This window comes from Microcaecilia unicolor, chromosome 1 (assembly GCF_901765095.1).
Source record: "Microcaecilia unicolor chromosome 1, aMicUni1.1, whole genome shotgun sequence".
NCBI classification, from domain to species: Eukaryota; Metazoa; Chordata; class Amphibia; order Gymnophiona; family Siphonopidae; genus Microcaecilia; species Microcaecilia unicolor.
In genome coordinates this window covers 644,944,816-645,200,072 of record NC_044031.1, presented here as the reverse complement: position 1 = coordinate 645,200,072, position 255,257 = coordinate 644,944,816, and the positions used below count along the sequence as shown (strand labels likewise).

The window sequence follows — 255,257 nt, the reverse complement described above, 5'->3', positions numbered from 1 at the left end:
ACGAACACTTGGACCTGTTTTTATTACGACTAAGGCTCAAAAAGACCAGATGACCACCGGAGAGAATCGGGGATGACCTCCCGTTACTCCCCCAGTGGTCACTAACCCCCTCCCACCCTCAAAAAACATCTTTCAAAACATGTCGTGTCATACTCAGATGTCATACTCAGGTCCATGACAGCACATTGTGAAGGACCTGCGCTCTGGTTTGTTCAGGAATGCCTCCCTCCCCCACAGACATCCAAGGATTTTTCCAGGAAATCCTGCAGAAGTTCATGCACTGCTCCACTCTCCTAGGCCCCTCTCAACCCCGACTCAAAATAATGACTCAGCCATTCAGTCAGGGCCATATATATTTATATCAGTTTATGCAAAGCAATTTCCCAAAGGTTCAACACAGGTTCAAAATCACAGCAGTTCATGTAAAGCATTTTAAAGGGTTAAAAATCCCCAATAGTTAATGTAAAGCAAATTTCCACAGGTTCAAAAACCCAGCAGTTCATGTAAAGCAGTTTCCACAGGGTTCAAAATCCCAGCAGTTCATGTAAAGCAGTTTCCAAAGGTTCAAAATCCCAGCAGTTCATGTAAAGCAGTTTCCACAGGGTTCAAAATCACCACCCACTGGGCCAGCACTATCTCCCATCCACCTCTCCCCATTGGACCCTCCAGGAAAAACAGCTTCTCAGTTTCCCTTTGGAGAAAACCATCTTCTTCCTTTTTACACCCAGTTCCCATATCAAGCTCCCAACTGCTGCTTTATCTCACCTCTTAGTTTAGCTAGAGCTGAAGTATCCAGCCTCCTGTTCTCTTTCCACTCCCTTTTCTGCCCCTTGCCAGTCCATGGGTTCCTCCCCACACCCCTCTCCCAGCTGCCCCTCCTTTCCTTGATTAGGCAGATTCAGGACCTCCTCCCCTAGCCTAGTTCTCTGTGTCAGGATTTTCCAATTCCCTGCCCTTGTCCTTCTCTCAACCTCCTCCAGGGGCTGATGGGAATGGAAGTCCCTGCTGCGATGGTATGCCTCCCTATGGGACTGCTGGGAAACGTAGTCCTGCATTCTAGGTTGCGCTCCTCTTGGGGACTGGTGGGAGTTGTAGTCTTTCTCCTTTCTCCACTTCTCTGAGGAATAGGATCTCCTTTCTCTAGCCCTGTCTTCCCTCCTACCCCCATCATATTCCTTACAGCATGCAGGTCCCTGGAGCAGTTTTAGTGGGTACTGCAGTGCACTTCAGATAGGCGGACCCAGGCCCATACCCCCATACCTGTTACATTTGTGGAGGGAACAGCGAGCTCTCCAAAACTCACCACAAACCCACTGTACCCATATATAGGAGCCCCCCCCCCCTTCACCCATAAGGGCTATGGTAGTGGTGTACAGTTGTGGGGAGTGGGGTTGGGGGGCTCAGCACACAAGGTAAGGGAGCTATGTTCCTGGGAGCAATTTATGAAGTCAATTGCAGTGCCCCCTAGGGTTTTCCCGGTTGATGTCCTGGCATGTCAAGGGGACCACTGCACTACAAATGATGGCTCCTCCCAAGACCAAATGGCTTGCATTAGGATGTTTTTGACATGGACGTCTTTGGTTTCGAAAATCGCCGAAAGTCAGAAACGTCCAAATCCAAGGACGTCCAAATCTAGGGACATCCAAATTTAAGGATTTGGACATCTCTGATGGTATTTTCGAAACGAAAGATGTTTCGAAAATACGGGTTTCCCTGCCCCTGGATTTCGCCATTTTGCAAGGACGTCCCTTTCGAAAATGCCCCTCTCTGTCACTTATGGAGGTTCTCAGGTTACTCTGGGGCTCATTTTCAAAAGACAAAAATGTCCAAAAAGTGTCATAAAGCAGCATTTGGATGTATTTCTTCTCAAAATGTCCAAATCGAGGTTGTGGTCTAAGGAAGAGAGAATATTTAATTGCTATATTAATTCCTGTAATAATGTGGCTCTGTGTTTCTGTACAAGAAAAAATTTTTGTTTTTGCTTGTTATAAAAATTCAATAAACAATTTAAATATAAAAAAAAACGTCCAAATCGGTATTTTCAAAACCTGTTTTTTCAGGCATTTACCTATGCAATTCATGTGCAGTGCATCCAAATAACAAGAGGGCATGTCAGGGGTGTTTTGGCAGTGGGATTAGGGTGGGTTTAGGGTGTTCCTAATATTTGGAATTTTTATAACCATAATGGAACAAAACGAAAATGTCTAGAGCTAAAACTTCAACGTTTTGATCTAGACCTATTTTTAGAATGAATAAAGCATAAAAAGATGCCCTAAATGACCAGATGACCACTGAAGGGTATCAGGGACAACTCTGCCCATTACTCCCCCAGTGGTCACTGACCCCTTCCACCCCCCAAAGTGTAAATAATACTGAGCAATGTGTAAGATCTAAGCAGAACAGCTTAGAGCTATAGGAAATTACAGATTGGCAATAACACAGAGTTATGAGGCAAATGACCTATGGGTCAGTAACATGTGCAAACAATATGTACCCCATGGGATTATAAGGGTGGTGAGAAAAGGAGACAGAAGGTCTGAGAAAAAGTGGAAAGAATGTAGCTGACACCTGCAGATAAGAAAAAGCCTTAAGGGATAAGCTGTGTGGAGGTACAATAACTGGGTGCAGCAGATGTAAAAAAGTATATAAGAAGCTTGACTGAGAACAGACCTAAGCAAAGACTTAGCATTGTATCTGTATATTGTATCTGCTGCTGTTTTGATATTGTAAGTATACTTTGCTTCCTGTATAATGTTCTTATACAGCCTCTGTCCAAGGGAGGACAGTTGAAAGAATAAAAATTTTGGAAAATTATTCATAGTTTGTCTTGCCAATTTCTTTGTTGACATTAACCAGGTGTAAATAAACAAAAGATGTGAATAAAAACAGTACTTACCAATCTCTCTGACAGGTCCATGCTTTGTGGAGATGTACTAATGTGCAACACTACTGAAGAACCATAATCCAGTAAGCCAGTAGGATATCAGGCCAAAATGTAAGGCTGAATCCAGTGGGTTTGATATTAGGACAATCTGATCAATTTGGGGTTTCCAGTACAGGGGAATGCTTCTTCTTCCACAAGATGGGAGTCACAGAATTAAAGGCCCTCCTTCAATATTGGGTGCAAATGGAGATACCCTTTTTGCATTGGCACAAAAGAGTTTACAAGATGTTAAGCTAACTCTTAAAAGGAAAAAAACATTCTTGTCAGTTTGGGACTGGTACTTACAGTTCCTTCTGGTCGAGCTCGCAGCCTATTATTAAACCAATTGGATTTGTAACGGAGAGACTAGTTGTGGATCTTTGGTTGCCCACTATCTGTAACTCAGTTCAGCATAAGGGTGGTGGAAGGGGGCAGGATAGCTGTTGGGGTTAAAAGGAAAGAGGGTAGGATATGGACTCCCGAGGGTTATAAGAAGCCAGGCCCTCAGTTACTTTAAGACATGTTAAACGTGTTTAAACAGGGGAGTGGGATAATTGTATGAGAAAATATATAAAAAAAGGAAAAGCAAGGAGGGACAGGGGGAAAAATCTGTACATGATCAGGAATGTCTGCTGTTATTGCTATGCAATGGTTACGCTGATTTGTGATTTGACTTGTTGTATATTTAACAGTTGTGCTAATAAATTGATTTCAAACATAAATCGATGGCCCCAAAAGAAGATAGCCATTCTGCGCAACCAATCTAAACACAGACCCTAAGAAAAGAACCACTTAATATCCATCCTATCATACCAAAACAATCACATGCCACTGATTCCATAGAGAAATAAAGGAATCTGGGAAAGAAAATAAGAATAAAGATAAATTAAAAATAATAATTATAACTGGGAGAAAAAATAAATGAATAGAAGAATTTAAAAAATATAGAAACAACTGTATCAGATGAAATAAAATAAATGAAGCCCCTACAAGAGCTATCATTAGGAGTTGATGCCTTATGAATCATAACACAAGGAAGCAATGACAGGCTCATATCTTCATCAGAATCTCCCCTTTGGATTTTTAACAGTCAGAAGATTTGTGGAGATATCTTCACTCAAGTGATATGCCTGGAGCAAAAGTAGTACTATTTTAGTAGAAATGGCAAAACAAATCAACCCTCTGAGTTACCTTCCATTGCCAGACTTTCTTCAGGGAGGCTAGCACATGAATGTTCATTTTGGGCTAAATCAACAGAAGCTGCTGAGGAGACAGTAAACCTGAGTTGCTGCTGAGGAGACAGTAAACTGTGGGCTCTCTGAGATCTTTCTTTTCTTGGCCCTCATTTCTTTCCAAGGAATCACAAGTTCTTTGTCAGGGGAGGGGGTTTCCTTTTGACATGATAATTGTTAAAACACCTCAAAACACCGTTGAACAGAAGATATAATGAATATAGGGGCTGACCAAATTTTGGTTCCAGTGCTGAAACAAGCCTGATATTTGAAGTAGGTCTTGTTTCTATTTTGGTTGCAAATGCCAGTACATTTTTGACTCAAATTGAAACCCCCCCCCCCCCACCCCACCCCAACCAAAGCAGGCCCCATTTTGCCCCCGAAGGAAAACTGGGCCCACTATGCCCCATCTGAACAAAAGCGAGCTCCCACCCGTAACCCCCCCCCCCCCCAAGCTCACCTTACAAACCTGGGAAGTTGTGGCAGCAATTTTGACGCGGGGCTGGCATAGGAATGGGCAAGAGTGACAGGGAATTGCTCCTGCTCCGACTAGGCCACTAGATCACCAGAGTTTGTAAGGTAGGTCGATGGGGGAACCCGCTTTTATTTGGGAGCCAGAGGGCCTGTTTTTGTTTGGGGGGTGGGGCAGTGATGCTGGACTGCAGCCTGCTTTAGCTTGGATGCGGGGGGGGGGGGGGGGGACCGAGTGAGGCTTGTTTTTATTTGCAAGGGGCATGGTGGTACATTTTCAGTTTTGACCAAAACCAAAAATAACAGTTTTGTGCATCCTCTAAATAAATATATACAAACTGAAGACCAAAAGGGAAATGCCTTTTGACCTTCATAGTTGGGCTGAAGCCAAGTAGTAAACGATTTAAAACTTCTCCATTTCTCCAATGCAAGCACAGAGATATCTGGAAATATTTTGATAGGCTGCCCTTTACATTTCAGAATAGGCTTATTATGAATTTTGTTTTTAAATTTTCTCTCTTGAAAGACGTGGAAACATACTACTGTTGAAAGTGGATCTTTTACTGAAAGTGACTTTTTATGCCTCACCCTATGAGCTGTGTCTAGTTTCACATGGGAACTTGTATTTTTACCAATATTGTAAATTTTAGACCATTTTGTACGTCTTCTACATTATGTTTCAGGTACTCCAATAATACGTACATTAGATCTACACTGATTTTCTAGGTCTTCTTGCTTACTTTCTAAAAAATCCATTCCTTTGTTCTAAATGCTTCATGTTCAAGTGTACAGCGCTGCGTACGTCTAGTAGCGCTATAGAAATGATAAGTAGTAGTAGTAATTTTAGAGTAAAGGAAGCCCTTATGTGGAAACATGATCCCCTAGAGGTAGTAACATGAGACAACCACTGGGGGGTTGCCAGTGCCATTTTGGGTCCCGGGGCCAGCAGTGCAGGAGTGATTGGGGATTGCTCTTGCCCCAGACCACTAGACCATCAGATACAAGGCCCACAGGCCCTTGCTGATGGAAGGAGAGACCTTAGGAGGGGCTGGGGAAGTGTGATCGGGCCTGGGGGTGGGAGGCTTAGATCAGTTCTGCAGCTCCTTTAAAGTGAGGCCCGCTTAGCTGGGGTTATTTTACTACCAATAACACCACTTGCACCCAAGTTGCGTTATGGTTTTTACGTAGTAATGAGCTGCTTTACACGTAACCCGCAGCGATGTGGTGCTAAGTCCTTTAGGTCAGTGTTTCCCAAGTCGGTCCTGGAGTACCCCCTTGCCGGTCAGGTTTTCAGGATATCCATAATGAATATGTATGAAATTGATTTGCACACACTGCCTCCATTATATGCAAATCTGTTTAACGCATATTCATTGTGGATAACCTGAATGGCAAAGGGGTACTCCAGGACTTATTTGGGAAATACTGCTTTATGTAACACATAACACAACTATCTTAAGGTCTAATACAGCTTGGTAATTTCCCCCTCCCCCTTAAAAAGTTCAATTTCTTTTTTATGAGAATAGCAATTCCAGTAGTGCAGAATACTTTATTCACTGTAACCCGCTCAGAAATTTGGGATGGAGCAGGCTATAAATATTTTAAATTAAAAAAAAACAAAGGTTCAAAAGTTGCTCCTTTGCCTTCGCTACATTCGTCATAAACACACCCACACACAGGTTGGAAAAAGAACAGCATAAGTCATCTTCTGTATATATTCGCCACTTACTATATTTATTAATTTTGGCATCACACATACAAATTGTCCTGCAAAAAAAGCCTCCCACTTATACTTCTAATTCTAAATCTTATAATAACCTGTACTGGACTGGACGGAGGAGAACCGACCCCTTAACCTACGTCACTTCCAGTTGTAACACTATCACTGGAAAGCACTTACCCTAAACATCAGAGAAATGGCGGGAACTGAGGGAAGAACATTTTTACCTAAGTGCTTTCCCCGACATCCCACGCGCTGTAGCTACTCATTCCACTCACTGAACAAATTCAATAAAAAAATTATTGCAAATAATAATAATAAAAAATATTCTTCTTGTCGCTTCTACGTCATAGGTCACGGGCGAACTAACAGGAAGTACGAACCCGGAAATACGTCACAGAATCTGCGCGATTCAGAGCTTAGCGGGACACCGGGAAAAAAAAAATCGCTGCGCTTGCGCAGTTCAGATTTCAACGCGCGGGCCCAGCGGAGGAACGCTTCAAGCTGCCTGTGGCGCGTGGCAGCGACACGCTAAAGAAAGGACCTATTCGTGTCCGGTAGAACCGAAACGGAAGGAGGCTTGGGTAGCAAAACCGGACTCGGATCGGCCTGAAATATGTCCCTTATCTGCTCTAGTGAGTGTCGCTCAGGGACTCTCAGTTGTGGATTCCCTTCTTTCCGGATAGCCTTTTCCCCCCACATAATAACCCCGTGAAATTTTTCCCTCCTTCCAAACTCCCCCCCCCCCGTCTTTTATTCTGCCTCCATCCGTTGTTTAGCTTCCACTCGTCATAGCTGCTACACATCAAATTCCTCCCTCCTCTGTGTGTGTCTTCCCTGCCATATAATAACCCTTCCACTGTGTATCATCCTCCCTTTATGGCGACTCCCTGAATATCTTCTTCCAGCATAATAAACCCCTGATATGCATTCCTTTATAATCGCTGTATGTTGCCTTCATTACATACCTTCCCATAATATACCCCCTTCAGCTGTATATTCACTTTTTCCGTCCCCATGTGATCTCTAAAACATAACCTCACGTTTCCTGATGTTTGATGTATCCCCTTCTTCCATAGCGAGGCCACTTCTCGCTGCGTATCCCTAGAGCTGATACAATACTATGATAGTTTTTTTTATTTCTTTTCATTCTCAGAATTGCCCCCTCCCTCCAAGGGAATATCCCCTCTCCAGGAATAGATTTCCAAAAACTTTATTGGCATAATATTTTTTAAATGTGTTCCCAAAGAATTAACACTTGCTATATATGTTGTGTTTTTTCCCCATTAATTGCATTGGTTCTCTGTCATTCAGTGCTTCGTTTTTGCTTTTGGATCTGTTTTTTAACATAGAAAACGAAAGCCATTGTGCACTTAACCCTCCATTGCCCCTGGTACAAAATAAGTACCTGAATATATGTAAACCGCTTTGAATGTAGTTGCAAAAAACCTCAGGCGGTATATCAAGTCCCATTTTCCCTTCCCTTTTTCAGTTGTAGCTCAAAGTGAGTTATACTAGCTAGATTCCTGTTCTGGAGAGTTTACGATCTAAGTGTACACCTGAGGCAATGGGGAGTTAAATGACTTGCCTAAAATCACAAAGAACCACTGCTTGGTTCTCAGCCCGATGCTCCAACCATTAAGCTACACCTCTGAATTTTGAATTAGTTAGAACCTATCCATGGCCTACTCTTATTGTTTCTAAAGAGTTGTCTAGAAGCTGAGGTACCATGGACTTCCATTATTTAACTGCCGTCATTTGCTATGTTACTATGTTGCACACATAATCTGTAGATGCAAATTACACAGTCATGTGTGGAGGACAATTTTATAATAGGGCATCTGGTTTAAGAGGTCAAGTGGATGTCTGCTTAGGTGCTGTTGAGCATATATATATAAATGTTCACACCTAGATTATTCAAGTGCATGAGTAATTAGTGTGTTCTATAATCTGTGCATGTACTTATGAACTCTGCCCAAACTCCACCCCTGTACATGCCTACTGGCAAAGAATGTGCCATTGTGTCATTGTGCATGCTTTTATTATGTTGGTCACTATTTTATAACAGGCCATTTATATGCATATATGACCACATTTGCATGAAAATTACTATAAAATTAGTTTGCATGCTTTCCAGCTAGGCAAATGAACCCAAGTTTCCTATACAACTGCAAGCCCCCCAACACCATCTTTTTAATAGTACTTGCCAGTATTTATTCTTCCTGTCTATGTTTGAGCACTGTGAGGGAAGCTTGCCCTGGCCTCTAGTTTTATGGTGGAACAGTGAGTGTGTATTTGAAGCTTGCATTCTTCTTTCCCATGCTTTATCTATTCCATGGTGGGGCCATATATATGTGTGTTTGGAAGCTTGTACTGCTGCTGCCTTCTCTGTAATGGGACAGTGTAGGTAAAGGAAGCTTGTACTGCTCATGCTGTGCCTGTTTCATGTATTCAGTTATGTTTTTGTAAATATAAAGGTCAACAAACAAGATGTACATGGTTCATTTTCATTGGACTAATAATATGTTCGTAGCTAGCTTTCAAGAGTTAACATCTCTTTTGATTAGAGCATCACTGTAGCTCGGGGCAAGTCTCTTAACCCTCTATTGCCCAAGGTACAAAATAAGTGCCTGTATATAATCTGTAAACCACTCTGGGCCCTGTTTACTAAGCTGTGCCATAGGAATATATGGGTATGTCTAATGTTAGCGTGAGTTAAAAACGCTAGCACACCATAGTAAACAGGGCCCTTAAGATTGTAACCACAGAAAGACATCCCATCTCCTTTCCCGTTCCCTTTGAAAGCTAGACCAAGATATATGCATGTTAGCTAGAATGCATCATCTCATCAGGTCACAGCTTTGAAATGTAGTCCAAGATATGTCAGCTAGAATGCATATTATTATTATTATTGTTTGCATTTGTATCCCACATTTTCCCACCTCTTTGCGGGCTCAGTGTGGCTTACAATAAGATAAGAATAATGAGAATATAGTTGTTACAACTTGGTTATGGGTTACATTGTACAAGTTATGCGAGATAATCAAATTATCATTAGGAATATCACAATGGGACATCAACATTGAGACATTGGGAGGAGACAATGGGAAGCTTAAGGGCAGTGTTAAGACACAGAGGCACATGGTGTACATATTTCTGTGAGTAAATGTATGAGTAATGTGGAATTATGGGGGATGAGAGATCATAAGTGGATGTGTGATGCATTGTTGAACAGTGAGTGTGGACTCTATGTGTTTTGGTTGTTTCCGTAAATTGTCTCAAATAGATGGGTCTTCAGTAATCTGCGGAAGGATGCTTGTTCGTGGATCGCTCTTAAGTTGCGTGGCAGTGTGTTCCAAAGCTGCGTGCTCGTGTGAGAAAAGGTTGACGCGTGTAGCGTCTTGTATTTCACGCCCTTGAAAGTAGGGAAATGGAGGTTGAGGTATGTTCGGGAATATCTCCTAGCATAGACATAACTATCAATAAACATGGTAGCTGCAGTACTTGTTTACATTAACTGAGCTGGAAAGTAATATGCTTAATCGGGTGTCTTTTGATGGCATGGATAAAATTAAGAATGATTTCTCTTGAGGATTGGTCAAGTGTTTGGCAGTTAATATGGCATGCAAAAGAATACAAAAATCCTGTTGAGAGTTTGATGGAATCCCATGAGATCAGCCTCTATCTCCATGGTAACACTCTTCCAGGGGTGGAGACAGTGCTCACATTCTCCTGGTTTGTTTATTCTGTCTATATATATTTATATGATCTATTTTATTTGTTTACTAGTAAAACAGGCCTGTTTCTGACACAAATGAAACAGGCGCTAGCAAGGTTTTCCTCAGAGTGTGCATGTTTGAGAGAATATGTGTGAGATTGACTGTGTGTAAGAGAGAGAGAGTGCATATGCGAGTGTGTGTGTGAGAGAGAGAGAGACTGCTGGGTGCGATTGTGTCTCCTCTGTCCCCCCCCCCCTCCAGCCACCCACCGATGCTCTTCTCTCCCCTGCCCCCCCTCCAGCCACCCAGCGAGTCTCCTCTGTCCCCTGTTCCCCCTCCAGCCACCCAGCGATTGTCCTATCTCCCCTGCCCCCCTCCAGCCACCCAGCGATTCTCCTCTGTCCCCTGCCCCCCCCCTCCAGCCACTCAGCAATTCTCCTTTTTCCCTTGCGCCCCTCCAACCACCCAGCGAGTCTCCTTTTTCCCTTGCCCCCCTCCAGCCAACCAGTGAATCTCCTCCTGCCCCCCCTCCAGCCACCCAGCGATTCTCCTGTGCCCCTGCCCCCCTCCAGCCACCCAGCAATTGTCCTATCTCCCCTGCTCCCCTTCAGCCACTCCTCCACTTTAATCAGCATATATTAAATTCCCCCCATGTGCTACAGAAAAGCACCGAGCACATCCTATATAATAAAACGCACCGCCAATGTTCTGAAGCTGTAGTTCCGGAACGTTGCAGGAATGCTTCAAGGCTTGAAGGCTTCACTTTCTCGGCTTCAGAACGTTGGAGGTGTGTTTTATTATATAGGATTAGGATTTATTTACCACCTTTTTGAAGGAATTCACTCAAGGCAGTGTACAATAAGAATAAATCAAACATGAGCAATAGACAACTACAGCAGTAAAAATATTCAGATAATACGGCATAGTATATACTACTTACAATGTCAACAAAATATGTAATAGAACATTTTAATTGACAGTGTAGGGTATAAGCAAAGATGGAGCATATAGATAGCTAAGAGAGGAAGAGAAGTTAGAAAATAAGGTGACATTTAAAGAAAGTTGCACATGAGGTCAGAGAGATGGTTAAATATTATATCAGCTAGGGTAGGAGTGGATAAACATGTCCTGCTGCAGTATGTGCAGCCAGTGTCACTCCTTGTGTGTGTGAGTGAGACTAACAAGTTAGTTACTTCTTCCATTAAAGGCCTGGTTTTATCTCTCTTTTTAGCTGATGAAATGTGTTAGCATGTTTGCGTGTAAACTGTTGGAATTCCCTTACATTATGGTTTTTATGTGTGTGTGTTTTTCACCTTAGCTGCATCTCTGTTTTTAATTTTTATTTATAATTTATTTTGTTGTGCTTTACTAAGGGATGCTGCATTCTTTTTTTTTTTTTATTTCTTGTGCTTTTGGTTTTATGGTTTATTTGGGTTAGTTTTATTGTGTGTACTTCTGTCTATAGATTGTCTACAAATTGTGTTTTAATTACTGTTTCTTGCTTTGACTATAGCACTAAATTTATGTAACAGTTTCCATGGAGCTCAGCTCTATTACTGGGGAGAGAGGTTTCATCACTTTGCTATTGAATAGAGTTGTGTGAGGAGACAGGCTGTGCAGAAGAAACTTGTCTGGGAGCTGAGGATGAATTCATTAGTTTTGTATATCTGCTTGGTTTCAGAAGGTGGGGTTGTGAAAACTTCAACAAAGTGGAAAACTACATCCAAGAAGCAGTGATGATTAAAGGTGTATGTTTGAGATTGGGGATGGTTGAGAGGAGATGATCTCTGTCTTACCATATTATCTTTGTGCATTTATTCCCTAGTTTCCAATGAGGTCCCAGAGCACCCCTGTGTGTCTCCAGTGTCCAATCATGTTTTTGAGCGGCGACTGATTGAGAAGTACATTGCAGAGAATGGCACAGACCCAGTGAACAACCATCCCTTGTCAGAGGAGCAGCTAATAGATCTCAAAGGTAAGAACTGGAAGAGAAATTACTGAAAAGGAGAAGCATCCATCCATGGAGGTCAAGTCTTGTGATGTCACTGAGAGGAAAGAATACCAGCCATTGATCTTGAAGATGCTGGAGATTTTTGAGAAACTCCTTAGTTACATGCCGTTAGACCTTGAGGAGATGTGGGGCGGGGGGGGGGGGGGGGGGGGGGCTGGTAGTCAGTTCCTTCTTGAGAAACAGCTCCGTGATCTCAAAGGGGGAAGTAGGAGCTTATATGAGTGGTTGATATGTACCTGGCCCTTTTTCTGGAATTCAGCTCTTCATCACTGTGCATTTAGTCAAAATCTGCTTCTGCCCCACATGGCATCCAAGATCATTACTTTCATATGTGCACAACAAACCCTTTTGAAGTCGCCCCCCTTCCCCCAAGAGACACCACAGCCTTATGAAGCGGCATTTCCTTTGAGTATTACAGCAGCCTTTCTCTGACTGAGGGCACAGGGCAGGCTTGGGTGGCTCTGTGGAATGGCATGGCACTGCAGTGGGGCTCATCCATCAATAGTGCTATATTCACAAGTGAAATTTCTTTTTACTTTGTTTGTTCAAATACATTTTTAAAGAACTACAAGTATAAACATTTGTACAAGAAAACCAGTAAAAGGTCATAAAAAGGGAAATACAAATATTCCATATATTCAAAGAATAAAGCATAACCCACAATCTATAATATCCTGGGAGATTTTACAGCAGGAAAAACATCTTGGCTCACACAAAAAAGGAAAACAAAACATCATGAAACAATGCTCCTCTTAATGCAAATATATAAGCCTTTCAACAGGCTTCCCACCCCCACCCTGAACTAAACCTGAGCATTTAGCTTTTTAGCATCAAATGAAAGACTTTTAACAGTAAAGGCTTGTAGGGTATTAAACATTTACAAGGAAAACACATGAGCAAAGTAGGGCCAGTGAGAAAAACAGTTGAGAAAAGTAAGGCCATGATACAACTTTTTCTGGCTTGTATCTTACACAAGTCAAGAAAAATGCATATTCAGCTGCTCAGGAACATAGTACAGTGAAGTCTCAATTATCCAACATAAACGGATGGGACTGACTTGTTGTCGGATAAGTGAAAAGTTGGATAATATGGAAAACAATGCATAAACAAAGGCTGGAAAAGCAGGGTCCTGGGTCTGAAACAAATAGTCTCAGGTGCGAAATTTCCCTCTGCTACACCAGAAAATGGAAGAAGATACAATTATGTCACTGGGGGGGGGGGGGGGTCTGTCTGATGTGCTAGATGGTGGATAATCGAGACTGTACTGTACATCTATTCTGAAAATGCAGACAGGGTACACAAAGGCACCAAAAGGCGCCATTATAGTCTCCCCCATTTCTTCTTCTGAGATCCCAGATATGTCTGAACCACCTTTAGTAAGGTTAGGAACTTCTGCTCCTTCCTCATAGCTTTCCACTCTTTTTCCTACTTGAGGTACTGAATGTAACTTAGGAACATTCAAAATATGTAATTTCTTGGCCCTAGTAATAGTTTCCAAGTTTTCTAATCATTTGTTAACTTGGATAAAGTTAGGTTGAGTATGTGAGGTCCAAGGAGTTTATTTTCTGGGTATGAGATGAATCCACAGCCTTCTGCACCTGCATTTTATGGAGAATCCCGGAAAAAAGCAGTCAAATTAGAAATAGTTTTCTCTAAAGATAGAGTCCAGCTACTGTGCAGAAAGAGTTTTCATACTGGCAGATATTTGTGGGAGATCTGAAATTGGAGCCTGTGACAAAGACACCCTAATGGACAGTGCCCAATAGCTCTCAGGAACTGCTTCCCAATCACGGGGTAAAGATCTCAAATCATGTAGCACTTGGTCATTTACTCTTCTCCAGGCTGGCTTTCATGCCTATAGAGTGGTAAGCCATCACCAAGGAACTGCCAGACCTCCCCTCCTTAAGTACTGGTGAGACTTCTAAGTGTTGGAGTTCAATGAGATCTCCTGCACTCCGGGGAAATTGAGTCAACCTAGCTAGGATCTCTCTGGGCACCAAAACTGGGGGAGAGGCAAGGTACTTAACAGTGGAGATCAGGTGAAGTACCACAGGGCTGCTTGAGCCCTGGGCACCTCTCTATTTTTACCCTTTTGTGAGGCGTTATTCCATACTTCTCTTTTCTATTCGGAAAGAAGACAGAGTATCAGAAGAGCACCCAACACAGCCTCTGCTTTCAAGATACTGCGTTGGATTTACACAAGCGTACTCTTTGGAGAGGAGTCACTTCTGTGATGAAAGGCACTGAATTGAAGAACTAAGTGAGAAAGTTCCATAGTTCCCACAGGGAGATGTTCCTTCCTCTCTGAAGTCTAGTTTGCAAGGATAATTATAAAAGTAGATTTAGAGTCCCTGCTGGGAAAAAGAGTGTTAAGCAGCAGACCTAACTAGAATTCGTGCCAGTTTTTTTTCTTTTGAGCTTATTCTCTGACCCTATACCCTATATAATAATTTGCACCTCCAACGTTCTGCGTCTGGATGCCTGGGTTCGTAACATACTTTCCATTGGTCCGCCCTTGCGATGATGTCAGAGGGCGGATCAGTGAAAGGGAAGGGAAGCCAGCCCCAGCCAGCCACAGAACGTTGGAGGTGAGTAGAGAATCACGGGAGAATCGCCCCTCTCCCTCCCCCCCCCCCCCCCCCCCGGTCCTCTCTCCGAGTTCCAGCCCCCCCTCCCCTGCGAGTTCATGCCCCCTCCCTCTCCGTGTTCCAGGCCCCCCTCCCCTTCAATTTCCAGGACCGCCCGCCCCCTCCCTCCCTTCCAAGTTCCGTGCCCCTCCTCTCTTCCAATCTCCAGACCCCCGCGCCTCCCTTCTTCTCTCTCTCCCCTCCGAGTGCAAGCATGACCTGTCCTCCGCCTGCCCCTTGCCTTCCTGCATGCCAGCCAGAATTTAAAAATTCTTACCTCGGGGTCCGGCATCAGCAGTGAAGGCGAGCGGCGCTTCTGCGTGCGTTCCCTTCTGTCTCAGCTCTGCCTCTGGTCCCGCCCTTCCGGAAACAGGAAATGAGGGCGGGACCAGAGGAAGAGCTGAGACAGAAGGGAAGTCAGTTTGAAGCGCTATGCCTGCTCCGCTTCACTGTTGCCGCCGGACCACGAGGTAACAAGTTTTAAATTACAGCCGGCACTTAGGAAGGCAAGGGGCAGGTGGACAGGTCATGCTTGCACTCGGAGGGGAACTCGGATGAGAGGGGGGGCATGGAACAGGGAGGGGGGTCCTGGAAATCGAAGGGGAGGGGAGGGGTCCTGGAACGCGAGGGGGAGGGGTCCTGGAATGCAAAGGGGGGGTCCTGGAACTTGGAGGTAGGGGGGCATGGAACTCGGAGGGGAGGGGGGTTGGAACTCGGAGGAGAGGGAGGGAGGTAGGGATTGCCAGTTAGTTCCAATGATTGGTTTGATGTCCCATTATTGGTGCTAATTGCCTCATTACTCAAATTGGGCACATGGCCAAATTTGAGCATGCAATTTTGAGCACCATTTATAGATTTTGGGGGAATGTGTTTTGATCATGCATGTTAATGGAATTCTTAACCATCATCCAAAACAGAGGTTTAGTAAACCCTAGTCCTTCCCAGTTCTCTTTTCCCCAAGTACCATCCTTGGCTCTCCATGCTGCATTCACACATGAGATCTGCATGCACTGGCTCCATTGTATGCAAATCTGTCTCATGCATATTTATTATGGATATTCTGAAAACTTGACTGGCTGAGTGTGTCCCAAGGACTTTCTTAAGAACCCCTGGTATAATGCCTGTATGGGATTATGCTGAGTAGCCACGCTTCATCTGTCCATGCTGTATTCTTGTACATATGTCTGCATGATATCTTCACAGGGCTTTGGTGAACATCTGCTCTTCAGCTATCCACGCTGTATTGTTGCTTTATCTGTATCACTGTAGGACCTGCATAGTTTAAGGATCTGCTCTTCAGATGTCCTTCCTTATTCTTTACATTAAACCATGTGATATTTGTTTGTGGCTCTAATAGAGGTCATATCAAAATGGTACCTGGTTTACTTAGATTCACCACAGTTGGAGCAGGTAAGTAGCACTTTGAAAAAATTTTATGCTAGTATTTTTCTCAAGTTTGAAATAAAAATCAGGAGGATAATATTGTATTAAAAACCACAAAGTTAATCAAACGTTTTGCTGGATTTGAATTGCATCCTGTCTCTGTAGTTAGATTATCAGCCTATCTCATTGTGTTTTGCCTCATTTTGTCCATAGTTGCCCACCCAATCCGACCAAAGCCGCCCTCTGCCACCAGTATCCCAGCTATCCTGAAGGCACTGCAAGATGAGTGGGTAAGTGCATAGTGCAGGAAGGGGAATCATGTTTAAAGAAAAATTCACAAAAATGATGAATTTCAGTGGGGAACATTTAAGCTGGTAAGTGAATGGCTGGTTTGATTTGTTCTTTTTTTTTTTTTTTGGTATATCTTTTTTGAACAACACAGTTGTATACAAGTAAGCATAAAATATCAGAAAAAAATTGGCCCTGAAGAACATGAACAAGAATTGGAAATGCAGCATAATTTAAAAGTTGACTATAGCATTCACTACTTGCCCCAAGATGTTCAAAGTTTAAGTACAAGTTCAATATCATAATACATATAAGAAAAATACATTAAGAAGCCATTGTGGATATAGTTACCCAGCACACTTGAATTGAAGCAATATCCCATAAATCAATCATATGCTCAACTGCTGTTCTGATTTTTCACATTTTCTCTCTTGTTCCCATCCCAACCCGCCTCTCCCTTTACTACTACTGCATTTGCAGAAGGACTGGGAAATTATCGTAAAAGCTTCTTCAGAAGTGGCAATAATCCAGAATTCCAGCTTTTATTCTAGATTGATAACATTTGAACTCCCACTCAGCCATCTCAAGCATGAATGTTTGCCATTACGCTAACGGGACCGTGAGGACCCACCCAGTGTTTCAACATAGCACTTTTTGCTATTAGAATTGCTGTCAACACCCCCCTCCAGGAAGCTTCTGTTAAAGCCTGATTAATTAAATCATCTTCCAAATTTAACCTCAAAACTTCATATGACCACTCAAATTTGCTTCATAGGGTCTGCTCTAAAGATTTCAGCACTCCTAAACACAGAAGTTGTAGTTTTTCACATTGAAAAAAGGGGTATACAGAATACATACCGGGGACTCTTTCACACTAATCGCATGTATCATCCTCCCATAGACAGTAATATATGCCTTATGCATTAGCTTGCTACTTTGCAAGAGAGACATCTCCATGCTGAAGCAAGAGGACTAAGCAAAGGTTGAAACTCCTCTTGATTCTTCACCCTGTTTAGCTTCTAGCGAAATAATGTAAAGGTGATATATGGGAAAGTTGAGTCAGCCCAGGTATATGGGTGGCAGGGGTGGTATCTATACTGGCCTGTGTGAGGTTCATGTATCCAGTGGACCAGAGCAGCCACATTGTGCATCCGGGTGGAAAATTTGGAGGGGGAAACAAGATCCTGGAAGAGCGACTAGAGGATGTGGAAAATAGATTGTGTCGCACTAATTTGTAATTCAGAGGGAACCCTGAGGAGGAGGCGTTATTGCATGGAAGTGGTACTATAGAGGTATGTCAATCCCTCTGGCTTTCAGTGAGGGTACTGGGGATGCTCCACCTTCTATTAAATTAGAACATGCTCATCGCATCTTAGGTACTAGGAAAGATGAATGTCCCAGAGATGACGTAGCTTGTTTTCACAGCTATGTCTAGAAAGAAGTTCTGTGTAGAGCGAGGTAGCGACAAGAAATTATGTGGCAGTGGAATAAAGTTGAATAAAGTTTTTCAGGACATTGCTGACTTTGCAGAAGTGGTGCAAGGTGAGAGCTGTTACACAATACTTAAAGGCGGAGAACAGGTTGTAACATTTATTAACTAGTGGAACCCTGCCCATTTCCTCAACAATGAAACGGGCTCTAGAAAGGCTTTCTTGTAAGTGATTTTGACTCTCCCCTGCCCTCCTCTCCATGTCCAGCGATTCTCCTCTTCCCTCCCCTCTTTTCCATGTACTACTACTACTACTTAACATTTCTAGAGCGCTACTAGGGTTACGCAGCGCTGTACAATTTAGCAAAGAAGGACAGTCCCTGCTCAAAGGAGCTTACAATCTAAAGGACGAAATGTCAAGTTGGGGCAGTCTAGATTTCTTGAATAGAGGTAGGTGGTTAGGTGCTGAAGGCGACATTGAAGAGGTGGGCTTTGAGCAATGATTTGAAGATGGGCAGGGAGGGGGCCTGGCGAATGTGCTGAGGGAGTTTATTCCAAGCATGGGGTGAGGCGAGGCAGAAAGGGCGGAGCCTGGAGTTGGCAGTGGTGGAGAAGGGTACTGAAAGGAGGGATTTGTCTTGAGAGTGGAGGTTACGGGTAGGAACGTAGGGGGAGATGAGGGTAGAGAGGTAGGGAGGTGCTGCAGATCGAGTGCATTTGTAGGTTAGTAGGAGAAGCTTGAACTGTATGCGGTACCTAATCGGAAGCCAGTGAAGTGACTTGAGGAGAGGGGTGATATGAGTATATCGGTCCAGGCGGAAGATAAGACGTGCAGCAGAGTTCTGAATGGACTGAAGGAGGGATAGATGGCTAAGTGGGAGGCCAGTGAGGAGTAGGTTGCAGTAGTCAAGGCGAGAGTGGATGAGAGAGTGGATGAGAGTTCGGGTGGTGTGCTCAGAGAGGAAAGGGCGGATTTTGCTAATGTTATAGAGGAAGAAGCGACAGGTCTTGGCTATCTGCTGCATATGCGCAGAGAAGGAGAGGGAGGAGTCGAGGATGACTCCAAGGTTGCGGGCAGATGAGACGGGGAGGATGAGGGTGTTATCAACTGAGATAGAGAGCGGAGGGAGAGCGATTCTTCCCTCCCCTCCTCTCCATGTCCAGAGATTCTCCTCTTCCCTGCCCTCCCATCTATGTCCCGCAATTTTCTTCTCTACTGTCCTTCCATCCATGTCCATCAATTCTCCCCTCCCCTTCCCTCCTGACATCAGTTCGCCTCCAGCGTTCCCTTCCCTCTTACTGTTCCGCCCTCTGACATCATTACGTTTTGACACGAGGGCAGGGCAGTGAGAGGGAATGGAACGCTGGAGGCTGGCTAACGTCATCAGATGTTACGAACCCAGGCAGCCAGACAGCAATGGAACGTTGGAGGTGCAAATTATTACATAGGATATGTATGCACTGAATCAGGGACAGAGTAAATTCTATAAATTACTGGGAAAGATGTTATTATTTGTAGAAGGAGTGGTAATAATGGGGTGTGATTTCAGTTTGGTAGTGGGTGCATGGATGGATCATTCAGGGTAGGGGGGGGATAAGTCATTTTCATAGGATCCACCTATGCCAACTAATTAAGGCATTGAATTTGGTGGATATCTAGAGACTAGATCATGCAGGCAGATAAACTACACCCACTACTCCCATGCCCAATGTTCCTATACCGGGATAGGCATATTTTGGGGCAATAGGAGTCTTTTTGGGTGTGTGGAAGAGTTGGAGTTGAGCCAAATTTATCTATCTGATCATGCATGTCTGGATCACTTCTAGTAAGCTGAGGGGAAACAAATAGGTTGTCTTTTGGAAATTACAGGAGAATTTGTTGCAATATGCGGAGGTGGACCAGGAAGTGAGGGACACAGTCAAAAATTATATGAAGTAAAATGATACCGGAGAAGTAGAGGAGTGAATTGTATGGGATGCTTTAAAGGCAGTGTTATTGGGGGTTTATAAAGTGTGGGGGGGGGGGGGGGCGCCTGCAAAAAAAGAAGAGTAGGATGGGAATTACACTTGAGGGATAGGCTAGATTACTTAAAGAAGCAACATAAAATCTGCCCCAAAGGGAAGGTAAATGCTGAATTTACAAAATCCCATAGGGAACTTAGCAATCTACAAGTGCAGAGAGTAAGATTTTCAAAGCTAACATTAAAACAAAAGCTTTTTGAGTTTGGAAGTAAGACAGGGAGACTTGTAGCATGGAAACTGAAGGAACATAAAGGTGTACAAGTGATCCAAAAAGTGAAAGGTGACAAAATGGTATAAAGTGATAGGAAATAAGAACCCAATTTGTGGAAAATTTTCAAGATTTCTATAGGGTTGAGAAGGGAAGGGGGAACAATTCAGGCTTACTTAGAGACTGTACAGTTTTCCACAGTGTCTGAGGCTGATGTTGCATTATTGAATACCCCATGACGGGAATGGAAATGGCAAAGCTTTAAATGGGTTGAAATCACAGAAGGCCCCTGGTTTAGATGAGTTTACGACCCAATTTTATTAAAGAAAATTTGTGAGCTAAGAGACCTCATGGTGAGAGTGGGTAATAGTTTGCTACAAGGAGAATCCCTCCCTCCATCAATGAGGGAAGCAGGTATAATCCTCCCTAAGAAAGGTAAAGATTTGACAGTATGTGGGTCCTACAGACCCATTTTGTCTTTTAAACTTAGATGTAAAACTCATAGTAAAGATCCTAGCAACTAGATTGGCAAAAGTTCTCCCTCAGCTTGTTCATAGTGATCAAACAGAATTTGTTCCTGGCCGCCAGGTAGTTGATAACATAAAATGTACTCTGCATGTAATGTGGACAGCACAGTAGAGGACAAATAAAACAATGCTTTTTTGGCAGTAGATGCAGAAAAAGCATTCGACTGGGTGAGTTGGAAATTCTTATTTAGCATATTGCAAAAAGTAGACCTTGGGGCTAATTTTAGTTATTGGATGGGGAATTATATGACCGGCCAGCAGTGCTAGTGAAGGTGAACAGGGGGTACTCGGCACCATTTGTTATTGAGCACGGCACTAGACTGGACAGGGGTGCCTATTGTCCCTGTTGTTATTTGTGCTGATAGTGGAGCCCTTAGCATAGAGAATTCATGCCAATAAGGATATTCGGGGTGAAGGTGGGAGGTACCAATTATAAAATAGCATTGTTCACAGATGACATTTTGTTCTATTTAGGAGACCCTATACCAATTACTTTGGAGGAATTTAAACAATTTGTCAGGATTAAAAATTAATATGGATAAAACAGAAGCGTTGAGGGTTACTTTGGAGAAGGATGACGATTATGGTACCTCAAGGGGATTTTCACTTTTCTCTGGACCAAGGCTGCTATTAGACTTGCAGTTGCAAATCAGTAAGAATCTCCCAACTTTATGAGCGCAATTGTGGAAAAATACTTGAAGCTGTTAGGAGGGATTTAAATAGATAGGGGGATATATTTCTTGGTGGGGACGAATAGTGGTTTTAAAAATGAATATTTTAGATTGAGATGGGTTATTAGTTTTTCCATAGCGTCCCACAGATCATTCCAGAGACTTGTGGGTTATGTCCGTCTGCCAGCAGGTGGAGATAGAAAACTAGAGCTCTGCCGTATAGTACCCTGTGCAGTAGCCACATCTTCAGTATTCTCTCTATCTAGCAGGTTGACAGACATACCCTGTGATCTCTGGATTTGGTGCTGGTTCCTGGCCAGTGGAACCCTGGGGGTTGAGTTGAAGCTGGCTCGGGATATACCTGGTGATGCCGGGTCCCTTCCCATCTCCTCCCTTTGTTTGTGTTGTTAAGACAGCAGATTGAGAAAGAAGAATCTATAACATAAATGACTTTGGAAGTTTAGCTTGGATAACTAAGAGCGACAAGAGAGCATTAACAACAGAAAGATTTACCTGACAAAGCCCGATGAAATTGAAGGGCGAAACGGGACCCGTTTCTGAAATAAGTGTATTGTTTATGCTTTATTTAGAAGCCCATAGAATTTATTGTTTTAGCTGTACTCACTGCTAAATGACATGTAAAGAAAAAGAAATACAAAGTGAAAGAGATATAAGAAAACAGAGTATTTTTTGTCAGTGAAGAGTGGTTGTTCAGCGAATCTGTCAATACAAAAAGTTTCAGACTGCTGATTTACAGAGGCATTTTCCCTCCTAATCTCATCTCTTAACAACATGAACAAAATCCACTGTTGAATGACATTGATGATAATATTTTAAAAATATATAAAAAATTAAACAATCCAATTAAGTAAAAAAAACAAGAATTCAATTGTTGGAGTTACACAGTATCATTAGGTAACCATTGCAGAGTGGGATTAAGGTACTTCGATGATGTCAGAAGGATGGTGCACTTTTCCTGATGGGCTCATTCACTCACCTGACATTTCTGTCAACTTTCAGAGCACATCCTAACTGGCTGCCCACATTTGATCCTGGTGTTCAGGCTCCAGAAGCAGATTAGGCACTTCTGTCTGTCACTATGGGGAGACTAGCTGATTTTTATTCTAGACATTCATGCTTCTTCTGTGATATCAAAGGGGGTGATGTACTCCCTCCAGTAGGCCTGATCAGACTCCTGACACCTACATCGCCTTCATAGTACACTCCCAACTGGCTTTCCACACTAGATTCAGCATTCATACTCCAGAATCAGGTCAGGCACTTTCTCTGTACAAGACCCAAGGAGAAATTAGATCCTACCTGCTAATTTTCTTTCATTTAGTCCAACCACATCAGTCCAGAAACTGCGGGTGTTGTGTCTATCATCCAGCAGGTGGAGATATAAAAGCACAAGTGTGCTCTGCCCTATAAGGACATTATGAAGCGTCAGCACTTCAGTATTATGATATCAAAGCAGTAGAAATTCTGTTAAATCAAAGAAACCAACTTCATTTCTACTAATATACATTCAGAAATACAATCATAACTTGAGAAAATCTGCAAAGATTAATTAAGAAAAGGAACTCAAATTATGGAGAACAAGATTAATTACGCCAATAACCTTGCTTTGCATAAGTGTGGGAACCTAGACTGATCTGGTGGGACTAAAGGAAAGAAAATTAGCAGGTAAGATCTGATTTCTCCTTTTTTAGTGTCTGCACCAGACTAGTCCAGAAACTGCAGAATGTAGCAAATGTAACAGAATGGAGACCACAGCTGTCTCTACAGAAGCTCCAAAGATAACTTCTTTCTTGCCATCACATCTAGATGTTAGTGTTTGTAAAAGGTAAGGAGAGAAGACCACATTGCTGGTCTACAGATGTCTGAAGGAGAAACTGCTCTAAGTTACATCCAAGAAGTAGATATCTCTCGCTTAGACCTGTCTTCTCACAGGTTTCTCACTAAGTCATCTCTCTCCCCTTCCATCTGTTCAAAATTCTGCTGCACAACTTATATTCCACCAGTGTCACTATGCTCATATTAGCCCTCTCCTCAAATCACTCTATTGGCTCCCTATCCGTTTCCGCATAGAGTTCAAACTCCTCTTATTGACTTACAAGTGCATTCACTCTGCAGCTCCTCAGTACCTTTCCACTCTTCTCTCTCCCTACACTCCTCCCCGGGAACTCCGTTCACTGGGTAAATCTCTTATCTGCACTACTAACTCTAGGCTCCATTCCTTTTATCTTGCTGCACCATATGCCTGGAATAAACTTCCTAAGCCAGTATGTCAAGCTCTGTCTCTGACTGTCTTCTAGACTAAAAGCCCACCTTTTTGATGCTGCTTTTAACTCCTAACCCTAACTCACTTGTTCAGTACCCATGTTTTATCATTCCCACCTTAGTAATTCCTTTATCCCTTATTTGTTGTCCTGTTTGTCATCTTTAGATGGTCCCTGCTTGACAGAGCTTACAGTCTCTTCATGTCCAGTGTACAGCTCTGCGTATGTCTAGTAGCGCTATAGAAATAAATAGAAGTAGTAGTAGTAGTAAATATCCCCCTCATGGAGTGTGCCTTCAGAACCAAAGGGGGCCGTTACCTGCAACAATATAAGCTGAAGAAATGATCTATGAGCAATGGTTACCTCAGAGGTTGCTTCACCTTTTCTGGAAGCCACAAAATGAAAAAATAATTTGTCAGTTCTTCGGAGCTCAATTGTCACCTCCAGATACATCATTGGAGCTCTGTGAACATCCAGCAATTGCAGCAAAGAAAAGTCAGTTCCATTATCCTTCCTTCTAAATGAAGGGTGGATTAAGATCTGATTCACATAAACTGCGGTCACAACCTTTGGGGAAAAAGGATTGAACCATGTGGATAGATACTCCTGACTGTGAAACATTAGAATGGGTCTCGGCAGGAAAGAGTTTGTAACTGTGAAATATGGTGGGTAGAAGTAATGGCTACAAGGAAGGCTGTTTTCAATGTTAAGTCTTTGAGAGTGGTCTTTTTAAGGGGTTCAAATGGAGGTTTTTATAAGGCCTTAAGGACTAGATTCAAACTGAAGCCCAGACATAAAAGTCCAGATTGACGGCCAAAGGTGAGTAACCCCTCTCAGAAGATGCACCACATCCAAATGGGAAAAGAGAGTTTTGTAGATGCCCTTGAAAACAGGCTAGAGCTGTCACCTGAACTTTTAAAGGGTTTAAGGCTAGTCCTTTTGGAAGGCCTATTTGCAGAAGAGCGAGATGCCTGCTCGGGAGGAATAGCTCTTTCTGAACATCAACCCTTGAAGGTTTTCCAGACCCTGCCTTATGTTGCAGAAGTAGAATGTTTCATCACCTGTAGGAAGGGTAGCAGTGACAACAGTAAAACCTCTGAGTAACTTTTACACCTTTCAAGAGCCAAGTCATAAGACCAAAGGGGGATAGATCCTCCATGAGCACCAGACGCTAATGCAGAAGTCCCTTGTCAGGAGGGAGATGGGAGTGTCTGTGTACTGTAGGATTTTTTGGCTAGTGTTGTGCCACCCATATCACTAGACCCTGGTAGGTGGTTAATTTTTTGACGTACTTGACCTATCATCAGTCACAGAGGATAGACATAGAATAGACCACTTTTTGGCCAAACTCACAGTGCCTGCTGAAGAACCAGGTAAGAACCAGGTTGCTTTGGTGTTCACTGTACTGGGGTGCCTGTTGTCAATCTCCTAGCCAATGGTCCACTATCAACTTGAAAGCATAGTGAAATAATTTCCATTCTCTCAGATCCAGGGAATGGCTGCTCAGAAAATTTTCCTATAGATTGTTTTCTTGCTTTGCGTAACACTGAGAGGAATGTGAGGTGGTTCTCTACCCAGTTAAAGAAGGAGGCACACTCCTTGCCCCCCCCCCCCTTGCTTGTTTACATGCGCAACTGCTGTTGCATTATCAGAGAAAACTTGGACCATCTTCCCTCAAAGAGTGTCAGAAAATGCTAACAATTCTATGGTGATTGCTCCTTGGCAGTTGATGGACAATGCCACCTCGATGAGCACCCACTTCCTCTAGGCCACTAGACCCAGGCAATGAGCTCCCCATCCCAACAGGCTCACATCTGTGGTGATCACTATCCAATCAGAGATTGCTAAAGAATCCCCCTGTGGAGATTGCAGGGCTGCAGCGTGCCTGTGGAGTCCACAAAAAGTTAACAGTAAGTCTTGAGTTACTGGCAACCAACGGCTGAGAAGAGAAGATTGGAAGTCCTGCCTGTGTGCCCTGGCTCAAGGCACAACATCCAAAGTTGCCACCATCAAGCCTGAGAGTTGCACTTAATTTGAGGTCCTCGAGGAGCTTTGCCACAGCAGGAGCCAAACATGAACATGGATCTTCTGTATTGTGTGATCTGAAAGAAAAACTCTCCCAATACAGTATCAAACAGAATTCTCAAATACTTCAGGTTCTGAGTCTGTTCCAGCTTGCTTTTGATTAAATTGATGACTCATTCCTGCGATTGTAGGAGCTGTAGTATTCTGGAGGTCACTTTTGTATGCTGCCATGCAGTGAGGAGGCTTGGATCAATCAGTCATCCAGATAGGGGTGTGCCCTGCTCCCTCCCATGCTGAATGGCATCACTCTGAACTGGAAGTGAAGATCTATTGTGGCAAACTTTAGAAACCTCCAGCGGGAAGGCCAGAATGTGAAAGAAGGCCTCTCTGAGATCCAGAGTTGAAAGAAGCCCTCCGTCACAACTGAAGCAAACCCTCCTGCACAACTGAAGCAGTTACCAACCAAACAGTTTCCATCCTGAAATGGGATGCCCAGAAAAACTGATTGACCTTCTTGAGGTCCAAAAATCAGACAATTGGAGCTTCTTTCTTGTGAACAATGAAATAAATGATATCTTCTTGTGCCTCATTCTTTTTTGGGACCTGGGAGACCGTATCCAGGTTGCACAGGTTAGACGAGAGTGGTCTGTACCACTAGATGTTTTACTGTTCTCCTGCAATGGGGTTCCAAAAAGAAATTCCACTGGTCAGATGTTATTCTGGCCCATTCCTTGGCAAAGTCAAACAGCAAATCCTTGAGGAATGGGTCAAGATCCCATCATTAAGAGGTCCGGGTGAAAAAGGGAATTGTTTGGGATCTGGCTTTCCTGTCTCCATGAAAAGATAGTTTCCTGTCTCCTCTGATAATAGTTTGATCATCCCAGCCTATACTGGCTTCACAAAAGCGAGACGACCAGAGAACAAGGAAGAAAGGGAATGGGATTTGATATACTGCCTTTCTGTCCTCTGGGAGTTTGAGGACCAGCCTCCTCTAAGTCCTTAACCAGCTTCTCCACCACTTTCCCCCAAATAATATCTTTCCCTTAAAGAGGAGCCTAGTAAGGCATGCCTTAGATTGCACTTCTACTGACCAATTTTGCAGCCATAAAGAGCATCTCACTGAGATGGAGTGTGCCATACAGCAAGAAAGAGCTCTGACAAAATCATACAGAGCGTTGGCCAGGTATGCTAGTCCTACCTCTAGTCTGATCCCTGGATCTCCTGACCGCTGTCCAGTTTCATCTTCCTGCTGAAGCAATATAGTAAAGGCAAGCTCTGGCTACATAAAAGCTAAAAATGGATGCTTGCAGCCCTAAAGCTGCCACTTCAAAGTTCTGTTTAAGGACTGATTCCATCTTCCAGTCTTGGAGATCCCTCAGAGCCACACCATATTCCATGCAGTTACCAACGCATTAACCTTAGGTTATATGAATGGTTCGTTTTTCCACCTGTAGGGTAGGATAAAGCTTATTTATAACTTGATGTCCAATGTGTTCAATAGCGGAATAGAAAATGGCTTAGGTAGTTTCCTAGAGCCTTCTATCATGGAATCTCTGAGTTTCGAGAACTCCTTAGAATCTGGAGAGGAAATCTGTATACCTCTAAATACTCTTACCTATGAAACATCTGCAGAATGGAGGGATAGTCTCCTGCAGGCAGCTCACCTTCCTCTAAAGCAAGGTGAGCATGCTCTGAAGGAGTGCAGGGAATCTCTGAGATTCGAGAACTCCTTAGAATCTGGAGAGGAAATTTGTAAACCTCTAAATACTCTTACCTATGAAACATCTGCAGGGACAGCATAGTTCAACAAGGGTTTCTTCTGAGAAGATGTGGATCTGTTTAACATATATGCCTGATGAAAAAGAAGAACAAAGTCTGGAGAAAACATGGGAGCCCCATCCACCTGCTTCTCAAAAGTTGGAGCTAGAGGCCAAGGAGTTGCAGGGTTCCTTCTCTGCAGATTGGGAAGCTAGAGCCAATTGCATCCCAGAAAACGAAGGTACGTAGGAAGGCAAGGTGGCTGCCTTTCCTGCATTTTGTGAAGGAATTGATGTGTGTGCAGCAACCACTCCAAATTCCTCATTCTGACTTGAGAATGCTCTGTCTGAGGAAGGTGCTGTCACTTCTGAAGCATTGTCCTGCTACTTGGTGGAGGGCTGGCAGAAATTGCAGAGTGTCTACATCGTCTAGCATGTTCCACAGCACGAGCAGCGCTTTACAGCCTCCACTTGCATGGCCATGCCTCATCATGCCAACCAAAAAGGAACGGGTGCAAGAAACAGCTGCTGCAGAAAGGAATTCAGGTGCTGGAATTGGTGCTTAAGAAGGAATGACATGGTGTGCCTACCAGGATTCCTTGTGAGCAGAATGAGGCAAATGAAGCAGCCTACCACATAATCCACCTGGTGACAGTTTGTCCTTTAATGTCAATCTTTAGTACCTGGTTCCTTACTGCCAATTTTTTTTTTTCTTTTTTTGCTATAGTAGCATCAAAGTTGAAAACGGCTTAGCAGAGGGAGGAACCCAGCACCATTGGATTTACCTCTTGGAGCCAAATACCCTTCATACAGAAACTCCCTAGCTCAACTAGTCCAGGCGCTCCATTTCAGCCACCTTCCACCTGCTGGAGATAAAAAAACACTTCTTTGTCTTTATGCTTTGTTAGGACAGTATGCAGCTCCAGCACATCAGTATTTTTCTATCTCTACCTGCTGGCTGATGGAAACAAAACCTGCAGTGTCTGGACTGATCTGGTGAGGATGCTAAGGAAGCATTGTTTAAACTTCTAGCCTGAGATCTTAAAATTTTACACATGATACCTGATTATTTGTCTTTTATGCTATGGATGATAACTTCCACTAGACCAGTTAGACCAGCCCAAATGTACAATATTCTATTTCCTGCCCTAAGTACCTTTATTCACAAAACTACTTTTGAAAAGTTTAAAAACTATAGAGCAACGGTGGAATGCAATATATTGCTGCTAACACTTAGGTCTGAGTGGAGGAGTAGCCTGATGGTGAGTGCAGTGACTTGAGATCCCACTGCAGTTCTTTGTGACGCTGGGCAAGTCATATAACCTTCCATTTCCCCAGGTGCAAAATAAGTACCTGTATATAATATGTAAACCGCTTTGATTATAACCACAGAAGATGGTATGTCAGATCCCATCTCCTTTCCCTTTCCTGAGTTAAAATTGTACCATATTTACACAATAGTTCAAGACATATTTATCACAAAAGTATTTTTTATAATGATTAATGTTGGGTTTTACGATTGATTTTTGTATTATTAATTAGCTTATCAGTGCATTTATTGTATGCTATTCTGTATTTTTACTGTAATTTGCTTTCAACTGCATAGGTATGTGTGGAAGAGAAGTGACAGTGTTAAATTATTTTATGGGGGGTGGCTAATAAGGTGGGTTATGACCCTAATGTGCATTATTAACACGTTAATGCATGTTAAAGGACACTGTGTGTTATATTACTACAATGTACACTAATATTAGGCGCTGTGAGTTACACAGTAATGAGATGCAGATGTATGCAAAACAGCTAATTTCTATGTAATCAAAATAACGCCATGTTATCCCTGCAAAAATACCACCAACAAAAAAGCTGGCACTATTTTTCCATCTTGGATGCATTGGTGGGCTGCTTCTTAAAGGGACAGACAGTATGGTAGAATTTCCCTTCCACCTGGCCTACATTAGCACCCTTCCCGTGGGCCTACCTGGCCAATTCCAGGGAGATGGTGACTTCAACATACACACTGATAACCCAGGGAGATGGTGACTTCAACATACACACTGATAACCCATCTGACTCATACGCTTCTCAATTCCTCACCCTAACCTCCTCCTTCAACCTCCAACTGAGCTCCACCACCCCTACTCACAAATCTGGTCCCTGTCTTGATCTCGTCCTCTCTTCTACCTGCTCGCCCTCTAATCTCGGCGTCTCTGCTCTTCCCATTTCTGACCATCACCTGATCACATTCACACTTCATCACCCTCCCCCTCAGTCCCGCCCAACACTAACCACTACCTCCAGGAATCTCCAGGCTGTTGACCCCCCCCCCCCACCTTATCCGCTACTATCTCTGATCTCCTCCCGTCCATCATGTCCTCCGAGTCTGTTGACAAGGCTGTTTCCAATTACAATGCCACTCTCTCCTCCGCCCTAGACACCCTTGCACCATCTGTTTCCCGTTCCACAAGGCGCACTAATCCCCAGCCCTGGCTTAACCCTTGCACCCGTTAACTTCGCTTCTGCTCCCGATCGGCTGAACGCCTATGGAGGAAATCTCGCACCCATACTGACTTCATTCACTACAAATTCATGCTATCCTCCTTCCAGTCCTCCCTATTCCTCGCCAAACAGGACTACTACACTCATTTGACTAATTCCCTCAGCTCTAACCCTCGTCGTCTCTTCGCCACCCTCAACTCCCTCCTCAAAGTGCCCCCCACCCCCTCACTCTCTCCTCAATCACTGGCTGACTACTTCCGCGACAAGGTCCAGAAGATCAACCTCGAATTCACCACTAAACCTTCTCCTCCTCTTCATCCTATCACCCACTCCCTCAACCAATCAACCCAGGCCTCCTTCTCCTCTTTTCCTGATATCACCGAAGAGGAAACCGCCCATCTTGTCTCCTCCTCGAAATGCACCACCTGTTCCTCAGACCCTATCCCCACCAACTTACTTATCACCATCTCTCCTACTATCACCCCCCCATCTGTCATAGCCTCAACCTCTCTCTCTCCACCGCAACTGTCCCTGACACCTTCAAGCATGCTGTTGTCACACCTCTCTTCAAAAAAACCTTCACTTGACCCTACCTGTCCCTCCAACTAACGCCCCATCTCCCTCCCTTCCTCTCCAAAATACTTGAACGCGTCGTTCACAGCCGTTGAATTGATTTTCTCGCCTCTCATACCATCCTCGATCCGCTTCAATCTGGCTTTCGCCCACTTCACTCGACAGAAACGGCACTATCCAAAGTCTGTAATGACTTGTTCCTCGCCAAATCCAAAGGTCATTACTCCATCCTCATTCTCCTCGACCTATCCGCCGCCTTTGACACTGTCAATCACAACTTACTTCTTGACACACTGTCCTCTTTTGGGTTCCAGGGCTCTGTCCTCTCCTGGTTCTCCTCTTATCTCTCCCATCGTACCTTCAGAGTACACTCTCATGGTTCTTCCTCCACCCCTATCCCGCTCTCTGTTGGAGTCCCTCAGGGTTCTGTCCTTGGACCCCTTCTTTTCTCTATCTACACCTCTTCCCTGGGCTCCCTGATCTCGTCTCATGGCTTCCAGTATCATCTTTATGCTGATGACACCCAGCTTTATTTCTCCACACCTGACATCAATGTGGAAACCCAGGCCAAAGTATCGGCCTGCTTATCCGACATTGCTGCCTGGATGTCCAACCGCCACCTGAAACTGAACATGGCCAAGACCGAACTTCTTGTCTTCCCACCCAAACCCACTTCTCCTCTACCTCCACTCTCTATTTCGGTTGATAACACCCTCATCGTCCCCGTCTCATCTGCCCGCAACCTCGGTCTCATCTTCGACTCCTCCCTCTCTTTCTCTGCGCATATCCAGCAGATAGCCAAGACCTGTCGCTTCTTCCTCTATAACATTAGCAAAATCCGCCCTTTCCTCTCTGAGCACACCACCCGAACTCTCATCCACTCTCTCGTTACCTCTCGCCTTGATTACTGCAACCTACTCCTCACTGGTCTCCCACTTAGCCACCTATCCCCCCTTTAGTCCGTTCAGAACTCTGCTGCACGTCTTGTCTTCCGCCTGAACCGATACACTCATATCACCCCTCTCCTCAAGTCACTTCATTGGCTTCCAATCAGGTACCGCATTCAATTCAAGCTTCTGCTACTAACCTACAAATGTATTCGATCTGCAGCCCCTCCTTACCTCTCAACCCTCATCTCCCCTTACGTTCCTACCCGTAAGTTCCGCTCTCAAGACAAATCCCTCCTCTCAGTACCCTTCTCCACCACCGCCAACTCCAGGCTCCGTCCTTTCTGCCTCGCCTCACCCCACGCGTGGAACAAACTCCCCAAGCCCATACGCCAGGCCCCCTCCCTGCCCATCTTCAAATCTCTGCTTAAAGCCCACCTCTTCAATGTTGCCTTCGGCACCTAACCTCTACACCTCTACCCAGGAAATCTACACTGCCCCAACTTGACATTTCGTTCTTTAGATTGTAAGCTCCTTTGAGCAGGGACCGTCCTTCTTTGTTTATTTTGTACAGCGCTGCGTAACTGTCCTTCTATGTTAAATTGTACAGCACTGCGTAACCCTAGTAGCGCTTTAGAAATGTCAAGTAGTAGAGATGTTATGAAGTGGGAGCAGGAATGATCTCCACTTGCTCCTGCCTATTCTGGTACCAGGTTCAGAATGGCACTGGTGACCTCCATAGCGGTAGTCTTGTAAAGAGGGGGATAACAGCGAGGTGGAGGGGACTTAGGGGATGGAGGAAGGCTCATTTGGTGGACATTTGAGAGGAGGGTCTGATTTGGGGATGCCAAAGAGAGGAGAGGGGCATTTGTGGGACATGGGCAAATAGGACCATACCACCAGCTCCTTTAGTAGGGGTAGAAAAATAACATTGGATTGATCACAAACAGCATTATTCAGTGACTAACCTGCAGTATGTTAATACTTGGGCAACTATTTGTTCTTATTTTTTTAAATGTAAGGTTTCAAAAGCATCTGTTTTGGTGGTCAAGTGAAAAATATTAACATATAAAGATTTCAGTGTTTTTCAAGACCAGTATAACAGCTTGGTTTTGGGAGGTGAAGATAGAAAACGCTAAGCTTCTGTGTTTGGTGTCTGATATGAGACTTGGGAAGTGCGAGTGTCTCTTCTTGGTTTCTGGGGAACAATAACCTTGTACCTTTGTGCATAGTTTCTGGAGAGGGAGGGCCCCTTTAGCTCTTTAGTCCAGTCCTTCCCACTCTTTTTGTGCCTGTGACCCCATGATTTCAGCCAAATAAAATTGTGTGACCCTCTGGAGATGCAGAATAATGATGTACCTATGAAGAGTCCATCTAGGTTGTGACACCATTTGGAGAAGCTGTTGCCTTAGTCCCTTAGTTTAGTTTCTGGGGGAGGGGAACTACCTTGAGCTTATTCATTTTGGTTTCCAGAGGATTGTGACCCCTAGCCTCTGTGTTTGATTTCAGGATGCAGTTATGCTTCACAGTTTTACTCTACGGCAGCAGCTGCAAACAACTCGCCAGGAGCTCTCGCATGCCCTCTACCAACATGATGCTGCTTGCCGTGTCATTGCCCGTCTTACCAAGGAGGTCACCGCTGCAAGAGAGGGTATGTTTGTAGCTTGGAGGAGGGAGGGAGTGGACAGAATAGAGAAAACAACACAGCTGTTGTTATATCCCCAAATATTTATAGATTTAAAAGCAAATATACTAAAAATACAGCTTTCCCAGCAGGCATGTAGCCAAGGACAGTAGCACATTTCCTCTAGTAGCAGGCTGCTGGCATACCTCTTCACAGGAATCCTCTGGATCTGCCTGGAAAAGAGCAAACATCTAATTGCAAGAACATGTTGCAAACAAGGAATGGAAAGAAAGGGCATTTCTTATTTAGCTGCCTTTCCCCATAACTTGAGAGAATGATTTTCAAAGCCATTTAGTTGGCTAAATTGTCGTGGCCAACAATATACAGCTCGCACAGCATGCATGATTTTATCTTCAGCTTTAAAAAAAAAAAGTGACTAGATTTGGAGAGGAAACCCATGTACCAGTACATACCTTTTCATTTACTATGTTACTATTCTATGTTACATGCTGTTTTGCCCCAAATTGATCTTTTGTAACAATTACAATTGTAAAACCTACATTAGGGCATAACCCTGAATCATATGTTTATTTTTTTCAAAAATACAAAGACTGCAAAGACTAGGGCACAATTCATAAAGTTAACACATTTAAAATAAACAGGACAAAATATCTTCTCACTCACTCACTCTTACAACTAGATAGGCTAGTCAAAATTGCTTAGTGAAGCAGAGTTCTATAGGAGATAAGGTTTTCTCTGCTCACAGGGGCTGTGAAAGGGGATCAGTTGAGACCCTCATGGATCCAAACAAATTCTGCTCATAGCATCAAACTTAGCATTTCTTGTGGTCTTCTAACATTGGTCTGAGCAAATGTTCATCTAGCCTATCAGTTTTAAGCACCTGCCATTTACCAGCGTCAGAGACAGAGGAACACATAAGAAACAGGTTACTGTAGAGTTGTCTATCTTTTGGGAGACCCTTTATGGTAGAACCTGAGGTGACGTTCCGAATTGTGTTAAATACCCTTTAATTGACATGTCATGATTTTGTCTAATCTATTTTGGAATCCAGTTGTGCTGTTTTGCCCCCACAAAGCCCTATAACTACTACTACTTATAATTTCTATAGCGCTACTAGACGTACGCAGCGCTGTACACTTGAAATTGATTGGAGCTGGACTAGATCAGTGCATTCATTAATCCATTCTCCTGTTCAGTGATCTAAGAATATCAAACTTGGCATCCTGTTTCTTAACAGTGGCTAATCCAGGTCATAAGTACCTGTCAGGATGCCAAAAAGTAGCAAGATTCCATGTTGCCACTTTTACCACATCCTCTGGCAACAAGGTCCAAAGTTTAACTATACATGAATGAGAAGATATTTTCTCTTGTTTATTTTAAATGTGTTAATTTTATGAATTGCGCCCTAGTCTTTGTATTCTTTGCAGTCTTATCTATTCCACTGACCTCAGAATTTTAGACCCCTTTCATACCTCACCTCAGCTGTCTCTTCTCCAAGCAGCCCTACTCTATTGTTTTTCCTCAAAAGAAAATTCATTCAATTTTTTCTCTGTACTTTTTTCTAATCTTTTTTTTAATTGTATTTATTGATATACATATAACAAGTTAAATCACTTGATAGGAAAGTACTGCTAATACAATAATATAAACCTAGGAAAATTAAGAAAATTACGAAAATTTCTTACTAGCATCCTTAAAGTCCACAATTAGGGAGTCCAATATTCCAACTATGGAGAAAAAAAGGAAATTAAATAACTTAATACTTAAATCAAGACGTATTCGTTTACAAGCTCAATTAAATTTTTTCTTGAGAAACCTTTTTTGATGTTATAAAGGAGATCAATTGAGAGGGATCAAAATACACATATTTTACTGATTGATAGGTAACCAAACATTTACAGGGATATTTTAAATAAAAAGTTGCTCCTATCTGTAGCATCTCTTGTTATTTTCTAATCTTTTCTGCAATGTGGCCACCAGTATTGCACATCCCATTCCATGTAAGCCACATTGAATGGAAAAATGTGGGATATAAATGCAATAAATAAATTATATTCTCTGTTCCTTTCCTAATAAACACTGCAGTAACTGGTTGCTGTGCTGTGTATAGACTTGCATGTGCTTCCCTTTCTGGTGTCTCCGGTGAAATTCATAGTTGCTGACTTTGGATATCTCTTTCTTTGACTGAGGAATTATGAAAACACATCTGTTTAATTTTCTCTTGCTCTCTGAAGGCTTTATGTAGATGTTTGTGTCTTCCACTGATAGCTGTGTTCTTCGTGAGCCATTAATTTACCTGACATCTCTCTTTTTCCTTTTCTTCCATTGCAGCTTTGGCAACTTTGAAACCCCAAGCTGGCCTTGTGGTTCCACAGGCTGCACCTGCCGCTCAGCCTGCTGCTGTGGTGAGTGCAGGAGAGAAGAATGGTCTCTGCTTTTCTCTATTCTGAGCCTGGCTTAGTTTATGAATGGTCTCTCTCTCAGCCTGTTTCTCTTTTTCTGCCCTTCCTCTGACTGATGTGTCTCTATTTACCCTGCAGGGAGCAGGAGAACCAATGGACCTGGGAGAACTGGTGGGAATGACACCAGAGATTGTTCAGAAGGTAAAAAAAAAGTCGCACAACATGAAATACCACACCCTTATTACCTCTGCTTATGGTATCAATGACCAGCCCTCAGACATTTCACCAAAACTACTAGCAGCTATTTGTTTTATTCGCACAGGATGCTAACAGTTCTCCAGCCCTCCCCACACTTGCCTTGCCGTGCTACAGAAAGAGCACATACTGCACCAGAACAGAACATGTCTTAGAACGTTCCTCTTTCTCTGCAGTTGCCTTTACCATCTGTTTCTCAAGGTTTCCTGTTTTGCCACAGTGCCCTGATTAAACATCCCCCCCAATCTCTTTTTCTGATCTCTTCCTTTGTTTGTATTACACTGCCTAGCCCCTGTCCCTCCTTCTTAAAGGCTGTTTACATTAGCAAGCTTGTGAGTGGGGATTCTGGAGCATCATTGCTCCCAGTTGAAAAAGAGTAGACTTGTCCCCCTGCTCTTTCCTTCAGAGGGGGAGGGGAACTATAGAGGTAGCATTCACTTCCTTGCAGCTGGTATGGGTACTGATGGATGGATTCTAGCACAGTTCTCGCTGGTAGTGTAGGGGGCACACAGAATCTGGTGCATTTGATGTCAGTACTTCCATAAAGAAGAAATCAGGAGCAGCAAGGTGCTTTGTTCGTTTGTAGTTTCTGTTTCTCAGTGTGGAAGCCTTTATCACACTGGAATCATGATTATGATTGGTCTTATCTTCTCTTTCAGCTACAAGACAAAGCTACGGTGCTGACCACGGAGCGTAAGAAGGTGAGTTAGGGTGTATGTCAATGGATGATTTAATGAGGGATGGACTGGTACAATTGGTTCTCCTGAGCAGGAATCCTAAATATTCAGGGGAGCAGAGATGGAAAAGGGGTCTTAACCTGTTTTAGGAAGGGACCTTGACTCTTCATGAAAGAGCTACAGAGGAAGCTAAGCTGCAGTGTACTGCACTATGGTGGCCAGAGCTGGGAGCTCCCAGAAAAGAATATATGGACAGTTGATCTCTTGTACCTCATGATGGCCGGGACTAGGAGTGCTACACAAGCAGTGCTTAATAGCCTGTCTAGTAGCTTTTATAAGCTGGTGAGGGTGTTTCACTCTATAACTTGCATAAATGGAAGTGCAGGGATTCCTGATGTTATAGCCAGAATTAGTACACACCCATGTCTGAGTCTAGGTGTGGCCACTTGGAAAGGCAAAAGATGGAGGATGGGGAGCAAATGGAAAAGAAAGCAGATCAAACTGAGCATTTGATAGAAGCCGGTACCAATATACCGTTATTGACACATCTTGCATCTATCTTCTACCTCAGAGAGGAAAGACTGTCCCTGAGGACTTGGTGAAGCCTGAGGAGCTGAATAAGTACCGTCAGGTGTCCTCGCACGTGGTGAGTAAGAGATCACAGAGGGCACAGAGAGCAGAGGTCTTGCCTGTTTGAAGCTTTGCAAGCTTTTTGCCTTTCCTGTCAGTTTGGATACCTGATAAGTGTGGGAGATGTACTGATTTAGCATAGAGAGGGTCATATGTTACATATCACCCACCTTTAGTTCCCTCTCTCAGAATATTTTCCTTATCCAAATGTAGATTTCCATTTGCATCTCAGAGCAGGTATAAAGCCCTTTCTCTGACTTGCCTATGTTTGTTTCATCTGGTGCAATATTTTCCTGCACATAGACTTGCTGGCTGCCCCAGATTACTAAAGCAGTGGTTCTCAATTTGGGAATTTATTACATTTACTACCTACATTTTTCTGCAGAAGTTCAAGTTCAGTGTGGCTAACAAGCTACAAGAAGACGATACAAAATATGAAATAAAAAACATAATCCTATACATATCAATAAAGGAATGAATCGTAAATACATATGTAATGGGGGGGGGGGGGGGGGGGAGTGGGAGAAAAAAACTAGGCATCAGCATCAATTAATAGACATTTTTTTTTAAAGGAAAGATTTAAAAAACTTATGTTTTGGGAGTATATGGAGCTAAAATTATTACATAAAAGAACAAAATGGGGACGTGACCTAAAGTCTGAAAAATGCTGTCATATAGTGTGTGTATAGGACTGTGACTCGGTCTGTTCTATGTCCAGGGGCTGCACAGTGCCAGCATTCCAGGAATCCTTGCTTTGGACCTCTGCCCCTCTGATACTAACAAGACGCTGACAGGTAAGCTCTCTGTTCTGCGAGGCTAGTAGACTCAGTGCTTTTTTTGTGCCGGTACGCAGCGGTACGGCGTACCGGCACCTTCCCCCCCCCCCCCCCCCCCCCCGGCGACAATCCCGGCGAGTCCTGCACTTACTCTTTTTTTTTAAGACTCAGAGGCACGAACGATGCAGGCAGCAATTGAAAGAGGCTGTCTGCGTCGGAGCTTCCCTCTGCGAGTCCCGCCTACGTTGTTACAACTTTCTGTTTCCGTATAGGCGGGACTCCAGAGGGAAGCTCCGACGCAGACAGCCTCTTTCAATTGCTGCCTGCATCGTTCGTGCTGCTGAGTCTGAGAAAGCGATTCTCTGCACATCCCCCACACACTTAAAAACGTGTTCTGATGAGATGAGGGTGTATCTGCAAACAACGGATCAAGCAGCACAAAGCCATTGTGCTCCATACTTTCCAGGAATTCTTCAATGCTACAGTAGCAATAGAGAATGAAAATGTAAGATTTATTACATCCCTTCAGCCATCCCATAAGCTAGTACCTCTGAAGGAAGTCAGAATCCTCGGGGTAAGTGTGAAACTGAAACAACCACGAACACAGAAAAAAACACTTGCACTACCTCCCTTAAAAGCTTGTGTTTACAGAGCCAGGAAGAACCTCCTCACATCATCCCAGATAAACATCCCCCAGACTCACCACCTTTTCAAGGATTCGTTTCCCTTGTCCTTTATTCCCAGGGTTGCCCACTCCTTTAGTCTGTCTGCAACTTGTGAGAAAAAGTGCTGACATTCCCATGGTCTTATTCTGTGGCTTTTTGAAGCTGCACTTTACTCACTAAAACTCCTCCTTTTCTGAGGTTATTTTGAAGCAGATGGCACAAACATTTCAGGAAGAGTCTGAGGGAGAAAAATGTGCATTTCAAGGACATTACTCAGCTGCAGTCAGGGAAGATGGATATGTGGAAAGGACTCAGGCCAGCTCACTTAACATCAACGTCTGCCCTGTGTGCAATGGCACGTTTTCCTTTTGCCACTAATGTTACACACTATTTTTAACTTTTGTCCCAGCAAGACGTTACATTTTCCTGCTTTCATGATTTGCTTTGTGAGAAATCAAAACTGCAAGATTCCAGTATTTCCCAATTTTCTTCCAGGTTCCCTAAAGATTTTTTTTCTAGTAAAAAAACCCACAAAGATGTATATTAACAGTGGGTAGCTAGGACTGAATGGGCCCTGGGCAGAAAATTTGAGATCAACTCCCTGTAAGACCATTGCCCCCAAGGTAGTGGGCGGGGGAGGATGCACATTTCCCAAAACTGTCATATTACATTTAACATAGTATCATAGAAGATGACGGCAGAAAAAGACCTGCACGGGGGCAGAGGAGGGTTGCTGGACATGGCTGGATGGAGGGGAGGGTAGGGGAGAGGAGGGCTGCTAGACATGGGTGGATGGAGGAGAGAGAAGAAATGCTGGGCATGGATGGAGGCAAGGGAAGAGTGAGAAAGGAGATGAGATGAGGGGAAAGGAAGAGAGGAGAAAAACTGCACATGGATGTAGAAAATAGGCAGAAGCTGGATCCACTGGACAGTCAAGTCTGCGGAGGACCCAGCTTTTACTTACGGATGTAGGGCAAGAAATGAAGAAGAAAGGAGGAAAGTAAATAAATAAATGGAAAGGAAGCCATGGAAACGGAGTTAAGAGGACAGATAGCAGCAGAATCGGATACTGGGCCAGCATGATCAGAAAAACAGTCACCAGACAACAAAGGTAGAAAAAAAACATTTTATTTTCATTTTAGTGTCTGAAATATGTCCAGTTTGAGAATTTACATCTGCTTTCTTATTTTGCGCTGGGTATACTGGAGCTGTAACAGCTTACAGAAATTATTTATAATGAAAAAAAAACGTTATTTTTTTCTCCTATACTAGTATAATATTTTCAATGATGTCTGTTTATATGCGCTATGGCTGGTATTAGGGGTGTGGCTAATGTGGGTGTGGCTATAATCGGGGTGGAGTCATATGTGGTAACTCCACCCACAATGAGTACCGGCACCTTTTTTTTCTACAAAAAAAGCACTGAGTAGACTACTCCTAGTTGTCCCCATGAAGATGCACAACTGAGGGGGCATGCTAATGACCCAGACTCCACCTTTTTTCATGTAGAGTAAGTGACACAGCTCTTTAAACCTCTGGCAAAGTCTGGGATGGAGAAGCCTCCAGGCTCATAGATTCTGAAGCTTTGGCATTGGATAGAGGAGTGTTGTGGTACCACAGATATCTCTCTCTCTCTCTCTTTTATCTCTCTCTCTCTTTTATCTCTCTCTCTCTCTCTTTTATATATATATATATATAAAAGAGAGAGAGAGAGATAAAAGAGAGAGAGATATCTGTGGTACCACAACACTCCTCTATCCAATGCCAAAGCTTCAGAATCTATGAGCCTGGAGGCTTCTCCATCCCAGACTTTGCCAGAGGTTTAAAGAGCTGTGTCACTTACTCTACATGAAAAAAGGTGGAGTCTGGGTCATTATATATATATATATATTGTGTGTGTGTGTGGCTCCTCTTCCCTAGTTGCCTCCATGACAGCACAAGATGTTCTTCAAACTGAGAACAGAACAGGATCCTCTTAAGTTGTTATTTTGTAATTCCTTACCTTTTCCCTTCCTGCTTTCTCCACATAATGCAGTGTGTGTCTGTTACTCTGTCCCTAGACTACCTTGGGACTCTCTGATTTCTCTCTTCTCTGTTCCTGTAGGTGGAGCAGATAAGAATGTTGTTGTATTTGACAAAAGTTCAGAACAGATTCTGGCTACCCTCAAAGGTCACACTAAGAAGGTCACCAGTGTGGTCTTTCACCCCTCCCAGGTAAGATCGGTCCTTATCCTTCACTCACTTTCCTTTGTGTATTCTGTCTCTAAGAGTTTCTATTCTTAATCCTTTAGGAACTGGTGTTCTCAGCTTCCCCAGATGCTACCATCCGTATCTGGTCTGTGCCGAATGCTTCCTGTATGCAGGTTGTCCGTGCCCATGAGAGTGCTGTAACAGGTCTGAGTTTACATGCCACAGGAGACTACCTGCTGAGTTCTTCTGATGATCAGGTACCACACCTGGCTTTACTCCTCCAGCAAGAGCCCGGTTAGATATGTCAGCCTGGTAATTTTCCATTTTTCTCGTTTCAGTACTGGGCTTTCTCAGATGTCCATATGGGACGTGTTCTGACCAAAGTCACAGATGAAACATCTGGCTGTGGTAAGAATGTTTTACTGTCTGCTTTTGTGATAGGGTGAGGATCCCATGACTGCTGCCATCTGAGAGTGTTAAACCCAAAGTCAGACCTGTACTACTTTCATCATCTACAAGAGATCTGTATTCATTCCAATGCTTCATAAATATTGTGGTCTCACTTGTCTGATTTGACTATTAAGGTGCTCATTTTCAAAGCACATAGACTTACAAAGTTACATAGTAACCTATGAAACTTTGTAAGTCTATGTGCTTTGAAAATATGTCTCTAAACCTTTTACTTTCACCTCTTAGGAAAGCAAGTTAAACACAGAACCTAAGTGACCTAGAGGGAGATTTCTCTTGGAATTAGTTTTTCATTTACCTCCCATATTTCCTTCTACCAGATCTATCTCCTGCCTCCCATATTTCCTTCTACCAGATCTATCTCCTGCTTCAAAGAAACCATTTTTTGAGTATTTAAGGATTCTCCGAGGACAAGCAGGCTGCTTGTTCTCACTGATGGGTGACGTCCACGGCAGCCCCTCCAATCGGAATCTTCACTAGCAAAGGCCTTTGCTAGCCCTCGTGCGCCCATGCGCACCAGGCATGCGCGACCGTCTTCCCGCCCGAACCGGCTCGTGTTCGTCAGTCTTCTTTTGTCCGCGCTCGGGACGGTCGTGTTTTGCCGCCGTTTCGTGCCCCTCAAGTTGACCTCGCGCGTCTTCGCGATTTTCGCTTTAACAAAAAAAAAAAAGAGAGACCGTTCAGGTCTTTACCCCTTTCCCGTGTTTCCAGTTTTTTCCCCGCGTAAGTTTCCTTTCGCTTTCGGGAACGGCCTATTTGGCCTCGGTACGGGTTTTTTTCTCCCTTCCTTTTGGTGCCTTTCGTCATGATCGCGAATTTTGATTTCGCCGGCGTGATTTTTCCGCCCATGTCATCGAAGTCTTCTAGCGGCTTCAAGAAGTGCACCCAGTGCGCCCGGGTAATCTCGCTCACTGATAGGCACGCTTCGTGTCTTCAGTGTCTGGGGGCTGGGCACCGCCCGCAGGCCTGTAGTCTTTGTGCTCTTTTGAAAAAGAGGACTCAGGTAGCGAGATTGGCCCAGTGGAACGTGTTGTTCTCGGGCTCTTCAACGACAACAGCACGGGACTCGTCGAGTGCACCGACGTCGACAGCATCGAAGTCTTCGACCTCTGCATCGGCATCGACTGCATCGAGGCTTCTACCTCCTGCATCGTCGGTACCGAGACATCGGAAGGCTGCGTCGACATTGGTGGTACCGGGACCTCCGCTATTGCTGATGTCGTCGGATGGTGGTGCTTCGTCTGGAGTGCAGGTGAGGGCTGTCCATTCCCCTGCTGGTGGCGGTGAGCCTTCGGGTGGGTCTCCTCCTGCCCTGAGGGCTCCTGCGGTACAGCCCCCCCCCCCCCCCCCCCCCCCCCGAGATCGACCTTCTTCGGCCTCGGCCCCGAGGAAGCGACGGTTGGATTCTACGTCCTCCTCGTCGGTACCGGGAAGCTCCGGTGACATGCTTTGCTCGAAGGAAGTCGAAGAAGCATCGACACCGGTCTCCTTCCCGTCTCAGTACCGAGAGCCCTGGGTCGCCGAGGGAGTCGGCACCCAGTAGGCATCGGCATCGGGAGGACCGCTCACCCTCTATTCAGGAGGTGTCGATGCGCTCCCCCTTGGACAGCCCGGAACCGCCTCCACGCCCGGAACAGACTCTGACCTCGACGCCTGCATCGGCTTCTCAGTCTTTCTCCACAGCCGCTCTGCACGAGAGTCTCCGGGCCGTTCTTCCAGAGATTCTGGGAGAGCTGTTGCGCCCTTCTCCTCCGGTACCGGGGGTGCTTGTGCCACCGGTACCGTCGAGTGAGGCGACGGCTGGCCCCTTGCCCGAGGTGAGGTCTCCGGTATCGGTACCACTACGGCCGCCTCCCAGGCAGACTCCCCGACGACGTCGGCGGAGGGAGCTTTGCCGGTGCTGGCGAGGGAGTCCACCTCTCGACGCTCCTACCGTGGCCGTGTTTCCACGGAGTCGAGTCGGGCACGGCTTCAGACGCAGGTTCGTGAACTTGTGTCTGATACTGATGGTGAGGCCTCGTGGGAGGAGGAGGAGGACATCAGATATTTCTCTGACGAGGAGTCTGATGGCCTTCCTTCTGACCCCACTCCCTCCCCTGAAAGGCAGATTTCTCCTCCCGAGAGTCTGTCTTTCGCGGCCTTTGTCCGGGAGATGTCTACAGCCATCCCCTTCCCGGTGTTCGTGGAGGATGAGCCCAGGGCTGAGATGTTTGAGCTCTTGGACTATCCTTCTCCACCTAAGGAAGCGTCCACAGTACCCATGCATCATGTCCTAAAAAAGACATTGCTGGCGAACTGGACCAAGCTATTAACTAATCCCCACATTCCCAAGAAGATCGAATCCCAGTATCGGATCCATGGGGACCCAGAGCTGATGCGCACTCAGTTGCCTCACGACTCTGGTGTGGTGGACCTGGCCCTAAAGAAGGCTAAGAGTTCTAGAGAGCATGCTTCGGCGCCCCCGGGCAGAGACTCCAGAACTTTAGACTCCTTTGGGAGGAAGACCTATCATTCCTCTATGCTCGTGGCCAAGATTCAGTCCTACCAGCTCTACACGAGCATCCATATGCGGAACAATGTGCGACAGTTGGCGGACTTGGTGGACAAGCTCCCTTCTGAGCAAGCCAAGCCGTTTCAGGAGGTGGTAAGGCAGCTGAAGGCGTGCAGAAAATTCCTGGCCAGAGGGATATATGATACCTTTGATGTTGCGTCCAGGGCCGCTGCTCAAGGTGTGGTGATGCGCAGACTCTCATAGCTGCGTGCCTCCGACCTGGAGAATAGGATCCAGCAGCGGATTGCGGACTCCCCTTGCCGAGCGGACAACATTTTTGGAGAAAAGGTCGAACAGGTGGTAGAACAGCTCCACCAGCGGGATAACGCTTTCGACAAATTCTCCCGCCGGCAGCCTTCAGCATCTACCTCCTCAGGTAGACGTTTTTATGGGGGAAGGAGGGCTGTTCCCTACTCTTCTGGTAAGCGTAGGTACAATCCTCCCTCTCGCCAGCCTGCGGCCCAGGCTAAGCCCCAGCGCGCTCGCTCTCGTCAGCAGCGTGCGCCTCAGCAAGGCCCCACGGCTCCCCAGCAAAAGCAGGGGACGAGCTTTTGACTGGCTCCAGCAGAGCATAGCCGCCATCAACGTGTCCGTGCCGGGTGATCTGCCGGTCGAGGGGAGGTTGAAAGTTTTTCACCAAAGGTGGCCTCTTATAACCTCCGACCGTTGGGTTCTTCAAATAGTCCGGCAAAGGGTACGCCCTCAATTTGGCCTCGAAGCCTCCAAATTGCCCACCGGGAGCCCAGTCCTACAGCTTCCAGCACAAGCAGGTACTTGCAGAGGAACTCTCCGCCCTTCTCAGCGCCAAGAAGGGCTGGGATTCTATTCCAGGTACTTTCTTGTGGAAAAGAAAACAGGGGGGATGCGTCCCATCCTAGACCTAAGGGCCCTGAACAAATATCTGGTCAAGGAAAAGTTCAGGATGCTTTCCCTGGGCACCCTTCTTCCCATGATTCAGGAAAACGATTGGCTATGCTCTCTGGACTTGAAGGACGCCTACACGCACATCCCGATATTGCCAGCTCACAGGCAGTATCTGCGATTTCGGCTGGGCACACGTCACTTCCAGTACTGTGTGCTACCCTTTGGGCTCGCCTCTGCGCCCAGGGTGTTCACGAAGTGCCTGGCTGTAGTAGCAGCAGCACTTCGCAGGCTGGGAGTGCACGTGTTCCCTTATCTCGACGATTGGCTGGTGAAGAACAATTCCAAGGCAGGAGCTCTACAGTCCATGCAGATGACTATTCGACTCCTGGAGCTACTGGGGTTTGTGATAAATTATCCAAAGTCCCATCTTCTCCCAGTACAGAGACTCGAATTCATAGGAGCTCTGCTGGATTCTCGGACGGCTCGTGCCTATCTTCCGGAGACAAGGGCCAACAATCTGCTGTCCCTCGTCTCCCGGGTACGAGCATCCCAGCAGATCACAGCTCGGCAGATGTTGAGATTGCTTGGCCACATGGCCTCCACAGTTCATGTGACTCCCATGGCTCGTCTTCACATGCGATTTGCTCAATGGACCCTAGCTTCCCAGTGGTTTCAGGCTGCTGGGGATCTAGAGGACGTGATCCACCTGTCCACGAGTTTTCTCAAATCCCTGTACTGGTGGACGATTTGGTCCAATTTGACTCTGGGACGCCCTTTCCAAATTCCTCAGCCACAAAAAGTGCTGACTACGGATGCGTCTCTCCTGGGGTGGGGAGCTCATGTCGATGGACTTCACACCCAGGGAAGCTGGTCCCTCCAGGAACGCGATCTGCAGATCAATCTCCTGGAGTTACGAGCGGTCTGGAATGCTCTGAAGGCTTTCAGAGATCGGCTGTCCCACCAAATTATCCAAATTCAGACAGACAACCAGGTTGCCATGTATTACATCAACAAGCAGGGGGGCACCGGATCTCGCCCCCTGTGTCAGGAAGCCGTCAGCATGTGGCTGTGGGCTCGCCGTTACGGCATGTTTTTCCAAGCCACATATCTGGCAGGCGTAAACAACAGTCTGGCCGACAGATTGAGCAGGATTATGCAACCTCACGAGTGGTCGCTCAACTCCAGAGTAGTGCACTGGATCTTCCAAGTGTGGGGCACCCCCTTGGAAGATCTCTTTGCATCTCGAGCCAACCACAAGGTCCCTCAGTTCTGTTCCAGACTTCAGGCCCACGGCCGACTGGCATCGGATGCCTTCCTCCTGGATTGGGGGGAAGGCCTGCTATATGCTTATCCTCCCATACCTCTAGTGGGGAAGACTTTGTTGAAACTCAAGCAAGACCGAGGCACCATGATTCTGATTGCTCCCTTTTGGCCGTGTCAGATCTGGTTCCCTCTCCTTCTGGAGTTGTTATCCGAAGAACCGTGGAGATTGGAGTGTTTTCCGACCCTCATCACACAGGACGAAGGGGCGCTTCTGCATCCCAACCTCCAGTCTCTGGCTCTCACGGCCTGGATGTTGAGAGCGTAGACTTTGCCTCTTTGGGTCTGTCGGAGGGTGTCTCCCGTGTCTTGCTTGCTTCCAGAAAAGATTCCACTAAGAGGAGTTACTTCTTTTTATGGAGGAGGTTTGCCGTCTGGTGTGACAGCAAGGCCTTAGATCCTCGCTCCTGTTCTACACAGACCCTGCTTGAATACCTTCTGCACTTGTCTGAGTCTGGTCTCAAGACCAACTCTGTGAGGGTTCACCTTAGCGCAATCAGTGCATACCATTACCGTGTGGAAGGTAAGCCGATCTCAGGACAGCCTTTAGTTGTTCGCTTCATGAGAGGTTTGCTTTTGTCAAAGCCCCCCGTCAAACCTCCTACAGTGTCATGGGATCTCAAAGTCGTTCTCACCCAGCTGATGAAACCTCCTTTTGAGCCACTGAACTCCTGCCATCTGAAGTACTTGACCTGGAAGGTCATTTTCTTGGTGGCAGTTACTTCAGCTCGTAGAGTCAGTGAGCTTCAGGCCCTGGTAGCCCAGGCCCCTTACACCAGATTTCATCATAATAGAGTAGTCCTCCGCACTCACCCTAAGTTCTTGCCGAAGGTAGTGTCGGAGTTCCATCTGAACCAGTCAATTGTCTTGCCAACATTCTTTCCCCGTCCGCATTCCTGCCCTGCTGAACGTCAGCTGCACACAATGGACTGCAAAAGAGCATTGGTCTTCTATCTGGAGCGGACACAGCCCAACAGACAGTCCGCCCAATTGTTTGTTTCTTTTGATCCCAACAGGAGGGGAGTAGCTGTGGGGAAACACACCATTTCCAATTGGCTAGCAGATTGCATTTCCTTCACTTACGCCCAGGCTGGGCTGGCTCTTGAGGGTCATGTCACGGCTCATAATGTTAGAGCCATGGCAGCGTCTGTGGCCCACTTGAAGTCAGCCACTATTGAAGAGATTTGCAAGGCTGTGACGTGGTCATCTGTCCACACATTCACATCTCATTACTGCCTGCAGCAGGATACCCGACGCGACAGTCGGTTCGGGCAGTCAGTGCTTCATAATCTGTTCGGGGTTTAGAATCCAACTCCACCCCCCTAGGCCCATGTTTATTCTGTTCCAGGCTACACTCTCAGTTAGTTGGATAAGTTGTTAGGTCAATCTCAGTTATGTCCTCGCCGTTGCGAGGCCCAATTGACCATGTTTGTTGTTTTGAGTGAGCCTGGGGGCTAGGGATACCCCATCAGTGAGAACAAGCAGCCTGCTTGTCCTCGGAGAAAGCGAATGCTACATACCTGTAGAAGGTATTCTCCGAGGACAGCAGGCTGATTGTTCTCACATTCCTGCCCTCCTCCCCTTTGGAGTTGTGTCTTCCCTTGTCTTTGTCTTGCTATATACGGGACTGACAAACACGAGCCGGTTCGGGCGGGAAGAGGGGCGCGCAAGGGCTAGCAAAGGCCTTTGCTAGTGAAGATTCCGATTGGAGGGGCTGCCGTGGACGTCACCCATCAGTGAGAACAATCAGCTTGCTGTCCTCGGAGAATACCTTCTACAGGTATGTAGCATTCGCTTTCTGTTCCCGCCAGAGTGTGCAGAAGTCCAATCTCCTTGTTACATTCACAGATACTGGAGCTCATCTTCCTCCATCCCTGTAGTTTGACTATTCGATTCCAAATCTCTAGCCGTTTGGATTGTAAATTCTCTGAGGACAAGCAGGCTGAGTTGTTCTCAAAACTGGGTCGACGTCTGCGTCGGCCCGGGAACCGGCATTTGCCAAAGCAAAAAGAAAAACTTTGAGACTTCTGGCGCGCGTGCTGCTCGCACTGCGCATGCGCCGCTCGCACTGCGCATGCGCCAACTGACTTCTTGCCCGCCGTGTGAGAGGCCCAGAGAGAGAACCTTTTTGGGGCTCGGTCCGGTCTTTTGGCATCGGATCCGAGGTCTGCGGAACTGGCGTCGACATCGAGGGACACATCGACATCAGGAGTAGAGGTACTCATGGCTGCTGAGAGGCCTCGACACGCTGGGAGCAGTGAGGCATCGAGTGGGTCTCCACCTATCTCAAGGCCTCCTGCTGTACAGGCCCCCTGGGACTGTGTATCGTCGGACCCGACCCCGAGGAGACGTGAGGATTTGACGTTGGCTCCGAGGAGCCCCGATGACGTGCATCGAGCTAAGGCTAAGAAGCACCGTCACCATTCTCCCTCGACACACGGTGCCGGGAGCTCCGGGGCATCGAAGGATTCGGCACCTGAGAAGCATTGGTGCCAGAAGGACCGCTTTCCTTCCATACAGGAGGTGCCGATGCGTCGGCCTCTTAGCAGTCCGGTTCCGGTTCCTGAGCCTCAACCAGTTCTGCCACCAACTGCTTTACCGGCCCCCCAGCCTTCTCCGATGGCGGCTCTCAACGAGTGCATCCGGGCCTTCCAGAGCTTCTGGAAGGACTGCTGCGCCAGTCTGCTTCGGCATCAGGAGGTGCTTGCGCCTGGTGTGCCGCCTTCTGCAGCTCCGTCTGTCCCTTCAGTGAGGTCCCCTACCTTGGTGTCGCTTGCTGCTCCGGTGTCGGCTGCCACCCAGGTCAACTCCCCAGAGACCGTCGGTGGAGGAAGCTTCACTGCAGTCCCTGCGGGCATCGGACCCTTGACATCGCCATTGAGGACGTCGGTCCTTGGCATTGAGGCAGGCTCAGTCTCGGAGTTCCCTTAGGGAAGTGCTTTCCGATACTGAGGAGGAGCACTCGTGGAAGTTAGAGGAAGATCCCAGGTACTTTTTCTTCGATGAGTATTTTGGGATTCGCTCTGAACCTTCCCCTCCACCTGAAAGGAGACTGTCTCCTCCTGATAGCTTATCCTTTTCATCGTTTGTACGGGAAATGGCTGAGGCCATTCCATTCCCTATGGAAGTGGAGGATGAGCCCAGGGCTGAGATGCTCGAGGTCCTGGATTACATCTCTCCACCTAAGGAGGCTGTAACGGCTCCTTTGTTTAAGGTACTCCGGGAAGTCCTTATGCGAAACTGGTCTTTTCCTCTGTCTGCTCCCGTGATCCCTAAGAAGACTGATTCCCAGTATCGGATCCACGGTGAACCTGGGTTGATGAGGTCTCAGTTACCCCACAAACTCCATGGTGGTGGACTCCGCCCTCAAGAGAGCCAAGAGTACTAGAGAATATGCCTCTGCGCCCCCAGGCAGAGAAGCTAGGACCTTGGATTCTTTTGGGAGGAAGACGTATGAGGTCGCTATTCTCGCTGCCCGTATCCAATCTTACCAGCTGTTCACGAGCGTTCACTTGCGGAACTTGGTAAGGCTGCTGTCTACCTTGGTTGATGCCCTCCCTTCGGAGTCGCCATGCCTTTTCACCAGGTGGTCAGGCAGCAGAAGGTGTGTTGTAAATTCCTGGCCAGGGGCGCTTACGACACTTCTGATGTGACATCCAGAATCTCTGCTCAAGGTATAGTGATGCACAGACTCTCATGGCTGCGTGTCTCTGACCTAGACCATTCAGTCCAGCAGAGGATGGCGGATGTACCTTACCGGGGGATTAATTTTTTTGGAGAGAAGGTGGAAGACTTGGTCAACCAGATCAAGAAGCACAATGATGCTATGGCTTCTCTCACCCACCGGCCACCATCTGCTAAAGCTTCCTAGGCGTAAGTACACTCCGGTGTCCCAACAGCCTACTCAGCCTCAGCGCGCTCGTTCTCGTCAACAGCGTGTGCCTAAGGCCTCTGCTGCTCCCCAGCAAAAGCAAGGGACGGGCTCTTGACTGGCTCTGTCAAAGCATAGCCACAGTAAACATGTTTCTACCGGACGACTTGCCGGTTGGAGAGAGGTTAATGTTTTTTCACCAAAGGGTGGCCTCTCTAAACCTCCGACCAGTGGGTTCTTCAAATAGTCTGGTTAGGATACACACTCAATCTGTAATCCATACCACCAAATTGCCCACTTGGAGCTCATTCATACAGCTCCTAGCACAGGCAGGTACTTGCAGAGGAACTCTCCGCCCTTCTACAGGCCCATGCGGTCGAACCCGTTCCGCCAGGGGAAGAAGGGCTGAAATTCTATTCTAGGTATTTCCTTGTGCAAAAGAAAACGGGGATGCGTCCCATCCTAGACCTAAGGGCCCTGAACAAATTCCTAGTTCGAGAAAAGTTCAGGATGGTTTCCTTGGGCACCTTTCTTCCCATGATTCAGAATTGCCCACCAGGCGCTCATGTAGATGGGCTTCACACTCAGGGAGCTTGGTCCATCCAGGAAACTGGTCTTCAGATCAACCTCCTGGAGCTTTGAGCAATCTGGAACGCTCTAAAGGCCTTCAGATATCGGCTGTCCAACCAAATTATCTTGATTCAAACAGACGATCAGGTTGCAATGTACTATATCAACAAGAAGGGGGGCACTGGATCTCGCCCACTGTGTCAAGAAGCCGTTCAGATGTGGATTTGGGCATGCCGTCAAGGCATGTTTCTCCAAGCCACTTATCTGGCGGGCATAAACAACAGTCTGGCCAACAGGCTGAGCAAGGTAATGCAACCTCACAAGTGGTCGCTTAACATGGGCGTTGCCGGCAAGATCTTCCAAGCATGGGGCACCCCCTCGGTAGATCTTTTTGCCACTCAAATCAATCACAAAGTCCGTCAGTTCCTTGCTTCAGGTACACGACAGGCTAGCGTCGGACGCCTTTCTCCTACAGTGGGGAACAGGCCTTCTGTATTTGTATCCTCCCATACCTTTAGTAGGGAAGACTTTGCTGAAACTCAAGCAGGACCGCAGAACTATAATCTTGATTGTGCCTTTCTGGTTGCGTTAGATTTGGTTCTCTCTTCTTCTGGAGTTGTCTTCCGAGAAACCGTGGAGATTGGAGTGTTTTCCAACCCTCGTCACTCAGAACAAGGGGTCGCTTCTACATCCCAACCTCTAGTCTCTGGCTCTCACGGCCTGGATGTTGAGAACTTAGAATTCGCCCCCTTGGGTCTTTCAGAAGGTGTCTCCTGTGTCTTGGTTTCTTCCAAGATTCTACGAAGAGGTGTTACTCTTTTAAATGGAGGAGGTTTGCCATCTGGTGTGACAGCAAGGCCTTAGATCCTCTTTCTTTACGGACCCTGCTTGAATACCTTCTGCACTTGTCAGAGTCTGATCTCAAGACCAACTCTGTAACGGTTCATCTCAGTGCAATTAGTGCTTATCATCGACGTGTAGAGGGTAAGCCTTTAGTTGTTCGCTTAATGAGAGGTTTGCTTTTGTCAAAGCCCCCTGTCAAACCTCCTCCTTTGTCATGGGATCTCAACGTCGTTCTCACCCAGTTGATTAAAGCTCCATTTGAGCCACTGAATTCCTGCCATCTGAAGTACTTGACCTGGAAGGTCATTTTCTTGGTGGCTGTTACTTCAGCTCATAGGGTCAGTGAGCTTCAGGCCCTAGTAGTGGATACACCTTATACTAAGTTTCATCACAACAGAGTAGTTCTCCGCAGGCATCCTAAGTTCCTGCTGAAGGTGGTGTCGGAGTTCCATCTGAACCAGTCAATTGTCTTGTCAACATTTCTTCCCCGTCCTCATGCCCACCCTGGCGAAAGCAGCTTGCACACCTTGGACTGCAAGAGAGCATTGGCCTTTTACGTGGAGTGGACGAAGCCCTTCAAACGAAGCCTAGTTGTTTGTGGCTTTTGATCCCAACAGGAGGGGAGTCGCCATCGGAAAACACACAATCTCCAATTGGCTAGCAAATTGCATATCCTTCACTTATGCACAAGCTGGGCTGAATCTGGAGGGCCATGTCACGGGTCATAATGTCAGAGCCATGGCTGCGTTGGTGGTTCACTTAAAGTCAGTCTCCATTGAAGAGATTTGCAAAGCTGCAAAGTGGTCTTCAGTCCACACATTCACTTCACATTAGTGCCTTGAGCAGGATACCCGACGCAACAGTCGGTTTGGGCAGTCGGTGCTGCAGAAACTGGGGTTTAGAATCCAACTCCACCCACCTAGACCCATTTTATTCTGTTCCAGGCTGCACTCTCAGCTAGTTGTATTTAGTTTCAGGTTAATCTACGTTATATTCTCGCCATTGCGAGGCCTAATTAACCAATGTTTATTGTTTTGTGTGAGCCTGGATGCTGGATACCCCAGTTGTGAGAACAACTCAGCCTGCTTGTCCTCAGAGAAAGCGAAGGTACTTACCTGTAGCAGGTATTCTCCGAGGACAGCAGGCTGATTATTCTCACAATCCCACCCACCTCCCCTTGGAGTTGTTTATTTGTTTATGCTTCTAGACTTAACTGAGATACGTGCTTGCGCAGCATGCGAGAAGTCAGTGCGTGCTTCACGCGGGCCAGAAGGCTCTGCAAAGTTTTTCTTTTTGCTATGGCAAATGCCAGTTCCCGGACTGACGCGGACATCGACCCAGTTGTGAGAATAATCAGCCTGCTGACCTCTGAGGATACCTGCTACAGGTAAGTATCTTCGCTGTATTGCAGCTGTGGTTGAGTTTGCTTGCTACAGTGGGAAACAGATGACTATATTCTGCGTTTCTGTGTGCCTTAACCTGACTCTCTGTCTCTACAGCTCTCACCTGTGCCCAGTTTCACCCTGATGGGCTCATTTTTGGAACAGGTACCATGGACTCACAGATTAAGATTTGGGATTTGAAGGTGAGGATGCACCCAAGAGAGAGCAGATAGCCCAGCTTTATTATGGCTCTGATTTCTTGCAGCAGATTTTTTAAGATCCTGTAGCAATAATACGGCATATATTTATACATTTGTATATATTTCCATATTTACTACTGTCCCTTCCACTACTGTTTATCTCTATAGAAGTGCTGAACAGATATGTATAAGAGAGGGTTCCTGCTTTGTGGAGGTTACAGTCAAGACAGACAACCAGGCGAAATTTAAAAAAATGAAGGCGCTTCATTTATTATAGGGAAAATTAAAAACAACATGGATATGAACAGGAGCCACTGCTTGTACCTGGAATCAGTAACATGAATATGAATCCTGCTAGTATTTGGGATTCTGTCAGGTACTTGTGACCTGAATTAGCTACTGTTGGAAGCAGGATACTGAGCTACATGGACTATTGGTCTGACCCAATATGGCAGTTCTTATGTTCAGAAAATGATTGGAGTAATCTTTTCAAAATTGAGAGTAATAGGTTGTTTAAAGGATTACCTAATTGTTAGTAATTTAAGGGCCTCTTTTACAAAGCTGTGCTGCCGATTCTTGGTGCGGCAAATGAGAGGAAGCCCATTTAGTTCCTATGGGCTTCCTTTCATTTGCTGCACGGGAATTGCTAGCACGGCTTTGTAAAAGAAGCCCTTAGGATGGTAATTCAAAGTAATGTCATCCCTTATTTTGGTTATTGTAATAGTTTATTCCTATGTATACTTTTTTTTTTTTTTTACACGTCCTTGCAAATAGCACAGAACTCATCAGCACATGTTTTTCAAGGTTTTATATTACTCCAACATTGATTTCTTTATGTTGATTACTGGTTGAATTTCGAATTCGTTATAAGATTCTGATGCTGATTTTTAAGGTTTTGATTGGTAATATATCGGTAGTGATCTCCTCAAGTTTACATCTCTGCCAACCCTCTTGTCCTCAGCGAGGACTATATGTTCCCTACTACTACTACTATTTAGCATTTCTATAGCGCTACAAGGCATACGCAGCGCTGCACAAACATAAAAGAAAGACAGTCCCTGCTCAAAGAGCTTACAATCTAATAGACAAAAAATAAATAAATAAAGTAAGCAAATCAAATCAATTAATGTGAACGGGAAGGAAGAGAGGAGGGTAGGTGGAGGCGAGTGGTTACAAGTCAAAAGCAATGTTAAAGAGGTGGGCTTTCAGTCTAGATTTAAAGGTGGCCAAGGATGGGGCAAGACGTAGGGGCTCAGGAAGTTTATTCCAGGCGTAGGGTGCAGCGAGACAGAAGGCGCGAAGTCTGGAGTTGGCAGTAGTGGAGAAGGGAACAGATAAGAAGGATTTATCCATGGAGCGGAGTGCACGGGAAGGGGTGTAGGGAAGGACGAGTGTGGAGAGATTCTAGAATGAAGGTATTTGTGGTCTTTGAGAACCAGTAATGAGTTCAAAAAGTCTTAAAAGCAATTTTATTTCAGCAGGCATTTGGGTATAGTTATGTTGGATGTATAACCTTTTCTCCTGTGGATATAGATTTTTCTGGTGCTAGTTTTGAAAGAATTTGTAAAGCAGGACTAAGTTTGTATGTGTAATTGATTTATTATATCGTATTTTATTTTGGTTTTATAGTTGTATTCATGCATGTGGCTTTGTAATCTGCCTAGAATAGTAGATGGTATGGAATATAAATTTTATAAATAAGCAAGCAGACAGGCTGCCTGTAATGTAAGCAGCCGCTTCCTCAGAATCAACTTACTACTACTTATCATTTCTATAGCGCTACTAGACATATGCAGCGCTGTACACTTGAACATGAAGAGACAGTCCCTGCTCAACAGAGCTTACAATCTAATTAGGACAGACAAACATGACAAACAAGAGATAAGGGAATATTAAAGTGAGGGTGATAAAATAAGGGTTCTGAACAAGTGAATAAGGGTTAGGAGTTAAAAGCAACATCAAAAAGGTGGGCTTTTAGCTTAGATTTGAAGACGGCCAGAGATGGAGCTTGACGTACCGGCTCAGGAAGGAACTTCTGAGTGTGGCTTTGGTAAAGTGCAGGAGACGTGTCCATATTCTCACCATATTGCTCAGATGCACAGATCGCCACATTCCCCCCCCCCCCCCCCCCCCCAAACCTGGGCACCTTAACTGGGCACTCAATACCATTGCAGGATTCTTTAGGGAGCACTGCTAAGGGATCACATTCTCTAATGCAGACCAAGGGTTTTTTTTGCTTGAGGTTGTACTGCTTTTCCATAAGGTCTTTTTATTACAGCAGGCGCAAGGCTCCTATTCAGCCTGAGAGATTCAGAGTTGCCCTTGCAGGCCAAAAGAACCCCAATTGAAAGTACAGGAAGACTAGGAGACTCAAATCGATAGCATCAGGGGTAGGGTCTGACTGGTAGAGTTCAGTCAGTTTACTGGGCAAGAGATTTTTGCTAGTGGACCCATTAAGGAAATCAAGCTTCTTGTCATTGAAGGGGATGACCCTATGGTGGCCCATCTTTTATGGAAAAAATAATTTTCAGCTATGATATCACAGGCATGGAGGCCTTGAGTATGCCTGAGCCTCAAGTGCAGAAAGCAGGAGCATCAGGGAATTTGATTTTGGAGGGTATTTATAAGTCCACCAAAGCCATCCCTTGTAAACCAGGCAATGCAAGACCTCATCTTGGTGGAGTAGGAAACTCCAGAAGCAGGACTTGGATTTGGAAGGGCATTGGGTGCTGTGGAGGACTTGCAGCCCATCTGCATATCATCACAGCATACCCCGATCCACCCAGGGCCATATCCAAAGGTTTCTATTCTATCCTCATCCTTCTCTATCTACTGCTTTTGACACAGTTGATCACCACCTACGCCTTGATATGCAGTCCTCACTTGGATTTCAGGGCTCTGGTCTTTCCTGGTTTTCTTCTTATCTTTACATCACACTTTTAGTGTGTATTCTGGTGGATCCTCCTCCACTTCTTTCTCACTATCAGTTGGTGTTCCTCAGTGCTCTGTCTTGGGACTTCTTCTTTTCTCCATTTATACTTCTTCCCTTGTTGCTCTGATCTTATCCCATGGTTTTCAGTATCACCTTTATGCTAATGACTCCCAGATCCATCTCTCTACACCAGAAATTTCAGCACGAATCCAGGCCCAAGTATCAGCCTGCCTGTCTGACATTGCTGCCTGGATGTCTCACCGCCATCTGAAACTAACCATGACCAAGACTGAACTTATCTTTCACCTTAAGCCCACCTCTTCCCCCTTTCTATATCTCTGTGGATATCACTCTCATCCTCCCTGTCTCATCAGCTCATAACCTTGGAGTTATCTTTGACTCTTCGCTCTCTTTCTCTGCACATATCCAACAGACTGGTAAAACCTGTCGTTTCTTTTTCTATAACATCACCAAAATTCATCCCTTCCTTTCTGAGCACACTACCAAAACCCTATCCACACTCTTTATCACCTCTCGCTTAGACTACTGCAACATGCTTCTCACAGGTCTCCCACTAAGCCATCTCTCTCCCCTTCAATCTATTTATTCATTTATTTGTTGCATTTGTATCCCACATTTTCCCACCTATTTGCAGGCTCAATGTGGCTTACATTGTTCTCATTTCCGGAATGAGAAATACAAAGTGGTATTGCATTAAAATTCATAAGTGATAGAGTAGATTAAGCAATCAAGTATAGAGAATTCATTGTTGTAATGAGAAATAAAGTGGTATTGCGTTAAAGTACGTTCGTGACATTTAAAATTCTGCTGCATGACTTATATTCTGCCAGTGTCGCTGTGCTCATATTAGCACTCTTCTCAAGTCACTTCATTGACTCCCTATCCATTTCCACATACAGTTCACTGTGCAGCTCCTCAATACCTCTCCTCTGTTATCTCTCTCTACACTCCTCCCCTGGAACTCCGTTCATTGGGTAAATCTCTCTTGTCCGAGGACAAACAGGCTTCTATCTTCTCAGAAGTGGGTGATGCTGATCTGCGTAACCCTAGTAGCGCTTTAGAAATGTTAAGTAGTAGTAGATTCACATCGCCCAGTCCAGCATTTTGCCAAAGCTAAAAAGAGAGCTTTTTGGAGTGTGAGTGCCTTCTTCCCATCGCGTGAATGTGGTCTCCTCGCTTCTCTTTTTTCCACATGAGGAGATGGTGCATTTTTTTTTTGTCCTCTCCTCATTTGCCCTGTTTTTGAGAGCTGTTTAGTGCCTTCCGGCTATTTTTTCTATCTTCTGTTGTGGTTCCTTTATTTGGGCCTTTTTCAAACCCATCCTTTTATTTTTCTTAGTTTTATTTTGCTCGGGTTTAAGTGTTCTTATTTTTCTGCTGTCATCAGGCCGTTTTTAGGCCCTGACTTCGTCCGGGTCTTTCCTTTTCTTTTTTTTCCGTGCCTTGCCCCTTTTTTCAGGCACCATCAAGTTGTTTGATTTAGCCGACAAAGTTTTTCTGTCCATGAAGATTCCCAGTGAGTTCAAGTGCTGTACCCAGTGCAATTGGACTGTCTCGGGAAAGAACACCCATTTCTGGTGTCTGCCATGTCTTGGGCCCAACCTTTAGCCCTGCTAACTGTGTTCTCTGTCTTCGTATGAAGAAGAGGACCCAGGTTTCCCAAGACCTCAACCAGAAATGATTTTTTTTGACGTTGAGCATCACACCGGTATCAGGAGCATCGGTAAACGTGGCTGCTTCTAGACCCTTTGACGCTGGGAGCAGTGAGGTGTCAAGTGGGTCTTCATCTGTCTCGAGACCACCCCAGGACCGTCCATCGTCGGACCCGACCCCGAGGCAATGTGAGGATCCGACATCGTCCTCGTCCGGCAGCGAGTTCCAGAGCTTAACTATTAGTTGAGTGAAAATATATTTCCTCCTATTTGTTTTAAAAGTATTTCCATGTAACTTCATTGACTGTCCCCTAGTATTTACTTTTTGAAAGAGTGAAGAATCAATTCACTTCTACACCACTCAGGATTTTATAGACCTCAATCATATCCCCCCTCAGCTGTCTCTTTTCCAAGCTGAAGAGTCCTAACCTCTTTAGCCTTTCCTCATACAGGAGGCGTCCCATCCCCTTTATCATTTTGGTCGCTCTTCTTTGAACCGTTTCTAATCTTTTTTTTTTAGATATGGTGACTAGAACTGAATGCAGTACTCAAGGTGAGGTCGCACCATGAAGTGATGCAGAGGCATTATAATATTCTTGATCTTATTTATTCAGGCACTTGCTATGCCGTCTTTCATAACAAATCAAAGCAGTGTACACTACAAAAATTTAAAAAAACAAGGAAAGGAACGCCAATTTCAATAGTACAGAGGAGATGAAGTGAATAAGGCAGAAAGAACAAAGGGAATAGATGAAGAATGGGCAAGGGAGCACAGAGACATCTAACAGCCTGCCACTACCTGCCTTCTGAAAATGATTCTGATATTAGGAGCTTACGGAAATGCCTGGGAAAATAAATGGGCTTTAAGGAGACAGCGGAAGTGAGGGAGCAAGAGCTCAGCTTTTAAAGTGAGAGGTAAAGAATTCCAGAGAAAAGGAGCTAAACAAAAACATGCAGAAGAGCATGTGGAGTTAAGTCAGGCACCGTGAACAGATGGCATGGAGAGTCAAAAGCAGAGCAGAGTTCACTTGTAGGACAGTAGGAAGTTAATGAGACTTGCCAGTTACGGTGGAGTGGCAATACGGAGGGCCTTGAAGGTGATGGTCAAAATCTTATGAATGATCCAAAACTTTATGGGGAGCCAGTGGTGTTCTTTCATAAAATACCATCCCTTTCCTAATAATTTCTAGCATCCTGTTAGCTTTTTTGGGTACCACCGCACACTGGACTTAAGATTTCAGCGTATTGTCTAAATTGATACCTAGATCTTTTTCTTGGGTCCTGACTCCCAAAGAAGCATATTTTCAAAGCACTTAGCCTTCCAAAGTTCCATAGAAACCTATGGAACTTTGGAAGGCTAAGTGCTTTGAAAATATGCCTCTTTAAAGTGGACCATAGCATCGGGTAACTGTGGTTTAGGTTATTCTTTCCAATGTACATCACTTTGCATTTGTCCATATTAAATTTGGATGCCTAGTCTTTCAATTTACTAAGGTCTTCCTGTAATTTTTCACAGTCCGCATGTGTTTTAACAACATTGAATAGTTTTGTGCCAGCTGTAAATGTAATCACCTCGCTCATCGTCCCAATTTCCAAATCATTTATAAATATGTTAAATAGCACCGGTCCCAGTACAAATCCCTGCAGTACTCCACTATTCACCGTGCTCCATTGAGAGAAATGGCCATTTAACCCTACCCTCAGTTTTCTTTCCAATAACCAATTCCTAATCTACAACGGAACATTGCCTCCTAACCTACATCTCTTTAATTTTCTCAGGAGTCTCTCTTGAGGAACTTTGTCAAAAGCGTTGTGAAAATCTAGATGCACTACATCAACCGGCTTACCCGTATCCACATGTTTACTCATGCCTTCAAAAAAATTGAAGCAAATTGGTGAGGCAAGACTTCCCTTGGCTGAAACCATGCTGACTCTGTCCCATTAAACCATGTTTGTTTATGTGTTCCATAATTTTATTCTTTATAATAGTTTCCACTATTTTACCTGACACTGATGTCAAGCTTACTGGTCTGTAATTTCACGGATCACTCCTGGAACCCTTTTTAAAAATCGGTGTCACAGTGGCCACCCTCCAGTCTTCAGATACTATGGACAACTTAAACGACATAGATCACTAACAGCAGATCATCAGTTTTATGTTTGAGTTCTTTAAGTTCCCTTGGATGCATGTCATCCGGTCCAGGTGATTTTACTACTCAAATTTGGCTCAGTAAGTCTTCCAGGTTCACCGAGATTTCTTTCAGTTCCTCCGCAGCATCACCCTTGAAAACCATCCTTGGTACAGGTAGATCTCTTACATCTTATTCTTTAAGGACCAAAGCAAAGAATTCATTCAGTTTCTCCTCTATTGCCTCGTCCTCCCTGAGTGCCCTTTTGCTCCTTCATGATCTGATGGTCCCACACGGATTCACTCGCAGGTTTTCTTCTGATGTACCTGAAAAGGTTGTTATTTGATATTTTTGAAATAGCCATGTTTTTATAGCTTGTTGGAATTGCATATAATCTGTAATTTTTCTAATCCCTGATGGTAGATTATTCTATAAGCAGTTCATTTGAAGCAGCTGAGACCTCTGCTTTTTAACATATTTTTAAATGCCCTAGAGATGGGAATAACTAGTGAGGTAATTTAAATTTGCTGATGGCACAAAGTTATTCAAAGTTGTTAAATTGCAAGAGGATTGTGAAAAATTGCAAGAGACTGGGCATCCAAGTGGCAGATGATGTTTAATGTGAGCAAGTGCAAAGTGGGAAAGAGGAACCCAACAGCAGCAATCCGCCTAGGTGGAGAACTCTAAGATCCCATGAGAAAAACAGGCACAAGAAAAGAGTGGGATAATGACCACAGACTCCAGAAACCAGCACAAAAGTCTTGTTGCTTTGGAAGGTTCATTAATCTAAGACCCGACACAGTACTGTGTTTCAGCCTATTGCCTGCTTCAGGAATCTTTAATAAACAGGTTATAAAATCTCCAATATCAGATGTTTCCAGTCGTTAATAAAAAGGATTGGTCTTGAAAAAGACCTTTTGGAACAATGTTGCCACTAAAAGCAAATGTGTGCGTCTTCTAATCATGCAGCACGATATCCAAGTAGAAGAAGAACCCAAACCATAGCTATGTGATACAAGGTTCCACATTAGGAGTCACCGCCCAGGAAACGTATCTAGGTGTCATCGCTGATGATACGTTGAAACCCTCTGCTGAGTGTGCAGCGGCGGCTAATCAAGTTGAATGTTAGGAATGGTGTGACCTCACCTCGAATACTGTGTGCAGTTTTGGTCACTGCATCTCAGAAAAGATATAGCGAAATTAAAAAGGTACAGAGAAGGGTGATGAAAATAATAAAAGGGGATGGGATGACTTCCCAGTGAGGAAAGGCTAAAGCGGCTAGGGCTCTTCAGCTTGGAGAAGAAATGGCTAAGGGGAGATAGTATAGAGGTGTATAAATTAGTGCTTGGAGTGGAGCAGGTAGACTTGAATTACTTGTTTACCCTTTTGCAAAAATACTAGGACTAGGCGGCACGCAATGAAGCTACTAAGTAGTAAATTTAAAACAAACCAGAGAAAAGGTTTGGGTAATTTCCTAAAAGAAAGGTCTATAAGCCAATATTAATTAATTTATTTATTAGGATTTATTTACCGCCTTTTTGAAGGAATTCTCTCAAGGCGGTGTACAGTAAGAATAGATCAAACATGAGCAGTAGACAATTACAGCAGTAAAAATATTCAAAAATAATACAAAGTATGGCATGATATACTATTTACAATGTCAACACAATACGTAATAGAACATTTTAATTGATAGTGAAGGGTAATGCAAAGATGTAACATATAGATAGGTAAGAAAGTAGGAAGAGTTAGAAAGTAAGGTGATTGATTTAAAGAAAGTTGCACATGAGGTCAGAGAAATGGTTAAATGTTATCTCAGCTAGGGTAGGAGTAGATAAACGTCCTGCTGCAGTATATGCAGCCTGAGTCACTCCTTGTGTGTGTGTGAGTGAGACTAACAAGTTAGTTACTTCTTCCATTAAAGGCCTGGTTAAAGAGCCAAGCTTTCACCTGCTTCCTGAAGTAGAGATAGTCTTGTGTTAAGCGCAGCCTTTCAGGCAGTGCATTCCAGAGTGTGGGGGCTACTCCGGAGAAGGCTCACTTGCGGGTATCACATCGTGTAATGTCTTTTGGAGAGGGTGTGGTTAGTGAAAGTCCTTGGGACTTGGGAAAATCCACTGCTTATTTCTAAGATACTGTCAAATAAATGAGGCACTGCTCAACTAATACTATCTTACATACAAATCACAAAAAGAGTAGAGTACTAACTAGGAGTAACTCTAAAACGCCTTCGTGTTTATCAGGGGAGAGTCTCATACAATTATCACTGCCAATTTCACTTCACCCATAAGGTGAACCTCTGCTCCTGTTTGTTTTAATCACAGACTCAACCCCCACCCTTCCTTAATGTGTAGAACATAATTTTCTCTGTTCTTTACAATAACTATGTGTTGCTTATACATCTGTCTCACACATTTATGCTATTCACACTGGTGGCTAGGTGGCACTTATCTGTGTATACCGGTGTGGGGGATTATGGGCATTATAAAAAAATATATATATATATCATCAGCATATGATAAGACATATGCTAAATCAAATGGCACTTTACCCAACAGACTAAAATAAACATTGAAGAACAGTGCAGAAAGCAGTGAACCCTGGGACACCCCACAGAATGACTTCCAGGGTAAAGATGCCCTCGCCCATTTTCTTTTGAAGACAATCTCTTGAGAGAGTGCACCACTAACCTTAGATCACTTCTTCATTTATCAAAAATAGTAGCCCAGGAGAAAGAAAGAGAGAGAGAAAATAAATCAATATTTTGAGGCCATCAGGCCCACACTCCCATAGTGTTTACAACTGATGTCCTGTAGCACAGTTAGTGACAGCCTTACTGTATTCTGATGCATTAATATAGAAAACATTGGAATCGCGAATCCAGGCGCTTGGCACTGCCAAGACAGGAAAGAGCTTGCAAAACTGAAAATGTCTTGCATTGTGTCATCTACTCCTATGAGATATGGATTTGTTTTGGGGGGGGTTTTGTCTCTGACCCCAGTGCAGTCTGATACACGTTTGCCTTGTAGGAGTCACCAGGGTGGGGTGTGTTAGAAAAACACGACCAAGTGTAAATTGGCATCTCATGATAACATGCCTCGGGCTTTGACCTCCTGGGGGACAGGGGCCAGCCTGATTTTAGGAGATAAGCATTAATCATAATATATATTTTTTAAATTATAGCTGCTACCCAAAGTACATGAAATAGAGCATGTCTTCCCCCCCGCCCCCCAAGATGGAGTACCTGAATCTGACTGAGGTTCAGGACTACAATGATGCAGAATGCCTCCCCCCTCCCCCAGATTTAGGATTCGGTCACTAAGGACTTCTTGTACAAAACTGTGCTACCAATTCACGACAAATGAGAGGAAGCCCACTCAATTTCTATGGGCTTGCTCTAATTTGACGCATGGGAATCGCTAGCGCGGCTTTGTAAAAGAAGCCCTAAATCCTTGGGCTGATCGTTTGTAGGCCATATTTGGAGATGTTTGCATGAGTGTAGTGCTCTGTTATATAGTGCTATACACATCTATAAGACGTTTCTGTATATTAAATTACCTCCATACAGTTGACTATTAGAATTAATTTTATCTTTGGCAGATGTTCAGCATTGCATAATATCTGTTCACATGCAGGTAAATCATTTTAATATGCATAATACCTATAACAGCATATATAGTCAGGACCCTACTACTGACTATGTTATTGTTTTTCTCTGATTCACTGTGCTGAGTCCTCTGACAAAGCCTTGTACGGAAGTTCCTCTTGACTCTTTCCGCTTGGAGTGCAGTCGTCTTCATGGGTTCTCAAGGTTTCTTCTCTCCTTGCACAGGAGCGCACTAATGTGGCGAATTTCCCAGGACATTCTGGGCCCATCACAAGCATCGCCTTCTCAGAAAATGGGTACTACCTTGCTACTGCTGCTGATGACTCCTCTGTTAAACTCTGGGACTTGCGTAAACTGAAGAACTTCAAGACCCTGCAGCTGGATGATAACTTCGAGGTGAATCTGGCTTTCTCCTGTTTCATGTGCTTTCCTGTTTTTCCTCTTCTTCTCACTTTATTCCTTTCACATTTGTATTTTCCTCCTGTGTTTCATGTGACCTCTCATCCTGGTGCGTAGTGTGTTGCCTCCCTTCCTCTCCTTCAATCCCTGGTGTGGGTCATTCCCTTACCACCTGTCCCCACAACTTTGAGTGGTATGCTTAACCACATTACCCTTTCCCCTCCCCCTTTGGTGTGTTGCACACTCTGCCACCTACCCTTATTACCTGAGTTTGTCCAGGTAATTGTCATTTGGGCATCAGCTGGACAAATCTTGCCATTTGAAATTTCACACCCAACTAAATAGCTAAATTTGATCTGGGCAAAAAGAGGTGGCATTGGGGGCATTCCCAGGACATGGTTGAACTTTGGTCAGTCAGCACTGATACTCAGTACAGCCTGTCCAGTGTTATACCCAGATAACTCTGGTTGACCAAAACAGCTGTCCTAAAGTTAGCCGGGCAACTTTGTCCAGACACAGCTGGTTGACTATTAGAAACAGAGAAAAATATAGGCAGATAAAGACCATATAGCCTTTCCAGTCTGCCCATCCATGCCATCTACTCTTCCTATCAGTCCCTTACAAATCCTATGTACTTCTCTTGAATTCAGATACTATTTTCCTCTCCACCACTTCCACCAAATTCACACCTCTGTGAAGAAGTGTTTCCTCAGGTTACTTCTGAGTTTGTCCTCTTTCACCTTCATCCTATGTCCACTCGTTCCAGAGTTTCCTTTCAATTGAAAGAGACTTGCCTCTTGTGCGTTTATGCCACATAGGTATTTAAATGTCTCTGTCACATCTCCTCCCTCCCACCTTTCTTCCAAAGTATACAGTGGGGGAAATAAGTATTTGATCCCTTGCTGATTTTGTAAGTTTGCCCACTGACAAAGACATGAGCAGCCCATAATTGAAGGGTAGGTTATTGGTAACAGTGAGAGATAGCACATCACAAATTAAATCCGGAAAATCACATTGTGGAAAGTATATGAATTTATTTGCATTCTGCAGAGGGAAATAAGTATTTGATCCCCCACCAACCAGTAAGAGATCTGGCCCCTACAGACCAGGTAGATGCTCCAAATCAACTCGTTACCTGCATGACAGACAGCTGTCGGCAATGGTCACCTGTATGAAAGACACCTGTCCACAGACTCAGTGAATCAGTCAGACTCTAACCTCTACAAAATGGCCAAGAGCAAGGAGCTGTCTAAGGATGTCAGGGACAAGATCATACACCTGCACAAGGCTGGAATGGGCTACAAAACCATCAGTAAGACGCTGGGCGAGAAGGAGACAACTGTTGGTGCCATAGTAAGAAAATGGAAGAAGTACAAAATGACTGTCAATCGACAAAGATCTGGGGCTCCATGCAAAATCTCACCTCGTGGGGTATCCTTGATCATGAGGAAGGTTAGAAATCAGCCTACAACTACAAGGGGGGAACTTGTCAATGATCTCAAGGCAGCTGGGACCACTGTCACCACGAAAACCATTGGTAACACATTACGACATAACGGATTGCAATCCTGCAGTGCCCGCAAGGTCCCCCTGCTCCGGAAGGCACATGTGACGGCCCGTCTGAAGTTTGCCAGTGAACACCTGGATGATGCCGAGAGTGATTGGGAGAAGGTGCTGTGGTCAGATGAGACAAAAATTGAGCTCTTTGGCATGAACTCAACTCGCCGTGTTTGGAGGAAGAGAAATGCTGCCTATGACCCAAAGAACACCGTCCCCACTGTCAAGCATGGAGGTGGAAATGTTATGTTTTGGGGGTGTTTCTCTGCTAAGGGCACAGGACTACTTCACCGCATCAATGGGAGAATGGATGGGGCCATGTACCGTACAATTCTGAGTGACAACCTCCTTCCCTCCGCCAGGGCCTTAAAAATGGGTCGTGGCTGGGTCTTCCAGCACGACAATGACCCAAAACATACAGCCAAGGCAACAAAGGAGTGGCTCAGGAAGAAGCACATTAGGGTCATGGAGTGGCCTAGCCAGTCACCAGACCTTAATCCCATTGAAAACTTATGGAGGGAGCTGAAGCTGCGAGTTGCCAAGCGACAGCCCAGAACTCTTAATGATTTAGAGATGATCTGCAAAGAGGAGTGGACCAAAATTCCTCCTGACATGTGTGCAAACCTCATCATCAACTACAGAAGACGTCTGACCGCTGTGCTTGCCAACAAGGGTTTTGCCACCAAGTATTAGGTCTTGTTTGCCAGAGGGATTAAATACTTATTTCCCTCTGCAGAATGCAAATAAATTCATATACTTTCCACAATGTGATTTTCCGGATTTAATTTGTGATGTGCTATCTCTCACTGTTACCAATAACCTACCCTTCAATTATGGGCTGCTCATGTCTTTGTCAGTGGGCAAACTTACAAAATCAGCAAGGGATCAAATACTTATTTCCCCCACTGTACATATTGAGATTTTTTATTCTGGTCCCATATACTTCATAATGAAGACTGCGGATTATTTTAGTAACCTGTTTATATCTTTTTGAAGGTGTGGTCTCCAGAATTGTGCACAATATTCTAAATGAGGTCTCACCCAGAATCTTATACAGGGGTATATTACCTCCTTTTTCCTACTATTGGCCTCACATTCACTCCCACCCTCTTGTCCCCAGTGTGTGGTATGTTCATTTTGAGTTATTCTTGGACTTTTCAGTTTTATTGCTAGAAAGAGCGTGAATATTGCCAGAATGATCTAGAATACTTACGTGCAGTATGGTATGTATCTTGAGAGGTGCAGGCAGTGAATGAGATAGACGTCAAAGCAGCTGTTGCCTCTACTAACAGTTTTGCATTGGTTGTTACAGTGTAATACATTTTTGTTAACCATTTTAGTTAACTAAATGTTGACAGATTTAACTAACATATAATAAGCTTGGTCTCTTATAATTGGTATAGTATTGCCTTTTTTCAGTCTGCTACCTGTGGTGCTGAGTAGAGTCTTATTTCTGCATTCCTTTCCTTATCGTGTCTCCACAGGTGAAATCACTAACGTTTGATCAGAGTGGTACTTACCTGGCCCTGGGTGGTACCGATGTCCAGGTCTTCATCTGCAAACAGTGGACAGAGGTCCTTCATTTCACAGGTAAATCGATCTGTTCCGTAACTACGTGAACACTGAGAACCCAGTGCCATACTTGGCCTCCCCCTGACCTCTTCCTCTTCTCTCCACAGAACACAGTGGCCTGACAACAGGAGTGGCATTTGGACAGCATGCCAAGTTCGTGGCTTCAACAGGCATGGACCGCAGTTTGCGCTTCTACAGCCTGTGAGCTGTCATGCCTGTGAAAGAGCTCCCTTTTATTTGCTCCTATAGTCTGTAGTGTGGAAGGATTTGTTGCCGTGATTCCTGCTGGCATGCTTTCTGAGGGAAGTAAACATATGTCTGGGATGGGCTGTAGTTTGGGAGAAAGGGCAGCAACCAAGCCTAGACTCCTCAGCTCTTCAGCTGCTTTCTTGGCTCCATGTCTTTCCCTCATTTGGTCTTTTATTCCTAGGCCAACCTTCCCTTTTGGTCTTGATATTTTATTTCTTAAGTTTTAATTGTTGTTTTGTTTTTTATTGTTAAAAAATGTGCATCATTTCTTTTGGTTAGACCCCTGTTATGCCTGCATGAGGCACTGACACAGCAATGCTCTGACAGTTCTAATGAACTAAATTGCAGAGATAATGAGGGCTATATTAGACATTGTAAATGCAAATTGAATTCTGTAATATTTTTCTAGTACTAATCCTTTAAAACTATTTTGATAAGTCCATGTTTTGAAAAAAAAATTACTTTTGCTTTCATATTTTCATTCTTGGAAAGAATTAATTAAGGGAAGCTCTTCGAATCTCCTCCAAGGTAGGTAAACCCTTAAGAATTAGAGACCAGCAGGGCACCATTGTGCTGCTTTATTATAGGGCTATACTAATATCTTTTTGATATTTCTGATGCAGGGCTATTTATGCTGGTCCTAGAGGGCCTGGAATAGTTTTCCCGGTCATCAAAAGCTGCAAATGAACTTGGACCTAATGTATTCTAATACATCTGATGAATGTACAAAGTGGACTTTGTGAAGCATGGACAAGTTTGCAGTACTGGTGAAGCACGGCTGAATACACGTGCTTTGCAGTGACGTGGGACTTGAAATGTAAACTCAGGGGATTAGAAAATTGTAAGGGTATGGACACAGAAAGAAGTGCAAAGTTGTGATATGGCAGTATTTGCAAGAACTTTAAGCTAAGTTTTACTATTACTGTTGTGCAGTATACCATTGCACAGTAGTAATTTTTAAAATTTCTTATTTACCAGTACCACATAAAGCACCCCTTTAAATAGACAGGCAATGCTATAATCGAAGGAGGAATTGGAGGCCCTTCACAGAACCTGTAGTACCCTCAACACTGCTTCTCGCTTGTGGGTTTGTACACAGCATCCCCACCCCACACATATTTGTGCCTCAACGGCTCCCCATACAGTAGCTACAGTCCAGCCTTTCCCTTTCTGCCTCTCTGCTGAGCCCAATCAACAGATTTTTGTTTTGTTTTTGGTACTTTTTGTCTTGCTGTAAATGAGATTTGGTGGGAACAAAGGATTTTTTAAGGTGTTAACTAGTTGAATTAAAAAAATATATATGAAAGCTGATTTGTCTCTGTCTGTTCTTTTGATTTTAATTAATATTTTCTGGATGAAAACGCTTGCTGCTGTTTCTCCCTGGTTGTCCATCTGAATGGACAACCCTGTCTCTGTAAAACTTAAGAAGAGTTTAACACAGAATCCTTGCCCAACAACTAGCAACTAGGAATGCTATCTTCAGCGTAACATCTTACCCTGAGTGAAATGTCAGTGATCATTACAGCTGCCCAAGATCCTTCCATGATTTTCTTAAGTCCTCTCGTACTATGTTAATTTGGGGGAAATAGTCAGCACTAGTTATGGGTAGGAGAGATCACAAGAGAAAAAGAGAACAATACAACCATTAAAAAAGGCCTAATAGAAGAAAAACACATCACAGACTGCATTTGACTTAGCCAGCAGTAATGATATGTTCATGTTACCATCCACTGTAACAGCGGGCAGCCCATCAGATAAGCTTTTGGTGGAGCAAAGAGAGTATGTTTGTGGAAATTAAATTTTATCACACATTTATAGGGAAATTTAAGAAAGAACTGGCCTCCCAACTGAGTGCCTTCAGGGTGCAGCAAAAGAAATTCCCTATGCTTCTTTTGTGTGTCCTGAGAAATATCAGAATGTATCCAAATCTGTAAATTAAGGAAAGATTTGAGAAGTCCTGAAATAAAGTTTTAGTAACCAGTCTCTATCAGAGACCAACACAAAGGAAACAAGAATTGTAACAGCAGTTGCCAATTCTGAAACAGATTTCTCCAAAAGGCTAGATATATTAGACAAGCTCCTGAGCAATTTCTCAACAGATGCAACATGAGATTTTCTTTTCTTATTTGGTAAATACTACTCCTTAGTACATGGTGGAAAATTCTCCTGAGGTATACTTAACACCCACGTCATGTAACGTCTAAAAATATTTTGCAGTGAAACTGTAGATGAGGGAAATTTAACAGTCATAAATTCCCACTCTTATTTTCCATATTCTTTACTTTGGCTCTTAACCTATACATGTCATTTATCAAAATTGTAGAAATTTAATGTTTTCCAGGTCTTCCTCCAGTTTCTACTATTACTACTTATCATTTATAAAGTGCTACTAGACGTACGTAGCGCTGTACATTTGAACATGAAGAGACAGTCCCTGTTCGACAGAGCTTACAATCTAATTAGGACAGACAAACAGGACAAACAAGCGATAAGGGAATATTAAAGTGAGGATGATAAAATAAGGGTTCTGAAAAAGTGAATAAGGGTTAGGAGTTAAAAGCAGCATCAAAAAGGTGGGCTTTTAGCTTAGATTTGAAGACGGCCAGAGACGGAGCTTGACGTACCAGCTCAGGATGTCTATTCCAGGCATATGGTGCAGCAAGATAAAAGGAATGGAGTCTGGAGTTAGCGGTGGAGGAGAAGGGTGCAGATAAGAGATATTTACCCAGTGAACGGAGTTCCTGGGGAGGAATGTAGGGAGCGATGAGAGTGGAGAGGTACTGAGGAGCTGTAGAGTGAATGCACTTATAAGTCAATAAGAGGAGTTTGAACTGTATGCGGAAGTGGATAGGAAGCCAGTGAAGTGACTTGAGGAGAGGGCTAATATGAGCATAACGACACTGGCGGAATATTAGTCGTGCACAGAATTTTGAACAGATTGAAGAGTAGAGAGATGGCTAAGTGGGAGACCTGTGAGAAGCAAGTTGCAATAGTCTAAGCGAGAGGTGATAAGAGTATGGACGAGGGTTCTGGTAGTGTGCTCAGAAAGGAAAGGGCGAATTTTGCTGATATTATAGAGAACGAACCGACAGGTTTTAGCAGTCTGCTGAATATATGCAGAGAAGGAGAGGGAGGAGTCAAAGATGACCCCAAGGTTACGAGCTGATGAGACAGGAAGGATGAGAGTGTTATGCACAGAAATAGAGAATGGGGGAGGAGGAGAGGTTGGTTTAGGGGGAAAGCTAAGAAGCTCAGTCTTGGTCATGTTAGTTTCAGATGGCGCTGAGACATCCAGGCAGCAATGTCAGACAGGCAGGCTGATACTTTGGCCTGAATTTCGGCTGAGATTTCTGGTGTGGAGAGGTAGATCTGGAAGTCATCAGCGTAAAGATGATACTGAAAACCATGGGATGAGATCAGAGTACCAAGGGAAGAAGTATACACGGAGAAAAGAAGAGGGTCCAGGACAGATCCCTGAGGTACACCAACTGACAGTGGGATAGAGGTAGAGGAGGATCCACTAGAGTATACACTAAAGGCACGCTGGGAGAGATAAGAAGAAAACCAGGAAAGAACAGAGCCCTGAAATCCAAGTGAGGACAGCATATCAAGGAGCAGGCTGTGATCAACAGTATCAAAAGCAGATAGATTGAGAAGGATGAGGATAGAATAGAGACCTTTGGATCTGGCCAGGAACAGATCATTGGAGACTTTAGCAAGCGCTGTTTCAGTTGAATGAAGGGGGCGAAAGCCAGATTGAAGTGGATCAAGAATAGCTTGAGATGAAAGAAAATCAAGGCAACGGTGGTGAACAGCACATTCAAGTATTTGGATAGGAAAGGGAGGAGGGAGATGGGGCGATAGTTGGAAGGACAGGTAGGGTCCAATGAAGGTTTTTGGTTTTTTTTTTTTTATTAAACTTTTTAAGAAACATAATTTCACATTTATGAATGATAATACACAATTTAGAAATGAAAACTTATATAAACAAGTAAATACTATCTACGTTTTATATAATTATCGATCACAAGAATAAGAAATCAATCCAAGATGTAAGATTGATCATATAATCTAAAGGAAATAATCATACATTGTAAATTATATTAATGAAGTGCCACGTCCCGAGTGATTCACTCCAAGGCTGTTAAACAATGTACATATGGGATTAAACCACTACATTAACCTCTTCCCTACTAAGTAGAAATTCCTCTAGCTGTTTGGGGTCAAAGAATTGAAACTGTTTAGATTGAAACATAATTCTACAAACACAAGGAACTTTCAATAGGAAGGTAGCGCCTATTGCCACAGTTCTTGTGCGCAAAGCCAAGAAGGCTTTACGCCTCTTCTGAGTCTCTCTTGATAAGTCTGGGTATATTCTTATTTTTGACCCCCAAAAAACTGAATCCAAATGTCTTAAAGAAAGTCGCAGTACTGCATCCCGATCCATTTCTAAAGCAAATGAGACTAATAATGTTGCTCTTTCCGTTACAACTTCTAAAGATGATTCCAAAAAGGTAGTCAGAGTCATCACTGCACCACCAATGAAGGTTTTTTAAGGAGTGGTGTGACTACGGCATGTTTGAAGGCATCAGGAACAGTTGCAATGGACAGTGAAAGATTGAGGATATGACTGATACAAGGGATGACAGTAGGAGAGATAGTGTTAAGTAGATTGGTGGGAATAGGATCAGAGGAACAGGTAGTTAGTTTCAAGGAGGAAATAAGATGTGTAGTTTCCTCTTCAGTGATTTCAGAAAAGGAGGCAAGGGTTAGAGGGTTGAGAGAAGGGACTAAGGGAAGGAGAGGTGGAGGTGGAGGTGGCCTGGTTGAGAATTCAAGTTTAATCTTGTGAACCTTATCATGAAAGAACTCAGCCAGAGTCTGGGGGGAAAGTGAAGGGGGGTTGGAGGTGAAGACACTTTGAGGAGAGAGTTCAGTGTGGCAAAGAGATGTCGAGGATTTGAGCCAAGAGAAGTTTCAATGCGTTCTGTCACTTTTCACTTCCAGTTCACATACCTATCCATCCTGCTCTGTACAGACTGGATGCTTTGAGCCAAAACATTGACTTGTGGTATAAGAATTTTAGCTAAATTTATCATCTGCCATATCACATAAAGTGTCACTACAGAAGGACAAGATTGCAAACAAAAAACAAAGGCAACACAGTCATTCCAGAAACAGCTGAGTCTCCCACAGCCATTGACAAATTGCCCCTTTCTGTGATGGTGATACTGCAGTTACTGGAATCCGTGTTCAAGGCCTCCTCAGATGTTGCTCAGCCAGCTGCCAGCATCCATCCTGCTTTACCACAGCTCCCAACCTCACCACTTCAGTAAGGGAACTCAATTGCTGTTTACCAGCAAACTTGGAGCCTCAGGCTAATGGGGGAGGGCTGTCTGGGAATCAAGAGATATGTCGCAGATTAATAGTACAACGTCCCTTATTCACTACATTTTCATGACTGGGCCCCCTGTTCTGCTATAGCAAACTTCTTCAGTGAAATGGGGGCACATGTTGACAAAATGAAGATTTAAAGGGGAAGAAATTTGATATACTGCTATTCAGTGGTGCAATCAGTGATTTGCATTTATTCAGGTACTTTCTCTGTCCCTAGTGGACTCATAGTGTAAGTTTTTGTACTTGAGGCAATGGATGGTTAAGTGACTTGCCCAGAATTACAAGGAACGTAAGTGGGAATCAAACCCCAGTTCCTCGACACATCAGCTGTAACGGCTCGACTGACAGTTCCCATTCACTGGAAGTCCGAGTGTGCCTGCTAAGAAGGTCGGTCCCCATGAGAGGGACCCCTCAAAACAGACAAAAGGCACAACAGGTGTCTCTCTGCCCCAGCCATTAACCAGCTGGGCTCCAGAGCCAGCAGACTGCTAGGTGTCCCCTCCCCCTAACTAGTAGAAGAGGCCAGTGCCCAAAGCAATGTCCGAAAAGGCCCAAACCAAAGCATTCCCAACAGTGGGGCAAAAGCCTCCAGAGCTTAGCGCACCACTCACAGCTCCAGAGGATAGAGGGCCAATGCACCTCTACTGGAGACCAAGAGCCTTGTGCCAGGGGACCCCTACAAAGGGCCCCCCAGCCCAAGAAACTGTCATCTATAGATCCCCCCCTTCATAAGGCAGGAGCGAGGAGGGCCTCCCTAGGGTCAACGACTGGAGCAGCCGCAACCACCTCAGGTCTGTCTGACCGCCAGGGGCAAAGAAGTCGGAGGCTGTAACCCTCTGAATCCAGAGACCAGTAGCTGAACAGGGCCCTATAAATTGGCTGCATCAGAGGGTAAGGTACCACTTCCAGGGCCACTATCACAGAACTGAGGAGCTGCATGAAATCCCAGGCTGGAAGCTGGGAACGAAGCAGAAGCAAAGAATCCGGTATGCTAACTTAAAGCTCCGTCCCTCTGCGAGAAACACTCAAGCTCGCAGGGAATCAAAAAGAACACCTAGATGCTGCAAGTTGGAGTGCTGGCGCCAGCCGCCCCCACTGAAATTGAACACCCAAACCAGAAAAGAAAAAACAAAACAGGAGGCGAACCATTGTTGAAGGAGCCTCTACACAGGCTTGGGAAGAGGAGGCCCGGATTAGCCAGTTGTCCAAGTGCAGGAGGAAACAAAACCTCCGTCTCCGCAGAAAAGCCACTATGCACACAACCTAGGAAAAGGTCCCCGGGCCCATGAGGAGACCAAATGGTTGTGACCGGAATTGGAAAAGAACTGCAGAGGTAGCCCACAGAGGGGAAGGTAATTACGCCTCCCTGGTCTCAAGAGCAGAGACAACTCTCTGAACGGACGGAAGCACAGATCTCAGGGTCACCATCTGAAAATGGACACTGGTGGACCCCTAGAGATCCCGATTGGGTTGCACTGCTCTCATCTTCCTGGGAACCCCAAAATAGGAGGAGAACCGACCAGACCGCGCTCGGCGGGAGGGATGGGAACAATGGCCCGAAGGGCCAGCAACACCTCAACTGAGCTTCTGCTCTGAGCTGCCAAAGGCCCCCCGACAAGGAGACTGTAAGAAGAGAGGAGCTACCGGAGAACTCCATCTGGAAGCCGTCACCCAGAATAACCAGCGCCAGAGCTGAGGAAAAGATAGACCACACGTCCCGAAAGGCCTGAAGTGGCCCCCTGTAAGCCCGGATGGACCAGCCGGCCTGGCTACATTGGGATTGCCGGGAGACAGCAGCCACTCACTCTGAGTGCCCTGCCAGCTCTCCGTCCCCCAGAAGGAAGATTGCCGTGCCCGAAACTGAGCCCTCTGGCCAAAGGTCTGACGACCGGACCTATACGTGGAGCTGTCACGAAACAGAGCACCTGCTGAGCCCGCAAGGCAAGCAGAGGAAGAAGGAACGTCTTCTGGAAGACACTGGGACCCGTTCACCCAGCTCCTGAACCAAATTGCTGACGTCATTCCCAAAGAGAAATGTGCCTCAAAAGGGTAACCTGACCACGCAGGCCTTGGAAGTGGCAATGGCCACCCACACCTGCAGCCAGAACTGACGCCTCGCGGAGAGTGTCAATGACATGCCTGTGGCTGAAACACTAAGAATGACATGCACAGTGGCCATCAGACAGGCTAAGCCCGCCTCCATCCAGGCAGCCCGGGGACTGCCCTGGGAACAAGGACTGCTGATGCCACTGCAAACAGGCCTGTGCAACCAAAGGGCTACAAATAGAAGCCTGCAGCTCCAAAGCAGTCACCTCAAGGTGTACTGCAAAGCCCATTTTGGCTTCCTATCTAGCAGATCCTTCAAGGCAAGGCCGCCAACCACTGGGAGGGTAGTACTCTAGGTGACTGCAGACACCGAGTCCACTTAGGTAAGGGAACATCTCCTCCTCCTGCCACCAGAGCAAAAGGATGGGCCATGGTCCTCCCAACCTGTAGGCCTGTGTCAGATGCACTCTACACTGCGGCAAACAGGACCTGAATGGGGAAACACACTGGACGGGCCCCTGAGTCTCTTCATAAGGCTAGCCGCCTGACAGCCTTCCGGAAACTCCCCAAGGGAGTGCTGCAAGTGCTTCTGAAATCAGGGGGCTGCCTCCTAGCAGCCCAACTGCAGCAAAATCTGAGACTAAATCTTCACAGGATAGCAGTCGCAATCCCCTGAGAACAGGCAGAGAGATCCTCATCTCCTCTCTCTCCCCGGAGCTGCCAGGTCTGCTGGAGAAGAGGATCCTAGCACCAGCCCAAGGCCTGGTGGAGCAGACGAAGGGCTGGCCCTGACCCAGGGACTCCCACCTACACAGCTGCCTGCGCAGAGGCTTCGCTTCTGCTGAATAAAACTCCAAAATGGCTGCCATTCCCGCCTCCTCCTGAGGCAAAATGCTGAGGCCCTGCACTGGGGACCAGAGCCGAAAGAAATACGCTGCTGTGACCGAGCATGCCCTTTATGTGCGAGTCCCAAATCAGCTCCTTTACTTGGGAACCAGATTGCACACCGTACAGCGGCCCGAGGAGGAACACTGCTCACTGCATGATGGGCAGCAGGTCGCACACTAAGTGGGAGCTGCCTGCTCTGGAAAACATGTGACGCACCGTGCTACACATCCACTTTTTTTTTTAAACCGGAGCACAGCACAAACAAGCAAAAAATATGTTTGTTTGTTTTTTAACATCCAGGTACATTAGGCTGTTTTCTGTCTTTGGAGGAATCACAGTTTGTATCTGCCAAAGACCTCAAGGAGGAGTTGTGAGATTTGAACCAGGCTCCCCAGGTTCTCACTCCACTGATCTAATCATTAAACTGCTCCTCCACTTCCTCCATGTTCTTTTCTTTTCTTTTTTTTTTTGTAGCACCGACACGCAGTGCTCCCATCGACGTCCCGAGGCCTGAAACACAGCAGAAAGGACCCACCACCTTGGGTCCACGCTACCTGGGCACACAGTCACACCCTCTTTCAGGGCTGGGCACGGCAGCAACACCGGCCTGCCAGACTCACTGTGTTGCCTGCGACTCCTCATCTTCTGAGTAGACTGGTTGCTGAGCAGACTGTCACACAGAGGACAAACAGGGAAAAGGTGCAGAACACCCCAGGGGAAAGGCACGACAGGGACCCAGCACCACCAGGTATGTCTGCTCAAATGCTCACTCTGTACAACTGGAAACCAACTGGCCCAGGAGCAAGGCCTCAGAACCTGAGACAGAGGAAGTCTGTCCATCCACCTGCTGGAGATAGAAGATACAGAGGAGCTGAGCTATGTAGTGGTAGTATTCTGAATTTTCTATCTCCACCTCCTGGTCGATGGACATACCTACCCACTCGTCCTGGAATAGTGGGAATGAATGTAGGACATGAATTGAAGTTGAAGGGGGAGCAGACTCAGAACTAATGTCAGGAAGTATTTTTTCACGGAGAGGGTGGTGGATATGTGGAATTCAAACATACATGGGATAAACACAAAGGAATCCTGTTTAGAAGGAATGGTTCCATGGAATCCTAGCGGAGGTTGGGTGGCGATGCCGGTAATTGGGAAACAAAATGGGAGCCGGGCAGACTTCTACAGTCTACGCCCTGATCGTGACTGAATAGATAGGGATGGGCTGGAGTGTAAATTTTAAGGGGCTTCGACATTAGCTTCAGAATTTAGTACAAGAACAGTACTGGGCAGACTTCTAAGGTCTGTGCCCAGAGAAAGGCAAGGACAAATCAAACTCGGGTATACATATAAAGTATCACATACCATGTAAATGAGTTTATCTTGGGCAGACTGAATGGACCGTACAGGTCTTTATCTGCCGTCATTTACTATGTTACTATATGCTAACCACTGTTACCATATCCTCCGGCAACAAGTTCCAGAGGTTAACTATTCGTTGAGTGAAAAAATGTTTTTTCCTATTTGTTTTAAAAGTATTTCCATGTAATTTCATTGAGTGGCCCTTGGTCTTTGTACTTTTTGAAAGAGTGACAAATTGATTCACTTTTACCCATTCTACACTACTCAGGATTTTGTAAACCTCAATCATATCCTCAGCCATTTTTTTGTTACATTTGTACCCCGCGCTTTCCCACTCATGGCAGGCTCAATGCAGCCATCTGCTTTCCAAGCTGAAGAGCCCTAACCTCTTTAGCCTTTCCTCATATGAGAGGAGTTCCGTCCCCCACCCCCAAACTTTTGGTCTCTGGAACAGCTATTCTGTTTTTTTTTCCAGTATCCCAAGATTCTTCAATGAGTTCAAACTCTTCAGTGCCCTGATACCTTCGCTGATCTTTCAGTCTTGTGAGAAAAGCGTGGGAATTTGGGAAGTATGTTGTTCCAACTTACAGAGAGTTGCATGAACAACTGAAATGATTGTAGTGTCAGCAGCAAGACTTGTGACACAGTGAGGGGGAGAATGTGTATGGTGAAAGAGTCAAGGGGTCACATGCAGTGTCCAATATGTAGCTTAGAACTCATTATGGTACAAGCGATCTAGAAATTCCAAATAAATTAAATGTAGCTTCAATGGGGACTGCGCAATGAGAACACTGCTCTAAGGTCAACTCTGTAAATGCTAACCTGCAAGTTTACTCTAAATGATCCATAGTCCCTTAACAAATGTAAAAACTGTATTCTTGGAAGTTATGTTTCTACTGGCCTTGATATGAGTAAAATGCTTTGGTAGGAGGTGTATGTGATCATGCCATACTTATCTCATTTTCCCCCTCTGCTCAGCACTGGTACGCATAACATTTCACCTACTCCAGTGTCACCATTTCCTCTCTCGATTTTCTTTTGTAGTAGTTTTTCCTCACTTCAGAACACTGAAACTTTAGCTCTTATCGTTCCAACTCTCTACTTTTCTTCCCTCTTGAGCAGTCCACGATCCTGACCCATCCTGTTCTTATCTTACAAACTTCACCGGTTCATGGTTTATTAGGACTCAAGGTGAAATAATTCAATCAAACATAAGCAATAGACAATTACAGCAGTAAAAATATTCAAATAACAATACAAAGTATGGCGTAGAGGGGCATAATCGAAAGGGGCGCCCAAGTTTTCCTGAGGACGTCCTCGCAGGACGTCCTAGCGAAGGGGCGGGGAAACCCGTATTATCGAAACAAGATGGGTGTCCATGCTTCGTTTCGATAATACGGCCGGGGACACCCAAATTGCGAAATTTAGGTCGTCCTTAGAGATGGTCATCCCCGATTTTTGGCAATAATGGAAACCGAGGATGCCCATCTCAGAAACGACTAAATCCAAGCCATTTGGTCATGGGAGGAGCCAGCATTCGTAGTGCACTGGTCCGCCTGACATGCCAGGACACTAACCGGGCACCCTAGGGGGCACTGCAGTGGACTTCAGAAATTGCTCCCTTACCTTGTGTGCTGAGCCCCCCCAAACCAGTGGCATAGCTAGGTGGGGGCCGCTCCCCTAATCAGATTTCAAATGAAAACGGTGCCTACCTCGCCTGCTGCCACACAGCAGCATGGATTTTATTTTAAACTTTGCTGCACTTCTCCCCTTTCTCTGATCATACCAAAACAACCGTCCCTCTTCTTTCCTCTCCTCAGACACTCTCCCCCCCCCCCCCCTCCTCGACCGAGCCTAACCAGTGCTTTTTTTCTCTTCCCTCTCCCCCTCGGTTCCTCAAACTTGCTTTCTCTAGCAGCCCCTCCCTGCTGCTGTTTCCCTGCAGCGATCACAGGCTGCCTGAGTGAGCCGGAGTCTAATGCTTCCTTCTGCTCTGTGGGACGTGGACAATGGAAGCATTCAGCACCAGCTCAGGCAGCCTGCAGTGGCTACCGGGGGGGGGGGGGGGGGGTGCCGTGCATATGTCGGCAACGCTCGTTCCCTGCTCCCTCTGCCCTGGAACGGGTTACTTCCTGACGGGTTACTTCCTGTTCCGGGGCAGAGGGAGTAGGGAACGAGCGAAGCCGACAGGCGCGCGGCCCCCCCCCCCAGCAGGTAAAGATGCACCCGGGTGGGGTGTCGGTTTGCCAGGGGGGGGGAGGTGTCCGTCATTTCGCCGCTAGGTGGGGGGTGCTGCGCATCTGTTGGCAATGCTCTTTCCCTGCTCCCTCTGCCCCGGAACAGGAAGTAACCCATTCCGGGGCAGAGGAAGCAGGGAACGAGCGTTGCCGACAGAGGCGCGGCACCCCTCAGCAGGTAAAGATGCACCCGGGGGGGAGGGTGTCCGTTGTTTCACCAGGGGGGGGCACGCACCCGGGGGGGGCACATCGGCGATCCGCCCCGGGTGTCAGCCACCCTAGGAACGCCACTGGCAGCCTGTTAACGCTGCAGGGAAACAGCAGCAGGGAGGGGCTGCTAGAGAAAGCAGGTTTGAGGGATGGAAGGGAAGGAGAAGGTTAGATTGAGAACAGAAAACGTTATCAGCCAAGGAAGTTGGATAAAAACAGAAGACAGCCAGGGTCAGTGAGCCTATCTAGAGAGATAAAGAGAAAATGGTGCTGGACTCACGGGTACGGGGGGGGGCTGAGGGATAAAGAGAAAGTTGCTGGACTCATGGGCGGCTGAGGGAACGAGAGGAAGAGTTGCTGGACTCATGGGGGGGGCTGAGGGCAGGAGAGGTTCTGGACTCCAGGGGGACTTAGGGAAGAAGAGGGAAAGGTCCTGGACTCATTGGGGAGAAGGGAGATGTGGTGAACCCTGGGGGGGGGGGGAGAGAGAGAGAAAGAGGGAGGGAAGGGGTCAGGTGCTAGATCTGCAGGGGTAGGGGGATAGGAGAGATGCCAGACTACGGGTGAAGGGACCAGGGAGAGAGGAAGAAGATGGAAGGCCATATGCAGATGGATGGAGAGAGTAAGTAAGAGAAGGGGAGAAATGCTGGACTCACAGTAGATGCAGATACACAAACCTTGATGCAGTGCTCCTTCCTGGGTTGTGTAGGGGCTAAACCATGCTTAGCAGGCTTTTATTTTTACTGTGCAGTTTGCCACTTATACAACCTGGAAAGGTGCATGGCACTGGGATATGAGTAGCCACTTCTTTTGTCACCAGGCTGGATTTCCTGAGTAGGCTCTCCTCTCTGAGCTGCTGCCCTGCTGAACACTAGTGTGGGAAAGGGAGAGAGAGAGGGAACAGAGAGCTGCTGGACCATAAGGGGGGGGGGGGAGAAAGAGAGAGAGGACATGGAGTTGCTGCAGCATAGGGGTGGAGGGAAAGGAAGAGAGGACAGAGAACTGCTGGATCATAAAGGTGGAGGGGCAGAGAGAGGACAGAAAGTTGCTTGACCATAGGTGTAGAGGAGATAGGGAGTTACTGGACCATAGGGGTGGAGGGAAAGGAAGAAGGGATAAGGAGTTGCTGGACCACAAGGAGGAAGGGGGAAGGAGAAAGGGAATTGCTGGACCAAAGGAGTGGAAGAGAAGGGAGAGGGGACAGGGAAATGCTGGACCATATTGGTGGAGAGAGGGGAGGGACAGAGAGATGCTGGGCTACAAGGGTGTAAGAAGGGAGAGGGAGGGGGGATACTTGGCATGGTGGAACCATGTGGGAGAGACCATGGGGGATCTCAAGGAGAGGAGTGAGAGGAGGATAGTAAGTACAGAGGGAAGAATTGTACTAATGAGGAGTAGGTGAAACAGAAGGGAATGAGGCCAGGGATGGAGTGACACAGGAGATGTAGGTGGGAGAGGAGGACATGGAAAGTTGATAGGTACTGGCAAGTGAAATATAGGTGGAGGTCTGAAGAGCGAGAAGGTGAAATTTGAGGGGAGAGACAGAAAACAGAGAGAGGAAATATATCAGAGAGATATAGGGAGGGAATAGGAAATGATATATTTATGCTGATGATGTTGCGATATATATTTCGTTTAAAAATGACATCAGAAATCGCAGATAAAATCAATCTCAGCTTCCAAATAATGAACTCATGGGCGGATGAATTCCAGCTTAAGCTCAATGCAGAAAAGACGCAATGTCTTATCCTTTCATCACAGTATAATAAAACCAACTATACCAATATAAATACACCAAACTTACCTCTTCCTGTTGCGGACACCCTGAAACTCCTGGGTGTTACAATTGACCGAAATCTAACCCTAGATAGCCATGTGAAAAATTTTATAAAGAAGATGTTCCATGCAATGTGGAAGCTTAGAAGAGTGAAACCTTTCTTCCCAAGGGAGGTATTCCGCAAGCTGGTGCAATCATTGGTACTGATCCATCTGGACTATTGTAATTCTATTTACGCAGGATGCAAAGCACAAACGATTAAGAAACTCCAGACTGCCCAGAACACCGCAGCCAGACTCATATTCGGAAAAGCAAAATATGAAAGCGCCAAACCTCTTAGAAAAAAATTACATTGGCTTCCATTAAAAGATTGAATTGTATTCAAAATCTGCACCTTGGCTCATAAAATCATTCATGGAGAGGCCCCATCATACATGTCAGACCTAATAGACTTACCAGCATGAAATTCAAAAAGTTCATCACGTACTTTCCTAAACCTCCACAACCCCAGTTGTAGAGGACTTAAATACAAATCAATACATGCATCTAGCTTCTCCTACCTCTGCACACAATTGTGGAATGAACTACTGAATACCATAAAAACAACGCATGACTTGACAACCTTCCGGAAGTTACTGAAGACGAACTTCTTCAAAGAGACTTACAAAAAGAATCCTCCATAATTAATTTACTCCTAATCTACACCAGAACCAACCAATGTTGATCTCTTATAATTTGATTACTTTAATCACACTATCATTATTGAACATTATATCTTATCCTGCTCTTACTTATATGTAATGTATTATTTATTTATTTATCTTAATTTACCTGATATTCTTCACACCTTAATTGTAACAATATGCCAAACTTCTTATTCTGTTAATGGTGATTGCCATTGCGACATAATGTAAGCCACATTGAGCCTGCAAATAGGTGGGAAAATGTGGGATACAAATGCAGCAAATAAATAGTAACGTGGAGAAAGGACAAATGGACTGCATTTACTGGAAATAGAGCAGAAGACATACAGGAAAACAGAAAAGAAGAAACTGGAAATAATATGCTTGAAAAAATAAAGTACCCAGGTAACAAAGGTAGAAAAAAAGTGTTTTATCTGAATTTATTTGGTGGAATACGTTAGCTTTGGGAAATGTTCATCATGGATGTCTTTGTATTTTTTTCAGTACAAGAGGAAATGCATTTCTGTTTTTATTTTTCCTATGTTGTGGTACATACCTAGTTTGACTTCTTCGGTTTCCCAGTTCAGTTTTTGTCTTTATATTTCTAATTTGTGATCCCTTATTCTGTATTTGGTGTGTGACCGAGGTGTAGTATTCTGTTGGCAAATAGTTTCTGTGTAGAATTCTGTAGCAGTCCCACTTGTTCTGTTGTACCAGTGGTAGATGTATTGGTATTCTAGCGTCCTGTGTAGTGTTTGTTGTGCTGCCTGTTCTTACATTGGGTTCTTGTTGTTTAAATCATAGGAATCAGTGCTACTGTTCTATGGTAGATTTTCTACATGTCTGTTGAGTTAGGATTTTTTTCAAGTTTTGTGTTATTTCACAATGTGCCTGGTAGTGGAAAAATGTATTTTGCTATTACTGAGATAATGTGAGAATCAGAATTTTTTTTTGTATGATAACTTCCATGGAGAAAATGTGCTAATTACAATCTGCACCTGTTGTTGGGGGAGGGGGGGGATAGGGATTTTTCTAGATGCAGAACATGTTTACATTTAATATATAAGAACTGACATACTGTATCAGATCAAAGGGGTCCACGAGGGTCATGTATATAGTGTGTCATGGGTGTGAGCATCGTCCATCAAGTATGTCCTCACTAAAAAAAAGGTTGAGAACCACTGGTGATGCTGGATTTGGGGGGGGGGGGGGGGGGGGTAGGGAGAGAGTGATGCTGGATTCTGAGAAAAAAGAAAGATGGGGTGATGCTGGATGGAGAGGAAGAGTGAGAGATGCTGGATGGGGAAAGAGAGACAGGACGATGGCTGAAAAGAGAGATAGATGGGGTAATGCTGGATGGGAGGAGAAGAGTGAGAGTAATAGCGTGAAGCTGGATGGGGAGATGAGCAAAAAAATGTATTTAGTCCAATAAAAAGATATCACATTATTTTCTGGGGTTTTTTTGTTTTATTTTTATTTGTTAATCTCTAATAAAGTGATTGGAATATGTCAGTTTTTGAAATTTGCAGCTTCTAACTTTGTTTTGCACATTACAGGGGGACACATGGAGGGGCATAATCGAAAGGGGCGCCCAGGTTTTCCTGAGAACGTCCTCGCAGGACATCCCAGCAAAGGGGCGGGGAAACCCGTATTATCGAAACAAGATGGGCATCCATCTTTCGTTTCGATAATACGGTCGGGGATGCCGAAATCGCAAAATTTAGAGATGGTCGTCCCCGATTTTTGGCGATAATGGAAACTGAGGACGCCCATCTCAGAAATGACCAAATCCAAGCCATTTGGTCGTGGGAGGAGCCAGCATTCATAGTGCACTGGTCCCCCTAACATGCCAGGACACCAACTGGGCACCCTAGGGGGCACTGCAGTGGACTTCAGAAATTGCTCCCAGGTGCATAGCTCCCCCCAACCCCCGCTAAAACCCACTCCCCACAACTGTACACCACTACCATAGCCCTAAGGGGTGAAGGGGGCACCTAGATTTGGATACAGTGGGTTTCTGGTGGGTTTTGAAGGGCTCATATTTACCACCACAAGCGCAACAGGTGTGGGGGGGGATGGGACTGGGTCCGCCTGCCTGAAGTGCACTGCACCCACTAAAACTGCTCCAGGGACCTGCATACTGCTGTCATGGAGCTGGGTATGATATTTGAGGCTGGCATAGAGGCTGGAAAAAATATTTTTAATTTTTTTGAGGGTGGGAGGGGGTTAGTGACCACTGGAAGAGTAAGGGGAGGTCATCCCCGATTCCCTCCGGTGGTCATGTGGTCATTTAGGGCACATTTTTGTGGCTTGGTTGTAAAAAAAAAAAAGGACCAGTCGTCCAAGTGTTCATCAGGGATGCTCTTCTTTTTTCCATTATCAGTCGAGGACGCCCATGTGTTAGGTACGCCCCAGTCCAGCCTTCGCTACGCCTCCGACACACCCCCATGAACTTTGGTCGTCCCCGCGACAGAAAGTAGTTGAGGATGCCCAAAATCGGCTTTCGATTATACCGATTTGGGAGACCCTGGGAGAAGGACGCCCATCTTGCAGTTTGTGTCAAAAGATGGGTGTCCTCCTCTTTCGAAAATAAGCCTGATAGTATACTACTTACAATATCAACACAATACGTAATAGAACATTTTAATAGACAACATAGGGTATAAGAAAGATGGAACATATAGATAAGTAAGAGGCGTTAGAAAATAAGGTGACTAATTTAAAGAAAGTTGCATATGAAGTCAGATGATTAAATGTTATATTCCTAGCAATGCAAGAATCAAGTTAATTCACATACCTTGGTTAACCTGAAAACCAGACTTTCTGGGAGAGGAGTCCATGGGGACTTAGTTTACAATCACTGGGTTTTTGATAGCAAGCCCTGTGGCTACAATCACAGCAATGCACCCTACAGTTTGGGAAACTGAAGTTTCAATATAATTACACATCAGCATAGCTGCAGAAAGTTACTAAAGACAAGCAAGTGTTGGATCTAAGAACATAAAATAAAATAGTGTACAAACAAAATACCAGATTTTTTCTTTGGCTGGATAGCAGCACTGTTGTTCATTGTGCACAGATAGCTCACTCCAGAGAGTCAAGAAAGTTAAAACTCCAGAGTAGGAAAGCCAGGCTTTCAATCAAATTTTGCCTAAAAATGTGGACTATTATGCTCTTTAGTCACATTCTTTGCTTTGGAAACACTGTCCTGTTATGACCCTGTCAATTACTCCATTTTTATGAAAATCATGTTTATTCAACTCCAAAGGACATTCTCACAAGTGTATGACATAATGGCAGTTTTACAGACAGTAAAACCCCTGTGCCCTCCCCCCACCTGTGTGAGTATGCCTACAAAGGCCTTATGCCCCTCAGTTAAGAATACGAGTAGACCAGAAGCTTTCCAACACTTTTGAAATCTCTTCTAATCCAGCCAAAATGCTTCCAACCATGAGTCTAGCCTGTTGCTCTTGCCACGTGGCTGGGGCTGGCACTCCCTGGAGTACAGAAATGTGCAGATCAGAGGATGGGGCCATTTTGCAGGAATGATACAATGTGAAAGCAAAGGGTAGGAAGGTTCAAACAGACCTGGATCCCCAAAGAATTTGACAGCTTAAGATCCTTTCTTACTTTAACAGTTCCTGTTTTTATGGTCCTAACCACTACAACACACAAATTTGTTTATTTATTTATTAGGATTTATTTACCGCCTTTTTGAAGGAATTCACTCAAGGCGGTGTACAGTAAGAATAGATCAAACATTGGCAATAGGCAATTACAGCAGTAAAAGTATTCAAATAACAATACAAAGTATGGCATAGTATACTACTTACAGTGTTAACACAATATATAATAGAACATTTTAATTGATAGTGAAGGGTAAAAGATGTTACATATAGATAGGTAAGAAAGTAGGAAGAGTTAGAAAGTAAGGCGACCAATTTAAAGAAAGTTGCACATGAGGTCAGAGAGATGGATAAATATTATCTCAGCTAGGGTAGGAGTGGATAACATGCCCTGCTGCAGTATGTGCACCTTACTTACATTTTAAGTTTGAGAAGTAATCCTTATATACAGCCCAGCAAAATGTCTTAAATTGTAAAACAACCCACCCTATAACAGCCATAAAAAATATCCATAAACCAAATACCATAAATTCAATCCATTTCTTATTGAAATTCTACCATTTGTTTACATATGTTAAATAAAAACGAATCGCTGGGTTTATGGCTTACACAGGGTGTTCCTAGGGGAACTGAAGAAGGAGCCAGGCCACTGGATGGATCACTCTGGGTGCTTTGCTTTGCCGGTCAGTGTTTTTACAGTAAAGGCAAGCCAGCTAGCATATAACCCTACTTCCCTTTTTTGCTTTCATGGGGGATTTTCTGGATCTGGCAAGGATGTGTCTCACTACAACTACAATATGTGAACAAAGGGCATCCCACTACAATAAAGAAGAGATCCTGTGGGAGTGTAATGCCTGTGATATTTCAGATCTGCAAGGCTATTACTTTGCAATACAATGATTAGACACACTATTATTAGTGTTATTAAACAGTCATATAGCAGTAACGTGCACAGAGCACTTTACAGGCAGTCCCTGCTCAGTGCAGCTTATAGTCATCAGAAGGACAATAAGGAAGTGACTTGTGTAGCCAGAATGTTAGGCAGTAATTCTCTCTCCCTTCTTGATCACGCAGTACAAAAGGTGGGAGGGAGAGGCTGGTCTGAGTATGGATAATACTTGTTTGGGCTGTAGTAAAGCACAGGCTATCCTTTCTCTAATGCTGTTTGAATGTAAAATACTTTTTTTTTTCCTTCTGGAAGAACATCTGGACATATATTAAAGCTATCATTCCCAGTTATAAAATTTCAATAAAATGTTTGAACTTAAAAAAAAAAACCCACAACCTTCACTCAACATTATCTTTCTTAGATCTCTGTATTCCACTTTAAATTTAACTTAAAACCAAGATACTTTATTTGATATTTTAATATCAATTAACATTCAAGAAATTATAAGCAATTGGAAGGACATATCTTTTAATCAAGATTTTTTTTTGTAGTAAACTACACAATGCTCAGCTTATAAATGTGAAATGAAAGCATCTGAAAAAAAATAAGAAACATCTGACTGTAATGAAAATATGGAAACCTATAGGGGGTTCTCTTACTAATAACTCTAACTTAAATCCTTGACATTCCATTTGTATACAATCTTTTTTTTATGTTGTTGGACTCCATTCATTTACTGTATTTTCATTAAAAGTATTGTTTTTGTTCTCATAGGGGTAATTTGTGAAAATTCCAACATTAAAGGTATTAAATCCAATTAATTGGAAACAAAAATGTTAGCAGCATACGCAGACGACTTGATTCTTTTTCTATCTGAACCAAATCACTCTATAAGAGAATTAATCAACTTGGTAGATTCTTTTTCCAAATTTTCTGGATATAAGATAAATTGGAACAAATCTGAAGTGATGTCCTTAAATGAGATTGTCACTCTTACTGATATAGGTATGGCAAATTTTCACTGGTCTCCCTTACAACTAAAATATTAAGGAATATGGTTAAACAAAGACTCCATACAAACTACTGAAGTTAACACTGTTGGAATGTATTGTATTTTGCATGCATTGCCTGTCACCTATTATTTCTCTGTGATTACTCTGTGACCTCTGATGTGAATTACTTAGAGAGGTCACACAGCTATGCAACTTCCTGTGGGGGTTAGACACAGCAGATGCAGCACATGCAGCACATGGAGCTCATGATCTCTCCTAACCTGAGAGGATCTATGGTGGTGTGAGCATCCATTACCATCTAAGCACATGGAAGGAGCTGATAAGACAAATGTATAGTAATATGTATATATAAGCCTGTCTGATTATAATCTAACTACAAACTGTGAGTAAACAGATGTTTTGTTACTTCAACTTTAAAGTGACTCAGCAGTGAATTATTCAGGGGTGAATGAGAGAGAGATGAAGAAAGAAATTAACATTTCTAAAGCTGAAGCTGTGTGTACTAAAATCTGCTAATTATTTACTACAAATAATCCAACAAAAGGGTTATGGGCCCAGGAATTGAAAAAGAAGAGAAATATTACCAGGCAGTAAAAAAGCCACATTTTTCTCTTAAGTTTTAAAGGAAAGATTCAGTCTGTCTCTCTCTCCCCCCACACAGCAGACAGAAGGCTAAGAAAATGGCTGAGGGAGGAAATTCACCATTTTTCTATTCTCTCAAGGTGCCTAAATTAACTGAGTTTAATTATCAGCATTGGGAACTAAGATTCATATGTCTCCTTCGAGCAAAAGGATTAAATATATGCTTAGACCAAGACAGAACAGCTGAAAATATGGCTGAATGGGACAATGCAAACTATTATGTGAAGTGCATGCTTTTGGAAGCTCTCTCAGAGAAACAAGCCATATTAGTGGAGGGAAAAGATACACCAAAGGACATTTTATATAAACTGAGAACTATGTATGCAACTACATATGCAAAGCAGCAACCAATTTGGTTGGCAGAGTTGAATGAAACCAAATTAAGGGATAAAAGTAAATGTAATGATCACATTATGCATCTTATGTCTTCATTTCAAAAGCTAGAACTTTCTGGAATTCCCATGTGTGATGCATTGAAAAGAGCATTTCTTTTTACCTCACTATCAAAGAAGTTTGATGTTTTTAGGTCTGTAAATGAGGCCATTGAAGGGCAATCTTTTGAACAGACAACATCAAAACTAAGGCAGGAATGCATAATAAATGATTCTGAGGAGATGTGTTCTCAAAGCAAGTCAGAGAGAAATGAAACAAATTTCTTGGCAAAGAACAGAGGAAGGCGGAGCTATGGGAAAACTCCACCCAAGGGCAAGCTGATTTGCTACTCATGTGGAAAGGAGGGACATGTATCTAAATGGTGTAAGGAAACACAAAACACTCCCTCTAGCTCACCTAAGCCAATGGAACTAAAGAATTTTCAAACCAGGAAATGTATGAAGGACAATAATAAACACAAGGGCCTTCTAATGGCAGAAAAATCTTTGACTATGGTAAATAATAATTCAAATGAAAGTACTTGGATTTTGGATTCAGGGAGCACATGCCATTTAACCAATTGTAAGGATTTCTTTCAGGAAATGTGTCCAGAAGAAGGTATTCTTAATACTGCAAACGCAGGGACTGCTAAGATCCAAGCAAGAGGCATTGGATTCTTAAAATGCAAAGTGTCTAATGAAGTTAAAGAAATTCCTGTAAGTGATGTCTTGTATATTCCCCAAGCAGTTTGTAATATGCTTAGTGTATCTACATTAGATAAGAAGGGATTTGTGATTCATTTTGAAAACAGTAAGTGCACAATCTCTAAAAATGATGAAGTGTATGCTGAAGCTTTTATGCATAATGATGTTTATAAACTGAGCATTTCAGGTGAAGCCTCACATATGGCGCAAGTAAGGAAGAATGATGGTAAATGTAGTCTGGAAATCTGGCACCGCCGCCTGGGACATCGTGATTCTAAGGTGATCCAGGATCTTTACAGTAAGCAACTGGCCACCGGCATTCAGAAAAGTGCAGATGCTGGTAAAATGGAGAAATGCATAGACTGTGTTACTCAAAAAGGTGTGAGACCCTCATTTCCTGCATACACAGGAAATAGGAGTAATAAAGTACTGGACTTAATACACAGTGACTTATGTGGACCGTTTAATATCCCATCATTGGGAAATAACAGATTTGTGCTAATATTCTTGGATGATTTCTCTAGATACTGTGTGGCTTATTTGCTGAAAGAGAAAAGTCAAGTCACAGACATGCTGAAGAAATACGTAGCCATGGTGAGCAATAAATTTGAAAGAAAACCAAAGGTTCTTCAGACTGACAATGGTGGTGAGTTCATTTCACAAAGCATGCGCACATTTCTAGAACAAGAAGGCATTCAGCATATCACAACAGTAGCTTATACACCAGAGCAAAATTCTGTTGCAGAGAGAAAATTTAGGTCACTTGTGGAAATGACCAGATGTATGCTGTCAGATAGCAATCTCCCTAAAAGACTATGGGGGGAAGCCATTCTCACAGCAGTGTACCTACAAAACAGAATGCCAACTAAAGGCGCTGAGCGCACACCACATGAGACATGGCATGGTAGGAAGCCAAACCTGTCACACATAAGAACATTTGGAAGTACAGCATATGCTCATGTACCAAAGCAAAGAAGGCATAAGCTGGATTCCACAACAGAAAGGGGCATTTTAGTTGGCTATGCTCCAGGACACAAAGGATATAGAATTTTGAATCTGAAAACTGGCATTGTTGGCATAAGACATGTTACATATTTTGATGAAAACAAAAGGGTTGATAAAGGCTGGATTATCCCAGATGAGCCTTATCATCCAGAATATGAAACTAGAACCATAATAGACATGCCAGTGTATATAAATGCCATACCAAGGCAGATGTCTGAAAGCAACTCACCTGTATCTAACGAGGAACAGGCAGAGGAAACAGACACAGAAAGGATCATTGAAGAAGACAGTACAGTTGGAGAAGGGGAATCAATTGGAGAAGAACTCTCAGATTTAGAGGATGCAGAAAGGTCGGACCAACCTGTTGTCAGACGCTCATCCAGGGAAAACAAAGGTGTTCCACCCCCAAGACTGTCTTACCTAACAAAGTCAGCAGAAGCTCAAGAGCCCTTAACATGGGATGAGATTGAGAAAATGCCAGCAGAAGAAGCTGCTGAATGGCATAAAGCTGCACAAGAAGAAATTGATGCATTGGATAAAAATAATACTTGGATTCTTACAAAATTACCTCCTGGCAAGAAAGCTATAGGATGCAAATGGGTATTCAAGTTAAAAAGGAATGCACAAGGAAAAGTGGAAAGGTATAAAGCCAGATTAGTGGCAAAGGGATATCTTCAAAAATATGGAGAAGATTTTGATGAAGTGTTTGCACCTGTAGTGAAACACACGACAATCAGAACACTTCTGAGCATTGCAGTCTCAAAAGGCATGCAAGTCAAACACGTTGATGTGAAAACAGCGTTTCTTCATGGAGACATAACTGAAGACTTGTACATGGAACAACCAACAGGTTTCATAAATACAAAACAAAGACAGCTAGTGTGTAAATTAAACAAAGGTCTTTATGGATTAAAGCAAAGTGCAGAATGTTGGAATGATAAATTGCATGAAATATTGACAAATTTAGAATTTAAGCAAGGTGAAGCAGATAAATGCTTGTACACTAGGTGCACAAATGGACAATATGCATACATTTTAGCTTTTGTTGATGATCTGCTCATTGCAAGCAAAAGTGAGCAAGAGTACAAGGACATTGTAAAGTGTTTAAACCACAATGTTGAGATAAAAGAACTGGGTAATGTGTCATACTATCTTGGTATAGAAATTGAGAAACAAAATGATGGTTCTTATCTTCTAAGCCAGAAGCAGAAAATAAATGAGCTTATTGAAAGTTTAGGTATGCAAGATGCCCAAGTTGTAAGCACTCCCATGATCACTGATTTTCTGAAGGATGAAACAGTAAGAGAACCTTTACCAGATAACATCCAATATAGATCAGCCATAGGTAAGCTTTTATATCTAGCTACCACCTACAGGGCTGATATAGCAAATGCAGTAGGAATTTTGAGCAGAAGGGTCAGCTCACCTACCAAATCAGATTGGACTGCAGTTAAAAGGATGGTAAGGTATTTAAAGGGTACCATTGATTGTAAATTAAAGATTTCAGCCAATAGTAATCCAAAACTAATATGTTACTGTGATTCAGATTGGGCAGGGGATCATTCTGATTATAAATCCACAAGTGGATATGTGTTTATGTATGGAAATGTACAAATTTCATGGGCCAGTCATAAACAAAGTATTGTGAGTTTGTCTTCTACAGAAGCTGAATACGTGGCCGTATCGGAAGCGTGCAGAGAACTGATGTGGATTGAAAAACTTATGCTGGATTTTGGAATAGCTGAAAAGAGACCAATCCAGATAATGGAAGATAATCAGAGCTGCATCCGACTGTCACAGAATGACAAGGTTCAGTCACGCACCAAGCACATCGCAACGAAATACCACAACGTGCGAGAGTTGGCGAAAGAAGGGGTCATCAGTCTACACTATTGTCACACCAGTGAGATGACAGCTGACATCATGACCAAACCGTTACCCAGAGAACATTTTGTGAATCTGCGTATAAAGCTTGGACTTTGTATGAATAAATAATTGCATGACAGTTATGCATGAGAAGGGGTTTGTTGGAATGTATTGTATTTTGCATGCATTGCCTGTCACCTATTATTTCTCTGTGATTACTCTGTGACCTCTGATGTGAATTACTTAGAGAGGTCACACAGCTATGCAACTTCCTGTGGGGGTTAGACACAGCAGATGCAGCACATGCAGCACATGGAGCTCATGATCTCTCCTAACCTGAGAGGATCTATGGTGGTGTGAGCATCCATTACCATCTAAGCACATGGAAGGAGCTGATAAGACAAATGTATAGTAATATGTATATATAAGCCTGTCTGATTATAATCTAACTACAAACTGTGAGTAAACAGATGTTTTGTTACTTCAACTTTAAAGTGACTCAGCAGTGAATTATTCAGGGGTGAATGAGAGAGAGATGAAGAAAGAAATTAACATTTCTAAAGCTGAAGCTGTGTGTACTAAAATCTGCTAATTATTTACTACAAATAATCCAACAAACACAACTGAAATCACTAATTTAATTCAAGAGGCAATGCAGAAATGGTCTTCACTACATATTTCATGGTGGGGCAAACTACACACCATAAAGATGATGCTTACTCCTCAAATTAACTACATAATAATGATGTTATCTGGATTATGTTCAAAGTCATTCTATAAAAGCATTGAGTTAAAATTAACAACATTTCGATGGAACAACAGAGCCCCAAGAATCTCTGAAAACTCTCAAAGCCTCTAGAATAAATGGTGGTGCAGGTTTCCCAGATTTTTATAACTATCACATTGTTAAATTTGGTATATATTGTTTATTAACTTCTACAGATCATGACATCCCTCTATGGCTAAGTGTTGAAAGTGATTTAATCTCACCAGTACATCTACCTCTTTGCTTATTTGTCATGGTTGTGGCCGTGCCCTTATGTTCAGACCTACTGTTTCTCTGTATCTAGCTCTGTGACCTCTCCAGTCTGCCTTTTTTTCCTGTTGTTGTTCTTGTTAGCCAAGCCTCGCTTTGGTGTCCCTGCTTCTGCTTCATTTTCTACTTGTGACATCATCAGCCTACTCATTTATAAGGACCCAGGGAGCTTTCCTGCGTTGCCTTTGCAACAGGTATATTTTCCTTTTTCTTGTTGTACTGTTGTGTGATTCTGAAAGAACTGATCTTCTTGTTATGCTGTGCCTTTGGGCACAGCCTTGAGCTGTGTGTGAGTGGTTTTGGTTTGAATCTGTATGGATTACTTCCCTGTGATGTTTGCTCTGAAGCAAAGCCCTGTTCTGTTTTTCTGTGTGTGTGTGTGTGTGTGTGTGGTTCTGGTTTGAGTCTGAATAGATTCCTTTCTTGTTATCTAGGCTCTTCAGCATAAGCCTGTTCTGTTTCCTTGTGTGGTTTCCCTTGTTACCTTTCACTGTTCAGAGAGATGGTTGTTGCCAGCCCAGCTGCTTTCCTTGATTACTTTGCTTCCCCAGCCTAGCTACTTTCCTTGATTACCTTGCTTCTGTGCAGCTGTGTGTGCTCTGTCTCTGCCTGCCTTTCCTTTCCCTACCCAGCTCTGTGCTGGCTGAGTTCTGGTAAGAACATTGTTTGTTTTTCCTTTTGTTTGCTTTAAACCCTGCTTCTTGCTGATTTGTGTTTTAGAAGCAGCCTTTCCCTTTAGCCAGTTTTAACTCTTTGTCTGCTGTGTCTGTCTCCTGATTCTTTTGAGCATTGCTCCTTATCTGATTTGTGTAAGTAAAAGCCTTGTGTATTCCTCAGTGGCGTAGGAAGGGGGGGGGGGCGGTGGGGAGGTCCGCCCCGGGTGCACGCCGCTGGAGGGTGTCGGCGCCTCGCTGGTTCCTTGCTCTCTCTGCCCCAGAACAGGTTACTTCCGGGGCAGAGAGAGCAAGGAACCAGCGAGGCGCCGACACCCCCCAGCGGCGTGCTCTCGGCGGATTGGCCCTCCCACCCCTCACTGCCTTCCTTCCAGGTATGTTCTCGCGGGCGGGGCGGGGGGGTGTTGCGCTACGGAGGGGGGAGGGTGCGTCGCGCTGCACCCGGGGGGGGGGGGTGCGCAGCGGCGACCCGCCCCAGGTGTCAGCTGCCCTCGCGACGCCACTGGTATTCCTATAGGTGGCTTCCCTTTACCCTTGAGTTCTGTATGGTACAGCCTAGAGTGTTCCTATGAGTAGCTTCCCTTTTCCCTTGAGTGCTATGTGGCACAGCCTTGTGTATTCTTATAGGTGGTTTCCCTTTACCCTTGAGTGCTGTATGGTACAGCCTAGAGTGCTCCTTTATGAGTGGCTTCCCTTATCCTTGAGTGCTGTGTGGCAAAGCTTTGTGTATTCCTATGAGTGGCTTCCCTTTTTCCCTTGAGTGCCTGGTGGCACACCCTTGAGTATTCCTTTGAGTGGTTTCCCTCTTCCCTGAGTGCTATATGGTACAGCTTAGAGAGTTCCTTCATAAGTGGCTTCCCTTATCCTTGAGTGTTCCTTTGTGTGGCCTTGTCTTGAGTTTTGCCTGTGTACTTTCTGTTTGAGTTCTCTCTGTGAGGTTTCTGGTTGTGTTTGAGTGGGTTGTTTTTTCATTTAGCTGTGACTACTAGTGCAGCCTTGAGGGGTCTTTCTGTGTGGCATGAGTGGGCCGTTCTTCCATTTAGCTGTGTCTACTAGCACTGTCCAGTGCATCCCCTCTGTTTGATTCTGTTTGAGTGGGTGGTTCTTCTGTTTGCTGTGACTACTAGCTCAGCCTTGAGCTGTCTTTGTGTGGCACGAGTGGACAGTTCTTCCATTTAGCTGGGACTACTAGCTCAGCCTTGAGCTACCTCTCTGTGTAATGTCTGTTTGACTTGGTTAGGACTATTCATTTATAGCTGGGGTTCTAAGCTCAGTCCTGTGCTGCCTTCTTGTGTGGGTTTCTTATATTTTACTTGTGGTTTCTACCATGTGAATCTAGTTGGGTTGTCTCTTCCCCTTCAGTTTCTTTGTGCCTTTGTGTAGGGTCTTTTGACCCCTTGTTTGTGGCTCTGTTTTAGTGCAGTGTGTGTGCACTGCTTGAGTAGTACTTGCTCAAGAGATTCTGTTCTGGTTTTTTTTCCTTCCCTTTGGTATGATTCGGTTCCAGTTCAGTTGTGAGGCCCGTACGCTTGGACTTTGTACGAGTGAGTTCCATATCGGCAGTGAGGACCGCCTGAGTGGTCTATCTTCCTTTTCTAGTGGTGCTTGTTGCTTGTCATGAGTGTGCCCTGTCTATTTGCCATGTCTGGTATCATGTTTGTATTCAGTGCCTGGTTCGCCTCTGCTCTTCACCTCCCCAGAGGACTTGTCTGCTGGAGCCCAAGGGCTCACCATCCCGGGTTCCATGACAATCTTTATTACATTATTTATTCAATAATAAATTAATCAAAGATATACATTTTGCTCTTTTGCAAATTGATAAAGTTATGAAAATGAGTGACTGGAGCTCTTCTCAAATTCCTATTTGGTATAACCCTAAATTCAGAATGGAAAAGAAAACTATATCATGGAAGTTATGGCAACAACTAAATATTTTGTCATTAAGGGGCTCATTGTCAAAGCACTTATGGAACTTTGTAAGTCTAAGTGCTTTGAAAATATGCCTCCATATCAACTCCTATTTAGGCTTTTCTTTCAACTGAAGATTTACACCCCTGTTTACTAAGTGCACTAGTGGCTGGCGGTCGGCATTGCCGTGCGGCTTAGTAAACAAGGGGGGTTAGTTCGTAAATATGACCTACCTCCCAACCAAATGTTTCGTTGGTTACAGTTAACACACACTATCTAAAAAAGTAAGTCTAGTACTTCTATAAAAATGATAAGTAGTAGTAGTAATCAAAATCATAAAGATCTGAACTCAGGAAATCATAAGTCCCTGCATGAAATGGGGTAAACCTTGGACTGGATCAATCCTGTCAGGCAAATCCAGACCTAGTTTGCAACCCTAGTCGGGATGTTGGTCAGAGATCTTAAAGCCTGAGGAGGAGTAGCCTAGTGGTTAGGGCGATGGACTTTGGTCCTGGGGAACTGAGTTTGATTCCCGGCACAGGCAGCTCCTTGTGACTCTGGGCAACTCACTTAACCCTCCATTGCCCGCCGCATTGAGCCTGCCATGAGTGGGAAAGCGCGGGGTACAAATGTAACAAAAATAAAAAGCTGTACTAGTATTTAAAAAAAAAATACGGATCAGCTGAATCAAGCTAATTAAGCTCATCTTTTCAACTTCCTATTTTTTTTAGTTCATTTCTGAGAAATGTGACCAAGTTCTCCAAATTTGGCATTTCTTAATGCTTCTTCTGAAGTTTATTATCAGAAATCTTATGCAAGCCTCACCCTTCTGGTCTAACTTTGGAAAAAGATTGTAGGTTTGAAGGGGTATAAACAGTAAATTTCTATCCTGCCAAGGGAGAATATACAATATAGGGCCTTGGTCTTCACTTCCAATCCTTGAGGGCTGTCAATAGCTCAGGTTCTCAGGATACCCCTAATGCAGAAGTTTTCAACCCAGCCCTCAGGGCACACCCAATCAATCGGAGTTTTCTGGATATCCCCACTGAATTTAAGGGGATATCCTGAAAACCCCACACTGGCTGGATGTGTCCCGAGGACTGGGTTGAAAGCCTCTGCCCTAATAAATATGCATGAGAGATATGCACACCCAATATCTCCATTAAATGCACATCTCTCATGCATATTCATTAGGGGGTATCCTGAAAACCTGACCTGGTGGCAGCCTTCGAGGCCTGGGAGTGAAGACCAAGGGAATGGGGGCAAAGAGAGGTGGGCTAAGAAAAAGACCCCCAAACTCTTGATCCAGAAAGGTAGCTAAAATGCCTTTTCTCCTGCCACAAAGTCTCCAGTAGTTCTTTCCTCTGAAGAATGTCTCTTCTTTCTCCATGCTGGAAGCTTATTCTTAATTTAGTCAGTCAGTCCTGCTAAGTTTTAGGGGTGGCTCTGCCTCATGCAGCTATCCTTTCTCTTTTGCTGTTTAGTCATAATGCAGAGGAGAGACAGGTTTACAAGTCGGGGATACTGGACAGGACACACTGGGTGCCATATTTAAAGGAGATCCACAAAACACATATTTCTATTTTTTTTTTAATTAGAATTTATTAACCACCTTTATGAAGAGATTCACCAAAGTCAGTGTACAGCAGGTACAGTTTAACATAAAAGTTACAATTTTGTTAACAGTATAACAATAGTAAAAATGACCAAATATAAACATAAATACAATAAATGAGGTACACTTGAGAACAGCAAATTAAAACCTAATAATAGGACTACCGTGAAACAGGATCAAAAATATACACAGCGCTGAAATTCAAATAACAGACATATAATATGATGTTCAGCATAATACTAATGAAACATCTAATGAGCACTCATTAGAACATTCAAATAACATAGCTATGATGCTAATGATTTTCCACAATACAGCTTACTATCAGCCTTATTTTCGAAAGTGATGGGCGCCCATATTTCGACCCAAATTGGGAGATGGGCGCCCAAATCGGTATAATCGAAAGCCGATTTTGGGCGTCTTCAACTGCAATCTGTCGCGGAAACGGGCAAAGTTGATGGGGCGTGTCGTAGGTGTGGTAAAGGCGGGACTGGGGCGTGTTTATGGGCCGAGGACAGATGTGCGCCTTCGGCTGATAATCGAAAAAAAAAGGGCGGCAGAAGCGAGAATTTGGGTCGCTTTTGCTGGACCCTTTTTTTTCATGACCCAAGTCCTAAAAAAGTGCCCCAACTGGCCAGATGACCACCGGAGGGCATTGGGGATGACCTCCCCTGACTCCCCCAGTGGTCACTAACCCCCTCCCACCACATAAAAATAACTTTAAAAACTTTTTTTGACAGCCTGTATGCGAGCCTCAAATGTCATACCCAGCTCCCTGACAGCAGTATGCGGGTCTCTTGGAGCAGTTGTTAGTGGGTGTAGTGGATGTCAGGCAGGCGGACCCAGGCCCACCCCCCCTACCTGTTCCACTTGTGCTGGTTAATGTTGAGCCCTCCAACCCCCCCAAAACCCACTGTACCCACATGTAGGTGCCCCCCTGCACCCCTTAGGGCTATGGTAATGGTGTAGACTTGTGGGCAGTGGGTTTTGGGGGGCTCAGCACACAAGGGAAGGGTACTATGCACCTGCTAGCTATTTAAAAAAAAATTTTTTAATTTGTAAAAGTGCCCCCTAGGGTGCCCAGTTGGTGTCCTGGCATGTGAGGGGGAGCAGTGCACTACGAATCCTGGCCCCTCCCAAGACCCAATGCCTTGGATTTGTTCATTTTTGAGCTGGGCGCCTTCAGTTTCCATTATCACTGAAAACCGATAGCGCCCAGCTGAAAAACGAACAAATCCTAGGCATTTGCCCCGCACAACCCGTATTATCGAAAAAAAGATGGGCGCCCATCTTTTTTCGAAAATACGGTTTCTCCTGCCCCTTTGAATGGCCGCCCACGGAGATGGGCACCCACTTTTGATTATGCCCCTCCACGTAGCACTAGCCGAGGGGCCAAGTGGACCCTGGGAGTGAAACTGCCAGATTTATTTATTTATTTATTTGTGACATTTATATCCCACATTATCCCAAACAAGTTTGAGTTCAATGTGGCTTGCAATAAACAGTATAGGATACATAACAAAGAATAATGCACAAGAAAGTAATTTTGTTCTAAGAATCCAATTTTACAATATAATATCATAAACATACTGGGATAGCTATGGATGTTTAACATTTAGAAAATCTATTATGAATGAGAAATTGTACATGAAGCAAAGAGAACATTAGTGGTAAATAGAGTAATAACCACTTCAGGTAATAATTAATTGTTTGAGATTTGCTTCATTCAAACTTGAACCAGAGAGTTAAATGATATTAGGAAGCTGGAGAGCTCTCTTTGTGGTGAATTGGATAAATCCATGAGAATGGGAGGTTTAGCTGTGGACCTGCAGATTTAGCTTAGTCGCAATACTTTATTTATTTAGAGCAATGGGCTGAGAAGCAAAGAAGCTGGAGTTCAGTTCTCACTTCTGAAACTGACACTGGTTGTGATCTCCAGCAGGTCAATTTATTTCCCATTGCCTCATGTACCTGCTTGTGTTTGTTTACTTGCTTATAAGGCACAGACATCTTGTACCTGAATACTTATCACTGCTGTATAGCACTGCATAAGTATAATATCATTTCAGGCTCCAGAATCCAAGCATCTGCTTCCTGCTACAGCCCCTTCCCTCCATAGCAGAGCGCAGCAAATAGGAGAGGAAGAAGGGAGCTTAGACCCTGGAGTAGACAGAGTAGACCATGGGCCCTCATGTAGGCCATAGGTTGGATGTGGCCCATGGGGTTCATTTTTGCAGCCAAATCTACTTTTCCTGCCCACAATTGAGGCCACAGAGGAAGTTTTAACTTAACCCCCCCTCCCCTCCATGCATGATAACCAATAATGCTCAAGGACGAGTGGGGTTTCCAGGCTCCACCAGCTGAAGAAGATACCGACAGTACAGCATGGTGAGAAACTCAGCAAACTCCAACAGGGACCCCTCAAGCCTCACCCCCACAGCAGATCCAAAGGGAACCTTACAGTGGCTCTTTTGGTGATTTCAAATGGCATATGGGAGCCCTGGAGCCAGGGCCATGCCAACACGGTAAGCGGGGTAAGCACCGCAGGGGGCGCCTGCCTTCAAGGGCGCCGCACTGTCGAGTTGTAAAAAAAAATCTTACCGGGCCCAACCGCTGCCCCCACCCCGCGAGCTGCAGACTTCCCCGCTCCCCAGTCGCCAATCATCTCCCGGCTGCCCGATAGCCCTCGTTCCCTTCCTGCCCTACCTTTAAATATTGTAATTTTCCTTGAGCGGGCGGCACCGGCATTGCAAGCAGCAGCAGGCTCCAGCCTTCCCTCACATGGCTCCGCCCTCTTCTGACGTATTTCCTGTTTCCGCGAGGGCAGAACCATGCGAGGGAAGGCTGGAACCTGCTGCTGCTTGCAATGCTGGCGCTGAGGAAAATTACAATATTTTAAGGTAGGGCAAGGGCAGGAAGGGAACGAAGGCTATCGGGCAGCTGAGGGCAGACGTGAGATGATTGACGACAGGGGGAGCGGGAGATCGGGGGCTGGAAGAAGGCAGGAAATGGCTCTTCCACGCGCCTTGGAGCCAGGCAGGTCCGGGGGGGAGAGGCGCCCGCCAACTGGCACGGCCCTGCCCGGAGCAGATCAAGAATGAGTTACTCTCTCCAATAAACCAGTCTTTCTCTTTCATGCAAGAATAGGAAGGGAGAGGGTGGGGTAGGACTGGACAGCAGAGCAAAAAATTCAGCTATCTTCATATATGTATTTTTAACTTGTGATCATTTAGTGAAGAAACTGCAGAACCAAGGAAGCCAGGTTTTCAAATTCTACCGTGGATCTCTGTGATCTTGGGTAACTCACATAACCCTCCATTGCCTCAGATAACATTTCCAAGATTTATTTATTTATTTATTTGTTGCATTTGTATCCCACATTTTCCCACCTATTTGCAGGCTCAATGTGGCTTACATTATTCCGTAACGGCAATCGCCATTGCCAGAATGAAAAATACAAAGTGGTATTGCATTAAAGTTCATAAGTGACAGAGTAAATTAATAAATACAACATAGATTTCTTTTACTCCTTTTGTTTGTTGATTTTTTTTTTGCAGTTAAACCCAAAAATCATAGATGATGCATTCAGACAGTGTGACATGATTTCTGAATCATATCTGTATTCACAAAAAACATATATTATTTAACTTAAACATTTTTATTAAACATATAAAGAGAGACACAGGCCAGCAAATGAACACCTGAGTTGTTCACTGTTTTACAATAACATTCCATGCTCAAATCCCCCCTTTATCTTCATCCATTAAATCCCTTTATTAATACCAATATATAACTCCACCTTAATGTCTATCAAATTGTATATTCCCTATTATACAGAGTGAACTTGTAATCCAACATTTCTTCAGTATATAATCCTACCCCTTTTCCCCCCAACATGTATTACAGTAGATTCCGGAATTTGGGACACCGGTTATTGGGGCGGCCGCTTATTTGGGACAAATCTGGGAGAACAAAAACAAAGCACATTTATAAAGGAGAAAGGTTTCACTTATTTGGGACAGTGCACCATTTAATTGGACCAGTTTGGGTACACATGCTGCTGCATGGTGTTCCACGTTCCATCTGTGGTGCGCAGTATAAATGCCAAGGAAAGATTTAACACTGACAACCGCCAAACACCAACTGGCAGAGATTACTGGAGTGCCAAAATCCACAATATCACATGTTGTACAAGAGGAATTGATAAATGAATGGACATTAATTGAGAGACAACAGGGAGTTTCCCAAATACGGATGCATGAAGGTAAAGAGCCTGGTGTAGAAGAAGCCCTGAATCAATGGTTCTCAATTGTAACAGAATAAATGGAACATTTTAAATAATACTGTACTGTTTTCTTTTCTTCAACTTTTATGTTTAACAGTAAATGAGAAATTTATCTTTTATCTGACACTAGTATCCCGACAACGTTGTTCATTTGGGACAGCCACTTAATCGGGACAAAGTACTGTGGTCCCAGTGTGTCCCAATTAACCGGAGTCCACTGTATTTAAAAGTGATGTTAGTTGTATGCTTTTACATTATTTTCCTGGAAGAGGTAATAAAAGGATCAAAATGTAATTATCCAAACCTGAGGGTGGAGGCACAAGGTTAAAGGTTCACCTGGGATGTTTGGTAGGGTCGTACTGGTCTGGCCCATAGAACAAGGTCATAGCCCAGAATGTCAGTCTTGTGCAGTTGGTGCAGAACAGGGACATTGCAACAATGACTTGACAGCCACATTAACAGCTGGTAAGTCAATATGGAAATAGAAAAGGACCAAGCCACACTTTTTTTTTCACAAAGCCCCTTAAGTAATTAAAGCTGTCCATGTATTATATGATTTTTAGCACTGTTCTTGGCTGCCAAAAACATCAAACTTTGGTTTTATATTTCAAAATATAAAACTGCAATCTGAGCAAAAGTACAATTGAGTTAATATTCAGCAGTCATGGTCAGCCTTGCTTTTAAACAGCACCCACGACAGCTTAAAAACGCACTAGCATCCAGTTCTGAATATAATCGGATAGTTAGAACATGTCCATAAAAAGAACCTCTGGTGCGGGATGACAGGTACAGCAAACAGGAAAGCCTCCACGTAGACAGTGCGATCAAGCAAAAGTAGAGATTGACAAGCAGATGCTCCAACACAGGAAATAGTGCTTAAAAGATGCTTTATTCGCTACTTGGGCAAAAGGACCCGACACAGTCCGTGTTTCAGCACTATCAAACGCCTGCTTCAGGGGTCACACAAATATTCAAGCAAGACCTGAACTAATGAAATTGCCCCAAAAGACTTTGTTTGGTAGAAAATCCAAACACTCAGCATAACCCGAAGGCATCAGCTGAAGCAGATGTTTGACAGTGCTGAAACATGGACCATGTTGGGTCCTCTTGTCCAAGTCGCGAATAAAGCATCTTTTAAGCATTTTGTTGTCGGGGCATTTTATTTCTCTAATTGTGTTGGTCCCGGTCTCTTTTCCATTTTCCTTGCATCAGTCTCCTCCTAAATTATTCTTCAGGTTTGCCTTTCTATTTCTTCTCTCTCGTCTGTTTCTTTTCCTTTTCTATATCTGTCTGCCACTAATCTTTCTTTTTATATTTTTCCCTTCTCTGCATTTATATCTGCCCATTCGATTTTACCCTAATTCTCCCTTTCTCCCTCTTCTTAGTCTCCTCTTTTTCACCTTCTCATCTATCTGCAAACGTTTCCCATCTCTCTCTCATCTCCTCTCCAGTACTCTCACTGCCCCTTTTGTCTCTTTCCTTCCCCAGTTTTCTATCCCCCCCAACATTCACCCACTCCCTAGTCCTCTATTTCCATTCTCTATACTCACCCTCTCATCCCCTCAATAGCTCCATCCCCGTCTCTCCTTCCTTCCCTTGCTTTATGCCGCTCTTCTATCTCTACCCTATCTCCTATTGCCATTTATACCCTCACTCAGCCCTTTCAGAGATCCCCTTCCTCTCATAACCTTCCTCAGTACCCCATCCCGTCTCCAGTCTTCCAGGTCATTCACATTGTTTCAACCTTTCTCCACACTTCGTCCATTTCTCTCCATTTTACACTCTCACTCATTCTCCCAACCCATCTACACACCCCCATCCATATCTACCAATTGCAGGGTCCTCACTATTCTCTTGAAATTCCCTCTTCATCTCTCTCATCCATAATTCCCTGATAAAGGGTGCCAAAACCCCAGTCTGGCATATATCCCTCTAGAAGTTTTAAGGTAGACCGGACTGGGATTTTGGCACCTTTTATTACCGGTGCCCTGAGCCAGGGCCTCACCTGGTCCATAAGTTGCGCTGGCCCTGCCCCCTCTCCCACCACATTCTCCCACTCAGTCACTAAGTCCCAGTCATTTCCTGCTTTGTTCCTCTACCCCTCCACCCCTAAGTCCCATCCATCTTCTGCTCTTTCCAGGGTTTCCACTCCATTTGTCATTTCTTCTCCCTCCATGTCTATCATCATTCAGTGTCCCACCCTGTCCCTATCCCTTCCCCATGTACAGCATCTGCACTTTGTTCCCATCACCCCTGTGTCCTTGTCCCTCCTCATATCCAGTTTCTCCCCCTCTCTTCATTTTCTTTCAGGTCCAGCATCTCTTCCTCTCTCTCTCCCCTGACCCTGCAGACCAGCATCTTTGTCCCTTTCGCCATCTTTTGGTCGAGCCTCTCCCACTCTTTCCCTCTCCTATCCAGCCTCTCTCTTTTCCCTCTGCTTATACTTTCCCCCATCCCAGCATCTCTCTCTCTCTCCCCCCTTCCCTCTGTGGCTCTTTACCTCATCTTATCCCTCTGTTCTCTCCATTCCACCCTACCACCCTCTCATCGATCTCTCTCCCTTCCTACCAACACCTCTGTAGTCAGGAATCTGTTTCCTTCTTTCCCCCGCAGGTGCAGCATCTTCCCCTCCCCGCAGGTGCTTCAATTACTGACACTTCTGGTAACCTATGGGAAGGTTGGAGGACAGCCAGGGGGAGAGACAGGGAGGAAGGGGAGAGACTAGAGAGAAAATGCCAGTACTACAAGCCACAGGAGGAGAGGAAGAGATGCCAGACCAGGGGGGGCATGTAGAAGCTCCTGAACGGCATGCTTTAGTGAAACTGGAGTGACAAGCCACACCATAGCAACACCTATGGGTGGCCTTTCACTGGGGTGGGTGTTAGAGAGGGGTAACTAAGATTTGGGGGGCATTTGTCCCCCCATGCTCTCTATAGTAACGCCTATAGGGTAAGAGGAGAGAGAAGGAGAGATGGGGCTGGGGTGAGAGGTGTGGCAGGAGGTGAAGAGAGAGGCAACAAGCTGGATAAGAGGAGGGAAAGGGATACAGGGGAAGGATGGGGGAGAACAGGGATAGGGATGCAGAGAAAGATGGCTAGTGGACACAGAAAGAAGAAATGTCAAAAGGACAGGAGACCCAGGAAAGAGATTTAAGCAAAAACAGAAAAACGTAGAAGGGAGACAACAAAGGTAGAAAACTCTTCTTTTTTTCCTGAATTTATTAATTGTAATATGTCAGCTTTGGGAAATGTGCATCCCTGATATCTTTGCATTTCAGTTTCCATTTCTGTTACTATGAAGGTGTTCTATATAGGGCTGGAATATGTTTGCTTTTTGCAGGGTTTTATCCCCCCCCCCCCCCACACACACACACACACACACACACAAACACATACCTTTGGTGAGATGATGTTATGGGGGGAGGGGCCATCAAGTCCAAAAAAAGCCAGGCTTATCCCCTCTTCCTCAGCAAACTCTACATGGGAGTTCGCCAAGATTTAAATGGGAATCCTTTTTTTGTTGTTTTTTCAACCAAGAATTTACAAATCCTGGTCTTCATTTTATTTATTTGGATTTTGCTCACACCTTTTTCGGTAGCAGCTCAAGGTGAGTTACAGTCAGGTACACTGGATATTTATGTATGATATGTTGAGAATTACAATCAAGTGGGATCTGCCTATTACCTACATGCTGAATTAATGTTACTACCACTGCTCTGGACAGGGCTGCAGGACAAGACCCTAAAAGACAGAAGACACAGTTTTGCTAAAGGCCTGTTAACAACCAGGTGGCTCTGCTTGTCCTGGGAACAGTGACACAATGAATGGTGTCCTCCATTTCCCCTTTCCCCGATTATATCTCCACCTATACTCATCCCTACAGACCCCGAAATATCGGTATCCAAGGCTCCAGTGGTCCGGGCCATACCGATTACCCCAATTCATCGATTTATACACAAGGCACAGACTCGTTAAAACTTTGAGCTGCAACACAGCAGCCTCAGGCTCCCTGGTCATGTGGAGGGAGTGCTGCTTTAGCTGGCACAAACTCACACGTGCCTTTGTACTCCACCCTAACCAAGTGATTATGATGTCATAAGAGGACTCGGTTATGTGGCTGGGGAGCTTCTGTCTTGCTTTGCACTTTAGTTGTTTTCGATGCATACTAGTAGGTCTAATACCATGAATTAAAAGGGGGAGGGGAACATGTACACTGGATCTTTAAGGCTGTGGGTCAGGGAAACAAGGAGACCGAGGGCCTTGGCATAATGAGACATGCAGCTTGAAGTGTAGCTGCAAGGTGCTGCATGCTACTTACTGTATTTTGTCTGGAGTTTCCCTGAACTCTGCATTTTGATGGTGTCATCAGCACATCCACTTCCTGTGTTTTGCCGCTATTGTAGCAATCCATGTATTATACAGTATGAGGCAGAAAAGCAACATTCCAGACTTTTTTTTTGTAAAAAGTATTATGGCAGACATGTTAATCCACTTTAAAGGTGAATACATTTTAAAAAGAATATGAGGTCACACCTTTTTTAGGGGGCAAACAACTTTTCAAATCAAATCAATTTTTGTATACCGCTAATATCCCCTTTCCAGGGTTCAGTGCGGTTTACATTCTAGGTGAGACAAAAGCCGATAATGTTAGTGTGAGGTTTGAGAACAATTAGAGACCATTGGTGTAATGTATGAGACCAAAAACATTATAGGAAAGGAAAATTGATGATACTAGGAGGTAGTTGACTAGTTTTTGACTAGTTTTGACTTGAGGAAGTTGACTTTAAACATCTTTACAAAACATGTAAACTTTGTCTAATGAAAAGGTATACCTGATATTCTTTTTTTTCTTTTATGCTTATATATTGTGTGTGTGAGGGTCATGGATAAAGTGTGGACACTTGTATGGACAAAAATAAAGACACTGAAGAGAATATGTGACTGCTTTTTTGCTGCCAAAAGCCGTCTGTGATTTCCGCAATTCTTAAGTGTTCCACAACCAAAATGACTGCTAACTCCTGCCACTGAAGTAACTGATATCTTCTTAATATTCTTTGAATCTGAACATTCTTTTATTTACTTTAAATTTGCTCGAAATAACCCCATTTTGTTACTTTAAATAAAATCAATAAAAAAGATTTGAACTCAAAATATCCACATAACTATTTCATGTCAGTAAGTCCCTTATTTTGGTGGTCTTTATCCTATGCTCATCCCTTTTTTTAATTACCAATTAATTTTATATACATTTGTATAAATAATAATTTGCATCTCCCCCCCCCCCCTCTTATTTCCTCTGAAATCATTCTTCATACTGTGCTAATGCGACACATGTCTCACGGTGTCACAGTCTCCTCCCGTGGTCTCTCTTCATCTATTCATGCTGTGGGTGTTTTAAATTGCTTATAGTCTACTTATCTTCCACCTTCCACACCCTCTTCAGCTGTCTGTGTGGTATTCATAAGGGGTTTAACATAGTAACATAGTAGATGATGGCAGAAAAAGACCTGCACGGTCCATCCAGTCTGTCCAAGAAGATAAACTCATATGTGCCACTTTTTGTGTATACCTTACCTTGATTTGTACCTGTCTTTTTCAGGGCACAGACCGTATAAGTCTGCCCAATATAGCTACCGGTGGACCTGTGTGGAATCTCAGCTCAGGCCCACCCAGTTTGTCCCAATAGGATGTGCACTTTGGCGCCTTTCTGCCATGGCTCAGCTGAGCCGCCATGATGTGCAGGCAGCCAGCAGCGCTCCAGTCCTCCTCCTACCAGCCTAACTTTTATTTTTTTTTTAGTGTGGGTCCTCTCCTGATCTGGAAGTCAGTAGGCCTGGCCAGTCTAGCACTGCACTCCCGCGTCATTACTCCACTCCGATGTCCAACCATCTTAACTCTGGATTCTGCTGCTGTACCTTGCTTCCCCCTCTCCCCCCCAGTGTAGGGTTACCATATGTCCTCTTTTTGGACGTCTTCAGATATATCCTTCAGGATTTTGAATTTTTAGGGAAATGTCCTCTTTTTCTTTAATGTGACTATGATCCACACCTAGCCATATAATGAGAGAAACCACCTCTGGCCTGTTAGTCAGTCTGGGCACATGTGGGTGCTAAAGAGAGAGAAAGGTATTTCTGATCTCTTCTGTTTCCCTGCTGGTTGAATCTGTCAAAGGAATTTTGTTCGTACAACACAACTTTAAGCATATGTCATGGCTTTCATATGTATCTCAGCACCCAGCCAAAGGTGTTGAGAGATATCTGCCCTTCTGATAAGTACGCATAGGCTCTGGCTCAGTCAAACGCAAATCTGGAAGTTCTTGAAAAGTAGATTGTTTCCTGCTATACTGTAAGTAAGTCACTGTTTGATGTATATTCATTAACTAAAGGCTGCAATTAAATATTTCTTTAGCAAAGGTAGCAACCATTTTTTTTTTGTCTAAACAAATATGGTAACCCTACCCCAGTGTGTATTTCAGCGCTGCATGGCTGCTGTCAATGTCACAGCTTCTCCACTGTGCCCTCGCTGGAGCAAGATCAGCCTTTTCTTGATTTCCCTCCCACCTCGGCCACCCTCAGCACTCCCCCACGGCCCTACAACAGTACACACTGAGCGGAGAACAGTGCTCTCTGACTCTGCACTACCCTGCCACCACATGCAAGCCAGCTGTCCAGGTAAAATAAATATCATTTTTAATTTTAATGTGTATAGTGTAATGCTGGCTGGTGGTGGCTTCCTGGTGGGGGTGGGCTCTTCACTGCCTAGGGTAAAAAAAAAAATATATATATATATATTTTTTAATTTGTACCCCGTGCTTTCCCCACTCATGGCAGGCTCAATGCGGCTTGGGTACTTATTTGTACTTGGGGCAATGGAGGGTTAAGTGACTTGCCCAGAGTCACAAGGAGCTGCCTGTGGCTGCAGTGGGAATTGAACCCAGTTCCCCAGGACCAAAGTCCACCACTCTAACCACTAGGCCATTCCTACCTTTTTTTCCTTAGGCAGTGAAGAGCCCAACCCACCAACAAATACATTTTAATAGTGCCCAGGTTAACATTTAAAAAAGGTTGTAAATGTTTGTGGGTTTTTGGGTGGGGATGGTCTCTGCAGTGTCTAGGTTAAAATTAAAAAAAAAAGTTTTAAATTTAATGTAGGTGGGTCTCTGGGTGGAGGTGGGCTCTGCAATGCCCAGGACATTAAAAATAGAAAGTTTTATATTTAGTGCTGGTGTCCTTCAGAGTGGGTGGAGGAGATGCCAGACCATGGGGAGGATGGGTAGAGGGTAGGACAGGGCTGACGCTAGACTACAGAGAGGGGTGGGAGGTAGGGTAGGGCTGATGCCTAGCTATGGGATGGATGGTGGGAATGCGCTGATACCGGGCTATGGGGATGGAAAGGGGGGAGGGGTAAGGTAGAGAAGGGAAGGGCTGATGCTGGCTATGGGGATGGACTTATGTCTGGTCAAGTTTGATATGGCATAATATATATCTACAGAAAGAAAGAAGCACAGAAACAAAAGGGGTTCGCAGTTTCCACAAAAATTCAACAAAAGAAGGAAGTGGAAAATACAACTTCAAGAGATTTTATCTCTTGAAGTTGTGTTTTCCACTTCCTTCTTTTGTATAATATATATCTAAAAATATTGTTTTTCCCATTAAGTATGTATGTGCTTTATGTTGATGCAGACAGCTGTTGGGCAGACTACTTAGATATCCATCATCAAGTGCATTCTAAGACATTATTTTGTAGTATCCCAAGAAAAACTACTCATACCTGTATACATAGTGCCCACTCATATTAGCTCTGGGCCCACCCAAAATGTCAGGTCTGGCTAGCCACATACTCTGGCCGTACCAGGGGTGCTACGTGCTGGTTTCTTATTACAACGTTTCTGCTAACTCACTGAAACTGGGAATTAGAAGTTTAGTAGCAAAATGAGACAGAAAGATGATTTAAACTTATTATTTGGAACAGAAAGTAGTTTTATAATCTTTATTTTCACACAGACATCAAGACTGACTAAGTTGGCACTGCTGAGCTGAAGTTCTCTGACTCTCCTGTCAGGTGGGAAGTTTCTCGACCCCATAAAGGGGAAGCTGTCTCCTGAGTCCTAACTAGAAGCGGGGGTGGGGGAGTGGGGGTGGGGCTGTGCATTACAACTAATAATAACAAGAGGAGGTGAATAATCATGTGGATTTAAAGAATGGCTTTAATTGAATTTGACCCCCCCCCCTCCTTTACCATTTAATGTCTCCCACACATGCATGCAGCCACCTCTGGGATGGGATGTCAAGCTACCTGATACCTTTAGGAGCTTTCGGGCGTGTCAAGATTTGGTGGTTAGTGAAACGCTGTACTCTTGCTGGATGATAATATCTGAATTCTTCATTTAATATGCCTCATACAAAGAGAAAAGGGACAGTGAGGTTTTGTCCCCTGCCTACCTTGACTCCCTCTCCAAACCAGCAGAGCCTAGATAGTTTCCTCACCAGGGCCTCTTCAAATGAATTGAGGGCGGCAATTCCCGCTGCGGAGGTTACCGAAGGAGCGGATCCTCTGCTGGGACTGGAAACATCTTTATCTCCTCCCTCTGACTCCAACATTCCCCCATGCCTGGCGCTAACAGCGGCGGTGGAAGATTGTTCCCACACTACCAAACGTGCAGTGGGAGAACTCTCTGGCGAGGGCCCAGCACCGCAACAGAAACACTGGAAAGTGAGGCCCGTGGTTTAATCGGAGCCTCAGATACAACCACAACGGAGGTTAGTCTTGGAAAAATTTGGTTAACGAAATGGACATAAGATATGGTAAAGACAGTGGAAGTAGTAAAGGAAGACCTAACCACTCGGGTTAACTTGATTCAAAATGATATGAAACAAAATAGAAGAATTTAACTCTACAACGGTTAAAGACAAATTGGCTCTTCACAGAAAAATTGAGCAGATAGAGAACTATAATAGGTGTTTGAATCTGCACCTCTTGAATTTCCCAAAAGTACCGGGGTCTTTGCCTATTGACTTATTTAAAAGGTATTTGCTTGAAAATTTGAAAATACCTCAAGATGCTATTCCCCCGATCAACAAGATTTATTACCTTCCTAAAAAGCCTGGGAAAAATGAAGGGGACTTCAGAGGTGGGGGAGAAATTATTGACCTGAATAATATATCTGCTATTTTGGAACAAGCGATAGAAAACGCTATGGAGAGAGCCACATTACTAGTCTCCTTTGTATTCAAACAAGACCTTAATGCTATTTTAAGACTCAATTGTAAACACTGCAAAGAACTTTTTGGGGGTGGAAAAATTTGGGTCTGTCCAGATGTTACTAAAACAACTCAAGAAAGGAGAAAGATTTTCTTGTCTGTGAAGCATGAAGAATTGGAACTCGGAGAGGGGGGGGGGGGGAGTACATTCTTCCTTGCCTATCCATGTAAATGTTTGATACGATTCAGAGAGACAAAGTATATATTTTATACACCTGAACAATTGAAAGCATTTCTAGATTTGAAAAAGTTAAAATAATGTTGGCTAAAGTAAAAATTAGAGGCACCACACATAGCCTTTAAACATATTCAATTTTACCTATAATACTCCTATGTTATTTCCTATTTCACCCCCCCCCCCCCCAATGTATGTGGTCTAAGAAAGCTGATGCAATTTTATTTTTGTGATAATAATTTTTTCTTACTGATATATTTCTACAGCTGTGTTTCTGTTAACAAGTGAATGACTTGTAAAAATGTTGTTAAAAACTACCACAAATAAATAAATAAATAAATAAATAAAGGAGCTTTCGGGCATTGTCAATCTGAATATTTAGAGACGGGGGGGGGGGGGGGGGGGGGGGGGGGAGGGGCGGGTTAGGAAAAACAAGACTGACTCCGTATCCCGTGACTTGGAATTGGTTGACAGCTCTCAAAAGAGAGAAGTCACAGTTTTGGTCTATTAGCATCAGTGTAAAGCAATCATGTCCACTAGCTGACTCCCAGCAAAGCGTTGATAGTGGTGTAGAGGCTGGAGACAGAGCAGTTTGTGCTGGTGGGGAGGAATGAACAAACTACACAATAGTCCCCGGCTCGCCCGCTGCTGAATCTATGAGACTTGGAGGGGACGGGATTAGTAACGGACGGGAGATGTCTTTTTAAACATTTGCTTAGCTTGCTAGTGCACAAGTAGATGGAAGGAAGGAAGGAAGAAAGAAAGAATTCCTAAAGAGAGCGTTCAAGATGAACGTGAGTAGATTTGCACTCAGAGCTCACCTCAGTTCTAAAGAGCTTTAAAGGTGAATGTGAGTAGATTTGCACTCAGAGCTCACCTCAGTTCTAAAGAGCTTTAAAGGTGAATGTGAGTAGATTTGCACTCAGAGCTCATCTCAGTTAATGGAACAGAAGTTAGGAGAGCCAGATACAAAATACTTCAGAGTTAGCATACTATTATATTACATATACAACTTTGCAACTTGCTCCAGCTGCAAAAAGTAGGAGCCCATGAACAGACAAGCAGGAGACAAAGAAGACAGGGGATAGTTAGCCTTAGAAAGAAGGCATTCTTAGCACAAGCTCTGCCCTGCGCTTCTCTAAGGAATGAAAGACAGTGTATGGGCTTTAGGTGGCCCTTGGAGAGCAGGAGTTGGGGATTAGCCTGGGGGGGGGGGGGGGGGGGGGAGGGAGAGAGAACATGTTCAGTACTACAGGATCAGGACGGCTGAAAGCTAACACTCCTCCTCCCCTGGAGTGAGTAAGGGAAAGGTAACGACAGAGGAAGGAGCCTAGCCCTGCCCTGACTTCTGCAAGGACTTCCTGGACCCACGGGGCTCCTTCCTGTAATCTCTCTGGAGTCTGGACCTTTCTCCTGGGGATAGGAGGGGGGTGACTTGAGAGGGGTCCCCAGGCGACTGGCTGCCTCCCCCTCCGGGGCTCATCTGGGACCATGAAGGACCGGCTGGAGCAGCTGAAGGCGGTGAGTGAGAAACCGAGACTGAGCGACTCCCTCTTTCTAGTTTCTGTTGACTGCCTTTGCCATTCATGGGAAAGTAGGCACAGCAATGAAATGCAAGAAAAAGCAGGAGAGAAGAAGGGCAGCTGGATCACCTGGCACAGGCTGCACTTGCTCATTTACTCAGCTGCTCCATTTTTTTCTGTTTATGTAAGCCAACAGTCATTTACTGGGACAAGACCAGTTTGTGTGTGTGTCTAGAAATAAACAGCCCCAGTGTCCTTCCTGATTCTGACACTGTGGGAAGCAATGGGTCAGACATGTTGTCTACAGTAAGTCTTGAAGATACTAAGAATTCAGAAATATACAAGAGCTGAGAGGACAGGCTAAACTTTTGCCCCTTTACTCAGGCTCCATAATTCTGTCAGTGTTTGAGTGGATCATGTGTATAAAATATATATTTAGATCTGTTTATATTTCCTGGTATCCTATAGATTAACCCGCTCCCTCCCTTTACACACAGGTAGCAGGCACTGGCAAAACAAGCCCAAATGTGTCTGTGCAAGGAACATTGAGTGTGAAAGAGAAGGGAGACAGATGAAACGTGAGATAGTATATGTGAAAAATAAAAATACAAGGGGAGCATTGCTAGGAGTGTGACCGAGTTTAATCCTTTAATACTGACTCCTGCCAGACTCCCAGCAGGATTAAACCCTGAGCTGCCTACATGTTCTCTGAAGGGGGCTTAGAGGGTTTTAAGAAGGGAGAAATCTGTCTGGAATGGCCACCTACCTGTTTTGTTTTATTTAAAGAGTAATTCCCTCTCATGGGAAGGAGTTTAAAGAGCTCGTCAGTTTGGTCCATCAATAAACTTATTTGCTTTGTTAGTTGTTTTTAATTCTGCAGTTTCCTTCTGCTTTGTTGGACTTTAGCTGACTAGGAAACAGTGAGCCTTCCTTTGGAAGTACCTGGCGTTTTCCATTTTCTTTTTAAATCCATTGGCTGGGACTTAAGAAATTGCAACTTCTCCTGGAATCCAGCTAGAGCTAGCTTTCATGCTGCCATTGCATAGTTAGACCCAGGAGGGGAGGGGGGTACCAGGGCAATTACCTCCAGCCTGCCTGAAGCTGAATGGAGCCCCTTCACTCTCTGTCCTAAGCCTTGGTGTGTTTAACATTTTGACTTATTCTTGCTGTACACCAGCTTGAGCAAATTCCTTCAAAAAGGTGGTAAATATATTCTAATAATAATAAATTAACATCAGCCCTGTATACGTCAGGGATTCTGATTATAATGATTATTAATTTATAAACCATGTCAAAGCGATAAACTACATAAAATATCTAAAAATATGGCACCACCTTAACTTACAAAAAAAAAAAAAGAAGCAGGAAAGCAGATTAGTCCAGTACAGACATGGAAAAGGTGTCTGAGTATATATAAAATACTTTTCTATGACTTATGGCTGCAAAATAAAAGGACCCTTTTAAGAAGCTGTGGTAAAAAGTGGCCTGCAGTAGTGTGGGCAAGTGGGATTACCATACGCTGAGTCCACTCTTTACTGCAGCGGGGAAACCCTGTTTTTAAATTGAGGTCCTTAATGGCTGTGCGTTAATTTTCCAATTGGCGATTGGCCATTTACTACCTGAGCTCTTACTGCCAGCTATTATAAGAGCTCACATGCTACTCTCGTGGTAATCGGGCAACATGGCGGTGATGGACATGCGCTGCCCAATTACCGCTGGGAATGCCTACTCCCTGCCCCCGTGCTAGAAAATAAAAATGATTTTCTAGTGCGGGAAATGGTGTGCTCCAAAAACAGAATGGTAGTCCTTTTCTCCTGTGCACTACCTCTGCGGTAGCCCTACCGCCATTTTGTAAAAGGGTCCCCCCCAAATATGACCTCTAGGAAAACATCACTACAGGCATCTTTTATCAAGCCACGCCAGCGGTTCCTGCATGGCAATGCCGATGGAGCCCATTCAAATTCAGTGGGCTTTGTCAGCATTACCGTACCAGGAGCTGCTACAGCGGCTCGGTAAAAGAGGCCCTAAAGTCGCAGGTCCATTCTGATCTTTATAGTAAGACAGAATTTTAGAAATGGCAAGACTTTCATCGTACAAAATAACCAGTAACAGTAGAAATCAGAATTCAGTTTCCATCACACCTGACATAACACGAAAGCCCTGTTTTAACACCTCCCTCCCTAAGATGGAATGGCAAAATATGAGCCATTCTGAACTTTAAAAGCTCAGTTTCTCAAAAATTAAGCAGTCGCCAGTGGTGTCGCTAGACGTTCTTTGGATGGGCCAGAGCCCAAAGTGGGTGGGCACACCCTATTCCCCCCCCCCCATGTGATCCCAAATTCAATAAATACTTGAGCCGGTGGGGATCCCCAAGCTCCAACAGCTGAAGAGGTCCTGCTCTAGTGGCCCAGAACGTTCCCATACTTGCTGCAGCTGGTGGCACTCTCTGTGGGCTGCCACCAAACTGGCCATTCTCCCTTCTGAGCATGTGCAAAAACTGAGCATGCGGGGGGGGGGGGGGGGTAGTGAGCCAAGCGCAGCAGCAGCCCATAGAGGGCTCTGCCAGCTGCAATGAGTACTGTAGCAGTCTGAGCCACTAGAGCAGGACCTCTTCAGCTGGCTGGGCTTGGGGATCCCCGCCAGCCCCAACAAGGGTGCCACAATTTTGGATGGGCCTGACCTCAAAGTGGGTGGGTCCAGGCTCACCCATGTCTACGCCACTTTCAGCCATATGTTTGAACTTCTGTAACTTTATTTTTTCCACATAAAAGGATGTGGTTTGGGCTGTTGTATTACAAATTGTTTGCTCTAGTAAGAATTCATTAAAACCTCATTTTTTGTTTCTGGTGACTTTAGTCATGTTTCTCCAGAAACGGTCACAACTATCTTTTCCTGAACAGTGTGTACTGCAGTCATCTGGCTTCTTCTGTTTGGCTATTGTTGGTTTTGAATTTCTGTAAGCTGAAATTTTTCTGCTGAATATAGAAAATCACACTAAAAAAAAAAAAGTCTTTTCCTGGAATGGATAGGAGCAAAAGTTAGATCCATGTTTCTGCTGCTTAAATGGTATCAAATGATAAAACCTTTGCAGCTACTAGACACTGGATGAATGTTTTTTGTTTTTCATTCATGGGGGAGGGTATTTGGAACACTTGCCTGCTAAGACAGAAAAAAATGTCTGTATTCTCCCAGGGTGTCCTTGTGGTCTCTGTGGGATGTAAATGTGTCTAATGGCTGTATTTTAGTAAGTGCAGTGTGATCTTTGGGGCTGCCCTCCTGCTCATGACAGATTATTTTACAGGGAAGAGGTGGTGCTATGGCTTCCACTGCATGCAAATCTGTCTCGTGAATATTCATGGTAGATATCCTGAAAAGCTGACTGGCTGGGGTGCCTCCAGGGCCAGGTTTGGGAACCACTGGCCTAATGGTTAATGCAGTGGACTGAGATCAATTCCCACTGCAGTTCTTTGTGACCCTGGCTAGTCACTTAACCCTCCATTGCCCCAGGTACAAAAAAAAACCCCAAACAAACCGATAGAGAGCCCACTAGAAACAGAGACAGTACCTGCATATAATGTATGCAGCGCTATGTACGTCTAGTAGTGCTATAGAAATGATTAGCAGTAGTAATTCATCAGTAATGGCCCCCATGCAGATGAGCTTACAGACTACTTTTTGGCTAAAGTGGTTGATCTTTTCTTGACTCTTGGCGTTCTAAATGATGGGCATCGACAGATAACTGATTTGTGAGGTGTGGTAATGTGGATTTGGTGGTATCATCTGTGGCGTGAAATTGTCTTTTCAGATTCAAGCTTAGTCTGTGGTTCCATTGTTGGGGTTTTTTTTGTAATCTCTTTGCTGATTTCATACAGTGTTTTGTGTCATTTTCTTCCTTAAGTTGGTTTCCACCCTGTCCATGAATCACTTGTACTGACTTCTTTAAGTTATTGAACTGTGCTCTATTTAGGTTTACCAGTCTGGAAACCCCTAGCCACCTGCCTAGGGTTACCCCATGGCCAGTTAGAGGGTCTCTCCCCAGCACAGCTGAGGTCTGCCTGCACCTGCCACTCATGCTCTACACTAGCACCCTCCTCCCACTGACTGGGTCACAACCGCCTCTGGGCGAGTCTCCCGCTCTCAAATTATCCCCAGTGATTTCTAAGTTATGGGCCACACTCCCAGTAGTCCCACAGTTCCCAGAAAACACTCACAGACCCAACACACAAACCACCAGCATTCTTTATCAGTCCAGACAGGCAGAATGAACAAACAATTGTGTTTATTCTCATAAAAATATTGAACAGTGGAACAAAAAATGTGAAATAGCAAACAACAACAGGTAACTGAAATAAGGATCAATTAGAAAACTAACTAAACATCTATATACTGGCTAAACAGTACCTGGGAAGATCAGGACGTATAATTGTTCACAGAGCCTTAGCAAACAGATCTGTCTGCCTCTTCTTCCAGGCTAAGACTGAAGCAACAACAACTGCTGGGTAATTTCAAAACTCCAGGCCAATCAGAGCCCAGTCAACAAATTTTAAAGGAAAAGAACATTCAGTTCCCTATAACAGCTTTACAGCAAAGAAAAATCACCCACTGACCAAATAGGAGTTGTACACTTCAGGACATAATTTAAACAAGAAAATACATTTTGCAGGCTTAAAACATATTGTTTCTTCACACAGTCTCTGTGGTGCATTTTCAGTACTCTGCTGTGTGTCATCCCTCAGACTGTGGGTTTAAAGATTGGATCACTCTAGTGTTGTTTTCACTGGTTACTTGTCTTCTCCCGGATTTGTAGAATGCTCTACCTAGACCATTACAAGTTGAGGACAACTGAGATTTAGCAAACTGTTAAAAGCTCATTTGTTTGCGCTGGTCTTTGGGTAGAGCAGGCCTTGTTTAGATTTGGGTCAGGAGCTGCTGTAGTTCTGTCAGAACAGCTGTGTTCTGACAGAACTACAGCAGCTCCTGACCCAAATAAACAGCTGTGTTTATTTTAATGTTATAGTTGTTGTTCTATTGATTTTATTGAGAATATATTTTGCGTTCACCTCTTAGATCAGTGTTTGTAATGAGATGGTTGATCTTGAATTTGTTTTGGAAAAGTTATCTTTATTAACTGCTTCCACACCTTTAAAGATTTACAAAAGCTGAGAAGCTTACATTTTTAAAACCGGTAACAAGAGGTAGATGTCTATATTTGCATTGATTTTTTCCCAAATACTTCCCCGCCCCCCTTCTAATGATCATTACAATGCATCGGTATGTCCTCTTCATACTCAGTTCTTAGGAAGGAGTAGCCAAATGGTCAGTGCAGTGGACTGAGATACTGGTAAACTGGGTTCGATTCCCACTACAGCTTTTTGTGATCCTGAACAAATTACTTAACCCCTCCATTGCCCCACGTACAGAACTTGATTGTGAGCCTGCTAGGGACAAAGAAAGTACCTGCATATAATGTGTGCAGCACTACGTACATCTAGTAGCGCTATAGAAATGATAAGTAGCAGTAGTAGTTTTTTGAAGTCGGTCAGTGTCTCATCTACTCAGAAGGGCCCTTTTACTAAGCTGGTTAAGCATTAAGGCATGCTCAACACAGGGAAAAATGGCCTAAAGTGTGTGGTATTTGAGCCAGGAGCGTAGCCAGACTTCGGCGGGAGGGGGGTCCAGAGCCTGAGGTGAGGAGGCACATTTCAGTCCCACCCCGGTGCCGCGGCCCCCCCCCCCCCCCCGCCATTTCCGACCCCCCCGCCACCATCACCATCACCAACTATGACCCCCCCCTGCTGACGACCCTTTCGACCCCCCTCCTGCCGCCAACCCTCCCCCGCCATCGCCTACCTTTGCTGGCGGAGGACCCCAACCCCCGCCAGCTGAGGTCCTCTTCTTCCGGCGCAAGGCTTCGTTCTGAGTCAGAGCCTGGCGTCCTGCACGTACGTCAGACTCAGAAACAGAACGAAGCCTTCCGCCAGAAGAAGAGGACCTCAGCTGGCGGGGGTTGGGGTCCCCCGCCAGCAAAGGTAGGCGACGGCGGGTTGGCGGCAGGGGGTCCAGGGCCAAATCTACGGGGGCCCAGGCCCCCGTGGCCCCACGTAGCTACGCTACTGATTTGAGCAAAGATTTGCATCCTTTATTTCATCTTTCAAGATTAGGGTTAATAGCGTTGGTCCTAGGGAAGCTGGAAAATTTTTTTTGGGGGGGGGGGGCTATCAGGGGCTGAGAGTGGGTGTGGAAGTGCTAGTGTGCTGACATCACCAGTGTGCTGTCAGGTTAGCATATCCATAACATGGGAGCCCTTTGCACCTACTAAATAAATGGGAGGCAGTAAGTGCTCTTGTACGTATTTCTTTTTTTTAAACGGCTGTGTGTTAATTCTAACAGAGAATGGAGGAGTGGCCTAATGGTTAGTGCAGCGGGATTTGATCCTGGTGACCTGGGTTTGATTCCCACTGTGGTTCCTTATGAACTTAGGCAATTCACCTAACCCTTCATTGCCCCAGGTACAAAAACTTAGATTGTGAGCCCTCCAGGGACAGAAAACTTACCTGCATATAATGTGTATAGAGCTGCATATGTCTCGTAGCGCTATAGAAATGATTAGTAGTAACATTAGTGCATGGCCAGAAACTCAACAAATAGAAGAATGCGCCTTTTATGGCGGCACTGGGAATAGACGTAGTACTGCTAAGCTGTGGTGCAGCTTAATAAAAGGGTCCCAAAGTGTTTAAAAGCACACTTCTCATTCTGGATGTTACAGAGTCCGAAAAGGGGGTCCATACAGAGATAAATCGATTTTTCCTTCCCGCCTGCTGGACCAACATAACTTCCATATGCACATGCATTTGATGCAGTGGCGTAGCCAAGGGTGGGCTTGGGTGGGCCCAGGCCCACCCACTTTGAGCTCAGGCCCACCAGTAGCAGCACACATATGATGTGGCTGGCAGAGATTCCCAAGCTGAAAACTCCCAACAACTGTCCCTCCTGCATACCTTTTAAATAGCAGATCTTCACCTGCAGGAAGCAGCGACTGATACATATTGCTTGCACCAAAGCCTTCCCCTCTGGCTTATTCCCGCCTATGCAGAAACAGGAAGCTGCATCAGTGGGAAGGATGTGGGGCCAACATGAGTACTGTGTATTAGTTGCTGCTTACTGCCGGTGAAAATCTGCTATTTAAAAGGTGTGCAGGAGAGGGGGGATATTTGAGAGACCATGGCATGCAGGCGAGAGAGGGAGAGACCAAATCACCTGTGGGATGGGGTGGGGTTCTTTTGCCTACTCATCTTGGTCCCAGGCCCATCCAAAATTGGGTGTCTGGCTACGCCCCTGATTTGATGCCACCATATTGTCACTGTAGAGGGGTTGGACTGTATCCACTGGAGCAGTATTATTCTTATGCTATCAAGCCAGTCTTCCTTACAAAGAGATAATATTCATCAAATTCCTTTCAAAATCATCTTTCAAGTTAGAAGACATAATTCTATGTTCTTAGAAATGGACTGTTTCAACAATTCTCCAGATGAGCCCAAAATTCCACCTAGTTTTTCCACTATTTTTGGACTTTCCCCACCAACAGTGAACAGAATGGCTTCAATGAAAGAACAATTTTAGGGTGGTAGAAATATATGCTGTTAACTCCTGTTTTATCAGTCTAAAGGATTCTACAGAAAGTATTTGAAAGATCAGATATGGGATACATTTACTTTGATTACACCTGCTGAATTAAAGAAATCAATAGCCAAATTCAGCCAGGGTAACTGTTTTATCCCTGCCCCAAATATTTGTTGAAAGAACATCCAGTTGAAGGTTTTCTTTGGCTGTTCTTCGTTGTTAAATTTAGCACTGTGCGCAGGGCATTTTCCCCGCTTCCCTAGGACCAACCCTAATCTTGAAAGTTGAAATTAAAGGATGAAAATCTTTGTTCAAATATAGACCAATAGCCAGCATTCCTTTTTTTGGCTAAGATACTTGAAGCAGTAGTTTCAGCACAGTTACAAGACTATGGTGTTTTAATATTCTTGTTCATAAGCAACCAGGATTTATGAAGGAATATAGAGAGTTGTCTACTTGCTTTAACTAAGAAACTTAAACAGATTGATAGAGATAAAACTGCCTTATTAGTTCAATTGGACATACCTTCATTTGATGTTGTTTGCCAAGACAATTGACTTTATACTCTTGATGCCATTGTGACATGAGAAATTTATAGAAATGGTTCTCCCCTTTAGCAGAATATTTCAAATATCGGGTACCAGATTGCGGTGTTCCTCAAGATTCCCCTTTGTCCCCTAGTCTCTTTAAGGTCTGCCTCGGTACCTTGGGTAAACAGATTAAGGATTTAGGGTGATCTTATTACATCTACACAATGGTGTGCAAGCCATTTTACCTTGTGACACTTCAGTTGCTAAAATTTATGATAGATTGTCCGACTAGAATCTCTGCCTAAATTAATTTTTATTAATTGGACTGAAATATTGAAAAAAACTGCTTTGCTGTAGGTTGGTTGTAAAAATTGTCCTAGGCCTTTAGAATCCCCTGCTATCCTAAATTATATATCTAATTTTTTTATTTGTTGTTGTTGTTAAATACCAATATCAGAGCCTGGGAGTACTTATTAATTCCTCTCTTGAGATGGACTCTCAGGTCACACAAGTAATATAAACTATATTATTCCATCTACAGAAGCAATGACAGATTGGTGACTAATTTGTCATTAAGGAGCCCTTTTACGAAAGGTGGCGTGGTGCGAGGTGATTCGGCCCTACCGCTGTGCACCAATACCAGCACTCGAAAATAGTTTTGAATTTTCTACAGCCTGGCGGCAATCAGGCAGCACGCCGGGCTACTGCCTCCTAAGGGCTTCTCCCAGGAAATAGCCACGCGGCAAGTGTTTTATTTATTTATTTAATACATTTATACCCCACATTTTCCCACGAGTTGCAGGCTCAATGTGGCTTACATAGAACCGTAGGGAGGACTAAAGTACAGAAAGTATCATTATACAGTGTAAAAGTAAGGTAATAAGCAATTAGGTATCGTTTTAAACAGCAAAGGTATCAAAAGATAGTACATACAGTGGTGGAAATAAGTATTTGATCCCTTGCTGATTTTGTAAGTTTGCCCACTGACAAAGACATGAGCAGCCCATAATTGAAGGGTAGGTTATTGGTAACAGTGAGAGATAGCACATCACAAATTAAATCCGGAAAATCACATTGTGGAAAGTATATGAATTTATTTGCATTCTGCAGAGGGAAATAAGTATTTAATCCCTCTGGCAAACAAGACCTAATACTTGGTGGCAAAACCCTTGTTGGCAAGCACAGCGGTCAGACGTCTTCTGTAGTTGATGATGAGGTTTGCACACATGTCAGGAGGAATTTTGGTCCACTCCTCTTTGCAGATCATCTCTAAATCATTAAGAGTTCTGGGCTGTCGCTTGGCAACTCGCAGCTTCAGCTCCCTCCATAAGTTTTCAATGGGATTAAGGTCTGGTGACTGGCTAGGCCACTCCATGACCCTAATGTGCTTCTTCCTGAGCCACTCCTTTGTTGCCTTGGCTGTATGTTTTGGGTCATTGTCGTGCTGGAAGACCCAGCCACGACCCATTTTTAAGGCCCTGGCGGAGGGAAGGAGGTTGTCACTCAGAATTGTACGGTACATGGCCCCATCCATTCTCCCATTGATGCGGTGAAGTAGTCCTGTGCCCTTAGCAGAGAAACACCCCCAAAACATAACATTTCCACCTCCATGCTTGACAGTGGGGACGGTGTTCTTTGGGTCATAGGCAGCATTTCTCTTCCTCCAAACACGGCGAGTTGAGTTCATGCCAAAGAGCTCAATTTTTGTCTCATCTGACCACAGCACCTTCTCCCAATCACTCTCGGCATCATCCAGGTGTTCACTGGCAAACTTCAGACGGGCCGTCACATGTGCCTTCCGGAGCAGGGGGACCTTGCGGGCACTGCAGGATTGCAATCCGTTATGTCGTAATGTGTTACCAATGGTTTTCGTGGTGACAGTGGTCCCAGCTGCCTTGAGATCATTGACAAGTTCCCCCCTTGTAGTTGTAGGCTGATTTCTAACCTTCCTCATGATCAAGGATACCCCACGAGGTGAGATTTTGCGTGGAGCCCCAGATCTTTGTCGATTGACAGTCATTTTGTACTTCTTCCATTTCTTACTATGGCACCAACAGTTGTCTCCTTCTCGCCCAGCGTCTTACTGATGGTTTTGTAGCCCATTCCAGCCTTGTGCAGGTGTATGATCTTGTCCCTGACATCCTTAGACAGCTCCTTGCTCTTGGCCATTTTGTAGAGGTTAGAGTCTGACTGATTCACTGAGTCTGTGGACAGGTGTCTTTCATACAGGTGACCATTGCCGACAGCTGTCTGTCATGCAGGTAACGAGTTGATTTGGAGCATCTACCTGGTCTGTAGGGGCCAGATCTCTTACTGGTTGGTGGGGGATCAAATACTTATTTCCCTCTGCAGAATGCAAATAAATTCATATACTTTCCACAATGTGATTTTCCGGATTTAATTTGTGATGTGCTATCTCTCACTGTTACCAATAACCTACCCTTCAATTATGGGCTGCTCATGTCTTTGTCAGTGGGCAAACTTACAAAATCAGCAAGGGATCAAATACTTATTTCCACCACTGTAGCTAAGTTAATAAGGTTGGAAAATCTGGCTGAGAACTACTACTACTATAAATCACTTCTATAGCGCTACCAGTCGTACGCAGCGCTTTACAATTGAACATGAAGAAGACAGTCCCTGCTCAAAAGAGCTTACAATCTAGAACCATGAATGGTTAGGTTGAGTCTGGGAAGTAAGCCTTCTTGAACAGGATGGTCTTCAATAATTTTCTGAAATTTAGATAGTTTTGGGTTGATTTTATGGATTTGGGTAATGCATTCCATAGTTGTGTACCTATGTAGAAGTTGGAGGCGTAGGTAGATTTGTATTTAAGGCCATTACAATCGGGGTAACTCACTACATGGCCATTTCTTTTCTTAAAAGAAAAAAAAAGCTTTTTACCGGCGGCAGTATGGCAAACCCATGCGCCGACACCACCACGGGGCCCCTTTTAATGCCATTTGGGAAGAGGGACCCCTAAATGATCTACAGAAAGGTAGTCCATGCTGTTATATCTTCCAATTCAGACTATTGTAACATTCTTTCTCTAAAACTACCAAAAAATGACAATAGTCAGATAGCAATAGTTTCAAAATACTGCAACCAAAGTTTACTTTATATCAAAGTAAACATGAGCTTTAATTCCTTTGTTAAAAATAACTTCATTGGCATCCAGTTTCTGCAAGAATATAGTTTGTTGCTTTGTGTTTCATTTAAGATTCTTTATGGTCTTAGTCCAAGTTATTTCTTATCTTGTTTACATCCTCAGTTGAGACTTTGTTCCTCCCACTCTGTTCTTCTTGACGAGATCAACTTCCCTCTCATTTCAGTTTTTAAAGAAACTTTTTACCTGTAAACAGATGTTGGTATCAGTTGCCCCTGAGCTATGGGAGTCCTTTTCCCTTGAAACTTAGATAAGAAAGTGATTATTGGAGTTTTAGAAAAATGTTAAACACTACTACTACTACTAGTACTTGACATTTCTATAGCGCTACTAGGGTTACGCAGCGCTGTACAATTTAACAAAAAAGGGGGGGCAGTCCCTGCTCAAAGGAGCTTACAATCTAAAGGACGAAATGACAAGTTGGGGTAGTCTAGATTTCTTGAATAGTGGTTAGGTGCCGAAGGCGACATTGAAGAGATGGGCTTTTAGCAGGGATTTGAAGATGGGCAGGGAAGGGGCCTGGCGTATGGGCTCAGGGAGATTATTCCAAGCATGGGGTGAGGCGAGGCAGAAAGGGCGGAGCCTGGAGTTGGCAGTGGTGGAGAAGGGTACTGAAAGGAGGGATTTGCCTTGGGAGCGGAGGTTACGGGTAGGAACGTAAGGGGAGATGAGGGTAGAGAGGTAGGGAGGGGCTGCAGAAAGTGATTATTGGAGTTTTAGAAAAATGTTAAACATGGGCATAATCTTGAAAAATAATTAGTAAACAGCTATTTTGTTTATTTGAACAGCATTGGCTTCCAGTTAGTTACAGGATTTGTTATAAGATACTGCTGCTGGCCTACAGTGGTTACTAGTCTTTGATGCCCCTCCCTAGTTACTGCCATTCTGTTCACTTAGATCAAGGGTTACCATATTTTGTCCCCCCAAAAAGGAGGACACATGGCCTGCCCCTTTCACACAACCCGCCCCTTTCACGCCCTTGCTCCACCCCTTTCACGCCCTTGCTCCGCCCCCTATCACAATTCCCCCCCCCTTACCTTACTACTGCCCTGGTGGTCTGGTAACCTCTTTTGGGCAGGAAAGAGCCCCTTCTTTCCTGCCCGGAGCGCTGCCCTGCATGCATCCTTCCTGTTCCTGATCTCGGTGCTGATTCAAAATGGCCGCCGAGAGTTGAAGTTTCGCGAGGTCACGTCAACTCTCGGTGGCCATTTTGAATTGGCGACGAGATCAGGAACCGGAAGGATGCATGCAGGGCAGCGCTCCGGGCAAGAAAGAGGGGACTCTTTCCTGCCCCGAAGGCGGAAGAGGTCACTAGACCACCAGGGCAGTAGTAAGTAAGGGGAGGGGAGGCTAGCAATCTGCCCGTTTGTCCGGATTTCTGGACAAACGGACAGGCTGGTGGGTCCATAGGACGGCCCACCCACCAGCCTGCCCATTTGTCCAGAAATCCGGACAAACGGGCAGATTGGCAAAACCCGCCCGGTTGCCCGGACATTTCCTCAAAAAGAGGACATGTCCGGGTAAATCCGGACATATGGTAACCCTACTTAGATCCTCTGGAAACAACCATTTGGTTGTGTGCACTGCTGCATATGTGTGTTTTGTTACCTCTCGTGAGATGCCACTTTGCTGCTGTACCCTGTCATTAAGGTCCATTGCTTCTCGCCCTAAATTCAAGACTGCCTTTTTAGGCAGGTTTTTGAGTCTGATAGAAACATGATGGCAGGTAAGGGCCAAATGGCCCATCTAGTCTGCCCTTCCTCAGTAACCACTAATTCTTGCTTTTCTTAAGGGATCCCACATGCTTGTCCCACACTTTCTTAAATTCTGACACAGTCCTCGTCTCCACGACCTCCACCGATGAAGGTTAATTCTCTGCCCCTGTATTACTTTCTGTTTTTTTTTTATTTTTCTTCATCCTTCCATCCTATTGTCTTCTGTTATTTATGTTCCTGGTTTATTACTTCAGCTGTAACAGGTTACTTATGTTGTGTTATTCTCTTCCCTTCCCTTCCCTTCCCTCCCCTCATGATTACCTTTCTCCATTGTTGTGTCTTTGTCTCTGTAGCTCAGTCTTTTACTCAGCTTATGTATATGCTTTTTTGGTAAACTGCCTTGATATCCTTGGATCTTGGTATAAAAAACGCTCAAATAAATAAATATACAACCTGTTTTTTTATATTTGTAGAGGCAGACTATACTTGGATTATTGTTGTTAATATATGTCTCTTCTGGGCTGTCGCACTTTGCGCAATTGCTTGGCATTCCCTTCCTCACATTACTAACCCATCTGGGAGGCTTATAAAGGTGATGTATTATTTTATAGTGTATTTCTCTGTTGTGCACTTCACACTAAGCCAAGCCATCCCCTCCCCTCACCTTGTCCAGGAACGCCATCTCCGTATAATTTCCCCCCCCCCCCCCCCAAATATCTCTAGCCTACTTCTAGATGGTGTGTTCGAATGGGGAAAGCCTATACTTTCACACACGTATTGGTATTCCCTAAAATACTTTCCTTAGCATTTTTATTGCTCCCTCTCAGGGCCACAGCTGGTCAAAATTGCTGTTGTTTCAGCCATAGGAGGCATAGGAGTGGCCTAATGGTTAGTGCAGCAGGCTTTGATCCTGGCAGCCTGGCTTCGAGTCCCACTGCAGCTCCATGTGACCTTGGGCAAGTCACTTAACCCTCCATTGCCCCAGGTACAAGAACTTAGGGACAGAGAAAGTACCTGCATATAATGTGTAGAGCACTGCGTACGTCTAGTAGCTCTATAGAAATGATTAGTAGTAGTAACTCTGTGGGTGCTGAGAACCCTCAATGTTGAACAAGCTCCTTCATTGTGTCCAGGGAGGGATAATTCAAATTATAGTAACATAGTAGATGACAGCAGAAAAAGACCTGCCCGGTCCTTCCAGTCTGCCCAACAAGATAAACTCATATATGCTACTTTTTGTGTATACCTTACCTTGATTTGTATCTGCCATTTTCAGGGCACAGACCGTAGAAGTCTTGCCCAGCACTAGCCCCGCCTCCCAACCACCAGCCCCACCTCCCCCCACCAGCTCTGCCACCCAATCTCGGCTAAGCTTCTGAGGATCCATTCCTTCTGAACAGGATTCCTTTATGTCTATCCCACACGTTTGAATGCCGTTACCATTTTCATCTCCACCACCTCCCGCGGGAGGGCATTCCAAGTATCCACCACTCTCTCCATGAAAAAATACTTCCTGATATTTTTCTTGAGTCTGCACGCCCAATCAGTTTTGAAATGTTTTCATTTGGTCGTCCTTAGAGATGGTCGTCACTAGACATGGACGTTTCTGATTTTCAGCGATTTTCGAAACCAAGGACATCCATCTCAGAAAAGACCAAATGCAAGCCATTTGGTCATGGGAGGAGCCAGCATTTGTCCCCCTGACATGCCAGGACACCAACCGGGCACCCTAGGGGGCACTGCAGTGGACTTCATAAATTGCTCCCAGGTACATAGCTCCCTTACCTTGTGTGCTGAGCCCTCCAATCCCCCCCCTCCAAAACCCACTACCCACAACTCTACACCACTACTGTAGCCTTTAACGGTGAAGGGGGGCACCTAGATGTGGGTACAGTGGGTTTGTAGTGGGTTTTGGGGGGCTTGCTGTTTTCTCCACAAATGTAACAGGTAGGGGGGATGGGGCTGGGTTCTCCTGCCTGAAGTGCACTGCACCCACTAAAACTGCTCCAGGGACCTGCGTACTGCTGTCATGGAGCTGGGTATGACATCTGAGGCTGGCATAGAGGCTGGCAATCAATATTTTGAAAGATGTTTTTTGAGGGTGGGAGGGGGTTATTGACCACTGGGGGAGTAAGGGGAGGTCATTCCTGATTCTCTTCAGTGATCATATGGTCAGTTCGGGCACCTTTTTGTGCCTTGGTAGTAAGAAAAACACGACCAGGTAAAGTTGTCCAAGTGTTCATCAGGTATGTCCTCGTTTCTTTCGATTATGGGTCGAGGACGTCCTAGTGTTAGGCACGCCCAAGTCTCGCCTTCGCTACGCCTCCAACACGCCTCCTTGAACTTTGGCCGCCCCTGCGACGGAAAGCAGTTGGGGACGTCCAAAATCGGCATTCGATTATACCGATTTGGATGACCCTGTGAGAAGGATGTCCATCTTCCAATTTGTGTGGAAAGATGGGTGTCCTCTTTTGAAAATGAGCCCAATAGCCATTTTGGCAAAAGGACCATCTTTGTCAACTGTACCCTTCTTCCCAATGATGTCTGGAAGCTCTTCAATAGCTTATACGATTCCTCCATAAAAGGTATAAGGCGGTGATTCCCAAACCTGTCCAGGGGGATCCCCAGGCAGTCAGGTTCACAGTATGTCCACAATGAATATTCATGAGATCAATTTGCATAAACTGCCCCCTTGGAACACGCATCAAACTGAATAAATCATCCTAATACCTCTGAGTATTCACTGACTTCAACTGAAGTGGAGAAGAGGCCTCAGCACTATATAGGAATCCCCGTTAGAATAGACAGGAATCTGTATATTTGGCCATCATAAGTCCTGAGGCCTTTTCTCCACTTCGGTTGAAGTCAGAGATGATTCAGAGATAAATAGGATGATTTATTCAGTTTGACTATTGCCAACTTCAACATAAAGGATTTTCCTTGATTAACCTTCAGTTCTCTAAATGTACCGAACATTGTGAGATGTACCAACATCTGGGGAAAAGTTTTCAGGGTTTTGTTATAAATAACAGTAAGTCATCGGCAAATACCACTGCTTGTATCTGTCCACCTTTGTCCCCTGTACCTCAAAGCTTGTTGCAGTTTTTTTTAGCTAACAGTTCTGTACTTAAGACAGAGTGATGACAGGGGTCAGCCCTTCTCCGTGCCTTTTTTCCATGGAAAAGGCAAAAGGCGCCCACCCATTGGTCTGCACCTGTGCACTAGTACTTTGATACAGAGCCTGGATCCAGCAAAGTATTTCCTCCCCTCAAAATCATAACAGTTTAATACTTGCCATAAATGCTTTTTTCATAAAACTGTTGTATCTGATAAATCTGAGACTGCCCCTGATGTGACCTTGCCAGCCAACTAAGAGGCAGATGCACTAAAGCTTAATGAGCCTTTAATGACCCTCCAACGAGGAAATTTTGATCCGTTGCATGCATCAAAGGGCTTTTACCGAGGAAGCTAGCAGCTAACGAAAACGGAATGGAGATGAGCAATTAGTGTAAAAACCCCATTGAAATGAGATGCACTAACCTTTTCCGATTGCCTTTACGCAGGAAAAAGGCAGGAAATCTAACGAGAGGTCTGTACCTCTCGTTAGGGCTGTCAGCTACAAGTTTAAAAGTGAAATGTATTTAAAAAAATAACTAGGGGGGCGAAAACGCGCGTCAGGGGCGTCCTTTATTGACGCCCCAGGTCGCTGCTGCTCCCCTCTCCCTCAGCACCAAAAGAAAAAAAAATCGGGAGGGGGACAAAGGCGCTCATGAGGAGCGTCCTGTATGGCCGTCCTTGCCCCCCCTCCGCACGAAAAAACTCAAATTTTAGCAGCCCCAGCCCAGGGCCGGCCCTCCTCCCTTCCTGTGTCTTCTCCCACACTAGCTCCGCCTCCCGCCATGCTCCGGTCCCGTGCCCCACCCCCGCCGCCCCCCCTTTGGTCGTGGCTGCCGCTCCCCCCCTCCAACGACCCCCCCCTTTGCCTTACCGGCCCGTGCAGTGCCTCTCACCTCTGCTGCAAGGGCAAGAACAGCTGATCGGCGAGTCAGAAGGCCTCCTCAGGCGTCCCTTCTTTCTTCCTGGGCCCGCCCTCCTCTGACGTAGGGGGGGGCAAGGACGGCCATACAGGACGCTCCTCACGAGCGCCTTTGCCCCCCCCCACCCTTTTTTATTTTTGTTTTGATTTGGGAGCCATGTGCTTGTGTTTTGGCTGTTTGTGGCATGCGCAGAGCAGCTAACATAACGATTGGCTGCTCTGCGCATGCTTTAGGGGCCGATTACCGATGTGTATTGTGATTCTTTGATACATTGTACTTTTCAATACTGATCCGAGCATGTGTGACTTGTTGTTTTGGTGCATTCTTCGTTTTTTTAAAATCGTTAGGGACTTTAACGATTTAGATTTTTTAATGTTTGCTTGATGCATCTGCCTCTTAGTTGCAATTCTTACCTCTATCTATCCCTATCTGTTGCCTCTTTCCTCTTGTTTACTGTAGTTCCGTTTTCCTCCCTTCCCATACTGCCTACCCCTTCCTTCCCATTTCTCCTTTAGTTTCTTCTCCTGCAGACTCTTCTATCATATTAGGATTGTCAACTGCTCAGATATTATACATGATGTGGGTGATAATAAATGCTGAATACACTTGGAAATTTGGAATAAACACATAATCCTATGAGACACTATCAAATGCTCTTTTGATATCCAGATTTACTAATGCAGTATCCACCCCCTTGGCTTGCACTTCTGCTATTGCAGCTATCACAGCCCTAAAATTAGGAACCTGTTGAGAGGACCTATCAAGGTAGGTAATATCCCCTTCATTCTATTAGCTACAGTTTTTGCATACGTTTTTGCAGCTACATTAAGTAGAGATATGGGCCTAAATGACTCCACCTGAAGTAGCATCCTTTCCCAGTTTTAGGATGGCTGCTGTGAGGGCCCTATTAGACGAGTGGGGAATATGTCTATACTGCTTAACCTCCTCAAACACTGCTACCACTGTGGGCACCACATGGAGTTCCAGCAGCTTATAAAATTCTACTGGTAGACCATCAGGGCCAGGTGGTTTATTATTGGCCATTTGCCCTATTGCTTTAGTAATTTCTTTCCCTCTCAGCTGGGTATTCAGCATGCTAAGGCCTTCCTCCCTCAATTTAGGAAGACATGCATTAGTGAAAGAAGCATCCAGCTCTCACACATTTCCTCTTCATTTGTAATACAGCCTTTTTAAAAACTAAAATCTCATTAATTGCCCACATTAGAGCTAACTAGTTTTTTTTGTTATCAGTCACATATGGAATAAAGTGCAGCTCCTGCATTGTCTGAACTAAGTGTGCCAAACAAGTGCCTGCCCTTTTCCCGAATTTAAAAAAAATTGATGTTAACTGTACATCAGGGGCTTTTGTATTCCTTGGTGGAGTAGCTCATTAAGTGCTGCATTAGCGAGTGAGTGTTAATTCCGCCACCATCTGTAGCTTAATCTGTCTCAACTTCCTTGTAAAGGTGATTATCTCCTGATTTATCTTTTTACTTCTGAATTTCATATATTAGATTATTTCCCCCCCCCCCCCCCCCCCCCCCCCATATAGCTTTGGCTGCTTCGCCGAAAAGCCTGAGGATGTCTACATGTTGTGGGTTATTAATTGCGTACTCCTCCCATTTCAGGAGCAAGAATTTTTGAAAGCAAATATTTTCCTTCAACCCTCGAGGGACTCTCCATATTGACGCAGATCCCAGTCTCGTACCTCCAGTGCATTGCTGCTGGAGCATGATCAGAAATAGCCAGTGGGTCTATCTGCACTGAAAGTACATGATAAAACTTGTGTTCTGCTGCCAACATGTAATCTATTCTGCTTTGTGTTTCACGTGCCCTTGATAGATGGGTGTACTCTCATCCCAATGACTGGAAGATTCTCCAGCCCTCCACCAAACCTAGTCCAGAACAGAGGATCTGCCCCCCCCCCCCCTCTCCCCAGAGTCCTCCTTTTACTTTTGCATGAACTTTACTATCCAGTTTTGTCTCCGCTACACTATTGAAATCTCCTGCGAGGGTCACTCTTTAGATCTGCAAACTGATTAACTTCCTCAACAACTGTGTAAATAAAATTCCCTATCTGGTTCTTTGGGGGCCACACAGGGTCACTAATACTACTTGCTGTCCAAAACAGTGGCTTTGGACCAGGGGCGTAGCCAGACCTCGACAGGAGAGGGGCCAGAGCCCAAGGTGTGGGGAGGGGAACATTTTGGACCACCGCTCCCCCCCCCCCACCACCACTGCAAAGGTACCTTGGCTGGTGGGGGTCCCAACCCCTGCCAGCTAAAGCGATTGTCCTGCTCTGGTTTCACATTGCCTGGCGCCCTGTTCTGTTTTCAGTCGCTGTGCACGCTCGTTTTAATGAAACTGAGCATATATATTTTGGAACGCTTTAACTTAAAAATGATGTTAGCTATTTTGATTACTGTATTTGTTTATATTTTTTGTAAACTATCTTGTGCCCATTTTTGGGGAAAAAGCAATAAAAATGCAAAGATTAGATTAAATTAGATGCCATTCATTCTGTCTCCTCCAGGAAGGACTGGAGCATTTTTTGCGGGTCCTTGCTGTACAATCCTCTGCCATCTCAAAGACTGTTATCCATTTTTCGGTTGACTGTCTTTTTAGACTGTCATTGTGACGTCTGGTCCTGCTTCGATTTGATATCTCCTGCACAATTGCTGAGGTCCAAGAAAACAACAGGGTAACCGATCTGCAAACTCCAAGATGGAAAACAACCAAAGCAGATACGTGGATGAAAAAACAATATTTATTAAAAATAGGTGGAAATAAAATTAGAAAGCCCGACACAGGCCGTGTTTCGCCCAACTGATGCAGCCCAGTTGGGCGAAACACGGTCTGTGTCGGTCTCTCCAATTGCTGTCCTGGAATCAGTCCTGCTTTGCCATGTGCTTCCCCCCCCCCCCCCCCCCCTTCTTTAAGGGTTTAGAGTCTGTAGATTGTGCTCCTCACTGTAAACTTTTTAAGTCAAAGGGAAATAGCCATTTATATTTGACCCTCTTTCTTTGTAATTGCTACATGACCTCTCTCATCTTCCTTCTGTGCTGCAGGGTCTGTGGGGCGGGTGTTAGGTGTTTCGTGACACCAGGTCCTTAATTGTAAAGTATGTAGGCAGGCCAGAATAGCTCAGAGCCTGGTGAGTTTGCTCAATTTTAATTGAGAGTCAACTTGATGGCTGTCAAAACCATATACTAATATGAAGTGCATATTTTCTGCATGGTCTTTGTGCAGTTCTCATCATCCTTCATTTCAGGGACCCCCCGCGAATCTGTAAATTGCTCCATCTGGAGCAATTCTCCAAGTCTTCATACTTTTTCTAGTAGGGCCTTGGATTGGCTTTCCAGTTGATTTGTGCAAGTCATGAAACTTCCAAAGTCTGCCACCTGTTCATAAAACCTGCTGTTGATTTGCTGTACATGTTATCCCATTTCTGCCAGCTCCGAGTGCAATTCCGCTAGCATATTTTTAAGCTCCCTCATGCTGGCTCTGACTTTTGTGCTTTAAATCTGCATTCATATCCTGCATATGGGCTTTCGTTGTTTGTTCTATGTTTTGAGTCCTTTCCTCTGAGCTGAGGTCCAAATCAGCCTGCTCTTGCCATATTTGAGGCCTGCAGCCTCTTCATGCCATCTTACCCCACAACCAGAAAAAGGTTTTTATGTCATCTGCCTTCTGACCCTGGTATCTGTGCTCACTGCGCTATGATATCAGGTATTGAATTTTCTTTTGTTCAGGAGATATTGCTGCACTGACTGGGAGGACAATCACTGATGTTCTGTTGCTTGCGGGGAGCTCAGCCATCACTGCTGACATCACCCCAGAAGTCTATAAGTTTCTTTAAATATCTTGCTTTACCTGAGAGCACCATTCTTGTCCTTTTTGGGGAAATATAGCATGGGGGGTGGTGGTGAAGGAGGGTGGGAGGGATGTTGAAGACTTTTCTGCTTCCTCTGTTTTGCTACTGGGAAGGCAGGGGCATGATTGGAGAAGGGTTGGATGATCAGGTTGAGCTCTCTGCAGGAATGAGGAAGAGACAGCTGGGATATGGATGGAAGCAGGAGTGCTGCTGGGATTAGCAAATCACAGGGAAGCATTGGAGGAAAAGTTAGTACAACAGCTTGACCTGCGTCAGGAGGATCCAAGGAAAGAGAATTGGGGAGAGAGGGGCAAATGCAGAAGGAATAGTGGGTAACAAACAGTGAGACACAAAGAGATGGAGAGAAAAAGTGAGAGGAGTCTGAAAGTGGGGAAAAGATAGAGACCTGGCATTTACAATTCCTTATTAATGTCACAGTAAGCCTTTTCCAAACATGCATAGGTATACACTCATTCTGTAAATACCGGATAGACACAGTGAACCAATACAAACCATATGTAAATATTCAGAAATTATTCCTTGCGTCACACAGGACTCCCTTTCCCCCATACACTGCTTCAGTCAGTGTTGGGTTATGAATCGTCATGGGCAGTGACAGCATAAGCTTTCCTGACATGATTGACTGGGTTAGAAACTGGTTGAGCAGGAGGTGACAAAGGGTAGTGAAAAACAGTTCGCTCCAAGGATATGGAAGTGTTACCTGTGATGTTCTTGGTCCGGTTCTTTTCTACTACTACTGTTTAACATTTCTAAAGCGCTACTAGGGTTACGCAGCGCTGTACAGTTTAACATAGGACAGTCCCTGCTCAAGGAGCTTACAATCTAAAAAATGCAACGACAAAAGCCAGAAGGAGGCTTAGGGATATATAGTAACATAGTAGATGACGGCAGAAAAAGACCTGCACGGTCCATCCAGTCTGCCCAACAAGATAAACTCATATGTGCTACTTTTTGTGTATACCTTACCTTGATTTGTACCTGTCCTTTTCAGGGCACAGACCGTATAAGTCTGCCCAACACTATCCCTGCCTCCCAACCACCAGCCCCGCCTCCCATCACCGATTCTGGCACAGACCGTATAAGTCTGCCCAGCACCATCCCCACCTCCCAACCACCAGTCCCGCCTCCCACCACCGGCTCTGTCACAGACCGTATAAGTCTGCCCAGCACCATCCCCGCCTCCCGCCACTGGCTCTGCCACCCAATCTCGGCTAAGCTCCTTAGGATCCATTCCTTAGGAGCTTAGCCGAGATTGGGTGGCAGAGCCAGAAGGAGGCTTAGGGATATATAATGGCTAGCAAGAAAAAACATAATGGCCTCTGTGTATATCAATGGTGAAACCTCATTTAGAGCACTGTGTACAATTCTGGAGATACTGCCTTCAAAAAGATATGAAGAGGAGTTGGTCCAGAGGGCAGCTACTAAAATGGTCAGTGGTCTTTGTCAGAAAGTGTATGGGAACAGACTTACAAATCTCGATATAAATACTCTGAAGAAAAGCAAAGAGGGAAGATATACCATGGAGGTATTTAAAAGTCTCTATCATAAAAGCCTAGGAGGTGAACCTCTTCAATTAAAAGGAAAGTCTGGTATGAAGATGAAAGGGGATAGAAGTAGATCAAGGAAATGCTACTTTGGAGATGAGGAGAATGTTTGAATTCAAGAAAAAATGGGACAAGCACAGAGAATCTGTAAGGGAGAGGAAAGGATTGTAGAGCTGAGAAGACGATAGCAGGTACTGAGAAGATACACTCACTGATATCAACGTTCAAGGGATCTGTACCCTTATTGAGGTGTCTACGGAGGCACTCTAAGCTTGATTTTGAGACCCTCCAGATGTTATGACTCCTGACAACGTGTACGCCCACTCTATGGCTGTTGTAAGAGTTTGCACCTAAGTGCGTTTGAGTGTATATACCCAGTAATGCAAGTATTGTATAAAGGAAAGTAGGTGCCTATATGTAGCCGCACTAGTAAAGAATCACCCTATACCTCGGATTCTATTATGGCGCCCAGATTTGCGCAAGCAAATGAATTGAGTAATGAACTGTTAATCATCAAAATTGGTTGCTAACAGCCAGTTATTGAATTGGCTCCCATTAGAATTTGCGTGCATACCTGGCTGCGCATTATATTATATGATGGTGCGCCTAACTCCCTTAGCGCACATCTCAAAGGGGGCATGGCCATGGGCATGGCAGGGGCATTCCAAAATTTGCACGCGTAGTAATAGAATACTAGCTCGGTGCACCTAACGTAGGCGCCAGCGTTTACACCTGGTTTCACCAAGCGTAAGTCTGGCGTGTAAAGTTTGGACGCAGGAATTAGTGCTAAGCATGATTCAATAAAGGTTGCACGCTCTATAAGAATTGCACTTGGTGCCAATCTTTTCCGGCACTAATTAGATTTCATTGGAATTTTTGCACCTAAATTTAATGCTCGTGTACAAAAAGGGAGCACGAAAATGAGAGTCATGGACGGAACGGGCGCATTCCTAACATTAACATGCACAGTTATAGGATAAGGGGGAAGTGCGTCTAATTTAGGCAATTTATAGAGCGCAATTTATAGAATCTGGCCCATAGTGTTGATATGCCATCATGTTTCTCTTTTTGTCACATGTTGCCCCACCACAAGACAGGTACAACTCAAGCAGGGTAAAAACAGTGCAAGTTTTGTCCCTCCACAGAACAGGTACAACTCTGGTTGCTAGCATTTAAAAACAGAAAATCCGGCCACCTGCTCTTACCCTTGTAATCAATAACTTCCCTGCCTGTCTCCCCTCCTCCAGGGGCCTTTTGTCAAAGAAGGAGCTATTCTAAGATCAGATTGCAGCGGTGGCAACAGAAGCAGGTTGTAGAGGCCTGCAGGCCAGGGCTGAGCCAGCATACTCTGTCCTGGCTCCCAAATGAGGGCAGACCGCAGATTGACTCAATTCCCAGTCTGTACAATTATACAGCACACTGTTCACACAGTCTGGTCTTGAACCAGCCCCTGCTTCAACATAGAAAAGGGTCCACAGGGAGGTACAGGAAACAGGGACTGGGTGCAGGAAACTGACACCAGCTTCTCTTAGTGAAAAGTGTCTGGACTGGGTACAGTACAGGGAGTAGCAGTGCAGGTTTTGCCCTATCCTGAAGGTGGTACCAGCTGCCAGTCAGTATTGACCTGAATCCGATTCTGACGCCCTCCCTCCCTAAAACAGAACTGTGACATCCTCTGAGCTACAGCTGACTGATGTAAAAACAGCGCATATTTTTCTCCTTTTCCTCCTCCTTTAAGGAAATGGCACATGGTCTGGATCAAGAGATTAAGTGGATTTTCCTCTTTGGTGCAGTTGACCAAGGGATCTCTGGTCACAGATAACCTTTATCTTCCTGTCTCTTCTGTATGTGCCTCCTACTTGAAGTTTACTTATCTCAGAGGGATGGGCACTGTTTATTCCTGTGAGGGATCTTACGTAAAGTGGCTTCAGGGTGGTTGGTTTGACATTCACAGTCCTCTAGGTTCCGCCTCTTATTCTAGGTACCCACTGTGGATTTTTTTTTTATTAAATGCCTTTATTACAATGATCAATACAATGAAAAAGTAGACAACATACACTAAAGATATACCATAATTCTTCGGTGCATTGCACACAAGGTCATAGCATTAATAACTTCAAAGCAACATTAGAAACGTCAACTATGTCCCACTGTGGATTTTAACATCGGATACTGTCTGTTTATAAAAATTTGCTTTTATGTGTAAACTATAAAAATGTTATCACTTGTACTGTAAATACTAACTCCTGGTTTTACAACTGCTGTGCTGTCAACATGCCTCAAAAAAATATCTTCAGCTTTTAGTTCTAGGTCTCCTTAATTTCTCCTAACAGACTTCTTTAAGTGTTAGTTAGGTCTGTGGAGTCTGTTCACCAAACCTTTGACTCCGACTCTGATCGATATTAGTCTGCGTAAATGCAGACTTCAGCTCTATTTTATTGTGGTTGTTGCAATTGCCATTATAGAATCCACACTTTGAAGTGAATTATATATATATATATATATATATATATATATATATATGGTGCTGAAAAAAGTGTTGTTCTATAAGCTACGCTTAAAGTTAGGCGTGTTTTATAGAATAAAACTTACGCCCAAGAATCACATGTAACTTTAGGTGCAGTCATTTGCACCAACTGAAATGTGGTTCAAATGTGCGTGCCTAAATTAGACGCACTTCCCCAGTGGAGGAGTAGCCTAGTGGTTAGTGCAGTGGACTTTGATCCTGGGGAACTGAGTTCGATTCCCACTGCAGCTCCTTGTGACTCTGGGCAAGTCACTTAACCCTCCATTGCCCCTGGTACAAAATAGGTACCTGAATATATGTAAACTGCTTTGAAAGTAGTTGCAAAAACCTCAGAAAGGCGGTATATCAAGTCCCATTCCCCTTTCCCTATTTGAGATTCTACATGGAATGTTGCTACTATTGAGATTCTGTTGCTACTATTTGAGATTCTACATGGAATGTTGCTATTCCATTAGCAACATTCCATGTAGAAGCCTGCCCTTGCAGATCACCAACGCGGCCGCGCAGGCTTCTGTTTCTGTGAGTCTGACGTCCTGCACATACGTGCAGGACGTCAGACTCACAGAAACAGAAGCCTGCGCGGCCGCGTTGGTGATCTGCAAGGGCAGGCTTCTACGTGGAATGTTGCTAGTGGAGAGGTAGCCTAGTGGTTAGTGCAGTGGACTTTGATCCTGGGGAACTGAGTTCAATTCCCACTGCAGCTTCTTGTGACTCTGGGCAAGTCACTTAACCCTCCTTTGCAAAAACCTCAGAAAGGCGGTATATCAAGTCCCATTGCCCTTTCCTTTCCCTTATCCTATAACTGTGCACGTTAATATTAGGAATGCGCCCATTCCATCTATGACTCTCTCATTTTCGTGCTCCCTTTTTGTACTCGCGCATAAAATTTAGGTGCGAAAATTCCAATCAAATCTAATTAGTGCCAATAATTGCTTGTTAAAAACCCAATTATTGGCACTAATTAACTCAATTAATTTGCTTGTGTAAATAGGGCACAATTTTTGCCAACTTTTATAGAATTAAGGGGTTAACGCGGCTCATCCCAGTGCCTGACTTTAGGCAGCCTTTATAGAATTACCCGTAAACGATGATAGGGCATGTTGGCACCCACTTGGACTAAACAACATTTTCCGTCATCCCCTAAGGGAGTTTCTCTAGCCTTCTCTCTGTTGGCTCTCTGTCATTCTTCTTGGCACAGTCATGTCTACTGATTCTCTACTCTTGAGCTGATGTAATGAGATTCGCAGTCCTTTAGCATAGCAGCTTGCTCACGATTTTCTCATGTTAATATTAACTCTCGATGTAGTAAGTTTTTTTTATGTTTTTTTTAGCATGGAAAATTCAGAACTCGTGTTGTGCACTTGGTAAGGGGAAGATATGGTTTGGGGGTTTTAACAGCACCTATAAATCAAATCTTCTGTTAACAAGTTTTAATCCTGACTCATACCAAGGAGCATATTGCCACAGATATTTCATAAAAAATTCAATGTATTCATCACAAAATAAAAAGTCATTAGCCTGACAGGGCTGCGTTTTGCCCTCTTAAAGGGCTGTATCAGGGGCTTGAAATACCAACCCAGAGGTGCAGTCTAAACAATTCCACCTACTGCTAAAACAGCTTCTCTCTTGAAAACTGCAAGGATGATCCACATTAACCTCCACATTAACCTCTAATTCTATAAAAGTTGTCAAAAATTGTGCCCGAAAATTTGGTTGTGTTTCCCAATTTACACATGCAATTTAATGAGCTAATTAGCTCCAATAATTGGCTTAACAAGCAATTATTGGCACTAATTAGATTTAATTGGAATTTATGCACCCAGATTTTATGCATGTATAAAATGGGGGCACAAAAATGGATGGATCATGGGCGGAATGAGGGCATTCCCAAAATTAACACACGCAGTTATAGGATAAAGGGGACGTCACGTGCACCATGTTTCAGTTGGTGCAAATAGCTGCACCTAAAGTTAGGCGTGTTTCCTGGGCTTAAGTGCTATTCTATAAACCGCACCTAACTTTAAGCACAGCTTATAGAGTAGCTGCTGCTTTTCAAGAGAGAAGCTGTTTCAAGTCCAGTAGGTGGAATTGTTTAGATTGCACCACTGGGTTGGTATTTCAAGCCCCTGATGCAGCCTTTCAAGAGGGCGAAACGTGGCCCTGTTGGGCTAATGACTATTTATTTTGTGGTGAATAAATTGAATTTTTAATGAAAGATCTGGGGCGATTTGCTTCTTTTTTTTTTTTTTTTTACTCTATGCTGGATTTGGTAAGTTGCCTGCCTGCTTGTTTTCTTGGTCATACCAATGACCAACTCTTCTCAATAGTAATTCTTCTGCCTTTTGAAAACATCTATTAGGTTCCTGAGTCAGAGAAGAGCTACTGAGTCACCCACCACAGAAGTGGTTGCATGTGTTACTGAAATGCAGTTTGTTATTGTGATGGAAGCTCACGTAGCTTCCTTCGCTTCAGAATTGTGCATATTTAGGCTGTTATCACTACTGATCCAGAGGTGTGCTCCAAAGATTTTCACTGGCTTCCTATCTGTTTCCGCACTTCACTGGCTTCCTATCTGTTTCCGCACTTCACTGGCTTCCTATCCATTTCCGCATACAGTTCAAACTCCTCTTATTGACCTATAAGTGCATTCACTCTGCAGCTCCTCAGTACCTCTCCACTCTCATCTCTCTCCCTACATTCCTCCCCGGGAACTCTGTTCACTGGATAAATCTCTCTTATCTGCACCCTTCTCCTCCACCGCTAACTCCAGACTCCGTTCCTTTTACCTTGCTGCACCATAATCCTGGAATAGACTTCCTGAGCCGGTACGCCAAGCTCCATCTCTGGCCGTCTTCAAATCTAAGCTAAAAGCCCACCTTTTTGATGCTGCTTTTAACTCCTAACCCTTATTCACTTTTTCAGAACCCTTATTTTATCATCCTCACTTTAATATTCCCTTATCTCTTGTTTGTCCTGTTTGTCTGTACTAATTAGATTGTAAGCTCTGTCAAGCAGGGACTGTCTCTTCATGTTCAAGTGTACAGCGCTGCGTACGTCTAGTAGTGCTTTAGAAATGGTAAGTAGTAGTAGTCGCAGAACAGATGTTTGTCCTTGCTAAATGTAATTAATTTGAAGGTCCAAGGTTTTTTTTTAAAACTCCTAGCACTGATGGAGGGTGGTGGATCCCGTTATGCGCAGAGGCTGTGAGTATGACTCTGGCACTCAGATACTGATTGACTCTCCTCTCTTTCAGACGAACGATACAGATGATGTGGAAGAGGTAGAAATCGCCATTGACAACCCAGCCTTCATGGATGAATTTTTCTCACAGGTGGGGCAAGCCTACTAGATTTAGCCTCGTACAGTTTAAAGACTAAGGGAAAAATTTTGTAAAGCTTTTTTATTTTCCATTTGTAAAGTCTGCTTTGCACGCGGAGTAGAATAGGGCTTTTATATAATTGCATGACTTCATATGGTCATGAAAGGTACGTGCATGGAAAGTGTGAGTCTACTGTTATATGGCCTGCACATAGAATCTTTCTAGGGGTACAGTTTATACCTTTTTCAGAGTAAGTGTAAATTGTATGTGGCTAGTTCTTTAATGATGGGATCTTCCTAGAGGATAAGCACATGACAATTTCATGGTAGTAAAGCTTTATGCTGCAGAAATCCCCCCCCCCCCCCCAACACATACACTATGCCATTACATTTTCAGGGTTATTTTTCCCCTAGATAGACACCAACCCCTTTATTTTAACTTCCTTCCAATATTTTTGGATTGGGAAGAATAAAAAGGTTGAAAGAAGAGCAAGTGTATGCCAGGTCTATAAAATAATGAGTGGAGTGGAACGGGTAGACGTGAAGCGTCTGTTTACTCTTTCCAAAAATACTAGGACTAGGGGGCATGCAATGAAGTTACAGAGTAGTAAATTTAAAATGAATTGGATAACATTTTTCTTCACTCAATGTGTAATTAAACACTGGAATTAAACGCCAAAGAATGTGGTAAAAACGGTTAGCTTAGCGGGGTTTAAAAAAGGTTTGGACGCTTCCTAAAGGAAAAATCCATAGACCATTATTAAAATGGATTTGTGGAAAATCCACTGCTTATTTCTGGGATAAGCATCATAAAATGTCTTATACTTTTTTGGGATCTTGCCAGGTATTTGTGACCTGGATTGGCCACTGTTGGAAACAGGATGCTGGGCTTGATGGACCTTTGGTCTGTCCCAGTATGGCAATACTTATGTACTTATGTAGGCTAGCTTAATAGTATTGGGAAAGAGGTTATGAAAACCAGAAAGGCATTCTTTGAAATAAAAAGCAAAACCAAATGAAGAAAAGAGGAAGACACACAACAACTGGCAAGTTAGATGTTAAACATTAATAATGCTAGAGAAGACAACATTTGTCAAACAAGAAAGCTGTAAGGGAGTCAGTTGGACCATTAGATGATCAAGAAGTAAAAAAGGGTACTCCAGGAGGATTGGGCCATAAGCTGAAACATAAATGAATTCTTTACTATAATCTTTATTGTATAGGATGTTGGGGAGATACCCATTTTAGAACCAACCTCTATGAATCTAGAAGAGGTGCTAGAGAATATTGATGGCAAATCACCAGTACCAGTAGTATTCATTCCAGACTTCTCAAGTAACTTGAATATGAAATTACGGATCTGCTACTGATAATTTGCAATTTATTGTTTAAATCTGCCTTTGTGTAACGGGTCCGAAAATCAGGAGACGAAAGACAAATTGGTTCCAAAACAAAACAGCTTTTATTGCTAGCAATTCACACAGCACCGAGTACAATCTCAGAATACTGTGTGTCAGAAATCATCTGACACTCACATTTATACTTCCCTATGGGGCCTGTGCACTAGGCACCTGATACATCACATTTGGCATGCGCAGTAAACAGTTGTAGTTCTCACAGTGCATATTTGTAGTTCTCAGTACATACACACGTCATAATACTGAAAAGATACTGGCAAAAGAAACGAAACTTAGCAGCTTATTCCACACACACAATGCTCCTTTCTAGCTCAGGAGATAAGATTCATCGGCTCAGAGATGCAGGGCGGGGGTGTTAGCACCCTCCAAGGCCACCTATTCATGTGGCTCCTACGTGCAAGCTGATCTCGTATAGGCCTTGCTACTACAGTTACAGTTACAAGCTATGTGTCTAATAGCCCTGCATTCTGGCTTACATTAGTAAACAATAAAACTGGGTAAGGCACAAAGGTTCAGTGCATTAATAAAGTATGGCTAAAAGGCCAAAAACAGAGGTAGAGTACATAAGTATAAGTCCATCAGTAGGCACAAAACATGAGATTGTTCTGGTGGTCAGTAGTATGCATAGTATTCGAGTAGTATCCGGTGGTCCACTCCTACAATTCCCCCCTTTTGATACTAGAACATTCATTCTGATGGAGAGTATCACTCCCAGAACCCTGAAAAGGAAAAGAAAGAGAAGAATCATTAGCAGAGAGGCAACAAGGAGCCCTAAGCCCTTGTGCAGCCGCTGGTTACTTCACCGGGGTTGAGACGGAGGGCCCCTAGTGGAATCCCCCCCCCTTTGTATCCGGTCTTATGCTGGCACAAGGGTACTGGCCCATTAAGTGACTCAGGAGGACAAAAGTGCACGTCAGCCACAAGGTGCTTCATCGGCAGCTTCATCAGACTGGGGAATGGGGGAGTACATCTGGAGAGCCATAAGTTGAGCAGCAGCTCGGCGGTCAGCGATGCTTTCCATGGTGGAGCGGAGACACCTGAAAACTAAAGGAAAAGACAAAGGTATTAATAGGCAGGACAGCAAAAATAGGCCCCCCATGACGAGGAGGCCCTTTAGGCTCCCGGAGGTCGGCAACCAGCTGGTTAGGGAGGAAGTCCAATCCCAAGCGCTGTTCCAGGTTTGGACGGGGACGTGGGCCAATTTGACCATCCGGTCAGTTATCTCGCTGATGACTTGGCTTTGGTCATCAATCTGTAAGCAGCAATTACTGAGGTTAAACTTGCCACACACCCCGCCTTCCTGGGCCAAGAGGTAGTCAAGAGCCAAGCGATTTTGGTAAACTGCGGTAATAAGCTTAGTGTTCTGTCGGGCTAGAATGTTGAGGGCAAAGGCCGAATCATTGGTAAGGATCTCGAGCACTGCCTGCAAGCGGATAATGCGGTTCAGCATGTAGATAGGAGTACGGTACCCGTATGTACCATCTTCAGCCCATGTGGCCGGTCCATAGTAATGAATGATACGTTCTGGCGGCCACTCGTTGTCCTTCCAGTCTCCTATCTGGACTTTGGGTTTGGTGCTCGGGAGGGACCGTTTACGTCTGCCAATGTTATCAGGTCCCTTTTCCATGTAAAGGGGGATGCCCAACGTCTCGCCGACTCGCAGGGGCAGAAGGAAGAAACTAGGTCGGACGGTGCCCAAGAGACAGGTACCGTACCAGCGGGCCGGGAGCTGTTCATAGGCCCTGCGCCTGCAAATATAGTAGTAGCCCTCCGGGGCTACCCACTTAAGGGAGGCATTCCCTCCATGTGTCCACGTTGCGTTCAAGGTGGGTTCAGTCCAGATGGGCTCCGGGGCAGGCAGGCGGTCCGTCTGCCACCAGGTATGTCGACTCCCGTTAAACTGAAGGACCCCCGTGCAAGCGGAATCTCCCACGGGTACAGAATAACGTTTCGATGGCGCTCGACTAGCGCAGAGAGTACCTATGATGTTGGTTCTCAGGGCCCATTCGTACGGCTTCGGGCGCTGGGGAAAGGTAATGTTTGTGGTGTTGAGCGCATCCCATGTCTGCTGTCGGATCTCCCTCGCTTCCCAAGGCCATTGCTCACCCATATCGGTGCCTCCACAGACGAAACAGTTGGTAATTCCCAAGGAGAAGGCGATGTTTTCGGCCAGGTTGAGGAACATATTCCGAGCTTCTGGGGAGATGGGGAACTTAGTAGCTGCCTCTTCAGCGCGAGCGATTTCATCGAATACCTCTTGGTACCCAACGACAGTAGTCTGGTAGTTCGTGGGAGGCTTTGTTTCAAGGCTTTGATATATGGTAATATACGTCAGCGGATCCATTCCTCCTCCGTCAATGCCAAGGCCCCACGTTCCTCTCCATGGCATGTCGTGGCCTCGGATAGGCCAGTCTAGGGACACATAGTTACCAGAACCTCGACGAAATTCGCCCAGGCCGGTGCATCCGGTATATCCTCCTCCCGTGTAAGCGCATACTCGTTCCCAGCCCGAGGCTCGAGTGTCGCCGGCACACGGGAGCCAAACCCAAGGGGAGCAACATCTCATGTCTGGACTGAAAGGGCAGACATACTTGTGGTCGTTCACATATGCCTCACGCCAACTTTGGCTTCCACACTTACGGGACCAAGGGTGTTTGTCCATGGCGGCGCAAACGTCGAAGGTGAGTGTAGCCACAGTTTGGGCGCCGCCAGCAAGGATGCGAGTGGAATTGACGTAATACAGAATGCCATCCCCTTCAACCCCCGGGGGCCCGGCCACATACGCAGGGAGTCCTACACTGAGGGTGACATTGTAGTATCTTGGCTTGGTGGGGCTATGACAGACGGTGAGGTTGCCTTGGAGGCACCTGTGGAACTGTTGGAGGCCAGCCGGGGTGATGATGGCACAAGTTGGAAGGAGCCGACAATCGCTGTCCGGGGGCTGCGACTGGTGGATGAGGGTGGTGACTAGGTGGTACCCTCCTTCTATACGATGGCGCACCAGGCGCAAACATTCAGTACAGTTCTGGCTCAGGGGGTGGTAGCTCGGGACTGAGCAAAGGAGGAGTAGTAGACTCAGCATCATCATATATGTGGTGGGAGGTATCCGAGCCTTTGCAGCAAGAAGATGATAAGGCCCACGATTATGGCTATAATAAACGCAGAGCCAAAGACGCAGTGGGTCCAGAAGCTGAGGTCCTGGTGCTGGGCAGGCATGGATCTTCGGTTCACGTTTTTCTGAGGGTCAGCCGCAGTGGAGCGTTAGGATGTTGATGCGCAGTCCAACGCTTCGGGGTGCTGCTAGTAGGAGCAGCAAGCTTCAGTCGGGTCCAATGTATCCACACTGGGTTTCCTGCAATTTTAACAGCGGTTGGGGTCGTTAGGAGTGTTGGAATGTAATTGTATTTTACATGCATTGACTGTCACCTATTATTTCTCTGTGATTACTCTGTGACCTCTGATGTGAATTACTTAGAGAGGTCACACAGCTATGCAACTTCCTGTGGGGGATAGACACAGCAGATGCAGCACATGCAGCACATGGAGCACATGGAGCTCATGATCTCTCCTAACCTGAGAGGATCTATGGTGGTGTGAGCATCCATTACCATCTAAGCACATGGAAGGAGCTGATAATACAAATGTATAGTAATATGTATATATAAGCCTGTCTGATTATAATCTAACTGCAAACTGTGAGTAAACAGATGTTTTGTTACTTCAACTTTAAAGTGACTCAGCAGTGAATTATTCAGGGGTGAATGAGAGAGAGATGAAGAAAGAAATTAACATTTCTAAAGCTGAAGCTGTGTGTACTAAAATCTGCTAATTATTTACTACAAATAATCCAACAAAAGGGTTATGGGCCCAGGGCTCAGGAATTGAAAAAGAAGAGAAATATTACCAGGCAGAAAAAAAGGCCACATTTTTCTCTTAAGTTTTAAAAGAAAGATTCAGTCTGTCTCTCTCTCCCCCCAAACAGCAGGCAAGGCTAAGAAAATGGCTGAGGGAAGAAATTCACCATTTTTCTACTCTCTCAAGGTGCCTACGTTAACTGAATTTAATTATCAGCAATGGGAATTAAGATTCATATGTCTCCTTCGAGCAAAAAGATTAAATATATGCTTAGATCAAGACAGAACAGCTGAAAATATGGCTGAATGGGACAATGCAAACTATTATGTGAAGTGCATGCTTTTGGAAGCTCTCTCAGAGAAACAAGCCATATTAGTGGAGGGAAAAGATACACCAAAGGACATTTTATATAAACTGAGAACTATGTATGCAACTACATATGCAAAGCAGCAACCAATTTGGCTGGCAGAGTTGAATGAAACCAAATTAAGGGATAAAAGTAAATGTAATGATCACATTATGCATCTTATGTCTTCATTTCAAAAGCTAGAACTTTCTGGAATTCCCATGTGTGATGCATTGAAAAGAGCATTTCTTTTTACCTCACTATCAAAGAAGTTTGATGTTTTTAGGTCTGTAAATGAGGCCATTGAAGGGCAATCTTTTGAACAGGCAACATCAAAACTAAGGCAGGAATGCATAATAAATGATTCTGAGGAGATGTGTTCTCAAAGTAAGTCAGAGAGAAATGAAACAAATTTCTTGGCAAAGAACAGAGGAAGGCGGAGCTATGGGAAAACTCCACCCAAGGGCAAGCTGATTTGCTACTCATGTGGAAAGGAGGGACATGTATCTAAATGGTGTAAGGAAACACAAAACACTCCCTCTAGCTCACCTAAGCCAATGGAACTAAAGAATTTTCAAACCAGGAAATGTATGAAGGACAAAGATAAACACAAGGGCTTTCTAATGGCAGAAAAATCTTTGACTATGGTAAATAATAATTCAAATGAAAGTACTTGGATTTTGGATTCGGGGAGCACATGCCATTTAACCAATTGTAAAGATTTCTTTCAGGAAATGTGTCCAGAGGAAGGTATTCTTAAAACTGCAAACGCAGGGACTGCTAAGATCCAAGCAAAAGGTATTGGATTCTTAAAATGCAAAGTGTCTAATGAAGTTAAAGAAATTCCTGTAAGTGATGTCTTGTATATTCCCCAAGCAGTTTGCAATATGCTTAGTGTATCTACATTAGATAAGAAGGGATTTGCGATTCATTTTGAAAACAGTAAGTGCACAATCTCTAAAAATGATGAAGTGTATGCTGAAGCTTTTATGCATAATGATGTTTATAAACTGAGCATTTCAGGTGAAGCCTCACATATGGCGCAAGTAAGGAAGGATGCTGGTAAAATGGAGAAATGCATAGACTGTGTTACTCAAAAAGGTGTGAGACCCTCATTTCCTGCATACACAGGAAATAGGAGTAATAAAGTGCTGGACTTAATACACAGTGACTTATGTGGACCGTTTAATATCCCATCATTGGGAAATAACAGATTTGTGCTAATATTCTTGGATGATTTCTCTAGATATTGTGTGGCCTATTTGCTGAAAGAGAAAAGTCAAGTCACAGACATGCTGAAGAAATACGTAGCCATGGTGAGCAATAAATTTGAAAGAAAACCAAAGGTTCTTCAGACCGACAATGGTGGTGAGTTCACTTCACAAAGCATGCGCACATTTCTAGAACAAGAAGGCATTCAACATATCACAACAGTAGCTTATACACCAGAGCAAAATTCTGTTGCAGAGAGAAAATTTAGGTCACTTGTGGAAATGACCAGGTGTATGCTGTCAGATAGCAATCTCCCTAAAAGACTATGGGGAGAAGCCATTCTCACAGCAGTGTACCTACAAAATAGAATGCCAACTAAAGGCGCTGAGCGCACACCACATGAGACATGGCATGGTAGGAAGCCAAACCTGTCACATATAAGAACATTTGGAAGTACAGCATATGCTCATGTACCAAAGCAAAGAAGGCATAAGCTGGATTCCACAACAGAAAGGGGCATTTTAGTTGGCTATGCTCCAGGACACAAAGGATATAGAATTTTGAATCTGAAAACTGGCATTGTTGGCATAAGACATGTTACATATTTTGATGAAAACAAAAGGGTTGATAAAGGCTGGATTATCCCAGATGAGCCTTATCATCCAGAATATGAAACTAGAACCATAATAGACATGCCAGTGTATATAAATGCCATACCAAGGCAGATGTCTGAAAGCAACTCATCTGTATCTAACGAGGAACAGGCAGAGGAAGCAGACACAGAAAGGATCATTGAAGAAGACAGTACAGTTGGAGAAGGGGAATCAATTGGAGAAGGACTCTCAGATTTTGAGGATGCGGAAAGGTCAGACCAACCTGTTGTCAGACGCTCATCCAGGGAAAACAAAGGTGTTCCACCCCCAAGACTGTCTTACCTAACAAAGTCAGCAGAAGCTCAAGAGCCCTTAACATGGGATGAGATTGAGAAAATGCCAGCAGAAGAAGCTGCTGAATGGCATAAAGCTGCACAAGAAGAAATTGATGCATTGGATAAAAATAATACTTGGATTCTTACAAAATTACCTCCTGGCAAGAAAGCTATAGGATGCAAATGGGTATTCAAGTTAAAAAGGAATGCACAAGGAAAAGTGGAAAGGTATAAAGCCAGATTAGTTGCAAAGGGATATCTTCAAAAATATGGAGAAGATTTTGATGAAGTGTTTGCACCTGTAGTGAAACACACGACAATCAGAACACTTCTGAGCATTGCAGTCTCAAAAGGCATGCAAGTCAACCACATTGATGTGAAAACAGCATTTCTTCACGGAGATATAACTGAAGACTTGTACATGGAACAACCAACAGGTTTCATAAATACAAAACAAAGACAGCTAGTGTGTAAATTAAACAAAGGTCTTTATGGATTAAAGCAAAGTGCAAATGTTGGAATGAAAAATTGCATGAAATATTGACAAATTTAGGATTTAAGCAAGGTGAAGCAGATAAATGTTTGTACACTAGGTGCACAAATGGACAATATGCATACATTTTAGCTTTTGTTGATGATCTGCTCATTGCAAGCAAAAGTGAGCAAGAGTACAAGGACATTGTAAAGTGTTTAAACCACAATGTTGAGATAAAAGAACTTGGAAATGTGTCATACTATCTTGGTATAGAAATTGAGAAACAAAATGATGGTTCTTATCTTCTAAGCCAGAAGCAGAAAATAAATGAGCTTATTGAAAGTTTAGGTATGCAAGATGCCCAAGTTGTAAGCACTCCCATGATCACTGATTTTCTGAAGGATGAAACAGTAAGAGAACCTTTACCAGATAACATCCAATATAGATCAGCCATAGGTAAGCTTTTATATCTAGCTACCACATACAGGGCTGATATAGCAAATGCAGTAGGAATTTTGAGCAGAAGGGTCAGCTCACCTACCAAATCAGATTGGACTGCAGTTAAAAGGATGGTAAGGTATTTAAAGGGTACCATTGATTGTAAATTAAAGATTTCAGCCAATAGTAATCCAAAACTAATATGTTACTGTGATTCAGATTGGGCAGGGGATCATTCTGATTATAAATCCACAAGTGGATATGTGTTTATGTATGGAAATGTACAAATTTCATGGGCCAGTCATAAACAAAGTATTGTGAGTCTGTCTTCTACAGAAGCTGAATACGTGGCCGTATCGGAAGCGTGCAGAGAACTGATGTGGATTGAAAAACTTTTGCTGGATTTTGGAATAGCTGAAAAGAGACCAATCCAGATAATGGAAGATAATCAGAGCTGCATCCGACTGTCACAGAATGACAAGGTTCAGTCACGCACCAAGCACATCGCAACGAAATACCACAACGTGCGAGAGTTGGCGAAAGAAGGGGTCATCAGTCTACACTATTGTCACACCAGTGAGATGACAGCTGACATCATGACCAAACCGTTACCCAGAGAACATTTTGTGAATCTGCGTATAAAGCTTGGACTTTGTATGAATAAATAATTGCATGACAGTTATGCATGAGAAGGGGTTTGTTGGAATGTAATTGTATTTTACATGCATTGACTGTCACCTATTATTTCTCTGTGATTACTCTGTGACCTCTGATGTGAATTACTTAGAGAGGTCACACAGCTATGCAACTTCCTGTGGGGGATAGACACAGCAGATGCAGCACATGCAGCACATGGAGCACATGGAGCTCATGATCTCTCCTAACCTGAGAGGATCTATGGTGGTGTGAGCATCCATTACCATCTAAGCACATGGAAGGAGCTGATAATACAAATGTATAGTAATATGTATATATAAGCCTGTCTGATTATAATCTAACTGCAAACTGTGAGTAAACAGATGTTTTGTTACTTCAACTTTAAAGTGACTCAGCAGTGAATTATTCAGGGGTGAATGAGAGAGAGATGAAGAAAGAAATTAACATTTCTAAAGCTGAAGCTGTGTGTACTAAAATCTGCTAATTATTTACTACAAATAATCCAACAAGGAGAACAAGGGAGGGCCCTTTCCATTTGGGTTTCAGACAGTCTGATTCATCCCACTCCTTTACCCAGACTTCATCCCCCACCCTAAACTGGTGTGTAGGACTAGTAAGGACTAAGGGACCTACACTCTCAGTGTATTGTTGGATGTCCTGCACTACCTCGCGTAATGCCTTCATCTGTCTCACTAAGGAACTCTCGCCCTGTATCTGCAAGGAGTCGGGAAAAGAGGGTAGTGGTGGTGGCCTAGCGTACATCATCTCGTAAGGAGTAAGGCCAGTAGCCTTGGGGGTACACCTAAGATGTAGCAAGGCCAGCGGAAGCAGGTCGGGCCATTTGGCTTTAGCTTCCTGGCATAGCTTGGCCAGCTGGTTCTTCAGGGATCGGTTAGCCCTCTCCACTATACCACTGCTCTGGGGCCTCCAGGCACAATGCAACTTCCAGTCGAGGCCCAGTCTCGTACTGAGCTGTTGTGTAACTTCGCTGGCGAATGCAGGGCCGTTGTCAGAGTTTATCTGCTTGGGGAGGCCGTATCTTGGCAGGATGTGATGGATCAATAAGGAGGTGACTTCCTTCGCCATTTCCGTTCTGGTGGGCTGAGCTTCAATCCATCCAGTGTAGGTACACACAGCGACGAGGATGGCTTTGTAGCCCCGGGCCGGGGGCATATGCGTGAAGTCAATCTGGCAAACGTGGAATGGGCTAGTTCCCCGGAGAACATGTCCTGGCATAGGACCGGGCCCCGTTCTGGGGTTGTTCCGAGCACAAGTTACGCATCGGCTGGAAGCATTTTTGGTCCACAGGGACAGTTTGTTGATGTAGTAGGTCTTCTCGAGTAGGCGTCCCAGAGCTTCCTTGCCCAGGTGTGTACGGTCGTGGGCCTCCTTGGCCACAGTCCACGCCAGGGCTTCGGGTATCCATATGCGTCCGTCTTGTAGCATCCACCAGCCATTGCGTGACTCCAGGCCCTCTTGCCGGGCCCACTCCGTCTCTTGTGGGGCATAGATAGGGATCTCGGTGGGGAGGTGAACGACGAGTACAGGGTCAGAAGAACAAGAAGGGTAAGGGAGTTGACTTGCTCTTTTTGCAGCGTCGTCTGCCCGCTGATTTCCCCGGGCGATAGGGTCCGTTCTCCCGGTGTGGGCCCTGCAGTGCATCACAGCCACCTTCTTCGGTTTCCATACTGACTCGAGTAACTGGCAGATCTCAGCGGCATTTGCAAGTCCTTTCCCCTCAGCTGTCAGAAATCCCCTCTCCTTGTACAAGGCTCCGTGCACCTGGAGGGTGAGGAAAGCGTATTTGGAGTCGGTGTAAATGTTAACAACTTTTCCTTCAGCCCACAGGAGGGCTCGGGTGAGGGCGATCAGCTCCGCTTTCTGGGCTGATGTTCCGGGTGTCAGAGCCATAGCTTCGATCACATGGTCCTCAGACACCACCGCATAGCCTGCCCTTCGAATTCCCTCTATCACCTGGCTGCTTCCATCGGTAAAAAGGGTGATGCCCCCTTGCCAGGGTTGGTCCTTCAGGTCAGGTCTGCTCGAGTGCACAGTGGCCATTACCTCTTCACAGTCGTGGAGTGGTGGTTCGGGGGCCGGAAGTAGGGTGGCAGGATTGAGGTTGGTCGTGTCCAGGATCCGCACCTCCGGATTTTCGCACAGGAGGGCTTGGTATTTAACCAATCGGGAGTTAGTCATCCATCTGGGTCCGTGGCTCTCGAGTAGGCCGCGGATGGTGTGAGGCGTCGTCACAAAGAGTGTTTGGCCAAAGGTGAGTTTATTTGCCTCGTGTATCAGCAAACAGGCAGCCGCAATGCTTCGGAGGCAGCCCGGCCATCCTCGTGCCACATTGTCCATGCTCTTGGAGAGGTATGCTACAGGGCGTTGCCAGGTGCCGACCAGTTGGGTGAGGACTCCAAGTGCCAATCCCTTCTTTTCGTCGATGAACAAGTGGAACGGCTTAGTCACGTCTGGCAGTCCGAGCGCTGGTGGGGCCACAAGGGCATCCTTAAGGTCCTGAAGGGCTTTCAGTTCGTGTTTCTCCCACCGGAGATTTTGGCCCTCGAGTTCAGGTCCTTTCAGTTTGGCATACAAACTGTGGGTCAGGATGGCAAAGTTGATGATCCAAATGCGGCAATATCCAGCGGCTCCGAGGAGTGCCCGTAATTCCTTCTTATTTGCAGGAGTGGGTTGGTTGCGGATGGCTTGGGTTCGGGGGGTACCGAGCCTCCGGGTTCCTTCTCGGAGGCGAAATCCCAGATACTCGACTTCGATCTCGCATATCTGGGCCTTCTTGCGACTGGCCCGGTACCCCTGGGCTTCCAGGGTTTTCAAGAGGTAGAGGGTAGCTTCGGCACATTCGGTGAACGTTTCACGGGCCAGCAACAGGTCATCCACGTATTGGACGACCGGCCTATGCTCGTCCTGATACGTCTTCAGGTCCTGAGCGAGTTGGTCACCGAAGAGGGTAGGTGAGTTCTTGAACCCCTGGGGCAGCCGGGTCCATGTGAGTTGCTGTTTATTTCCAGTCTGTAAGTCTTCCCACGTGAAGGCAAACAACTTCTGGCTGTCGGCAGCAAGGGGGATGGAGAAGAAGGCGTCCTTCAGATCAATGACACTGTACCACTTGGTCTGGGCTGGCACTTGGGCGAGAATGGAATAAGGGTTCGGTACGAGGGCAACTATGTCGGCTACCTGGTTGTTGACCTTCCTCAAGTCTTGGACGGGCCTATACTCCGATGTTCCTGGCTTCTTCACGGGCAATAATGGGGTGTTCCAAGCAGATCTGACAGGTCTAAGGACCCCTTGCTGAAGGAGTTTCTTTAGGTGTGTTTGCATGCTATGCCGGGCTGCATAAGGGATGTGATATTGTCCTTGGTTGACAACTTGGGCATTTGGTTTGAGTTCGATCCAGATGGGAATGGCGTTGACGGCTAGTCCACCAGGGTTCACTTCTGCCCATACGTTGGGCACCTCCGCCATTAGGTTCCTCCTCTGTTGTGCGAAAGGGGTATCCTGGTAATAGCGGCCGTCGTCTGGGCCTACAATAAGGGGGGGCATGTAGTCTCCATTCTTCCCGTACCGGGCAGAGGAGCGTCACCGGTTGGTCTTCAAAATGGGCTTCCACTTCGCCCGTTGGTTTAAACTTCAGGGTGGCTTGGAGTTTACACAGTAGGTCACGGCCAATCAGGGGGACGGGGCACTCGGGGATATGGATGAACTGGTGAGACACCATCGTTCCACCGATCTGGACTTGGCGTTCCCTGAGGAGGGGGGCTGTGAGCGATTTTCCAGAGGCACCGATAATTGGTATGGTTTCTCTTGTGGCCGGGGCGATGGCAGTGGTGATGACGGAACGTTGGGCCCCCGTGTCTAGGAGGGCCTTCATCAATTGCGTCCCCACACGGATCTCCACCAGAGGGTCAGTGGGGACTCTGCCCTCCCGGTCCCTTCATGCCGTATGGTCCCGGGTGGCGTCCAGAGCCATCTGCCATTCCTGCTGTTCGGTCCGTTCCCGGCCGCGGCCCCGTCCTCGTTGTCCTTGTCTGGGGCCCCTTGGGCGGTCGGTGTCTTCCCCCTCTCTCTTCTGGTCCCGCGGTTTCTCCGGGCAGTCCGCCCACCAGTGCCCTTCCTCCCGACAGTTTGCGCATTGGTTGCGTCCTATGGGGGACCGTGTTCCTCTTCCCCCTCGGCCTCTGCCTCTGCCCCGTGGCCTGGACCCCAAACGTTCTTCCAGCACCGTGGCCAACACATCCGCATTCTCGCGCATCCGCCTGGCCGACTCCTTCCGGGCTTCGGCCTTCTCTTCTTGGTCTCGGTATCCGAACACGCGATCAGCTATGGCCTTCAGTTGGCTGATGCCCATCCCTTCAAATCCTTCAGTTCTCTGGAGTTTTCTCCGTATGTCGGGTGCTGACTGGCTAACAAAACTCATAACCACTGTGGGGACGTTTTTTGGGTCCTCGGGGTTTATCGGACTATGTCTCCTGAATGCGTCCATAAGGCGCTCGAGGAAATCCCCCGGACTTTCATTCTTCTGTTGGACTACATTGTGAATTTTTCCCATATTGGTAATTTTCTGCTTTCCCTTTTTAAGGGCCGCCAGGTATGCCTGTTGGTACCGGCGAATGACGGCCTGTCCCTCCTCGGTCCGGTAGTCCCATGCAGGGACCGCGGTAGGGGCTTCTGTGTCTACGATGGCCTGTACGTTAGCATTTCCCGGGTTGGCGTCTCGGATCGCTTGTTCCATATTTTGCTGTAGGAGGCGGCGTTCTTCGGTGGTCAGGATGTGGGCGCTCAACTGCCTGAGGTCAGCCCACGTGGGATTATAACTGTAAATGATGCCTTCTACCAATTCTATCAGTTGTTCGGGTTTCTGATCATAAGAAGGTCCGTGCAGCTTCCAGTTATATAGGTCAGCGCTGGAGAAGGGAACGTGGCTGTAGACGGTCGACTGAATGGGCTGGGCATCGGCCACTGGGTTAGGGGTGTAGGTCATAGACTGCCGGACCGGGTATAGGTTAGTCACTTCAGTCCTCCGGGGAGCCGGAAGTGTACTTCTCGGACTCGACTGGGGGTATCGGGTAACGGCCTTTACTACTCGGCGACTCTTCCTGTAAGTTGTGGGGTCCGGGATTATAGCGTCTCCAGTGTCCGACTCGGACTCGGAGGCCTCAGCGTCGTCCGGGCCATCCGACGAGTCCGCGAGGTCGGGGTATAGGGGGACGTATGGAGGGGGCGCCACATCCTCCTCGTAGGCTTCCGTGGTAGCAAGAATTGGGGCCTTTGGGGGTACCTTTTCGGGCGGGCCCTGAACTTTCCCTCGGCCTTTCATGGGTGGTCTAGGTTTGGAAGGCACACTGGTAGCACGGGGCGTGGCCTTCTTGGCGGTAGCACGGGGCGTAGCCTCTGTGGCTGGGGCGTCAACGGCAGGGGCGGTGGGCGTTGTAGGGGCGGTTCCCCTGGGCTTCGGAACGGCAGCGGCTGCGGGGTTTGGAGAGCGAAGGCCGGGGTTCGTTTGGCTCCCCGCCCCTTCCTCTGTTTTATCACCATAAGAGCGGCCTTCTCTACCTTATGTTGGGCCCAGTCGGGCGGGTCTCGGACAACGCTTAACCACGCCTCAATGTAGGGGATGTCCTCTGGGCAACCGGGGTTTCCCCCAACTATAACAATATTCATGACCGCCGCCACCTTTTCGTACTCAAATGACCCTTCTGGGGGCCATTCAGCAATTCCTAACCCGGGCCACATAAATTGACATCGCTGTATCATCCCGGCCCTACTGCATTTATCTTGGTCAAACACTTCGCTAAAGTGTTCAGTCATTAGATCTAACGGTGTGGAACCACCCCCGCCCATCCTAACCTGAGTGCCAAAGGATAGGAGACAGACGAAGGGGAGAGGGGTGGTGGAGGAGTAAGGGGTCTCGTTCCACCGGACACAGAAGGGTCAACACTTGGCCTGACCAGGGCGTGGTCGCCCAGCCTGGAACTGCAGGCCCAATCTCACAACTTTCACACACTACAAGAAACCCTCCCGTACGGTTTCTTCGCCCAAGCCTAGTGAGGTTCCGGGACCTAGTCCGTATTATTCACTGGCTAAGAGGGTGATCAATCCTCTTCTTCGGCCCTTTACCGAGCCGGTCACTACGTTGAGTATACTCGCCTGTCCGTTGTCCCAGCAGGCCGCGCCGTCGTACGCGTCTCTCCGGAGAGAAAAAAGGGGGAAAAAAATGAGAAAGCTGTTTTGTCGGAGCCACACAGTCCCACTTGCAGCCGGCCGGAATTGATCGGCCCTCCCGCCGTGAGGTGGACGCTGAAGTCAGCGGTGGCCACTGACCACCTTCCCGGCCGGGGGAGTCGGTGAACCGATCCGCCTGCAGTGGGGAGGGGAAAGAATATAATCCGATTTCCCTTTCTACTCCTGTCCCATCTGGGTCGCCAATGTAACGGGTCCGAAAATCAGGAGACGAAAGACAAATTGGTTCCAAAACAAAACAGCTTTTATTGCTAGCAATTCACACAGCACCGAGTACAATCTCAGAATACTGTGTGTCAGAAATCATCTGACACTCACATTTATACTTCCCTACGGGGCCTGCGCACTAGGCACCTGATACATCACATTTGGCATGCGCAGTAAACAGTTGTAGTTCTCACAGTGCATATTTGTAGTTCTCAGTACATACACACGTCATAATACTGAAAAGATACTGGCAAAAGAAACGAAACTTAGCAGCTTATTCCACACACACAATGCTCCTTTCTAGCTCAGGAGATAAGATTCATCGGCTCAGAGATGCAGGGCGGGGGTGTTAGCACCCTCCAAGGCCACCTATTCATGTGGCTCCTACGTGCAAGCTGATCTCGTATAGGCCTTGCTACTACAGTTACAGTTACAAGCTATGTGTCTAATAGCCCTGCATTCTGTCTTACATTAGTAAACAATAAAACTGGGTAAGGCACAAAGGTTCAGTGCATTAATAAAGTATGGCTAAAAGGCCAAAAACAGAGGTAGAGTACATAAGTATAAGTCCATCAGTAGGCACAAAACATGAGATTGTTCTGGTGGTCAGTAGTATGCATAGTATTCGAGTAGTATCCGGTGGTCCACTCCTACATTTGTACTTGAGAACTGGAAAGGAGACATTTTAATGCTCTAAAGTTGATCTGAGTAATTATAGACTGGTGAGCCAGACATCCAGTGCAAGATAGTAGAAGCTGTTGAACATAAGAAGATAAGAACATAAGAATAGCCATACTGGGTCAGACCAATGGCTCATCTAGCCTAGTATCCTGCTTCCAGCAGTGGCCAATTCAGATTACAAGCACCTGACTGAAACCCAATTAGTAGCAACATTCCATGCTATCAATCCCAGGGCAAGCAGTGGCTTCCCCCATGTCCTCCGGGAATTTGTCCAAACCTTTTTTAAACCCAGATACGCTAACCACTGTTGCCACATCCTCCAGCAGCTAAACAGATCTCAGAAAACCTCTGCTTCTTCCACCAGAACAAGAGCTTCCTTCTCCTGTGCATTCTATGGCTCAAACTGACATACAGCTAAATGGTATAGAAGAGAGAGTAGAAAAACAGGCCGAAAAATCCTGGGTGCCATGGGGAGTTTCTAGTTGTCATGGCGATCTAGCGCCCAGCATCGGTTTAGATTTTTAAAATCATGAGTGAGGTGGGGCGGGTTAGTAGAGAATGGTTGATTATGGCTTCAGACTGCATCAGAATTAGGAAACACTAATAGGTAGCAGATTATAACAAATCAGAGGCAGCATTTACAAACAGGCTGCAGGGTCTATCGTCAGAACATGCATTTGAGGCATTTATTTAAAAACGTATAACTCTCTCCATCCTACAATTCTAGGTGATCTACAATAAAACATCCATAATAAAACTATAAACAATAAAATAAATGTCTTAAAAATACTTTGTTTGCTTTGTTATCATTATTAGAAATACACAAAGCAGAAGCGTCCACAGCAGTAACTTTAAGCAGCAGTAAAGGCCTGAAAAAAAAAATTATTCTTTCAGTTGTTTCCGAAACTGAATTATTGAAGTGATTTTACGCAGTTCAAATGGGAGAGTATTTCACAGTCTGGCACCCTCAATATAAAGTATGGAGGAATGATACTCATTTAGTCTTATTTGATGACCATTGTGAATATCCTGAAAACCTGACTGACAGGTTCCCCCGGGACAGGTCCAGGAATCATTGATTGTCACTAACCCACGCTAACCTACATTAATGTTTTACGTGAAGACGCTCCCACTGAAAAGAATTTTACCACCTCATGGGTTACAGTGGGTTGGTGAATAGCTCTCTAATGCCTTGTGTATGCAAAAATATCAGGTCACTATGGGCGTAGCTTGGGGGGGGGGCATTGCCCCCCCAAACGCAGGGCCAACGCGGCACAAGGCAGCAGGCAGCTCTCGGACAGCCCCTCCTTCCCGCCCTCAGCTCCCCGACCGACAGCCCTCCTCTCCGTTTCTTCCTCCCCCCCCCCGCGCGTTTAACCCTTTTACTTTCAGTCACAGCGACGGCAGTGAAGAAGACAACACAGCAGGCTCGCCTCCAGCTTCTCCCTTCCCTCACACAGTGTCCCGCCCTCGTGGAAATACATCATCACAGAAGGCGGGACACTGTGTGAGGGAAGGGAGAAGCTGGAGGCGAGCCCGCTGTGTTGTCTTCTTCACTGCTGTCGCTGCGAAGGGTTAAAAGCGTGAGGGGGGGCAGGAAGGAACAAAGAGGAGGGCTGTTGGGGAGCTGAGGGAGGGCAGGGAGAATCGCTGGACATGGATGGGAGGGGAGGGCAGGGAGGAGAGAAGAGATCGCTGGACATGGAGAGGAGGGCAGGGGGAGAGAAGAGATCGCTGGAGAGGAGGGGAGGGCAGGGGAGAGAGGAGAATTGCTGGACATGGATAGATGGAGGGGAGGTGAGGGCAGGGGAGAGAGGAGAATTGCTGGACATGGATGGATGGAGGGGAGGTGAGGGCAGGGGAGAGAGGAGAATTGCTGGACATGGATGGATGAATGGTGGGGGCAGGGGAGAGAGGAAATTTGCTGGATATGGATGGATGGAGGAGAGAGCAGGAGAGAATGGAGAGTTGCTGGACATTGATGGAGGGGAGGGGAGGGCAGGGAAGAGAGGAGAATTGCTTATATACCACCTATAACTAGGTGGTTTCCATAAAAACATTCATAATTGACCACAATGCAAAAACATTACTCAACTTCAAACAGCATACTCATGTATAATTACCAAAACACAGAAACAAACAGTTTTGTTTTCAAAAGCTTTTTAAATTGCTTAAGGTGAGAGCATCGACGAAGCTGGCCAGGTAGTTCATTCCACAACGAGATTCCAGCTGACACAAAAGCCGAACTCTTGTATCAGCATAGCTCAATTGCATTATTGCATCAACAGAAATACGCATAGAAGATTCTGATCTTAACATTATGTCTGGTTTAGAACTTCAGCAGTGCTTACTTCAGGTAAAACTGAGCAGAAGCAAACAATGCCTGATGAACAATTGTCAGCACCTTAAAGTGAATCCTTTCTGCTACTGGAAGTCAGTGTAGTTGCTTAAGACCCAGTATCTCATGTGAAAATCTAGATAAACCCACAGTTGTTTTCACAGCAACATTCTGAACTATCTTCAATGCCTTAACTCCTGAATTAGTCATACCAACGTACAAACCTACCCAAATAACCCAAACTAATCTTATGAAACCATCTACCCAACACGTATCCAGAAGACAACGACAATGTTACAGATTACACCTACCACCATATTTTACCTATACCTATTCCGGTGTCCCATCCCCCTCCCGCCTCCAGTACCCCTCCTTCCATGCTCACCTACCCCTTGCCCATCCCCCTCCCGCCTCCTCTACCCTCCTCCTATGCCCACCTACCCCTTACCCATCCCCCTCCCGCCTCCTCTACCCTCCTCCTATGCCCACCTACCCCTTGCTCATCCTCCTCCCGCCTCCATTACCCCTCCTCCTATGCCCACCTAACCCCTTGCTCATACCTCTCCTACTCCCTTCACCCTTACCTTTCTCTATCTACCTCTCTCTCTTATTTTTCTGCTATACTTATATTTTCTTTATCAATACTATATAATCCCTATTACTATGTAAGCCGCATTGAACCTGCTTTAAGTGGGAAAGCGCGGGGTACAAATGTAATAATAAATAAATAAGGCATTGCAGTAGTCCAGTCGCATCAAAATGATACTTTGAACCACACAACAGTAATCGTACAAAGTAAGCAGAAATTTTAATCTAAAAACCATATGTAGTTGTCTGAAGGCTGTCTGAATAACATTAGCAACCTGGGATTTAATTGTAAGCCTGTGATCCAACATCACCCCCAACAGTTTCTTCTCTTTCTTAAGCAAAACACTCATGTCTCCCAAGCAAACAGTCTCAGGCCACTCTTTCAGTTCTTCCCTTCCCACACTCATTACCTCTGTTTTTTGCCATATTTAACACTAACCTTTCTCATCCATCCACTGTTTCAGTCCTACCGTACATCTACTTAACTGAAAAAGATGATGGCCCTGGAGTCTAAAGTTGATGATTTAGAAAATCGATCTCGACGCAGTAATTTGCAGTTGATCGACCTCCCTGAGACAGTATCTGACAAGGAATTGGCACATATTTTTTAGAACTTGACTCCTGCAAGCACGAAACTTATTTTTTTAGTGCATAGGAAGTGTGAGCTGATGCCAAAATTATTGCCAGATGCCTGAGCATGCGTAAGGCATTTTAACTACAGTAAGCATGCATTGGTGCTAACCACAGCTTAATAAAAGGACCCCAAAGCCCAGATTTAAAAGGGCCATATTGTGAGGCTGTTTTACATTCACAGGTAAATATACCCGCAAACATTTTCAGCAGGCACACCAAAAAAAAATTTGTGAACCCACTAGGGACAGAGAAAGTACCTGCACATAATCCCCCTGATTCTGTAAAGGTTGCTGAAAATTACAAGTGCAAATTTAGGCGTGGCCCTGATTTGCACGTCCAATTTAATAGAATAACAAGCCATTTAGTTCCAATAATTGGCTTTTTAAAAAAAATATCTTTATTTATAATTTTGAATTAGAAAATGCGAACATAAGAAAACAAAAGAAAAAACAAATGACAGTGGGTTAACATTGACTATACCAGACAGCATATGTAAACATGTAATTTATAACTTAAACAAGTAAAACAAGCAGTTATTAGCCCGTTAAACTTGCATATTTGTCTAGCAATGACCAAGTTTTTTTTTTTTATTTATAACTTTTGAAAATAATACATTCATATCACTATAAATGCAAGGTTTAAGATTAAATTAAACAGAAGCATCATATCTTTCTTTTTTCCTATATATAACATATAACATGGAAAAATAATAAGAAAGGGAAATTAAATCATATACATATTGACCACCATAGTTGGGAAAACAGGATATCAGCAAAAAGATAGGAAATAAATTCAATCAATCAAGGTGGAGAGCGTTATCCACACACTAGAAGGCACAAACAGTATCATTTCCTATGTAGTCATTCAGGTTTGAACCTTCCCCTCTTCCTTGGCTTTTATAAATACAGCCATTTTTTGAGGGTCTAGAAAAACATAGCTAACACTTTCAAGTGTAACCAAGCATCTACAGGGGTACTTCAGTATATACAAACCGCCTAGGGCAATAACCCTTGTCTTTAAGATTAGAAACTCACGATGTCTCTTCTGAGTGTCCCTGTTGAGGTCTGGATAAATTTGAATTTTATCCCCCCAAAATTTGGCTTGCATATGTTTAAAATACAAACGGAAAATATTATTTCTATCCACTTCGAAAGCAAAGGAAACTATAAGAGTCAATCTTTGTATCACCATCTCTAAAGAGTTCTCCAAAAAAGCAGATATATTTAAGTCAGGTGGTGATTCTGGTAAAACAGATTTAGCTCCAAAAATATACTGCGCCTTGACAACCGGTGGTAGAGCGTCCTTAGGAATATTTAAAACTTCTTCCAAATATCTCTTAAACATATCCACTGGAGGAATTAAAGATATTTTAGGAAAATTAAGAAGTCTAAGGTTATTCCTTCTTGCTTGGTTGTCTAAGTATTCCACTTTTTTAACCAGAGTCTCCTTATCCTTAAGCATTATACTTGTTAAATTATGGAGAGATTTAATTTCACCGTTCATTGTCCCAATTTGTTCTTCATTTTTCTGAGCTTGGGAAGCGGTAAGAGTCTGGGAAGCTTTAAGAGAGAATATATCCTCTTTCATAACATCAATTACCTGGAGTAGGTTGTTGTTCATGCCCTGGATGGCATCCCATAGGCTCTTAAGAGTGATCACTGCGGGTTTTACAGGTCCACGAATACCCCCGGAGGCACCTCCCGATTCACTGGTGAAGAGAGGGTTTCCTACCCCTTCTTTCCAGGCAGTAGTCATTGCTGGGATTACCATTGCAGGAGGCCCTCCTCTCACAGCCTGTCGGCTTGACTCTTCGGGCAGCTCAACAGGCTGAAGTCCCGCTGCAAACAAACTGCTTCCGGGTCGTGGAGGCGCAGTGACTAGAGGCGGGCTTAACGAAGCCCCCTCGGTACTGCAGTCCGGCGATCCAACATCGGAACTGGCCTTCGTGTGGGTTTGCGGCTCAAGTCTCTGTACCCCGCAGCTCTCAAGCGTCAGCTGCCGGGGAGTAGAGCTTACGGGAGCTGAGGAGGTTTGCATCACCGTCTTCCCCTTCCTCTTCCCCATGATGTCCGTTGGGTAAGGATATCTCGACCTAGAGCTTTGCGAGAGTCAGGAGCTCAGAGACCGACATCCTCCTTGAACGCCATCTTGGATTCCATTGCCGCAATGACCAAGTTTTATGAAAGGACAAAATATGACCAGTTCTCAAAGAACAAGCAGTTATTGGCACATTAGATTTAATTGGGTATTATGTGCGTAAAGTTAGGCTCATGATCCACTCCTAAGCTTTCAGTACAGCCTGAAAAAGGGGGCGTGGAACGGGGGCGTGACTTTGAGTTACATGCGTAATTACAGAATAAGGGTGCCGTCCCCCAGATTCTATATAGTGGTCCTAGTTATGTGTGATTCTAGGTGTGTTTTGTAACTATGGACGTAGATTAATTGTTTTAACAAGCTGTTAAGCGTTGTTAACAGCTCTTAACAAGCAATAACAAACACTAATTGACAAAAATTAGAATTCATTGCTAAGCGTATTCTGTAATGTACTGTGCCTAAATTGTAATTCGCACAAGCAAAAAGGGACATGGTTACGGGGGGTAGAAATGAGCGTTTTGTGGGCGTTCCAAAATCTACGCACATTGTTATAAAATATGGACCAGTGTGCATAAATCTATGCGCAGGGATTTACACCAGCCTTTCGTTGGCGTAAATGGATGCGCATAGATTCAGTCGCATTAACTACACCTAAGCCCTCTGTGTGTAAATTAATGCATGGGCATTTGCACCCCATTTTAGGCACAGCTTATAAAATACCACATAAGCGGGTTTTTCCAGCACTGATTTTAATACGTGCCATTTACTGAATCTTTCCCAAAATATGTAAACTGCTTTGGTTGAACCACAGAAAGTTGGTATATCAAATCCATTACCCAGTACTTACGCAGGAGCTGCTGTAATTACATACATAGTAGATGACGGCAGAGAAAGACCTGTGCGGTCCATCCAGTCTGCCCAACAAGATAAACTCATATGTGCTACTTTATGTGTATACCTGACCTGACCTTGATTTGTATCTGCCATTTTCAGGGCACAAACCGTAGAAGTCTGCCCAGCACTAGCCCCGCCTCCCAACCACTAGCCCCACCTCCCACCACCGGCTCTGCCACCCAATCTCCGCTAAGCTTCTGAGGATCCATTCCTTCTGAACAGGATTCCTTTATGTTTATCCCACGCATTCTTGAATTCCTTTACCATTTTCATCTCCACCACCTCTCGCGGGAGGGCATTCCAAGTATCCACCACTCTCTCCGTGAAAAAATACTTCCTAACATCTTTCTTGAGTCTGCCCCCCTTCAATCTCATTTCATGCCCTCTAGTTCTACCGCCTTCCCATCTCCGGAAAAGGTTCGTTTGCGGATTAATGCCTTTCAAATATTTGAACGTCTGTATCATATTACCCCTGTTTCTCCTTTCCTCCAGGGTATACATGTTCAGGTCAGCAAGTCTCTCCTCATACGTCTTGTAACACAAATCCCATACCATTCTTGTAGCTTTTCTTTGCACCGCTTCAATTCTTTTTACATCCTTAGCAAGATACTGCCTCCAAAACTGAACACAATACTCCAGGTGGGGCCTCACCAACGACTTATACAGGGGCATTAAAACCTCTTTTCTTCTGCTGGTCACACCTCTCTCTATACAGCCTAGCAATCTTCTAGCTACGGCCACTGCTTTGTCACACTGTTTTGTCGCCTTCAAATCCTCAGATACTATCACCCCAAGATCCCTCTCCCCGTCTGTACATATCAGACTGGGAGGCGGGGCTGATGGTTTGGGAGGCAGGGATAGTGCTGGGCAGACTTATACGGTCTGTGCCCTGAAAATGACAGATACAAATCAAGGTAAGGTATACACAAAAAGCACATATGAGTCTTGTTGGGCAGACTGGATGGACCGTGCAGGTCTTTTCTGCCGTCATCTACTATGTTACTATGTATTACATACATGTATACTTCACAACTCTACCTGTGCTCCACACAAACTCCTCTCCCTATCACGCCTGCCCTCCGGTCACACAAAGTAGGTACAAGCATTCTCCTTTGCTACTTGATATGTGTATAGCCCCTGGAGTATTGTTAAAAAAAAATCTGTTTTACCTGTGGACTAAAGTTCATCAAATTACCCGCTTTATGGATCAGGGACACTGTCGATCAGTTTCCCCTGGATTCTATATATGGGGCACAAAGTTGTGTGCCCAATTTGGACGCGCTTCCAAGATGTGCGCGTAAATAATTTGGATAATGAGCTGTGAAACCATCAATAATTGGATACCAACTAATTATCAGTGTTAATTGGCACTCTTTAAAATTTGTGGGTACATCTTATTGAGCGCTATTCTGTAAGGCACTTCCATGGTGCATATCTCAAAAGGGGGCATGGTAATCGGTGCATCGGGGATGTTCTGAAAAGTTGCTCGCGGAATTACAGAATACTGCCTAATTGGATCTAACTTGGGCACTGGCATTTACACCAGGCAGAATTCCAACACCCAAAATTTAGGTGCAGGATCTGTGCTGAACGCTATGTTACATAAGGCCCTCTCTTTATAGACTAGCGCTTAGTGCTGAATTTTTTTTCTGTTCCTAATTTCTGGTGCTGTTTATTGAATCCCCTCCTCTGTGTTTGTGTACAAAGTTCAGTACGTCTTGTGGTGGCATGCACTTTGCAAGCCATTGCAGAATGAGTTCCAGTTCACTGCACAAAGCTGAAGCATCCGTATCCTCTGAGTCCCCATGGTGGAAAGATTGTGTTGGTTTCAGATAACACTCCAGAATATCCTTTTCTGCTTTCTGCAGAAGCCAAATTTGCATTTTATGTAAATCCTTCATCTGATTGTATTGCTGTGTCAAGGATTGCCAAATAAAAGTTCACTTGGATTTTTACCTTGGTGTTGTGAGTAGGCTGATCCTCTGTTACATACACAAACTGCCTACTCTGTGGTTCAAAGTGTGCCTGTATTGCCTGTAATGCCTATTGCTTCACATGCATCTTCCTCTGCTTTCATAACCCACTGTCAGTCCTGCAGGCTCGAGGAAACTTCTTGGTTTCTCTCAGTACCTTAACAACCGTGTGTGTATATCAAATTCCTGTGCCTGAAGTTATTTGCTTGTCATCCTGATCTCTAAAAGAATAGCATGAAACAAAACAGGAGAAACCACAAACTTGAAATTAGAATGCATTAATGTGTTTTGCAAGACCTCGTTACTAGACAATCCTGTTAGGGTAGTGTCCTAAGATATTTCAGTCCGTGCATTGTACATATCACCTAGCTGACAGTGAAGAGGTTTCAAGGAATGAATTTGACTTTCTCATCTGGTTTCAGCACAGATTTGGGAACACAATGGCAATTCTATAACAAGGAGCTCACGTTTACGTGTTACTTGAGCATGTAACATAGTAGATGACGGCAGATAAAGACCGGAACTGTCCATTCAGTCTGCCCAACAAGATAAACTCATTGTATGAGCTACTTTATATGTATACCTGGCCTTGATTTGTCCTTACCGTTTTCAGGGAACAGGCTGTAGAAGTCTGCACAGCACTTGCTTTGCTTCCCAATTACCGGTGTTGCCACCCAATCTTTGCTAAGCTTCTGTGGATCCATTCCTTCTGAACAGCATTCCTTTGTGTTTATCCCACGCATTTTTGGAGGAGTAACCTAGTGGTTAGTGCAGTGGACTTTGATCCTGGGGAATTGAGTTTGATTCCCACTGCAGCTCTTTGTGACTCTGGGCAAGTCACTTAACCTTCCATTGCCCCTGGTACAAAATAAGTACCTGAATATATGTAAACCGCTTTGAATGTAGTTGAAAAACCTCAGAAAGGCGGTATATCAAGTCCCCTTTCCCTTTCCCATTTTTGAATTCCGTTACCATTTTCATTTCCACCACCTCCCGCAGGAGGGCATTCCAAGAATCCACTACCCTCTCCGTGAAAAAATACTTCCTGACATTTTTCCTGAGTTTGCCCCCCTTCAACCTCAATTCGTGTCCTCTAGTTCTACTGCCTTCCTGACTCTGGAAAAAGGTTTGTTTTCGGATTAATACTACTACTACTTATCATTTCTAAAGCGCTACTAGATGTATCTTTCAAATATTTGAACGTCTGTATCATATCACCCCTTTCAGCGTTTAGTTTTCAGTTTATACATGATAACAATTTGTAGACTATTATCCTGACTGGGCTTGAATTGAACATTATTTTTCCAGTTGATATGACTATTGAGGCTGCCTTAGAACATCTATCACTTTCTATTAGACTAATCTAAAAGTTGATGGCTGCTAGTAGCTTCCAACTGAATGTTGCTAAAACATGAGTCTTATTTTTGTCCTGAATAAGATGTGACAGCTTTGACTTGATGGCTGTACTGTACCAATACTTACAGAAATCCAATATCTAGGAATATTGCTTGACTCTTCTTTATCCTTATGTAGTTATTTGATTTATGTTATTAAATTTTCTTTAAATTGAGGTTACTTCATAGAACACGAGGCCTTTATCACCAGGGAAATTTCATGCAGTTCTACTCAGTTTTCTTCTTCCATATTTTGATTACTGTCACCAATTATTAATTGGTCTTCTATCTTATGCTGTGAAATCATTGCAGGTAGCTCAAAACTGTGTGGCATGTCTGATTACCTGCATTTCTAAGTTTGATCCGATATCCCCGGTATTGTCATTTCTTCTTTGGCTTCCTATTGATATGAAGATACAATTTAAGATGCTCCATCTGCTGTGGCCACTGCTTTGAGTGTGGAGCTTGAGATAAGCTGGCAAATATTTTCTTGAAACCCCAAGTTTTCATGTGATTAGCCTCCTTGGCTTCCGTTCATTTACATTTCAAGTGGTTGATCCTAAATTGTGGAACTCGTTGCCCTTATGTCATTCAGAAAACAGCTCAAAGGCCTTGATTCCTTGCCCGTTTTTGGTGCATATGGATTTTAATATTTCATTGCCCTCATAGTAAATTTGAGAAATGGCTGTCACATTATTTGTTTTATATCTGTTTTATGGTGCTGGTATGTGTATATTTTAATTATGTATGTTTACAATTGTGATCTTCCGTGAACTGTGGACTATAAATATTTGAAATAAATACATTCAATCTGGTGGCTGCAAATCAGCCAGGTTTTCAAGATATCCCTAATGAATATTCATTATATATATTTGCATATTCTTCTCTATTGTATGCAGATACCTCTCCTGTATGCTCATTAAGGAGAGCCTGAAAACTCTGCTGGTTTTGCAGTCTTCAGAAAGATAGAAAAATTAAGACTGTTAAAGACCATATGGCATGGATTCCCAAACTGTCCAGCGGGAACCCCAGCCAGCCAGGGTTTCAGGATATGCATAATGAATATGCATGAGAGAGATACGCATACCAAGGAGGAAGTAAATGCAAATTTATCTCATGAATATTCTGTGTAGATATCTTGAAAACCTGACTGACTGAGGTTCCCCCAAGACAGGTTTGGGAATCACTGCCACATGGCCTTTCCAGTCTGCCCATCCATGCCATCTGCTATATCTCTGCCTCTCTCTCAGAGATCCTATGTACTTCTTCCTAGCTTTCTTGAATTTAAATACAGTCTTCATTTCCACCAACTTCACCAGAAGGCTGTTCCAGGAATTCAGCACCCTTTCCATGACATCCTGATCAAGAAAAGTATTTGGGCAACATGAGCAGATGTTGGGATTTCTTCTTTGATGGCGTTGTTCAACAGTCGAATCAGTTCAATCTGTATGTCTTTCTCAAGGTAATGGATATATGTCTCAGCATCTCATTAGGTCAAACAGACTTCCCATTTACCAAGTGCACAGTTTTTAGTGTTCCCCAAAAGACCAGATTTTCCATGCCAAATGCTCTTACTAAAGCGATCGGTCTTTCCAAGATTTCCTTCCAGTACTTCTCTCTTTGGTTTAACGGGGTGCAAATTTCCTTCATTGATTTGTTTTCTAGTTATTCAGGTTTTTTTTTCTTCCTCTTTTGAAAACAATCACTGCTTCTCTAGTGTCCTGCTGGAACTGCAGACATGTGTCTTTTGAACCTTCTTCAGAAAAAGAAGACAAAACAGTTGTGTTAATGGTAAACAGCTTGCAACAGAAGCAAAATGGAGTCCTTTGACTCCTCCATTGGCAACTAATGACAGAAAATTTTCTTTAATTATCATCATTTGGCAAATTGGACTGTTGAACATGTTCTGGTCCTTTCTCCACCAGATCAGATGTATGTGATCATCATATTTAGATTACAAACTGGCCCAAGTGCCAGGATCACCATACTGTAGTTCAAACTGGTGGCATTGTCGTCTTCATATTCTCTCAAATCTTGATCCCACTGGACTTCACTTGGTTTCATCGTCTATATTCACATATTCCTCAAACTCCACAACTTGTGAAACTGTAGGAAAGATGATTTGTGGTGTGTCTATCACCCTCCTGTTTAGCTTGTTTGGTTTTCCTTTTCAGCCCTCCATGTGATATTGTGCTTCAGACCTTTTTTTTTTTTCTATCTGCCATGATGTTTTTATCTAGAACAGGATATTCAAAAACACAGCCCACACATGAAAAGAGACATTCAAAATGTAGTTCTCAGCAGTAAAAATATTTCATGTAGTGCCTTGTAAAAGTCTTCACACTCTTGCACATTTTTCACATTCTGCTGTCTAAGGGGCCCTTTTAGTAAAGGGCAGAAGGGGTAGTGTGGGCTTGGCGCACAGTGAATCAGGTCTACCACCAGGCTTCCCCAGGAGACAAGGGGTAGTCCTGCCTTTGCCATGCACCATTTCCAGGGGTGTGCCCAGCGGTAATCGCTGCCCGGTTACTGCTGGAGCCCTCACTGCGTCCTAAATAGGTGGTGGTAAGGTCTCTAGCTGTAAATGGCCATTAGGCAATATTTTGCTTACTGCACTGCCACTTACTGGTCCTCCTCAAAAAAGGCCCTTTTACTGACAGCGGTAAGAGGGCCCCAAAATAATCAAATTTAAAATGCATTGAAGTAGTCATTTCAAAAGTGTATACAACATACTCTGTATGTTTAACATAAAAGAACAATTATTTTATTTTATTTATTAGGATTTATTTATTACCTTTTTGAAGGAATTCACCCAAGGCAGTGTACAGCAAGAATAGATCAAACATGAGCGATTACAGCAGTAAAAATATTCAAATAACAATACAAAGTATGGCATAGTATACTACTTACAATGTCAACACAATACATAATAGAACATTTTAATTGACAGTGAAGGGTAGATGGAGCATATAGATAGATAAGAGAGTAAGGAGAGTTAGATAGTAAGGTGACTAATTTAAAGAAAGTTGCACATGAGGTCAGAGAGATGGTTAAATATTACCTCAGCTAGGGTAGGGGTGGCTAAACATATAGGGCTCCTTTTAGAAAGCTGTGCTACCATTAGTGGCTTGCTGAATGCGAATCAGCCTATGGAAATTGAGTGGGCTTCTTTGCATTTGGTGCACCGCTAATCGGTAGTACAGCTTTCTAAAAGGAGCCCATAGGGATATTCCAAAATTAGGAATAAGAAACCAAAATTTCCTGTTTTCTCCATTTCCAAAAATTGCTTTAACGAAGCCCAAAGAGTCCAGTATGTCCAGTCACAGTAGCTGAGCTGATTGGAATACGTCTGGCTGAAGAATCAGCCTGTGTCTGTTGAATGAAGTGAATTTGAAGCAAAGGTCTGAATATGTAGAACTTGGAGCTTCCAAAAGAACTCTAGGATAAAGTTACAGATTGGGGAGAAAGCTATTAAAAAAAGAAGTCAGTGTGTGTTTGAATATCCTTTGACATTGTCAAGCCCATCATTATAAAGTGGAAACCAAAGCAGTGTGGTGCTTTCCTTCCAAAGTCAGTGGCTGTAGATTAAAGAAATGACTGAAGCTATGAAGCCTAAGATTATGTTTAAAGAACTACGGAGGTGTCTGAATGAAATGGGGAGAATGTTGACCCTCCCTGTTTCAAGATTACTTCACAAAACATGGCCTGTGCAGGGTGGTAAGAAGTGGTAGAAGGTTTTGTGACCTGATGAGATCAAAGTAGAAATTTTGGGTCTATATGCTAAGTGATTAGTGTGGCATAAAACAAACCAAGCACATCACCCTGTTAACACCATCCCTCCAGTAAAGCATGGTGGTAGCAGCATTATATATATTGGGATGCTTTGCTGTAGGAGGGACAGGGAGGTTTTTAAAGATAGAGAAAAAGTACAAGCAGATCCTGGAGGATAACCTGGTCCAGTCCGCCATTGACGTGGGACTGGGGAGATAATCACACTTCTCATGTTGGAGATAGTCTGAGAGATTCTGAACCTTTTTGCAAACTACAAGTTTTGAACCTTCCCTTGTGCATTAGCAAAAGCAAATGAAGCAGATTGATGCCTCTTGATGCACTGAAACTGATGCAAGAATTGCATCCACATTCTTGATCTAAGGCAAAAAAAATACCCTCCCTAATTAAACAAATTAAGAGGATGAAGAGTAGCCACTAAAAAATTGAGGATGGCCAGTAAAAAAAATCTTGGGCTTGATGTTTAAAACTATTTAACCAGGCAGGAGAGGCTCCTGCCCGGTCAAATTTTGCAGACTGGGTGATCCCTACATTTTCAGTGACACATAATCAAATATTTTCTCCAAGCATGAGTATATTCAAATAATTATATTCATTCAAGAAGTGCACACGTGGGAGGAAAAAGCCTCTAGCTCCAATAATAATGCTCTTCTCACAGCAACGGAGCTGAAAGACCTTCCACAGTGCTCAGTCTTTTAATCAAAAAATACAAACACACTTACATAGTAACATAGTAGATGATGGCAGATAAAGACCTGCACGGTCCATCCAGTCTGCCCAACAAGATAAACTCATTACATAAGGTAAGATGTGATGCTTCATATGTATATCTGATCTTGATTTGTCCTTGCCATTTTTAGGGCATAGACCATAGAACTCTGCCCAGCACAGTCCTTGTTCTAAAACTTCAGAAGTTGTCACTGAAGCCCCTGAAAAGCTCCACTCCAGCCCATTCAATTCTATTTAGCCACGATCAGGGCACAGACGGACCGTAGAAGTCTACCCAACACTGGCTTTGCTTCAGTTACATAGTAACATAGTAGATGACGGCAGAAAAAGACCTGCATGGTCCATCTAGTCTGCCCAACAAGATAAACTAATATGTGCTACTTCTTGTGTATACCTTACCTTGATTTGTATCTGCCATTTTCAGGACACAGACCGTAGAAGTCTTGCCCAGAACTAGCCCCACCACCCAAACACCAGCCCCGCCTCCCAATCTCAGCTAAGCTTCTGAGGATCCATTCCTTCTGCACAGGATTCCTTTATGTTTATCCCACACATGCTTGAATTCCGCTACCGTTTTCATCTCCACCCCCTCCCGCAGTAAATGTGCTTTTTCCTCCCACATGTGCACTTTTTAAATGAATATAGGTATAATTATTTGAACATACGCTTGGGGAAAATATTTGATTTTTTGTATGAGCACATTCTATTTCTCCTATACAATCCTGTTTTGATGTGTAGCTAATCAAATAGTGCCATTAAAAATCCAGGGAGACTGTTTGGTCTAAAATAGACTTCCTTAGCTAAATGTTCCACATCTGCTGGTATACAGGAAAATGCTGTTAAAATCCTTTATAGTGGTGTATGACTCCTGAGAGGTTTGTTTGTTTGTTTATTTATGACATTTATATCCCACATTATCCCAAACAAATTTGAGTTCAATGTGGCTTACAATAAACAGTATAGGATACATAACAAAGAATAATGCATAAGAAAGTAATTTGTTGTAAGAATCCAATTTTACAATACAGCATCATAAATATACTAGGATAAAAAATTGTTGGAGGAATTGTGGGTCTAGGGAACTATGGGTCATATTTGGCGGGGGTGCATTAAAGCTTGGACCTATTGAAGAGTCTTGCAGTATAAATTGTATACTTGGACGAGTTGGTGGATTCCCTGGGTTCTTGGTGTTTTTCTATTTGGGAAGCTTGTAAATGATTTGACGCTTGCCCAGAACTCTCTTCTTTGGCATTTCTTTGCTGCAGGTAGGGTGGTTGTGGCTAAAGCCTGGAATCTACCAGGGATCCCCTCATCAACAGCAGTGGCTTAATAAACTATGGTATTTGGATGATATGGAATGTTTTTGTTAGCAAAGCGGCAGAAAACTTCACGTAAATGGGAAAAAGTGGGGATCTTTGATAAAGTTGTGTGAGTGAAAGAGGTCTTTTCGTTTTTCTCCTTCTTGGAATGTGGGGGTGGAGTGTTTACCTGGGTTTTATTTTGGGTTGGGGGGAAGGGGGTTTGAGTTTGGTCTCAAAAGAGGGGGAGAAACAAAAGAAATTCTCTGTACATTGCAGGGGCATAGCCAGACCTCGTGGTGGGAGGGGGCCAGAGCCCGAGGTGGGGGGGGCACATTTTGGTCTGCCGCCTCGCCTTCCCCGCCACCCTGCTGCTCCCCACCCACTGCTTCAGCAAATACCTTGGCTGGCAGGGGTCCCCAACCAGGGCCGTGCCTAAGGTCTCTGGTGCCCCCCTGCAGACTATCGGTTGGCACCCCCCCCCCCCATCCAGCAGAGCAGGAACAGAAGGGAGCAGGCAAGTAAGCCGGACCTCAGGAAAAAATAGCACTGTATGTATCCCTCATTGATAAGTCTCTGACTCTAAAGTTTAGCAATTTCATTAAAGCAAAATGTATTTTCACATATCACATCCTATCCAAGGAGAATGTTTTATATATGTCACCCGTCTGTGGTAAAACTTCACACAGTATCAAAATACCTCTAATACGTAGTCGTGCCAGCTGAGGAAACTAACTGTGCTCAGCTCACAAGAGACAGAGTGAACATAAAATAAAACTTCATCCTTAAAAGATAATATCGGATGAATGCATGAAGGTGAATATGAATTCCTGTGAATGGAATCAGTTTGATTTACAATAAATCCAGATACTACTCCCTCATATACAGTGGGGGAAATAAGTATTTGATCCCTTGCTGATTTTGTAAGTTTGCCCACTGACAAAGACATGAGCAGCCCATAATTGAAGGGTAGGTTATTGGTAACAGTGAGAGATAGCACATCACAAATTAAATCCGGAAAATCACATTGTGGAAAGTATATGAATTTATTTGCATTCTGCAGAGGGAAATAAGTATTTAATCCCTCTGGCAAACAAGACCTAATACTTGGTGGCAAAACCCTTGTTGGCAAGCACAGCGGTCAGACGTCTTCTGTAGTTGATGATGAGGTTTGCACACATGTCAGGAGGAATTTTGGTCCACTCCTCTTTGCAGATCATCTCTAAATCATTAAGAGTTCTGGGCTGTCGCTTGGCAACTCGCAGCTTCAGCTCCCTCCATAAGTTTTCAATGGGATTAAGGTCTGGTGACTGGCTAGGCCACTCCATGACCCTAATGTGCTTCTTCCTGAGCCACTCCTTTGTTGCCTTGGCTGTATGTTTTGGGTCATTGTCGTGCTGGAAGACCCAGCCACGACCCATTTTTAAGGCCCTGGCGGAGGGAAGGAGGTTGTCACTCAGAATTGTATGGTACATGGCCCCATCCATTCTCCCATTGATGCGGTGAAGTAGTCCTGTGCCCTTAGCAGAGAAACACCCCCAAAACATAACATTTCCACCTCCATGCTTGACAGTGGGGACGGTGTTCTTTGGGTCATAGGCAGCATTTCTCTTCCTCCAAACACGGCGAGTTGAGTTCATGCCAAAGAGCTCAATTTTTGTCTCATCTGACCACAGCACCTTCTCCCAATCACTCTCGGCATCATCCAGGTGTTCACTGGCAAACTTCAGACGGGCCGTCACATGTGCCTTCCGGAGCAGGGGGACCTTGCGGGCACTGCAGGATTGCAATCCGTTATGTCGTAATGTGTTACCAATGGTTTTCGTGGTGACAGTGGTCCCAGCTGCCTTGAGATCATTGACAAGTTCCCCCCTTGTAGTTGTAGGCTGATTTCTAACCTTCCTCATGATCAAGGATACCCCACGAGGTGAGATTTTGCGTGGAGCCCCAGATCTTTGTCGATTGACAGTCATTTTGTACTTCTTCCATTTTCTTACTATGGCACCAACAGTTGTCTCCTTCTCGCCCAGCGTCTTACTGATGGTTTTGTAGCCCATTCCAGCCTTGTGCAGGTGTATGATCTTGTCCCTGACATCCTTAGACAGCTCCTTGCTCTTGGCCATTTTGTAGAGGTTAGAGTCTGACTGATTCACTGAGTCTGTGGACAGGTGTCTTTCATACAGGTGACCATTGCCGACAGCTGTCTGTCATGCAGGTAACGAGTTGATTTGGAGCATCTACCTGGTCTGTAGGGGCCAGATCTCTTACTGGTTGGTGGGGGATCAAATACTTATTTCCCTCTGCAGAATGCAAATAAATTCATATACTTTCCACAATGTGATTTTCCGGATTTAATTTGTGATGTGCTATCTCTCACTGTTACCAATAACCTACCCTTCAATTATGGGCTGCTCATGTCTTTGTCAGTGGGCAAACTTACAAAATCAGCAAGGGATCAAATACTTATTTCCCCCACTGTATATAACAAAAAATTATTTAAGTGGAATGGAATTATTTGACTGTACTGGTAAACAGAAAGAAATACTCTATTGCATTCTAATCTCCTTTGCACCAAAGGATATAATTCAGATCAAACATTTATCTCTGATCAACTATCTCAGATCAAATATTTATTTCAGATCAAATATTAAGGTTTCCTTGCTTACAGTCACTTAAATCTACCTAGCCTTTATATAGCTTATAGGATTTAAACACTCTTAAACTGAAATTCACCCTTTTCTATTCTTCATAAACTTCAAGTAATCCTGAAATATTCAGATCCTTTTCTCACTAGAGAAACTCAATCGCCACCAATCTCTTTTCACTTATATTTTCTCATTTACCACAATCAGGCACTCTTTTATAACTTCAGTCAACAAACACAGGAAGTCACAGCTGGATGTCTCTCTTGGCAAAGGACAGCTCTCACTCTGTTCACTTCCCGGGCAGATTTCTTAACAGAAGCTGATCATCCAATCAGAGAGCTCTATTTGAATGCAGATTAACATACAGACACTCATGGGAATGTTTAGTGAAAAACACCGGACTAATTTGCATATGATTTAAACAAATCTGAGCATATGACAACCAAGTACAGACTCCCAGCACCTGAATTCTGCAATTAGATTTAAGGCAAATACTTTTAAAACTTATTTTTAGCACTTTTAAAATTTCAGGTTCTCTTTAATTTGAATGCTGTGTTAAGCTCTGAAACTCACCTTGACTGAGGAGCTAGCCCCAAACTGAAGCATAAATAGCAATCTGGTTGTATTCTCATGTAACTTGAAGAGCGTGCCTGCCTCAATTAATACTGCTCCTTTGCATGAAAAGGGGAGGGCAGCAGAAATAGGAGAATCACAAGTTCAGGTGAAAGATTTTGCAAGTGAGCAGACGGAGGGAGGGACGGCAAGCGGCGCTTACTGCATCAGCACGGCCCTGTCCCCAACCCCACCAGCTGAAGCATTGTCCAGCGCTGTCTCCTGCACCTCGCTTACTGCATCAGCACGGCCCTGTCCCCAACCCCCACCAGCTGAAGCATTGTCCAGCGCTGTCTCCTGCACCTCTGCGTTGCCTGCCTTGCTCTGTCTTTGAGCATGCTCAGTTTCACTAAAAGGAGCATGCCGGATGTGAGCGGAAGACTGAGCAGGGTAGGCACTGCGGCGGCGCCGGAGTCCGGCACTAGACAACACTTCAGCTGGCAGGGGTTGGGGACCCCCACCAGCACAACCAGGAGACCAGAGGAAATTGGGGGGGGGGGCAGGCCCCGTGGCCCCACCTAGCTACTCCACTGGTACATTGGAAGTTTTTCTATGTGTCATTTGCTTACTGAGCTGGCTTTTGTTGCTAGTTCCTACAGATTTTTAGCTGTGGTCTGTACTGTTTTGCTTTTGTTCTACACCTTTTTTGGACAGGATTGGCTTCATTTTGTTGATGATTTTGTCATCTCTGTTTGTTGTACCATACTTTCTTAAATTTAGTGTCCAATGTTCCCATCAGTCTGTTCCCATATGGCTTATTATGGGAACATTTAACACTAAAGGGTTTTAAAAAAATCCAGGGAGACCACCACAGCCCTGTATGGCAGCTTAGTGGAGGATTTTTCGTATCTATCCTAACTCGCTGTGTTTTTCGCTTTGACACACATTATTCAGATGCTTGCTTTATGCTCCATGAGAACATTCAGTTCACTGTAAACATTGTGCATACCTATTAGGCAAACACATCCGACTCCCGAGGAAGGCCTGTTGAGCCGAAACATGGCCCGTGTCGAGTCAATGTGTTTCCTTGAAGATACTTATTAAAGAACTTTAGTGTACCATTCACTGTTTGTTGTTTCCACTGTGTTGTGTCTGATACGTACAACATATTATATTACCATAATGGGGACACTTTAAGCAAAATATACACCAAAAATACAAATCATTCTTAAATATTTGTGAAAGGGACTCAGTCAATCCACCCTCCCAGCATAGGAGAAGTAGAACACCACCATCATAGCACCTAATTGGCATGGCTATCAAGTAACCCCCCCCCCCCTACCTAATTAGATTTTGGAGGGGTGGTTAGGGAAAGGTTGGGAGAGCTTGGGTGGGGGCATTCTTGGATTTCAGTGTATTCTGTGGGGTTTTGGGGGTGTTGTATATTTTTGTTTTCTGTTAATAAAAATTTATTGATATAAAAAAGCCCCATAATTAGTCTATATTCAAATTGAGCTAGATGTTAATTATCTGGGGAAGACTTCCAGGATGTATTTTCTTGTTGATACAGAGAACAGGACATGGTTTAGCAGCTCCTGACTCTTGACCCCTTTCTCCCCTGCTTTTTCAGGTTCAAATTGATTTGATGTATTGCAAAATCTAATTGAAACCCAAGTGGTTTACAAAAATGTAAAATAAAGAGCAGACATGACAGAGACACAGGGCAACTACAATTCACAGGACAGGACTACAAAAGGAAACAAAATACAAAGATAAAATGAACTAACACACAAAACTATAAAGAATAAAATAGAAGGGTAGGTACACACTCAACAGTTATCCATATCTGCTCCGGCCTCAAAGGCATGGAAAAGGGGAAAAAAAACCCAGATCATTAGAGAAGGCCTGGCAGAAATAAAAACGCTTTTAGTTGAGATTTACATTTCTTGAAAAAAATGTCTCTTGTCTAATATACTTTGTAGATGGGTAAATTGTGCCGTAAGGTAGAACTATGTGTACAGTCTAATTGTATTTCAAATGTGAGCGGATAAATAATTTGGGGGGAATTCTGTATATGGTGCTGAACAGTTAGGCACTACTTCTGTGCTGAATTTTCAGCGTGGGAAAGTGTTCTGACGGCTGCAAGGCACCGAAACAGGGCAGAAATGGCAGATCCACTTTAAAACACACGATGCCCATTAGTGGCTAAGGGGCCCTTTTAGTAAAGGGTTGTTGCGCAGCAATTCAGAACTACCACCAGCTTAACGTGGCCGCTGGCAGTAGTTACTCCCCCAGCATACACCATTTCCGGTGCACCTGGGAATTTTTGAAAATTTTTACCACTGGGTTAGCGCGGGAGCCATTCCTGCCATCTCATTGGGTGGTGGTAAAACTCTACCCCCCCCCCCCCCCCCCAAAAAAAAAAAAAAACTAAAAAAAAAATGGCTGCACAGCAAGTGTGAATTTACCACATGGCCATTTTTTTTTTGGCCTTTTACCTGCTGCGGTAAAAGGGGCCTCGGCACATGGTAAAACTGGACGCTGAGCTACTGCAGGACCCCTTGTACCGCAGCTTGGTAAAAGAAGCCCTAAGTGTTTCTGCGTGTATTTGCAAAGGGGCAGTGGCTATGGGCGGGTCAGGGGCGTTCCTTAAAATGTGTGCAGTGTTATAGAATTCAGGGGAATCAGTGCCCAACTTTTGCACGTCAGCATTTTCAGCTGGTGTAACTCCTCACGCCCAAAGTTGAGCGTGTATCCTGGCACTAAGGGCCCTTCTATAAAGGGCGCCAATACCAGCACGCCTGCTATAGAATAGCATTCTATGCCGATTTTTTTTTTCCGGCACCGAATTCTGAGCACCGTCTCTAGAATTTTCCCCTGAATGTTGTAACGAACATAACGTTCTTTCCGGGGAGGATGGGAACAAGAGCACGGAAAAGAAACAAAGAGTTGCCTTTATGACAAGTCTCTTCCACTGTCTCCTTTTCCTCATCCTTCTTCCGAATTTTTTCACATTTCACCTTTATTTCTTTAGATTGAAGAAATACGACAGAATATTGACAAAATCTCAGACAATGTGGAAGGAGCAAAGAAGCTTTACAGTGTCATCCTGTCTGCACCCATCCCGGAGCAAAGTGAGTACAGGAAGCTGGTCATCTTCTTTCTCTCCTTCCAACCCCTGCCCCCTCCCCTTTGTCCTCCTCAGGTAGTGTCTCTAGATGGGTTGGTTTTGCTCATGCACCTTAGTAAACATACCCCTAAATATGTACGGAAAGGATAATTTTATGACATTGGACACAGCTGTTTTATAAAACATTGGACATTGCACCTGTTTTATAAAAGTAACTTATGTGCCTATCTGCTTTTATTAAATAGCCATTTGCCCCATGTCTACCCCCCCTCCCCCCCAAGAGTTGAATCTCACTGCTTCTACCAGTGGAGAGGAAGTGCTGCCGCTCTTAAACAGTGTTTGCTGTTTTGGATTCAGTACAGCTTTTAGGGGAAAGTTTGGCTCGGCCCCCTTCTAGCCCTAACCCCTGATGCAGCCTTAAGACGAAACGTGGTCACATTGGGTGCTTGGCTTAATAAATTGCACACTCTGCTTCGTGTTGTGCTACTTTTCTTTTTGCAGTTCATTGCCTCTTGTTTGGGATATAAATGGCCTAATATAAGAAACACTACTCACCTTAGTAGTTCAGTATGGCTTAAAACATTACCCAGGAATTACTGAAACAATGACACAACTAATTGTTAAAAGTTGTCTATAAGAAAATTCTAAAATAGTTATCATAAAACAAACCTCTGAAATAAGTAACCCCCTGTCTACTAAGCTGTGCGGCAATGCCGACACAGCCCATTCAGTGCAAATGGGTTGTGTCAGTGTTAGCCTGTGGCTTAGTAAACCGGGGGGGGGGGGGGGTATGTCTTTAACAACTTACGAAATCAGATATAATTAGTATGACATCTTTTAAGGTGGGGAAGTTCATTCTACCACCTAACAGCTTGATAGGAGAACATTTCTGAAAAAAATTGTTTTATAAATAATTTTCCTTGGATATGGATAATGTAAAACAAGGAAATCTCTAGAAGCTGGATCAGAATTTCTGGTGGATAGATTAATTAGCTGCAGCATATAGCTAGGGGCCGATCCTTGTATAATATGAAAAATTAGAGAGCATAACTTAAAAATTAAGTAATGTTCCACAGGCAACCAATGTAGTTTCCAAAATAAAGGTGTAACTTAGTATATAATTTGCACCGTTGTATTTAATATTGTCTGAAATTTCTTCAGAATAGCCTCCTTACATCTATATATTATATCATCATTTTTAATAAAAGGCCACAGTGCTTCTCATTTCTCTACATTTCACATATAACTAACCATCAATTCGAATACATAAAATATAGTTAACACCAAACATTTTCTTTTTTTTTTTTGTGGAACAGAACCAACCCAAACTCTACTCTCCTCCTTAGCTCCCCTTCCCCTCTCCCCCACCTTTGAACTTATCTGTTTGTTAAATTACTCGTTCAGTCTCATAATTATTCCTCAAGTGTGACCACTCTATTCAGAAACTGTCCCCCCTCCCCCCTCATATTTTATAATATTTGGATATATTTTTCAACTCTACCCCAGCTCATCAACCCTCTATCCCTGGGAATGCCATTTTTATGTTTCTTTAGGCATTCTGCCCGATTACTGCCAGGTTAGCAAGAGAGCCCTTACTGGCAATGGAAATGACCACATAGCAAACGTTACTCTTACCGCAACGCCATTTCCATTTAAAAAGAGCAAAAAAAAAAAAAAAAAGAAGTACTAGGAGCCTTCACAAGCAGAACAAAACGTTTTATTTGCACACCATCCTGCTTATTTTTGAAAGGAGAAAAACGCCCATGTTCGGGAGATGGGCGTCCGTTTCCCATGGGCGGCCAAATCGGTATAATCGAAAGCCGATTTTGGGCGTTTCCAACTGCACTCCGTCGTGGAAACGAATAAAGTTGATGGGGGTGTGTCGGAGGCATGGTGGAGGCAGGACTGGGGCATGGTTATCAGCTGAGGAGAGATGGGCGTCTTTAGCTGATGATCGAAAAAAAAGGCGTTTTGACCGCGATTTTGGGTCACTTTTTTTGGACCCTTTTTTCTCATGAACAAGTCCCGAAAAAGTGCCCCAACTGCCCAGATGACCACTGGAGGGAATCGGGGATGACCTCCCCGGACTCCCCCAGTGGTCACTAACCCCCTCCCACCAAAAAAAACCCCCACTTTAAAAACTTTTTTTCCAGCCTGTATGCCAGCCTCAAATGCTGTACCCACCTCCATGACAGCAGAATGTGTTTGATCCTGTCACAGCCTTTCCCTGGGTCTGATGTGGCTCTCGGGTGCAGTACAGGGTCACATCAGCATTGCATTGTGGTGGGTGTAGGGCAGTGGTGTGCTGGAGCCGGCTCACTCCGGTTCGCAAGATCCGGTTGTTAAATTTTGGCCGGACTTGCAAGCCGGTTGTTGGAAAGGGCGAGCCGGCTCTCCCTCCCTCCGCCCTCCGGATCCAGTCCCTCACAGATCCTACCTTGACTATCGAATTCTTCGGGGCAGGCAGTGTTGCCTGCCCGCTGCTATCGCTGACTTTCCTCCGCCGCCTGTTTGCGCTTTAAAAATGGCAGCCGAGACTTCCAGAGGCGGCCTCGCGAGACTTCTGTAAGTCTTGGCGGCCATTTTGAAGTGCGATCGGGCAGCGGAGGAAAGTCAGTGATCGCAGCGGGCAGGCAACACTGCCTGCCCCGAAGAATTTGATGGCCAAGGTAGGGTCGGTGAGGGACCGGATCGGGAGGGAGGGAGGGAGGAAGCAGGAGAATTTGCGGAACAAGTCAGGAGGGGGTGGCAGGGGAAAGAAGGGAGCTGCTGGACATGGGTGGATGGAGGGCAGGGGAGAGAAGGGAGCTGCTGGACATGGGTGGATGGAGGGCAGGGGAGTGAAGGGTCGCTGGCCATGGGTGCATGCAGGGCAGGGGAGAGGAGGGTCACTTCTGGACATGGGTGGATGGAGGGCAGGAGAGAGAAGGGTCGCTGGCCATGGGTGGATGGAGGGCAGGGGAGAGAAGGGAGCTGCTGGACATGGGTGGATGGAGGGCAGTGGAGAGAAGGGTCACTGGCCATGGGTGCATGCAGGGCAGGGGAGAGGAGGGTCACTGCTGGACATGGGTGGATGGAGGGCAGGGGAGAGAAGGGTCGCTGGCCATGGGTGGATGGAGGGCAGGGGAGAGAAGGGTCGCTGGCCATGGGTGCATGCAGGGCAGGGGAGAGGAGGGTCACTGCTGGACATGGGTGGATGGAGGGCAGGGGAGAGAAGGGTGGATGGAGGGCAGGGGAGAGAAGGGTCGCTGGCCATGGGTGCATGCAGGGCAGGGGAGAGGGGGTTCACTGCTGGACATGGGTGGATGGAGGGCAGGGGAGAGAAGGGTTGCTGGCCATGGTTGCATGCAGGGCAGGGGAGAGGAGGGTCACTGCTGGACATGGGTGGATGGAGGGCAGGGGAGAGAAGGGTCGCTGGCCATGGGTGGATGGAGGGCAGGGGAGAGAAGGGTCGTTGGGTATGGGTGCATGCTGGGCAGGGGAGAGGAGGGTCACTGCTGGCCATGGGTGGATGGAGGGCAGGGGGAGAGGAGGGGAGAGAGGCTGGACATGGATGGAGGGGAGGGAAGAGTGAGGAAGGAGATAAGATAAGGGAAAAGGAAGAGAGGAGAAAAACTGCACATGGATGAAGAAAATAGGCAGAAGCTGAGGACCAGAAATGAAGAAGAAAGGAGGAAAGGAAAGAAATAAATGGAAAGGAAGCCCTGGAAACGGAGTTAAGAGGACAGATAGCAGCAGAATCAGATACTGGGCCAGCATGATCAGAAAAACAGTCACCAGACAACAAAGGTAGAAAAAAAAATCATTTTATTTTCATTATAGTGTTTGGAATATGTTCCCTTTGAGAATCAGGTGCTCAACATTAAAAGTTTATATTTATTTACTTATTTATGGCATTTTATCCCACATTAAACATGAATTAGATTGGAACCTGGGATCATTTAATTTTTTTTTTTTGCTGGAGAGAGTAATGCATTGCCCCCCCCCCCCCCCCCCGCCCACTGGCTATAGCCAGCTCTGCAATTTTGGGGGGTGCAGAGGTGGATGGGGGGGAGCAGAGGTGGACGGGGGGGGGGGGGGGCACAGTGGTGGACGGGGGGGGGGGGGGGGGGGGGGGGGCGCTGAGGTGGACCGGGGAGAGAGCCTGTTGTTAAAAATTTACCAGCACACCACTGGTGTAGGGTATTGGGCTCCGTGATTTCATTAGCTTGTGTTACAGTCTCACGATGTTGGTAGTTGGAAGGCTCTTCTCCCATGGTGCTTTTCCCCCTGCTTACTGGGTCAGAGTGTGCCCTGTTGTGTTTCCTGTTGTAGTCCATGCGGTAGTGGCCATTTTTGTAAGCCAGTTTTAGTTCCCTTTCCTGTGTTAGCCACATTAGAAAACTTGGTTCTTACCTTGAATGTGGCTGAAAGAGGGCATTGTACAGCATTCTGCCAGCTCTGACCTACTGCTAATCTAAGTACCAGGGAGAGTCATTGCCAGTGGGGCACAACCTCTGATCTGCAGTTAACTGTGAGTAAAAGCGGTTATTCCAATAAAGGACGTTTTCGGAGAGATTAGTCTTCAGGTGTCAACTGGTGTGCCAATGTTATACAGCAGTAACAAGTCCTAGAGGCCTGCGGGTATGCAGGTCCCTGAAGCACTTTTAGTGGGTACCGCAGTGCACTTCAGCCAGGTGGCCCCAGGCCCATCCCCCCCCACCTGTAACACTTGTGCTGGTAAATGGGAGGCCTCCAAAACCCACTGTACCGACATGAGCTATGGTAGTGTTGTACATTTGATGGTAGTGGGTTTTGGGGGAGGGGGGTTGGGTGCTCAGCACCCGTGGTAAGGGAGCTATGCATGTGGAAGCGTTGTCTGAAGTCCACCGCACTGACCTCTAGGGTGCCCAGTTGGTGTCCTGGCATGTCAGGGGAGCGAGTGTACTACGAATCGTGGCCCCTCCCACGATCAAATGGCTCGGATTAGGACGTTTTTGAGCTGGGCGTTTTTAGTTTCCATTATCGCTAAAAAAAACAAACGCTCAGCTGAAAAACATCCATTTTTTTCAAAAATACGGTCTGTCCCGCCTCTTCACGTACCCGTTTTCGGACATAGACGCCCATGGAGATAGGCGTTTGCGTTCGATTATGCCCCTCCATGTGTCCTGTATATAAAACTTGTACCATTGACCCGACATGGGCTGTGTTTCGGCGCAAAGCACCTGCATCAGGAATTTATATTAAACAGAAATATAATTAGAAATCATATATTATCAATCAATTACAATAAAGAGACAAACATTACAAAGAAATGCACATATATATTGTGTGATCATGCATATTAAACAATCTGAGGTGTCCATGAACCATCATATTGCCAGTGGAACATCAGAAACATAAAAAGCTAAGGTATTTTAATTTTTTTAAAAATTTGGTAGGGAGGAGAGGAACTGTGTGCCCATTCACCGACCCACCCGAACGTTGCTTTCTGGTGACACTCCTGGCTGATTGGCTGTCTCACAGCCTCTGATTTGGGTGTTACACTGCCTCTATTTTGCTTTCTGCTCCTTCACTGTAAATGATTGACTGATCATGTTCTCTTTTCTCAGAGACAAAGGATGACCTGGAGCAGCTGACGGCTGACATCAAGAAAACAGCGAACAATGTCCGAAACAGACTAAAGAGTAAGTGAAAACGAATGCACCCTTCCTCTGAGCTCATCCTCCATTTCCCTAACATCACATCTCCTTTTTTCTTCTGTTTGCAACATGTTTGACCCCCCCTGTCATTATCACTTAGCATTTCTGTAGTGTTGATACACATACACAGCACTGTACAGATAAGTGCCAAATACAGTATCTTCTATATAGCGCTTACAATTTAGATCAGATATGCAGAAAAGACAGATGTCTAGTAAAATATAAAATATTTTTGAACCAGCTAAAATCATGAAAATTCAAAGTTTTAAAATTGTGGGATTGTAAGTGGGACTTCCATTCCTTTGACCTTCCCTTCTTTTTGTCTGGACACTCCTCCTTTCCCTGGGAAGCATCTGAGGTGTATCAAAGGCAAGGCTGTTGGGTTGCCACACCAGGTTAAGCCGTGTTTTCTGTTTCCGTTTATAGCACCTCCGCTAACTGCCCTGGTGCTCTCCCTCTTTCTTGTGTCTATTGGCCGGTGGAATGGGTTCTGCCGGTGGAACCAACCCCACATCTTTCTTGCTATAATCCTGGTGGCAGTATTTTAAAATTCATGGGCTGACTTCCATAGCTGAGCTGGTCTCATGATCCACCAGAGAAGTGAAACTGGCCTCGGTTACATTTTTGCAGTGTGCTGCATACCAGCCAGGGTGTGCAGGAAGAGATCTCACACTGGGCAATATGATTACAAGGTAAGGGGGAGCAAATTTAAACAGTACGGTTCAGCACATTCAGAAAAGACAGTGACCATACGCCAGGCCCCCTCCCTGCCCATCTTCAAATCTCTGCTTAAAGCCCACCAAGGTCGCCTTTGGCACCTAACCTCTACACCTCTACTCAAGAAATCTAGACTGCCCCAACTTGACATTTCGTTCTTTAGATTGTAAGCTCCTTTGAGCAGGGACCGTCCTTTTTGTTTATCTTGTACAGCGCTGCGTAACCCTAGTAGCGCTCTAGAAATGTTAAGTAGTAGTAGTAGTGACCAATTTTCACCAATTTCTTTCTGCAGTGCTGTCTGCAAGCATTCATACAAAGGAAACTACAGAACCAGAACAAAAGGGGAAACTAGAGGTTGGGGATGTACGGAATATGAGGAAATTGTGTGAAATCCCAGCTCTGGAGAGCTTACTGTGATATGTTTTCTTTCTGTTGTTGGCAGGTATGGAGCAGAATATAGAACGTGATGATGTCATATCAGCAGATCTGCGAATACGAAAATCACAAGTCAGTTCAAATTACCTCATTCAAGACACCTATTCCTTTCTTACTGTACTTTCCTTAAACCATTACGCAGCAGAAGAGCTGCAGGGGGCGGCAGTAAAAAAAATGCTTGTAGACTTCCTCTGCTATAATCTAAGTGCAAACTTTCACAAGCTAGGTGCTAAAGTTTACATCATTTCTAGGACGGGTGTAAGTGCTCACACATGAAATATAAGCGTGTCTTTGATATTGTTACTGTAATATTCTGTAGAGGAAGTAGGCTCCGAATAGACATCGTTCTATAAAATTACCCTCACTCTGATCTGCGCTTAGGTTCTTACAACACCTGTCCCATTGCTTCTTACACCTCTAACAACACCAGCCCCATCCCTCCTTACACCTCTAATAACACCTGCTCTATTTCACCTTCCAGCTTAAATCATTCCTGCCTATCGTACCTTACAGCTCTAGTAACGCACGTTCTATGTGCCTTCCAGATTTGGGGAACCTTCTCCAAGTTCAATAACGCCTTCCCCATCACATCTTCCGTTCTCTGACACTCGCTTCAAATCATCACACCTTTGTGCTCTAAAGATACCTTTCCGAGATTTAATAACACTCACCCCATCACACCTTCTCTCTCTCAACATCTGCCCTGTTTCGCCTACAAGACTTTAATAACAGCTGGCCTGGTGAGCTTTGTGCAAGATGCACATTTGGCCGGATATTCAGCCGGTGGGCGGCAACGCTTTTGCAGTCCTGAATATCCAGTATTTTTTGTCCACTAAAACTTACCTGGTTCAGCTATAACAGTTAAAGGTAGGACGGCTATTTATGTGGTCCAATTTAACCTTTAATTTTATCTGGTCTGGCTCTGAATATCCGCACTTAACCAGATATGTTGTACGATAAAGTGGGTTTAGCAGTAGGTACTAACTGGTTATCTCCTGCTGAATATTTGCAGATAGCTGACAAAACTATTTAACCAGTCAGTGGCTGTTTCTGACCCGTTAAATAGTGCTGAATATTGGCCGGATTGTTTCTACAACGCTTTGTGCTAGGAAAGCAGAGGTGTTGGGATGTGCAGGAAGTGTTGGGATATTTGTCTTCCTCCATGCACTTGTAACTGGTATCTCTTGTTCCTACCTCAGCACTCTGTACTGTCCAGGAAGTTTGTTGATGTCATGACCAAATATAATGAGGCACAGGTGGACTTCAGGGAGCGCAGCAAGGGACGGATACAGCGGCAGCTGGAAATCAGTATGTGAGATTGCACGCGCAGACCAGCACCTTTGCACACACCAACAGATCTGCCAAGTAAAGGACACACAACACTTTATCAACAAATAACCAGATTGAATCTGAACATTCGCACAAATACATGCAGTAAAACACACTTGTGCATGTCTACCAGCACATCCACAGATGAATTAGTTTCAGCTGCTTTTCTTTGCTTTTTGATATTTTCCATTTTCACACTTGATGCTGTTTGGGTGAGTGTACCTTCTGAATTTTCCTCAGTCCTCAATGGAAGTTAATCAATCTTAGTGCAGCTCAAACACCTTTCTTCTAGCTCTGCTTGTTTTTTATTCCTGGCCTCAACCTCTTTTGTTTTTTACTTTTCTGCTCATTTCTTACCTTTCACAGGTTACTGTAACCCACAGTAAACCCAAACTGCAGGGTTCATTTCATTTTCCCAGCTGCTGTAATACCTGACTTGGCTTCATATCCAGCTGTATCCTTAATCCTTCATTTTCTATTCGTGTTTTCCCCTCTGTACATGGAAAACTTTTGAATGAATCTTCTGCCCTACGGCCTTCCTTTTTATGTGGTGTCTTCTAATGAAAATGTACTTTAAACATTTTGTTGAGTTGCAACAGTGGCATAGCCACGGATGGGCTCAAGAAGGCCTGGGCTCACGCCCACCCCAAATTATCACACCCTTACTATGACTGGCAAACCCCACTAGTTGGAGAGGTCCTTCCCTGGTGGCCAGCACATTCCCATTAGCATGGCAGTCAGCAGCAGTGTCTATGGGCCATCATCATGCTGGCCCCCTGCACATGCTGTTTTTGTGGGTATACAAAAAGTGTGCATGGCAGAGACCTGTGGATGGCCACCAACTGCAGAGCGAAGGGGAATGTTCTGGCCACTGAAGGAAGACCCCTTCAGCTAGCTGGGCTTGGGTTCACCGGGGGGGAGGGAACAGAGAGCTGGGATGGAGGGAAAATATTGCACTCACCCACTTTGTGCTCAGATCCAGGGCAGCCTGACCATTAGGCCACCTGAGGCGGAACTCTTTCAGGAGTGGCATCTCCCCCCTTTCTTCCTCCACCCCGTTCCCCGATTGTATCTTCTTGTTACATTTTTTGAAAGCCAGCAGTGGCAGTCATTCCCATACACTGCCCTTTTGCTGGCTCCTGCCTCTTTCCTTTAATGCAGCTTCCTCTCTGATGTAACTTCCTGTCTCCTCAGAGACAGCCGCAGTAGAAAAGAGGCTGGTGCCAGCGGCAGGGCAGCATATGGGAATCACTACCGCCACTGGCTTTTAAAATACATAACAAGAAGGTAAAATCAGGGAACGGAGTGGAGGAAGGGGAGATGCCAGGACTTGGCCCAGGGGTGGCATCTCAGTTCTGCCTCAGGCGGCATCTTGCCTTGGACCGACCCTGCTCAGGTCCACCCAAAACTACATGTCTAGCTACATCACTGAGTTGGAAATACAACTGAATGCATGCAACACTCACATTTCTGATGGCACTTTGCTGAACAGAGAATGTATTCTAAACCTGCCCCCCCTTTTTTTCTGTATGTGATAAAAGCCGGCAAGAGTACGACGGATGAGGAGCTGGAAGAAATGCTAGAGAGTGGGAATCCAGCCATCTTCACATCGGGGGTAAGATGTGTCGGGTTGTGTGTGTGTGTGGGGGGGGGGGGGGGGGATGTGTGTGAAACCTTTACAGGAAATGCAGGGCTTTCTTCTGAGGAACTGAACCTTTTCAAAGAGATTTCTGTGAGTTTTTATTCACATAGATCCTCTGCCTGAAAACCGGGCCTACCTTTAGAAGCTCTAGTAGCCTCTTTGGGGCAGGAGCAATCTCCAGTCACTCCTGCCCATGCCAGTTCCAGTCTGAAAATGGCTGCTGCTGGAAGTTGCAGTACCTATTTTGACTGTGGAGCCAGCATAGACAGGAGTGATTCAGGATTGCTCCTGCCAGTGGCGTACCAAGGGGGGGGTGGCGGTCCACCTGGGTGCATGCTGCTGGGGGGGGGGGGGGGGGGTGCCGCACGTGTCGGCTCCGCTCGTTCCGTGCTCCCTCTGCCCCGGAACAGGTTGGGGGGAGGGGTGCTGCGCATGTGTCGGCTCTGCTCGTTCCGTGCTCCCTATGCCCCGGAACAGGTTCCTGTTCTGGGACAGAGGGAGCATGGAACGAGCAAAGCCAAGAGGCGCGCGGCACCCCCCAGCAGGTACAAATGCACTCGGGTGGGGTGTACTTTCGCTGGGGGGCAGGTGTCCTTTCACCGGGGGGGGGGGAGGGGTGTCCTTTCGCCGGGGTTGGGGGTCGTGCTGCACTTGGGGGGGGGGGGGGGCGCATCGGCGATTCGCCCCGGGTGTCAGCTACCCTAGGAACGCCACTGGCTCCTGCCCTGAGGAGGGCAGTAGACCACTAGAGCTTCTAAAGGTAGGCCTGGGGAGGGCATTCGGTTGGTGGGAGGGCATCGGGCAGAGAGTGGTCATGGGGGAGGGGGTTTCAGCCAAAAATGTTTTGGCATTTTTGGCCAAAACCAAAGCATGGCTGAACCCAGATTTAAGACTAGTTTCGGCACAGAAGCCAAAACCAAAATTTGGTCTGACACTACCTCAAGATGTTCTCTCATGTTTTTAAGCCATTGCAAGTCACATCCTGATAATGTGGTCTGCTCTGATTGGTTCTCTGAAGTTATTTAAACCTGAAAACTCCCATTCTGCCTTGCCCTTTGATAGGTCTCTCATGAGTAGGGTTACCATACGTCCGGATTTCCCCAGACATGCCCTTCTTTTCAGGGGTCTGTCGGGGGGTCTGGACTTTTTTCCAGTCAGTTCATTTGTCTGGGTTTCTGGGCTAGCTGGCTGGCGGGTTGATGGATGGACAGGCTGGCCTTTTTTCCCCTCCATCCTCCCGAGTCTACTTTAGCGTACCCTAGTGGTCTAGTTGCCTCTAGGGCAGGAAACAACTCCACTCTTTCCTGCCCGCTGCCGCTGACCTCCCCATTACTGCTGCTTCTTGAAAATGGCTGTCAAGACGTCAAGTGGCAGCCTCATGAGACTTCGAGAAAATCTTGTGGAAGTCTTTTGAGGCCTCTGCTTGAAGTCTCGGCAACCGTTTTCAAGAAGCGGTGGCAGGGGGCAGGAAAGAATGGGGTTCTTTCTTGTCCCAAAGAGATCACCAGGGCTGCAAGGTAGGCCTGGGAGGGGTCAAGCTTCTCAAAGATGGGGGGAGAGAAGGGGGCAAGCTGCACATGGATGAGAGGGAGAGAAGGGAACAATCTGCTTGTGGATGGGAGGGAAGGGAGAGGAAAGGGGGTCATGCTGTACATGAAGGGATGGGAAAAGGGGGAAATGCAACACATAGATAGAAGGGGATGCAGAGGAGAGGGGGACAGGCTGCTCATGGATAAGAGGGAAAGAAAAGGGGAACATCCTGCTCGTGGATATTTGCATTTTTGGAAATGTACTTCTTTTCTAATTTTGTATTAAGGCTATGGAAGAAAAGGCATTTCTGTTACTTTTATCAGTATTTTCACTGCTTATAGAATCTGGTTTTCTTAGGGGATCAAGGTGACTGTGGTGGGGCCGGGGCCGGGGCCAAGGGCTGGCTGGGGTGGGGCAGCATTTTTGTGTCCTCTTTCTTGACTCTGGAAATATGATAACCTTACTCATGAGAGTTCCCGGTTGTTTTATTACTTCTATTCTTCTGTTACCAACTCTTGCCTATAGCCACAGCATCCTGGTGCATCTGATCTTGTCTGATCTCAGAAGCAAAGCACAGTTGTGACTTGGATGGGAGACCACCTGGGTAAACCAGGCACTGTAGGCTTTCCTACTATTTCTGAACCTGTTCCATCAGTAATGACCAGTGTCTGATTCTCAACTGCAGCTTAGCTTGCTGATTCTGTACTGTTCCTGATTCACTAGTATTGTCCTGGCTTATCTGATCACGTTCCTGTACTTCTCTGGCTGCATATTATCTGGCAACTGGTGATAATGTTGGTGCTCTTGCTTTAAAGTCCAAGAGGACAGAACCTGAAAGGAATGGAGGTGGTTATAGGACAAGCGCCCCCTGGTGTTTCTGACTTGAATTGTTCTCCGGTCCTGACTAAGCAATTTTTAAAGTGCAAAAACTGTGGGGGAAAAAGTGCCTGTGGACTTTGCAGCAATTTGGCAGTTTTCCTCCTATGAATGTATAGTCTGTAAACCACCTTAAGAAATGAATAAACATGAGTGCCCAGGCAGTGAAGACATACAGGTGCATATGTTGTTCTCATTAGCAAAGAAAAGTAGACATACACATCTCATTTCAGTTTTTTGCTTAATAAATTTATGGACCGCCTATTCTGTCAGCTCTAAGCTCTGAAGCAGCTGTAATTGTCTGTGTGGATGTGCCAATAAGTATATCTATATATATATAAAACTCACCCTCAACGTTCTATTGTCTGCTGATGTCACTGAAGCCAGTTCGTATGTTCAAAGCTCTGAAGCCACGAAAATCACAGTCTGTGGGCCCCGCCCTCGCGTCAAACGTTATGACGTTGAGGGCGGAGTAGATTCTCACCTCCAACGATCTACTCAGGCCACAAACTCCAGATTTCCACACTGTAGCTCTGCTCCGCCCTCGCGTCAAAACGCGATGACGTCGAGGGCGGGGCACGAAAACCGCCACCCACACAGAGCTACAACGGAAACAGCAGCGGTGCACGCCACAAACCAGGTAAAACCGCGACGAGCCATGCAGCCATGAAACCCTTGCTAGCGCCCGTTTCATTGCGCTCAGAAACGGGCCTTTGTTTACTAGTGTTGCATAAAGGCTAATTTGGTATACAGGGTGAAGGGGGGAAAAAAGTAACCCCCTAGAGTTTTTTTCAGCAACTGCTTGGAATTTCAGCGTGAAATTTTACGTCTTTATTTGTTGTTACCATCTACATTTATATGCTGAGTGGAATGTGATTATCTTTAAACACGGCAGAATTACAGACTTTTTTAGCAGGTTCACCCAGCGATTTTTGCGCATTCGAAAATGTTTGCACTGTAAAACTATTTCATTTAAAATTATTTGAAAAAAAAAGGGGGTACCAGCTTATTGTTAATGATGTCACAGTGATATAGACTTTTGTACAAAGGAACACAGGCCTCCAAATTTGCTGGACCTAAACCCCTTGGACTACCATGTCTGAGGAGCAATGTAGGAGGCCTGTCACAAGCTCCACCCAAAGCCACAAACAATCACCAATCTCAAGGAAGTGCTGCAAATGACCTGGGACAGCCTGACACAGGGGACCGATCGATCGACAAGGCTGCTAAGAACTTCCCAAAGGGACTGAAGGCCTGTGGTTTTTTTTTCTCTTTATTGATGTCAGCAATACCAAACAAAACACAACAATACCAACCTGTCAACATGAGTTACCAACATGGCTCTCACTGACAGCATATTAAAAGCAACATGTTATAACAATGTAGAGGGGAGTTGAGGGGTGGGGGATGGGAGGGAGTAGTCTGGAAGGCCTGTGTTAAAGCTGGGGGTGGACTATTTGAGCATTCACAGCGACTGTGAAATTCTGACACATTGATAATTATATCGTTTGAATGATGTCATTTTACTGTGTTTTAGCTCAAACATTTTTAAGTTTAATTTCTTTTATTGATTTTTGATACAGATACCATCAAGAGCTCACAACATAACAACAAGTAACATTTTACAAAGTAAGGCAATATCGTAGCTCACATGTAAAGCAGCAATCTACATTCAGAATCAAATTAAGTGAAAACAAGAGAGAGGGAAGAAAGAGGAAAAGAAGAGGGAAAGGGGAGGGGGAGCTGGAGAATAAAGCATGCACATGCCAAAAAACACATCAAATTTAGTACTTATCATTGTACCGTATCAAAATAAGCAACAAGTGGTAGCCATTTTTCCCTATATGAAGCAAAACGAGAAGATTTCTTTGCAAGGTGTGATGCGAATTTGTAAATTTGGAGCACTAAGTTCCACCATTCCTGGTAGGTAGCCTGATGTAAAGACTTCCAATGGGAGAAGATTACCTTCAATGCTAAAGAAACCAGGGTGCTAACAAGAGATTATCTTTAAACACGGCAAAATTACAGACTTTTTAAACTTTCTAGATAGGAATGCTAAAATGTCAGTAACATCAACACAGCTTAAGATAACTAAATGTTCTTTAATAGAAATATTGTAGGTATGATGATTAAACGAGAACATAAAATTTCACATTGAAATTCAAAGTGGTTGCTGAGAAAAGTGCAAAAGACTGTAGGGGGGGGGGTTACTATTTTTTTTGCCTCACCCTGTAGATGCCGTGTCTCTGTGTGTCTGCTTTTCACATGCACTACACCCCCATGCAATGTTATGAGTCCACATGAACACATAAAATGTGCTTCTACATGCTCGTGTCCCTTATAAAATTTCCCCGTAGGAGAAATTTTACCTGATGCCATGCAGTGAGAGTCAGTTTTATAGCAGCATCCGGGCACCCAGTTTTCGTTATAGAATTACTACTGTAACTTGGAACTGGCCCGCCTTACACTTAGAAACCTGTAATTACACCAGCCATAGACCTGGCATAAGTGTGGGTGGCTAAATGCGACAAGTGGGCACATGTAACACATTCTGTAGGTTAGACGTATAAGTGGGAGCCCCCCTATGTGAAAGTCCCCACCCCCCCTTTGCAGTTCTGCACTTGGGCCTTTTTACTAAGGCGCACCAAAAAAATGGCCTGCGCTGGTGTAGGTGCATGTTTTGGACGCGAGCAGGTCCATTTTTCAGTGCGCCTGCCAGGAGCGTAGCTACGTGGGGCCACGGGAGCATGGGGCCCCACAGATTACGCCCTGGCCCCCTCTACATTTGACCCGCCGCCTGGCCCCATTTACTGAAGGAAAACAAAGTGGAATTATTAAACAATCTCCTATTCATATTGGAAAATTATAAGTGCAAAAGCATATATCCTGGAAAATCACTATTTAATACTCGCTACTAGTACTACTACTACTACTATTTAGCATTTCTATAGCGCTACAAGGCGTATGCAGCGCTGCACAAACATAGAAGAAAGACAGTCCCTGCTCAAAGAACTTACAATCTAATAGACAAAAAAAAAAAATAAAGTAATCAAATCAATTAATGTGAACGGGAAGGAAGAGAGGAGGGTAGGTGGAGGCGAGTGGTTACAAGTGGTTACGAGTCAAAAGCAGTGTTAAAGAGGTGGGCTGAGGGGAATAATCGAAAGGGGCACCCAAGTTTTCCTGAGGACGTCCTCGCAGAACGTCCCCAAACAGGGGCAGGGAAACCCGTATTATTGAAACAAGATGGGCGTCCATGTTTCGATAATACGGTCGGGGACGCCCAAATCTCAACATTTAGGTCGACTTTAGAGATAGTCATCCCCGATTTTCAGCGATAATGGAGACCGATGACGCTCATCTCAGAAACGACCAAATCCAAGCCATTTGGTTGTGGGAGGAGCCAGTATTTGTAATGCACTGGTCCCCCTGACATGCCAGGACACCAACCGGGCACCCTAGGGGGCACTGCAGTGGACTTCAGAAAAAGCTCCCAGGTGCGCCCTTACCTTGTGTGCTGAGCCCCCCAACCCCCCCCCCCAAAAAAAAACCCACTCCCCACAACTGTACACCACTACCATAACTCTTAGGGATGAAGGGGGTCACCTATATATGGGTAGAGTGGGTTTCTGGTGGGTTTTGGAGGGCTCACATTTGGCACCACAAGTGTAGCAGGTAGGGGGGATGGGCCTGGGTCCGCCAGCCTGAAGTGCACTGCACCCACTAAAACTACTCCAGGGACCTGCATACTGCTCTCATGGAGCTGGGTATGATATTTGAGGCTGACATAGAGGTTGGAAAAAATATTTTTAAAAAATTTTTGAGGGTGGGAGGGGGTTATTGACCACTGGGGGAATAAGGGGAGGCCATCCCTGATTCCCTCCGGTGGTCATCTGGTCATTTAGGTCACATTTTTTGGCTTGGTCATAAAAAAAAAAGGACCAAGTAAAGTCATCCAAGTGTTCGTCAGAGACGCTCTTTTTTTTCCATTATCAGCCGAGGACGCCCATCTGTTAAGCACGCCACGGTCCCGCCTTCGCTACGCCTCCAACACCCCCCCCCCCCCCCCGTGAACTTTGGTCGTCCCCACGACGGTAAGCAGTTGAGGATGCCCAAAATCGGCTTTCAATTATGCCGATTTGGGCGACCCTGTGAGAAGAACGCCCATCTTGCAATTTGTGTCGAAAGATGAGCGTCCTTCTCTTTCGAAAATAAGCCTGTCTATAAAATACAAGCAAATTTAAACATGATTCTCACTTCAATAGGCAGCCAAGGAAGCTTAACATAATACTGAGAGATCCTATAAAATTAATTTAAAGAAAAAATTAACTGGACTGCAGTATTTTGTGTAGTCTGCAATTTTGGTAAAGCTTGTTTAGATAAACTCATATAACTAAGATTATAATAATCCAGTTTTGAGAGCAATAATGATTGCACTAAGAATGTAAGGGGTACTTTTACAAAGGTGTGCTGAAAAATGGCTTGTGGTAGTGTAGGCGCGGGTTTGGGGCGCATGCCGATCAACCTTTTAGCACGCCTGTAAAAAATGGCCTTTTTATTATTATTATTATTATTATTAACATTTGTATAGCACTACCAGACGCACGCAGCGCTGAACACCTGACATAGAGAGACAGTCCCTGCGCAATAGAGTTTACCATCTAAAAATAATACAGACAGCCAAGACAATTACGGGCAAGGGAAGTACAGGGTGAGAAGGAACAAGGGGAGGTAATTGAGTAGTAGCTAGGAGTCAAAAGCAGTGGTGAAAATGTGGGTTTTCAGCATAGATTTGAAAACAGGTAGAGATGGAGCTAGACGCACAGGTTCAGGAAGTCTATTCCAGGCATAAGGTGCCGCGAGGGAAAAGGGACGAAGCCTGGAGTTAGCGATGGAGGAGAAACTTAAAAAATTTAAATTTAAAAATTTTTTGCCAAAAATGGGCGTGCGGCAAAATCAAAATTGCCACGCATCCATTTTGGGTCTGAGACCTTACCACCAGCCATTGACCTAGCGGAAAAGAATCCGGGCGGTAATGACCTATGCGTGTGAAATGCCACTTGGCGCGTGTCCATTACGCACGTCTGAAAATAAAAAATATTTTTCAGACGTGCATATCGGACACGCACCAAAAATTAAATTACCGCAAGATCCACGCGGTAGTCGGGCGGTAACTCCATTTTGGCACGCGTAGATGCTTACACGGCTTAGTAAAAGGGTCCCTAAATTGCTCTAATTCAAAGGACTTCCTAATTCACTTTAAGTTTCTCATCAGAAAAAAGGAACTTATCAGGCTATTGATTTGTGGCTCAAAAGACAGTGTAATCTATATGTAACCCCAGAATTTTAATCACTGGCGTTAAAACATATTTAGTCTGATCGATTAAAAAATGATCATTCAATGTCTGTGTTGAATTTTAATTTATAGATTCTGCTGTCAAGTGAAGCGAGAGACCCAAGTAAGGCACATCTTAGATTAAAGACGCACATTTATTCACTTCCATTTTGTTTTTATCTTCAGATAATTGACTCTCAGATCTCAAAGCAAGCTCTCAGCGAGATTGAGTCACGGCACAAGGATATTGTACGGTTGGAAAGCAGCATCAAGGAACTTCATGACATGTTTATGGATATTGCCATGCTGGTGGAGAACCAGGTAACGTAACAAACAACTGATGACTTAGCTACCAGGAAGATAGATAGTGGGGAAAAGATGAGGAATGGGCAGTCTAGCCCATTCCACCTGTCCAGCCCATTCCTCACCTGTCACCTGGGGAGGGACTGAAATCTTTGGTTCGGACTGTGGCTTTTTCTGAAGTAATTCCTACGTTGGGGAGGGGAGAGGAAAGACTACGCAAAACAGAGGAATTCAATAAGTGGCTTGAGTCTTGGTGTAAAGAAGAAGGTTTTAGATACATAGGAGAATGGGGTAATACGTGGAAAAATAACAGGTTGTACTGTAATGATGGGCTACATCTTTCTGTGATGGGAAAAAGGATCCTTGGGGAGAAATTCAGACAGTATGTTTCTAGACATTTAAACTAGAGGGTGGGGGTGAGAAAAGGAAACAAGGGATTTTGGAAAGTCAGCCCCAGAATAAACATGATAGCAGAGGGAAAGGTCATGTAAATATAAAAAAACACCCAAACTCACTAAGCACATAGAAAGCACAAATGCTCATAGTCTAAGTAAAAAGGTTCAAGACTTGAACCTTTTTACTTAGACTACGAGCATTTGTGCACATAGCTTTCCCTCTGTCACATAGACTTGCAAGCCCTGATGTTTGAAGAAAACTTGGATATTGTTGCTATTATAGAGACGTGGTTCAATGATTCTCATGAATGGGATGTGACCGTACTGGGCTAAGGCAACAGAGACTCAGCTGTTTAAAAAAAATATATATATTAACCCCTTAGGGTTACAGTATTGTCTGAGGTACAGCTTGAAGACTGAGGCCCAGATGCATTAAAGACGTCGGTAATTCCCGTTCCCTACCGATTCCATAGCGAATCGGTAGGGAACGGGAATGCATCAACGATAGGGAATGCAAATGAGCTACTCATTGTAGCTCACTTGCATTCTCTATTCCTTCGGTACCTGAGTCGGAGAATCGGGACATCCCTTTAGATTAGGCTCCTCTTCCTGGTCTCTTCAGCCAATCAAAGCGGGCTTAGCTGGCTGTTGTCAGCGAAACGCGCTCTGATTGGCTGAAGAGACCAGGAAGAGGAGCCTAATCTAAAGGGACGTCCCGATTCTCCGGCAACCAGGAAAATATGAAAGTTTTGCTGTGGAGGGGCGGCGAAGACAAAATAGAAGGGGGGAAAAAACACCAGCGCCGGCAGAGCTAAAAAAAAATGCGAAAAAAAAGACGTCTCTCAGAAGCGCAGGGAGAGTACGTCCTTAAAGGACGCCCCTCACATGTGCTCCCTGCTTTTTTTTTTACCTTTTTTGGGGGCCCTTTTCCTTTCCGATTCCCTCACAGGAGCCCTAACAAGAGGTCAGACATCTCATTAGTGTTCCTACGGTAAGGGAATCGGAAAAACGGTAGTGCATCTCATTATAATGGGCTGCAACGGTAGTGCAGCTCATTATAATAGCTTTTCAATCATTTGCATTCCGTTTTCGTTGCCTGCTACCGTGGCAGGGAAAATGCCCTTAGTGCATGCCTGGGATGAACTACTTGCGTTTTAAACTGGCTGGAACCAGTTTAAAACGCAAGTTGTGGGCTCGTTAGGTTTTGTGCATCTGGGCCTTAGACATAATACTCCAGATGAGAACCACTGAACAGAAGCATGATTGCCTCTTTTCCTTCTACCAATTATAACTTAATATAGCATTTCTATTTCACTTCCAAGGTTCAACTCCCAGTTTGATATAGGTTACAGCAACATAAATACTTTCCACTACATACTATACAATTATATTTATTAAAAAAAAATCAATCCAATAAAATCATGCTAAAACAAAAGCACATATATTATCATGTCTCTCTATGCTTGTAAATATGCAGTAATGAATCCCAAGATGATAGAAGTCAAGCCTCAAACTGTTGAACCAATAGCCAGATCTTTAGCTGTCTGTATAAAGTTTGATAATTCATTAAACGCTTATGCAGCAGTAGCATATAAAGTAAAAACAAAATAAATAAAGAAATCTGAGAGAGGGGCAGGGTAATATCAGAGTTCCCAAATACTGCAGAGATAGAAGATGGGCAGAGGAAGGCTATCATGCCACAGTGACTCCTTTGAAGCAGTGCATGTGTATGACCCTGAAGTAAGTGGGTGCAGGCTTCTCTCTGGCCTTGGTATTTGCTGCCTTCAAAATTTGGCCACTTAAGCCATTGCCTGTGTCACCTTTGCCTAAATCTGTGCCTGTTGGTCTGACCGTGATTGCTGCCGTTGCATTGTTCTCTATTGAGATCTTCATAAGAACATAAGAAAAGCCCTGCTAAGTCAGACTGAGGGCAAATCTGGGTCACAAGAACCAATACCATACCATATCATCAATGATCTTATATTCCGCATATTTCAATAGATTCTACATGGATTACAAAAGAATAAACCTCAACAATAGAGGGAATTACAGAATGTAATAATACTCTATTTATAATAAATCAGATTTATTTCATTTTGAATACAAATATGAAATTTCTGTAATAAGAAATAAGTAGGTAATTCTCTGATCTGCCTAGGAAGCAGGGGCATAGCCAGACCTCGGCGGGAGGGGGGGTCCAGAGCCCGAGGTGGGGGGGCACAGTTTAGCCCGGCTCCCCCAGCCGCCAACCCCCCCGCTACTTTGGACACCCCCCACCGCCAGGTACCTTTGCTGTTGGGGGTCCCCAACCCCTGCCAGTCGAAGTCTTCTTCACAGGACATGCATGCAGGACATCAGGAGTCAGAAACAGATCATCAGCAAAGGCGCCGGAGTCGACCGGCGCTGAAGAAGACTTCGGCTAGTGGGGGTTTGGGACCCCCACCAGCAGAGGTACCTGGTGGTGGTGGGGAGGATCAGCAACAGCGGGAGGGGGGGGATCGAAAGCAGCAGGGAGGGGTGGCGGCGGCGGGAGGGGGGATCGAAAGGTGCAGGGGAGGGGTGGCTGTGGGGGGGGGGCAAAAGTAGAGGGAGCCCCCACCTAGCTACGCCCCTGCTAGGAAGGCTGTTCCACAGCCTAGGCCCTTGAAAAGAGAAGGCTAGTTCAACTGTTTCTAACTCCCTTCAGTGATGGAAAATTAAGCTTCATCTTATGAATTCATCTCGCACTAGAGAATGACACTGGGACAAAGTTTGTCCACATCCCTGCCCCGTCCCCATGGGTTCTGTCTCCGTCCCCACCCCATCTCCACACGCTCTGTCTCCGTCCCCGCCCCATCCCCACAGGCCATGTCTGTGTCCCCGCCCCCGTACCCTCTCCTTCCCCATGGGCTCTGTCCTCATCTGTAGAAGCCTCAAACAATTATGATTATATATTTAAATCTTTTTATTAAAGTATAAAAAGGAACAATATGCTGTGGAACTATTGTGCATAAATTACAAATAGAAAACAATAATAACAGCAAGCAGCTATAATAACCCTCCTAACAACTACCCTCTACCCTTCCAACCCCAACAATAGCTGATTTCTACTACCCCAAGGAATCCTAATCCACGCTGTTAAAATGTCCAGGGATACAAAATACAACCCATTCTGTATGCCCGAGTGGAGAGAAATATGCCCTATGAAGCATTGTTATGATTTTTTAATCTGCGGATGAATAAGAAGTCATCAACAGTCTCAGAATTCAATCTAGCTCTTCTGTCTTCCACAGTCCTTCCTGCAATAGAAGATGTCTTCTTAGAAGATGTGCTGGTAGCAGGTTGTACAGGATCCCCCATGCAAAGTTTGCTAGTTGTGGCCAGCATGTTTGCTTGTTTTTCCAAAAAATCAAAATATTGTTGTCTGCATCACTCAAACATAAATAACAGTCCGGTTCATTAACAGGCTTCAAAGTAGAAAATGACACTGGGACAAAGTTTGTCCCCGTCCTTGTGGGCTCTGGCTCTGTCCCTGTCCCCATCCCTGTGTCATTCTCTATCTCGTACACTACAGACTATTAGGAACATGTAAAATCCTAATAACCCCTTCAGAGTTTAACCCATAAAACAATTTAAAAATCAGGCAAACAATTTTAAAAACTATTCGTGAATTGATTGGAAGCCAGTGTATGGACTCTAGCAGAGGCAAAGCCCTTTCAAATTTACCCATGCTGAAAATATGCCTGGCAGCCATATTCTGCAAGAGCTGAAGCTTTCTCTGCAACTTCGATGACACTTTACAGTACAAGGTGTTGCAATAATCCAGCTGTGGAAGAAGTATAGTTTGAGCAATAACTCTAAAACTTTCCTTACTCAAAGAAGACCTAATAGTTCTAAGCTGATGCATTCATAAGGTTATTTATCTGGGGTGCAAAAGTTAATTTAGAATCTAAAAGGACTCCCAAAACCCTTGCATCCTTTTCAAATCTCAGAATTTCACCTGTGTCCAAGGTTGATTCTTTGGTTGACAATGATTCAAAATTACTGAACCACAAAATTTTGGGCTTCATTTTCTTCAGGTTTAAACAATTCAGACAGGAACATATCAGATAACAGTCTACCCAAAGGGCTAAGAAAAAGATCGAACAACAAGGGAGAGAAAGAAGTGAGCCTGAGCCCTGTGGAACCCCACATATAGAGCACCAAGGCAAAAATGTAATACCATTTTTCTTAACACAATAAATCCACTTGGTTAGAAATTCTCTAAACCAGTTTAATACAGTACCTGTCGCATCCGGTTCACTAAGGGGTCCTTTTTACTAAGGTGTGCTGAAAAATGGCTTCTGGTAGTGTAAGCGCGGGTTTTGGGCATGCGCCAATCCATTTTTCAGCACACCTGTAAAAAGCCCCTTTTTTTTTTTTTTACCGAAAATGGACGTGCGGCAAAATCAAAATTGCTGCGTATCCATTTTGGGTCTGAGATCTTACGACCAGCCATTGACCTAGCGGTAAAGTCTCACCCGGTAACTGGGCAGTAATGACCTACGCGTGTCAAATGCCACTTGGTACGCATAGCTGATGCGCAAGAAAATAAAAAATATTTTGGGGGCATGTGTAGCGGACACGTGCCAAAAATGAAATTACCGCAAGGGCCACGCGGTAGCCGTGCGGTAACTCCATTTTGGCACATATTGGACACATGTAGAAGCTTACACGGCTTAGTAAAAGGGCCCCTAACTCTCTACAATAACTTTGAATAATCTACAGCGTCAAAAGCCGCAGAAATATCAAGCTGAAGGAGTGCCACCTGTTTCCCCTTGCTTCGACAGTTTCTAACCTCAGATGTTAGTTACCAACAATGTCTCTGTACTATGCTGGGATCTAAAACCGTATTGGGTGAGATGTAAACTATCAGTTGAATAAAGAAAACTTAGTTAACTGTTCATTCACCACAAATTCCAGGAGCTTAGCCATCCAAAGAATACTGGCTACAGGCCTAAAATTCTCCACACTTGTAAGGTTTAATCCGATAGCCTTAGGTATAGGAGTTAAAACTATATCAGCCAATGTATCAGGGTAGATTCCCGCTTCAAGCAATAGGTTAATTAACCAAGTTAACCAAAGCAAAACTTCCACAGGGATTGATTTCAGTAAAAAAGAGGGACAGATATGCTGCAGAAAACAGGCTTTGCTTGAAAGCCTTACCAGTATCTTAGAAATTGAGTCTGATGTTATCTGAGAAAAGGAAGACCAAAGTCTATCTCCTGGTATGCCTTCTATTTGGTTACTCTTAAATGATCATGACAAAGAAAATTTTCTGGTTCTGAAAATTCACTCAGATTTGTTTGCTGGGATAATTGAAATGCCTACCTAATTTTACTGACTTTAGTCTGGAAAAAAAACATGCCAGTGCTCCTGCATCAGGTTCAAGTGGTATAGGGGGAGAAAGAACATCATTTGTTTTAGGCAGCAAAGTAAAAATCTTAGATGCTTCCTTCATAGGATTCTCTGATTTCTTTATCTTATCCTCATAATATGTCTTTTTAGACTCCTGTATTGCTAACTTGTATTTTCTAATCTCCAGTTGGTAAAACTCTGATTGTCTCTACTTTCCCTCCAAATCCTTTCTAGTTTCTGACAATTACCCAGAAGATCCTAGAAAGTAGATCAGTTTCTTATAGCTCATTTCCAGGGATGAGCATTGGAGCTTTTAACTCTTAATTGGCTAATAATTTTGTATGGACTTTTCCTCCAGAAACTTGACCAGACCTCTTTTGAACTCCACTGTATTAGCTACCTTGAGCATGTCCTCTGACAACATATCCACAGCTTTAATTATGTGCTGCTTAAAGAAAAATGTTCTTGCTTTCAATCTGCTGGTCACTAGTTTCACTCATGATTTCATTAAAATATCATATCATATCCAAGCTGGATTCTTAACCTGTTTAGCCTCTCTTCAGAGGGAGGTGTTCTATCCCCTTTCATCATCCCACCCTTCTCTGAACCCTTTTTAGATGCAGGAATGCTCTGGAACCAGGGGGAATATGATGAAGTTAAGAGGAGTAATCTAAGAAAGTATTATTTCACTGAAAGGGTGGTGGAAGCATGGAATGGCCTCCCAGTGGAGGATGTGGAGTTGAGGACTGTGCCAGAATTTAAAAAGGCATGGGATAAGCATGTGGGATCACTTAGGAAAAGGAAGAGTTAGGGGTTGTTACAGAAGATGGGCAGACTGGATGAGCCATTTGGCCTTTACCTGCTGTCATGTTCTATGTTTCTATGCACGATATCCCTTTTGAGATGGGAAGTCCAGGACCTCACACAGTATTCAAGATATGGTTGCACCAGGGATCTATACAGAGGAATAATGACATTCTTTTTCCTTTATTTACTTTTATATTTACAGCTTGCCTATCATAATTCTAGGCAGGTTACAACAAGAAACACGCATAATCCTATCTAAAATACAGGGCTTTTTTTGAGGGGTTACTGAGTACTGTCACCTTTTTTCATTGTCTGCTAAAATTAACCCATGGTCCCCAAGTTTTAATGATAGAGCTCAGGCTCTACACACCAATTCTGCCTTGTCATAGATACTGTGACTGGTTGCAGGGGGCCTGGCTATTGTGGGGTGGGTCCCTCAGTGATCACCCCACCCCTGAAAGGTGGCTGGCATTTGAGTACCGGCACCTTTTTTGCTAGAAAAAAACGCACTGCTAAAATACAAAAACAAAATAAAACTCCATCATAAGCAAACATCAAAATCAGTTCAACAAAAATGGTCTGCCAATGCCCTACTTGCCTCTTAGTCAGTCCTGGCTATACAAACATACTGATGTGCCCATGCTCAAAACATAATGACGGTGCTAGAGGCAATTAGCGAGCACAGAATGCTCAGCAGGCTCTAGCATGGGAGATAATGTGTGCATCAAAGATTAGAGCAAATAACATGCAAATGTATTCAAATGTATGTTAATGAGGTCATTTCCTATACCCTCCAAATACTCCGAGAACAGCGCAGAAAACAAAGTTGCCCTTAACCGCTGAAAACCTAACGCTAGTTCAGAGCACGTGTTGGGGTGTTTGAAGAGAGGATTTCTCATGATTTTCTTTTTAAAATGTGTTGGTTTTTATTTAAGTTGGAAGCAGAAGGAAGCCCGTGCTAGCCCCTTAGAGCTGGTAGTGAGAGACGAATGTGTGCGAGTCAGAGCAAACCCGAAAATGAAAGCTCATATTGGCGCCTGTTTCCTGTGCTTAAATACACGCCTTCCGTGAAACTCTTCACATTCTCCGCACACGTCTCCCCTTGCTTTTGCTTTTACAGCACGCATGTAATTTGCATACCATTTCCTTTGAACACTGGTGAGCTGGCAGTATGGGTTCTGCGCTGTTGGCTTTACTGCTGGAGTTCTGAGTATCAGCCCATTTAATGTGCAGAAACAGCTCCTCAGGTGGACAGCTGCACTTTTTGCACCGAGAGCTAGCTGCTAAGCGCATGACCACACCTTGAGTTTTTGTAGTTTTTGCCTCATTTTGTGTGTTTCCACAGGGATGTCCAGTGTGTTGTAGATCTTGGTGTCATCTGCAAAAAGGCAAATCTTCCTTTACTGAACTCTCTGCAATATCACATGTGAAAATATTGCACAAAAGTGGCCTAGAACTGATTCCAAAGATACTCCATTAATCCCCACCATTGTTTCTTCAACCAAGTTTCTAAACCAATTTGACCATCTCAAGAGTCCACACGTAATGTACTCAATTTATTTATCAGCTTGCTATATGAACTGATGTGCAAAGCTCTACTGAAATCCACATGCATTCACTCTGGCCACCTAATCAAAATTTCTTAGATTTGTTTGGCAAAGTCTCCCTCTGGCAAAAGCCATACCGCCTCAGTTCTTGAAAACAGCTAGCTTCAAGGTTTCCACTCTTCAAATAATTTAACCACCACTGAGGACAAACTGGTCTGGTTTCCAGTCTTCTTTATTGCTCTTATAGAAACCTAAATTCTATTTGCACCACATTTATGATGAGGGATGACTTCTGCCTTTTTCTGGTTCTCTGGAATCACTCCCACTTCCAAAGAACTGTTCACTAGCTGTGATCTCCCTGTACATCTGACCCTCTCTCAGTCCGTAGTTTAGTTCTTTGTGTCTGGTGAAATTAATTCCTTTATGATAGTACCACTTGAACCCTTGGATCCATCTGAGAGAACTTGGGTTCACACCTTTAGGAGTGGGTTATAGAGTGGGCAGTGTATGGAAATCTCCACCCCACCCCAATCACTCGGTGATACACGTTTGACATCATTCCTTCTACGACAATTCCTCCAGTTTTGTTGCTCTTAGAATTGGTCTATTGTAACCATGACGTTTCGATTAAATCACATAGTTCCCCCTAAGCAGTGACTCTGTGAACTGCTAAGCAGCGCATTCTCTTGATGGTGGCTGTTCTATGAAGGGGCACCTTGATGTAGGCACCCAGATGCAGCATGAGGAATGCATATTCTATAACGGCATCTGGGGACACCCAGTTACGCCATTGTTAGACCTGTGAGTTCTTGTACCAAGTAGAGCGCTGCTGAGCCCGGTACTCAGACCAGGTTCTGCTTGGCGGCCGGACAACCCTGGGTTTCACCTGCGCTGACTGCCGTTCCCCAGAGGTTGAGCCCCTAGGTGCAGGCGGCATGCAGGGCTTATGAGATGGAGCAGGAAGTAGGGTGATGAACGTGACGGCCAGACAGGCAGCAGACAAGAGAGTGATCCAGGTACAGGCAGAGTCAGTAGACAGGCAGCAGGTCAAACGAGAAATCCAGGTACAGGCAGAGTCAGTAGGCAGGCAGCGGTCAAGAGAGTAATCCAGGTACAGGCAGAGTCAGTAGGCAGGCAGCGGTCAAGACAGAAATCCAGGTACAGGCAGAGTCAGTAGGCAGGCAACAGACACGAGACTGGGAGACTGGGCAGCTAGATGGCAGATGATGTTTAATGTGAGCAAGTGCAAGGTGATGCATGTGGGAAAAAAGAACCCGAATTATAGCTACGTCATGCAAGGTTCCACGTTAGGAGTTACGGACCAAGAGAGGGATCTGGGTGTCGTCGTCATCGATAATACACTGAAATCTTCTGCTCAGTGTGCTACTGCGGCTCGGAAAGCGAATAGAGTGTTGAGTATTATTAGGAAAGGTATGGAGAACAGGTGTGAGGATGTTATAATGCCGTTATATCGCTCCATGGTGTGACCGCACCTTGAGTATTGTGTTCAATTCTGGTCACCGCATCTCAAGAAAAATATAGTGGAACTGGAAAAGGTACAGTGAAGGGCAACTAAAATGATAGCGGGGATGAGACGACTTCCCTATGAGGAAAGACTAAGGAGGCTAGGGCTTTTCAGCTTGGAGAGGAGATGGCTGAGGGGAGACATGATAGAGGTATATAAAATAATGAGTGGAGTGGAACAGGTGGATGTGAAGTGTCTGTTCACGCTTTCCAAAAATACTAGGACTAGGGGGCAAGCGATGAAACTACAGTGTAGTAAATTTAAAACAAATTGGAGAAAGTTTTTCTTCACCCAACGCTTAATTAAACTCTGGAATTCGTTGCCGGAGAACGTGGTGAAGGCGTTTAGATTGGCAGAGTTTAAAAAGGGGTTAGACGGTTTCCTAAAGGACAAGTCCATATACCACTAATAAATGGACTTGGGAAAAATCCACAATTCCAGGAATAACATGTATAGAATGTTTGTACATTTGGGAAGCTTGCCAGGTGCCCTTGGCCTGGATTGGCCGCTGTCGTGGATAGGATGCTGGGCTCGATGGACCCTTGGTCTTTTCCCAGTGTGGCATTACTTATGTACTTATGTAATCCAGGTACAGGCTAAGTCAGCAACGAAGAACAAAGTAGAGGAGAAGCACACTACTGAGCAAGTAACACCTACCAAAGTAGAAGCCGAAGCAAGGAGTCTAGGGTGAGCTCTGCTGATAAAGTGCTGGCGTCTGGCATTAGCAGGGAGAAGGGGCACAGCCATAGGACAAGAGCAGGGGAAGGAGGAACCGGAAGACCAATAGTAGAGAAGCAAGGGAAGCCAGGCAGAGGAAGAACAGACCCAGGTGGGTGGAAGCAAAGCAGTCAAGGAGCCTGGAGCCAGAGAAGAACTACACACACATAGCTCAGGGCTGTGCCAGTCAAGTGTACGTGTCGACAGGACCCTGCGCAGCCCGAGCACACCGCTTGCATTGAGGTAGGGGACATGACAGCCATGCAGGGGCATAGCCAGACCTCGAGGTGGGAGGGGGCCAGAGCCTGAGGTTGGGGGGGGCACATTTTGGTCTGCTGCTCCGCTGCCGCCCCTCTGCTGCCTCACCACCCTGCCGCTCCCCACACACTGCCGCCACAAATACCTTGACTGGCGGGAGGTCCCCTGTTGGAATGTAATTGTATTTTACATGCATTGCCTGTCACCTATTATTTCTCTGTGATTACTCTGTGACCTCTGATGTGAATTACTTAGAGAGGTCACACAGCTATGCAACTTCCTGTGGGGGTCAGACACAGCAGATGAAGCACATGGAGCACATGGAGCTCATGATCTCTCCTAACCTGAGAGGATCTATGGTGGTGTGAGCATCCATTACCATCTAAGCACATGGAAGGAGCTGATAAGACAAATGTATAGTAATATGTAAATATAAGCCTGTCTGATTATAATCTAACTACAAACTGTGAGTAAACAGATGTTTTGTTACTTCAACTTTAAAGTGACTCAGCAGTGAATTATTCAGGGGTGAATGAGAGAGAGATGAAGAAAGAAATTAACATTTCTAAAGCTGAAGCTGTGTGTACTAAAATCTGCTAATTATTTACTACAAATAATCCAACAAAAGGGTTATGGGCCCAGGGCCAGGAATTGAAAAAGAAGAGAAATATTACCAGGCAGAAAAAAAGGCCACATTTTTCTCTTAAGTTTTAAAGGAAAGATTCAGTCTGTCTCTCTCTCCCCCCACACAGCAGACAGAAGGCTAAGAAAATGGCTGAGGGAAGAAATTCACCATTGTTCTATTCTCTCAAGGTGCCTAGATTAACTGAGTTTAATTATCGGCAGTGGGAACTAAGATTCATATGTCTCCTTCGAACAAAAAGATTAGATATATGCTTAGACCAAGACAGAACAGCTGAAAATATGGCTGAATGGGACAATGCAAACTATTATGTGAAGTGCATGCTTTTGGAAGCTCTCTCAGAGAAACAAGCCATATTAGTGGAAGGAAAAGATACACCAAAGGACATTTTATATAAACTGAGAACTATGTATGCAACTACATATGCAAAGCAGCAACCAATTTGGCTGGCAGAGTTGAATGAAACCAAATTAAGGGATAAAAGTAAATGTAATGATCACATTATGCATCTTATGTCTTCATTTCAAAAGCTAGAACTTTCTGGAATTCCCATGTGTGATGCATTGAAAAGAGCATTTCTTTTTACCTCACTATCAAAGAAGTTTGATGTTTTTAGGTCTGTAAATGAGGCCATTGAAGGGCAATCCTTTGAACAGGCAACATCAAACTAAGGCAGGAATGCATAATAAATGATTCTGAGGAGATGTGTTCTCAAAGCAAGTCAGAGAGAAATGAAACAAATTTCTTGGCAAAGAACAGAGGAAGGCGGAGCTATGGGAAAACTCCACCCAAGGGCAAGCTGATTTGCTACTCATGTGGAAAGGAGGGACATGTATCTAAATGGTGTAAGGAAACACAAAACACTCCCTCTAGCTCACCTAAGCCAATGGAACTAAAGAATTTTCAAACCAGGAAATGTATGAAGGACAAAGATAAACACAAGGGCTTTCTAATGGCAGAAAAATCTTTGACTATGGTAAATAATAATTCAAATGAAAGTACTTGGATTTTGGATTCAGGGAGCACATGCCATTTAACCAATTGTAAGAATTTCTTTCAGGAAATGTGTCCAGAGGAAGGTATTCTTAAAACTGCAAACGCAGGGACTGCTAAGATCCAAGCAAAAGGTATTGGATTCTTAAAATGCAAAGTGTCTAATGAAGTTAAAGAAATTCCTGTAAGTGATGTCTTGTATATTCCCCAAGCAGTTTGCAATATGCTTAGTGTATCTACATTAGATAAGAAGGGATTTGTGATTCATTTTGAAAACAGTAAGTGCACAATCTCTAAAAATGATGAAGTGTATGCTGAAGCTTTTATGCATAATGATGTTTATAAGCTGAACATTTCAGGTGAAGCCTCACATCTGGCGCAAGTAAGGAAGAATGATGGTAAATGTAGTCTGGAAATCTGGCACCGCCGCCTGGGACATCGTGATTCTAAGGTGATCCAGGATCTTTACAGTAAGCAACTGGCCACCGGCATTCAGATAAGTGCAGATGCTGGTAAAATGGAGAAATGCATAGACTGTGTTACTCAAAAGGTGTGAGACCCTCATTTCCTGCATACACAGGAAATAGGAGTAATAAAGTGCTGGACTTAATACACAGTGACTTATGTGGACCGTTTAATATCCCATCATTGGGAAATAACAGATTTGTGCTAATATTCTTGGATGATTTCTCTAGATATTGTGTGGCCTATTTGCTGAAAGAAAAAAGTCAAGTCACAGACATGCTGAAGAAATACGTAGCCATGGTGAGCAATAAATTTGAAAGAAAACCAAAGGTTCTTCAGACCGACAATGGTGGTGAGTTCACTTCACAAAGCATGCGCACATTTCTAGAACAAGAAGGCATTCAACATATCACAACAGTAGCTTATACACCAGAGCAAAATTCTGTTGCAGAGAGAAAATTTAGGTCACTTGTGGAAATGACCAGATGTATGCTGTCAGATAGCAATCTCCCTAAAAGACTATGGGGGGAAGCCATTCTCACAGCAGTGTACCTACAAAACAGAATGCCAACTAAAGGCGCTGAGCACACACCACATGAGACATGGCATGGTAGGAAGCCAAACCTGTCACACATAAGAACATTTGGAAGTACAGCATATGCTCATGTACCAAAGCAAAGAAGGCATAAGCTGGATTCCACAACAGAAAGGGGCATTTTAGTTGGCTATGCTCCAGGACACAAAGGATATAGAATTTTGAATCTGAAAACTGGCATTGTTGGCATAAGACATGTTACATATTTTGATGAAAACAAAAGGGTTGATAAAGGCTGGATTATCCCAGATGAGCCTTATCATCCAGAATATGAAACTAGAACCATAATAGACATGCCAGTGTATATAAGTGCCATACCAAGGCAGATGTCTGAAAGCAACTCATCTGTATCTAACGAGGAACAGGCAGAGGAAGCAGACACAGAAAGAATCATTGAAGAAGACAGTACAGTTGGAGAAGGGGAATCAATTGGAGAAGAACTCTCAGATTTAGAGGATGCGGAAAGGTCAGACCAACCTGTTGTCAGACGCTCATCCAGGGAAAACAAAGGTGTTCCACCCCCAAGACTGTCTTACCTAACAAAGTCAGCAGAAGCTCAAGAGCCCTTAACATGGGATGAGATTGAGAAAATGCCAGCAGAAGAAGCTGCTGAATGGCATAAAGCTGCACAAGAAGAAATTGATGCATTGGATAAAAATAATACTTGGATTCTTACAAAATTACCTCCTGGCAAGAAAGCTATAGGATGCAAATGGGTATTCAAGTTAAAAAGGAATGCACAAGGAAAAGTGGAAAGGTATAAAGCCAGATTAGTGGCAAAGGGATATCTTCAAAAATATGGAGAAGATTTTGATGAAGTGTTTGCACCTGTAGTGAAACACACGACAATCAGAACACTTCTGAGCATTGCAGTCTCAAAAGGCATGCAAGTAAACCACATTGATGTGAAAACAGCGTTTCTTCACGGAGATATAACTGAAGACTTGTACATGGAACAGCCAACAGGTTTCATAAATACAAAACAAAGACAGCTAGTGTGTAAATTAAACAAAGGTCTTTATGGATTAAAGCAAAGTGCAAAATGTTGGAATGAAAAATTGCATGAAATATTGACAAATTTAGGATTTAAGCAAGGTGAAGCAGATAAATGCTTGTACACTAGGTGCAGAAATGGACAATATGCATACATTTTAGCTTTTGTTGATGATCTGCTCATTGCAAGCAAAAGTGAGCAAGAGTATAAGGACATTGTAAAGTGTTTAAACCAGAATGTTGAGATAAAAGAACTGGGTAATGTGTCATACTATCTTGGTATAGAAATTGAGAAACAAAATGATGGTTCTTATCTTCTAAGCCAGAAGCAGAAAATAAATGAGCTTATTGAAAGTTTAGGTATGCAAGATGCCCAAGTTGTAAGCACTCCCATGATCACTGATTTTCTGAAGGATGAAACAGTAAGAGAACCTTTACCAGATAACATCCAATATAGATCAGCCATAGGTAAGCTTTTATATCTAGCTACCACATACAGGGCTGATATAGCAAATGCAGTAGGAATTTTGAGCAGAAGGGTCAGCTCACCTACCAAATCAGATTGGACTGCAGTTAAAAGGATGGTAAGGTATTTAAAGGGTACCATTGATTGTAAATTAAAGATTTCAGCCAATAGTAATCCAAAACTAATATGTTACTGTGATTCAGATTGGGCAGGGGATCATTCTGATTATAAATCCACAAGTGGATATGTGTTTATGTATGGAAATGTACAAATTTCATGGGCCAGTCATAAACAAAGTATTGTGAGTTTGTCTTCTACAGAAGCTGAATACGTGGCTGTATCGGAAGCGTGCAGAGAACTGATGTGGATTGAAAAACTTTTGCTGGATTTTGGAATATCTGAAAAGAGACCAATCCAGATAATGGAAGATAATCAGAGCTGCATCCGACTGTCACAGAATGACAAGGTTCAGTCACGCACCAAGCACATCGCAACGAAATACCACAACGTGCGAGAGTTGGTGAAAGAAGGGGTCATCAGTCTACACTATTGTCACACCAGTGAGATGACAGCTGACATCATGACCAAACCGTTACCCAGAGAACATTTTGTGAATCTGCGTATAAAGCTTGGACTTTGTATGAATAAATAATTGCATGACAGTTATGCATGAGAAGGGGTTTGTTGGAATGTAATTGTATTTTACATGCATTGCCTGTCACCTATTATTTCTCTGTGATTACTCTGTGACCTCTGATGTGAATTACTTAGAGAGGTCACACAGCTATGCAACTTCCTGTGGGGGTCAGACACAGCAGATGAAGCACATGGAGCACATGGAGCTCATGATCTCTCCTAACCTGAGAGGATCTATGGTGGTGTGAGCATCCATTACCATCTAAGCACATGGAAGGAGCTGATAAGACAAATGTATAGTAATATGTAAATATAAGCCTGTCTGATTATAATCTAACTACAAACTGTGAGTAAACAGATGTTTTGTTACTTCAACTTTAAAGTGACTCAGCAGTGAATTATTCAGGGGTGAATGAGAGAGAGATGAAGAAAGAAATTAACATTTCTAAAGCTGAAGCTGTGTGTACTAAAATCTGCTAATTATTTACTACAAATAATCCAACATCCCCAACCGCCACCAGCTGAAGCCTTCATCCAGCGCCGGTCTCTGGTGCCGCTGCGTTGCCTGCTCTGCTCTCTCTTCCCCTCACATCCTGCATGCTCCTTTTAGTGAAATTGACCCCTGCCAGCAAAACCAGGGGCCCAGAGCAAATTTGTGGGGGCCTGGGGCCCCGTGGCCCCATGTTGCTATGCCACTGATGCCATGTCTATGACAGGTGTAAATGGGCACAATGAAGTGTAGTGAATAATGCATGCAACTGACATATATTGTATAAGTTGAGCGCATATGTGAGAGACACGCCCATGCTCTGCCCCTTCACTTACATGGTGTAGAACTTGTGTGTCCTTATAGAATAGCACCTAGGGTGCTTATGCACAGAAGTGCCAATTAATCCTGCATTTATGCTTACTAAGTGCGCATAAGTGCCGCAAACGGTTATAGAAACGCTCTTTTTATGTCTTTATGGCTTTCTTCTGTCCCACAAATGCACTGTTCCAAATATAGATCTTTTCAAAGAGGACAGATGATGCCCCGACATGGGAACATGTTTCGACTTTAAAAAACCTGCCTCAGTGGTCTTTTTGCAGACAAGATCTTAAAAAAAAAAAAACAGCTTTCTTCAAAGTAAAAACACAGGAAACATCCTTGTTTCCTTTCCAAGTTGTCGACTGCATATGCTGAGCAGCAGCAGCAGCAGAAACGTGAAGACGCGCCGGACCATTTCCGTGCATGCGCCACCGCATGTCCCACGCGTCTTCACATTTCTGCCGCTGAGCGGCATATGCGGCCAATGACTTGGAAAGGCAATAAGAACGTTTCCCTTGTTTTTACTTTGGAGGAGGATGTTTTTGAGATCTTGTCTGCAAAAAGACCCCTGTGGCAGGCTTCTTTAGGCCAAAACATGGTCGTGTCAGGTCTTTTTTGCTCTCCAATAAACTGCATCCTTGAGAACCCACCAATTGTATGTATGATTAGGTGTTGAGAGACTCGTCCATTTACTTTACTGTTTGACAGTTTTTATGGACTCCGTAAGGTTTCCTCTGTTCCTCCACTCTGGTGTTTTTCCCTTTGTGACCTGTTTGTCCCAGCATGGCACTACCTTTATATCATTAGACCCGCCACAGCCATTATCTCTTGGGGGAGGGGGGGGCTCTCGTTTGTCCTCAGTTTATATGCTCCTCTCCCAGCCCCATATCCAAATTGTGAGCCAGGGAGGGAATCTTCTCTAATATCAGCCAATCCAGGACAGGTTTCTAAGATTGCTTTCTTTCTGTTTCAATGCACAATCCGATGTAATGCTGAGGAGGAGCATCAGTCAGGTAATGTAATGACGATTTCTTTTAATGCTGCTTTTCACGTCAGAGCTTTTCTTGAAAGGTCCTGGATCTAAGCGGGTGCCCTTGTGGTACAGGCTTAGCTTCATCACTGAAGTGGTGTAGATGAAAATCCAAAAAAGCAAATGAAAACTGAGCTTCCCAGGGATGGGGCTGGGGCAGTATATTGTGTGTATGTGAGTAGGTGGCGCCCAGGACTGTGTGATTAATTTTCTCATCCTTCCTGTGTTGTAAGAGAAGCTTTTCGGTCACCATATTGCAGGTGGCAGCTATAATCTAATGTTGGGCCCTATGGACCCATGTTCTCTTGTCCTTTGTCCAGTTCTCAGCGTGGCCCAGGCTCCAATCTCACAACTCTCACTGTGTAACCGTGGTCATTTTACTTAATTTCCATTGTATTCTCTGTAGAGAATGGATTGCTCATTGTGTAATTTTCAGTTTCACTTTATTTCTTAACTTGATAGTCTGCTCTTTGTATTAACATCTAAGTGTGCTTACAATGGTACAAAGCAAAAATAAAAATTTGTAGATAATAAAACCCCTCTCACTGAGCAAGTATCTCAAATCCCCCTCCCACAGTCAAAAAACAAGGAACAATTCTAGTTTTAGTAGCCCTACCTTGCCCTGTACATCTACAGTTCTTTCTGTATTGTATAACTATAGAAATACTATTGCTGTGCTTGTGATGAGAGGTGGGAAGTGACGTCCTTAAGGATATTAACCCTATCTTGGATTGCTTTCTCTGCAGGGTGAGATCACTGATAATATAGAAATCAGCGTTATGAAAGCAGTGGATCACGTGGAAAAAGCACGTGAGGAGACGACAAAAGCTGTGAAGTATCAGAATCGAGCACGAAAGGTGAGCCCCACTGCGGGGACAACGCACAGCACTGGGCCTCATCTCTTCTTTTCGTTTTCTCTTTTTCCCCAACCCTTTTGCTGCTTTCTCTGCATTTGCTGCCTCTCCTTAAGGGGGCCATGGTGGACCGTATCGAAAGCAACATGGACCAGTCGGTGGGCTTCGTTGAACGAGCTGTCACGGACACTAAAAAGGCCGTGAGATACCAGAGTGAGGCGAGACGGGTGAGAGAAAGCAATGTGGGGTTTGGAAAATAAGGGCAGGGCAATACCCAGATTTACTGTATCTGAAAATCCCCAATCCCCTCCATGGAATGAAACAATTTCTGGAAATTCAGTGTAAAAATGAAACCTTCCAGTTGTCCATAAGGCAGAGTTTCTGCCTTATAATTCGGGGCAGCTCATCTGCTGCTTGCAAATCCCCATTTGCACATTCTTTTACTGCACAGTGAAAAATGCATCAGGAAAGTGGAGAAAGAATACATTAGATGCCAAAAATGAAATTCGTTTTATGAAAAGCACTGGCTAAATGGTAATATTTCAAACTGAAATTCAGGAGCCCTGCATTCAATTTTTGGGTTTAGTTTCTGCTCCTGGGCAGAAGCTTAGCCAGGCTGAAAAACAGGCGCTATCCGAAGTCCATTTGGTGGTGTGGTCGCCCCCCTGGAGGAGTAGCCTAGTGGTTAGTGCAGTGGACTTTGATCCTGGGGAACTGAGTTCAATTCCCACTGCAGTTCCTTGTGACTGTGAGCAAGTCACTTAACCCTCCATTGCCCCTGGTACAAAATAAGTATCTGAATATATGTGAACCGCTTTGAATGTAGTTGCAAAAACCCCAGAAAGGCGGTATATCAAGTCCCATTTCCCCCACCTATGTACGCCACTGCTCCTGCCTGAGGTTCAGAAGACTGCAGACCCAGCAGTCAGTCTGATGACACTTAGTGACCAGACTCAGGATGACCAACCAAGGGTTTTCACTGTGGCATCTAATCTAGATGAGGGCAAGGTTGTCTACAAATAGGGAATAACCGTGAGTAAATTAAAATGAAGGCATATGGCACTGTATCCAATAAAAGCCATTTCCAACTTTGCTGACCATCATGGGCTTGAATATTGGTGGTGATGGAAAAGTCGGTGCCTATTCTGGTTACAGGTCTTCTTTCACACTCATTGACTGCATAGGTAGAACAGATTGTGCAGTTTGGGATATCTTTCTACAGTTAATAAGGTGAGCTAATGATATCACGCAAATATGGAATGCATTACCAAATGCCATAAAAACAACGCACGATTTGGTAACCTTCCGGAAATTACTAAAAACTAACCTGTTCAAAGAAACTTATCATAAAGTTTACTGCCTCGATGAAATGCGCATGCAAATTACTGCCACATTAAAAATGTGTGCTGAGAAAACAGTGCACACCACAGAACTAATCTGCTGCTCATTGCTAAAATATCCCCCTTCCTGTCAGTGCATGAGCACTGGATCTGCATCCCCCACCACCACCACAAAATTATTCCTGGTAGTCTAGCAGGCCCTGTCTCTCTCTCTTCTTTCCCCCCTGATCCAATCTGACCCAACCAGATTCCCCTCTCCCAACATAGAAAAATTAATCCCTGCTAGTTGGTGTACCCCCTCCCCTTCCCGGACCCTCCACACTCATCTCAAAAAGTTGACAGGCAGAAACAGTGTCCACTCACGCCTGCCTCCAGTACAGCTGGCCTTGCCTTACTTGGTTGACTGACCCTGGCAGTGTGTTGGATGCCCTGCTGGGTGTTAAGTGCTGCCATGACTTTTCAAATATGGGGTCTAGTCACCTAGGTCCTAAAGTTAGTGGCTAGAACTTCTGAAAATCTGTCCCTTAGTCCAAAAGGAAAATGGAATGCAAAGTACAGAATGTGTTCTTTTCAAGCTGAGTTACTTCAAATAATGAAGTCAGCTAACGACATCACCTTAATAACTGTGGAAAGATATTCCAAGCTGCACAATCTGTTCTACCTATACAGCCACTGAGTGTGAAAGAGGACCTGTAACCAGCCTAGCACCAACTTTTAAAAATGGTTGTGGGTAGGGATGGGAATTAACACATTAATAATGCTATTAACGCGTTAATATTTTAATGAAGGTGATGTATTTTAATGCGGCCTGATTTTAACGCTGACCAGCTCTCTGCTCTTACCTCTACAGCAAGGCTCCTTTTCTCCTTGCTTGGTGCTCCTCGTCTTCCCCTCTGCGGCTGGGCTCGTCAGATAAGAGCATCACCGTGGTGCAGGAAGTTGAGGAGGTCTCGCGGTTTCCTGCACCACACGGCTCACGTATCCACAGAGCCCGGCCATGTGGGGGAGACGAGCGCTGAGCTAGGAGAAAAGGAGCCCTGCTGATAAAAACAGAGGCCCAGATGCACTAAACTTTAATGACACTTTAACAACCCTTTAACGAAGAATTTTTGAACCGTGGCATGCATTAAAGGCCATTTTCCGACCACGGTAGCAGAAAACGAAAACGGAATGCAGATGAGCAAATTGTGTAGAAACCCCATTGAAATGAGATGCATCAAAGTTTTCCCACTACCCTAACGTAGGAAAACTGCCGGAAAGCTAATGACAGGTCTGTTGTTAGGGCTATCCGACTAAAAACTTTAATGTAAAGAACAAAAAAAAGCGAGGGGGGCAAAAACGCGCGTCAGGGGCGTCTTTTATTGACGCCCAAGGTCGCTGCTGCTCCCCGCTTCCCCTGCATCACTATAAAAGTGAAAAAAAAAAGGTTCGGGAGGGGGCAAAGGCGCTCGTCAGGAGCATCCTTTATGAACAGCCTTGCCCCCCCCCCCCCGCCCGTGGTCGCCGCTGCTGATCCCCGCTTCCTCCCCCAGCATTAAATAAAAACACAAAACAAAACTCAAAGCTTTAGGAGCCCTGGCCCCCCTCCCTTCCTGTCTCTAAACTCTTTCTCCACACAGCTCCGCCCCCGTGCCCCGCCTCCGCCACCCCCCCTGAGATCGTTGCCGTCGCTCCCCCCTCCACCCCCCCCCCCTCATTTCCAGCCCGTGCAGCACCTCTCACCTCTGTATGAAGGCGCTGCACGGGCAAGAAGACCATCAGATCGCTGCAGTCTTCAGGACGTCTCTCTCCTTCTCTGACCTGGCCCGGCCCCCGTCTGACATAAGAAACCTACGCAGGGGCGGGGGCGGGGCACGGGGGCGGAGGGAGGTGGAGCTGTGTGGAGAAAGAGTTTAGAGACAGGAAGGGAGGGGGGCCAGGGCTCCTAAAGCTTTGAGTTTTGTTTTGTGTTTTTATTTATTGCTGGGGGAGGAAGCGGGGAGCAGCAGCGGTGACCACGGGCCGGGGGGGGGGGGGGGCAAGGCCATCCATAAAGGATGCTCCTGACGAGCGCCTTTGCCCCCTCCCGTTCCATGTGTTTGTGTTTTGTTTTGGTTTGGTTTTTTTTTGACATTTGTGGCATGCGCAGAGCAGCCAGTATAACGCTTGGCTGCTCTGCGCATGCTTTAGGGGCCCATTACCGATGGGGATTCCACCAGATTGATGCATTGTACTTTACAATACCGCACCGAACATGTGCGACTTGTTTTTTTGCTGCATTGTTCGTTTTTTAAAATTCGGTAACAGCTTTTACGTTTTTGCTTTTTTTACGTTTGGTTGATGCATCTGGGCCAGAGAGAGAGAGAATATGGAAGAAGGCTGGGGAGGGGGCATGAGAGAAACTGGAGGTGGGGGGGTGGGAAGGGGGGTATGAGAGAATCTGGATGAAGGCTGGATGCATGCCATGATTAAGCTTGATTAATTGCATGATTAAAATTTATAATTATTGCCCACCCCTAATTGTGGGTGCTAAATTCAGCCTCCTCGATAGCCCATGACTGTTGGAGTTTCTGTTTTTTTAAATGCCAGCAGCTGAAGGCACAAAAAATCCAGGTATTCAGCATCCGGTTAATGCCACAACAGTCTGTAAAGATATTCAGTGGTACTATTTATTTATTTGGATTTTGCTCACACTTTTTTCAGTAGTAGCTCAAGGTGGGTTACATTCAGGTACACTGGATATTTCTCTGTCCCAGGAGGGCTCACAATCTAAGTTTGTACCTGAGGCAATGGAGGGTTAAGTGACTTGCCCAAGATCACAAGGAGCAGCAGTGGGATTTGAACCGGCCACCTTTGGAAATCAAGACCGGTGCTCTAACCACTAGGCCACTCCTCCACTCCTATCTTGATAATACTGATTTTTCTCAGCGGCATTTATCCGTCCGAGTAGCAGGTGTTTGCTACATGGATAGTTGCTTTTGAATATTGCCCACAATATAAATTAAACCCCCCCCCCCCCACTACTCAACAATAGTTTGCTTGGTATTGGGGGTGCTCGAGCACCTTCCAAGCCCTCAGTGCTGGCACCTATGGCATCCTGAACAGAAGTGAGCTCGGAGCCACAGACCATCCTGAATGATGCATTCTGGCTCTGTCTTCTATCTCCAGAGAAAGGAAGATTTCAGACTACATGGAATTTTTTTATGCCTCACATAATAGATACAATTTCTAGTTGTGCATTTGAAAAGCTATAAAAGGGGCCACACCTCTTCCGAATCAAGAGCGTTAAGATTAGTGACAGTGGGAGTAAAATGCAGCAACATTTTCTTAAAACTGGCATCAGAAGGCTATTTTGATGTTAGTAACTTGCAAGCAAGGCCCTCTTAAAGAAATAAGAGTCCTTCAGTGTCCTGACCATGAAGGTATCTGTGATGCAGTTCAATCTGTCATGAGTATTTTAATTTGTGTTTGTAGTGGAGACAGTAAATCTAGGCTCATTTTGCCCTACCTTAGAACAAACTCCTTAGTCAGCCTCCTGATGCTTGCCTCCAGCTCCTCTCCTTCCCTGCCTCCTTCCCAGTTGCTCCTCACATGGAAAAGGAGAAAGCAGGCACTGTGAAGAATCCATCCCACCCTCACCACACACACAGGCTCCTAAAATGCAGCAGGACCAGCAACTCACTGCTTCCTGGGTCTTGGTTTAGTATCAGATTCTTTCTGTTCTTTCTTTCTGAAATAAAAGGCTTTCCTCTATGGCTACTGCTGAGATTCATGCTTTACAGGGGTCATAAGTAATTTGAGCATGTAAAACAGCATTTTGCACACTCCAAGTAGGCACTTGTAAAATTGCTGGGGCATAAAGTTTAAGAGCTTGTAAAAGCAGGGCCGCCGCCCCCCCCCCCCCCCCGAGGTCGTCGTCATCACCACCCCCCTCCGTCCACCACCGGGCCAGGCCCCCCTGAATTCAAATCATAGTGCCTCACCTCGACTTCGCTCCGTGTGAAAAAAAGCGCAGCAGTGGCAGTCTGCAGATCGCCTCCCTTCGGGCCTTCCTTCCCTGTGTCCTGTCCTCACGCAAGTTACGTCAGACGAGGGCGGGACACAGGGAGGGAAGGCCCAAAGAGAGGCGATCTGCAGACTGCCACTGCTGCGCTTCTTTTACACGGAGCGAGGTCAAGGTGAGCCACTATGATTTGAATTCAGGGGGGCCTGGCCCGATGGGGGATGGAGGGGGGTGGATGGAGGGGACTGCGGCACCGGGCCCCCCTTGGAGGCCAGGTCCCAGGGAATTTTGTCCCCCCTCCACCCCTCCCCCCTTGGTGGCCCTGTGTAAAAGTAGACACATGGAAAACAGGGCACCCGCTTTCAGGTGCTCTATCTTTGGGCTTTCCTGGGAGTTGAGAATGTATGGAGTAGAGGCAGATAGGCACTTACACATATAGGACTAGGTTGTATATATGGTGCCTGAAAACTCCGTGCAGAAAAACAATATGCCTAGGCGTTTTCTCTACACCTAAATTTTATAGAATAGGCTTAAATTTCTGCACAATATATAGAATATGCCAGGCGTCTCTCCACATGACCAAGGGCCCTGTTTACTAAGTCACACTGTAGGTGCGCTAACTTTTTAGCATGCGCTAATGATAGAGACAACCATTATATTCCTATGGGTGTCTGTAGCATTAGTGTGCGCTAAAAAGTAGCTTAGTAAAGAGGGTCCCAAGTTTAGTCGCAGCCATTTATACCACGTTTTACTTGGTATAAATCCTGACGCCTAAATTAGGTTCAGATCGGGTGTATTCTATAACAGTGCGCATAGATTTTAGAAACATCCATGCCCTGCCCATGGCCACACCACCTTTTCAACTATACGACCTCAAATTTAGGTGCACCACTTTACAGAATACACTTAAGGATTTCTGCGCGTAAATCTTAATGTCAATTAGTGTTGATAATTGCTTGTTAACATCCAATTAACAGCTCTGATTAGCTAGTTCAGCAATTAAGTTACGTGCATTGTTATAGAATACGCTTCGATTTCCGAGCAGAAATTATGTGCATATACTCAAAGATTTATAAAATAAGTGCAACACATGTGTTTATAGACCTCCTTCCCTAGGTACCTGGTTATCACACTGACATATGTAGAGGGTAATTTTATGCTTTGGAGGTTCGGGGGGGGGGGGGGGGGGGTTCTAATGACTAGCTCAGTAGCATCTAGTCCAGTGGTTCCCAAACCTGATCCTGGAGGCATCCCAGCCAGTCAGGTTTTCAGGATATCCACAATGAATACTCATGAGATAGATTTGCATGAGGTGGAGACAGAGCATGCAAATCTCTCTCATGAATATTCATTATGAATATCCTGAAAACCTGACAGGCTGGGGTGCCTCCAGGACCAGGTTTGGAAACCACTGAGCTAGTCTAAGAAAATTTAAAATTCTTCTTAAAACTTTCTTATTTTGTCAAGCTTTTGATCTATCCAAAGACGGGGTTGGCAAGGTTTATTGAAGATTCTGCAGTTTTAGAAATATAAAGCTTTTTGTCTCTTTGTGAATGAGCCTGAATGCATGAGTTTTCCTATTCAGAAGCACACAGCTATGGAATGCGCTACCCCCAACCTTAAAAACCATAGATAATCTAAGCAACTTTCGCAAATCCTTGAAGACACACCTCTTCAACAGAGCCTATAAAAAGAACCTCTAAAGACACAAATCACTACACAACCCACCCACACAACCAACTACACCTCCCACATCACCCTACTTAACACCCTCTTCTCTTTCTTTAAATATCTTCGTCCCACCACTGACTATATCTATTATTCCCTCATGAATATGTCATAATAACACTCTGTAAGCCACATTGAGCCTGCAAATAGGTGGGATAATGTGGGGTACAAAGGTAATAAATAAATAAATAATAAATTTAGAAATGGTGTTCTTTTCAATGTTATGTTATTGTATTTTAATTTTTAACCGCGTAGATTGGTACAGCCTGGTGGTATATAAAGTTTTAATAAAACATAAACATAAAACATCTAATAACATTTAAATTCATAATTTCACTCCAGGGAATTGGCAATTGTGTATGTGCATAATTTCCTACATACTTAATGAGGACACACATAATCACGTAATTCTAAAACCTGTCGTTTCTTTGTCTATAGTACCACCAAAATTCATCCTTTCCTTTCTAAGCACACTACCAAAACTCTTATCCATAATCTTATCACCTTTCGCTTAGACTACTGCAACTTGCTTCTCACAGGTCTCCCACTAAGCCATCTCTCTCAGGGCCGTGCTGATGCAGTTTTGCAAAATCTTTCACCTGAACTTGTGATTCTCCTATTTCCGCTGCCCTCCCCTTTTCATGCTGAGGCAGGCACCCTCTTCAAGTTACATGAGAATACAACCAGATTGCTATTTATGCTTCAGTTTGGGGCTAGCTCCTACAGTCAGGGTGAGTTTCAGAGCTTGAAACAGCATTCAAATTAAAGAGAACCTGAAATTTTAAAAGTGCTAAAAATAAGTTTTAAAAGTATTTGCCTTAAATCTAATTGCAGAATTCAGGTGCTGAGAGTCTGTACTTGGTTGTCATATGCTCAGATTTGTTTAAATCATATGCAAATTAGTCCAGTGTTTTTCACTAAACATTCCCATGAGTGTCTGTATGTTAATCTGCATTCAAATAGAGCTCTCTGATTGGATGATCAGCTTCTGTTAAGAAATCTGCCCGAGAAGTGAACAGAGTGAGAGCTGTCCTTTGCCAAGAGAGACATCCAGCTGTGACTTCCTGTGTTTGTTGACTGAAGTTATAAAAGAGTGCCTGATTGTGGTAAATGAGAAAATATAAGTGAAAAGAGATTGGTGGCGATTGAAGTTTCTCTAGTGAGAAAAGGATCTGAATATTTCAGGATTACTTGAAGTTTATAAAGAATAGAAAAGGGGGGGGGGCGCCAACCGATAGTCTGCAGGGGGGCACCAGAGACCCTAGGCACGGCCCTGATCTCTCTCCAATCTGTTCAAAATTCTGCAACATGATTTATATTCCGCCAGTGTCGCTATGCTCTTATTAGCCCTCTCCTCAAGTCACTTCATTGGCTCCCTTTCCATTTCTGCATACAATTCAAACTCCTCTTATTGACTTACAAGTGCTTTCATCCTGCAGCTCCTCAGTACCTCTCCACTCTTATCTCTTCCTATACTCCTCCCCAGGAACTACATTCATTGTGTAAATCTCTCTAATCCTGTACCCTTCTCCTCCACTGACAACTCCAGAGTCCGTTCCTTTTATCTTGCTGCACCATACTCCTGGAATAGACTTTCTGAGTCAGTGTGTCAAGTTCCATCTCTGGCCATCTTCAAATCTCAGCTAGAAGTCCACCTTTTTGAGGCTGCTTTTATCTCCTAACTCCTATTCACCTGTCCAGTACCCATGTCTGTTTTATCATTCCCACCTTAAGTATTTCCCTTATCCCTTATTTGTCCCGTTTGTCTTGATTAGATTGTAAGCTCTATTGAGAAGGGACTGTCTCAAGTGTTGTTTATTTTCTCTGAATCTGCCTTTGCTAATCAAGCAGCGGAAGCAGTGGCCCGTCTCATCTCTCTGGGCAAAGTTACATATGCCCTCCAAATATCTAGCTTTCCCAACTTTGAATCTGCTCATGACAGGCTTACACCATCAGGCAGTATGGACTCTTGTAATTAGAAAGGAACCCAGTATGTAGTAGATATAATAAGATAGTTTATTACAATCTTACCAATGGTAATACAGGTAGGTTAAGCATTCACATAATGGAACCGCATATCATGGCACGTCCTCTCTCTCTAGCCTTCTGGAGTCTCCCTTCTCTGTTCGTCTTCTCCTCTCATCTCCTTCTTCTTCTCGTCTCGTCTCGTCTGAACTAATACTCCTCAAACTGCTGCTTATATACAATTTTGGCCCTATTCATTTCAATGGATCCCAGCTGTCTCAACTGGGCTCCTAGTCCTTATCAGTTGATCAGCATGACTTCACATATTCCCAAACCTTCCTGTAGCCCCCCCTTTGGATGTTCTCACCCGGGGTGCAGCTGACCCAGCACTATCTTTACGTAACCATAGCAACTCTTGCTTATGACGTCTTGCAGGTGCCAATCTCAGGATTGTTTATAGAGTAGATTGCCCCCACCCTTGCCAGTTCAGCACTTGCCACAGTGAAATGTAACTGTGTCAAAGGTGATCTCTGATTTTTACAAGCTAGCTCTCTTTTGTATCAGAGATTATTCTGATTTTAAGAAGCCTAGCTCTTATTATGAGCCATTTGCTTGCAGAGGCCTAGCTCTTTAGCCTGAGCCATTGACCTGTATTTCACTGAGAGCAAGGGCGGCCATATATATACATTTCCCCTCTTGCCAGGCCCCTCAGAGGGGGCTGGCACACATGACTACTAGTGGGTGTGGCCGTCCTTTCCAGAGGGCTCATAGAGTTCTGTGGGGGGGAATGTATAGGATTGAGGTGACATGGGTGCTCTGGCACAATAGGGAACAAGGCCATAGCAAGAGTCAGTATGTGGATACATAATTATATGCTGGATGAAATGCAGCATTAGGTTTCCCCTTTTATCATAACCAACCCAAGGGGCCCAACTTTCTTACACCCACCCCTCTAGGGCGGAGCTAGACTTGGAAACATGTGAAGTCAATTAAGTCTAGGTACCATACAATGGAATCAATAAGGTCAAGTGCATATGATTGTGATTGATATATCATGATTACAAAGCTGATGTTGGAAGGCGGGGGAAAGAAAACTTTCAATCAAAGTTTATCATTAGTCAAACTTTGAATGTGTAAATATAGCTAAAACTGGTGTTAATAGGGAACAAATATTTCATTTTAGCATTGAAAAAGGATTAATATTGGCCAAATAATGAATAACTACTGCAAATTCAGGAGCATTACAAGTATTGCAAAGGCTAAGCTATGGGTGTTATAGGCCTACATTATATATGAAGGGCCTGCTGCTTAACCTGCAGTAGTCTTATAATTATGAGCAAGATAAGAGTTTTGTAATTATCTTACTGCTAGGTGTAATGGATCTAGATCATATATGAAGGCACTGTTGAGTTATAGTGTTTTTGGAACATACATAGGAACATAATCTTCTTGTTCCTTTATACAGAATATGAAGCAAATATGTGTTAAATGAATTGATCTGCTTCACTTTCACTTGATGAGTAAGAAATCATCAACAGTAGAAAACAGTCTGCTTAGTTACTATTTGAGGTATAGTGATGAAAGGTACAACAATTTAAAAATAGAGGGAAAACAATCTAAACCTGTCTATACAAATTAGCAAAATGTAACAAACTAGAAAGAAACATATGATAGTTTGATTAAACAGCATAAGCAGAATAAATATCTTCCTTAATAAAAGAGGTGTACTTGCCTTACAGGCATTAAGAGTAAAAATGAGTAAAATAAATAGCAGTGGTCCTACATTTATGGTGGAAATGTAGTTTGTCTTGTACTGAGAGTAGTAACAAGGAGGCTTAAAACAAACCTCTGAACATAGGAAATAATGCACCAGACAACAGTATCAACACCTGATTTAGTAGCTAATTTTGTTGGCTAAGGCAAAAGGTTTTGTAATGCCTTTATAATGGAACCTATCAGTGTCAGTATTCCTGGGAATGTAAGTACAAAAATGATTTCTGGCTTTAAATTGATCAAGTACCCCTCTTGATAGTGACAATAGAGGATGAAAAACCAAGGATGTCACCCACTTTAATCAATGCTATAAGTGGCATACCAAAAATATACAGGTTCTCTGTTAGAGGGTCTGATTGTTGGATGTGTAATCTGTTAATTTTAATTTGTCCACATCCCTGGAACATTTCAAAGTTATCAAACATGGACCTATTAGATCTGGTAGTCCATGTATCAAATATAGGGTAACAGAAAATATTTAATCTAGTTAAAGGGTCTCAGTTAGGATCATCATCCATTCCAGGATCCCAATTTAGGGGGTGAGTGGGACAGGTACCGTTCAGAGGCTCATTAGAGTGAGCACCAGCCATTTAATAGCTAGGCAGGTGTAATGCAAAAAGTATGGAATGTAAAGTCAAAAGAAAATAATAAAACAAAACAAATGATGATTGGTATTGTCAGGAATTATAAAATTAAATAGAATTAAAAAGGCAAGTAATGATTAGATATAGGGTGTCAATTAAAACAGAGTAAATCAACTGTTGGGGTACCTAGGGTGGATTCTTGTGATTATTACTATGTATACTGAAAAAACCTGTGAGTCTTTTCAAATGTATAATAGATTAGTCCTGGAACCAAAATTAGGAATAATATAAGTACAACAAGTCCCAATACAGTTGGTAGAGTACAGTGTCCTCTTGTGGGTAGGTGTATAGCACTGTGTACATCTAGTAACGCTATAAAAATGATAAGTAGTAATAGTTAGTAGTAGTAATTAAGCACAATTTTGCCCTGCACCCCCTCCTCCACTCATGCAGTGCCCCCCCCCCCCCACACCTCTGGCTCCCCCCAGCCTCACCATCTGTAAAGGAATGATACCCAATCACTTTTGCTTCAGGTGCTGCTGTATTTTAGAATGGCAGCATTGCATCACCTGACCCTCTAGTGCTGTGTCCTGGTACCACTATGTTTAAGTTTATTCTAAGATTTGATATACCACCTTTGCTAACAAAAGGTTAAAGCAGTTTACAAAAAAATTCTGGATAAAATGAAAAGGAACTCCAATTAAATTAGGAAAGAGCGCATACATACGTTTTATATAAGCATAAATATGTTAAAATAGATACTGAGGGCTGCATCTCCAAGAGACCGTGCAGGCCGTGGCTGGCAACATCTAAATTGTGGGCAGATTAAATGCCAGCTAGAAATAGTGAGCTTTTAGTAATAATTTGAATCTTGGCTGGGAAAGTTCGGCTCTAATTTCCTTGGGAAGATTATTCCAGAGACTTGGTGCCAAACAGAAAATTCTGATGTCCTGGTGGTTTTATAATGAGTGGATTTCAGTGTTGAGCATCCAGAGAACAGAGAGAGCGGGTTGGGGTGTATGTAATAACCAGGGAGGAGAGAGAAAGAAGGAATCCTGTGTGCAATATCTTATGAGTGATAACTAGAATTTTAAACGAGATTTGGAATAGTACTAGGGGTCAGGCACCACCATTTTGAAAGATGGTGCCAGAAGCAGGAGAAATTGGGCATCACTCCTGCCTTTAGAGCTGGGTGGGAGAGGTTGGGAAGTTTGGGGGGGGGGGGCTCAGGGGTGTGAACACTTAGGCCACAATTTTTTTGAGAGAGATCAGGGGTGGTGCAGAGGGGCCATGGGATACCAGGGTGTCTTTTTGTTGGAAGGGGAGAGGGTGCAAGGGAGTCATTAGTTCAATCTGGATTTTAGGGAAGGGGGATAAAGGACACATAAGCATATAAGCACCGCCATACTGGGAAAAGACCAAGGGTCCATCAAGCCCAGCATCCTGTCTCTGACAGCGGCCAATCCCTTTTTTATTTTTTTTTAATAATGTTCTATGGACTTTTCCTTCAGGAATCTGTCCAGACCCCCCTTAAACTCCGTAAGGCCAGCTGCTGTGACTACGTTCTCCGGACATACAGGAGTTTTTTTATGGATTTTTTTTGGGGAGGGGCTGTTGGGGTAAGAGAGTGTGAGGTACAAGGGAACCATTATGGCCTTTTACGGGTGGTCTAGGAAGGCAAAAAAACACTTTGCACCGCTCCCATGAATAGTAACATCCCTGGAGCACACAAAGCACCGTTATATACACACCAGGGAATTATGCGTAATTTTTAAAATTTAGACACATAATTTCATGGGGTGTACATAAGGATGGGAGCAACTCAGAGCAAGAGCTGTCAAAAACCTGCAACAGTAACATTTTGGCATGTTACACTGCTGCTTTAAGCTGACTGTGCTATGTCCTTATTCCCAGCACTGTGTGTTCTGCAGAAAGCAGTATTTCCCAGCATTAATCCTTTGTCGTTCCCAATCGCTGTCTGCAGTGCTTCTGTTTCATGCTCTTTTTGTCTTAAGCTTTTCTTTCATTCCTTTGCACAGAGTCTATATCTAATGTACACTTGTAATATCAAAATAATGTACTTGCTGTGCACGTGTTTAAAATAGCTATTTGTTCAAATGTGTGAAATACTGAATGTTTGCATTAGGGAGCATTTTCTCAATCAAGTCATGCTGGCAGCTTCACAACATTACATAGTTCTTCTGAACACTTCCTGTTAGTAGTTGCTGGAACTGCAGACACTCCTCCACACTTCAGCATTTTTGAAGTATTCCCTATAGTGCCTCCTGCTGGGAAAGGCTGGAACTGTGGAAGCTGTGTGTTCCTCTACTTTTCAACGCTCCTGTATTTTCAGAGGGCTGCCTCCTGGGAGATGCGGAGACTGCAGACACTCATCCACACTCCAGCATTCCTGAAGAATTCCCTATAGTACCTCCTCTTGGAAGATGCTGGGCCTGCAAGCGCTGTGAATTTTCTTGCAGCCAGCACTCGCCATTCGCTTCTGTGCTTCTTGCTTGGAGAGGTGTTGAGGGACATGACATCAGTGTGTGCATGATTTTAATTCATTAAAATACACATCTAGTATGTGCTTTTCTCTTACAAAATAGAGGAGTGTGGTAGCCGTGTTAGTCCACTCTTAAGGTTATCAATAGAAATCAAACAAAATAAAACATGGAAAAGAAAATAAGATGATACCTTTTTTATTGGACATAACTTAATACATTTCTTGATTAGCTTTCGAAGGTTGCCCTTCTTCCTCAAGGAAAGATATTCAACATAAAGGGATCTTTCACTTGCTCATCTTCCAATGTAGTATATATCATTCAGTGTAAAAAATGTAACGAAGGATGCTATATTGGAGAAACAGGCCAGATGCTTAAGACAAGATTCAATTTACATAGACATCATATGAACAATACTGGTGCCAGCAGGGTTCCCACGCCTGTTGGTCAACATTTTACAGGACCAGGACACTGTACCAGTGACTTCACAGTGAGAATCCTGAAAGGTAACTTTAAAACCATACAAGAACGTAAGACCTTTGAAGTCAGAATGATTGAATATTTTAACACCCAGCAGAAAGGACTTAACAAGGATCTGGGGTTCCTAGCCCATTATAAACCATAAAGCTGTATGTCTCTGTTGATCACCCTCCCCTCACCTATCCACACCCACCCTGTTAGAATATCAATGATATGCTTTGATGTCCCCATGCATACTTCCTACCCACCCCCCTCCTCCCACCCTGTCAGACTGTCATAGTAATGCTTGAATATTTTCACTTATATACACTGTCAGCTAGCACATTTGCTTATTTCCGATCTGAGGAAGAAGGGCAACCTTCGAAAGCTAATCAAGAAATGTATTAAGTTATGTCCAATAAAAAAGGTATCATCTTATTTTCTTTTCCATGTTTTATTTTGTTTGATTTCTCTTACAAAATGAAACCACTAATCATTATAGGACTTTGTGACAAGAGACTTCTGCCTTTACCAACTGATTAATATCAACAGTGAGAGCTAGGAAACTGCTTATTGAGCATTTAACTGGAAGTCAGATACTGTTATGTTCATTTCTTAAAAGGATAGCAGAGACTGACACCAAATGTTGCCACGTGATTTAGTTATCTAAATAACCCACTGAAATTCCAATTTTAAGGTTTACATTTTTAATTATTTTGTGTATCCTCTCCTCAGAAAATGATAATTATCATTGCTATCGTGGTGAGCGTTCTGGCGATTTTAGCTTTGATTATTGGACTGTCCTTGGGGTTCGGTAGGAAATAACAGTGGTATGTTCCTCATTCGTAAGTACAGATGGTGATGGTGCCGGGTTTTTGATGTCAGCAAAGGAATCTGTGAAACATAAGAAAAGCCATACTGGGTCAGACCAATGGTCCATCTAGTCCGGTATCCTGTTTCCAACAGTGGCTAAGCCAGGTCACAAGTACCTGGAAGAAATCCAATTAGTAGGAGCATTCCATGCTACCAATCCCGGGGCAAGCAGGGGCTTCTCCATCTCAATAGCAGACTATGGTCTTTTCCTCCAGGAACTTTTTAAACCCAGATATGCTAACCACTGTTACCACATTGCACAGAACAAAAAGCCAAGGCCCCAATATTCATAGTCAGTTATCCGAACAACAGCAGTCATTATCTAGAGAACTGCCCTAGCTGGCACTGTCCGTTCATTTTCAGCAGCTAATGCTGCTAAAAATCATTAAAGACTGCTCTGGTGCCAACAGGATAGTGGCAGAGTGGAGTGTGGGCATTTAATTATCCGAATAATGGACTGGATATCTCTGCCATAGCACTGGTTCTTGCCAGTATGCATGACCACTCAGCACTATCTGCTGAATATGCATGCAAAGTTCAAATGCCGTGGCCAGTGTTGAAATCAAATGCCAGCCATGGTGTGTAAATATTGGGCTGTAAGTTCATTTCTCACTTAGCTCTCATTTAGTAGTCGCAGTGTACAATCTTTCTGTCCTTCCCCAGAGAACTACCAACTGGCCACTATTTGGATAGCCTGCCGATGTTTTAAGGAAGCTGCAGGATCCTTAAATTGATAATAAACTTGCTGTCAAATTCTCCGATAGTCTACTTCCACCTCCTTTTTTTTGTTACATTTGTACCCCGCGCTTTCCCACTTATAGCAGGTTCAATGCGGCTTACATATTATATACAGGTACTTATTTGTACCTGGGGCAATGTTCCAAGTTGTCTCTGTGTGGGGAAGGGACTAGGGGGGAATGCAGTGGTGGCAGCAGGCCCGCAGTGAGGGTGGGGAGTGTGAGCTACCAGACTTCCAGCTTCATGTGGTGGCCTGTCCTCCTCCTCCTCCCTCTATATGGCTTCCTTTCCAAACAAGAAGCTCAGGGCGGGGGAGGAGGAGGAGGAATTGACACCTTGTATTGACTTGCGCCCAGAGGCAGTAGAACTTTAAAAGTAGACACTCCCTCACCTAGCAGTCAAATTTTATTGAGGTGACCCTCCCCAGCACACCAAATTTCTCAAATTAGAGGCCAACTGAATTTAGGTTTTGGATTCAAACCCCAACCCCAATCTACCTGAAATCCAGGGTTGGGGTATCAGCCGAAAATATTGTGCATTTTTGTCGGAAGCCGAAACTGTGGCCCTGCTGCTGCCCGCTGCAAGCCAGCCTCCTCACCCTGACAGAAAATCTTTCCCCCCGGGGCCACCCACCAGCTCCACCCTCCCCCACTCGTAGGCCCTCCCCAGGCTTACCTTCTAAGAGCCTAGTGGCCTCTTTGGGGCAGGAGCATCTCAAGTTGCTCTTGCCCCCACTGGCTGTGCTGTAAAAATCGCATCCACCATTTTAGGATTGGAACCGGCATGGGCAGGAGTCAGTCCCCAGCTGCTACTTCACTCCTGCTTATGCCATTTCCAATCCCAAAACGGTGGCTGCAACCTTCCAAGGCAGTCTTGGAGGCTGCCTCGGGAAGTTACAGCCACCATTTTTACAATGCAGGCAGGAGCAACTCAGGATGCTCCTGCTCCAAAGAGGCCCCTAGACCACCAGGGCTTTTAGAAAGTAGGCCTGGGAAGGGCCTACGGGGGGGGGGGGGGGGGGGGAGGCTGGCTCAGGGGAACAGACTTGCAGCAGGGTGGCAGGGCCACAATTTTGGGTTTGGCTCTGTTTCTGGATGAAATCGAGCGGAAAATTTGTCTCCAGTGTCTGTTGTCCTCTACAAGCTGTTGCAAGACTTTTGGTACCTGAGTGAAAAATGTTGATGAACCTTGGCCTAGAAAGCCAAAGCACAGAATTTTATAAGTAGGGGGAACTTACAGGCCCTTCATGAAGCTTTTGTTTATATTAATAATTTTTTTGACTTGATCAATGTTAGATCTCTGGGGAATAAGGTTCACTTGCACCCTGAATCCCATTTCTTGGTATCGCTGTTGTATGGTGGTTGGAACTCCCTCCCTCCATACTGGGAGCTGTGAGTGCTATTTCTGCAGCTTTTCCAGACCCTGCCTGCATGATGAGCAGATGCTCAATCAGCAGAAACAATTGAGAGATGCTGAGAAAAAGACTGTAAAGAATGGAAGGAGATTTTTTAAATAGTAATTTAACTAGATATAATCTAAATTCCATACAGCAATTTAATGGAAACTACTAAAAACAATATCAGAATTACAACATCTAATTCCCCCTTTAATTGGAGTGTAGGCAATTAGGTGCTTGAGCTCCTGTGACTGCTGCAGGGTAAAATACAGGCTGTCAGTTCCTGTTGCCCATACCAATGAGAGTACATTATTCTGACAACAAATATGTTGTGAATAACTGATTATTTCTATATTTCACTTATTCCTCAGTGCTGAAAGGTAGAAAAGAGGTGAACCAAGTTAATATTTTGTGCGGTTGGATGTGATTCAATGCTTCACGTTTGCCTTCTGTTTTTCCAGACTCCTGTTCCTACCTCGACCTCCTCCATCATGGTGCTGCAGCTGATGGTGATTGCTTCCCTCACTGCATATTCACCATCTCACCAAGTTCTATCCCATTCTGTCTACCCTGGACCTATTGGTGATCCCTCCTGCTTCACCGCATGACCTCAACATGTTCAGCACTCCCAGTAGAACTTTCCCTTTCCTGTGATGTCATTTCCTGTTGCTGGACCTCCATGCTCTTCCTGCCTGAGCACTCCATCAATCACGGCATCATGGAGGGAATCTCTGGGATTATTTCCTACCTCACAAACATCTTTTCCTTTATAAGTACATCAGACATTCTCAGTGTTTAGTCTTCCCTTTAGTAACTGTATTGTGGTTACTCCCTGTTGATAACGTGTCTTTTTAAAACTGCATTTTTAATTAGTATAGAAAGGATAGGACCTTTCATGTATGTAATTTATGACGAATTTGTTTTCTCAGGTTTCTAATTTTTTTTTCCTGTGAGCTTTCCCACCCTGGAAAATTTGGCCAGGCACATGGCTAAGACAGGTCTCCTTTACATTCAGAGAAACTTGTAGATTCTAGATACAGCATTGTGAAAGTCTGTTATAGCAGTATTTGCTTTCTTGCAGAGGGGTGATGCCCCCTCTAGAGACCTCCAGGGTTTCTGCTACAGTAGCATGAGAGAAAATTGACTTTGGAGCTCTAGGATACAGGACTGAGGGTTTCACTGTCTATTTTAATACGTTTTAGAGATTTGTAGAGCAGTCATCTCAATAACAGAACTGCAAACCACCACATTCTTTAATATGGAAACCACAGAATTAAGACTGGAGCAAAAGTTTCAAGTCACCTGATAACCTTGAAGTAGATCAACTGTGACCCTTTGCCTTTGTTGACGAAGAGACAGTGAGTTGACCTACAGCAGAGGTTCACGAGTCCTGCAGCACAGATGGAGCTACAGTACGAGATAGCTGTAGTCTTGATGTCTATGCTCTCAAGGGCTGGGGTCTTTTTACTACTTTTTTCCAATTGTGTTGATGAGTTTTTGTGTTGCAGATGTCTAGGACCTGGGCTGAGATTATTGTAGATCACATAAGAACTGTTGAACACTACTGTTGGTGATGCCACAGAAAAGAAAAAAAAAATTTTAAGCAAAGAAAGACATGGAGTAAAAATCCTATTTTTTTTAGAACTAAATGCCTTGCTTATTGAACGTGGCTGAAAAAGAGAGGTGCTGCTTCTGTGACTAGCATACTGTATACCTGTTGGCATCTGCAAGATCTGAGTTGGCAGGTCTTAGCAGAGAATGAGGAAGCTGTCTTCAACCTCTGTCCTGACCTTCCCCCTTTCCTCAAATGAGACTGTAGGGGATTTTGCCGAAGAGTTGTCAGCTGTGACTGTGACCCCCATCGTAGAATGCAGTGATCTCTTCTTCCCTGTGCTAGGCCAGGCCAGTGGTGATTAGCTTTTGTTCCTAGAATTTATACCAAATCCAATCTTCAAGAACCTCCACCAGGTCTGCTGTTCGGGAGAGCTTTTGAACAATCATATGATTATTTTAATAGCAGGATAATTTGAATATTGTAATGACTTGAACACTAGGCCTTTTGGGGCTTCTCAAGGGCTGAAATCAAGAAGCCACTGCTCTACAGGTGAATAGTACCCACCTTTTAATAGGGAGCTGAGGTCTAGGAACTCATTAAAAATAATGGGGCCACTATTGGCAGCCGGTAAACATACAATTTCACTATTTCTGGATTTGTATCCACTCTGTGGATGGTGTGAGGCTGAAATCCCTCTAATGAGCCACACACTATCTGTATAATGAAGGGGCAGAGCAAGGGAGGAGCCAAGAAATTATTTCGATAGTGGCAATATTCAGCTGAAATCTGCTGAACTGTAGCAGCACTGAACAAATGGTGCCGCTGCTGAATATTAGCCCTGGTATTTATTTTGAAGCTTTATTTGTTTGTTAACATAAACTATTGACCATTGCAACTGTGTAATTAGAAAGCATTGAAGCATATTTTCAGAGCACTTAGACTTACAAAGTTGCATAGGCTACTAAGTCGGGAGTGCCCTCGCCAGGTTGGGTTTTCATGATTTCCCCAATGAATATGCATGAGATCTATTTGTATACAATGGAGATAGTACTTGCAAATAGATCTCATGCATATTCATTGGGGAAATCCTGACTGGATTGCGGCCCTTGAGGACCGAGGTTGGACAATCCTGGTCTAAGTGCTTTGAAAATGAGCGCCAATATATACTACCATTTATTTAGATCTGATGCACGTGTTCTGGAGAGATGGGCTGTGGCCATTCTGCACGAGTAGATGTGAAAGCATGAACTATTGACTTATCGTGCTGTGTATAATGTGTCTGTGGTTACCATATAATATCTGAAAGCTCGTAAGATGGAGGGTTTGTTGAATGAAGGAGGGAAGTGCCTTAAAGCAGCTATGCCACATCCTATAATGTGGTCAAAATGAGTGAGGCTTAACTTTACCTTTTGGCTCTCTGGCCCAAGAAACAAACCAATTTATTATTTTACTTCTGTGACTTCCACAGTCTGTGTAAAATTACTGAGAAAAACTATTTAAGGATCCACTATGGTCACCTGCCCACTCTTCATTTCTACATTTATCCTGACCTGTAAGTTGATCTGCCTCAGTGACAAAAGGCGGGAGGCAGGTCGAAGACTGCTGTAGATGCACTTGTCAGAACTGGAAGAAAGGTCTACAGTGCTTGAAACATGACCAACTTGAAGGAACAAAATGCTGTAAAAATATGAATAGAAAAATTCACACATGCAGAATATTTACTGTTAGGTAAATAAGGCTACTGTCACAGCTCATTTGAATGTCCGTAGAAGATGGTGCTTCATTAATGTGAGTTTGAGGCCTTTCTAGAAAAAAAGTTGAAAATTGGTAACATTTTGGGCTGGATAGGATAGAGGATTGGCAAATTTGCCACCCTTTCTGCGGTGTTGTTCTGAGGGGTCCTGTTACCAAGCTGTATGAAAAAGGTCCCTGCGCTAGCTGTGGGTGCTGTTTTTCCCGTGCGCCAGGGCCCTTTTTTCTGCATCTGGTAAAAGCCCCCCCTCAAAAAAAATGGCCACGGGGTAAGATAACTCTTACCGCATGGCCATGCAGTGAGGAGCCCTTACCGCCACCCATTGAGGTGGCGATAAGGGCTCCCACGCTAACCTGGCGGTAACCGGGCCATGGGTGGCGATGCCCAATTACTGCCGGGTTCTTACCGCACAAGCCATTTCCGGGAGTTTTCTTTTTCCCCCAGAAATGGCACATGCTCAGGGCGGGACTACCGCCAGTGTCCGCATTGGGCCGCCAGTAGTCCCGGAAGAGCGAGTGGTAAGCCCGTGTCATGCTTACCGCCTCTCTGTAAAATGGCACCTGAATGTACAGTATGTGTTTGTGTGAGGTTTTAAAGATATATAGAAATCTAGCTATCTATAAATACACGTGCACACACAGAAACGTGCAGCTATACCTGCAGTGCTAAGTCTGCCTACTAACTATGGAAGCCGTTAAGTGGGCATCTCGTTTTAAGCACCTCCTTGCCACATGCCGATTGTGTGTTTGACAATGGCTTCTTTGGTTGCCTGTACTCTGCTGTAAAAATACTATCGTAACCCAGCATTGGTGCACTTAACATGTACACTACCGCAGTTACACCAGCCATAGACCTGGTGCGACGGCAGTCCTGTGAACACAGCAGGAGTGTGTGTAACTGACAGTGCCACTCTTTCCCTCCTGTGCGGCACCCATGTGAACACCTCTCTCCCCCATGCATTTACATGCCGACCTCCGGATTCTATATATGGTGCCCAAAATGCACGCAACAAGTTGGGTAACAATTGGGTGCTGACAACTCAAAAGGGGGTGTGGCCATGGTCTGGGGCACTCCAAAAACATTGTGCACATAGTTATAGAATACGGCCTCAATGCCTAACTTGGGCACCAGCATTTACATAAGGTTTCAGTAGGTGTAAGTCTGGCACCTAGAATTAGGCGTGGGCATTGGCATTAAGCATGAATCTATAAAAGGCGCACACCCATTACAGAACCGCACTTACTGCCAGTTTTCCCGGCACCATTTATACAGTTCCCTCCCATGCCACTTAGGAGTGCCTGTACAGAATTGCACGCAGTAGCCCTGCTGCCACTTTCATGGGTAAGCATACATGTATAAGTGTAAATGCTAGAGTTTTATACATTTACACTCAAGTGACGCATAAATGCAAGTGCCCAATTTATAGACTCGCCCTTCACGAGATCAGTGTTGCATGTTTGTGTCTGTATATTGCTTGTATCTATGTATCTGTTTGTAATGTAAATAGAAAGTGATTTTTCCCTTAAATTATGCATTTTAAAATAAAGGAATGTATATTGATTGGTGTGAGACTCATGTGGGTGTGACGACTCCGCTGCACCTATCTTCCTTGGCAGTGCTTCTCCCTTCTACCACTGTTGCTTTTTCTTTGGTTGTGAATTTCTGGATACCAGTCTTTAGTGCTTTATATCTGAATGTGAATTTGTTGATAGTTTGTTTCTGTTGATCTCTGATCATCTTACTGGTGACAAGAGATATCAGAGTTTTTGTCATTTCTCTTCATGCTCTGAATTGTATGTCCCTCTACTGGATGCATATAATCTTGTTCTTCCCCTTGCTTTGTCTTCTCTGTGACTCCCTTTTGTCTGGATATATCTCATCACTGTTTCTTCTCTCTCTGGATTCTTTGCTACTGTGGGATGAGCAGAAGAAGATTATGATCACGATTTGCTGTGTTGTCCTCGTCGTCGTCATCATCATTGCCTCCACAATTGGGGGTATTTTTGCCTGAAGTGGCTGCAATGAACTGGTGAGAATCTATCATGCGAAGTTAACTAGGACTTGGGTGTAAGAAATTCTTTCATGCAAATGTTAATGGGGGGGGGGGGGGGGGGTCAGGCACGAGTAAGAGGACGTGTGTAAATATTATTGGGATGTTGGTTGCAAAAGAGGGACTTTCATTTAGTCATTGCCTGGGGATGTCAGCTGCATGAGAAGGCAAACACTGGAGTGGAGGATTAACCTAGTGGTTAAAGCAGCAGGCAGAAAACTAGGGAAACCGAGGTTGAGACCATTTTTTTATTTATTTATTTTATTTCCATTTTGCTCTCACCTTTTTCAGTAGTAGCTCAAGGAGAGTTACATTCAAGTACACTGGATATTTCTCTGTCCCAGGAGGGCTCACAATGCTTTTCTTACTGATGTTCCTTCTGACCTTGAAGTTTTTTGCCTTCCATTATGGCTCGGGTACTTCTCTGCATCAGGTAGAAAACTTAGGGGTAGATATTCAGTTGAGGATGGTGTTTTTTTTTTTTTTTTACCTGCAGCTGGCATTATTCATAGATCTTCAGTGCCAGACCATGTCTGGGCACTGGCTTTGAATATCCGGGTTTATGCTGGGTCAGTACCTAGTAGCACAGAGAAAAAAATAACTGGCTCTAAAAAATCAAATTAGACAAAAATGTTGAAGAGTCCAGTTTTGATACAAGATATATATTACTAATCTTACTAACATGAGGAAAAGACCTCAATACACCCAAACGCTGACTTAAGTTCTAGCATCTTTCACTGGGGTTGTGGTGATCATCATTGGTCTTAAAACCTCGTAGTATATTTTTTCAATTTTTTGAATCCATTTTTATTTATTGAATTTTAGTCCTTAGTTTAAAACATATATTTGTTTGTTTCTTACTGTAAATAACTTTTATTCATTGTTTATTCCAAAAACACTTATGTTATTCTTATTTCTAAAAGAAAAAAAAGTCGAGCACTTACCTAATTTGTTTCAGTGTTAGCTAAGTGCTCGACTTTTTTTTCTTTTAGAAATAAGAATAACATATATAACAAATATACAAAAAACAAATATATGTTTTAAACTAAGGACTAAAATTCAATAAAAATTTGAAAAAATATACTACAAGGTTTTAAGACCAATGATGATCACCACAACCCCAGTGAAAGACGCTAGAACTTAAGTCGGTGTTTGGGTGTATTGAGGTCTTTTCCTTGTGTTAGTAAGATTAGTAGTATATATCTTGCATCAATACTGGACTCTTCGATATTCAGCACCTAACCACCTGTCACCACATAATGATAGGACTGACTTTTGCAGTCATAGTAACATAGAGGATGATGGCAGAAAAAAGACCTGCACGGTCCATCCAGTCTGCCCAACAAGACAACTCATGTGTGCTACTTTTTGTGTATACCCTACTTTGACTTGTACCTGTGTTCTTCAGGGCACAGACCGTATAAGTCTGCCCAGCACTATCCCCGCCTCCCACCACTGGCTCTGGCACAGACCGTATAAGTCTGCCCAGCACTATCCTTGCCTCCCAACCACCAGCCCCACCTCCGGAACAGACCGTATAAGTCTGCCCAGCACTATCCCTGCCTCCCACCACCGGCTCTGGCACAGACTGTATAAGTCTGCCCAGCACTGTCCCCACCTCCCACCACCGGCTCTGGCACAGACTGTATAAATCTGCCCAGCACTATCCCTGCCTCCCAACCTGAGACATCACTACAGCATCAAAACACTGTCCCTATGCATGTTTAAAATCCAAACCATACCTTGTTAAGCCATCTTTAACAGTATACACCAACCTGGGCAAAGACACACTCAGAACATTATCATACCATAATAGCACTGACTGCCAGGACATGAAGAGCTACAACCTCGTGTCTGAAAAGGCAGCGGTGCAAATATTACACTGGGCCCTAAAACACCAATACACTACCTAATGAAAAAAAAAAAACCCAAAGATCTCTATGCAGAATACCACACCGTGGTCATACATGAAAAACACATGGCACAACAAATAGATGTGCATTTCCAAAAACTGGCATATTCCAATTAATTAAGTCAGCATGGGCATGGGATTTCAGCCAACGGTGTTCGGCAGAGCAGGCACAGAAATGTAAGTAGCGGATTCTAGAGGTCAGCCAAGGCTGGGGTTTGGTACACCTTACAGAACGGGGAATGGGACGAGTGTGAGTATCCAGAGCAGAGGAGAGAGTAGTATAGGAAGAGAGAGCCTCATTGACAGACTTGGATAACATTGTGGTTGAGAATAGATTTGAAACACTGGAGGACAAAGAAGGGTCAATAGCCTGAAGATTCCTAAATGTATTGGTTGAGATTGGATGGGACTGGGGGGGAAGGATGTTTAAGTGTGAAAGTGATCAAATGATGGTCAGAGAGGGGAACAGCTGAGGTGCAGAAACTGGAGAGAGAGCAGTTGGAGAAGAAGATAAGATCAAGACAGTGGCCATTCTGGTGAGAGGGGGTAGTGGAGCACAGTTGAAGATTGAAAGAGGATGTTAAAGTGAGAAACTGAGAAGCATAAGAGTCGGAGGGATCATTAGCATCAATGTTAAAATCCCCAAGAATGAGAGAAGATGAAGGTTCAAGAAAGTAGGAAAGCCTGGCATCAAAGTAAGTGAGAAAGGAAGAAAGGGACTTATCAGGGAGTCGATGAATGACTGCTACTCGGAGAGGCAGAGGAGTGAATAGACAGATGGAGTGGACTTTGAAGGAAGAAAAGCAGTGAGACTGAGGTGGAAGAAGAGGTAGAAATCTACAGGAGGGTGAAAGTAGTAGCCTGACACCACCTCTGCGGCCAACCGGTTGAGGAGTATGGGAGAAAAGGTAACCTCCATGACACAGGACCGCGACTGAAGCAGAGTCTTCAGGGCAAAGCCAAGTCTCAGGGCATGTAGATGGACAGTATGAGAGATAAAGAGGTTGTGGATGTAGGAACGTTGGTTGCACACAGAGCGGGCATTCCACAGAGCACATGAGGAAGAGAAGAAGGGGGAGGAGAGGAACAGACATTAGATTGGAGACATCACAGTGTGACGTGCACAAATAGGATGAGAGATGATGTGAAGGACCAGGATTGGGATTGATATCCCCAGTGGAGAGCAGGAGAAGGAACAAGACAGTAAGGAGAAGAGTAGGAGAGGCATGACGATAGTGACGAAGGCGAGATGTACTCAGAACGAAGATGATTGAATGGAAGGAAGGAAATGTTGAAGGTAGAGCTGAGAAGGAAGAAGACAAAAGAGGTGGTGAGATGATTAAAGCAGAAGGTGGTCAATGTGTTCCTGCAGTATACAGTGGTTTCAGATGGAGAAAGAGATTGGTAAGGGACAGTACCAAGAAGAGAAAGTGTAATGGAGCCATTAGAACTGGGAGAAAATACAAAGTGTATAAAGAAAATGCTTGGCACCTGGAGCAGAGGACCTGGGAGGATTGGGGTGGACCTGGGACTCAGAGTCACCCTGGAGAAGGATGTGAGGATATGCAGATGGCCTGCAAGTCCTCCACAGCACCTGGAAGGCAGCTGGTGGGAGCGCTGGGCACCTCCACCACAAACCTCCCAGTCAAGAAAAGGCTTACCAGGGGTTAGGCCAAAGCCAGCATTCCTCCCCACTGAGGGTCATCATTACCACATTTCCATCTCTGTACTCACTATTCTCTCACTCATCTTCTTGCCACCCCCCCCCCCTTTTGACTTCTCCCACATGGTTCCACCATTTCCAGAATCTCCTCTCCCTCTCTCGACTCGTAGTCCACCCCAGTCTCATTGCCTGTCTCCCTGTCTCTTTCTCTCCACCCCTTAGCATCTTCCTCTCACCTCTCTTCCCTCCTGTCCCTCTATGGGTCCATCTCTCCTCCTTTCTTTCCCCACCCCCATGGTCTAAAATTACTCCCTCTTTTCTGTTCTTCCTCCCTCCCCCCCCCCCCCCCTTGATGCAGCATCTCTTCTCCCTTCCACTGCCAGACCCAACACTTCTCCATTTCTCTTCTCTCCCTCTCATCCCCAGGTCCAACTTCTTTCCCTTTCTTCCAGACTCCCTTCCCATCCAGAATCTTTCCCTTCCTCCCCACCACCCCCAGGTCCACCATCTCTCCCTTTCTCTTCCCAACTGCTCTGCCCTCCCATTCTATATCTCGCCCTCCCATTCTATATCTCCCCCTCCCTCCCTCCCCACCATTTCTCCCTTTCTCTTCCCAACTTCCCTCCCTCCCCACCACCCTGGTGTCCACCATCTCTCCATTTCTCTTCTCAACTTTTCTCCCACCCACCACTCTCACCATCTCTTCCTTTCTCTTACCAACTGCCCTTCCAGCCAGTATCTCTGTCCCTCTCCCCCATCCAACTTCTCTCTTCTTCCTCCATTCTATTGTCCATCATCTCTCTCCCTCTCCTCTGTTTCCGGGCCTATTATTTCTTCCCTCCACCCTTGCGCTGGCATTTCCCCTTCTCTTTGATCCCCATTCGGCTTCTTCCTCTCCTTCCCAGTAACTGCATTTTTCTTCAGAGGGTTGCTGGTGCAGCAGTGATTCAGACATGCTGCCTTTACTCTCTTCAGTGCTCTTCCTCTGCTGCAGTCTACTTAGGCAGAAACAGGAAGTTGCATCAGAGGTGGGGCGGACTGCGACTGAGGGAGAGCACCGGACACAGGCAGCATGTCTGAATCACTGCTGTGCCAGCAACCCTCTGAAGAAAAATGCAGTTAGCAGGAAGGTGAAGAAGCTGGACGGGATGGAGTGGTGGGGAAAGACATACCAACACCCGGGGGACCCCCCCCCCCCCAGAGCTCTAGGGCCCAGGGCAGTTGCCCTGTTTGCTCCCCCCAATGCCAGCCCTGTGCACTAGCCACATACCCTACAACCACAGTTACTTGGAGTGCCAAGGCTAAGACATCAAAGGCCAGCTTGAGTAAGGCCTCCATGCAGTGATCGCGAGCATCCTTCAAGACAGCACCACCTTCTGTCTAATCACATGATGCATAGAGGACCAAAAGAGCTTCCTAATCCTCTCTAGCAATGGGCCTTTCGCTTGGGTGTGGCTATTCTACCTCTCCTCCAATAGGCTAAGTACCATCACCACCAGGGAGATCAACTGCAGCTTGTCCCTGTGGAAAATCCACAGCACGGACACGTCTTCTCCTGGGCCTAAATCCTCTCCCCCCTTGTCCCTCTCCCAGCCCTTCACTGGGTCCCAGTCCACCATGGACTCCCTGGAATCCTTTTCATTCAGCTTCTCAGGCCAGTCCACTCTCTACTTCTTTGGAGCCTCTAAGACATCCATGGGACCTTCCTGCTCCATGCAAAAGGCCCAAACTATAGACTGCTGGGGAAACCACTCCTCAGAGGGGCCCTCCACTCTGCCCCAGTCCTGCATAGCAACTCATGACTCTATGGGGTCTAGGTGCAGCGGAGCTGCCACCTCATATTGGGTATCCAAAATGGAAGCAGTTCCTGACAAAGTTGGGCCCACTGCTATTTCAGCCATTAGGCCTACATCAAGTGCTTGGGCCACCTAGGCTCTTCTGGCGTTTCTCTGCTGCCCTAGTCACAATTGTTCCACTTCCCTTCTGCAAAGCACTGACTATGTAGGGGACCATCAGGTTTGTCAGCATCTCAGGCCTCTGCAATGCTAGTGCACCACTGGCCCAAGCAACTGCCAAGTGCCCCACAGGACTAGGATCTCCAACTTTGATTCTCTCTCCCCACCCCCTTCCTCCTCTATATGGCCTCAGGGAATGGGGGATAGAAGCAGGCAGAACTGGAGGAATATTGATTTTACTATCCAGGGAACTCAAATTCTTTAAAGTGAATCACTTTTATTTAATAATTTTTTTCTCAGTTTGACATTAAATGTCCACTAAGACACTCAGACACCGGGGGGGGGGGGGGGGGGGGGGGGGGGGGGGGAGAGGAATGGGGAAAGAAGCTGAGAAAAAAATCAACCCCACAGTGCACAGCAGACAATTGGAAAATGTTTTTTTTTTTTTGGGGGGGGGGGGGTGGGCAGGGACCTGGCAAACTGGGTGTGATGCTCCTAGACACTGAACAGGCCACGTTGACCCTTGCCTCCAAGCCTAGATGGTGAAAACTGCCTTTTCTAAATTATAGGATTAGCTACCCAAATTTTCCTACTTACTCTACAAAACCTGGGCTGCATAGGTTTACTCATATCCACCATCTGCTGGTGCCTGAGAAATACTGGCTAGATGTGGGCTGCAGAGGGTGCTTATAGGTCATTTTGAAGCTAATTGTTCTCAATCTCCATGTGCTGGTAGATATGCATAAACTAAGGATGCTAGGGGAACATGGTATTTTTTATCATAAGTTAGTTAGTTAGTGAACAGGCCCCAAAGTCTGACCTTGGCCTCTACTTTGGCTTCTTTTTCTTTTCTCCATTACAGGCCTGCTGTCCAGCACAGTCAAGGACCTCAGCACTGATGATCTGTGTCTATTAAGCTCTCACTGGCTTTATTTCATTGTGCTCAAGACCCTTTTTTCCTCTATAGAGCCAATTTCACTCATTTACAATACGGAAAATAAAAGGCAAGTTGTCCCACTTCTGCTGTCATAAACCTATGTTATTACTCAAAGTGACCAAACACAGTGTCCATCACTACATTCCCTTTTAGACTTTTGATCAGTATTAAAAAAAAAAAGAACTGCATCCTCTTGTGTGTTGCTTAATATTCAGTCAGACACAGAGCCTGCACTGACTAAATGTGCTGTTTTAAGCTGCTGGAAGTAGCCATGAGAAGAGGATTGTCACTAATCACCTTGCATCTATAATAAGAGAGGTACCATTTTATAATAAACAAAAAAAAAAAATGCTTGACTCTACTGTCTCATGTTGTCAGTTATACACCCTTGCTCGGCAGGAAAATGCCTTAAAGAATGTACGAGAAATGACTTGACAGTCACTATGAGTCTCATTTAACACAAACTGTAAGGTAAAAAATACCATCACAGATTGCCCTAGAAGCCACAGCCCAGTTGTAGATGAAACCTTTAGCAGTTCAAGTTTGATGCAGAGAAAAATATATACAGTGCATAATAACATAAGGTATACTGCTACTATCATAAAGTTCTAAGCAGCTCACCAATCCGAGATAGCACGACATACTCCAGGGGAATTACTGAGAATACAGTACAACAATGATACAATATAGCATAACAAGATTTTAGCTCAAAACCTATTTCTTAAAAAGCAAAGTCTTGAGATTTTTTTTTCTAAAAATCTGATGAAAACATACAGAAATCTCCACACCTCTTTGAACATTTTTCACATTCTGCTGCTTAAAATGTACAATTCAAAAAGCATTAAAGTAGGAGTTTCACCGATATGCAGAACATTCTATACTATCACTATAAAAGAACATGTGCAGTATGTTTTATAAAATTCTTTTTAGTGTGTGTGTGTGGATATATAGAAGTTGAGTTTGTGAAAGGGTGAAAAAGGACAGTTCCCTAACTGGGAAAGGTGACGAAAATGATAACGGGGATGGGATAACTTCCCTATGAGGCAAGGCTAAAGCGGCTAGGGCTCTTCAGCTTGGAGAAAAGATGGCTGAGGGGAGATATGATAAGAGGTCTATAAAATAATGAGTGGAGTGGAACAGGTAGAAGTGAATCATTTGTTTACTCTTATTTATTTATTTTGGTGCATTTTTACCCCACATAAGCGGGCGCAATGCGGCTTACATTAAGTCAAGAGTATACAATTTCCAAAAATACTAGGGGGCGTGTGATGAAGCTATAAAGTAGTAAATTTAATACGAACCGGAGAAAACTTTGCTTCACTCAACGTGTAATTAAACTCTGGAATTGGTTGCCAGAGAATGTGGTAAAAGGCGGTTAACTTAGTGGGGTTTTAAAAAGATTTGGATGGCTTCCTAAAGGAAAAGTCCATAGACCATTATTAAAATGACTTGGAAAATCCCCCACCTTGGGCTCTGGCTCTGGCTCCCATCGAGGTCTGGCTACACCCCTGAGATAGATAGCCAATGTATTGCCTTTCAAGGTGAACGCTCGCTTGTTATTTTTTGCTCCTAATGGCTTGAAAGAAATTACACATCGTAGGTCAAGAACATCTGCCCGGTTGAAGCAAGAGTTAAGTTTAAAGCCTTAGTTTTGACCCATAAGGCTTTTTATACACTAAATCCTGATTATCTGTCAAATCTAACTATTCCTTACACTGCCACACGAACCCTTAGATCCCTGACAGACAACAGGTTAGTGATTCCTCCTCTCGCTAGGGCTAGATGGGAATCTACACGGAATTCGGCTTTTTTCTATTTGTCTCCCTCTCTTTGGAATGGCCTTCCAAAAGAGATCAGACTTGAGAAATCTTACTTTCATTTTCGGAAACTTTTGAAAACCTTCTACTTTATCGAGTATGTAGATCAGAATTTAGAATAATGGAAGAAAGGTTATAAATGGGCATCTGTAATATATATTAAGTCAAAACTGTATTATTTGTTTGTGTAGATTATATTATGTATTTAATTTTGTATTTGCGGTGTTCTCCTGTGTACTAATCATGAGTTATATTGTTTACATCTTATGTAGCTAGTTTGTGGGTTTGCTGTGCTTTCCTGTAATGATTGGAGTTCTAATGTTTGTCCAATTTGTACTTATTGTATTGCTTCTTTTTATAAATTGTAAACCGTTCTGTCTTGCAGTAGCAATAAGATACGGTATATAAATTGACGTAAATAAAAAATAAATAAAAAAATCTCTCTGGGGGCAGAATAACTCTGAAAATTTAACAAAATTGGACCAACTTGACATGGAGGCAAAAACGGGGAAGAAAACAATCAAGGGCTCCATTTGCAAAGTGGAACTACCGATTAGCATGCTCTGAATGTGAAGCCATAGGAACTGAATGGGCTTCTGCATATTCAGTGTGCCGCTAATCTGTAGTACCACTTTGTAAAAAAGGAGGCCCAAGTTTCATAATGGGACAGGTCAGACTAGGAGTACAGAATGAAACGGGGACAAAGTTTGTCCTCATGGGTTCTGTCTCCGTTCCCACCCCATCCCCATAGGTTCTGTCTCTGTCCCCGCTGGCTCTGGCTCTGTTCCATCCCCATGGGCCCTGTCCTCATCTTCAGAAGCCTCGCACATTTATGATTTTATATTTAAATATTTTTATTAAAAGTATAAGAAGGAACAATATGCTGTGCAACTGTTGTTTATAAATCACAAACAGAAAACAATAATGAGCAACTATAATAACCCCTCCACCCTTCCAACCCCAACAATAGCTGCCTTCTACTACCCCACATAAGCCTCATCCACCCTGTTAAAATGTCCAGGGGTACAAAATACAACCCATTCTGTATGCCCTAGCAGGGAAGAAATATGCTGTTTGAAGCACTATTTTTTAATCTGTGGACGAATAATTCATCAACAATCTCAGGATTTAGTCTAGCTCTGCTGTCGACAGTCATTCCTGCAATAGAACATGTCTCAGATGATGTAGCAGGAATGCACAAAATCCCCCATACAAATTTTGCTAGTTGTGGCCAGCATGTTTGCTTGTTTAAAAAAAAAAAAAAATCAAAATATCATTGTCTGCATCACTCAAACAAGTCCAGTTCATTAACAGGTTTCAAAGTAGAAAATGACAAGGGGACAAAGTTTGTCTTCATCCCCTCCCCATCTCCACAGGCTCTGTCCCTAATCCCACCCTGTCCCCTCAGGCTCTGTCCTCGTCCCCTATCATTCTCTAACTAGGAGTTCCAGAGAAATAAGTCTTCTCCCTCCCCCAAAAAACAAACCCCAGAACAATGCATTCTTACAGGAGAATCAGTTACAGTGAACCAATGATTGTATGTCAAGAAATTGCTCCTTTCAAAATGCTCTCTCCTCTCCTGATCACTCACACGGATTAAAAATAATTCAACAAAACATACTCCGCATGCTTCCTCACCACACTGCTGCCAGGTCCCTATCCTGCTAGTCAGTTCTGGCAGTATAGCAAATCTTAATAATCTATAAACTTCTTTCTTGGCTTTCTCTTAGCGATTCAGATGTGTATTTTCATTTTCTTTGTTGTAAAGTGTACTGTAAAGCCTAGCGACTGAACAGAATTTATTTTTTAATCTTATGTACAGAGCATGCAGTGAATGAACTGTGTAGTTTGCTACTTGTTGCTCTGTGTACTGACCCCTAATGGTGGAGAAACATGGCCTTACTTATTGCCTTTGGCCAGAGGCACTTTGCAGTTAAACTGTAAAATCCATTCTTTCAAATCTGTTGACAGTTACATCTAATAGCTATATCACACTTGCTTTTATTTTATTATTTCTTCCAAAGCAAGGAACAGTTTTGGTTTCACGCTATTCAAACCCACCCTCCCCTCTAGATGAAACACAAACACAGAGAGGCAACACAAGACACAGTTTAGTTTATATGAATACTACTTTGTAGTTGTGGTTTTATCAAGTTAAGAGCAGGAAAAGAGTAAAAGGGAAATTCTACAGAAGGCGCAGTAACTACAGAATAAACCTTATACATGCGCGTCAGCCTGAAGCACCATTCTGTAGGCTCGCATGCAAGTGGCCTGGCACAAAATTGTGAAGGAGGTGTACATATGGGAGGAGCACAGGTGTGTCCACCAACAACGTGCAAAGATTCTAGAACACAAAAGTTGCATGTATTGATTGGTGCCCTCAAGTGCGCTCACTTATGACTGACACTGACTTGACATAAGTAGGCATACCTTCTTTTTGGCATAACATAAGAATATGGATACAGAAAAAAGCTATCACCCTAATTATCAAACGACACTGTTCACCGTAGTGGAGAAAAAAGGCTTCAGTGACGCCACCCAGCCAGCCCGAGAATATCAGACTATAAGGCGTGGGCCCGGCGCAACATCATATAGTCCCCCCAAAAAAACTCCACAGTAGCTTAGTGTCATAGGGTTCAAATGATAGACAGATTCATGTATCCGTGAATCACAGGATATCTATGCATTCAATTCTTCACAATCTTATGCTGCAATATAACGGCAGCAGACGAGAAAATGGATTAAAAACTTGATAAGCGTGACGAACCCCTGAAGCAGCAATAGCGAAACTGGGTCTCCCTGTTGGGTCACGATAGGCGCTACTGATTGACAGCGGGACACTACTGTGATTTGAGTCAAGTTAAGTGACTGGTAGTTATATTGCAGCATAAGATTGTAAAGAATTGAATGCATAGATATCCTGTGATTCACGGATACATGAATCTGTCTATCATTTGAACCCTATGACACTAAGCTACTGTGGAGTTTTTTGGGGGCTATATGATGTTGCACCAGGCCCACGCCTTATAGTCTAATATTCTCGGGCTGGCTGGGTGGCATCACTTTTTCTCCACTATGGTGAACAGTTCAGCTTTTTTCTGTATCCATATTTTTGCGCAGCGGGTGTGAAGCTGGGGTTTGATTTTTGAATACAAATTTTGAGCTTCAGTGAACCAGTAGTTATAACGTAAGAATAGCCATACTAGGTTGGACCAATGGTTAATCAAGCCCAGTACCCTGCTTCCAGCAGTGGCCAATCCAGACCATGAGTACCTGACAGAACCCCAAATAATAGCAAGATTCCAGAACCCCAAAGGGTAGAAAGATTCTATGCTACTGATCCCAGGGACAAGCAGCAATCCTATATAATTCTCACCACCAACGTTCTAAAGTAGCTGCCTGTGTCCGTGGCTCCTGGAGTTGCTGAGCTTGGCTGCGTAGCCAGGCTGACGTCACTCACAGCTGATTCCCAAGCAGGGGGAGGAGTAGGGAAACACGTGGGGCAAGCTGTGAGTGCGCCGCTCAAACACCCCCTCAGTGCATCACCCAAGCCCCCCCCCCCCCCCCCCGAAGCACATCAACCCCCTTGCCACCCGCAGCTGCCACTGGTAACGCTGTCCGGCCGCTGCTGCTTCTCCTGTTGAGCAGCAGCGGCTGCTACAAAAAGAAAAAAAGCCATGTTTTAAAACATCAAGCGCGGCACTGCAGACAGCCATCAGGCATTGGCTGTCGGCTCCTCCTCTCACCTCCACGTCACTGCCCCTGGAGTAAGACCCCGGAGGAGCGCAGCGACGTGAGAGGCGAGAGGAGCGGCTGCAGAGCCGACAGTGAATGCCTGATGGCTGTCTGCGGTGCCAGGCTTGATGTTTAAAAACATTTATTGCTTTTTATTCTTTTTGTAGCGGCCGCTGCTGCTCAACAGGAGAAGCAGTAGCGGCCGGACAGCGTTACCAGTGGCAGCTGCGGGTGGCGAGGGGGTTTGATGTGGGGGGGGGGGGGGGGGAGGGTCGCGTCGCTGGACATGGGTGGCTGGAGGTGGGGGGGCAGGGGAGAGGGAGGTGGGGAGGGGTCCTGAGACCAGAGAGGTGGGGGTGAGGAGGGGGGGGCCCTGCGAGAGGGGGGGGCCCTGCGAGAGGGGAGGCACACACTCACTGTCTCTCACATACTCTCTCTGACACTATCACACTCTCTCTCTCTGTCACACACAGTCTCACACACACACACGCTTGTCTCTCACACACTCTCTTTCACACAAACACACACACTCTGTCTCTCTCTCATTCTCTCTCTGACACACACACTCCATCTCTCACACACACTCTCTCTCTCTCAAACATACACACTCCGAGGAAAACTTTGCTAGCGTCCGTTTCATTTCTATCAGAAACGGGCCCTTTTTTACTAGTTTTTCTATAATGGAATCCGGGTGCCCTGATACCGTCATGTGCTCCTGGCACTACACTAGGGCACCAAAAAGGTGGCGTTAGTTTATAGAATTCCCCCCTAAGAGCCCAAACCCACATATGAAAACAGGAACATGTCAGGAAAAAAAAAAAAAGACTATATACACATAAGAGTGACAGACTGGTGACAGAAACTATTCATTCCATATACAACAGTCATAATAGTATAGCAAGGAGGCCTCTACCAGTCACCTTCAGCCCAAAGACTAATTAGGTTAGAAACGTCTGAATATAGAATCAAGTTTTTAGGGTCTGGACAGAATTCCATCAGCCATGCTCTGGTGCCTTTCCTCACTTATTTGTGAAGTTATACCTGATGCCAAATAGTCTCAGTGAATTTCTTTAACCCAAGAGTTTTAGCCAGTCAGGTGTTCAGGATACCCACAATGAATATGCATGAGATAAATCTGTATGCATTACCTCCATTCTATGCAAACTTTTCTCATGCATATTCATTATTGGTATTGACTGGCTAGGTGTTTTCCTGAGGACTGGGCTGAGAACCCCTGCTTTAACCCCTCTGTCCAGTCTGAACATCAGGGATATGTAGGATCTATACCAATGAATATGAATGAGATAAATCTGCATGCACTGCTTCCATTGTATGTAAATTTCTCTCAAGCATATTCTTTGTGGATGTCATGAAAACCAGACTGGCTAGGTGTATCCCGAAGACTCGGTTGAGAACCCCGGACTACTCTAAAACACCAAACGCTGAAAAAGTCCTACGCTACAAAACTGCACTTTACTCTCTGCAAATTTACTTACAGTAATTCATGCTCCCAAGCACATTTTTTGCACTGAATGTACTTTCTGTCATGAGCAACATAATGGTCTTTGACTTCTGTGGCACTTCTGTGCTGACAGCCTATGGCAGGGGTCCTCAAATCCAGTCTTCGAGGTCCACAACCCAGCTTGACTTTCAGGATTTCCACAATGAATATGTACGAGATCTATTTGCATTCACTACTTCAACTGCATGCAAATAGATCTCATATATATTCATTGTAGAAATCCTGAAAACCAGGTTGTGTTGTGGACCTTGAGGACTGGATTTGAGGACCCCTGGCCTACTGCAGCTGTGTTTAAGTAATGAGGATCCTTACACCAAGGTCTGCAACAGTATGGGACCTAGCACCTTGCTTAGAAAGCTGCTTTCTTTGGTGTGACTTCTTTGTGTCTTTTGATAATTCACTCCTTTGGCTTGCATGAGATCATGTGCAAAGCTTGTCTTACCTTCTCTCCTACCATCAGCAGCTAGAATGGGTGATGTGATTAACATCTTTCCTCTGCAGAAGCACCTTATGAATGTGATTATTGTGGTTATCCAGGTCTACGAGAACATATGACCAATTTGTTGACTGCATGAGACATGACGAACAGTCTACCAGACTGACCTCAAAAATTTGTTTTCCTACATAAATGATGGGGTACATTGGATAAACTTGGAGAGAGAAAAACAAAGAAGCTGTGGGAAAATCTTTACAGCAGCAAACCTCGAAACACTTAAGAGACACAACATAAGGTAAAATTATGTATCATACCTGATAATTTTCTTTCCATTAATCATAGCTGATCAATCCATAGACTGGTGGGTTGTGTCCATATACCAGCAGGTGGAGATAGAGAGCAATCCTTTTGCCTCCCTATATGTGGTCATGTGCTGCCGGAAACTCCTCAGTATGTCGATATCCAAGCTCCATCCGCAGGACTCAGCACTTAGAGAATTACACCCACAAAGGGACACTCTGCCCAGCTCACCACCGCCGAAACGGGGGAGGGGAATTAACCCAGCTCATCCCCACACAAGTGGGGGAGGGGAATCCGTCCAGCTCATCCCCGCGGAGCGGGGGAGGGACACCACCCCGCCGATGCGGGGGGATCTGGCTTATCCTGCAACCGCGGGAGGAGCTGACTGACCCTAACACCGCCGAAGCGGGAGGGGTACAAAGCTGCCCTACAGACGCACGAAGCGGGAGGGAGCGCCGGCAGAATTTATGTCTCAATCCAGCCCCGTAAAACGGAGGGGAGAGGAATGCAGCAGCTCACTGTAACACAAACTCGTCTCAACTCTTGAAGAATCCAATTGAAAAAACTTGAACACAAAGTCCTCCTGAACAGGAACTGAAGACTAAACTTGAACCTAAAATTCAACCAGAACATAAACAGTACAGATATCTGGGAGGGGCTATGGATTGATCAGCTATGATTAATGGAAAGAAAATTATCAGGTATGATATATAATTTTACCTTCCATATCATCATGCTGATCAATCCATAGACTGGTGGGATGTACCGAAGCAGTACTCACCCAGGGCGGGACATTGAAATCCCTGACCTCAACACTGAAGCTCCAAACCGGGCCTCCGCCCGTGCCGCCACAGTCAAGCGGTAATGCTTGGAGAATGTATGGGCCGATGCCCAAGTTGCCGCCTTGCATATCTCTTCCAAGGAGACGGACCCGGCCTCTGCCATCGAGGCCGCCTGAGCTCTAGTGGAGTGAGCCTTCAGCTGGATAGGCGGCACCTTCCCTGCGGCCACATAAGCCGCTGCAATGGCTTCCTTGACCCATCTTGCCACTGTAGGCTTAGCAGCCTGCAGACCCTTACGAGGACCTGCAAACAGGACAAACAGATGATCCGATTTCCGGAAATCATTGGTCACTTCCAAGTATCTGATGATGACTCGTCTCACATCCAGATATTTAAGAGCAGAGTATTCCTCTGGGTAGTCCTCCCTACGAAAGGAAGGGAGACAGAGCTGCTGATTCACATGGAAGCGAGAAACAATCTTGGGCAGGAAGGAAGGCACTGTGCGAATAGTCACTCCTGCCTCAGTGAACTGCAGAAAAGGCTCTCGACATGAGAGCGCTGGAGCTCGGAAACTCTTCTGGCTGAAGTGATAGCCACCAAAAAGACTGCTTTCAACGTCAGGTCTTTCAGAGATGCCCTCGACAAGGGTTCAAAAGGCGGCTTCTGTAATGCTCTTAGCACCAGATTGAGATTCCACGCAGGCACCACCGAGTGCAGAGGAGGGCGCAGGTGATTAACTCCCTTGAGAAAACGCACCACATCTGGCTGCGAAGCCAGGGAAGCACCCTTCAGGCGGCCCCTGAAGCAAGCCAGGGCCGCTACCTGGACTTTAAGGGAACTGAGCGACAGGCCTTTCTCCAGACCTTCTTGCAGGAATGCCAACACTGAAGAAATTGGAGCAGTGAATGGAGAAAATGAGCCTGCTTCACACCACGCTGCAAAGGTACGCCAAAACCTGGCGTAAGCAGTAGAAGTAGAGCGCTTCCTCGCTCTCAGCATAGTGGCGATGACCTTGTCTGAGAAGCCCTTCTTCCTCAGATGCTGCCGCTCAATAGCCAGGCCGTAAGACCAAAGGGGGAGGGATCCTCCATCACCACGGGACCCTGATGCAACAGGCCCTGCTCCACTGGCAGCCGCAGAGGATCGTCGACTGAGAGCCTGATCAAGTCCGCATACCAGGGACGTCTGGGCCAATCCGGACCCACCAGGATTATCTGGCCTGGATGCTTTGCCACCCGGTCTAGCACCCTGCCCAGCATGGGACAGGGCGGGAACACATAGAGAAGCTCTTGTGTCGGCCACTGTTGGAGAAGAGCATCTACTCCCAGGGATCGAGGGTCCCGTCCTCTGCTGAAAAAGCGCGGCACTTGGCAATTGGCCGATGACGCCATCAGATCTAGGCTCGGCTGGCCCCAGCTCTTCGTGATGTCCAAGAACGCCTGAGCAGATAGCTGCCACTCTCCGGGCTCCAAGGTATGGCGACTGAGAAAGTCCGCCTTGACATTCATGACTCCGGCAATGTGGGCCGCTGACAGCTGTTCCAGGTTCGCTTCCGCCCACTGGCATAGACTCATAGCCTCCTTGGCTAGAGGGGCGCTCTTGGTACCTCCCTGGCGGTTGACATAGGCCACAGCCGTGGCATTGTCCGACAGGACCCGTACTGGCTTCAACGCCAGTACCGGGATGAACTCCAAAAGCGCCAACCGAATGGCTCTGAGTTCCAGGAGGTTGATAGACCACTTTGCCTCTGCAGGAGACCAGAGCCCCTGCGCTGTCCTTCCCAAGCAGTGGGCTCCCCAGCCCGACAAAGAGGCGTCCGTCGTGACAACAATCCACTCCGGGGTCACCAGAGGCATTCCCGCAGACAACTTGTCTGTCTGCATCCACCAGCTCAGCGCCTTGCGCACTGCTGGGTCCAAGGGAAGGCGCACAGCATAATCCTCCGACATCGGAGTCCAGCGCTGCAGCAGAGAGTGTTGTAGTGGTCTCATATGAGCCCTGGCCCAGGGCACTACTTCCATCGTGGCCGTCATAGAGCCCAACAGCTGCACACAGTCCCAAGCCCGAAGAGGAGAGGCTACTAGGAACTGGTCCACCTGAGCCTGAAGTTTGACAATCCGATTGTCTGGCAGGAACACTCTGCCCACTTGGGTGTCGAATCGAACTCCCAGATACTCCAGGGACTGAGTCGGGCGCAGCTGGCTTTTCTCCCAGTTGATGATCCACCCCAGGGAGCTCAAAAGAGCAACCACCCGGTTCACAGCTTTGCCGCACTCTGCATAAGAGGGGGCTTGGATCAACCAGTCGTCCAGATAAGGATGGACTTGTACTCCTTCCTTCCTCAGGAAGGCCGCGATGACCACCATGACTTTGGAGAAGGTCCGCGGAGCAGTAGCCAACCCGAACGGGAGGGCTCTGAACTGGAAGTGTCGGCCCAGGACTGCAAAACGCAGAAAGCGTTGATGAGGAGGCCAGATGGGAATATGCAAGTACGCTTCCTTGATGTCCAAGTATGCCAGGTACTCCCCTGCCTTCACTGCCGCTATAACAGAGCGGAGAGTCTCCATGCGAAAGTGCCGAACTTTCAAGGCCCGATTGACCCCTTTGAGGTCGAGGATAGGCCGTACAGAACCTCCTTTCTTTGGTACCACAAAGTAAATGGAGTAACGTCCCTTGCCAAGCTGATTTTCTGGCACCGGAACGACCGCACCCAGGCGGATCAGATTGTCCAAGGTCTGCTGCACTGCCACAGCTTTGACCGGAGACTTGCAGGGAGAGAGTACAAACCCGTCTC

General features: G+C 44.6%; 2 protein-coding genes across 3 annotated transcripts; both read left to right on the top strand.

Annotated features, from left to right (window-relative positions):
• The first annotated feature begins 6,772 nt into the window (after nt 1-6,772).
• Nucleotides 6,773-67,984, top strand: PRPF19 (pre-mRNA processing factor 19). The gene is made up of 16 exons (XM_030222169.1): nt 6,773-6,981; nt 11,891-12,040; nt 16,300-16,376; nt 32,761-32,902; nt 35,228-35,301; nt 35,437-35,499; nt 36,213-36,254; nt 36,802-36,876; nt 37,579-37,654; nt 40,406-40,515; nt 40,593-40,748; nt 40,830-40,899; nt 52,478-52,563; nt 63,127-63,297; nt 66,342-66,447; nt 66,537-67,984. Exons 1-16 carry the CDS (start codon nt 6,963-6,965, stop codon nt 66,632-66,634), a joined length of 1,515 nt encoding a protein of 504 aa, XP_030078029.1. The 5' UTR covers nt 6,773-6,962; the 3' UTR covers nt 66,635-67,984.
• Nucleotides 67,985-111,629: 43,645 nt separating this feature from the next.
• STX3 (syntaxin 3) lies at nt 111,630-233,684 on the top strand. Of its 2 annotated transcripts, none has more exons than XM_030222160.1 (11): nt 111,630-111,865; nt 140,155-140,232; nt 178,656-178,755; nt 184,343-184,417; nt 185,592-185,656; nt 186,784-186,892; nt 188,455-188,528; nt 196,483-196,617; nt 214,600-214,710; nt 229,775-229,884; nt 232,508-233,684. In XM_030222160.1, exons 1-10 carry the CDS (start codon nt 111,836-111,838, stop codon nt 229,862-229,864), a joined length of 867 nt encoding a protein of 288 aa, XP_030078020.1. In that variant the 5' UTR covers nt 111,630-111,835; the 3' UTR covers nt 229,865-229,884; nt 232,508-233,684. The 2 variants fall into 2 exon arrangements, with proteins under 2 accessions (XP_030078020.1, XP_030078013.1); XM_030222153.1 differs by having other exon boundaries at nt 111,631-111,865; nt 229,775-229,869.
• The last annotated feature ends 21,573 nt before the right edge of the window (nt 233,685-255,257 follow it).

Coding starts and splice junctions, on each gene's coding strand:
- PRPF19 (XM_030222169.1), top strand. Junction 32,903..35,227: donor GGTCACCGCTGCAAGAGAGG/GTATGTTTGTAG, acceptor CTTCCATTGCAG/CTTTGGCAACTTTGAAACCC. Junction 63,298..66,341: donor AGCTGGATGATAACTTCGAG/GTGAATCTGGCT, acceptor GTGTCTCCACAG/GTGAAATCACTAACGTTTGA.
- STX3 (XM_030222160.1), top strand. CDS start 111,836: ATGAAGGACCGGCTGGAGCAGCTGAAGGCG. Junction 178,756..184,342: donor TGCACCCATCCCGGAGCAAA/GTGAGTACAGGA, acceptor CTCTTTTCTCAG/AGACAAAGGATGACCTGGAG. Junction 196,618..214,599: donor CCATGCTGGTGGAGAACCAG/GTAACGTAACAA, acceptor CTTTCTCTGCAG/GGTGAGATCACTGATAATAT.